The following is a 288358-nucleotide window of genomic DNA, read 5'->3' as shown; positions in this document are numbered from 1 at the left end:
CTGTCAACTCTTACGGTACCATACCAAGAAGCTCGTAGAGATAAATTTCTTTAGTTCACTAAAGAAACTCAGATCCAGGGAGAGCATTTGTTTTAATCACTGTTTATAGTAAATTAATGACCAAGGTGGGACCAGAACTGATTTTTCTTGAATTCCAGTTCAGTAGTCTTCCATACTAAGTTGCATGAATGTGATAATCACAGAAAAAATTGGGGAGGTTTTCTGTGTTCCAAAGATCCCTGCAGTTGTGAGAGGGGCCCAGAAGGGGGTGTAAGGAGATAACAAGAGGCAACTCCTCTAATATATACCTCCCAGCCTAATTGCTTTAAGGATATCTATGAATTTTATTTATAATAGTGTTGAAAAATAAGATTCTCCTGCTGCCAAAAATTAAATAAAATATAATCACTACAGTGGTTCTCTTTTCTTTTTAAGTTTGGTATAAATACACCTAAAAGTTCCAAGTTGATGAACACATGAATGTCACTCTAAGCTGCTACCCATGTACTCATCTCTGTTTACCTCCAATTCCTGCATACATATTGCCAAGCAGCTTGAAGAGATGCATACAGCTTTTACCCATGACTAATCAACCACAAGAAGACAGATCACTGAGAAGGCACAGCTATTTACCAAACTGTTGAAGTGATAACACAAACAGACTTCTTTAAAAGTAATAGAGCAAAGGAGGTGAAGATTGTGTGGGCTTCTTTTTTTTTCTCCTTTGTTAACCAGTTTGTTTATGTTTCTGAGCATCTCTGCTGCCAAGAAATGTGTCAAAGCCATAGAAACATGTAGTCCAGGTACACAGATGAAGTTTTGCACTAATAAGAGTTGAAAGTGTTCCATGAGAAGTAATGGGCTGGCCCTGATCCCTTGAGTCCCCCTCACCTTATCTTCCCTGTTCAACACAATCTCAGTGCACATTTCATGTGTTAGATTCTGTGCCAGGCATGCTGAGAGATACAGAAATATATAAGGCATATATGCTAGAGAGCAGGATAAAAGGCAATAAAAAGCATGCATACATAAGAGAAATACAGCTAACATGGTTTAAAGAAATGAGTGATAACTTCAGGTTGAAGGTTCAGGCTAGAAGACAGTGTTTGAACCAGATCTTGGTAGGATATGAAGGATTAGAAGGGTAGTTTTGTCAATGAAATAAGTAAATCCAGGTGATTCACCTCCCTGGGCTTCCTGGTCATAAGAATGTGCTCTAATCCCTGATTCACTCTCTGCAGCTAACATGTTCATGCCAGCAGGTTGCCTCCAGGAGCCCCAGAAAAGGGGCAACCACAGAGGCCAACCAGAAAGAGGCTATGGTATTAGCAAAAAAAATGCTGGGGCTGGGGGGTGAGGAAAGGTGTTATATAAATTAGAATAGACCTCCTACAGTCATGAGGATTATATCCAAAACCCTTTCCAAATCACCAAATTCTTGAACCCAATTCAAATGTAAATGATGGGTGCTTTATGACTAGGCTCTCTCACTAAGTAAACACTCCCACATCCAGCTTTTTAGCCCAAGGAATTCACATTCATGCTCAGGATTTTTCGTGTCCTATCTCATTTAATCCCTAGAACAACCCAAGTGGTAGTTACTGTCCTTGTGACAAATTCTCACATGCCATAATTACTACATAAGAATTATATAATAATTACATGGCAAATTATTACAGGCGGTAAAGTGTGATCAGTTACTTTGTAAATAATCAAAACACCATGAATGTTAAAAGTACTGATTGCCAAATCTGCCCACTGAAATCCACAGAAGGAAGAGGCTGAGCATTTAGAAATGATACAATACATCTAGAATTTCATTATTCATTGTATAATACTTATTATATTCAATATATCATGTAAATGCCAAAATGATTAATAAATGACTGTGAACAGTATGTTGGGAAGAGATCTAGTGCCTGGACACCTAACATGAGGCCTACTCTGTGTTTAAAAGACAGTTGCTGATCTCTGAGTATCCATTTCCTTCAACTGTACAAAGGAGGAGTGGGCCCAGGAAATTTTGTGATCCTTAAGTCATATTCCACTGGTAAATATTTGAATAATAGTAATAAAAATATGCAATTACATGAATAAAAGTCCCTGTTAAATGAGTCTTCTCTGGTCTGTAAATCCTCAGAGAAGCAAATGCTCATTCAGGGAAAGGCTTTAACCTACTGTCCAGCATTAGTGGAGGCATGAGACTTTGAAGAAGCTGTGCTGTTTCCCAAAGGAGAACATGGAATCTAAGGAAAGGGAACACTGTGGTGTATTCCAGCCTTAGGTATAAATGCAGAGGAGAGAAGCCCATTGAGCTTTGTAGTTACTATCATCACCAAGAGAGTAGAGAAATATGGACCAAAGACTTTATAAGAACATCATAACCTTTCTTAAGCTTTGCAGCCTTCCATGGTTTTATTCTCTTTATCATCAACTGTTTACCAGTGTAAAGAGATCAATAGTTTTATCCTCAAAATGGACAGGGCCTGAGTACTTGTCTTTAGGAGCAGACAGACAAAGGTGAATTACCAGTATTATCCTGTAGCCAGTCCTAGGACCTAAGTAAGTGGTAGGGGGAAATCAGTTGAGGGATTGAAGCCTGTGAACAGCTTGAGCACTGGCAGGGCCTGGGATAGTCCTAGGGCAAAATAGCAAATAGCAGCAGGGTCCACCTAAGGTCCACCATGGCCCATGACACCAATTACATGATGGGCATGAGTGTATAGAGTTCATATTCAGTTGGTTATTCTGTCCTTCAAAGTCAGCAAAGAGAAAGGCTTTAAATTTTAAAGAACAATTTAAGAACCCAGAATTTAAGATCATCTATATAGTGACATGAATGATGAAACCAAGAATCCTTATATTTATTATTCTATAAGGGATGATATAATTTATTATGCAAACTCAGGAACTGTCCAATATAAGGAGATATTATTAATTATCACCCCAAGATAATATATATAAATAGAAACATATGGTCTCTCTAGTCATAAAGTCCTTTGATCACTATCCACAATTTCATCTGATCCATTTTCACAATCCTAATTCCAAGAAAGAATGGAAGTTTTTGTGCCTATTTTATAGAGGAGGAACTTGATGCACAGAGAACAAAGCACCTTGCCTAAGACACACAGATAGTAAGCTTACAATAATTTATAATTAATGCTCTGATAAAATAAATATACACATACAAAACATTAAAAACAAATTAAGAATCAAAAGGTCATATGTGCATGTAAAAATAGGTGACTGACATTTTTAAAATTCAATATTCCTCGGGTGTGCTTCATAAGATACTCAAGAATGGCTAAGAAAAACAATGAAAACAACTAAGATTTGTGCATTGTGGCTCATCATTTGCATTGGTTGTGAAGATATGATGAGATCCAGCAGTGTTCATACTCCAGTAGGGTCCAAAACCCAAGACACCACCTCAGGTCAGGCTTGTTCAGGTTTATTTATCCTAGATAATGTCAGACTGGAAAGGTTACACTTTTGACAAGGCTTGTTCATATGGAGAATGTAGAAGACAATGATGGCATTGCTGGGAACCCATAAAACATCCACAAAACCAGAAGGTGGCACAAGTATTCCTGACAGTTCAAAGAAAGGCATAAATCAGTTTTCCCTTACCCATTGTGATAAATGCTTAGAATGTTCTGTTGGGGCAGTCCCTGGCCCAGCTCACATCAAGAGAGTAGAGAAATATGGACCAAAGATTTTATAAGAACATCATATCTTTATGGTATTAGCGATACCATAGTACAAGCCAAAAGGGTAAGAACAATGTTATTAACCAATATAAGACTCCCTAGAGAGGAAAGGAGAACTTCAGAGAAAGAGCTGCAGGGTTGAAAGAAATTTAAGAGAACGACACCTAGCTCTCTTTACAGAATGGGGCAAGGCCTCAGACTCTATGTGTCCGTGTCATATTGCCAATTAGTGGTAGAGTTGGCATCACCTCTCAGGCTTCCTGTTTCATGGACCACAGCTCTCTCAATGTAATAGTGTGTGATTAGAGTGGATACAGTCTGAGTATGTGGGTTGCACTGTTTCCCACAAATTCACAGGTTGAAGTCCTAACCTCTAGTACCTTACAATGTAATCATACTTGGAGACAGGATCTTTACAAGGGTAGTCATGAGGTCATGAGGATGGGCCCTAATCCAATAGGATTGGTGTCCATATAAAAAGGGGAAATTTGGAGACAGACATGCATGCATGGAGAACATCATGTAAAGATGGAGGCAGAGACAGAGTGAGGGTTCTGCCTTCCAAGGAACAGCAAAGATTGCCAGGAAGCCACTAGGAGCTAGGGGAGAGGCATGCAACAGATTTTCCCTTATTGCCCTCAGAAGGAAACAAGCCTGCCGATACCTTGATCTTGGACTTCTGAAAGCCTCCAAAACTGCCAGATAGTAAATTTCTGTTAAGCCATTCGGTTTGCTGTATTTTGTTAGAGCAGCCCAAGCAAACTAACACAAGGAGTTTGAAATAGACACACAGTACTTCTCAATGCCTAATAAGCCCCTGGTCTTCAGTCTGAATTTGCTCATTCCAGAGAAACAGGCCGTTTTCCTGCTCTCAGACCAAACATGTGCCAAAGAGATTGCTTGATTTTCTGTAGTATGAACAGTCCATTACCCCAACACACACACTACAGATGACATTCTAAACAATGGCCTCACTGCCTTCTCACCTTTCAAACTATAACCCTCCAAACAAACAGCACAAAACGCCCTCAGTTCCCATACTGAGAGTTGACTGAACTTAGTTCTGTAGGCAAACCTGAGCCTAGCATTTATAATAACTTGTGAACTTCAGGTTTGAGATCACTTCACCCTGCCTCTCCATTCCTTATCTCACCCCTACAGAAGGCTAGGCCAGAAAGAAACTGGAGTTGTGTCAGGCAAACTCTAGCCTATGCAATGAAGCTCTCAGACTTCTGGCCCAGGGCATCCAACACACAGAGAGAATTGCTTTCTCTTTGAATTGTATTTCCAATTACTTCACTATAAATAATAGTTTCCCATCATTTTACTAGCTAGTTCAATATATTGTCTTTTATCCCCTTTCTAACAGGAAGATGCAAATGACTCCAAAGAGTAAGAAACTCTAAATTTGGGAATTAAAAAATAAAGCCACTTGGTCCACAGATGAAAACGCAATGTGACCTCACTCTCTTCTTTATACGTTTCAATGCAAGCTGTTCCAACCAGAGGCCTGTGGATGATGCAAAAGAGCTTCTGGCATGTTTTTCATCTCACACAGAGGTTGTACCCTAAGTGGACTTCCTGGCATCAGAAGTTCTGAATTGTGCAATACATACTATTATAAGTTTGGAACAGACTGATTAAGAATCCATTCACCAAAAGAGAAAACACTGGAGTCATTTCCAAATTAAGCAGGTCCTGGCATTATATTCTTGACCAATACAACATGATTGCACTGAGCCAATGGGGCAGGCTTACTGTCTGAATGCTTTCTATAGCTATCCCATCATGGGTAAAACATCACAAGAACAGTTATACTATAGAACACCCACTTCTGGATGTTTCTATCTCAATTCTTAATGACAAAATAAGAACTAACATCTACTGAGCCCTTACTATGTGTCAAGCTAAATGTTCTAAAGGCCTTTTATTTATTATTGTGTGCTAATCCTCACAACAACCTTGTAAAGTACTTTTATTATTCCCCTTCACAGAGGAGAGAAGCAAAGCAGAGACAGAATGGTTCCGCAAATTGCTCAAATTCACTAACTGGTAAACGGCTGGTGCAGAATGAGAAGCCAAGCTGTAGGCAGAGCTCCCACTTTTAACCACCACCCTGGACTGCTTCTCACACTAGTAGCCATGGTTTTGTTTTATCTTCCTTTCTCCATTGTGAGCTTTTTGAGGTTGGGGACTACTCCTCTCTCTGCCTTGTCCTCGTCACCTGCATATTTAATGATTATTGTTTAATGACTCAAACACATCAGTGTCCCTATGCCCTAACAAGAAACATTCTCTCCCTCACTCAACTCTTTCAGTTCCTCTTAGATCATATGAAAATTTCTGCCTTGTAGATTTTTGCAAATCTTAAATCTCCCTCCTTTCCCCACTGTTTACATATGGGCAAAATTCATGATTGAGTCATGTGGGAAATTTCCCCAAATCCCACCATAATCCTGCTTTTGCTAAGGTTTTTTTTTTCCATAAATATATATTAAATAAATGAAAATTGGGTCAGTTCCATGGCATGATGCGGAAAGCCATCCTAGGCCCACCTTCAAGCATCCATTATAATGGGACCTTTGACAGTGCTCAGTAGGGAATGGGGAGAATTTGGAACTCACTCTAGAGAAGAGGTTGTCAAAGTTGAGTGTGCTTCTGAATCCCTAGGAAGGCTTACTAAAACACAGAGGGCTGAGCCCCACCCCAGGGTTTCTGATTCATGGGGTCTGGGGTGGAGCATGAGATCTGTACTCTTAACAAGTTCTCCCCATGAAGCAAATGCTGCAAAGTTGGGAACCACACTTTGAGAAGTACTGTTCTAGTTCCAAGCTTTGGAGAACAGTATGTACTTCAAGCAAAACAGAAATAAGTAGATAAGTAAACAGCTCCCTGGTGGAGTATGTCTATGGAGGACCTAAAGGAGGCATGGGGAGGTCAGATTTGTAATATGAGCAGCTGGATAAGGCTAGAGCATGAAATGTACAAAATAGGGCGTGGGAAGATAAGCAGAAAATTTGGACTTAACCCAAAAGATAAGCAGTTCTGCTCCATCTTCAGATCATAACAAAATTTGGATTCACTTCCTCATATAGAGAGGCTCCAACTCCCTGTTTCTTCTCCCTCACCACACCCAGGGATCAGAACCAAGGACCAAACATCTTGTTGTCCTAAAGCTTCTAAGTCATTATGGCTGCTCTGTGTGGCTCCTCTGCATAGTTGTACAATGTTGTGGGGTCTAGCTGAACAGGCAGGGGGTTTTTGGACTTGCAGTTACATTTCAGCATGGTGGGCAGGAGACAGTAATTCTGAGCTGGGGGGCAGGGGAGAGCAGCATCACATTTTCTCTCCCATTCCCTTTGCCACCAGGTCATATGTGCTTACAAAACAGCATGGTTTTAAAAAAATGGGAATAATAAAAACAAACCTTTTATTTCACTTCTGTGTTGGTAAAGGGTTTCTATACTGTCAGCTTCTTCTGTCAATGGAAAAAAATGGCTTACCCCATACATCCTATTCCCTCAATGCTAAGAAAGCAGTTTTTAAAAGGCAAAAGCAAAGATGTAGCAGGGCAAGGATGTCATTGGTCTCTCAGGAAAATCTAGAAGTATCATTGCTGCAAATCTTTTGATCAAAGAATTAGAGGGAATGAGGAGTCATTAGAAGAATCAAGGAGCAAAACAAGACTGAAAGGGTGGTGAGTACTACAGAAGGAAATGGTACAAAAGGGACAAGAGACTCTGCCCAGGGCCCAGGTTGACAACATAAAAGGAGCTGAAGGAGCTGTACACCCAGGTGGACTCAGCTAGAAAAGCAGGAGGTGGTGGTAGGAAAATGAAGAAAAGCCTTATTGCAGAGATTATTCAAGTTAAAACATGGTGAAAGCCAAAGAGGTTGGCCTATGAGGTAAGGTCTGACACAGACAGAAGAAAACTCAGCAACAGAAAAGACCAGTGATTGCACAGCAGGAAACCCAATAGGGATGTGAGGGCATCAGAGTAGTCCAGCCAGACAAGTTCAGATTTACAGTGTGACTTGCTTCCTCTTCTTTAACCATAGCTTCTACATTTATAAATAAATGAAGCCTTTGAATTTTTCTGTGAGGGTCTCCTAGCTTTCAAGTACATGAGGAAGTATAGTCTTGCATTTATTCATTCCATAATAATATAAGCATCTATTATTTAGAGGTAGTTTAATGCTAGACCCATAAAAACACACAAAAGTGATCCTGCCTTTAAGGACCAAGCTAATGAGATGTCAGGATCACAAAATGGGAAGACTGGGAGCCTGCCCTAAACTAGGCTAAATAATGTGTTCTTTATACAAAGGCATTTAATAAGGGTCTAAAGCTGGATACTAGGTCCTCAAGTTGTTCTGTTGTTCAATAATATAGTCAGCTCAGAAATGCACTTGTAAATATTTCATTTATTCCATACTGTTCCTGAATGGTAGAAGGGAGAAGGGCCACTGTCCAAAGAAGGGAGGCCAATGAGGTGTCCATCACAGGAGATAAAGAAACAGATGATGAGTGTTTGACCTGGAGATGACAAAGGGTGCATGAAGTCAGAATGTGTGAGGAAAGGGTGTGAGGGCACTAAAGATGACTCAATGTTTCTGCTCTGAGTGCCTGGGTAGATTGTGGTGCCATTTGGCAAGTTGAGAAAACAGAGAAAGGAAAATATTTGGGGAGGAAATAAAGAGCTCAGTTGAGCCAGTAGAGTTTGAGGTGCTTTGGTTCTGATTTTCAGGAGAAAGTTCTGGACTGGAGATGTATAAGTCATAGGAATATAGAAGACAGTTGAAAGGATAGATCATGTACAAGAAGTACATGATATATTCAAGAGAGAGGAGCTAAGCTGAGGCCTCTATCTTTTCTTGTTACTCTCTAAAAATGACAAGGCCTACCAGAGGGCAAGCACTTTTAAAAGTTGCTCCTTGACCAGAGAGATTTCAAAAGGAAGAAAAAGAAATTCATAAAGAAAAAAATAAATGGCCTTGGCCAGTGTTGTTCAATTGGTTGGGTGTTACCCCATGCACCCAAAGGTTGCTGGTTCGATTCCAGGTCAGGGCACATGCCCAGATTGTAGGCTTAATCCTCAGTAGGGGGCATACAGGAGATAGCTGATCAATGTTCTGCTCTCACATGGATGTTTCTCTTTCTCTCACCCTCTCCCTTTATCTCTAACAATCAATAAAAAAGTCTTTAAAAGAAAGAAAAAATGTGAGCTAGCTGGAACACATTTCTTTAGTTGTTTTTTTTTTTTTTTTTTTCCTTCCCAAGCATTACATAAATCCTCCTTTTATTTTAAGGAAGTATTTATACAGGGATGTTGGGAGCAAAGACAATTAGCCACACACTCACTATACAAGCTGGTTGGGTTGTAAATATTGTCTAATCAGCCCAATACCTAAATCTGGAAGAGGTGGAAAAGGGACATGCCCAGGATCACAATATAATGATCAGGTTGGTTTTCTTTACATTTATTTTTATTTGTCTATTGAAACAAAAAATTTAGAATGTTTTGTATATGTTCTATAGTGTCAGAATATGATACTATTCTTCCCTCTCCTCTTTTGTTTTATAAAAATGGAGAAGTTAAGACAATGGGAGGTAGAATTGTTTCCTGATTATTTTCTTCTGAGTTGACTCAGATTCAAAATAGAGCCAAGCCCTAACCTCTGATTTATCTTTTATAACAAGGTTTCCCTAGGCCAGGAGAAATGTTGACAGACACCTCAAGTTTTTTTTTGTTTCAGCAGTAGTCTAAGGAGTTATTAGTCAATGGCAACGCTCAAACAGCAAAGTAAACAGCAGATGCCCAATATTCTTACTGCAAGGCCCTCAACATATACATGCTAGTGCACACAAACATGCATGTTTTCCCTCCCCCTTCTGCCTCCAATTCCCAACATTTCCCACATGGATATATAGATCTCCTAAAACACTTTCCATTCTGGTCTCAAATCTCTGGCCCTAGGATAAGAAAACCTGATCCTGTGCTGATTCCAATTCTAGCTCTACTGCTTACTAGTTATGAATTTGAGGAATGCCCTTCACATCTGGACCTCAGTTTCCTCATCTGTCAAGGGAGAGGTTTGGATAAATCATATCAGAGATTCATTCCTCCTCTAACTATGTATGAGGTTCCAATGACTACGATTATTTTATCTGAAATATAATTTTCTGGGAGTTAAAATGGTATGTACTAAAGAATGTGTCTGGTCTTTGTTCTGGGTTCCTGGGATGAAGGTTCTAAACCCTTTGAATTTCCCAAATGATAGGTATGTCTTTGTTATTCATGGTGGGTCCTTGGACCACAACTGAGTTTAAGCTAAGTAATTACTCATGATGGGGGCTGGCTGTGCTAGAAAGACCAACTATGTGATTAGAGGGTTTGGGGCTTTGAGCCTGGGTTCAACAGTGGAGGAAAGCTGGAGAATGAGTTCATTCATTTGACCGATGATTCAATAAATTATGCCTATGTAATGAAATCCTAAAACCTCTGGACACTGAGACTCAGGTGAGCTCCTTTATTGGGGAACTCATCCATGTGCCAAGAGGGTGACCTGTCCTGATTCCACAGAAAGAGGGAAAGAAAGCAGACCCTCCCAGATCTTGCTGTTTGTATCTCTTCATTTGACTGGTCCTGGTTTATATCCTTTATGTTAAAACAATAATTCTAAGTACAATGCTCTCCTGAGTTCTGTGGGTTGTTCTAGCAAATTATCTAACCTGGGGGGTTCATGGAAAACCCCCCTCCAAATTTGTGGCTGGCATCAGAAGTGATTGGAGCTTGTGTCCTTAACCTGTAGAGTTGGTGCTTATTCCAGGTTACTTCAGGTTAATATCATAATTGAACTGCAATGTTGCATATGATATTCCTATTGGACAATAACTATAATTTTCATATGTCCTTAGAAAAATGCTGCAGATGCTCTTTGGCTTGCTCTGGAGGTGTGCTCTGGCAGCAGCATGGTCATTATGTGATTACAAGTGATCAGTGGCTGCCATCGTTCTGAAATCAGGTTATGCTGGGGTGATGAATGGCATGAAAAACTGTTCCAAGATATCAAAAAGGACACACTCCTCTGCACCAGCCCCTCCTAACAGGGCTCAAAGAAGAAAAATTTCCCTGCTATATTAAGCAGCTATTACAAAGTTTAAGATTTTTTTTTTCCCCCTGAGGGGAAGCTGCCATCATTCAGGTGTTGACTAAAAGCCCTGCCTAATATATCATCTCTTTAACCACTACTCTGTGGGTCTTATTTTTATAATTCTCAAGCAACTCAAATATTGGTCATCCAGAAAATTCATTCATTTTTTTCCATCCTACATAGGGATCAGAATTGAAATCACTGACACAACTGAGCCAAAACAAATGTAGGAACATTTTGTTGTTGTTGTTCTAATGCAAACTCAATCTCTAAGCTCCTCTGCAGTTATAACCATCAATTAATTGATCACAGCCAGTAAAAAAATAAAGAGAGAGAGAGAATCTGACATTCTTTGAGGATTAGTCAAATTAAGTTCTAGAGCCAATCCCTCCATGACACTGTAAAGGATGGTCCTACCTCAGTGGTTGTAATGGGCTGAATGTTTGTGTCCCTCTCGAAATTCATATGTTGAAGTTCTACCTCTCAATGTGATGGTATTTGGAGGTGGGACCTTTGGGAAGTAACTGGGTTTAGATGAGGTCATGAGGGTGGGGCCCTCACAATGGTATTAGTGTCCTTGGAAGAAGACAGATTCTCTCTCCCTCTGCTCTTACACTGAGGAAAGGCCATATAATCACACAGTGAGAAAGTGGTGGCTGACTATAAGCCAGAAAGCAGGGAAGCAGGATCCCACAGGAAACAAATCTTTCTTGCACCTTAACCTTGGGCTTCACAGACTGCAGAACTGTAAGAAATAAATGCCTGTTGTTTAAGCTACCCAGTCTGTGGTATTTTGTTAAGACAGCCCAAGCTGACTAAGACAGTGGTCCTCAAATTGTGTTATTCTACAAGTCACCTTGAAGGGTGCTTGTTCTCAATGCAATATCTTAAAAAGACTCTGAATCAGGCAGTCCAAGTTGAGTCCCATAAACCTGTATGACTTAATGCTTCCAGGTAATCCTAACAAGGTGATCTATACAAACACTAAAACACTTTCTAGTGCTTCTCCCCATAGGTCACCACTGTCATGGCATTTGCTGCCCACAGCTGACTGTGTTTATGGAGCTAAAATGGAAACATACATCAGACCCACCAGATTTGTGGTATGATGTTAGTGAGCAGTGAATAATCATCAGGGTGATTCGGTATCAAAACTGATCAAAGACTCCTTGACTCTGCACATGCCAATCAAGACCAACTGATCAGGTTTGTTTGTTCACTTGGAAAAAGGTCAAGCAGCTGTATGTTTGCACCCACCCCCCCCCCCCCCCGCCCACCCCCACCCCCAGGCCATTTAGGAAGTTCATCTGCTCCAAGCCGATCTTGAATAGAATTAATCCTTGCAGAAAAATGCCTGGGGATCTCACTACAGAGGTGACATATGTTAAACTATTTCCAGTTTTGTTTTTCCTTTGATGGAAAAGAAAATGCAAATGGTAATGTCTTCTTTGAGTAATTCAAAATCAAGGTAAAAACATTTTGATGATAATCATCATATTTGTATGGTGTTATATTTATAATGCTCTCTTTTTGTCATTATCAAGGCATGCAATTTACAAAATTCACTTATCTCTTTCATAGCCTTGATAATTCTTTAAAGAGAGGGGCATATAACCTACCTCAGGGCAGGTAGTATTGAACCCAGACATGGACAAGAGCTATGACCTGGATTAAAATCTCAGCTCCCCTACTTACTTACCAAGTGGCCTTAGGCAACTTAACCTCTCTGTATCTCAATTGTTGTTGTTGTTTTTTATCTGAATAATAAAGATAATAGGGCCTACCTCATAGTTTTGTTATAAAGATCAAAATATTAATATTTCTAAAGTTCCTAGCACATAGCAAACACTATTAAATAGTTTGTGAAAGCCTTAGCCAGTTTTGCTCAGTGGATAGAGTATTAGCCCATGGACTGAAGGGTCCTGGGTTTGATTCCAGTCAAAGGCACATACCTTGGTTGCAGACTCGATCCCAGCCTTGATTTGGGTGTGTGTCAGAGGCAACCAATCAACATGTCTCTCTCACATTGATGTTTCTCTTTCTCTGTCTCTCCCCATCTCTTCCACTCTCTCTAAAAATCAATGGGAAAATATCCTCTGGTGAAGATTAATAAAAAATACATAAATGCATAAATAAATAAATAAAAGGGGCAGTTCCTACCCAGTTCCAGCTAAGACTGTGTGGAAACATGGGACCAAAGAAGGGAGAGCTGCTATGTTAAAAAAAAAAAAAAATAGTTTGTGAAATAAAATTAAACTCAACAAGCATTTGAGTGTTCACACATATCAAGACCTGAATGAGAAACTGGAGATAGGAAATTTACACCACAGTTGCTATAGTCAAGGACCTCCCAGGGTAGTGTTGAGAGGAAGGCAGAAGATCCAACAAGTATCAAACAAGTTCTTGGGTACCATGAAAGAGTATAGGGAATATATTGGACTATGGAAAAGAGAAGAGAAGGGAGGGGAAGGGAAAGGAGGGAAGGAAAAGAAAGGGAAGGGAAGAAGGTACTAAAGGATTAGCTGGAATTTTCCACATAAACTGGAGGGACATGAAAGGAAGGGAGTAAGTTTTTCAGGTCAAGGATGCAATATGTATGAATAATAACAATACTGCCACATACAAGACTATGCTGAGTTAATTACGTACATTTCATTGAATTCTGACAACAGCACTTCAAGGTTGGCCCCACTGTTACCATTTTAGAAATTAGTAAATTGAGACTTAGAAAGGCTTACAGTGTATTTATGAGAATATACAGTAAATGGCAGAGCCCATCTGTCTCCAAGAGTGGAGCTGCACAGGCTGTTTCTCCAACACTCCTCAGTCCCAGAGGCAAAAGTCTGTGGCATAATCAGGGATCTTTTGAAGAAAGGAGAAAGATAAGGAAGGGGCTAGAAAGAGATGGAAGGTAAAGAGGATTGTCATTTGCTGGTTTTGTGTTTAAGAATAGACTTGAGCATGCGAATAAGCTAAGAAGTCAGTAGAGAAAGAGGATGAAAACACCAGAGGTTTATGAGCATCCATCCCACAAGATACAGAAGGTTTCAGGATCCAGGGTAAAAGTTGACCAGTTTAGCCTAAAGACAGACCAACTTTTGTTCTTAACAAAGAAGAGGGAACAATAGGCATAGATAAAGGCAAGTTCTTATAGGATGAAAGGGGTTGGAAAGTTGGAATTCAGACCAAACTGTAGGCCCTATGCTCTTAGTCATGAAATAAGCCAGTCAGAGAAAGACAAATATCACATGATCTCACTTATATGTGGTATCTAATGATCACAATAAACTGATGAATAAAATAGAACCAAAGTCATGGAAACATGGAACAGACTGATGAATCTCAGAGGGAAGGGTGGAAGGGGCAAGAAGATATTAACCAAAGAACTTATACATGTATTGTCCATGAACACAGACAATAGGGTGGTGAAGGCCTGGAGCAGGGTGGGAACCAGGTGGTGGGGGGCAAGGAGGAAAAAAGAAGGAAAATCTGTAATACTCTCAACAATAAAGATTTTTTAAAAAGCTAATAGATCTAAAAGGAAAAGAAAGTCACTAGAGTCAGTGGAAGGTGTTCCTCCCCTCTTCTCTCCCATACCAACAACATATCCACGGTGAACACCCACATTCTCCTGCACCCACCTCATGCCCCAGATACTCTGAATGTGGTGCAACTTTTTATTAAAATGTTAACTTCTATCTGTTCCCTTTTTCGTTTGCTATTTGAAGTAGGGCACTAAGGTAGTATTTCCTTGACTTGGGAATTTTTCCAGTAAGGAAAACAGAAACTATCTGAAGATCACAGCTTTTAGGAAAGAATGGAATCATTGAGGAGACCATCAAAGGGGTCTCTGAAGAGCATCTAGATGGGGAAAGTTTTTCCTTTGGGACTAAAAACATGAAAGAGAATGCTGAGGGGGTAGCAGAGTGGAGGTGAGCAGCTGTATTCTGGGGACTGATGGCAACATGGCTTGCCTGGGAAGCTGAACCCCAGGCAAAAAATAGTTCTTGGAAGCAAAAAATATTCTCATGCCCCAGGCATGGCATACATTCCACTCCGCTCCACGACAGAGGCCTATGACCACAAGTGCTCTGAGGCTCATAAGACCCAGGTAGGACCTTGACTCCACCTGGGAGAGGGGATAAGGCCCAATAATGCATTGACCACCAGGCATAGGGAATCAAAGCCAGATTTAAGTTGATTGAAGTGAAAGAAAAGAAAGGCACATTTCTTTGCATCTGAGCTAATAGGTTACAAGTTAGATTCAATACAATGTTTGTTTGCTGCTCTAGATACAAACAGAGCATTTTCATCTTGTGTCTTTGATCAGACTGTCTCCTCACCCCAGTGTCTTTCCCTACTCTGCAGACTCTGAGTGTCCAAAGCCTACCACCTGTCCAGAAAGAACTCAAATGCCACCTCCTAGGTTTAACCTTTATCCTTTGATGGGCAAGGTGAGGGTGTCTCATTCTAGTTTTTCTAGTTTGTCCTATACATGTGTGTACATTCCATTAATCTTTAGGCTCTTCAAGAGGATTTCATTCATTATTGAACCCTTTCTACCACCAACTATGGTGATTTTCATGCACAGAGTAGGTTCATAGTAAATGTCTTCTACCATTTTTCACTGGACAAACTGACTAATAAAATATGAAGATTCAATTTGAGATTAGTGAGCTTTAGTCACTTAAAGAATTATAGTTCAGGATCTGAGTCACATCTTTAAAACTCTGTTAGAACTTATCCTCACCCAAAGCATGATTCCTATACATTAAGAATTGTTTACCCAGTAGAATCAGTTTTGCCTACTATCAGGCTAATTTAGTCAGCAAAGTATGAATCACCTATTTTCTGATTATCATCTATGTGACATCAAAGCATAGTTTTACACCCTGAATATGGTATTATTTTCAGGATAACAGTAAGCCATGGTGAATGGTGGGCTAGGGAGCTCTCTGTAGACATGCAAGAACTTTATCCAAGTGTTTCCCTGTGGTACTTAGCAAACATCATCTGTCATCCTATAACCATGAACAAGGGTGGAAAAATCCATTTGCACCCATCAGAATGTCCCAGCTACATTCCCCAGTTGTCTTGCTCTCCATTGCTACTCCTTTCTTTCAGTGAAGCTGCAAAGGTTTTGCAAAGAAGCCCAGTGCAAGTGGCCGATGCCAGCAGCTCTTATCAGATTCACTCATTATTGGCTCCACTGGGGCAATGCTATGGAGTTTTTCAGGGAGTTTGCATTTCTAGTACCAGCAGGTAAATGAGGGAGGGGACCAGGGATGCTGGTGAATAATTTAAGGGAAGGTGATAGCTTGCATTCAGAGAATGGTTGTTTTTTTTCAAAAGCTAGTATGTTGTAAGTAACCCACAAAAGGATCCTGGAGTGGAAAGAAGTGACTGCAGCCTAGAGATTGCTGGTCCAGCAGGCACAAAGCCTGAGAATTAGGCCCAACTTCACCATTACTGAAGTGGGTGATGTTGCCTCAGTCACCCAATCTTGCTGGTCCTCCATTTCCTTACTGTAATGGAGAGAAATGAGTGTCCGATGGACCTTACAGCAATGCCTCCAAAACTTAAGGGGCTAAGAGTCTCAGTAAATGCACATTTTAGCTCAGTAGATCTGGGTGGGGCATTTCCAATAAGCTCCTGGGCGATGCAGATCTGCTGGCTTGTAGATCTCATTTTGATAACAAGGCCATATAGGACTGCAGAGGAGACTGAATGAGGGAGAGTATAGAAAAATGCTTTATAAACTGTGATGTGTTAAGGACAGCTATTATGATTAACAATAATGGGAACAGGAGCTTTCTCTGGGTCTTACAGCACTTTCTAGGGATACTTGCATTTCCTAGGGGTGCTTGCACCCCACCCTGCCCTGAAGATCTGAATCTGTTTTTAAGGACTTCCCAGGTCTTTCCTACCTCTTAGTTTGTTCCCAATGTGGTTGGTTCCAGCCCAAGGGCTGACTTCTCCCTCAGACAGAAGCAGTGGGATTAGCTTTTTCCAGAAGGCAGCAGGCTAAGTCAGTGATTTAGCAACTCAGTGAATCCCCAAAGGTGATTGGGGGGTGAGGGGCAGTCTCTGAAGAGCCCTGTGGAAAAACACACAGCTCCTTTAAAAATCTCCCAACAGTTCTCAGAGGTGTCCGCTTTTGCAAAAAGGACCAAAAGAATTTCACCTTTTGCAAACTCATTTGCATTTTTGTCTCTTCCACCAGCAATGTGAGGCTCCTGTAACATTGGAAGAGATGTTCAAATTTTCTAAGGTGAAATTATTGGTACTGTCCCAAATTTCTGGTATACAAGGGCATTCACATCAGGTTGACTCCCAGCCTCAGCTCAAAATTCCAGAGCACTCATTGTTAACCTGACAGATGCAGATGTTAGTTGTCTGAAGGAGTTGGTTCAGATGCAAAGCACCATAAGTTAGGGATGTGTTAGTATACTGACCAGTTGCAGGGGTACCCTCTTAGAAATCTGAGATTTGATTGTGATGGAAACCACAGGTCAGGAGAAATAGGGCATGAGGATGGAGATGGACCATGGGCTCACCAAACCTCATCTCCAACACTCTTTTGTCTGACTTCACAGGCCTCCTTGCTGCTGGGCAAACCAGCCAGGTTCACTCCCACCTCAGAATATTTGCATTTGCTGTTCCCTCCACCTGGAATGCTATTCTCTCAGATTGATCCTTGCTTTCTAATTGCTTGATCCCTTACCTATTCAGGTCCTTGTCCACATGTCACCTCTTCAGTGAAGCCTTCCATAACCTACCAAATTAAAATCCTAAATTAACCCCCCAGTGGCTACCACAATTCCCTATCCACCTTTCCTGAACATTTTTTGCATGGTATTTTTCACTATCCTATCTAATAAAGAGGGAATATGCTAATTAACCATCACTCCGTCACAAATATGACTACACCCACAGCTGAGGCCAAGTTCCCATAAGGAGCCTTAGCAAGCAATCAGCAGGGACCTGAGGCTATGCCCTCCCCCACCCGGCAGGGCTTGACAGGGGACCTCAGGCTGTGCCCCCCACCCGGCAGGGCTTGACAGGGGACCTCAAGGTGCGATTCCTGTCCTGATGCTGGGCTAGGGGACCTCAGACTGCACCCCCCGCCCAGCAGAGCTTGACAGGAGACCTCAGGCTGCACCTGCCACCTTGGCACCAGGCTGGGGGACCTCAGGCCACGCCCAATGGGGCTTGATGGGGGACCTCATGGTGTGCTTCCCATCCTGGTGCTGGGCTAGGGACTCTCAGGCTGCTCCCCCTGCCCCAGCACCAGGCCGGAGGACCTCAGGCCGCACTACCCACCAGGTGGGGCTTGACAGGGGACCTCAGGCTGTGCTCCCCACCCAGCAGGGCTTGACTGGGGACCTCAAGGTGCACCCCCAGTGCTGGGTCAGGGGAACTCAGGCTGCGCCCCCTGCCCAGCGGGGCTTGATGGGGGACCTGAGGCTGCACCCCCTGCCAATAGGGCTTGACAGGGGACCTGAGGCTGTGACCCCTCCCGGTGCCAGGCCGGGGGACCTGAGGCTGTGCACCCTGCCTGGCGGGGCTTGGCAGGGGACCTCAGGCCATGCCCCCCACCCAGCAGGGCTTGACAGGGGATCTCAGGCCATGTCCCACACCTGGCGGGGCTTGATGGGGGGCCTCAAGGCATGCCCCCCGCCCCTGTCTGGGCTGGGGGACCTCAGGCTATGCCCCCCCATCCTGGCGCCAGGCCTGGGGACCTGAAGCTACATCCCCTGCTCAGTGGGCCTTGACAAAGGTGGGAATGGCCAGGTCTGGATCTAGCCCAGTGGCAGGGTGGGTGGCCGGGCCTGGATCTCACGTGATTTTGAAATGAATGTGGGTGGGTGGAGACTTGACTCTGGGTCCCATGGTGTGCCCCAGATTCTGACAGGAGGAAGGTTTTCATATACATTTTACTAATTTTCTTTCATCTCTGACACTTCTATTTTAGAGAAAGGGCAAATAGCAATATTAAATTATTTCCTCTAATTAATCCCCTTTTAATGTGCACGAATTTCATGCACCAGGCCACTAGTATGACATAAAATGCATGACTCACTTGGTAGTCTTTCCTCTACCAAATTATACTCCATGAAATCAGGAAATTTTGTTTTGTTTTGTTTTGTTTTCTTAACTTTTCTACATAGACCAGTGCTTAGCATATAACAGGTCTGACAAATACTGGTGAATAAATAAATAAATCTTTTAATTTATTACCTGATTAATTAATAACGGGGTTACTAAAATATTAAATATCAGATAATGTGGCTGCTCATCATAACTATATATATGCAAATATATATATATATATGTGATTTTCTAACAAAGTTATTACTTAAAAATTTAGTGTTCTGGGAGATAAACAAAGCTGGTATATCCAAGTTCTGGTTTTGGTTGGAGCTATGTAGCTATATAAATTTATAGTTGTCCCTTTCCTAGCCTCAGTTTCTATTGCAAATAAAAGAATTATATCAGATTCTTAAGTCTCTTTCAAACACCAATATCATATAATACTAAAATTAAGAATAGCATTAATTTCATACATACCAATAACAACAAAAATATTAACTGTGTGTCTAGGACTTGAAGACCAGAAACATAGACATTAGCTCCAATAGGGCTTATTTACACCACTAACAGCAAGAATAGAAAAGACAAAAATTTAATGAAAAGTTAAATATCAATCCAAAGGATACACCAAACAAACAATCTAATTTAAAAAATGTCTAGAGGACCTGAACAGATACTTTTCCCAAGAAGGCATACAAATGGACAAACAGATATATGAAAAGATGTTCAACCTCACTAGCTACTAGTGAAATGAAAATCAAAACTAAAATGAGATACCACCTCACACCTGTTAAAACGGCTATTATCAACAAGACAAGTAATAAGTGTTGGAGAGGTTATGGAGAAAAGGAAACCCTCATTTATGGCTAGTGGTAATGTAAACTGGCACAACCACTATGGAAAACAGCATGGTGGTCCCTCGAAAAAGTAAGGATAAAATTACCATATGACCCAGCAACCCTTTTCCTGGGTATCTACTCCAAAACATTTATTCACAAATATTTATGGATCCCTATGTTCATTGCAGCATTGCTCATGATGGACAAGACATGGAGACAACCAAAATGCCCTTTGACAGAGGACTGGGTAAAGAAGATGTGGTACCTATATACAATGAAATACTGCTCAGCCATAGAAAAGATGAAGTACTGCTATTTGCAACAACATGGATAGACCTTGAGAATATCAGGCTAAGTGAAATAAGTCAGTCAGAAAAAGCTAAGAACCATATGATTTCACTCATATGGGACATATAAAACTAAAACTCATAGACACCAAGATCAGTATGGTTGTTACCAGAGGGAAGGGGGCAGGTGGTATGCGATGTAAAGGGGGGCAAATATAAGGTGACAGAAGAGGGTTTGACTTTGGGTGGTGGGCACACAATGCAATGGACAGATCATGAATCATAGAATTGTACACTTGAAACCTATATGACCCTATTAACCATGTCATCCCAATAAATTTGATAAAATAAAAAAAATAGATTAGATTCCTACATTGAGCAGGAATGATAAATTCTAATATTCCTGCCAGCTCTGTGATTTACCTTTGGTTCTCTGGAAATTTGAAAGGGTTAGATACTTTCCAAAGATGAACAAATAGCAACAGAGCTCTTACTATTTTTTAAATCTTCTTCCAAAAGGTGATGATCACTCCCATTTTTCAAAGAAAAACCTGCATTATTATCAACAGCCCCTAAGCCTTTCAGAGTACCCATCATATTGTTCCCCGACTTTGTAAACACTAGTCCCTTTGTCCCTTTCAGAAAATTCTTTTACGTTAATGCTACAAAGAGAATCACATGTCATGAGAGAGATGTCTTCCCTCATCCTATAAAGAGATGTATAACTTTGTCTTTGTCCTTAAAGAACTGCAGTCACTATTTCCTGATGACGTCCCATAACACATTTGTGACTTTTAAAATGTGTTTTTTCCTTCTCATTTCTGGTTTCTAACCCTCAACTGTCACCAAATACCAGCCACATCTTATTTTCTGGATTCAGGTTTTATGTATGTAAGATGAGGGTTGGGCAAAATGACATCCATGTCATTTTGTTATACCTTGGTGTTTTCCACAACAAGAAAATCTGACCTTTCATTCTCTACACAATTTAAAGGTATTGAAGAGGACTGGATCAGTGATGATCATGAGAAAGCTATACCTAATGGACATTAGCACCACTTCTGGGTGTGAAAAAATCTCAAGTAATAACCGTTCAGTTATGGTGGGTGTAAGAGACCCACTCCTACTCATTTATTTCTAGCTCGGGAGGGAAGAGCACAGTGATCTAGGACACATAACAAACCTTCCATAATTTCTAACTGCCTAGCACCCACAGTTAACAAATCCATTCTTCCTTAGCCACACTGGCAGAATGCCACTGATACAACAGAGGAAGCCATCACCTGCAATACTTGGAAGGAGGATGTGCATGTCCCAGTGTATCATGAGCTTGCCCTCCCATCCAATCATCACCTTAATTGTGTGTCATGACCATTCAAATCCGTTGCATGTTAGATCACAAAGTCAAGGAAGTATTCAGAAGTATTGCAGAAAGACGAAAACACCCTGACTTAAGTGTTAATAGACTTTCCTGCAACTTCTCTCTCCACCACTCTCTCTGGGTTTCCAGTTGCTTCTCTGTAGGATGAGGTTTTGGAGAGACAATTCCCACATTTTTTGAGTCAGTTATTCTATTGTACCTAATCACGGTCATTGCAAAAAAAAATCATTTGAATATTTCTGCTCCAAAAGTAACAACAGAACTTCATGATAACTCAAGAGATCATTTTATTCAGACACAACAAAAAGTAACTTAAAAATCTGATGGTCATCAATTCTTGTCTTAAAGACATGAATTAAGAGTCAGTAAGAGTCCCTTTGCTGAATCTCTGCTGTGTGCCATCACCACTAACACAAAACCATAACCTCTCCTTTCAGGGTAGCGGGAAGCTACAGGGCTCCTCATAAAGCCACTTCAGAAGCAGGATGGTCATTAGCACATTTTCTGAGCTCATTGTGTTTCAGGGTAAGCAACTCCAATTCCTTACCCTGTCATTAAAGTGCTCATTTTACATGCAGACACTCTGCATTTTCACTTGGTCCTTCTAAACTGCAGAGTTCAAAAACAGACACAATGCTTTAAAAATATTCAAATAATACAGAAAATAAAACAGAATACTGTATTCATTACCTGTAAATTTCACTAATATAGCACACTCACAAACCCAGAAAAGTATACTTCTTTAAATAAAATAAAATAGTTGCTAAATTTAATGTGCTTGCATAAAATAAGATTAGAATTTCATTTTGCAATGCAACAAATACAGTCTTATAGCATCCTAATAAAAAGATATATTTCATTTTTAAAAGATGTTTCACTGAAAAGAAAGCAGAGATGAAGCAATGACTTCTCAGCAGCATGTTTCCTCATTTTATGAGTGGAAATCACTTAACATATTTTAGTGGATTCATTATTAAAAGCATTTGGCATCACAAAGAGTCATGCTTCCTTGAAATATTAGCACTGCACAGTATGAGTAACTTTGAATACAGTATTAATTATTTTTAAAAGCATCCATGGAATAATACAGTGTGAACAGCAAAATAGAGACTGAGATCATTTTAGTAATCTCTCATATCCAATGAAGGTTCACTTGCTGCAATCATTTTTTTAATCTTCACCAGAGGAAATGTTTTTATTGGTGAGAGAGAGAGAGAGAGAGAGAGAGACCCATATGACAAACCTCAATCAGTTGCCTCCTGTACCACCTTGACCGGGGATCAAACCTGCAACCTAGGTATGTGCCCTGACCAGAAATTGAACCCCCAACATTTTGGTGTATGGGATGACACTCCAACCAACTGAGCCATCCGGCCAGGGCTACTTGCCACAATCTTTAAACAGACCCTAGGCTGTGGTATGGGGACAAAGAAACTACTCCAGAAGACCATGATTATAATCCTGATTTTATACTTAAGCAAGACATTTCTTTTGTGAAAATAACTTTTTTAAAAAGAAGAGTGCATTGTATTCATTATCTGTAAATTTAGCTAATTGAAGTAAGATTTTTTCCAACTCTATGATCACAAACCAACATGCTATAAATATTAGATAATTCCACCTTAAAATATAAATGGAATTAAATTCTCACATAACTTGGGGAGTTTCTTACAGCTTCTCCCTGTAAAAGGAGATGGATGTTAGTTAATTGGATGATACTTATGATCAAATATAAAAAAATAGTCCTGACAAGTCACTTTGGGAAAAACTTTAAGAACTTTGAGTTGATTATCGGTACCCACATTAATTTTTAAAATAAGAATATATGCTATTGATATTTTCTCTACCTTGCTTAGGCTTTGGAAGTTTCAAGGGATTCTAAACTCATTTCCAAAAGATTGTATATTTTCCTAGACCTCTTAGAGTCTGTGTAATATTTAAACAAGATAGTGTATGGGAAAACATCTATATTCTACAGAGCATTTTAAAGATGCTATAGTTTTACCCTCCCTCCATCTCCTTAGCAAAATTAATCTCTCCTCATCCTATATTATTGGAATTTTGTTTCACCTCTCTTATAATTTTAATGCATGCTCTTTTCTACATGAGAACAACCATTTCTTCAAATAGAAATTATCTTATTCAATTGTACATCTACAGTGCTTAGCATAGTGCCAGATTTTTTTAAACAAATAATCAATATTTTTTGTTGTTGTTGAATGAAGGGAAAACACAAATTTAAAGTGACTAGAGAATTTATCACAACCAAATGTGCTTTAGGTGTTGTAGGCATAATTTCTCACACAGAATTTCATCTGAAGTTAATACTTAGCCTCCTCTTTAAATATTCAAATTCCTCCCAGACAAAATAGAAAAAGTTAGTGGATAGGAAATTCCACTGGTTCCTTTTCAGTGCTTAAAAGATTAAACTTTGCTGTTTTCTTTAAAAGAGTTCCTTAAAATCATGTATTCAAAATATACCATGTGGGTTTATAATTGGTAAGGCTTCTGATTTATAACCTAAACTTATAAACATCTTTAAAAGCATAATAATTTCTTATCACCTATACTAAAAAAAAAAAAAAAAAAAAAAACACAACTAAACATTTTTAAGCTGGAAGAGAGTCTCTTCATTGTCATTTCTTTAACCCAACTCATATTACTGATGACGCAACAGAAGCACATGAGGTAAAGTGACTTTGCCAAGGTCACAGCAAATCAGTGGCTGAGCGATGAACAACCCCAGGATGGACTCTGGATCACCTGACTCCAGCCCAGTGCCATTCCCTTCCTTCCTGTACTCTCTAATGTATTCATCCAGAACTAACTGACCAAGCTGAAACAACTGGGAATAGTCAGGCCTCTATTCATAACAACTCGCTTTATCATAGTACTGTGTGGTTTACAAAGGACTTTCATAGACTCTCTCCTTGAGTCCTTCCCAAAACCCCAGAGACAGGACCTTTACTTCTTTTTACAATAAACTAAGACCCAGAAATGTAAAGTGATATGTCCAAGGTCATAGAGTTAAATTTGACCCACACTTTCTTACTATGCACCTAATTCTCTGTACATAAATGCACAGCAATCTCTGTTCCAAAGATACAATCAGGTAAAGAAAAATAATTATTTCACTAGAATCCTCATTTGCATCTAATTAAGCCAAGTTTCTAAGGGGCATTCCCCAGGAACTTTGTGAAGGGTGTATAAATGTAAAGTTTGCTTTCAAAAGAACCTTAACACTAACCAGATGAATAACCCATGCAAAAGGAATAGATGAATTTAAAAAGAGGACAGGACAGCCACCAAAATGCATGTCCAGCAAACTGATTTAGACATCAAGGACAAGAAAGTCTTTCCTTACCAATTTTTTCAGCCTCCACTTTCAAGCTGAGGGAACTGAAGCACTTCTACCACCAGTCCCCAGAAAGTGGAAATCCTGAGTTATCTTAAAGAACAAAAATGATGATAGCTGTGGCTCCAGAAATGCAGCCATATGAACTAATACAGAAGTCTCTTTTGATACTCAAAAAGGTCCTGAGAAGTACAGTCTGTACCCCTGAGTCACTGAGATCAGAGAAGTAACTAAAGACAAGCATTAGAATTTAGTTACAAAGGTGTGACAGGGAACAGCACTCCAGGCTCTGCTGCATTCTAATTAGAGCGAGGAGAAGACGAAGTGGTGACAAAGTACAGGCACAGATAATAATGAAGAATAGTGCCACTCCCCATTGCACAAGGACAAGAACAACAGTGAAGAGACCATTTTATTTCTCATTTTAGAAACAGCAGAGAAATTGCTTCTGACCAAGGGAAGGAGGAAGTCTTCATGCCTAACTAGATTTCCTGGGGATAAAGATCGATAGTTCTCTTCCATGGGCAACAGGAAGTTAAGTCACAGTGAATATGGTCCCTTCTCAGGGTATCTGAGCTCCTGGGATGAGACCTGAGTGATGTTTCAAAAAAGAAGAAAGGGGAAGTGGAGACTGTGTGCTACATGTGTGTCAGAACACACATGTGCTAGGTATGTCTATGTCCATGTGACTATAATAAAAGTGGTACAAAAACAAATAAATATTATTATATATCAAGAACTTTATATTTATACTAGAGGACCGGTGCACGAAATTCGTGCATGGGGGAGGGGGTGAGGGTGTCCCTCAGCCCAGCCTGCACCCTCTCCAATCTGGAACCCCATGAGGGATGTCCGACTGCCCGTTTAGGCCCAATCCTGATGGGATCGGACAGTCGGACATCCGTCTCACAATCCAGGACTGCTGGCTTTCAACTGCTCACCTGCCTGCCTTCCTAATTGCCCCTAACCACTTCTGCCTACCAGCCTGATCACCCCCTAACCACACCCCTGCCAGCCTGATTGATGCCTAACTGCTCCCCTGCCAGCCTGATTGCCCCTAACTGCCCTCCCCTGCAGGCCTGGTCCCCCCCAACTGCTCTCCCCTGCAAGCCTGGGTCCCCCCTAACTGCCCTTCCCTACAGGCCTGGTCACCCCCAACTGCCCTCCCTTATAGGCCTGGTCCCTCCCAACTGCCCTCCCCTGCTGGCCCTATCACCCACAACTGCCCTCCCTTGCAGACCTGGTCCCTCCCAACTGCCCTCCCCTGCTGGCCATCTTGTGGTGGCCATCTTGTGTCCACATGGGGGCAGGATCTTTGACCACATGGGGGCAGCCATCTTGTGTGTTGGAGGGATGGTCAATCTGCATATTACTCTTTTATTAGATAGGATAGAGGCCTGGTGCATGGGTGGGGGCCAGCTGGTTTGCCCTGAAGGGTGTCCCAGATCAGGGTGGCGGTTCCCTTGGGGTGTGGGGCGGCCTGGGCAAGGGGCCTGTGGTGGTTTGCAGGCTGGTACACATACACTACAAAGTTAATATGTGTCAAGGCACTAGGATAACAAGGAAGAAAGACATAGTCTATGCCTTCCTGAGGCTTGTAGCCCAGAAGAGAAGCTCTGCCATGAACCCCCAGGATGATATTAGAGTGTAGAAAGAAATCCACGCTGCAGGGGGGCGGGGTGTCACAGGACCAGAGAAGGGACTTTTCTCATTAGAGAAGGACCAAGAAAAACTTTTCTGAGGAAATTGCAATCTCATTATTTGTGGATATAAAAATGTAATTCACAGGGTGGGGCAAAAGTAGGTTCACAGTTGTTCATATGAAAACTAATACAATAACTAAGAAAAAACAATACAAGAATGAACTCTGTGTTTTGTATACTCACAACTGTAAACTTACCTTTGCCCCATCTTGTACTTTGGGAAGATCTCTTCCAAGTTGTGTTTTGTTTGAATGAATAATGTAATTATTATTAGCGTTATATTACTGATAAAGAACTTGCTGTTGAATGTGTCTTTATAGTTCGTAGCTTCCCCATAATATACCATTTGCCAATAGTTAAGTCATGAAACCATAAATTTAACAGAATACATTACATTTTTAAGTGTTCACTGAAGACCACATTCTCCACCCTTTCAAAATGTTTAAATTCTATGTTGTGTGCTTTCAAGACAATGTAAACAAACATTAAAAAACTCTCAAAAATATATTGCAGAATGTCATAACCAAAGCTTTATTTGGAAGTTGCCCCCTAAATTTTCTGGGTGAATTTGAATTCAATCAATATTAACCTGTGAAAATAAAAAGAGCCCTGTTCTTCCAGTTTAAAACCTGAGGACCGCAAGCCGTTCTGTCTTTATGACATTACATGGAAGAGTTCGGAGTCCTGCACCCATGTCCAAAGCATACCTTCTTCATTTGAATTATTCTTTTTAAAGAAATCCTCAGGGGTTTTCAAAACTGGTACTTCCAGATTTCTGAGACTCAGAGCTTCTACTTAATAATTTAATCCTATTTATAGATAGCTAGGCTTTAGGATAGGGTGCAATTTGATTTAGCAGATAGAAAAATAGTATGGGAATCAAGAAAACTGAGTTTAAGTCCTGAATTTAACAGGACTGAGATACATTTTCCCTTAGCCTCAGCTTTTCCAGGTAAAATCAAGAAGCTAAAAAATGACTTCCAAAGTCTCTTCTGAGCATAAAGATGCTATTACGGTGCTTGAATTCATAAGAGGATTTTTCTGGGAAATTATTGCTTGAATTGTGAGAGCTGAGACTCATTTCCAGTCATGGATGATTGAATGTAGACTTAATCACTCCCATCTCTCAGAGCCTCTAGCAGTTGTTATTATGTCCATTTTGGCATTTACCATATTGCACCTTGAGCAGTGGCGTCATCATGACTCAGGGGAAGTGTCCAATGGATGCCCAGGTAGTGGAAGAATGAATGAATGCAAAGGCAACTTTAAAAAACTAGCTGACATGTTCTTGGTAGTCTCTTAAACTTGTAACTCTTCTATGGTATGTATGGTTGCTTTCTCATGGGAAAACTACTTTAATGACCCTGATGTCTGACAACCTAAGTATGTTGGATAAAAGAGGAAGCCAGCCAGGGCACTGTTGAGAATTCCACAAAATGCTAACTCCAGGACCTCTGAGCTGAGATTATGTTTTTGTAAGATTACTTAGTAACTTTTAAAAGTAAAAGAATTCCAAGTAGAGATTGGGAGATTGAACACAGGCTTTTAATTTTCTTCCTACCTGAAACACCATTAAACATACAATAAAGGTGTGTGTGTGTGTGTGTGTGTGTGTGTGTGTGTGTGTGTGATAAATCTATAAAGATGAAGTAAAAGGGAGAGAAGGAAACCAAATTTTAGAAATAGGAATTCAGCTGGTGATGATATAAAGGATTTAGCAGACCAGAGAAAGCTGAATTCTAACTCAGCAGTGAGTAAAAAAATCAACAACCTGAGACTGCAAAATCTTCAAAAGTTTAGACAGTGGTAGCACCAGGTTTATCTAGAAGTAGGGTGAAGAGGAAAGGAATAAAATGTGCAAGATTGGTGGGAAGTTTGTTTTTAAGAAGGTATTATAATCTCAAACCCTCTCCTAAACATTGAGCAACTAGACAACTGCCCTCCCCGGACCCAGTGGAAGACTGGAGATTTACTCTTTGTAGAGGACTAAACAGAAGTGCTCTGTGCAGGGGGCAGAGTGAGTCCACACTGAAAACTGGGAGATTAAGGGAACATTTACACACTGATTGCTGAGACCCACAGAATCCTGGCAGCCAAGTCTACCATCCAGGTGGCAGAAAGAATCTCCTTTGAGGAATATTGTAAATAGAAGAGGTAAAGATAAGACCTAAAAATACTGATATCAGGAACTGCACAATGAAAAGCTCACCAAAATCACCCTACAACTAAGATCACTGTCAACAAGCCCCACCCATTCCAGTAACCTGTTTAGCCCCCTACATCCACTGTTAAATATGAACAAGTAATTGCATATAAAAACATCTGCAGAAAGTCTCTAACCTGAAAGATAGAAACCAAAACAATAAAAAAGGCTTACGGGAAACAAGGCTATGGAAGGAGATAAAAATAGTAAGTATATGTATGTAATTATATATATAATTAATATTCTCAGCAAGGTATTAGAAAATATTGCCTCAGCAAAATAAGATGGAATAATTTAAAATCAAACATAAAAAAAACTAATAAATAAGGATCTTGGAAACAAAATCTGATATCTTTATCCTAAGAAACTAGAAACACCAATCAGAAAGGATATATGCACCCCTATGTTCATAGCAGCACAATTTACAATAGCTAAGATTTGGAAACAGCCTAGATGCCCGTCAGCAGATGACTGGATCAGAAAACTATGGTACATCTACACAATGGAATACTATGATGCCATAAAAAAGAAGGAATTATTACCATTTGTAGGCACCTGGATGAAATTAGAGAACATTATGCTAAGTGAAATAAGCCAGTCAATGAAAGAAAAATACCACATGATCTCACTCATTTGTGGATAATAAAAAACATTATAAACTGATGAACAAAAAGATAGATACAGAGGCAGTAAAGCATCAAACAGACTGTCAAATTACAGCGGGAAGGTTAGGGAGAGGTGGGGAAAATAAGAGATAAACTGAAGGACTTGCATGCATGCATATTAGAATAACCAACGGATGCAAAACATTGGAGGGTTGAGGGCATGTATGGGAGTGGGGTGGGGGGGGCAATGGTAAGAAATGTACACATATAATACCTTAATTAAAAAAAAGCAGAAGGAAAAAAAAGAAAAAGAAATAAATGTATGTGTTGAAAAAAAATCTGATATCCTATCTAATAAAAAAGTAATATGCAAATTGACCATACCTCTGCTACGCCCACAAGCCACGCCCACCAACCAATCAGGATTGAGTATGCAAATTAACCCAAACAAGATGGCTGTAGCCACGGAGTGAGCAGGAGGCTTGGGTTTCCCGGGAGATGGAGGAAGCCAAGCTTCCTGCACACCCTGGCCGGCCCAGGCCTCCGCTGAAGGCTACAAAGTTTCAATTATAGAAGATAAATAAATCCCAACAAAAATGGCTGGGGCCACGGAGCGAGCAGGAGGCTTGGCTTTGCTCAAGGCTATACAAAGTTTCAATTATAGAAGATAAATAAATCACAGATACCAGGGCCTCCACTTGGGTCACCAGGGGGCATGGCCAGCCTGCAAACGACCACAGGCCCCTCGCCCAGGCTGCCCCACACCCCAAGGGAACCCCCACCCTGATCCAGGACACCCTTCAGGGCAAACCAGCTGGCCCCACCCATGCACCAAGCCCCTATCCTATATAATAAAAGAGTAATATGCAAATTGGCCGTCACTCCAACACACAAAATGGCTGCCCTTATGTGGCCAAAGATGGCTGCCCCCATGTGGACACAAGATGGCTGCCACAAGATGGCCAGCAGGGGAGGGCAGTTGGAGGGACTAGGCCTACAAGGGAGGGCAGTTGGGGGTGACCAAGCCGGAAGAGGAGGGAAGTTGAGGGTGACCGGGCCTGCAGGGAAGGGCAGTTGAGGGGGGATCAGGCCTGCAGGGGAGAGCAATTAGGGGTGACCAGGCATGCAGGGGAGGGCAGTTAGGGGCAATCAGGCTGTCAGGGGAGCAGTTAGGCATCAATCAGGCTGGCAGGGGAGTGGTTAGGGGGTAATCAGACTGGCAGGCAGAAGCGGTTAGGGGCAATCAGGAAGGCAGGCAGGCGAGCAGTTGGGAGCCAGCAGTCCTGGATTGTGAGAGGGGTCCCAGATTGGAGAGGTTGCAGGCTGGGCTGAGGGATACACACCCCGCCCCCGTGCATTAATTTCATGCACCGGGCCTCTAGTCAGAAATAAAAAAGAAAACCTAAGAGAAAAAATGGAAGATAGAGTTGAGTGCATTACCTAGAAAATAAGGGGAAAATGTAAGATAAAGGGAAAATAGGAAATAAAGTATATATAAATAAGAACATAAAAAATAAATTTAGGATATCAATATCTAAGTAACAAAATTTCCAAAAAGGTGAAACCAAATAACAACTAAAACAGGAGAAGCAGAGAATAGGAAATCATCAAGAAAAAAATCTTCAAGAAAATTATCTAGATGTAAGGAATATAAGCTTCCACATAAGCCTACTAAATACCAAGCATAATGGGTGAAAAGAAAACCACAATAAGGCAAATCATTATACTTTTTCAAAATTCTAGGGAAAAGTATAGATCCTACAAGTTTTAAAGAGAAAAAATCAGGCATGTTCAAAAATAAAGAAATCAGAATGGCATCAGACCAGAACAACAAAACCAGGAGGGAGAAGATATTATGCTGGTGCATTTAAATTCTTAAAGAAAATTATTTCAACATAGAATTCTATACCTAGCAAAATTATTGTTCAAATATAAGGGAGGTGAGGAAAATGAAGATATTTTTAGATATGCAAAGGCACAGAAAATTAACTATGATGTGTCTTTTTCCCACCAAACTAGGGAGTGAACTAGGAAAGAATACAGAGAATTCAGGGAAACAAGACATTCAAACAGAATCCTGCAGTTTTCCAGGATGATGGAAAGGCAGATAAGGCAGATCCCAGGATCAGACTAGTGCCCAGGGCATAGAAGGAAGTCAGAAGGTTCTGAGAGAGATTACTTCCAGAGGGTGGTTGATTTAAAAAAAAAAAAATCTGCATCTGAATGCTTTGAAATGAGGCTCACACCACTGGCAGAGACTTGGAGCTAAATAATGAAAAGTATGTAGAAATCTGAACAAACAAAAAATAAGACAACTGCCGGCCAGCATGGCTCAGTGATTGAGTGCCGACCTATGAACCAGGAGGTCATGGTTCGATTCTGGGTCAGGGCACATGCCCGAGTTGCGTGCTCGATCCCCAGTGTGTGGCATGCAGGAGGCAGCCGGTCAACGATTCTTGCTCATCATTGATGTTTTTATCTTTCTCTTCCTTTCTGAAATCATTAAAAAATATTTTAAGAACAAGACAACTATCAACCACAGACAAAACATAACCTTAAAAGGAAAATAAGAATAATCGTAGTTCAACTTGCTTAGTCATGGAAAGTATTTACCTAGTCAAAATAATGTCACAACTAAATACTGATCTAACAAAAGAGCGATGTAACAGCCCTGGGAAGACAGTGGGATGGGAAGGGTGTCTGTTGTAATGAGAATATGATTATGAGAGAGAGATGAAAACTTCATTTTCATGTGAGGCATGAAAAATAGAGGTAAGAAATTGAGAGGATGTAAGAAGAAACTATTATTTAGAATATGGAGGTAAATATCAAAAAGAGTTAAAAGTGTTTCTCTCTGGAGAGAAAAAAATTTGAGGGAGAGAACAAGGAACTTTGATAATATACTTTCTATGTGACAAAAATAATAGGTAAAAAGAAAAGAAAAGAAAAGAAATCACCTCAAATTTTATTCACAAGGAATTGTCTTTATACATGTCTTGCTCCAGAAACATTTCTGAAGGACTAAGTAACACAGGAGGCTGCAGGGTGTCCACTGACACCCTCATCTTTACTAAGACCCGATTCAATGGTCAGTTGAAATCAAAAGAGGTTGCTCAGAGAAAAGACAAGGCTGCCCTGGCCATCTGTCTCACTGCTCCTTGTGGTTATTAAATGAAAATCATCTGCTGACCTTCACTTTCAAAATCTTGTTCATAAATCTCTCACAAGCCAGGCTAACACCTTCTCTACACAAGGCAGTCTTCTGGATTTTTAACCATTTATTATGGCTCTCCAGTTTGACAGTGTCTTCCTAGAACCATTTGACTTTGATCCAAAAGCAATATCTTTGTAGGGTTCCTGCGCTTCACAGCTCTATGTTGAGTTGCCTTAGTGGACTGGAAAGTACTACACTTGGAATTTATTTAAACAGTCTAGTAAACCTGAATCCATCAGACTCAGCAAAAGCCCAGGGCTATGATTTTGTACCAGAGGTTATAATAAGGCAGTTTTGAGAGATGTACTGATAGCTATATTTCGGTGAGTACTTAATATATGCCAAGCAATGTGGTAAGCACTTTTCTATGTTATCTCATTTAATCTTCAAAACAACTCTATGAATAGGTACTATTATTATCTCCATTATATAGATGAGAAAATTTAGGATCAGGGAAATTAGTAACCTTGCCAGATATCTTCAGCTAGAAAGTAGACAGACAAAATCCAAAACCAGAATTCAGTTTAGAAACAATTTTTAATCTCTCTAGCTTCTCTAAAGAAAGAGCCAGAATATGAAAACATGCCATTGAAAGAGTGATGATAAATTTGAAGGCAAATATATTTCATATACTTAAGGATAGGAGAATTTAAGGAACTTCATATCAATAGTTGCTTATATAGTTTTGCCCTATCATTATAATTCTGAGACTTAATAATAATTTAAAGATCTTCAGGGAGCAATTTTTAAGTTGAACACATTTTGAAAAGATTCTTTGGACCTTTTTCCTAAAATACCAATCTGTAAGTTTTAGTGCAAAAATTTGGAGGGATTGAGAGCCAAAAGGAGATAGAAATAAAACTCACTTCCATTAGGTAAAGGAAGCGTGTCAGCAGCAGAGGTTGGAAAGAGTCAGAGGATGAAATACTGAACACAGCATATACCCTGGCCATGGCAGTGGGCTTATAGATATGCCTTGCTCTGTACAGTAGATATTTTCTTGAAAACCTAGGGAATAATAGATTTGCAAGTAGAATTAAATTCTAAAATCCCTGAGAATCTAATTTTAAAAGACAATTATTAATTATATTAACTAATATTTTTGAAATGTAGTTTTTATGCAACAGGCCTCCATAATTTTCTCCCATTTTTTTTTTTCATGATGTATCATTCACTGAATCTGTCTCCAGCCCTACGTGCTTTATGAGGGCAGGGACTTGGTCTTGTCACTCCCATATTCAGCACCTAGAACAGCGTCCAGTATAACAAATATTTGCTGGATTAATGAATTAACCAATCATTTACTATTTCCCTAGTTGCTACATGTATATTAGTGACTATTTCCCTTTGCTTATACTATTCTGTCAGCCTGGGATACTTTTCCAATGTTTCAATCCCAAACCCTTCTGCAAGACCAACCTCAAATGCCAACTCCTTTTTTCTGGTGTAATCATAGAGGATATAAACCTTGTTTCATTCATTGGTTCCTGGCCTATAACAGCTATCCAGGCAATCCACACAGAATATATGATAGTGAAAGTAAATGTAAAATGTATTCTACATTTTCACATGCATTGCCTACTGTCAGCTTTCCCTGGGCTTCTGTTTGGGTCTATCTTCAAAAGATAGTCTTCATGAGGTCAGAAACTATGTCACTTTTTATGTTGTGTACCAATGACAAACAATGTGCATGGTGCAGATAAATGGAAATGTCTACATCCAAACATGGATTTTTTATTAACTAACTAGCCACTGTGGCTGTGGACAGTGCTGGGTAGTTTTCTAGTTGTAATCATGTTGATGCCTTTAAACTGTGGCATTCTTCATGAGAATTCTAAGGCATGATCCCTTATCTGACATTCTTCAATAATGAGAAAAATGTATATTGTATATACATATAAATGTATACTTATACATTTATTTCTAGATACAATACCCAAGTACAAGAGAATCTTAGACGAGGATGTCTACACCAGTGGTTCTCAAAATATGATCCCTAGACCAGCAGCATGAGTAGCGACAGGGAACAAATGCCAACTCTCAGGCCCACCCCAGACCCACTGAATCAGAACCTCTGGGAGTGAGACTCAGAAATGTGTGTTCTAATGAGCCTATAGGTTATTGTGATGCAACCAATGTCTGAAAACCCCTGACCAGGCACACTTGGCAGAAAGTTGCCCTCACTATTCTGACATGAACAGTAGAATGTTTCCTAGACCAATGATATTAATTTTCCTATCACAAGGCTTAAATTTTATCTCCTGAGGAAACTGGATTTCATGTTAGGCCAGACAATGGGAACAAATTAGTCAAATTCTGATTTAAAAAAAAATCAATGGGTTAACCAATTGGTATCACTACTCTAGTTTTTATAGCATGATAAACCAGCATAACTTAAAGAGTATCATTTTAAATGGTGCTTCACAGCTTCATGGCATTCTGGTGGTTGCAACAGAGAAAAATGAGTGAACTGGAACCGGAAAAGGTGAAGGAGAAAGCGAATGAGAGCAGTAAGGGTCAGCAGTCCATAGAAGACCATGAAGGAATGGAACCAGTTCTAGACCAATCACAGCTGGTGTCAAAGGACGGGGGAGGGAAAATGGTAGGGGAAGGAAGGAATATGGTAGTAAGAGTAAGCAAGACGGCAGCTTCCAGCATCAGGTAGGAATCCTGCCATGCTTCAGGAATGTTACATGTGGTGCAAGGGGTACCAAACCCTGCATCTAGTTCTATGCAACGGGGCTACCATGATAGTGGGGAGTTCAAGGCAAGATTCTACCCCACACAGAAACAGAGGAAGTGGGAAGACTAAGGGTCAGATAATAACTACCAAAGCAGAGGCTGTTGTTACTGAATACTGATACTAGGATATATATTCTTTATTTGTCCCTGGAAAGAATAATTGTACAAACGACGACTCAAAGACACAGAGATATATCTTACCAAAAACACAGGGATTAACAAGGTGCTAGTTATGCATGTGATTTCAAGTTTTGTAATCTTTCTCTCACATGAATGAGCTCCCCAGATAGGCAGAGCAGCTATTCAAGGGGAGCTGATAAAAGGAAGTTGCAATATTTAAGGCCCTGGGTTTGAAGCCAACCTAAGGCACAGGGGAGCAGCAGGCTCTTTCTCAAGCCCACCTGAGAGCAGGTAAGAACGGCTGATGTCTCCCTGAGTCTGGCTCTCATTGGTCCAGGGTTTGGGGGAGACTGAGCAATAAAGTGTATACTAAAGGATAATAAAGTGTATACTAAAGAGTAATAAAGTGTATACTAAATTTAGTATATGTAAACAGCTGGATTCATTTTTCAGTAACTAATTGACTTACCAGATTTGAAAAAGTATACCTTAGATGTTCTCTTGTAGTTAGGCTCACAGACTCTGAAGCCAGTCTGCCATTTACTAGCTGTATAATCTACGCAAGTTACTGAACGTCTCTATGCCTGGGTCTTCCATTCCTTGAAACAGGGATAACAATAGTGCCTGCCTTACTGGATTGCTATAAGGATTAGTTAAGTCAATATATATAAAGCACAGTGTTTGGCACATAGTAAAAGATACATAAGCATTATTCAAAAGAATCAGTTATCTCCTCATGGTCCTTTCAATGTCCCATAGGAATAAAGTATGGAATCATGGCTCATGGAGAGATTTGGTTGAGTTCAGTTTAAGTAGATTGTTTAAACACTTATAAATGAATCTAATATCTAGTGATATATGCTTTATTAAAAACTATAATAAACTATTGATAAAAGATTTGAAAATGAAAAAGAATTCAGTCACAATCCAATCACCATTGCCTAAATATTGGCAATGTTTGCATATTACCATCTACTCTTTGTCCATGGACATACAAATTTACATTATTTAATTAATACATAAATCCACATCACTGTTTTTATAATCATCATATCACAAGTGTTTCTGATTACAACTCATGTTCACTAATATGTTAATGTCTGTTAAATAGTTCACCCCATCATTACATTTTTTTATTTGCACAATCAAGAAATTAAGCTTACTAACCATAAAGCTCTTATACACTTGTTAACTTTCATCTAGATACAAAAAAATGCTTCTTCAATCTAAAATGATCAGTATCCTATCAAATGTCAGCAGACATGATTATTGGTTTTTAAGTTGTTTGAAGACAATGAGGGATTGATTGCAATTATTTTTAAATAATATGTTGCAAATGATTGAGAACTGAAAGAAAATAAAATACCCTTTCTATAATGTTGGTAAAACATTCAGCTCTTGAACTCTTGGTGTTATTCTGTTTATCTTGTCTTTTTTTAGGGGGAATGCTGATTTGGGGTGGGAGAGAGGAGAAAACTGTATCCACCAAATCAACTTCACATATGACTAATGTATAAATAAACTGATCTTAATTATAAAAACAAGATATGTGTGAGGGTAAAAAATGTTACAGAAACATAATGTACAATCTGCTGAGCAAAAACGACACTGAGTTAGCCAAAGAAATAGGAGAGACCAAGGTGCTAACTATAACCTTAAACAGAACATATCCACTGTAGTTCCTACATAAACACATCACAAATGCTTGTTCTTACAATTCTAGAGTTGAAAGGAATCTTGGCACTAATCTACCCTTGTTTCATAGGTGAAGAAACAAGGACAGAGAAAGGAAGTGACCAACTCAATGTCACACAATGAAGTGGATCAGGAAGTAGGATTCAAATCCAAGTCTCCAGCCTCCTAAGCCAGGCCACGGCAGCCACCCACTGACTGGTTCAGACATAGTTGGGCCTCTATTGTGGTCACAATTATGCAATCTATAGACAGCCAAGTAGCAATTTCCCAGCAGTCTTAATGCTTTCTCACTTGAAATCAAATTAATTGTTCAACCCAGTTCAATTGCTCAACCCAGTTATAGAACCAACAACTTCAGTCACACAACTCACAGCATTAAACAGCTAGTTCAAATCTACAGTGGGTCCTAAAAAATTAATGTGGCCATTATGGCCACCCTGACTTATTTTCTATGGATATTAAATATAAAGAGGAACAAGTAAAGAAAAAATACAAACAAGCTAAATAAGCAGTTTCTTTACTAAGAAACTAGAAATGAATAAGCAAATAGAGCTAAAGAATGGCTTAGGACACTGAACTCCGGAGAGGAGAAGGAAGAGATTTTTCCCCAGGTTCCACCATCAAACGGAGGGACTAGAACATGAACCCAGGTTCTCCAGTGTATAGTCTAATGTCAGTTTTATTTCATCAGAACATGCACATGTTTTCTGTGCCTCTGAGTCACCCCAGTATACAATCTCATAGTCCCACCAGTATGCACAGCCCAGTTTGAAAAGCTTGGCCTTAGAGACTAACACATAGCAGACACTCAGTAAATGCTGCTTATTAAATAAAGCAATCAATCATCTTGCTCTATAATTGCTTTGGTTGTCTCCTTTGCCTTAGTATTATTGAGGGTTTTGCTATATTTGCATTATCAGTTTGCTTTTCATGCTGATGTTGATGCAAAGTCCATAAGTAAAAAGTACCTGTGCCATTTCATTTTAAATTATTTGAAGGCTTGCAAATACAGTGACATTTACATGATAACCTTTCTTTTGATATATAGCACATATTTCTCCTCTAAGTTCCAGAAGAGAGAAAGAAGTAAACCAAATTCAATTTTAGATTGTGTTGAAAATATTTTGAAATGAAAGAAAAGCCTTTGGAGAAAACTGCTTAAATAATCTAATTTTAAACTATGCAGATTCTAACAATTAGAATGATTATGTAATAAATCTTGTGTAATTCTTTTATTTGTAGAGGCTCTAAGCCCAATTTAGTACGTGAATGAGACTAAGGGCATAAACATTCTGACATTTTTTTTTGTTTCAATCAGAAACATATCTAGATGATCAGTTTCCAAAAAGCTGAAAAGGCATTTCCTAATTTGCCTTGTGTTGAGGTTTGCTCACCCTGTTTGAATGTTAGCAGTGTTTGAGGAAAACCTAATTGTTTCACATGGGTGACAAGTGTAGGAATGAATGGGATGGGGAGAGATGGACACTTGGCAGATTGGCCTTGCTGCTTCTTCCTGCCTGCTGGATAAACGAATGTATTTGGTCATCTTCTGAATGGCCTCTGAAAGTCTCTGGATTTTTTTTTCCTGCACTCTAGTCCCTTTGGGCTGCTTCTCAGGCTAATGGCCAGTCCACAAGGAGAAGAGAAACGAAAACCTAAACACAGAGCATCAACTTCCCTTTATTTCTTTCACAGTTTAAAGCCCCTCTTTCAATGACCTGTCCGCTCTGAATCACTGGTGGGAGGGTTTGTTTCAGGTAAAATGCAAGACAGAATATGTGCTAAAGAAAGACAGTGTCTGTGGAGGGACAACAGGTGTCCTTTGGGGCTTCTGCCAAGGCACCATCCATCCAATGCATCACAGCCCAAAATACCATGGTCTGCCTGGGTGGGAATCCTACATTCCAGAGACAAGGAGAAAGAGACTGTTTCAAAAACTAACTGAAGAGGAGAGCAAACTAAAATTAGAACTATAGACAGATCCTGGAAAAACCCCACTGTGCTCTGCCTGCAAGGATGCTAACAAGGAGATGAGGATGAAGACGATGGGAAACAATGTGTCCTGTCATCTTAGCCTCAGACGCTCTCCATGTCTATGTTCCATCCCAAGCCTGGAGTACAGAAATTAGGTTTCTCTTCTACAGGTACACTTTCTTAACACTAAAGAGGGTGACAATAAAAGTCAAGGCCCAAGCAGTAGGAGTCCTGTAGTGTTCCTGATAAGGGACGCAGGTACATGTTATAGTTTCACAGTAACCACCCTGTATCTCATTTATTGATTCATAATTGAAGGTGTACATCTTAATCACCTGAGGTGCTTCTTAAATATGTAAGCCCCATGTATCCTGGGGTACCCAGTGATTCTGCCATGCACCCCTGATTGAGAATCTGTTTGTGGCCATATTTTACATATCTATGTTTTAAACCCATAGAAGACATATAATACTTGACCCAATATATCTCCACCTTCAACCCCATAAGATGTTATATAACTGCCTCAAACTAAGCCTGAGCAACATAGAAATAAATTTAGATATTCTAGGAGTAACTGTAAAATATATAAAATAAGTGCAAAAGAAGTCCCTCTTTGTACATGGAAGCCTTTGTGGAAATCAGTGGAGATAATGTTGAGTGTCTATGTGGGATGCTTGCTGCTAAAACTACAAAGGTGGCAAAGGACCAATTTCTCCCCTCTAGGACCTCACAGTCTAGTGAAAAGACAAACACAGCTAATAATGATGAAAGACTGATTCTAAAGAACTCTAAATGCTTTATTGGTATGAGTTTAAGTTCATACTCATATTATGGTATGGGGCTTGAGCTGGGTGCAATAATTCTTATTTTACAGAGAAACTAAGTTAAGATGTGTTGCCTAAGTCACTTAGTCTTTCTGAGCCTCTGTTTTGTTATCTATAAAATGAAGTTAAAATGTCTAATCACAGAATTTTAAAGGAGATGACAATAAAAGATACAAAATGTCTCATCAATGTTGTTTATGGCTGTTAATACATGAAAAATCACAAATCCATTCGTGATCACACAACACTAGAAGGGTTAGTACTTCAGAAGCTTAAAGGCGGAAAAAAATAGGGATAACAGAACGATAGGAGATAACTAACTGGCCACCTCTAGACTCATTACTAATGCTAATGAGCCTCATAATGGCCACCTAAGTCACACAATGGGTTACTAGCTAGGTATCTAGTCAGTTGGAACAGCTTTTAGAGTGGATACTTAGCTTGAGTTTAAATGTTCTCCCACACAACAATTTTGTTTAAAGAAACCAAAGGGGGAACAAAAGATAGGCATTATTGCTATCGAATGTTAAGTGCCTCTCTGGTGGTCATTAATTACTGGGTGATTTTATATTCTAGACTGCTAGGTAACCTACTCTAATTCTAAAAGATAAATGACATACAATGTTAGAAATGCATAAGCGATACACAATGTTAGAAATCCACAGCCTCTTTGTGTATCTCTAGAATGTGAGCTCCTGGAGGGCGAGCCAATGCACTATTTATATCTCTGTCACCTGAATTTAATAATGTGCCCAAAGCAATGTGGCATCTCAGTAAATATACTAAATCAAACAAAATGAATTTCTTCTAATAGTTAAGAATCCTGAGACTCAGACTGGAAAACTATATCTAATGATGTAATAAAAGTAACACTGAAGTAAGAACGGATCTCTTCTATCCAAAGCCTATTCTATTACATTATGTTTTTTTACATTTTATTTTACTTATCCCACCACCATGGCCTCGGTGTTTTAGTTATTGTTGTTTTTAATCACAAAGGAGCTTTTCTTAAAATCACTTCCCAGTTCTCTAAATGAGTTACTACATGGACATTTTCTTTCTCTCCTGTAGGGTGAAACAGTTTGTTTTCTGAGACATGACTGTTCTATACATTAAATGCATTAGTTCACGGGTCTGATTGGACTTTAATGGATGGTGTGAAACCCAGAACAGAGTTGAATATTCATTGGGAACCTATATACAGGTCTCTATAGAGAAAGCAGATCAAGTTACTGACTTCTATGTTCTGAAATCAAATTGATGTTTCTGTCGCCCTCTGGTAGCCAAACATATTTTGCCTCTCCTAACTTACAATCTCCTGGTGCACAAACATGGCATGTTAATGTAATCAAGGCTATGCAGTTCAACATACATAATCTGAGTCCCTCAAGTACACATTTGCATAGGTAAATAGAAATGTTTTATATGAGGCAGGCTCCTGGATAGCTGCAGGTACGTTACACAAGAAGGACAGTCTATTAATGGGGATATGAGAGTGAGATCTTTAAGATCAGAGATTGCTTCTTAGTACATTGGGAATATAGAAGGTGCTCAATAAACATTTGTTTAAATAAAGAGCATAAAATTACAATGCAGATTGTAAAAAAAAATGCAGTACATAAGGGACAAATTAGATATGGGGCGGTCAGGGGAGATTTTATGGAACAAGGGCCATAGCAAATGAATCTCAAAAGAGTTGAACAGACACATGGCAATGGGAAAAGGGTAAAGCTATATTCACTCTGTTAAGATGTACCCTGAGTTAAAAAGTCTAATATCACACTATCATGGATCTATATCAGGGCATTGTCAGGAGCTCAGAATAGACCTAGAAAATAAGTGTTTAAAGATAACCAGGGTTGAAAGTAAATGGCTTGAGGAAGAGCAGAGAGGGGATATTTAAAAGTGAGTTTGGCCTGGCTGGCATGGCTCAGTGGTTGAGCATTGACCTATGAACCAGGAAGTCACAGCTCATTTCCCAGTCAGGGCATATGCCTGGGTTGTGGGTTTGATCCCCAGTGTGGGGCGTGTAGGAGGCAGCCAATCAATGATTCTCTCTCATCATTGCTGTTTCTATCTCTTCCTCTTTCTTCCTCTCTGAAATCAATAAAAATATATTTTTAAGTGAGTTTGTTTTCTGATCTAACCATGACGCAGGCAATTTATTTTCCTTTCATTTCCATTCTGTCCAAAAGCAACAAGAAGACCTATATCATGATTACATATCCAGGAGCTTCCATATTGATTAGTGAGATCATATCAAATCTTCTCTACTGAGGGGCCTGAAATGATGTCATTCTCAGATATAATCAATTCCACAAGATCTAGACCAGTGCTTCTTAAACTTTCATGTGTATATAAGTGACCAGCAGACCTTGATGAGCTGCACATTTGATTCATAAAATCTAGGGTGGTTCCTGAGAGTCTGCATTTCTAACAAGTTCCCAAGTAATGTTAATGGGCTTTAATGCTGCTGTTAATGTGGTCTGTGGACCACACCTTGAGTAGCAAGGGTCTAGACCAATGGGTAACTCTAGCTATCCATTAGCATCGATTGGGAAGCTTTTTCAAAATACCTGTGTCCAGGTTCCACTCCAGGACCAATTAAACCAGAATGTCTAGAGATGTGGCCTAAGCATTCTTATGCTTTAAAAACTCTACAGGTGTTCCTAATGTGCCAGCTGATGTTGAAAACATAGCTAGACAAAGATAGATGTAACACAGTTGTCAGGAGAAGAGGAAAATAGAGAAGAGAGGGGGAGAGAGCAAGAGAGAAATGATGGATGATAGATAGATAGATAGATAGATAGATAGATAGATAGATAGACAGACAAATATCTTTCCTCACTCTAAATCAGTGCTTCTCAAACTACCTGGGGATTTTGTTAAAGTAAGTTTCTGATTCAATTGTCCTGGAGTAAAGAAAATACTCTGCAGTTGAAAAAAAAGCTAGTTTTCAAACCACATTTTGATTATCAAGAGACTAAATCAGTGGTTCCCAAACATCACTGCATCTGGGATCATTTAAAACTACCTATATCTGTCTTCCACCCTAATATTCTGATGTAATTGGAATGGGGTGCAACCTAGGCACGAGGATGACCACAAAGTATGCCAGATGATTCTGCTGTGCAGTGAAGTTTGTGAGCCATTGCAAGGCACAAATTCTGTCAAAGCTGTTCTGACTGTGCACCAACCAACCCAAACCTTTGAAGCTATATTAATTACCCTGGCATGAAGATCACTGAAATTAGATGGCGACTTGATTGCTAGGGCAACTGATTTATTTTCCTCTCTTCTTTTCCCTGGATGACAGGAAGTGATGTAAAGAAGTAAGGAAAGAAACAAAAGAAAATTGATCTTAGTTGTAAGTAACTGACGTTCAACTTGCTAGAAACTCTGGACAAGTGCTCAAAGAAAGATTTTCAAATGCTAGAGGTAATGTGAAGGTTGTCAAATGCAAGTGACAGGAGTCAATAATAATTGAGCCATTAGATTTTTTCTGAGATAAAGAACTCTTGAACCCGAAACTTAATCATGCCATAATACTCTGCTAATCTATATTAAGAGAGCTTCCAGTAGAAAAAAATAATTATATGTACTTACATTTCAGAATGTCTTCCTAGAAATAGATTTGAATCTGTTGGGGAAAGAAGTTTGTACATGGCAGCATAAACTATTAAGGATGGACCAATTTGAATGGAACACACACCTCTTAATGTACTAATAAAAAAATTTAAGTTAGCTACAATGTTTAGCTATTCCAATTGCATCAAAAATAAAGCCAATATGTAAAAAATTTATCCATTCTTAATGTGGTCACTACCTAGTTAATTCCTTTGTAAAGGAAACCCAAGTGCTAACACGCATAAAAACATTTATTATGTGTTTTGCGTGAGGAAATTATGGTACCTCTGCAGAATAACCACAATATTGGCTTGGGGCAAAATTCTTCATTGCCTTTTGGTCAATGCTGTGATTCATGCCTGTATCACTGTTATCTGAAGAGCTATAGAAGTTCTGGCCTGATTCTTCACAGATTCTTTCTCCTTTCAAAACTCCCAAGACAGGCAGAATATCTAGAACTCTACTACTGTCAATTTGAGATATAAACCACCTGGAATTTTGAGTGACATGTAATATATTTTATGAGCAAGGAAGGAAAATAAAAAAATTATTGCTAAGAGATGCATCGTAATTATGATGGACCAGGAATAAGTATATAAATTGGAAGCCAAATATTACCAAGGATCATTGTCAAAAAACAAACATTAAGACAAGTTAATAACCAAATAGCAGGTGTCATTTAAGCACACAAAAAAAATCTATTTCATAGTAAAATAATACTCTGTCTGTCATTAACTTTATGTTCCAGAAATACTTAATCAACTGGAATATTACAGACTTCTATGAATTAATACTGGTTTCTCATTTTAAAATGGATTCTATAATAGAGTTAATAAATATATGCCTCATTATACTTATATTTGTATATGTAGATATATAAGTATTTGGATTTTCTCATATATGTACATCACTGTTAGTCATTGAAGTGCCCATCGGCGAATCACAACAATAATTTTTCTAAACTAAAAATTGCCAGCTAGTCTGAATTCATGTTGATTCAGTTCTTTTCATATTGTAAATACTTACCTAGGTTCAAATACTTAACTCTGTTAATTAAATACTTAAAATACTTTCTTGAACATAGGCCTGCTATCATTCAACATGCTAGTTTTATTAATCAGCCCAGAAATAGGAAATCCACCACCATCCCCTGATCCTGAGCACATTAGCACAATGACTGACATTCCTGGTTTAAAAATAAAACCTTGTCTCAAATATAGCTTCTCCAGTGCTTGGTAATGAATATAGTTTCATAAAAGTTGACATCATTTCTTCTGATTTCACTGGAATCAAGTACATCCAATATTCCTACTGGGTATCTGACCACATCACTCAAGGCTATTGCAATCTGGTGAGTGTTTGAAGAAGGAGGAAGAGGAGGAGAAAGAAGAGACTTGCATAGATGGGGTTAAACCCAAACCATATCCATCTCCCAGTTGTAATAGCCATTTTGTTTTTGTGTATTAAATATGCCATCAGAAGTTGGTTTTTATAGTCCCTTTCCCAGTTAGTATGTGCACATCATACAGAATTGCTTAGGAGGAGAATATTAAGACATACATGTCCACAACTAGTAAATTCATCGTGTTTGGGAGCCAAGCAGTACTCCCAGCACACTGTTCTTCTTAGAGGTCAGTTCTAATGCACACTGTTTCAAATAGAACCAATTTATCTGCTGATATATATTGAAAATGCAGTAGGATGTGGTCATACACACCCAAAAATACCATCTTCCTGGGGTGGGGGTGGAGAAATCCAAACATTTTTATAGCAATGCATTATTGAATATCAGATACAAACATGCCTGTCAGCAATACTAAAGCAGATTAATTATATTTATTCGAGCTCATCGATTCCAGAGAAAAGAAATTTCTTTACCAACACGTCTCTCCTCTTCTCCCACCAGCTAAAGATGCTCCCCACCCCCACCCCAAAAGAATAAATAATAACAACTCGTCACACTTCACTAAGCAACTGACGGAGTATTAAGCACTGTCTTCTGAGCTGTGGGAATTAAAAAGAAGTGGCCCTCCTGCCAGGATTCCCCGGTGCTGCAACGGACATAGCATCTCCTCCTATCGACCTAGTACGATGCTCGCTCCCCAAGCACTGCAGTCCCCTCGCTGAGGACTGCCTTGGCCACACGCACATGCAGCGGGAAGTCCCCTGAAAGGGACAGAAACATACCTTTGCTCTCCATTTCGGTCCCCTTTGAGTGCTGGGAAGTTCAATGGAAGTTGGCCTGAAGACGTGGGCCCGCTTCAGATTCCCAAACCTGGGAAGCCAATCTGATGATTTCGCCTGTACTTCCTTCCTTTCCCTCAGGCTTCCTGAAAGATGGGATTTCTTAAACCTTGAAGCTGCAATCAGCCACCAAAGGACACTAAGCAGCAGCAGCAGATTGCCTCTATGAGGGATAGACTGCAACGCACATCTGGCATTGAAACGCATGCACGGTGCCCGCTCAGATGATTTTTACCTGGGTCTGGAAGCTGCAAGCAGGAGCTGTCCTCCGAGCTTGGTGCTGCAGGTGTAGTGACAGATCATCCCACTTTGCTTTCTGGATGTACGATTTGCATAGGCGCTGGCACGCATGCGCAGGGCATCCTCCCTCCCCTTTTCACCGCCTCCTGCTCCCCGCCCCCTTCGTTTCTCTCCCCAATACCTTCCCTAGTTATCCCCGCCGAATAGCTGAGGCTTTGGGCACAGGGAAGCAATGTAAAAAATAAAGGCCGGACTGGATTTTCCTTTGCAAACTAGAAATGGATTGGATTGGGATTGTGTCCTGGTTTCATATGATTTTTCCAGGATGGATTACAGAAACCTTAGAAGAGACTATGGTCCACGAGCTGGGTCTAGCTTTATTCAGAAGGCAGAAAGGAGGAAAGGAAGAGAAAGGGATTTAGGAATCCTATTTGAGGGGCATCATTTGGGTTTCTCTCCTTACTGCCTCAGTAACTTTCCAGGTGAACGCTTTCCCCCTGGAGGACCCGCTTCCCCCACTGGATTTATATTTCTCCTTACATTCCTGTTCTTGTTTTGTTTTTTCAGGGGGTGGGATGGGAGTAGCCCTGGAGCTAACAAAGGTTAGTATTCCCCCACTTCTTTGCTGCTCAGACTTGAATTTCCTTGCCTCCCTGAGATCCCCTTTGCCTCCATCCCAAAACGTCCATGAACAGGCACTGAGGCTTGGAAAGTTCTCCAAACAATGATACTGAGGATACTGGGGGGTGGAGGTGCTCTTTTTAGCTTTTTTCCAACAATCAACCAAGAAGTAGTCTCCAAAGGTGGGGAGGCACCTTATTGATATACTAAGTATTTTAAAACTGTACACATCATCATTTTATGAAGGTGCAGAGTAGGAGTGTTTTTCCTGTATAAGGCTATAGGAAAAGATGTAAAGCAAAAATTCCTGAAGTACCACTTTCATATCAGAGTATTTAAAAAGCCACACTATATTTAGTTTATCTGCAAAATGTGTAAGAGAAAATAAATGTGTGTTCACCAACTTTTCTTCTTTCAATCGTCTAAATTCTCATGAGAGAATATTCTCTCCTTGAGAATAATAATCTTATTCTCAGGCATAAAAACAAATCTAGAAAACTCTGTTGTCTGGAATGGCTAAGGAGAGAGATGTGCAGATTAATCACACCTCAGGTTCCACAAAGATCCCTCCATAGTAGACTTCTAATCCCAATTTTCAAAACATTGAAATACAATAAAATGTACTCCCAACAAGAAACCTGAGGCTGACTACAATTCAGTTTTCTCGTGATTCAGAAGGCATCCTGGGATTTTCCAATGTCTGAAGGCCTTGATTACAAATATTAATCCTGACACTTCAACCAGACTGGGACATTTATTAGTGGAGGGCTCCTGCTGATGAACTGCTGAGGTTCATTCAGCAAAGCCTACCTCCATGCAGCACTGAGGAATTAAAACACTGGAGTGTGGGATTACAGAGGCCATAACCTGAGGTCTGCTAACCTTTGGGCTCTCATACTGCATGCCAAAGTAAATATTTGGAAAAATCACAAAACTCAGGATTTCTTTAAATTTTGACAGGTTTAGAAAATAGGGTAAGAGTGAGAGTAACGTTGATCCTCAAGAAATAGTCTAGCCTGGCCAGTGTGGCTCAGTGGTTGAGCATAGACCTATGGACCAGGAGGTCACGGTTTGTTTTCCGGTCAGGGCACATGCCCAGGTTGTGGGCTCGATCCGCAGTGTGGGGCATACAGAAGGCAGCCGACCAATGATTCTTTCTCATCATTGATATTTTTGTCTCCCTGTTCCTGTCCCTTCCTCTCTGAAATAAATAAAATATATTTTTTAAAAAAATAAAATAAATAGTCTATTATTTCCTTAACTTGTTCTTAATGAAGTTCATCTGATACTTTTCTTCTCACTCTCACAATCTGGTAAAATATTAGATTAATATACATATATATGAAGACAGGTGGCTGAAGAGAAAGATGGTCAGAAAAAGAAAAAACAGAAACATGGATGGTTAGAAAGAAATATATACCCCAAAACACACATTAGAGAGATTCATCAACTAAGAGGTGAGGAAGAGGAGAACAGAGAAAAGGGGACTAGGTAGGTGACCGTTGGACTCAGAAAGGGGCAACTGACAAAAACTATCAGAGCAGAATGTGTGTAGATGTGTTAGGGACAGCATTATAGGTGGTTTTATGTTCTTACTTTTCCTTATCTTCTTTTCTACAGTGTGCAAATACTTCCTGTCTAAAAAAAAATAATTATATTAAAGCAACTACTTAGACTGATTTCTCAAAAAAAAAAAAAAATAACAATACCCTATTTTATCGGGATAAATATCTTCTGCTCCTAACACTGTACCCCATTATAAAAGGAGATACATTTAGAGCCCATCTACATAACCCTTAATATTTTACAGATGGAGAGGCAGAGAGGATATTGACTTGACATAAGTCACATAGTGGAGCAGAACCAGGTTCAGAACCTGAGGATCCTGCCTCACAGGCGGAGGTGATCCAGCTCCTCCTGGATGATTTCTTATGTAACCACCTCCCCATAGTCTACAGTGAACAAGAACAGGGAGAGCCTCCTAGTTTGTGAATTTTCATGATTTTTATTCATAATTTTTAAAACCCAGATGCTTTATTAAGTAGAAAATGAATCAAATTGTAATATAAAATCTGTGATCTGACTTTCAAGACCTTTCCATTGTCTAGTTCCAGACTATCTTTCAAGTCTTTTCCAAGCTTACTCCTAGACAATACTTGTCATTATCCTAAACAAAGCTCAAGATTTTCTTTTTCCACCTTTACTTACATAGTCATCCTTGGAATATTTTCACCTCTAACACAAATGTCTACATATCCAAATATTATATTTTATTCAAGATTCAACTAAAATTACAATCTAACTCCTATAGTCTTCCCTGATACTTTTAATCAGAAAATGTTCTTTATTAAAAATAACAATATTGCTATCTCTTTACCTCTCTTACATTACCTATTACTTTCTATTTTGTACTATAATTATCTATATGCATCTCTCTCCTGTTCTCCATCTTTACTAAAATTGGGTTCTGTATCCTATATCTTTGTAGTGGATAGAATGTCCTGAATATAGGAAACAATAAATATTTGATGTATCATAATATTTAGCATACGTGTTTTATGTAGATGACATGGACTATAGGTACTATAATAACAAGTAATGATGATAATAATATTTAGCTAGCACTACTAATAGCTATGTGCCAGGCACTATTATAAGGATTCCAAATGTTTTAATTAATTTTATTTTCATAAAATTCTATGAGGTTAGTACTATTATTATCTGTATTTTAAAGATGAGCAACCAGAGGCACAGAGGGGTTACATATTAATAAAATATGATCTCTGCCCTACAGAAGCATAAAAGCTTATTAAAGGTGATAGAAACATAAATAATATTAAAATATATAGTAAGGTATAATAAAGAAACCATCACAATTGGTGTGGGAGCACAGAAGAGGCTGGGCAGTGAGCCAGCCTGTAGGTTTTAAAAATTAGAGGCTGGAAGCCTTCAAAGTCTTCCCCCCCTTTGTTAAAAAAGATAGAGGTTTATTCCCCAACCACCTCCACCGCCAAAGTGGGAGAGGATTTAAGGGCTGAATTGCTTCATGAAAGTGTCAATAAGAAATCATTTGACCTAGTTATGATGAACTTGCTTGATGATTAACTTAAAATGGGAAAATAGACTAGTAGCCCATAACTTGTTATTTCAAAATGCCAAGATTAGTTAGGATTAGACTCCTTGTATTTTGGATGTCCCCTTTCACCATCAAAAACTGTCCTAGTTATAGCAATAAATTATATGGCCATATTATTTCTACTACACAGTTGAATGAGAGTAGCAACGCCAACACTGACACTCCAGCCTAATTCTGGTTAACCCATGTATTGATTGGCTATGTGTGCATATTCAGATTCTTTAGCTTTGGTTCCTACTGGAATGTACGAAAATAATATAAATAAGTGGGAATAATAAACAACAATGTGTTATATTATAATTAACAACTTAAAGAGTCTCAATAATATGTCAAATCAATTACAAGCCCATATTGTTGTGTTATTTTTTTTTCATATTCTCACTCTGTTTTTCCAGAAGTGACAAATATAAATTGAAAGGAATTTGTGACCTTTTCTTTGTGCCCAATTATTTTCTTACTGTTCATCTTGTATAATTGGATAATCTGTTGTAAAGAAAATAACAGTTGACTATTGAGAACTGCTTTTGGTGATGACAGTAAGATCAACTCACCACCACAAATGAGTATTCACTATAGGACAGAAGAAGTGATCAACTCACCGTCTCTACTGGGGTTGTCAGTTCCAAGCTATCACCAGAATGTAAGCTCCACAAAGACAAAAACTAGATCCATTTGTTCACTGTTGTCTTTCTGGCTTCTAGTGTGTGGAGCTTAGAAGGTTTTATTTAATACTTGATGAGTTTAATGAAATAAAGCTCTTTCTATGGCTGCAAAGCCAGTTTTTTTGTTTTTTTGTTTTTTTGTTTTTTTGGCAAGTGGGAGGCATCAATCAGCAATCCTGATGACATAAACAGGATTATAAATGACCTGCAAGAAACAGAAGATTATCAAGAGGAAGTTAACAAAAGTGTGTAGTGTTCGCTGTTGGCAAAACAAATTATCAGCTCTAGGTTCAAGTAACTCTCATGCAGAGTCCTACATGGACCATGCCTTCCCAAAGAGGCTAGGAGGTTGGATGAAATTAGTCATAAAAGAAGGAAGAATAAAGTAGATGACAAAATTTTCAAAGAAAAAAAGATGATGAGTCAACGTGGCAAAGCCATGTGAAAGTAACAATGCTGTGAAGATTAGGTAGTGTCTCTCAGAAAGCCAACTTATCTTTATTACATACTATGTGTGAGGTTTTTATTCTCTTTCTTGAGTGAAGGTAAAATAACAGTCTTCCTAAGAAGAAAATGGCAAGTAATAAAGTTTTAATAGAAATGATACAGGATGAAGGTAAGCAATGGATGTAAGGAACAGTCTGTAAAAGATGGGAAATGGCAAAAGAGGATGCAGGTCAATCTGGGAGTATTTTGCCAAAGAATCACCTGTCTACATCATTTAACAATAATTTCTCTGAAGGCTATTAGTAGTCTAAAGAGACTTGTAGAGTGGTGAGGCAGAGTAATGATGCATAGGTAAGGCATCTGGAGGCCAACTGACAAACATTTTGGACATTTCTTGTTAAGGACTTTGTTCACTTGACAATATTAGAGATTTATACATACACTCTCAACTGACAATTTCAAAGACCATCTGTTACACTGGCGTGATGCCTACTTAAAATGAGGTGTGCCAATCTCATTAATGTTTAGGTCCCGAGTAGATACAGGTTGAAATAATCATTTCAAACAGAATACAGGGGAAAGGAGGGGAACACTTTGCAACTAGTTGACCCTTCCCCTCTAGGGATAAGAAACAACATGACAAAATGATATGCAAAAGTAAATTCTCAAAGCTGCTTAGGATTATTATGAAGAACACCCAATCCTTGAGTTTTGTGATAAGAGTAGATTAAATATACATCGTTTTAGTCAAAAGATGCACCATTACAATGCTGCCTTGAAGGAATGTAAGACATTTGCAATAAAGCCATTTCCTCATACTCTACTCTCAACACCTCACATTTCAAACACATAGATGCTCAATATTTTTTCTGGGAAAAATAGCACATGAATAAGTAGTTCTAAAAGTCAATATTAATTCATTTAATAAATATTTACTGAAAACCTACATATGCCAGATATTATTCTAGGTGTTGGGGTATACCAGTAGTCTGTGGATTCACAGTGTTTACATTAAAGTTTCACAGCTGGAAGAAACTTCAAAAATCTTATAGTCCAAACATTATACAAAAGTGAAATTGAGTTGAGGCTCAGGGTGGGAAAAAACAGCTTTGCCCAAGTCAAGTGGCAAGTTACAAACACTATTATGAGCCAAGCCTGCTGATGCCCCCTTTCCCTCCAGCTTTCTCCATAATGGTATGCCCATTGTGCACTTCTTTGGTTGAGGACTTGTCCTGTTTGTATTACACTGACAACGGTTATTTCAGAACTCTATTCATTTCACTTAGTAAACACAACCATGAGTTTTCATTGGAGGACTGAAAAATGGTAACTACACTAAATGTGTTGCCAGCAATAAACAGCCACGACAATGTGTTCTACATGATGCCCAATTGATGTGGTGCAAGTGTATCATTTGTATGATGAATAGTAGCAAAGATTTCTTTCACTACCAGTGCTCTTACTTGGTGAAAATCTTTTTGTTTTACATTTACATTCAAATCTCTATTCACTTAGTGGCTGCAGCTACCCAGGCAAAGAAAAATGCAGAAATGAAGCAATTAACCATATTGCAGTGCCAAAAACTGTGCTATTAAAAGGGGAGGAAAAAATAATGAGTAATTTCGGCCAAATGAAATTAAATAACAGCAAAAGAATACAATAGTATAATGGATCCCACAGGTCTATTACCCAAGGGCATTATTAAAAAGGGACTTGGAGGGCCCTCCCTAGCCGGTTTGGCTCAGTGGAGAGTGTCGGCCTGTGGACTGAAAAGTCCCAGGTTCGATTCTGGTCAAGGGCATGTGCCCGGGTTGCGGGCTTGATCCCCAGTGATGTGCAGGAGGCAGCCAATCAATGATTCTCTCTCATCATTGATGTTTCTATCTCTCTCTCCCTCTCCCTTCCTATCCAAAATCAATAAAAATATATTTTAAGATAAATAAATAGATAGATAGATAGATAGATAGATAGATAGATAGATAAAAGGGACTTGGAGGATCATGACCACATGTTGATAATATTGACACTCCACAATTTAGAAAATTAAAAGGCAAATGGAATTTTGTATTTGCTATCTTTAAAAAAGTATTTTTCAGAATTCTTTACATTGTCATTGTTCCCTATTTAATCATTTTACCCCACTGAGATCACTGTATTGGACTAGCTGTTAAGAAAGCAAAGATGAGGGTTGTAGTTAGAGGTGGAACTCAGACTGCTGTTGTACACAGAGGGTTATTTTGTGTATTGATTTTTAGACCCATGATGCTGCTGATGTTCCCATACCTTCTCTCAGTCATCTGAAGTCTGTACCAATTTAAAATATCTTGCTTTTCATCTGATTTTAAATTTATGCCTATAGCTTATGACTGGCAAACATTTCATTCACCCTATCCAATCTCTTTCAAACTCACTCAACAAACAGTTTTTCCTTCTCTCTGGAGAATTTCAAGGTATTAATAGTTAACAACTAATAGCTATTACAAGAAGGATATTGGAGAGGGTTGAGACTTAATCCAGGTTTTTTCCTCTGTCAAAGAAAGGAGTTGGACAAAACAGTCTGTCACTTCCTTCCAGCCCTAACACTGGGAGTTTGTATCTGTGGACCAGTATCACTCCTCACTAGAAATCATGTTAGCCCTTGGTTATCACACAGGATGTCACATTCCTTTTGGCACCAATGCCAGAGCTCAAAGAGCCACTGGGGCTCCTTTAGATTTATAAGAGAGCTGAGTCCCATGGAGGATAAGACTCTTGGATATTAAATTGGAATTTCTTGAATCCAAAGTCAGCCCTTTTAACCATTATCTTACAGTCTCTCTCTTTTTTTTAATATATTTGATTTCAGAGAGGAAGGGAGAGGGAGAAAGAGTTAGAAACATCTATAATGAGAGAGAACCATTGATCGGCTGCCTTGTGCATGTCCCCCCAGGGATCAAGGCCACTACCTGGGCATGTGCCTGACCAAGAAACTAACCATGACCTCCTGGTTCATGGTACATAGGTTGATGCTCAACCACAGAGCCACACTGGCCAGCTGTCTTGCAATCTATTTATTCCTCATGTTGATTAAGTACAAAGCAGTTGAGTACAAAACAGAGACTAGGTTGAAGTGAAGAAAGAGTAGTCTACTAGGCCCCATTAATGTCATTCAACCACTAAATGAAGAGTTACAAATCTTATCCAAATAGTCTTTTTTCCATTTGTCTCACTGCCTCTTTCTCCTCTAAACTTTTCACTTGTGTATTTCTTTTTCACCCCCTACATCATGCCAATAAACCAAGCTGGCAGATGACTCAAGGATGTAATAAACAGATGACAAACTCAGTTTCACAGAGCTATTGAATTAGATGGAACCTTTGGGTTCACTCCTTCTCAGCCTAGAACACTTCCTTTTTATTCAAAATCCAGTTAAAATGTTCGCCCAAGAAACCTCTGAATCTTCATTGTATTTTCAGTATTTCTCATTCATGTCTTTCTTTTATTTATATGTCTGTCTCTTTATAAAGATGAGGTATTCCTATCACATAGCAGAGTGCCCAGAACTTAATAAGCATCCTAACTAATAAAAGAGTAATATGCAAATTGACCATCACTCCAACACACAAGATGGCTGCCCCCATGTGGTCAAAGATGGCTGCCCCCATGTGGACCACAAGATGGCCAGCAGGGGAGAGCAGTTGGGAGGGACCAGGCCTGCAAGGGAGGGCAGTTGGGGGCAATCAGGCTGGCAGGGGAGCAGTTAGGCACCAATCAGGCTGGCAGGAGAGTGGTTAGGGGGTGATCAGGCTGGCAGGCAGAAGCAGTTAGGGGCAATCAGGAAGGCAGGCAGGTGAGCAGTTGGGAGTCAGCAGTCCTGGATTGTGAGAGGGATGTTCAAACTACCTGTTTAGGCACAATCCTACCAGGATCCGGCCTAAACGGGCAGTCGGACATCCTTTGAGGGGTCCCAGATTGGAGAGGGTTCAGGCTAGGCTGAGGGACACACACCCCCATGCACGAATTTCGTGCACCTGGACTCTAGTAGAGCAATAATGAACCAATCAGTGAGTGACAAATGAATGAAGGTCCAGTTTCTAAAACTTTTAATACAGTTGGTTCATTCATTCATTATACCCAAGGTGCAAATAAAAGTGAGCTTTGAATATCACTGCTTTTTCTACACTGGATCTACTTATTCTTGCTTTTTTCTCTCTGAACCTCCAGGTTGGAGAAACAGAGGTCTCCACTGCTGTCTTCTTATACTTCAGCTTTCTTCACTCTTTCTTTGTTCTCCCTCTGGTCTTAGGATTCCCCACCTCCCTAATTGTTTACTTCCTCCTCCCCCAATACCACTTACACACACACACACTCCTCATTAACAATCTCCCTGCTCATAGACCACCATGAGTTGAACCAGCATCCTAACTCAGTCAAGAAAAGAAGAATGCATGAATGGCAAATATTCCATGGATTTTGATTTTCTAGTATCAAGTCCTGAATATAAGTAAATGTTACTGTTTGATCCTGTTACCCACTTCCTTTAGTTTTGTCCCACTAATTATTTCTCATTTTAAGCAGGGAACTTAAAAATACCTAAATTCTTCATTAGATAGGATGATTTGTCATGATTCAAAAAATTCCAGGAGACAGGAAGATGGCTGCTGACGGGAAGGCAGACTGCAAGATAGTGTGTGAGTGAGAAAACAAAGGGAGAGTGTGTGGTCACACGTGGAGTGTTTGTTGGTGAATTGAGGGACAGCTATATTCCAGGAGACTGTGGAGGACTGCTAGATGGGGATCCCCTGACTGGGCAGCCCCCACTGCTGCTGGGTTCCCTCCCAGAGCGACCGGCTTGGACGTGGAGACCACGCCATCTTGAAGGAGAAAGTGGATGTTATCAGAAGCCTAAAATCTACAACTACGGCACCCCTTGAACAGCTGCAAACCCGAGAACATCAGTCCCCAAATGGCGCAAACACACGGATTCAGAGGAGCTCAACACTCCACCATAGAAAGGTCAGATTTCACCTGGGATAAGGTGAGGTCTCTGGTCCTGGCAGGAGAGAGAAATGCACACACTGCAGGAGCTGGAGGACCGGGGGAAGTCTGCGCCTAGAAAAATTCATGGCTGTTGGGGCTGGTGTGATCCGTGAATGTGGAAGGGGGTCCTCAGAACTGCTAACAGAAGGGAACTCTAAAAAGCAACCCATTTTGATCTGATGCAAAAGGACAGACTAAAAATTTTAAAAGTGTGCTGGCTGCTTAGACCCAAGGGGGAAAAAAAGACTGCACAGACTTGTGTGCAGCCCCTCAGTTCGCACACTTACACTGGCTCTTTTCCTTTTTTCTTTTTTCTTTTTTCTTTTTCATCTTTAAATCCTTGCTTCTGATTACTAAGCCCAATACATAGGATCACCCAATTGGGGACACCCTAAGAGACTGCAGGAGAAAGTTGGTTTTCTGGAATCTGGGGATCAGAAAACCATCAGAGAACCAGCTCTGGGGCAACCCACTCCCACAAACAAGTATTGAGTGCCACAGGGAAAGCAGGATCTAAGCACTGGCTAGAGAGGACCTATAGACCTGGAGTTCAATCCAGAAACACTGCCACCCAGCGGTTGAATCACAAATTGACTCTTGTGTAAACACAAATAAAGGAATACAAGAAATTAAGACGCACTGCCTGCTTAAAAATCAGGACTGGCTTACAACACTGAGGAGTAGTGGAACACAGGGAACTGCAATACTATCCTGACTAGGAAACAGGCGTGCCAAACAGAACAGTAGAGGAAGTGAATGACCTCCACTACTGCACATTTTTATATTTATTTTTTTATTTTTTTCATCTTTTACTTAAGAAATTTTTTTCTTTTTTCTTCACTTTATTTTACCTTTTTAATCATTACATTTTTATTTTCAATCAGTATTATTACTACTACTATTTTACCTTTTTTTAAAAAAAATTTGTCATTTTATTTTCTCTTTATTTTACTTTGGGATTAGTATTCTACATTCTATTTTCATCTTTCCTTTACCATCATTTTACTCTATCTCAGCTTTAACTTTCTGCCATCACTCTCTTCCTAACTTTTCCCCTTTTGATGTCCTGTTTCTCTTACCCTTTTCCTGCTTTAGATTTTCCCTATTCCTTTTTTTTACCACCTGTTAAAATTTCACCCTACTTATATATATATAATTTCCAATCCCCTGCTCCAAGTCCATACACACCTCTCTCTTTTCTGTCTTCACTATCCAAAAAAAAAAAATTTTTTTCTCTGTCCTTTTGTTTGCTTGATAGTTGATTATATCGATTTTTTATGCTCGTTTGTGAGATTGTTTTGCTTATTCTTTTTTTTGTTTGTTTTGTTTTTGTTTGTTCTTTGCCTCTGTTTTCCCTTGCCTCGCTTAATATTAGTTGTTGTTTGTAGTTTGTATTCATCTCCAGGTACTTGTTGCTGGCATTTGTTGGGATTAGTGGCTGTTCTATTGGAGTTTTCTCCCCATATATATAGTTTGTTCCCCTCTTCTTTCATATTCTCTTTCTTTTCTCTCTTACTTTTTTTCCTTTTCCCAATTTCATTTTTGCACTTTTTTCTTTTTTTCTCTCTCTTCTTCTTTCTCTCCTATCCTCTAATTTGCCTTTCTCTGTTGGTCACCTGTATTTAGGGTTATTAATATTGTGAATACATTTCTGTTGAGTGCCTTGTGTGTTGTACCTGGTTGGGTTGTATTTTGTGCCTTGAAATCAACACAGAAGAGAGAGAGAACTACATAACGAGACACCCAGAGAAGAGAGACCATGAGGAGACAAAGAAACATCATGCATATGAGAGAAAAGCAGGCATCACAGAAAAGGAAGTAAACAAAATGGAGGCAAGCAACCTGTCAGAGAAATAATTCAGAGAAATGGTCATAAGGTGGCTGAAAAGAATGGAAGACAAATTCAACAATATGTGTAAGAACCAAGAGGAAATGAAGAAGAACCAAGAAAAACTGAAAAATGACATCGCTGCTGTAAAGAACACAATAGAAAGCATCAAGAGTAGACTAGAAGAAGCAGAGGACCGCATCAGTGAGCTAGAAAACAAGGTAGGAAAAAATACCCAAGTAGAGCAGCTTCTAGAAAAAATATTTAAAAAGCAGGAGGAGAGCCTAAGGGAACTTTGGGACAACATGAAACAAAACAACATCTGCATAATAGGGGTTCCAGAAGGAGAGGAAACTGAGTAAGGAATAGAAAACCTGTTTGAAGGAATAATGACAGAAAACTTCCCTGATATAGGGAAGAAAAAACCCACACAAATCCAAGAAGCTCACAGAGTCCCAAGCAAAATGAACCCCAAAAGACTGATGCCAAGGCACGTTATAATTAAATTGGCAAACACCAACCACAAAGTAAGAATCTTAAAAGCGGCTAGAGAGAGACAGAAAGTTACCTACAAAGGAACCCCCATCAGATTAGCGACTGATTTCTCAACAGAAACTCATCAGAACAGAAGGGAATGGAATGTAATATACAACATCATGCAAAGGAAGGGTCTGAATCCAAGAATACTGTACCCAGCAAGGCTATCAATCAAAAGTGAAAGTGAAATCAGAAGCTTCACAGACAAAAAAGGACTAAGGGAGTTTATTACCACCAAATGAGCAATGCAAGAAATGCTAAAGGGTCTGCTGTAAAAAAAAAAAAAAAAAAAAAAAAGAAAAGAAAAGAAATAGGAAGCGAAGAAGGAACACAGGGATAAAGAATAAAAATGGTGAAAAATAAGTACCAATCAATAATAACTTTAAATGTAAATGGGTTAAATGTCCCAATCAAAAGACATACGGTAACGGACTGGATAAGAAAACACGACCCATATATCTGTTGTCTACAAGAAACCCACCTCAGAAAAAAAGACGCACACAGACTGAGGGTGAAGGGATGAAAAAAGGTTTTTCAGGCGATTGGAAATGAAAAAGTAGCTGGGGTAGCAATACTTATATCTGACAAATTAGATCTCAAAGTGAAGGACATAACAAGAGATAAGGAAGGCCATTTCATAATACTAAAGGGAGCAATCCAACAAGAAGAAATAACTCTGGTAAACATATACACACCAAATACAGAAACACTCAAATACATAAAAAAAAACTCTTGGAGGATATCAAGGGAGAGATTGACAGTAATACAATCATAGTAGGAGATGTTAATATCCCACAATCACCATTGGACAAATCCTCTAAACAAAAAATCAGTAAAGAAACATCAATCCTAAATGACTCACTAGACCAGATGGAATTAATTGACATCTTCAGAACATTTCACCCCAAAGCCACAGAATATACATTCTTCTCAAGTGCACATGGGTCATTTTCAAAGATAGACCATATATGGGGTCACAGGCAAAATCTCTTCAAATTCAAGAAGATAGAAATCATATCAAGCATCTTCTCAGATCACAGTGGCATAAAACTAGAAATCAACTACAATAAAAACAATCCAAAAAAATCAAACACATGGAGACTAAACAGCATGCTATTAAACAATGACTGGGTTACCAGAGAGATCAAAGAATAAATAAAAACATCATGGCAACAAACGACAATGAAAACACAACAATCCAAAATCTTTGGGACACAGTGAAAGCAATCTTGAGAGGGAAGTTCATAGCTCTACAAGCCTACTGCAAAAAACAAGAAACAATGGTAATAAATTACCTAACGCTACAATTCAAAGAGTTAGAAAGAGAGCAACAAGAAAAGCCCAGTGTAAGCAGAAGGAAGAAATAATAAAGATCAGAGTGGAGATAAACGACATAGAGACCAAAGAAACAATACAATAGACAAACAAAAACAAGAGCTGGTCCTTTGAAAGGATAAACAAGATTGATGAACCTCTAGCCAGGCTCATCAAGAAGCAAAGAGAGAGGACCCAAATAAACAAAATCAGAAATGAAAGAGGTGAAATAACAACAGACCCCACCGAAATACAAAGGATTGTTAAAAAATACTATGAACAACTCTATTCCAACAAACTGGACAACCTGGAGGAAATGGATATATTCCTAGAAAAATATAACCTTCCAAAACTCAATTAGGAAGAATCTAAACATCTCAATAGTCCAATAACTATGGAAGAAATTGAAGCAGTCATCAAAAAGTTTCCAGCAAACAAAAGCCCGGGGCCAGACAGCTTCACAGGGGAGTTTTACCAAACATTCAAGGAAGAACTAAAACCTATCCTCCTCAGACTATTTCAAAAAATTCAAGAGGAAGGAACACTTCCAAGCTCCTTCTATGAAGTCAGCATCACCCTAATACCAAAACCAGATAAAGACAACACAATGAAAGAATTACATGCCAATATCCCTCATGAACATAGATGCCAAAATCCTCAACAAAATTCTAGCAAATCGGATCCAGCACTACATCAGAAAGATCATACACCATGACCAAGTAGGATTTATCCCAGGAATGCAAGGATGGTACAATATCCGCAAATCAATAAACGTGATACATCACATAAACAAATTGAGAGATAAAAATCACATAGTCATATCAATTGATGCAGAAAAAGCATTTGACCTAATCCAACACCCTTTCTTGATAAAAACTCTCAACAAGGTGGGAATAGAAGGATCATACCTCAACATAATAAAAGCCATATATGAAAAACCCACAGCTAACATCATACTCAATGGGCAAAAACTAAAACCATTTCCCCTAAGAACAGGAACAAGACACGGATGCCCACTCTCACCACTCCTGTTTGACATAGTACTGGAAGTATTAGCCATTGCAATTAGACAAGAAGAAGAAATAAAAGGCATCCAAATTGGAAGAGAAGAAGTAAAGCTGTCCTTATTTGCAGATGATATGATATTGTACATAAAAAACCCGAAAGGCTCCATCAAAAAACTATTAGACTTAATAAATGAATTCGGCAATGTAACAGGATACAAAATTAACACCAAGAAATCTATGGCATTTCTATACACCAATAGTGAACTTACAGAGAGACTAAAAAAGCAATCCTATTTACCATCGCACCAAAAAAATTAAGATACCTAGGAATAAACTTAACTAAGGATATAAAAGATCTATATGTGAAAAACTACAGGACACTGAAAAAAGAGATAGAGGAAGACGTAAACAGATGGAAGAACATACCATGTTCATGGATTGGAAGAATCAATATCATTAAAATGTCCATACTACCCAAAGCAATCTATAGATTCAATGCACTCCCCATTAGAATACCAATGGCATATTTCACAGACCTAGAAAGAACTCTAGAAAAATGCATCTGGAATAAAAAAAGACCCCGTATAGCCACAGCAATCCTGAGAAAGAAGAACAAAGTAGGTGAGATCTCAATACCAGATTTCAAGCTGTATTACAAAGCCACTGTTTTCAAAACAGCCTGGTTCTGGCACAGGAACAGACATATAGACCAATGGAATAGAATAGAGAACCCAGATATTGACCCAAACCACTACGCTCAATTAATATTTGACAAAGGAGGCATGAACATACAATGGAGTCAAGACGGTCTCTTCAATAAATGGTGTTGGGAAAATTGGACAGATACATGCAAAAAAATGAAAGTAGACCACCAACTTACACCATACACAAAAATAAACTCAAAATGGATACAGGACTTAAACATAAGATGGGAAAGCATAAAAATACTAGAGGAATCCACAGGCAGCGAAATCTCAGACATATGCTGAAGCAATTTCTTCACCGATAATGCTCCTAGGGCAATGGAAACGAAAGAGAAAATAAACAAATGGGACTACATCAAAATAAAAAGCTTTTGTACAGCAAAAGGAACCATCAACAAAACAACAAGAAAGCCCACTGTATGGGAGAACATATTTGCAAATGTTATCACTGATAAAAGTTTAATCTCCAACATCTGCAGGAAACTTATACAACTTAATAAAAGGAAGATAAATGATCCAATAAAAAAGTGGGCAACGGACCTAAATAGAATCTTTTCGAAAGAAGACAGAAGGAAGGCCAAGAGACATATGAAAACATGCTCAAAGTCACTGATTATCTGAGAGATGCAAATCAAAATGACAATGCGGTACCATCTCACACCTGTCAGAATGGCAATCATCAATAAATCAACAAACGACAAGTGCTGGCGAGGATGCAGAGAAAAAGGAACCCTTGTGCACTGCTGGTGGGAATGCAGACTGGTGCAGCCACTGTGGAGAACAGTATGGAGTTCCCTCAAAAAACTAAAAATGGAACTCCCATTTGACCCAGTATTCCCACTTCTAGGAATATATCCCAAGAAACTAGAAACACCAATCAGAAAGGATATATGCACCCCTATGTTCATAGCAGCACAATTCACCATAGCTAAGATTTGGAAACAGCCCAAATGCCCATCAGCAGATGAGTGCATTAGAAAACTATGGTACATCTACACAATGGAATACTACGCTGCTATAAAAAAGATGGAATTCTTACCATTTGTAGCAGCATGGATGGACCTGGAGAGCATTATGTTAAGTGAAATAAGCCAGGCAATGAAAGAAAAATACCACATGATCTCACTCATTTATGGAAAATAAAGAACATTATAACCTCTTAAACAAAAAGATAGATACAGAGGCAGTAAAGCACCGAACAGACTGTCAAATTACAGTGGGAAAGCAGGGGAGTGTTGGGGAGGGGGGGGGGAAGATCAACCAAAGGACTTGTATGCATGCATATAAGCACAACAAATGGACACAAGACAGTGCGGGGGGGTGGGGATGAGGGCATGTGACAAGGGGTAGGGGAGGCTGGGGGAAGGTCAAAGGGGAAAAAAGGAGATATATGTACTACTACATGTAATACTTTAAACAATAAAAAAATATTAAAAATAAATTCCAAAACACGCAAAAAACAAAACAAAACAAAACAAAAACAACAACAACAAAAAAACACACCTAAATTCTTGGTTTTATCCCTGAATAGAGTTTTTCTTCCCCTCCTTAAGTGAGATGTTAGCTTCCCTGGCTAAATATAGCAATCATCTGTCAAGAATCCTCCCAGAATATAAAGAGCCACTCTATCCTTCTAATAATGGATGTGGTGTTTTCTCAACTGAACGTAAGTATGTTAGAAAAGCACATTTAAAAAGATGACATATTCTTGTAGGATACATTACTGTGTATTTGTAAACCCATTTCCACACTGATGCACATGCCAAATCATTTGCTATTATTACACTCAGCATTATTTGCTCCAGATCATAGTGCCAAAAGATAATGTCTTAGAAGTACAGAAAATAGGCATTTGGGAGCAGCACAGATGAAGATAGGAGAATCACCAAGAGAATGGTGCCTTCTTACAATTGAGTTTTTTTGAGTGTGGTTTTTTTAATTTAAATTCTTTATTGTTTAAAGTATTACATAAGTCTCCTTTTTCCCCCATTGACCTCTCCCTGGTCACCCCCACCCCCAGCACAAGCCCTCACCACCACCCCCTGTCTGTGACCATTGGTTATTGTTCATATGCATGCATACAAGTCCTTTGGTTGATCTCTTAACTCCTCATCCCCCGCCTTCCCTCTAAGTTGGACAGTCTGTTTGATACTTCTATGAGTTTTGTTTCTTAATTATCTTAATTATCTTAAAGGGTGGAGATTATGCAACAAGTATCACCTAGGTCCTGAATGGAGGACCAGGGGAGTCTAAATGCAACAAAAATGGCTCTGGCCAGTGTGGGCAGTTGGTTGGGCATCATGCTATGAACCAGGAAGTTGCTGGTTAGATCCCCGGTCAAGGGTACATGTCTAGGTTGTGGGCTCGATCCATGGTAGGCTGAAAGCAAGAGGCAGCATATCAGCTCTCTCATTGATGTTTCTCTCTTTCTCTCTTTCTACCTTCCTCTCTCTATATAAAATTCAATAAACTATTTAAAAATTGTTTAAATACATAAATGCAACAAAAATGAAAGAAAAAAATTTTAATGTAATAGTTTACCCATCTTAGTTATAAGCTGAAAATCAGAATTCAGAAGAGATATCAACACTGAGAAGAATCACAGAAGTTTATTAAATTAATTTAAACATCTTTCTTCATGGATTATGTATCCAATAAGATTAAAATGTCACAATTTTATCACTCATAAAATTGCTGAGAGGAGAATGACTTGTTCTTGTGTGGCATCAGAGAATTTATCTAAAGGACAGTGTGACAATGTAGGAAGTCAAACTTCTTTCTCAAGTTGAAGGTAGCCCCTAAAGCCTGTTTTAAGATACTGGGCTAGTTTATATTTATATGTATTTATATTATACATTGAATTTAACAAACTTCTCAACTTTGTCTCACATCATGCTGGGTGCTTTATATGCACTAACTAATTAAATCACCATAATAACACTGATAAGGAACTGAGGCTCCAAGATGATATGTTATTTGCCCAAAGTCAGTGTGCTATAGAGTTAGAAACCCAACCAGTTACTTCCAGAATTTAAATGTTTAATCTTTGCACATGCCTCGAGGACATATATGTGGTAGGTAGAACATCTCCTACCACTAGTATTTGGATAAACTAGTGGTACAGGAGCTCAAGAGAGGGAATGCATTTCTTTAGCAGTTAGAGATGGGGCAGGACACCCTGAAGCATGAAAAGGCCATTCCAGTGAAGAAGAGAAAGCCATTTCTGGAAGAAGTTTTAGCATTAAACTCTAAGTAGAGAGAGGCTGTAGAGTACATTTGATGTGAGCAACTAGTATGGTGTTGCTGAAGTGGAGAAAAGAGTTACTGAGTCCAGTGTATCTCAGTTGGTTGAGTGTCATCCCATGCACCAAAAGGTTGTTGGTTTGATTGTCCATTAGGACACATGCCAGGGTTGGAGCTTGATACCCAGTAGGGGGTGTGCAGGAGGTGGCGGATCTATTTTTATCTCTCCTTCTCCCTTCTTCTCTCTCTAAAGGCAATAAAACATTTTTTTAAAAGAGGTACTGAATTGAGGATGGAGCCTTAACACTCAAGATTCCCATTAGAACATCACCATTACCATATCTGAGAGACCAATTTTAATTTCTGCCCCTATGGCCTTGACCATTTCAGGTAGTTTTTACAAATGTTGGACCAGAGGAGTTGTCTGAATGGAAGGGCTTTCCAGGGTAACTTATTTTCCTATTAAATCTCTTGGTATGCTCTCCCTTGGACTTAGCATTTACTGTTTTCATGTTTACTTGATCAATCAGATGTAGCTCTTTGACTTCAAAGACTGCATCTTGCTTATATATTTTCCCCCAGACCTATCCTTTCCTGTGCAGTTTCTTTGAGGGTACAACCTTGACTTTCCAGTTGTTGAGACTACACAAAACAAACTGTGGCCACAGGCAAATTTAAATATTCATCCTTTGACCTCATCCACTCAGCAATTTGATCCTGGATTCTTTCTCTCTAGTTGCCAGGAGCTTTCCATCTGACTTGCATTTAATTATGTCCTTAATCAGCATGATGCAAGATCCAACTTTTGACCTCCAAGCTGTGCTTTTATCTTTCTTCCTTAAGCCCATGAGTTCTAGAACAACCTTCAGAAAGCCCTTCCAGCTCTACCTCTTCCAGGGTGTCTGCTCCCCTAGAAGCCCCATTGGCTCACCTTTTCCATCTGCCCTGCCCTGGAGGCATAGTCAAGAGAGCACTTGGCACAAAGCCTGAAAAGAGAGAGTATAATTTATTTACCACTTACACTGCATACTATGCACTTTGTATATATTGAATTTAATCCTACAAATTTTCAAGTTTGTGAATGATTATCCTAAGGCTCACAAGGATATACAAATAAGTAGAGCTCACAAATGTGTTAGAATTTCACATGTGGTTGAAATCTGTAATCATGGGTGAACTGAATCTCAATGCTTCTCTCCCAATGCAATTTCTAACTTTAACTTTTTCTCCAACTTATTTCTGTTTATTTTTTAATATGTTACTGCTACAATAAACATGAAAAATTGTTTTAATTTGAATGCTCATGAAATTGTGCCAAGAAATGAAAAATATCCTGACTGCCTATGCTCAGGAGAACTAAAGTATGATAAGTACTACCAAGTTGGTGAACTCCTATTATTCTCAAGAATATGCTAATAGTTGGAGATGTTTAGCAAAGCACTTTGGTGAATATTTAAATGACCAGTTGTAAAATTTTATATAATGAAAGGATATCATCAGTTTCATACCCTCAGCTATTGATATTGTTAATAGGTCTCAGTTAAGCCACCAGATCTTTTAAAAACTTGTTTACATTTGAGAAATGGTGTGATATGTATTAGAAGTGACTATTTGGTAAAAACCTAGGCACTCTGAAACACTAATTTTGTCAATCTCTAAACTCTACAAATATGCTTAACTTGTATTTTCAATACAATAATCAAAAGGTAGATATGTAGTACTGGCCTGTGGTGCTTAATAGTTTGAGCACTGGCCCACACACCGAAGGGTCACAGGTTCATTTCCCAGTCAAGGGCATGCACCTGGGTGGCAGATTCAATCCCCAGTCCAGTCAGGGCATGTGCAGGAGGCCACCAATCAATGTGTCTCTCTCACATTGATGTTTCTCTGTCTCTTCCTCCTCCTCCCTCCCTCCCTCCCTTCCACTCTCTGTAAAAAAAATAATAATAATAATAATCAATGAAAAAAATATCCTTGGGTGAAAATTAACAATAACAAAAAGTTAGTTATGTAGCAGCAGTGGCATTCTCACTGCTACATTTCCAGCCCCATGTCCCACTTCTGTCCATGCCTGCCCTTTTTTCCAACCATGAACCTCCCATTATTTCCCTAAATAAGTCATTCTGTGTCATGTATCTGCTTTCATCTGCACTGCTCTTCCTGCCTGTGAAGACTTCAGACTTCATGCCCCCCTTTTTTTCTAGCTCACTCAAAAATCAGCACAGGTGTAAGCCCCTCCAGGGATCTTTCTTCCTGTGTGATTCAATGCTTCCCACCTTGGGTTCTCACAGAATGCTGAACATTCCTCATTCATGACTTAAAGTTTGGGGTGACCTTAGGTCTCCCCTTACAAACTTTGTAACCTTTATGAGGTAAAGCACTGTGGAGTCATAGGCACAATATCTAGTAGAGTACACCTAATAGACAACAATAAATATTACTTGAAGGCAGGAAGAGAGGTGGTCCTGAAGGAAAATCGAGTCCCACAGCAAGTATGTGACTTGTCTATCACAAAGCTGGTAAGTGACAGAGTCCCTATAGAATCCATTCCTTCTGCATCCCTGGCCCAAACCAAATCCACTATTTCAAACTTCTCTGACTGTTACTAGTTTGGGGCAAGGGTACTTTTTAAAGAGTGGGTCTATATATGTATACACATATAGGTAACCATTAGATGGTTTTTAAAGAATTTGAAACAGAAATACTTAAAAGTGAATATATTACTTGGAGGTAAAGTAGACAACTAGGTAAATTGTTATATTCCTAAATCACTAGCAATATTGCAATCTATATATATATAAAAGCCTAACCAACTATCTGACCATTCAACCATCCAACCAGTAGCTATGACGCACAATGACCACCAGGGGGCAGATGCTCCAATCGGTAGCTATGACATGCACTGACCACCAGGGGCAGACACTCAACACAGGAGCTACTGAGCTGCGGTGACTTGGCAGCTGTGGTTCTTGGGTGACACACCCAAAACCAGAAAGGAGGGAGACCAATTCTGGGGTGTGTCACCCAAGAACCTCCCTCTCACAATTCGGGACTCCACAATCCAGGACTCCTCGGGGAATGTTAGAGAGCTGGTTTTGGCCCAGTCCCTGCAGGCCAGGCCAAGGGACCCCACCAGTACACAAACCTGTGCACTGGGCCTCTAGTCTTCATAAAAAATGAAGAACAAGGGGAAGCTACTTCTAAAAATATACCTCTGTATTTCCTTATATTTAAACCAAGGAGAAGTGATTCTGTGATTCAAAGGAACATAATCAAAGAGAAGATAGAGGAGTTTCCTTTTTATTTATTTTTTGTTTTATTCAAGCCCAAATATTATCTATACTAATAAAAGGGTAATGTGCTAATTAGACCAGATGTCTTTCAGAAGTCCATCCAGACAAAGCCACAGCAACTGTGAGGGCCAGCAGCACGGGAGAGGGAGAAAAGCTGCCCACCCCGTGGTCCTGGGTGCCAGCACCTGCCGCTGCGGCTGCAGCTCAGGAGAGGGAGAAAAGCCACCCACCCTGCAGTCCCAGGCACCTGCAGCTGCGGCCTGGGTGAAGCTGCCCTCCCACAGTCCTGGGCGCCTATGGCCGGCCCAAGAGAAGCTGGCTCGGGTCCTGGGTGCCTGCGGCCAGCCAGAGGGAGGGAAGCCTGAGTCGTGGGTGCCTGTGGCTGGATGGAAGAAGGAATCCTGGGTCCCTGGTGCAGGGCTGAGGCAGAGGTGGTTAGGGATGATCAGGCCGGCAGGGGCGCAGTTAGGGCTGATTAAGCCGGCAGGCAGAGGTTGTTGGGGGCGATCAGGCAGATGAGTGGTTAGGAGCCAGTGGTCCTGGATTGTGAGAGACATGTCCAACAGTCAGACATCCCCCAAGGGGTCCCAGATTGGAGAGGGTGCTGAGGACCCACCCTCCCCTTACACGAATTTCATGCACCAGGCCTTTAGTTTATCAAATAAAACTAATAACCCATTATGGTTATTGAGTTTCTAGGGCCATTCTGCCTAAAGCAAGAAAAGTATTAATGGTAATTATACCAAATCCCAACTAAAGCAGTGATTAGACAGACCATTATGGTACATTTTTCTGAGCCTTCATTCATCGGGAATTTTAATGTCATTTATATTCCGAGAAGAAGTCGAATTTCAATTTGCTCAGAGAAATCTATGACATATGACTTGGTGAATTGTGAAATAGAAACTATAGACCAAGGATTTAGTTTGTGATGGGTAATCATTAAATGCTTCCACATAGCACTTTCAAAGTTTTACAGTTTTGTGTATCCAATTAAGCAGAAGTTAAGCTGGCTGTTAAAGTGACTGACAAGAAGTTTTCCCATAGCACCTGCCTGTTGTACTCTCCATCTTTCCTAGCAGGACCACTCTAGGTGCCCAGGAAAAGCTCCCGCCTCTAGGTGTCTAGCACATTGTTCACCAACCAATCTTTTTTTAACAGCTTTACTGAGGTGTAATTGATATGCAAAGAACTCCACATATTTAATGTATATAATTTGATGAGTTTTTACAAATGTGTACACCTCTGAAACCACCACCAAATCAGGGTTACTTCCAAAAGTTTATTTGAATCTCTTTATTTTTGTTGTTTGGTGTGTGTGTGTGTGTGTGTGTGTGTGTGTGTGTGTGTGTGTGTGTTAAAAACACTGAACATGAGATTTATCCTCAACACGTGTTTCAATGCACAATCCAATATTACTGTAATATAATACAGGTACTGTGTTGTATAGTAGGTCTCTAGAACTTAGTTACCTAGCATGACTGAAACTTTATATCAATTGAACAATCTTTTTTTCCTCAAATTCTTAAATATCTACAAAATTATTCTAAGTACCATATTCTAGAAATAGAACAAAATGAAAAACCTTTTCTGGTTCCACTAAATAACGCTTTTTTACTCTTTGTATAATTTGGGTAAACAAATTTCATCAGGAACTATTTGTTGAATGAGTGGCCCTTTCTAATTATTTTTATATGTTCCTTTTTTTAAAAATACGTTTTTTATTGATTTGCATCTCTAGGATAACTAGTGACTTTGAGCATGTTTTCATATGTCTCTGTATGTCCTCTTTCGAAAAGTGTCTATTTAGGTTCTTTGCCCATTTTTTATTGGATTATTTATCCTCCTTTTGTTAAGTTGTATGAGTTCCCTATAAATTTTGGAGATTAAACCCTTATCGGAGATAACATTGACAAATAATGTTCTCCCATTCAGTGGGCTTTCTTGTGTTATTTTTTTATGATATTTTTTTTTCTTTTGTTTTGTTTCTTGCTGTGCAGAGCTTTTTATTTTGATGTAGTCCCATTTCTTTATTTTCTCCTTAGTTTCCATTGTCCTAGGAGCTGTATCGGTAAAGATATTGCTAAGAGATATGTCTGATATTTTTCTGCCTATGGATTCTTCTAAGATTTTTATGGTTTCCTAAGTTTGTGGTCTTGTTTCATTTTTTTTTTTTTGCATGTATCTGTCCAATTTTCCCAACACCATTTATTGAAGAGACTATCTTGACTCCATTGTATGCTCTTGCCTCCTTTGTCAAATATTAATTGAGCATAATGGCTTGGGTCGATTTCTGGGTTCTCTGTTCTGTTCCATTGGTCTATATGTCTGTTTTTTGTGTCAGTACCAGGCAGTTTTGAGAACAGTAGCTTTGTAATATAGTTTGATATCTGATATGGTGATCCCTCCAATTTTGTTCTTCCTTCTCAGGATTGCTGTAGCTATTCGGAGTCTTTTTTTTTTATTCCATCTGAATTTTTGGAGAGTTTGTTCTAGGTCTGTGAAAGATGCCATTGGTATTTTAATGGGAATTACACTGAATCTATAGATTACTTTGGGTAGTATGGACATTTTAATGATGCTACCAATCCATGAACACAGTATGACAATAAGGTACCATATCACACCTGTCAGAATGGCTATCATCAACAAGTCAACAAATGACAAGTGCTGGAGAGGATATAGAGAAAAAGGAAACCTTGTGCACTGCTGCTGGGAATGCAGACTGGTGCAGCCACTGTGGAAAACAGTATGGCGTTTCCTCAAATAATTAAAAATGGAACTGCCATTCGACCCAGTAATCCCACTTCTCAGAATATATCCCAAGAAAGCAGAAACACCAATCAGAAAGAATATATGACACCCCTATGTTCACAGCAGCACAATTTACAAAGGCTAAGATTTGGAAACAGCCTAAGTGCCCATCAACAGATGAGTAGATTAAAAAACTGTGGTACGTCTACACAATGGAATACTATGCTGCAGTAAAAAAGAAGGAATTCTTACCATTTGTAGCAGCATGGATGAAACTGGAGAGCATTATTCTAAGTGAAATAAGACAGTCAGAGAAAGATAAATATCACATGATCTCACTCATTTATGGCATATATTGAACAACATAAACTGATGAACAAAAACAGATCCAGAGACAGAGAAGCATCGATCAGACCGTCAAACTTCAGAGGGAAGGTAGTGGAGGGTGGAGGTAAGGGGAAAAGATCAACCAAAGGACTTGTATGCATACATATAAGCCTAACCAATGGACACACACAACAGGGGGGTGAGGGCATGAGTTGGGGGGGGGAGGTTAGGGGGGTAATGGGGGATAAGGACACATATGTAATACCTTAATCAATAAAGAAATTTAAAAAAAAAAACAGTGGTACATCTACACAATGGAATACTACGCTGCTATAAAAAAGAAGGAACTCTTACCATTCGCAACAGCATGGATGGACCTGGAGAGCATTATGCTAAGCGAAATAAGCCAGTCGGAGAAAGATAAATATCACATGATCTCACTCATTTGTGAAATATAATGAACAATATAAACTAATGAAAAAATAGATCTAGAAGCATCAAACAGACCATCAGAGGGAAGACAGGGGCGGGGGCAGGGGTGGAGAGTGGGTAAGAGAGCAACTAAAGGACTTGTATGCATGCATATAAGTATAACCCATGTACACAGACAGTAGCGGGGTGAGGGCATGTGTTGAAGGTGGGAATGGCCAGGGAGAGGTCAATGGGAGAAAAAGGAGACATATGTAATACTTTAAACAATAAAGAATTTTTTAAAAATATACGTTTTTATTGATTTCAGAGAGAGGAAGAGAGAAGGGGAGAGAGATAGAAACATTAATGATGAGAGAGAATCATTGATCGGCTGCCTCTTGCATGCTTCTCCCCGCTGGGGACCAAGCCCGCAACCTGGGCATGTGTGCTGACTGAGAATCTAACCATGACCTCCAGGCCCATGGGTCAATGCTACACCACTGAGCTGCACCAGCGGGCTATTTTTGTATGTTCTTAAGTGCCCCATAGTGAGCTTTGGGAGAGTGAAGGTCTTGTCACCTCTGTGTCTTTCTCAAGGTCCATATTCCCTAGAGACATCAAATTGACCATCAACAATCATATCATTGAAAGTGGTACAAATGACCTATGTTATGTTCTTGGTCTGGCTAAAACTGCTGGGCTGGGGCTATTCCAAAGCTGAGGAAGGAAGTGTTTTTGAAAGACCACAAAGCTGAAAATGGGAAACATACCTCAGCTCCCTGATAGCACCTTGGGCTGGCTTACCACATCCTTGCTGACTCCCTGCTCTCTGAGTCATCAGCACATGAAAGGGGAGCTTTTATCCCAGCATCTGAAAAATCCTCCACTTGAAAAAAGAGCCTATTCTCTCTGGAGGATAAAAGCAAAATTGCAATTCTGGGTGATAAGTCTGCAGCCAGGTGCAGGCTCTGCAGGAGTCAGCTCTGGGACAGACGCAAATCTCTCCCAATCAATAACTACATTTAAACTTTTCTTTCCAAAGCATCTGAAATTGAGCCGACCAAAGCAGTTCAGAAACCTAACCCATGTAACTTGGGTCACACAATGTGCCTTTCAGGCAATGACATCATTTCTCATTCTCAGCAAATAAGGCAAATGCCCAATTTGCTTTAGATGAAGATTTGTGATTCTGAGACCAAAGGGGCTCAGCTTCAGTTCTTAAACAGTCATTTTCAGCACAATGTAGGCCACTGCCTACCTACCCCAATCTCAGGGCTGCACCCCTGACCTCCACCCTGTTTGTAAAAGTCTCTTTTCTTCTATAGTTCTTCAGTCTCCCATAATGTAACAGGGCATTAACAATATCAGCACCCAGTCACTGTCCAAAATACTGCCCACCACATAGTGGGCATACAGTAACTATTTGCTGAATGGATGACAGAATGGAAATTGACTGAGGAATGATGGATCCAGTTTTTAACAGCACTTGAGCTCAGAGGAAGGGCACTCTGTAAATAAGGACCCAAGGCTATTAGCATTGATTGGCTGTTACTCAACCTCATATTGCGGATGATATGAACTTCTAAATACAGTCTGTACACTTAGAGCCTCAAAGGAGCTCCAGAGACTGCATTTGTGTTCCATGGTAATGACTGCTAAAATAATAATAATGATAATGATAATAATAACCCCTTTTAAATGTGAAGTTCTTTACAGTTTGCAAAGCACTTTCACATCCATTATCACATTAACTCCTCCCAAAAGCCCTGAGAAAGAGATCTCATTCCTTCAGGTTAAAGAAATAGGACTCACAAAAGTGATGTGACTTGTCTATAGTCACAGAACTAGTAAGGAACAGAACACATTCTCAAAATTAACTCTTCCCAGGCAGCATTTTTTCTATGACATGGCACCTACATTTAAGTGGGTTTCATTTTAAAGAAATAGCAACCATTCAGCCAAAACAGTTTTTGATTTAATAACTTTGTAAAAAATATCTCACTTATAAGTGGATTCTCGTTAGCATTGCTTCAAAATGGGTATTATGTCTCTTAAATCATAGAGAGCTGGTGACCTTGGTCAAGTCTCTTCCCTTCTCTCTGAACTTCTTTAGAAGGGAATAATAAAGAGGACCTTGGAACACATTCGTCCCCCCATTCATTCAGATATTTATTAAGCTCTTCCTTCCCTGTGAAGTAAGTGCACAGCTAGGGGAAAGGGATGGGACACAGTTATGTGTTTGTCATCAGGATCCCAGTTGGGCTACAGCATAGGACATGTAACAAACAACTATGGTACAAGGTGAAAATTTTTAAATATCATCTGCATGTCAGACAAGTGAATGGTAAGTTAGGGAGGAGTGCCAAATACCAGTTAGGAAGTTCAGGGAAAGCTTCGTGGCATTTGTGCTGGCCTTAAAAACAGGGAGAATTAGAATCACGAAGAACACAAATCAAGGAGAGGAGGGCTAAGAGTAGCATACGCAGAGTTGAGTTGCCTCATGGGCAAGAGAGAAGAGCTGTTTTTTTTTTTTGGTGTGGAGTGTACAGAAAAGAGCTGTTAGATAAGACTGAGCCAGGTGGCAGGGGGCCTTGAATGCAGACTCATTCATAGATAAAGAAACTGAGGCACACAGAGTTATGACCTCTTCCTTTTGCTCTTCTGTCTCATACATTTCTGAAATTGCATCTGCCAATATCTTGTCAACTAACAAAGAAAACCAGTATCTTGACTTACAAACGATATAACATTTCTGTGCTATTTTCTCCCCAAATACAATATAGTCCAAAGGCAAAAAATGCTAATCAACCTAGACTCAAACTAGGCTTTGGAATGCTTTGGACATGATGCCGGTCACAAGTGTGTTTTCCCTAAAAATGCTCCCGCTATCTCCATTTGACCAAGGCACCTCATCCCAGTTTCCTGGCCTCCTTTGCATTCTCCCAGTGTGCTCTGGTTCAGCACTTCATGGATGCTGTCATACTCAGTGCCTCTTCACCTCATCTCTAACTACCCAAGCTCCTGCTCTGAGCCCGGTGCCAACAACTACTAAAATCCAAACAAGGTATAAGCAATGTTTCCGCCTACAATTGGTCATAAGTAATGCCCTTCTCAGTTGTGAACAAACAGGTGTGCATGCATTTTCATGAAGCTATTCTCTGAAACTAGTGAAGTAGTGAGACAGAGTGGAAAAATACAGGCTATGCAATTAGGGAGTCAGAAAATCTGATTTGGTCCTTTCTTTACTAAAACTAGTTTGCTCTGTGACCTTGGTCAAGTCTCTTCCCTTCTCTCTGAACTTCTTTAGAAGGGAATAATAATACCTAGCTTCCCAAAATACACTAATGGGTTTGTTGTAAGTATACTATGACTTAATGTATGTGAAAGTTGTTCACATATTATAAATTGCTGAACAAACTGGGGTCCTGTTATAATAACCATGATTCATCTAATCATATCAGAGGTTATAAGTTCCAAGCCTCTTGTTTTCTAAATGAGGAAACAAGTTTAGAGAGAGGAAGTAACATGCTCAAGGTCACACTGGAAATTAATACCAAGGTTGAAAGTAACATCATGACTCCCAACTCTCCCCCTCCCCAACACAGAAGTCTCTCCATTGGAACCAAAGGCTGTGTTATCAAGTAACCTCCCAAACAAGTCCTATGTGGGACTTGAAGTCTTTTCAAAATTATATCATATGTATTGAGTGATCTGGCCAAGTTCCAACAAGATGAGATAAATAAGAAGGAAACCACAAATGTAGGCTGGAGGTCAACCTTTCAGGCAAGACAACATCACCAAATTGTTGAAATGACTGCATTCTATGCTGTTTCAAATCACCCTGGTTCTTCTCTTCTGGATCCTATATAATACAGATCCATATATTTTGACCTAAAATTTTCATGTGAAGAATTCCATGACCCCATTTGCAGTAATTGGAGTCAGGCAGATGTAGAATTGCCAATTCTGCACAACTCAGTCACTTTCTTCTCATATCTGTTTTGATGGCTTCAGCAACAGCTCATTTCCTGAGAACTTTGGGCAAACAATCACTTCTACTTCACCTTGCTTTTTCCCCTCCTACTATATCACACATAATTTTAGTCCTTGGAGTAGATTTACTTTATTACAAACTCTAATTTCCCTATCTAAAATCTTTGGGCCCATATGTGTTTCAAGAATTCAAACTCATTTGGATTGAAGAAATACAATCCAGTACCTTTCTTTTTTTTTTTTTTAATATATTTTATTGATATTTTTGCAGAGACAAAGGGAGAGGGATAGAAAGCTAGAAACATCGATGAGAGAGAAACGTCGATCAGCTGCCTCCTGCACACCCTCCACTGGGGATATGCCCGCAGCCAAGGTACATGCCCTTGACCGGAATCGAACCCGGGACCCTTCAGTCCACAGGCCGACACTCTATCCATTGAGCCAAACCGGTTTCGGCCACCTTTCTTAATATATTATAAACTAGAGGCCCGGTGCACCCTCTCCAATCTGGGACCCATTGGGAGATGTCTGACTGCCTCTCACAATTCAGGACTGCTGGTTCCTAACCACTTGCCTGCCTGCCTGCCTGCCTGATCGCCCCTAACCACCTCTGCCTGCCTGCCTGATCGCCCCTAAATGCTCCCCTGTGGGCCTGATAGTCCCTAACCACCTCTGCCTCGCCCCGCACCCGGGACACAGAATTCCCTCCTCTGGCTGGTTGCAGGCACCCAGGACCCGGGCCAGCTTCCCTGGGCCGGCCACAGCTGCAGGGGACGGTGGGCAGGCAACTTTGGCCAGGCCACAGCCGCAGGTGCCCAGGACCGTGAGGTGTGCGGCTTGTCCCTCTCCCAGGCCACAGGCGCAGGGGCAGCCTCTGGCGCCCGGGACCGTGGTGCAGGAGACTTATCCCTCTCCCAGCCGCAGCATGGCTGGTCCCCATTCCTCTCTTGTGAGCTCATTTGTGCCTGGCTAGTCCCCATTCATCTCTCCCCAGTATTGAGTGTCTGAGCCGTTATGGCGTGATGCCTTGATGTGACAACCATTTGCATATTAGCTCTTTATTATATAGCATACCTTAGCAGGATCCCATAGTCAAATGCTTTACTATTTCTTCAGCAAAACATAGGAATAGGTTCACTAAGTTGGATACTAAAGATATCAGCAGCCTCACATCAGAACAGGTCAGGTTTTGCCACCAGGTGAGTTTGCTGCACATTTCCAGAAAACGGTAAGATTTTGGAGCTTTCTGGATTTTGGAATTGCAGATAAAAAATTGTGGATCTGTACAACTACTCAATAGTTGAACTACTCAGTTCAAGTCAAGTAATGTTGATATGTCCATATGTCTCTCAAAGAGAGTCATCAATGTTAGTAGACATGTACTGACTTGATTTTTTCCTATGGACCTTTCCTGATGTTGTAAGGAAACACAACAGAAAATAAAATAGGTACTTTGCCTCCTCTTTTCCTTTCAAAAGAAGCATCTTTGTTATTGGCAATGAGGGCAAGTACCTGCCTCCACCTAAATCATCAGCATGACCAGGGGGACATGTAGAAAGATAGAAGGATGATGGTGAATATAAAGAGGATTATTGCTATGGATTGAACTGTGTCCTTCAAAAATTCATATGTTGCCTAAGCCCCAATGAGAGTGTATATGGAGATACAGCTTATAAGGAGGTAATTAGATTAGATGAGGTTATTAGGTGTAGGGTCTCTTTGATGAGGTTTGTGTCATTACAAGAAGAGACACCAGAGTGTTCGCTCTCTCCTCCATCTCTCTGTGTGCCTCTTTCTCTCCCACCTCCTCCCCTGTCAGGTGAGGACACAGCAAGAAGGTGGCCATCTGCAAGAAAGAAGAGTCCTCACCAGAAACCAGATTGACTGGCACCTGGATCTTGGACTTCCCAACCTCAAGCACTGTGGGGAATAAATTTCTGTTAAATCACCTGGACTGTGGTATTTTATTATTGCAGACAAGGCTGACTAATACAATTATTGCTACAATTCTATCTATCATATTGGCCGTCTTCTCATGCCTTATACACAGTCATGAGTTTTACTCATAGTAATTTTGCTTGGTTGCTGCTTGTGGAGCATTTGTTGAACACTAAGCTCAATGTCAGAGATCTAAATTGTTGTCTTGGCTCTGCCACCTACAGATGTATGAACCTAGATAGGTCCCTTCCTTTCTCTGAGGCTCTGGAAGTTACAGACTGGATCATCTCTAAGTTTTCTTCCTACAATGACACCCACAAATACTGAGAATTTAACCACACCCAGTTTCCATTTCCCAGTAATGCTTTTTGGCAAGTCCAGGAAACAGCTCTACAGAATCATTAAGGCATCCCTTCTCCCCTGCTCCACCCCCAAGACCATTTTTATTGTTCTCACACTTACCTCTAGGGTGTTAGTAAGATCAATGGAACTGTTTGTGTTTCTCAGATGGAAAAGCTTCTCAGGAGTGTCTTTGCAGCTTGATTGTGGTTAAAGCTGCCCCATGAATTGCTGATGACCTGCATTTCTGAAAGAGATTGAGGTAAATGTAAATTACAGCAGGGTCAATTTGGGGGTAGGAAGTAATTCTTCCCAAGATGCTCACTGGGCAATAGTCTGAGAAAAAGCTAAGAACCATATGATTTCACTCATATGTGGGATATAAAACTGAAACTCATAGACACAGACAATAATAGTGATTACCAGCGGGAAGGGGGTTTGAGCTGAGGAGTAAAAGGGTCAAATATATTGTGACAAAAGATGGTTTGACTTTGAGTGGTGGGCACACATTGCAATATACAGATCCTATATCATAGAAATGTACACTCGAAACTTAAGTGATCCTATTAACCAATGTCATTCCAATAAATTTCATTTTTTAAAAAATTAGAGAAATATCCTCTACATCTATGAACTGCCTTCCCAGCAGAGGCCAGGTCAAAGAAGGAGATACAAAGATCTGGAAATGACTTCTTAGCCTAATGCTATGATTGCCCCTGTGAGTCAGGCAGGAGTCACTCCACTTCCACTGTCCACCCATCACTCTGTGCTCCTTTTCTGTGTAACATTTCCATGTGGATCTTCAGGTCTTTCCCTTCTGCACCAAACCCTTTTACCCCAAGTCTGACTGTATTGCCTTTTCTTATCTCTTCATTCTGACACATCAAAGAGATAGTAACCCCATAAGAGAAAATGTTTAATTTATTATCCAATCAATGCTCAAACTGCAATATAATTAATTGATGTATTATAATTGTCATGACATGCACCATATTTCAGTTACATTGCCATGTCTCCAAAGCCTTTACAACAGTACTTCTGCCAGAGGTTTCCTATTCTGACTGTGAAACTGAATCACTTTAAAATCTTGTTAAAATACATATTTTTTCAAACCAAACAGACATCCTGAATGAGAACCTGTGGGAGTGGTGCTCAGAATCTGCATCTTAACAAGCTCCCAGTATTTCTTAAGCAATTAGCCTAATATTAGTCATTTGGAAAATGCTAGTGGTGGCTTCGTACTCACAGAAGCTGATACCTCATGTTTTTAATCTTAACATTGATATAAATTCTAGAAATTTACTGCACATAGCTAAAATATAACTTAATTTGACCAAAAGGCAGACTCATTGTAATTACACTGGAGTGAATCATGAAACACAGCAAGAATGCAATTGGACTCAAGAACAACTAGAGAGGGAGAAACCAAGATGGCGGCATAAGTAAGCACCTAAACTGCTGCCTCGCACAACAATTTCAAAACTACAACTAAAAGACAGAACGGACACCATTCAGAACCACAGGATAGCTGACTGAGTGAAAATTCTACAACTAGAAGGAAAGAGAAAAGCTCACAGAGAATTGGAGGTACGGCAAAGGGTCTTTGTGTGCGCAGAGAGGAAGGGCGGCTGAGAGCCTGGCTGACTTTCTCTGGCGGAAGGGGGAAGGAAGCCCCCAACCGCACTGAACCCCAGTTCTGACTGCACTGAACCCCAGTCCCGGGTGAAACCCCGTGGACCCAGGCTCATACAAGGGGAGTCTGGACTGTCAGGTAGAGCGAAAGGCACCCAGAGACTCGGAGACCCGGAGGAGACATGGGGGAGCCCTGGCGGGCAGGGGTCGGGAGATGCGAGCGCCAGTGTGCACAAAGGCTGCGGAGATTGCCACAGGCTTTCCCTAGCAGAAGGGAGTCGGAAGCTCCTGACTGCATTGAGCCCCAGTTCTGACTGCAATGAACCCCAGTTCCAGGCGAGCCCCTGGGGACCCACGCTCTTGTGGGGGGAATCTGGACTCTCGGGCGGAGACTCGGGAGCCGGGGAAGGCAGAGGTCTGGAGGTGCACATGCGCAAGGGCAAGGCTGACGGGAAGCCAAGACTGTCTGCTCCGCCCTGAGACTCCACCCCATCCAAGCTGAGCACAGAGGCTATTGCAATTTGGCAAGTCTAATCCTATAAGGCTGTCTCCAGCACTGAACTTCTCCCAACGTAGACACAGCTGATCCTCACAGCCAACTGGCCTGGAGGTCAATTCCTCCCAGTGATACCAACAACAATCAAGACTTAACTACAACAAGGCTGTACACACAGTCCACAAAGGGGTGCACCAAGAGTGTCCACTTCAGGTTAACTGGGGAGGCCGACCCACTGGGCCATATAGGAAACCTAGCACACAAATCTACCCTACCAACTCAGGGAAGCAGTGAAAATGCGGTGTCAAAGAAACAGATCACAAACGAAAGAAATGGAGGAAAACAAACAACTGGATATAGAATTCAAAACCACGGTTATAAGGCTTTTCAAGAATATCCTAGAAAAGGCCGATAAATATAACGAGACCCTCGAAGATACGAAAAAGGACCAACTAGAAATTAAACATACACTGAATGAAATAAAAAATATTATACAGAGACCCAACAACAGACTAGAGGAACACAAGAATCAAGTCAAAGAATTGAAAAACAAAGAAGCAAAAAACATTCAACTGAAAAAGCAAAAAGAAAAAAAAATCCAAAAAGTTGAAGATAGTGTAAGAAGCCTCTGGGACAACTTCAAGCGTACCAACATCAGAATTATGGGGGTGCCAGAAGAAGAGAGAGAGCAAGATACGGAAAACCTATTTGAAGAAATAATGACTGAAAACTTCCCCCACCTGGTGAAAGAAATAGACTTACAAGTCCAGGAAGCGCACAGAACCCCAAACAAAAGGAATCCAAAGAGGACCACACCAAGACACATCATAATTAAAATGACAAGAGCAAAACACAAAGAGAGAATATTAAAAGCAGCAAGAGAAAAACAGTTAATTACCTACAAGGGAGCACCCATACGGTTGTCAGCTGATTTCTCAACAGAAACTATGCAGGCCAGATGGGAGTGGCAATAAATTTTCAAAGTAATGAATAGCAAGAACCTACAACCAAGATTACTCTACCCAGCAAAGCTATCATTCAGAATTGAAGGGCAGATAAAGAGCTTCACAGATAAGAAAAAGCTAAAGGAGTTCATCACCATCAAACCAGTATTATATGAAATGCTGAAAGGTATTCTTAAAGAAGAGGAAGAAGAAAAAAGTAAAGATAAAAATTATGAACAACAAATACATATCTATCAACAAGTGAACCTAAAAATCAAGTGAATTAAAAACCTGAGGAACAGAATAATCTGGTGAATATAATAGAATCAGGGGCATAGAAAGGGAGTGGACTGATAATTCTCAGGGGGAAAGGAGTATGGGGGGGTTCAGGAAGAGACTGGACAAAAATCATACACCTATGGATGAGGACAGTGCGGGGGAGGTAAGGCCAGAAGGTGGGTGGGAACCAGGTGGAGGGGAGCTATGGGGGGGAAAAGGAGAAACAATTGTAATAATCTGAATAAAGATTTATTAAAAAAAAAAAAAAAAAAAAAGAACAACTAGAACGTTACCTCCAGGATTCCTTCTGTCTCATCTCAGCTGGCTTCTGAATATCTACTTGGTTTTTTCTTCTCACTCAGCCAGGCTACCTCCTCTCCTCAGTGGCAGAATGTGACTGCAGGCATTTCCCAAATGCTACATGTTTTAATCCATATACCCAGATAACTTTCTCTCCTATAAGTTCAGATTCTCAGGAAGAGAATTTGAATTGGGCAACATCAGGTGTCCCTGCTCCTCAAAGTAAACACAATAAAAATACATGCACATACTCATATTCTCTCTCTCTCCTCTCTCTCTCTCTTCCATGAACTATGGCTCAGGTTAACAAGGAAGCTCTCTCAGTCACCCTGTGCTTAGGGTTTGGTGAATAGCAGCAGTTCTCAGAACACTCTGGGAAGTTCCTGTAAAGGAGAGTTGGAGGGAGAAGTGCTGGATGAGAAAACAATGAGTACACATTATAATATATATCTCTCTCTCTTAGTGCCCATCACAGTGCTTAGTACCTAATAAATAAATGCTCAATAAACATTTGTTAAGTAGAGCACTATGTCAGAAGTAGTCAGAAGATCAGATTTTCAGTGCCAGTATCAACAGTGACTAGCCATGTAAACATCAAATCTCTAAATCAGTTTCTTCATCTAAAGAGTGGAAATAACAATATGGCTATTTAGTAAACAGGAAAATATCAAAATTATAGACACACTTTTATGTATATCTGAAAGTACTGTAAATTGCAAACTCTGTAAATATTGGAGTGATATTTTCAATGGTCTAAAAATATGTGTTTGCATTGAAACCTTCCCATTCATTGTTAAAGATTCATGTACTTGATTTAATAAGGTCACTTATTTATGGGAATGCAAATTGAAACCTGAAGTCCACCTTGCTTGAAGATTTTCCCTTTTATCAAAGTTACCTACAGTTTAAATGTCATATTTCAACAGAGCCTGCTACTAGGAACAGCCACTGAACTTGCTACATGCCAACCCCTATTGTAAGCTCTTTTTTACATATTATCTCATTTAATGCAAACAACAACTCTTTGAATTAAGTATAAATAGTATTGCCATTTTACACAAAAGGAAGTTGAGTTTTAGAAGGACTGGGTAACTTGCTCAAGGACACACAGGTAATAAGTCCTAGAACCAAAGTCTATCAATAAAACGAGTGTGTTTGAATTTGTCTTTCTTAAAATATCATAGAAATTTCTACATTACCCAGGAGCACATGATTGTTAATAGTCTCCCTAAAACTTGTTTCAAGATATGACTAATTTAATAGTGTCTTTCTAGCTAAGCCTTTTAAAATATAACACATTTCATCCTCAAGGGTAATGTTCTTCACTGAATTATTCTCTAAATCTGATTCTGATATGTTTTTAATTGAAAACTATTGTGCTTGGATTAAATGCAAAAGAGTAAATAGAAAAATCTGTTTGTAAGCCAGATGTAAGTGGCAAGATGACTCCTAAAAAGCCTATAAAGACTCAACTTGTAAAGTGCCAACAAATAAATCAATTACATTTTGGTCTTAATGTGTTTCATTTCTGGGTTTTTGTCCTTCTGGACTAGCTTTTCTCCTCTCTCAGCTTTTACTTTCCCATTTCTAGGTAGAATTTCAATCCAGACTTTCAAAGTCCTCTGACATTATATGAACACTGTATAATGATTGTATGCATCATAAAACACTGAGTCAGAGACTGTTAGGGCTGGAGTCAACTGTAGTGATTATCTGGTATAACCCACTCAGCTTACAGAGGACAAACTGAGACCCAGAGAGAAAAGGTCATACAGCAAATTAGTATTCTTTTCAGAGAATTCCATGAAGAACTGCATTAGAAGTCAAAAATCCATAGTCATATTGCTAATTACTATAAACCAATTTTCTATTCTTGCCACAGTTTATCCATCAGAAAAAAATTGAAAATTAATTAGATGACCTCTAAAGGAAAGTTCCACTTCTAACGTATTTTTTTCCACCCCTAAAGAGATATACATTTGTGTTACACATAGATTCACATCTATATCTGTATTTTTCTTTCTGTGTGAGTATTCATAGACACTGTTCCAAGTTAACCCAATATTTCAAGTTATGAACTTATTGATAATTAAGAAAATATTGGTATACTAGATTTACAGTCTTCAGCTGCATTCTTAAGATCATTCTGAAGAGACCATGGATATTATATAATACTAGAGGCCCGGTGCACGAAATTCGTGCACGGGATAGGGGGGTGTCCCTCAGCCCAGCCTGCACCCTCTCCAATCTGGGACCCCAACTGCTTGCCTGCTGGCTCCCAACTGCTTGCCTGCCTGCCTTCCTGATTGCCCCTAACCACTTCTGCCTGCCAGCCTGATCACCCCTAACCACTCCCCTGCCAGCCTGATTGATGCCTAACTGCTCCCCTGCCAGCCTGTTTGCCACTAACTGCCCTCCCCTGCAGGCCTGGTCACCCCTAACTGCCCTCCCCTGCAAGCCTGGTCACCCCTAACTGCCTTCCCCTGCAGGCCTGGTCCCCCCCCCCAACTGCTCTCCCCTGCAGGCCTGGGTCCCCCCCAAATGCCCTCCCCTGCAGGCCTGGTCACCCCTAACTACCCTCCTCTGCAGGCCTGGTACCCCCCAACTGCTCTCCCCTGCAGGCCTGGGTCCCTCCCAACTGCCTTTCCCTGCAGGCCTGATCGCCCCCAACTTCCCTCCTCTGCCGTCTTGGTTACCCCTAACTGCCCTCCCCTGCAGGCTTGATTGCCCCCAACTGCCCTCCCTTGCAGGCCTGGTCCCTCCCAACTGCCCTCCCTTGCTGGCCATATTGTGGTGGCCATCTTGTGTCCACATGGGGGCAGGATCTTTGACCACATGGGGGCAGCCATCTTGTGTGTTGAAGTGATGGTGAATCTGCATATTACTCTTTTATTAGATAGGATAGAGGCCTGGTGCACGGGTGGGGGCCAGCTGGTTTGCCCTGAAGGGTGTCCTGGATCAGGGTGGGGGTTCCCTTGGGGCGTGGGGCGGCCTGGGCGAGGGGCCTGTGGTGGTTTGCAGGCTGGCCACGCCCCCTGGCGACCCAAGTGGAGGCCCTGGTATCTGGGGTTTATTTATCTTCTACAATTGAAACTTTGTAGCCTGGAGCAGAGCCAAGCCTTCTGCTTGCTCCATGGCGGCAGCCATTTCTTTTTGGATTTATGTATCTTCTATAATTGAAACTTTGTAGCCTTAAGCGGAGGCCTGGGCCGGCCAGGGTGTGTGGAAAGCTTGGCTTCCTCCATTACCAGGGGCAACCCTAGCCTCCTGCTCTTTCCAGCTCCATGGCTGCCGCCATTTCTGTTTGGGTTTATGTATCTTCTATTATTGAAACTTTGTAGCCTTGAGTGGAGGCCTAGGCTGGCAAGGGCAGGCGGAAAGCTTGGCTTCCTCCATTGCCAGGGAAACCCAAGCCTCCCTCCTGCTCTCTGTGGCGGTAGCCATCTTGGTTGGGTTTATTTGCATATTCCCTCCTGATTGGCTGGTGGTGTGGCTGGTGGGTGTAGCGGAGTGATGGTTAATTTGCATATTACTCTTTTATTATATAGGACTAGAGGCCTGGCACATGAAGTTCATGCGTGGGTATAGTCCCTAGTCCTGGCCTGTGATCAGGGCCATCTTCCCCAACTGCCCACAGCCGGCCCCACCCCCTGCCGCCACCCACCCCCCGTTCCCTGTTCACCATTGGGTGATCGGAGCCTGCCAGCCTGGGGGAAGAACCGAGAGGTCAGCTGTTCTGCCCACTTGCTAGCCCCGCCCCTGCTGCTGGTTATCCTCTGTGTGTAGGGCGACTGGTGGTGCAGGGGCCTTGGCCTGGCGCCACCTGCATCCCCCACCGCCCACCCCCAGTTTCCTGTTCACCACTGGGCGATCAGAGCCTGCTGGCCAGGGAAAGGGACCAAGAGATGGTCAGTGCGCCTCATAATGACTGGTTGAGCTGTTGTTCTGGTCGTTCCGCCATTAGGGTCAATTTTCATATTACCCTTTTATCATATAGGATCACTTGGCATTGCAGTCTAGTTTCATAGACACTATTGGTAATTAGATACAATTTAATAAAAAGGAGCTATGTTAGATTCTATTTGGTATAAATGACAAAATCTCAGAAGACTTGCCGAAACCGGTTTGGCTCAGTGGATAGAGTGTCGGCCTGCGGACTGAAAGGTCCCGGGTTTGATTCCGGTCAAGGGCACGTAACTTGGTTGCGGGCACATCCCCAGTAGGAGGTGTGCAGGAGGCAGCTGATCGATGTTTCTCTCTCATCGATGTTTCTAGCTCTCTATCCCTCTCCTTTCCTCTCTGTAAAAAATCAATAAAATATATTTAAAAAAAAAATCTCAGAAGACTTAAGCAAAATGAGACTATATCTGAAGAATACATAAGTATCTTATAAAATGATTGAACAACAGAGCCATAACTTGCTTCGGGAATAGCTGGAATCAGGGACTTGAGACTCTCAGGATGCCCTCAGCCCCTCCTCACTGACTCTTACAATAGACCATCTTCCTCCACACTTTGGGAAACATGGCTGCCAACACTAATGATGTTTTTACATGCTAACCTTTCAGTCCACCAAGAGACAATGACCCTATTTTCAGCCCAAAGACTAAAAGTCTCATAGAGGAGTGACTCTGACCTTGCTTGCACTATGTATTCCCACTTCTAAACCAAATTATTGGGGTCAATGATTAGGGCCTAAGGTACTAATGTGATAATTCCCTTAATAAGCAATTTGATAAGAAAGATACAGTTATAAAAAAGGGGGTTCTTAGTAGATCATTGTTAGATTTTTTCACTTCATCAGTGAAGTTCTAGATTTCCTGAATACAAGTTTGGTATTTGAAATTAAGAGGAAAGTTATTTTCTGAGGTATCTGAAATAATTGAAAGATAATAGTGGGCTTGGGATAATGTTGCAATGAGAAAATTAGTAGCCTGGTTGGAAGTTCAACTTCAAGCACATTTTACTCATATTTTACATGCCAGAATGCTAAGGAGACTACAATCAATTTAACTTTTGCTAAACGAAAAGTATTAATTCAACATATTGAAAACACTTTACATGGCAATACATGTTTAATTGATAATGATTGACAATAACAGAAAATAGAATTTGTCTTATTTTAAATTCATTTTCAACACCTTCAGTTTCAAGTGACATGGCAAATACTTGCATTTATTCAAAAAATATTATATATAAGAAATATATACATATATTTCATATATTCTGCCACAGTTTACGTAAGCTCTCTGTTACTTTCTCAATTTCTTTACCCCTTCCCAGGTGGAGGTAAAATTCTAAGCATGACAACAGGATGCCATGTGCTATTGTTGGTACCAGAACAGCCATGCTTTTAAGTAACACCTAACCTTTCTCCTGAAGTTGTGTGGGTTAGAGTAGCTGCCAACTAGCATTTGGGATGGTGTGAAAAGGAAATGAGAAGACCAACACTATTTCCCTTGTGCCAAGAGTCAGAAAAATATCATTCTCCGGGGAGTGGAGTAATGAAGAAGGAGGTTTGTATCATGAGTATTTACCAGTTATTTTGAATGATCATAAATCAAACATGAGATTTGTTTTACTTTTCTGGAAATACAATAAAACCATTTAAGATATTTTGAGTGTTAAACTTTTTTTTAAAGACTTTTTTCCTAGAGAAATTTTAGGTCCACAGTAAAATTGAGAGGAAGAGACAGAGGTATCCCATATATTCTCTGCCCACACATATGCATAGCCTCCCCCATTATCAACTTCTCCCACCATAGGGATACATTCATTTAAATTATTGAATATATAGAGACACCATTATCACCCAAAGTGTATAGTTTACATTAGGGTTTATTTTTGGTGTTGTACGTTCTATGGGTTTGGACAAATGTATAATGACATTTATCAACCATTATAGTGTCACATAGAGAATTTTAACTAGCCTAAAAATTTTCTGCACTCTGCCTATTCATTTCTCCTTCCCATAACCCCTAGCAATCAGTCTCCATAGTTTTTCTTTTACCAGAATGTCATATGATTGGAATCATATAGTATGTAGCTTTTTCATATTGGCTTCTTATAATATAAATTTAAGTTCCCTACTTTCTAGATGTACCACAATTTATCCATTCACCTACTGAAAGATATTTTGGTTGCTTCCAAGTTTTGGCAATTATGAATAAAGCTGCTATAAACACCCATGTGCAGACTTTTGAGTGAACACAAGTTTTCAGCTCCTTTGGGTATATACCAAGAGTGAAAATGAATCATATAATAAGAGCATACTTAGTTTTGCAACTAACCACCAAACTGTCTTCCAAAATAGCTATACAATTTTTCATTGTACAGTGATGAATGAGAATTCCTGTTGCGCCACATCATTGCCAGCGTTTGGTGTTGTCAGTGTTCTGAAATTTGACCATTCTAATAGGTTTCTAGTGGTAACTCATTGTTGTTTTAGTTTGTATTAGACAAATAGATTAATGACATAGAAAAGAGAGCCCTGAAATAGACTTACAAAAATATAGTCAACTGATGTTTGACAAAGGAGTAAAGACAATACCGTGGAGAAAAGATAGCCTTTTCAACAAATGGTGTTGGAACAACTGCACATTCACATGCAAAATAAGGAATCTAGACACAAACCTTACACCCTTCACTAAAAATAACTCAAAATGGATCATAGACCTAAATGTTAAATGCAAAATTAAAGCCCCAGAAGATAGCAAGTCTAGATGGCCTTAGGTTTGGTGGTAACTTTTTAGATCTAACACCAAAAGCACGATCCATATAAGAATTGATAAGCTTTATTAAAATTAAAATTTTCTACTCAGCAAAAACATTGTCAGGAGGATGGAAAAACAAGCCACAAACAGGAACAAAATATTGGCAGAAGACATATTTGAAAAAGGGCTGTTGTTCAAAATATACAAAGTACTCTTAAAAATCAACCATAAGAAGACAAACCTATTAAAAAATGAACCAAAGATCTTAACAGATACCTCACCAAAGAAGATATTCAGATGGCAAATAAGTACTTGAAAAGGTGTTTCATAACATATATCATCAAATGTGAAACTTTTTTAACAACAATAACAACAACAAAAAGAGAGTACTGTGTTGCTCAATTTTTCAAAAACAGGTTGAGATGACTGATAGATTTCTTAATAATAATTGTAACAAATACTATGTCTTAAGTTTTAAAGTTAATCTGTTAGACTTTTATTTTACCTGTAAAATGCCTAAGATGTGTTCTCTTTTAGAGAAAATATACAAAGTTTTGGTACTAGTTGAGTTAAGGAAATTGGTGAGGGAATAGCAGGTTAATTATCACAGTTTTTAAGCATGCATAATCTCCCATGATGAACAGTTTATAATTTTAAATAAAAATTTTCTTCACCAAATATTTTTATCAAATATATTTAACTATAATAAATATAATTGCAAGTATATAAACCTACTGCCTTTGGAACTATTAGAATAAAAATTTTAATAATATAGAAAAGGTTACCTGTCCCTTTTAGTAAACTGACATATAGACTCCATTGTCTTGTTTTTAATGGCTAGACATAGGTAAGTACAAATTTACACAAATACTGTGTAAGTGATGATATGTAAACATTTAGCAACCTTTTCTGTTGTCTATTTAAACATAAGCTAGTAATTACTCCACCTTCCATTCTCAAAAGCTCTTGTGTCAACAGCTTATCAGGCTCTCCAGTTTCCTGCTTTGAAAAAAAAAAAAAGAGAGAGACTTTCAGACTCAGGCTTTACCTTTAAATTTAATCAGGGCTAACTCAAAGATATTTTAAGGTTTAAAATAATTCATTTTTGCAGAAATATGGAATTTTATCAGAACTATAGAGTGACAGAAATTTTAGAGACTGTCTAGCCCAAATCTCTTAATTTTGCAAATAGGAAAATCAATACTGGAAAATGTGAAAATCTGCCCAAAATCACAGCGCAAATTAGCACCAAAATTAGACTCAGGAATCCAGGACTCTCCTAATTCCTAGTCCTCTGACTCGTAACCTGCTTAGACTTCTTTTAAAGTCAAGTTTCATTAAGTAAAATAGAACTGAGTAGGCTAGGCACCTATTCTTTTCATCAGAATATACTAGACTCATTAGTTGCTAGATTTCTTAAAATGATATTAGCACTGTGCTTAAAGGGAATACAATCTGCAAGAAAAGTCCAGGTAGACACATGCAAAAGACAAGATATAAAGCAGTTTATTTCTAATTACTGGTATTCAGAGAACTAGAAGAAAACAGTAGTGCACTTGAAAGGGATTAAGAAGTACAAACTTTCAGTGATAAAATAAGTAAGTCATGGAGATGTAATGTACAGCATAGGGAATATAGTCAATAATATCCTAATAACTTTAGATGGATATCAGACTTTTGTGGTGATAACTTCATAAGTTGAATCACCATATTGTACACCTGAAACTAATATAATATTGTATGCCAAGTGTACTTTAAGAAAAATAAATAAATAAATAAATAAATAAATAAATAAATAATAAAATTCTAAGAAATATAACTATAAAAGCACCCCTGCCAATTTCCCTCTTTTAATAAATACCACACAAAGGAAAGGACAGAGCCCAACATATTAGACACAATTGATTTAATTTTTTTTCATCTTTATTGTTGGAAGTATTACATATGTCCCCTTTTTCTCCCCATTTATCCTTTCTAGCCCGCCCCCATCCCCCACCCCAGGCCTTCACCACCCTATTGTCTGTGCCCATGGGTTATGCATATATTAGAAACAATTTAGAAGAAGGGAAAGGACATGAGAAACTAGTGGTTCTGAAAACAACCTAGAAAAGACAAAGCTGGGTCATGAGTATTTGGAAAATATTGCTATGGTCCTATATTGAGGAACACCGTGGAAGAAACATGTGACAGTGGGATATCTTTAGTGTGCCTCAAATATGTAATCTGACCCACATTTATAAAAATCATTTAAAAATACTTCCTTAAGTGCAGTAGAAAACAAGACTTTGGATGTCCTTAACCTCCAAGGCTTGATCTCATTTCTTTCTATAGTAACAGTGCTAAATGAGATTCCAATATTTCAGACCATATCAACCCTCACAGGTCATAACCAGCAGCTTGGTTAGAACAGATCCTAAGTTGCCTGACTTCTGTATACATGGAGGATAGGGGAGTGGTCCTTATTTTTATCAAAAAATTATATCAGGCAAAAACAATGTGTAGGCATCAGCAAAGATATTATTAAAATGTTGGTAGAAAAACAGAGGAAAGAAAAGGAAAATCTGTATGCAGATCAATCTGGGTATTTTTATCTTCAGATAACATCAAGTTATTTGCAATGGAAGAGTTATAAATTCTGCCTGTTTTCTGCATAGTTTATTCTATTTTAATATCAAACTTCTAATATGTCCTAACAATAACTGTTACTGCGATTGAGATTGCTATAATAGAAACCAATGAGAAAAGGAAATCCTATAAGTTGTTCAGTTCTCACTAGATGATAAAACAAATTCATATCAGATTACACCAGTTCATTCAGAGGATAAGCCTTTCAAAAAGGCTCCTCTCACATGCAATCTGGAGAATTTAATAAGCAATATCTAAAACACTTGAAAATACAGCAACTTTTTTATCTCTGACATAAGTCCAGCGTCAAGAGTTAAATCCTAAGACCTAAAGACCATTCTCAAGGGGCCAAAGACAAAGTCAAGTTAAGCATCCTAACCAGTCTCAGAGACTTAGAGCATGTTTTCCTCCTATTTTGTGTGTGGAGGGGTGGTTGAATACATACTGGTCTCACAGTATGTAATAACATTGGTATGGCACACTAAAAAAAAATTATTTTTACAGATTAGCTAAAGGGTTTGGTAAAAAAAATGTTAGATTTTCTTTTTAAATATATAATCAAAAGATAAATAAAATTAAATATTAGGAAAAATATTAAATTTGATAAAATTTATAAATCAAATATTTTCAAACACTTGAAGATAAAGTTGAAATTTTGTCAATGGACATAAAAAAACTTTTAATTTGGATTTCTTTTTTATTTTTATTTATTGATTTGAGAGAGAGGAAGAGAAACATCAATTTTTTGTTCCACTTATTTATGTATTCATTGGTTGGTTCTTGTAAATACCCTGACAAGGGATCAAACCTGTTACTTTGCTGTAGATGACACACTAACTAACTGAGTTACCTGGCCAGGGATAATTCAGGTTTTATGCTTGAGGTGACTGACATCTGATTCCTGATAAGACTTCTTAACGATGAGCTCTCAAAACTCTTGATAGTCATTGTGATAAGAAACCATTTGCAAAAGTAGATGATAAAAAATTTAAAACCACTTTTTTACAACAATCTAAATATTTAAAACAGTTGAATTGCATTTAAAGAATCTAACAACTCTTCTTTAACTTCCAGTATCAAGTGTAATAGTGAATTTTCTTGTGACTTGTAGGTGGGATTTGAATGCAATAAATTGTTTTCATATCAAATATTTCAAAATAGTGATATGTTTTACTTGTAGATAGCACTTGCATTGTAGAATAGCACACTGTAGCTAGCTTGGTCTACACTAAAGGGGTACGTACGGTGGCCTCAAAAAATGACAGCAGTGTCAGATATGAGCGAAGACAGATTTGAAAGCTGTATCACCAGGAGCCCATCGTCAGCCCTCCACAAACTTTACTGGCTGCACCTTTGGCCACACCTGCAACTCTTTTTCAGTCCTTTGGAGCATAACTTCCTGCATCATCACATTCCTTTTGTCCAAAATGGTCACCCACTCTCCACACTGGCAGCTGAGATAGAAATCTAAGTGGAGGGGGGCCTCCTTGGACACTCAGGGGTGCCCATCAGAGCAGCGAATGCTAGCTTTCAGACTTGCAGTTTGTGGGTACCTGGGGGCACACCCTCAACTTCTTTGCCAATCATGCCACCCTCTTCTAAGGAGTCTCAGACCTGAGGCAACTGGCTTAGTAGCCTCATTTGCTGCAGAGCCTGATCAGTTGTAAGTTGATCCGTTTCTCACAGTACATGCATTAAACTGTTCATAGAACACTGGGAAGCTCTGTTTCAGAGAACAATTATCATATCTCTATGACTTTCTTTCACAAATACCAGTGTTCTCAATTTTTAAAGACAAAGCTAGAAAGAGCAAATTCAGGGCTAGACGCTGTCATATATGCCTTTGTTTTCATGTAGTCCAATTGACTGATTGATTAATTCATTCATCTCTTAACCTAACAACTACTGACCCAGTCTGTGCCAGGCACAATGTCAGTCTAAATATTGTTGCAAATGGAATTGAGGAGAGGTTCTGGATCCTTCACTTAGGCACTGGGAGTCTGGAATTCTAACTCTAGAATAAAGCATCACATCAAATATCAAATGATCTAATCAGTGATGGACTTGCACCTACTTTTTCATAGAATGTGTCACCTCTCCATTAGTTGATTCTGAGTATTTGTCTAATATATTGATACCAAGAGAGGGGAAAGTACCCAAGTGTCAAGACACTGAAAAATCCTGAACCCTTTAATACTTAAGCCTCAAGATTCCTAGAGGTCACAAAGAGAAGCTGTGAGGGGAACAAAGAACAAAGGTTGTATGACAAGAGCATATATTTTATCTTTCCCTAGTAAAGTCACTCCTCCCAACCCCCAAGTCCTTGCCTTGCAATGCTGTAGTAGAGTGAGGACTCATATCGCTCATTTATTCCTTTGGCTTCAACAAATAAAACCTCCCAAATTTCTACAAACCAAATTAATCTTCATTCTCTTGAGAACTAAAAAAAAAAAAAAAAAAAAAAAAAACACACAACATGAAAACCAGTAATATTGCGGAAACCGGTTTGGATCAATGGATAGAGCGTCGGCCTGCGGACTGAAGGGTCCCGGGTTCGATTCCGGTCAAGGGCATGTACCTTGGTTGCGGGCACATCCCCAGTGGGAGGTGTGCAGGAGGCAGCTGATCGATGTTTCTCTCTCATCGATGTTTCTAGCTCTCTATTCCTCTCCCTTCCTCTCTGTAAAATATCAATAAAATATATTAAAAAAAAAAACAGTAATATTTATGAAGGGAGTTCATAGATCTTCTCTTCAGAGATATTATGCTTTTGAGGGGAGATGCACAGATAAAAAATTGAATATCTTATTTTTCATATTTCCTCACATGGACATTCGGTTATAGCTCAAACAGCTCACCAAGATGTACAATAATACACTTTAGCCTCTCCCTGTTTTTTCTCTCACGAGGCATTCTCTGAGGCCTGCTATCAGTGTCACTCACAATAAAGCCCTCCTCACCACCAGCTCTCCACCCCTGTAGTCACTGTTCTTGGATTTCTATAGCATTTTGTGCATTTTTTTCAAGGCACTTAATATATTGCACTTAATTACTTGTTCATATGTCTTAACACCACATTGAGCAGAGAACTTATTACACCCTTCATGGGCCTGTTGGTCCTCAGGAAACGTTGCCTAGAAAAGTAAATACTACATTTTCTATTTAACTGCCAAAACCCAGCTCCCGTTTCTAGCTCAGTTACAATTTTGCCCTCAGAGTATATCTATATTTATTTCCTTAATCCTGACATCCTGATACTTTCCTGCTTGTTTTCTGGTCTTCCTCTCAGGCAAGGGTTTCTCCACAACCAGACTCCTTCAGATGCCAGTTACTGCCAAGTAGAAGGCAACTGCTACTCTGCTGCCCCCTGGGGGATCTCAGCCAACATAGACTGGCTTTGTTCTACTGGTGATGTAATGAACTTCATCAAGGCAATCAACCAAGTGATGGATATATCTGAGAATAGAATGATGTTTGTTTCTGTGAACAACTGCAAGCAATAGATACAATAGTAAGTTAAGCCTCAGGGTTGAAACTGTCTTTCATACTATGAAGTTTATCTCTGAGCATCTCAGATTCTGTAGACAGTATTGCAATAACTTGGTGTCAGTTGGACTTACTATCTAGACATGTTCTTTCTGGTTAGTATTCAAGATTTCAAAATAATTTCTCCAAAATTTTTGAACCCAGAAGAAGAATAATTAATAAAACACTCAATCTTTCAACCTTCCTAAGATTTCAGCTTTTTCTTATCATGTTAGAAAAAAGTTTTAAAAAAGTACAATGAAGTTATGCAGAGAGGATCTTAATTGTTGGAAATCCCATCTAATAACATTCACAATCAGGCAATGCCTATAAAGTGCTCTGAAGGTCTCATATAAAAGTAACTACTGTTCATAAATGCAAAATAATTTATATGTTACTGTTATGGGGACTGGGAGCTTTAAATAATGCATTTCAATTAATTGTCACAGAAAGAACAAGAACCAAAGAATTGAATATAGATAGAGTGGAGACACTTATATGTCACCAGAATTTCACAATAAAACATGCAGAGAAATAAGTTAAATAGATTTTTGTAATGTTTAAATATGGACCTGAGAAAATATTTTACTTCTAAATTTGACATTATCTACATTTTGAGTTAATGTAGGAAAACCCAAGACATTTAAAAATGAACAAATTTTGGCAGGCCACACCAACAAAATGCAATTATAAGGATAAAACAGAAAGTAATAATCAAAATATTTACAAAATGAAACAAAACCATGAAGTAAAGAAAAATGGACCAAAACTGCTCCCAGATGAACTTAAAACAATTAAACAAAAATTTGCAGATATGAAAAAGCATTTCAATTCAGAAATTTAAAAACCCAAAATAGAAGAAAACAAAGTAACAGACAGATTATGAAATGAAAGTGGACTGAAGCTAGGAAAAATTAGAAAATACAAAATCTTCTCAAATTAACACCATATTCTAATGTGCCCAAAGGAATATATTTAACTAAAAACATAAAAAAATCGTAACTGGAAAATTAAAGTTCAAAATCAATATCATTTATCATAGCATCAAGAGAGTCAAATAACTATGAATAGATCTAATAAAATATAAATAAGATCTTTAACTTACAACCAAAGAAAATGGTTGAAATAAATTAAAGAATACCTTATAAATGCAGAGCTATATCATAGAGATTGGAAGATGCAATATTTTTAGTTGCATCTTCTTCCAAAATTATTAAATATCCTTCTCCTCAAATTAATCTGTAGATTCAACACCATCCTAATCAATCCCAGCAAACTTCATGTGAAAATTGATCATAACTGATTATAAAATTTATATGGACATGCATAAACCTACACTATGTTTTAAAGAGAAGAACAAATATAAAAGACACCTCCAGATTTCAGCAATAGTCCTTAAAAGAATCTGACATTGGGCACAAGGTTAGAGAAATGAACCATAAAAACAGGATAAAGTATCCAGAAATGTGTGTGTGTGCTTACTTGGGTTTTGTACCTTTGTAATTCAAAGGAGATAGGATGATATTTTAATAAATGGTACAGGGCCCTAACCGGTTTGGCTCAGTGGATAGAGCGTCAGCCTGCGGACTGAAGGGTCCCCGGTTAGATTCCAGTCAAGGGCATGTACCTTGGTTGCGGGCACATCCCCAGTAGGGGGTGTGCAAGAGGCAGCTGATCGATGTTTCTCTCTCACTGATGTTTCTAACTCTCTATCCCTCTCTCTTCCTCTCTGTAAAAAATTAATAAAATATATTTAAAAAATAAATAAATAAATAAATGGTACTGGGTCAATTGGATAGTCATATGGAAAAAGTAAATATTAACCCCTCTATCTTACAAGTTTTATTTGAGATAGAATCTATATATATAAAAGGCTGATCAGCTATATGTCCATCAGATCATCTGACTGACCGACCAGCCAGTACATATATTGAGCACTGGCAATCCTATCTAATAAAAGAGTAATATGCAAATTGACCGTACATCCCCTACACCCACAAGCCACGCCCATCAGCCAATCAGAAGTGAGTATGCAAATTAACCCAACCAAGCTGTTTCAATTATAGAAGATAAATAAATCCCAACAAAAATGGCTGCGGCCACGGAGCGAGCAGGAGGCTTGGGTTTCCCTGGCGATGGAGGAAGCCAAGCTTCCTGGCCAGCCCAGGCCTCTGCTCAAGGCTACAAAGTTTCAATTATAGAAGATAAATAAATTCCAGATACCAGGGCCCCCACTTGGGTCGCTGGTGGGCGTGGCCAGCCTGCAAACCACCACAGGCCCCTCACCCAGGCCGCCCCACACCCCAAGGGAACCCCCACCCTGATCCAGGACACCCTTCAGGGCAAACCAGCTGGCTCCCACCCATGCACCAGGCCTCTATCCTATCTAATAAAAGAGTAATATGCAAATTGACCATCACTCCAACACACAAGATGGCTACCCCCATGTGGTCAAAGATGGATGCCCACATGTGGACACAAGATAGCTGCCACAAAATGGCCAGCAGGGGAGGGCAGTTGGGAGGAACCAGGCCTGCAAGGGAGGGCAGTAGTGGGCGATCAGGCCAGCAGGGAAGGGCAGTTGGGAGGGGCCAGGCCTGCAAGGGAGGGCAGTTGGGGGCAATCAAGCCTGCAGGGGAGGGCAGTTAGGGGCAAACAGGCTGACAGGGGAGCAGTTAGGCATCAATCAGGCTGGCAGGGGAGTGGTTAGGAGTTGATCAGGTTGGCAGGCAGAAGCGGTTAGGGGCAATCAGGAAGGCAGGCAGGCAAGCAGTTGGGAGCCAGTAGTCCTGGATTGTGAGAGGGATGTCCAACTGCCTGGGATCGGGCCTAAAAGGGCAGTCGGACATCCCATGGGGGATCCCAGATTGGAGAGGGTGCAGGCTGGGCTGAGGGTCCCCCCTGTGTATGAATTTTGTGCACCGGGCCTCTAGTTTAAAAATAAACATTGACTTGTGCATGCACAATACATATAAAGCTGGTGCCAATCGCATGCATGTGTTTCGATCTGTCATTGTTGATTGTGAATTTGGTTGGTTTTGCTGACATTCTGAAGCTGAAAGAAAGCTGTGGCATCACACACGTCCAACCAACCGGGGCCGGTACATATGACGCACATTGGCAATTTAAAAATAAACGTTGACTCATGCATTGATGATTCCATCAATTCAATGGATGATGCCGAAAAGGAAAATTTTCCTCTCGAATTTCTTTATAGTATTACTCCTTCAGGAATGCCATGTCATAAATTAAAATTGAAAGTAGGTGCAATCTTCATGCTACTGAAAAATCTTAATAGTAAATGGGGTCTTTGTAATGGTACTAGATTTATTATCACAAGACTGCAACCTAAAATAATCGAAGCTGAAATATTAACAGGATCGGCGGAAGGAGAGGTTGTGCTGATTACAAGAATTGATTTGTCCCCATCTGACACTGACCTCCCATTTAAATTAATTCAAAGACAGTTTCCTGTGATGCCAGCATTTGCAATGACTATTAATAAATCACAAGGACAAACTCTAGACAGAGTAGAGATATTCCTACTTGAACCCGTTTTCAGACATGGTCAGTTATATGTTGCTTTCTCTCGAGTTTGAAGAGCATGTGACGTTAAAGTTGTACATACTTTATCATAAGAGAAATTAGTCAAGCACTCTGAAAGTGTTTTTACTCTTAATGTGGTATACAGGGAGATATTAGAATAAGTTTAATCATTTATCAGTCATTGTTTTTATCAATGTTGTTTTTATATCATGTTTTTGTTGTTTTTAGATCATGGCTTTGTTGTTTTTATATCATGTTGTTATTGTTTATTTGTTAATCAATTTATATACTATTTTCATATACATTTTACTAATTTTCTTTCATCTCTGACACTTCTATTACAGAGAAAGGCCAAATAGCGATATTAAAATATTTCTTCTAATTAATTTCCTTTCAATGTGCATGAATCTGTGCACCAGGCCACTAGTATAAATATAAATGGCAAAAGATAAAACAATAAAGCTTCTATAAGAAGCAAAAGAGAATGTGCTCATGACATTTGGGGTAGGCAAAGATTTTTTAACAGAACACAAGTAGCAATAATCCTAAAAGAAAAGAACTTGAGAAATTGGACTTTGTTACAATTAAGCATTTGTTCATTAAAGACATCATTGGGATAATGAAAATACAAGATATAGACCAAGAAATGTTTACATTTATATAATACAGGATTTATTTATGGAATATTTAGAAAACTCCTACATAGTAATATCTAAAAACCAAAAAAACTTTTCAAAAATGGCAAATAATTTGAAAAGGCTATTTACTAAAGAAGATACACAAATATCCAATCAGCATGGAAAAATTATTCAATATCATTATTTATTAGAAAATGTAAATTAATTGGCAATGAGACACCAGTACAGATCTACCAAAATGACCACAAATAAAAAGACATGCAATAAACTGGCACTACACTTTAGATAATTGTTTGGAATTATCTATTGTCATCTGAATCAGAAATTCTATTTTGAGATATATACCCAAGAAGAACAAGAGCATATCCTATATCAGCCGTGGGCAAACTACGGCCCGCGGGCCGGATCCGCCCGCGGAGCCGTAAGAGCAGAGGGTTCTCTTGCTCTCCCCTCCGCTCCTTTACTTTGAATTTATATTAGTTCACACAAACACTCCATCCATGCTTTTGTTCTGGCCCTCTGGTCCAGTTTAAGAACCCATTGTGGCCCTCGAGTCAAAAAGTTTGCCCACCCCTGTCCTATATAATAAAAGCCTAATATGCACATTGTCCCCTCAACCAGGAGTTCCGCTGGGAGTTTAACCTCTCGACCAGTCGCTATGATGCACACTGACCACCAGGGAGCAGATGCTTCCACGGTAGGTTAGCTTGCTGCAGGCGCTGGTGGGATGGACTGGAAAGTGAAGTGTGAGGTGAGAGCTGTCAAGAAGCTCCCAGGGTTTGGCCTGAGCCCTGGGCAGAGGCAGGCGGGACGGAAGTCAGGAGGAACCAGGTGGCATGATCCGAGAGCTGTGGACTGCGCAGCCCTCCGCAGCCTGTGGCATTCTCAGTGCACAATTTATAATCTTCAGAGCTGCTTCTTTTTATTTGTTAAGTTTCACTAACTACTCCAGGAAAGTAGGTAGCACCATTGGGGGGGGGGAGGGGGGAGAGGGGCGGGACCAGCCAGGCGCACCTGCCTGAGGCCAAGGGGTGGCCTCAGGCTCCCCAGGACGCAGCAGAATCCGAGGGGAGGGTGCTGAGTGGGAGAAAATGAGTCCAAAACTTGAAAGGAAGAGGGAGGCAGAGAGGGGCAGAGGGCAACAGCTGCACAGTGGGGGCAGCTGAGGAGCCCAGTGCCTCTCCCATGGGACAGGTTCCAGGTCCCTCCCTCCTCCTCCCCGTGACCCGTCATCCCAGCTCTCCTCTGAGGCTCTGCCTGGGCTCGCCCAGCACAGCTCAGCACCGCCGCTGCATGGCCCCCACAGCCCCGCCCACACTGCCTTGCCAGCCCCTCACAGCCTCCCGACCCCCACTCCTCTACCCCCCTGCACAGCCTTTGGGGAGCTCCGCCCCTGGAGGAGAAAGGGGGAAGCTGCAGACAGGAGGTTGCAGGAGGAGGGGGCAGAGCAGGCCCACCAAGTTAGATGGAGGGGAGGGAGGGAGAGACCCCACAGGACTGAGGACAGAGATGGGCGGGGAAGGAGGGCCGTGTGGAAGTGTTGCCCCTGGTTGAAGTAGAAATCCTAAACCCATTTTACAGACCCCAGTACAGTGTGTGTGTTGGGGGGTGAAGACAAAAGAGGGTGTGAGGGGACTGGATGGATGGAGAGCAGTGACCTTTGTTTGATTCATGGCCTATTTATTTTTATTTTTGTTAATATATTTTTATTGATTTCAGAGAGGAAGGCAGAGGGAGAGAGAGAGATAGAAACATCAGTGATGAGAGAGAATCAATCGATCTACTGCCTCCCACATGCCCTCTACAGGGGATTGAGCCCGCAACCCAGGAATGTGCCCTTGACCGGAATCAAACCCAGGAACCTTCAATCTGCAGGCCATGGCTCTATCCACTGAGCCAAAACATCTATAATGACCCATGGCCTATTTAAAACTGCTGCAGTAGGCTGGGCAGGGGTCTTACCATGATGGTGTTACCTGATAATGAGCGTGTCTCTCCTCATGTTGGGGTAATCAGAACTGCAGCGAAGTAAAGACACACCCATGGAGCCTGCAAAGGGTTTCCATGCACATGATGCAATTTACTTCGTGTGGCAGCTGAAGAGGATGAGCAGAGCCTTGCAAGGACATGAGGTCTCCAAGACCAGGGACTGGAGGGAAAGTGCATGCTGAGCATTCTGTGCTGTGAGTTACAATCTTATATAATAAAGAGCTAATATGCTAATTAGACTAAATAGCAGAATGACTGTCCAGATGACCTTCCAGACGAAGCTGGGGCTGTGAGGGCCAGCTGGGGCTGCAAGGGGCTGTGAGGGCTAGCCGGGGCTGCAAGGACCAAGCCCCTTGCACAAATTTCATGCATTGGGCCTCTAGTCTATATATATAAAAGCCTAATATGCTAAATGTCCCACCGAGTGGTTGACTGTCCAGTTGCTATGATGTGCACTGACCACCAGGGAGCAGTTGCTCTGACCGGTAGGTTAGCTTGCTGCTGAGGTCCGGCCAATCAGGACGGGGAGAGACAGGGCCGGACATGCCCTAGAGCCCTCCCACAGTCCCTCCCTGGCCACCGGCCCTGTTTGGCCCCTGGTCGGGACTGGGTGAGACAGCTCTGATTGGCCCCTATCGCCGGCCAGGTGGAGGGACCCCACCCATGCACAAATTCATGCACTGGGCCTCTAGTATCCAATGAAAGGACATGTACAAAATATACATTGGAGCTTTATACCTTAACTATCAAAAACAGGCAAAACTTGGAAACAATCCTAATGTTGGATGGATGTAGACATAAATTTGAAAAAAAAATCTTTTAGAAGATAATATGAGGGAATGGCTTCAACCATCAGATGAGAAAGAAATTTGTAACAGAATGTAAAGATTGATAAATTTATATGAAGATAAAATTAAGAACTTCTACTTATCAAATATATGATTAAGAGAATTCAAAGGTAAGTCACAAAGTGGGAGAAGATATTTTAAATATTTATAACTAACAATTCTACTACTGGATTTATGTCCAAAAAAAATGTGTGCATATAGTAAGTACCAGGAGGCATAGATAAAAACATTCATAGCAATATTATTTATAATAACTAAAAATTGGAGACAAGTTAAATATTTACCAACAGTATATAATTAAATAAATAGTATTGGCTTTATGTAATGAAATATCAGATAGCATTGGAAATTAACAAACTACAGTTTCCTGAAACAACAGGGATGAATCTCACAAACATAAAGTTGAGCAGAAGTCGAACACAAAAGAATGATTCCATATATACACAATTCAAAACCATAGTCCAACTTAAACTATATCATCTAATGGTGCAGTAGCATACTAAAAAAGCTATAAAGAAAAGCAAAGGCTGTTGCCTGAGCTTTCTGTTCATGCCAAGGTTGAAGCCTTGTGGTGGCTGGTACCATGGATCTGCCTCTTGCCCAGTGTGGTGAGCTGGGCCCTCCCTGGAGAAGAAACCTGGGTTCCCCAAGATATGTGATCAGTGCTGGGGCCCCACCAGCAGGTGAGGGGATCCCAAGGCAGGTGCTGGGTGTGGAGGCCACGGGGGCATAGGCTACCAAGGAGACAGAACTGAACCTCACATCACCCTGCTTGGCCCCGGAGGATGGCTGGTTAGCCAGAGACGGGTAAGATTCCTCAGGGAAGGAACAACCTAAGACAGGCACAGTCACAGAGGAGCCATCAGGAGAGAACTTGGGGGTCAACAGAGGTGGGGCACAGACCCTCACCCCCCCAACTTTGCAGGGGCCTGAACCCTCACCCCTTCTAAGGGAGGTCTCCTGCTCCCATGGCTGCTTCACTTCCCATGCCCAGCTCAAATCGGGAACCAGGTAACAGACAGAGACTTGGCCGACAGCAGCTGCCCTCTCACTGCAACAAGACTTGTTTGAGTTGTCTTGTACCCACGGTGTGGGGAAGTGGGTTTTTGATATCTAAATCCAACCTAGCACCAGGAATGCTCAGGGCCTACTCAAGAAGGCAAATAATCCTTTCCACTAATATTTACAGGGTAAAATAAGATTGTTGTTAGAGTATTAAATTTGACAGTAAAATAGCAGTCAAGTTCTCAAACTAATTTAAATTGGCTAAGTGAAATAAGCGAATATTCTAGAAAAATTAATGGTACTGGACAAAAAGCTGTTCCTAAAGTGTTAACTAAAATTTTTATTGGCAGTTCATCTCATGGTAAAATTGCGTAACATGTAATGAACCTAAAGCAGTCATATTTTAGCACAAAAAATTAAAATTTAAAAGCAATCAAGACTACATTATAAAATTTCCAAAAGCCTCCTAATATTTAAATCAAAAAAGGGGGGATAGTAGAAGAATATCATGTAAGGAAAAATATCCTGTAAGTAAATTACACCTAGAAAATTTTTACTTTAGAAAATTAACTTTCATTGGTAATGCTAACAGCAAGACACCCATGAAAAACACACATGGTGTCAAAACAAGCCAAAGGAAAATCATTTGGGCAAAAAATGAAAAATGATCCCAAGTCAAATTTATAGAAAAGATTCCTTTATTAACTTTTGGTCGAGAATATGTTTGTATATTTTCAGAAAACAACTCTAAGACCATGTGGATTCCTGCAACAGAGAGGAATTGACAGGACTGCTCAAGCCATGAAGACAGAAGAGAAACAGTCCAGAGATGGAAGACGCTGATGACACCTTGCCATACTAGCAGTCAGCAGCTGTGTGTCGCTGCAGGTTGCCCAGGACCAAACCAGAGAGGGTCGGACCTGCGTTACCACCATTTGTCCACCATCCAGAACTGAAATATCATTGCTGACATGTACACATAAGGAACTGTTTGACATTGAAATTGGGACTCAAAAGACCTGTTGGCCCAGAAAGAAACTCACTACAGACTGATTCATTTGCCTTTCAGCATAACCATTATTGCTTGTCTCATTTTTGGTTCTTATAAGTATATTTCTAGTATCACATGATCTCACTCATCTGGGGGAAATAATGAACATAAACTGATGAACAAAAACAGACACAGAGACAGGGAAGCATCGATCAGACTGTCAAACCTCAGAGGGAAGGTGGGGGGAGGGTGGGGATAAGGGGGAGAGATCAACCAAAAGACTTGTATGCATGCATATAAACCTAACTGGTGCTCACGGACAGCAGGGGCATGGGGGCATGCGTGGGGAGGGGTTTGGGATGGGAATGGGGGGATGAGGACAGATATGTGATACCTTAATCAATAAAGAAATTAAAAAAAGAAAAGAAGAGATTATAAAAATATTTAGCAAAGTTACCCTATTTTTTAAAATATATTTTTATTGATTTCAGAGAGGAAGGGAAATGGAGAGAGAGATAGAAACATCAATGATGAGAGAGAATCATTGATTGGCTGCCTCCTGCACTCCCCCTACTAGGGATTGAGCCCGTAATCCAGGCATGTGCCCTTGACCAGAATCGAACCCAGGACTCTTTAGTCCGTAGGCCAATGCTCTATCCACTGAGCCAAATCAGCTAGGGCACCCTATTTCTTGATCTGGGTGGTAATTATATGGGTATTTATTTTTATCAAAATTGGTTAAAGTTAAGTTGTATCTTTACACTTTATTCATTTTTTTCTGAATGGAATTACATTTCACAATACAGATAGCATAAAAATGAACTCTATTTTCATTATCTGCCTATAATTACACTTACTCTTGGAAGTATTATCTCGCTCATTTAAAGGCGATAATCTCAAAGGTATTACACAATTTTAAAGTTCTCCTTTCATTATAAAATATAAAATTGAATAGAAAATTATATCTCAATAATAATTATATCTCAATAACATAAAATTACATCTTCCTAATATTCTCATTACACAGGCTAATTTTCTCTATCTTCCTCAGGAAAAAAAATTACAAATAATAAATTGGACAAAGCTAGAAGGTTAGAAAGATGAAACAAGACATCTTCATGAGGAAGCAACTCCTATACTTCCTCTCAGGACCCACTAGCTGAGTTAGAAGGCTGACCCAACAGCTCTTTCTAGTTCATGTTTAAAAAGGAAGCATAGGAGCCATTGCTAGGAAAAACTATCCAGTTACAAGAGAATTCAAAAGCAAATTTAGTCACTATAGAATTTAGGCCCAAACCATTATATCATCGCTCCCTGTAGTAAAAGCTATGTAAATTAAAAACTACTTTCTTCCAAATTTAGAGTTAGAAAACTGGATCTGTGCCTGTTGTTTTAAAAACTGGCTTCATACACAAAGAGCAAAGAGGAACTGGAAGAAAGGGGCTCCAGATGGTAGGTGGCAAGTTTGATAAGCAAGATAACTTACTTCACTCAAGGCTTGTGTTTGGCGCAGTAAGATAGTAGATTTCCATACTCACTTGCCAGAATCTTAAGTTTATATAGAGGCCTTAATGGAGTTCAGTTTATATACCGTCCAGGTGGTATCAACATGTTACTCTCTCAAGGCTGTGTCCCTGAAATCAGCATCCAGTGTGGGAATGGTGGGCAGAATACTCATTCAAGGACGCGGAAGGGTGACAAGCCTCATATCATGGCCTCATTGCCTGGGCCCAGCTCTCAGGCCAACCCAAGGCCACTCCTCTCAATGACCACTTCCAATAATACCTTTTAAGCCCCCTTCCTCAAGCCCTGTGGCCTAGGAAAATCCATTCTGTTTAAGCCTCAGTTTTGTCAATTGCAAAGTGAAGCAAATACTAGTAATCTTTGCCCTGACTATCCCATTGGATATTCTGATAAGCAAATGGGAAAAAAGGTAATATCTTATACAACTATATATATAAAAGCCTGATATGCAAATTGTCCCCTTGGGAGTTCAGCTGGGAGACCAGGAGTTCGATCACTCGCTATAATGTGCACTGACAACCAGGGGCCGGTGCAGAATGAAGGAAGGCCCCGATTGGCCCTGATCACCGACCAGCCAGGCCTAGGGACCCTACCTGTGCATGAATTTCATGCACTGGCCTCTAGTATGTATATAAATATGTATCTCTTACACATAGGAAAAGGATTTCTGTGAGTTTCATAAACTCCACAAAGGTGATTTCACTTGTGTGGAGTGGGTGGTGGGAAACCAACATGGAGTTTCTTCAAACAATTTAAACACTAACCCAATGAACCACTGGCATTAATAGTAAGGTATAAGGGCCCATGAGTATGCTGGGTTGAGATAGAGATGAGACTAACAAAGGCTGTTCTAGAAGTTATAGTGGGAACTCAAATACAAAGCTGATTAATAACTCATTTTAGGATTATAGCAGTCAACCTTCCAGCATTAGTTTAAGGAATGATAATATCAAAAGAAGCATTTGTCAAAAATCTTAAACTCAGATTATTTTGCAGTGTAGCCATTATTTAATGTCAGAACATTTAATAAGTTAAAATAAATTCCCAAGAAATATCAATATCTTGTCTCAATAACCCCAATACTGTGCAGTGCCTGGCATATAATGTTCATTATATGATTGAATTATTTGGATGGTTTTGCCTCTCTTGTGTCCTACAAAGTCTATTAAAAAACCTTTTAAAATGCAAATGTAGCCCTCCTACAACATGACATCAGTCCTAGTTGGTTTTAATGGAATCTCTTTAAATACTCAAGGAATAGACCATTCTTAATATTTAAGCCCTTTAAATAAAAATTTAATGGTGATATTTTCAATTAATTTCATAAGGTCAATCTTATCTTGATATTAAATTTTCTCTATAGCTATAGTTACTATTTTAAAAACTATGTAATGAAATAAAAGTGGAAATCACGTATTTGGAACTATGAAGAAAATCAGAAAACTTTACTGATATATGGACATAAAAGAAATGAGTCCCATATTTCTGAAAGGAACCTTAAGGATATAAAATATCAATTAATCAACTTAGCAAAGTGCTTCAAAAATAGCTGGAATAGCTAAGACAAATTTTGGAAACAGAGTGAGATAAACTTATTTTTTATTATTATTATAATTTTTTATAATAATTAAAACACTGTGGATATGAAATAGAAACAGAATGACAGATAATGACAATGGAATAATACATTGAGCTCCAGAAAATCTACATCAGAATTTAATACATTTTGTGGTATTACATAACAGTGGGGAAAGGACAGATATAAACAAATAGTAGGAGGAAAATAGACCAACCATTCATAAAAACAAGTACATTTACATTAAATATTAAACAAACTCCAATAGGATTAGGAAATTAAATATTTCTAAATGTACAAAATAAAATATGAATAGGAGTTATATGTGAACTTATTCTTATAAGCAAATAACTTTCTAAGAAAAACTATAAAATCAGTAATCATCATATCTAATAAAAGAGTAATATGCACATTGATCATATCTCCGCTACACCCACAAGCCATGCCCACCAGCCAATCAGGAGTGGGTATGCAAATTAACCCAACCAAGATGGCTGTGGCCATGGAGCGAGCGGGAGGCTTGGGTTTCCCCAGCAAAGGAGGAAGCCAAGCTTCCTGCACACCCTGGCTGGCCCTGGATTCCACTCAAGGCTACAAAGTATCAATTATAGAAGATAAATAAATCCCAACAAAAATGGCGGCAACCACAGAGCTGGAGAGAGCAGGAGGCTTGAGTTGCCCCCGGCGATAGAGGAAGCCAAGCTTCCGCAGCCCTAGCCTGCCTTGGCCTCCGTTCAAGGCTACAAAGCTTCAATTATAGAAGATAAATAAATCCCAACAAATATGGCTGTGGCCATGGAGCAAGCAGGAGGCTTGGCTCCGCTCAAGGCTACAAAGTTTCAATTATAGAAGATAAATAAATTCCAGATACCAGGGGCTCAGCTTGGGTCGCTGGGGGGTGTGACCAGCCTGCAAACCACCACAGGCCCCTTGCCCAGGCCGCCCCACGCCCCAAGGGAACTCCCACCCTGATCCAGGACACCCTTCAGGGCAAACCAGCCGGTCCCCATCTGTGCACCAGGCCTCTATCCTAATAAAAGAGTAATATGCAAATTGACCATCACTGCAACACACAAGATGGCTGCCCCCATGTGGTCAAAGATGGCTGCCTCCATGTGGACACAAGATAGCTGCCACAAGATGGCCAGCTGAGGAGGGCAGTTGGGAGGGACCAGACCTGCAAGGGAGGGCAGTTGTGGGCAATCAGGCCAGCAAGGGAGGGCAGTTGGGAGGGACCAGGACTGCAAGGGAGGGAAGTTGGGGGCAATCAAGCCTGCAGGGGAGGACAGTTAGGGGTGACCAGGCCGGTAGAGGAGGGAAGTTGGGGACAATCAGGCTGGCAGGGGAGCAGTTAGGCATCAATCAGGCTGGCAGGGGAGTGGATAGGGGATGATCAGGCTGGCAGGCAGAAGCGGTTAGGGGCAATCAGGAAGGCAGGCAGGCGAGCAGTTGGGAGCCAGCAGTCCTGGATTGTGAGAGGGATGTCCGACTGCCTGGTAGGATTGGGCCTAAACAGGCAGTTGGATATCCCTCGAGGGGTCCCAGATTGGAGAGGGTGCAGGCTAGTCTGAAGGACACACACCCCCATGCACGAATTCCATGCACCGGGCCTCTAGTCATAAATAAAAAGATTAGCAGATTTCAAATTAAAAAAGCCTCAATAGTTCGGTATATGTAAAAACAATAAACAGCTAAAGAGTTGTAAATGGTGAAGCAAAGATATCCTTGCCCACATTTTGTAGCAATCAATTGAAGTGACAAAAAATAAATCATTTCTGAGAAAGAACTAGGAAACACTCATGCTCCAAGTCAGGTATACTTGAGGAAGAACTTCTAAGGGTGGCAAAAATTGGACCAGGGAAGGGAGGACGTGGAAGAAGCATGCTCCTTAAAGAGCTCAAGTGCAAGCCACTAACTAGTTGCCCCTAAAATATGAGGCAGGTGAAGCAGGGCAAAATCAATGATCTTTTGCTTGGAGATGAGGAAGTAGCATCTTGGAGTCCCACTGACTCCCCTTTAATACCACAGAGAGAGGCAAAGAAATTAAAAATAAATGAGGAAAGAACAAAAGAAAAGAAGCTTTTAAGCAAGCACACCAGCTACTATGTGTGGATAGAAGAGAATGTGTGATAGGCAAGAAGCTCTGCAGTTGCTAATCTTTCTCATCCAAAGTGAAGAACAGGTCTTAATGCCTAATAACCACAAACCCTGTTTCCATGGGGCTTCATTCTGAACCAGAGAGAATTCCTGGCCCCTCCAAACTATCCTAGTGGATGTAACTAGCCCAGGAAGAATTCACTGCATTAAAAATCCAAGGTACTGGTATTTGCCATGAGTTGGCATTGCATGATGTTTATAATTTTACCAAAACTTCCAGAAAGAGAAACACAGTCACCCATTCAAGGGGGGAAAAGACATGAACAACATCTTTAAGAAGATAACCAAGCCCTAACCGGTTTGGCTCAGTGGATAGAGCATCGGCCTGTGGACTGAAGGGTCCCGGGTTCGATTCCGGCCAAGGGCATGTACCTTGGTTGCGGGCACATCCCCAGTGGGAGGTGTGCAGGAGGCAGCTGATCGATGTTTCTCTCTCATCGATGTTGCTAACTCTCTATCCCTCTCCCTTCCTCTCTGTAAAATATCAATAAAATATATTAAAAAAAAAAAAGAAGATAACCAAAAGCCATTTGTAGAAAACCATTAATAGTAGCAAGACTCACATGAAAGAATTGTTGTGTGCTGGAAATCCACTACCATATCCTAAAAGCTATCGAAACTAAAAAATTTACCAAGTGCTCATCCACAAAAATAGAAAACACCATCCTGATGGCCAACCTGTATAGATTGTTCTTAGAAATACCAACAGAAAAATACTCTCACAATGCCAGAGTTTTGGTATGTATAAAGGGGTGGGGGGCTAAAAAAGGTCATATGAATCAAACAGTGCTAAGGCCATAGGAGCCCTTGAAAATCTCAGACATAACTAGCAAGCATTCTTTTCCAGAAAGATAAAGCCCTATATTGAGGGGGAAATATTGGGGGCAGGGGGACAAATTGAGCAGAACAGGGACACTGAAGATAAGAGAAAGCAGACCCCAGGAAGCAAGAGAAAAGCAGACAGCACCAACCTGGAAGTAAGGCCTGTAGAGGTGGAGGCTGGAGCACACAGGGTTAGAGGCAGAAAATGTTATTGAATCCAACTTGGCTCATTTTTTATTTTATTTTTATTTATTGATTAAGGTATTACATATGTGTCCTTATCCCCCATTGCCCCCTCCACCCCTCTGCTCATGCCCTCACCCCCCTAGTGTCTATATCCATTGGTTATGCTTATATGCATGCATATAAGTCCTTTGGTTGTTCCTTCCCCCTTCCCCCCCTCCCCTGCCTTTCCTCTGTGGTTTGATGGTTGGCTCTTGAATCCAATATAACTTTATGCAACAAAGCTACACAGAGAGGCCACATTTTAACTTTTTCATGATAATAGAGAAGGAAGCCATTGAGCTCTGAAGCTGGGAAAGCTATACTTCACCCCTTCAACCAATAGTAACTCCTCTTAATAGCACAGGAAAACTTACCTTATTTAAAACAAAAGGCATGAAAAGTACAGTTTAACTGCTTAAAATACAAGTTATAAGAAAAAAAACATTAAAACGAACCTTATTAAATTCTGACTATGTAAACCCAGAAAAATGGGCCCAGAAATCAGGTTAAAAAATGACAAAATGCACTGAAACACACTTAAAAATGATTGCACCTTTGATAGAACAATAGAGATCAAAAATAGAAAAGCTCAGTAGTTAATTAGAAATTATATGGAGGACAGAAAACAAGAACCAAGGGATCTCTGGAAATAACTAAGAAACAGTTTTCCTCTCTTCAAACAATTCAGTCCCAAACTATTAGACAAAGCTAAACACAGTAGGCATCCACTTAAGTATGTGTTTGTGCATGGTTTGGGGTGGAGCATTCAGCTTGGAGAAGGTGCATTAGCAGGAGAGGAGAGTGTCTTGGGTGGAGGGAGGGCAGTAGCCCACGGGGGTCAAGTCAGAGCTCTACTGGGATAAGGAGGTCCCCTCCACAGAGTGGCCAAGAGGTGGAAAAGGGAATAGAAGATTAGTTATAAACAGAGAAATTGATCAAATACATAAATATATTAAAAACGGGTTTCTCAGAAAATAAAGACACAATATGAAAAGATGAAAAGGTAGGAAACTAAAATGAACCCTATCGAGGTGGATTGGAATGACCTCATGGTTTTTAAAATATAGATGGATATAGAAATAAGTGTTTGTGTGTGTGTGTGTGTGTGTGTGTGTTTATATTCAAAGTGATGAATAGCAAGAACCTACAACCAAGATTGCTCTACCCAGCAAAGCTATCATTCAAAATTGAAGGTCAGATAAAGAGCTTCACAGATAAGAAAAAGCTAAAGGAGTTTATCACTGCCAAACCAGTATTATATGAAATGCTGAAAGGTATTCTTTAAGAGGAAGAAGAAGAAAAAGGTAAAGATAAAAACAATGAACAACAAATACATATCTATCAACAAGTGAATCTAACAATCAAGTGAATAAAAAATCTGATGAACAGAATAAACTGGTGAATGTAATAGAATCAGGGGCATAGAAAGGGAGTGGACTGACAATTCTCTGGGGGAAGGGGTGTGGGGTGTGCGGGGCAGAGACTGGACAAAAATCGTTCACCTATGGATGAGGACAGTGGGGGGGGCGGGTAAGGGCAGAGGGTGGGGTGGGAACCAGGTAAAGGGGAGCTATGGGGGAAAAAAGAGGAACAACTGTAATAATCTGAACAATAAAGATTTATCTTTTTTAAAAAGAAGAAGAGTGAATTAGAAGGGAGATGAGAATAGACACATAGAGAGCAAAGAAAATAAAAAAAATGGCAAAAAAATAAAAACATAAAATTTAAAAATAAGATTTTTAAGACAATGACACACATGAAAGACCAGCACAGGAAATAAAATATGGATATTAATAGAATCCCTACAAAAATAATGAAAACATAAACAAATATTTTAAACTATATTTCAGAAAACTTTCTAAATTAAAAAAATGGTCTAAAATATCATGCTGAAATGAAACACCAGGAAACTGCTTAAATATTTCCCAGAATGGTCAAGCCAAGACCTATCCTAATGTGAAATTTCAATGCTAGAGCAAAGAGAAAACATGGGAATGGGTAATCCAAACAGAAGACAAAATGACATTGGGAACAAAATCAATAGTCATTTAAAAATAACATATTTTGAGTGGTTTTCCTTAGCTCTTGATGAGTTCATAGGTATTATCAATACTGCTCAGTTGTTATTTATTTGCGGAATCAATATAGAGCTTGAGGTGACTGAAAATCGGTTTGTGTGGAAAAAGTACAGGGGATAACATTTTCAAAGAAGTTCAAAAACAAACAAACAAACACTAATCCTGTACAATCTGAAGTGGAATCTACCAAGATGTGTTGACTGATGGAGGTTAAAATATATGTGGAACAGAACAAATGCTTAGATTGATAAATTTATAAGATTTGTAAAAATGTAATACTTAAACCTATGATTATTCATTGTACTGCTCATCAGCAGGTATTCTGAAGCAATGTTTGAATTGATCATGTATTCTAAACACAGTGGCATGAACCATAAACTTCATGTGCTCTTGTAGATGTAACCATTGGCAATTCTGAGAACTTTTGTTCAGAAATAGAAGTTGGGTAGCCTTAACTGCCCAACCACACAGAAAGCTAGTGACTCAGCACTGGTAAATTGTTTCTGGGACTATTTTGGCACAGGGCTGAGATTACAAATTTTCTGGATGAGAAAAACTGTCCTATTGTTGAGCCTTGAATGGCTTTGAAAATTAGCTGTTTCTACAAACTTGATAATACTTCTTAATAAATTCCACCAAAAATAATGAGACAAAACAGTGCTTATATGTGAAACTTATTCAGCTGTAAAGACACTTCAGTGACAACTTAGGTTTGAATCTCAAGCACTGTCAAACTGCTTATAGATTTCCCATGCTGTCAAGAGTTAAAACAAGAAGTGAGATTCCATTTCCACACAAATTTACAGCAGATATATTTTCTAAGTTTAAACTTCAGTTCCAGCAGCATTTTTCAGACCTCAATATAGGAAAAAATGGAACTACCTGAATTTCTTATGCTTCATTCCCATAGTGTCCCGTCCATACCTCCCTAAGATTCTCCCTCATCCTATACTTTCCCACCATCTCCATAGTTTTATAAATCCTCATATCCTTCAAAGCTTTCCCTAAACATCCCAGCCCAGGATTTGTCTCTAAGCTCAATTCCTGTGATAACTATTAGCTGGTATTACATTTGATCCTTTCTGTATATACCTTTTTCTGCTTATTATATATCCACCTACACAACCAATATTTCCCCATAAACACTATAAGTTTCTTGAGGGAAAAAGCTACGTCTCAGAATACAACTCAATAGACCCTGTTGGCAATAGCTGAAAGATTGGAAAATGTTGGTTCTTTAACTACTTGAGCAAGTATTTTGATAGTTGCAAAGAAAAAAGTGATGAATGAAGAACTCTGGACTCATCAGCACTCTGCTGCTACAAATTTAATTCAACCAGCAAATCCTAGGTATTTACTTACTTTTGGCTAGTCACAGAAATGAACCTAAAATTGTCTCTACCTCCAGGAAATAAAAGGTTAAGTAGAATTATTCACGGCAGTGGTTCTCAACTACAGGCCAATTTTGCTCCCCAGAGGACATTTGGCAATGTCTGAACACATTGTGTTTGTCACAGTGGGAGGTACAGGATGCTGTAGGCATGTAGTGAATAAGGCCAGGGAAGCTGCTAAATATCCCACAATGCACAGAGCAGCTGTCCACAACAAAGACTCATCTGGCTCAGAATGTCAATAGTACCAAGGTAGAGAAACCCTATTTTACTGTGCTAGTGTGGGCTGAGATATGCTAAAACAGTTATCAATATTTGTTTTTATCTTAATTATGAATTTTCCATGTGACTCATTTTTTTATAACTGAAAATCTAGGCCTGATGTTCTCCCTCAACATTCACTCCAATTTCACTAAAAACTTCACCAGGCTGGAAAACAGTCCTCCTCTTTCATCTGGGTGCTCAGTAAACATCTGTTGAATGAATAACTGCGTATTGAAATGTTTTCCACTCTTCTTTCATCCCACAACACATTGTTTTTAACACTTGCTATCTAGAACTACTGACCCTTCAGAAATCTAAAGACCCTCAGATATCATCTCATCACATGCTTTGTGGTACTTAGTGACATTTTCTTTAAATAACTTATTATGGGAGATTCTAACATGTAAGGTAGATAAAAATAGAGATGCTCCATCATCTGGAGACCAATGGCCAGAACACTATGGTATTCCCTAAAGTGAACAATGAAAATCCAACCTATTCAAATTACATTCACATAACAACTGAGAAAACTGAAATAGAATGTAAAGGTAACTAGAATCAAGTCACAAGGCTAGATAGTGGTAGGCCATTAACTGAAGCTGCATTCATTCATTAAGTGCCCTGAAAGACAAGTGCAGGACAAAGGTTCCTATTTTGTTGAACTAATCTAATATCATACTATGCTCATATGTGTGTGTGTAGTTAGAACTCATATACATCTGAGCATCTAGGGTTGATGCCCTCTACTGCCCCCCGCATACACATTCACCTCCATTTCACTTGGCTAAAACTCCATGAGGCCCCTCTCCACTATGGGGATTCAAGACTTGAACAAAATCTGTGGATCAACTAGCTATAAAGACATTTCAATATGAGTCACTCTTTCCTGTGAGACAGGTACTTGTATAAAATCAATTTAGGCAGAAGAAAAATGAGAGAAGTCCTTTAATATCCACTTGCCCTTCCATGTAGATAAATGATTCTCAATGGGAAGAATGTTATTTCAAAACTGTGTTTTAGGAGAATGTACAGTTTGACATAGTCTGTAAATTTATTTTTAAAACAGACCCTGGTACCTATAATTTTCATAAGACAAACCTTAGAAAGCATGTCAAAATATCTTTCGCTAGCTGATAGGAATACTTAAGACAGTGATTTTCTAATAATAGGAACATGAAAAAGGGGCATCTCAGAGAATTTTACTAGGAGAGGTTGAAGCATGAGGTTTTTGTGTTTATCAAAAGATGGCAGGATTTTTTCAAACAGGGAACTTCATGTAATGACCTGGTGCCATTCAATGTCCTACAAAGCTGTTGTTAAAACATTATAGAGGAGTGAGTCTGGATATAAGTGAATAGAAAATAAGCAGGCGGTCAATGCCAAAGTTCAGGGGTCTTCTAGATTAGGGACCTCATAGTGAAGATGAGAAAACCATTCTTGGACTATGTTCCTCTGTCCTATTCTCTATTATACTTTGCTTGGACTCTACTCCACACTATCAGCATTAAAAAAAGAAAAAAGAAAAAAACTCAAGAAGACTGGAAGGTCAATAAGACAGCAAGGAAGGATCTGGCAGGCTGGAGTCCTGCTGTGACTTGTCAGAGTCACAGGACTATGATGGGAGACATTGCCCCAAAGGTTTCCACCACGAGGTGCACATGGTAGGTAGAGACCAAATTTAAGCAGATTATATACTCAAGATAGTCTTACCTTCTTGTCATGCAAATCCCTGAATGGCTTTGTTTCTCTCAAAATTTTTGTATTAAAAAATACTGAACAAAACTGATGTGTGAGCTCAGTAAGGTCAATGCTCAGGCTATACTTAGTGACCCGAGAGACAAAAAAAAAAAAGCTTCCATTTTTCAGTAAAATTTTTTTGTAAGCCACAGCTTTATAAAATGTGACAAAGGCAGCTGTGCAGAGGGCACAGAAAGATCTGTACCTCTGACCATGAGATTGGCCTTGGGGAGCTCTTAGAACAATAATGCCACCCTGGAGTGAGAGGAGGAAGAGGAGAATAAGCAAAAGCAACATCCTCTCATTAATTCACCCAGCTGAGCACTCCCTGCTATTTCTGTCCACCTCAGTCTGGCTCTGCAAATCCCATTTTTCAAGTCATAAATTGTCATTAATTAATTTCAGGTATGTAAATAGATAAATGTATAAATCTAAAATTGAGATTATTTGGCAGAAGAAGCAATCTTAGATTGGGAAAGTCAGAAAGGAAGTGAGCAGCTACGTCAGTTCTGCATTTCACAGGTAAGGATGTTAAGTCAAAGAAACAAGTTTTAGCCTCTACCCACATCTAGCCCCTTTAGCTTCCATGATGAATTGGTGGAACAGAAGACGGCAGATGCAACATTGCAATGCCTGTCTTTATCCAAGTCACATTAAGAGAAATTTATCCTGAAAACAAATGAAAAGTGGTCTAGAAATTCAAACATTCTCATCTCAACTGCCATTTCAAAACAAGGCTCAATATATCTGGAAAGATCTTTGAACAACATGTTTTTACATGGGGGATTAACATTTGACTTTTTGAAATTTCTGTATTATTCTTAACCACATAGACCCAGACATATGGGCTCTCTGATGGCTGATGAATGAATGTCTGGACCCAGTTGTAGATTGAAAACTGCCACTTAAACTTAGAAAACCGGGATCACACTACATTAGTATAAAATTCAGTGCCATAGAGCAAATGGTCTATGAAACATGATGCTTTTGAATAAACTTCTAATAAGATATCACTATAAAATGGAGAAACACAATCATTGTAGTTAAATTATAAAAATGCATGTTTTCTTAAAAAGTAAAAAAATATTATTTTCCAGCTAATTAACAAAAGGTAGAATTTTACACCTGTTGCCAATAATTCTCCAATGGGCGAATATTTATTCTAAACAATGTTTGGATCATATATTCTTTGTTTACCTACTGAGGAAATTACAGCATAAGAGGTACATTTTTTAAACTGGCTATTTTCCTCCAAGAGGAGCATTAATTACATCAATTCAATCAGTTAAAAATATTTTTTACTTGATATTAACCAAGTAACAGTAACAGGAAGTGATGCCCATCCTTCCTTTAGTATAAGTAGTAGTTAATGCTTCATTTAATGCAAAAAGTTTTACCCTCCAGGTCAGCATATGGGGAGTGTGCAATAAAAATCTTTCCCGGACCCCTATGAACCAGCTGGAAGTGAGACAGCCACACCAGCAGCCCTGGACGGCTCCAAGGAAGAGGTTCTGCAGAGAGCTTTCAGAACAAAATGCAGGTATTTCCCCAAGGGCCAGGCGGAGCTCTGGAGCAGCAGGAAGCCGCCTGACCTCAGAGTCCAGCAGCTGCTGCCAAGCACAAGCTTCCTTTTCCTTCCCAGCATCCCATCCATGGCTGATCTTGTCAGGAAATTTTCCTCAGCAAGGTAATGATCTGATCCACATAATCGGCACTTAGCTGTGACCAGCCAATGGGCAGAATCCTCCCAGGAAGTGTTAGTAACCCTGCAGCAGGGGTGGGGAAACTTTTTTCTGCCAAGGGCCATTTGGATATTTATAACATCATTCCAGGGCCCTACAAAATGATCAGCTTGAAAATTGGCCTGCTCTAGTCAAACATTTAATTAACCCACCCTAAAAGCCATGGCAGGGCCAGACCAAATGATTTCATGGGCATTATATGGCCCACGGGCCAAATGTTCCCCACCCCTGCAAAGCAGCTTCCAGTCAGTGATGTGAAAGCAAGTGTGTGTGTGTAAAGGGTGGTGCAGAAATCACTAAGGACCCTTCAACTAGCTCTAGAAGCTGCCTGTTGGCCCTGCTTCCTCACGTCTCCACCTGAAAATAAAATTAGCCATGTAAGAAAATGCCTCTCATTTTCTCTAAAGCAATTATGTACAATCATTGTGAGGATAATCCTATTTTTTAAATGTCTGGTCCTGACTGACTTCATCACTCTAAAACTAGTCTTTACTTGCATCTTTGGATCTTCCAGTTCAGATGAGAAAGGCAGAGAATAATCTACTCTTAAAATATGTGAAACCAGGTCTCATCAAGAGGATTGAAAACCTGTTCAGTTACAGCTGGTGAATTCCCACAACCAAAGAAATCAGTTGTAAGTTAGGCCGAAATCATGACTCCTTCAGGCTTTTTATATTGTACTTGAAACAAGAGATTTTAACCAATCTTCCAGGATTCAGAAGAAAAAGTTAGTAGTTCAATGATTTTCCAAGTTTCAGACAAGGAAAGATATCACACTACATCCTATTTCTACCTACCTTCAACAATGCCTGGCCTAAGAGTCTTAGGTTTATAGTACCAGGCATTTAAAAAGTTTTAAAATTAGATCCTCCCTAACCTGTTTGGTTCAGTGGATAGAGCATCACCTTGGGAATGAGGGGTCCCGGGTTGGATTCCGGTTAAGGGCATGTACCTTGGTTGCAGGCTCCTTCCTGGCCCAGGCCCTGGTAGGGGTGCATGCAAGAGACAACCGATTGATGTGTTTCTCTCACATCAATGTTTCTCTCTGTCTTTCCCTCTTTCATTCTAAAAGAAAGAAAAAAAAAATCAGTGGAAAAATATCCTCAGGTGAGGATTAAAAAAATTTACTAGATCCCAGGGGCCTCTGGACTTGTCATGAAGTTTAACAAGAATCTGCAGTATTTTTCACTAGGACTAGAGGTGCAAAGGGAAAAGAAGTGCCAAGAGGATCACTGAAGCTAGGTTATCACAGCTGTATCAATTCTGTCTGCAAACACAGCACTTAAAATATGTAAATGCTGCTAATCATATTTGAGATGCCAATTCCAAGCACAGGTATAGCAGTTTATATTTGACTAAAGGGAGCCAATGCCTTTGAATATGCTTGCTACTTCAGCAGTTTGTAACCATTTCTTTTAACCTAGGACAGTGGTCGGCAAACTCATTAGTCAACAGAGCCAAATATCAACAGTACAACGATTGAAATTTCTTTTTAGAGCCAAATTTTTTAAACTTAAACTTCTTCTAACGCCACTTCTTCAAGGCTGTGATATTTTGTGGAAGAGCCACACTCAAGGGGCCAAAGAGCCGCATGTGGTTTGCTGACCATGGACCTAGGACGTCTAGCATAATGGTTAAAGTATAATAAACTTTAACAGACTTTCACCAGGTACATATTTATTAGTTATAGAGGCTATGCTATTCTTTGGAATTAATGAAATCAGATAGCATAAACCAGCTTTTAGATAAACTATATGGATACCCTTGATATATGTCCCCAGAAAGAAAAAGAGCACACACAACAACTTAGTTTAAATACACTGAAATAGTTTGGTACACCAGTTTAAACTAATTTTGATGAATTGAACCACATTCAAACTGCTAAAAGAACTAAGTGTTGACTCATTTAAGCAGAAAGTTCAATGGGGAGAGAGATCTCGGACTTGGGAGGGAGGAGAGCAGAGTCTGGTGACTCATGTTACGCAATACAGGCCCAATCTCTCAGTAGAATCATCCAATGTCAGCTTCATCCTCAGGCTGGCTCTAGCCATGATTATGGGATAGCTGTCAGAGTGGCAGAGGCCAGGTGCCTCCTCTTCCATGTCCAGCATGCATGCTCTGCCCAGCATACCAAGCTAGGATCCTGAGCATGTCCCTGATGGGAGCCGCTTACAATCCATGCCAATCCCTAATAACTGTGGCCAGGGAAATGGTTGTGTCAATGGGCCTACACCAATCAGGGGAGAGTCTGGAACGGGGATAAAGTCATTTCCCAAGAAGGACACAGGTTATGTGGAGGACAGGTAGTACTGGTAGGAAAAAATAGGGAAAGGGAAGAAAGAACACTGGGTGTTCCTTACATGAGCATCTGGCCTCAAAGACAATAGTAAGCCCCAACTTTACTGAAAATTACTGTTGGGATTACTAATAAGAAAATATTTTTCAACCCTAGCTAGTTTGGCTCAGTGGCCTGCAGACTGAAGAGTCCCAGCTTTGATTCCGGTCAAGGGCACATGCCCATGTTGTGGGCTCAATCCCTAGTAGGAGGAGTGCAGGAGGTAGCCAATCCATGATTCTCTCTCATCATTGGTGTTTCTATCTCTCTCTCCCTCTCCCTTCCTTTCTGAAATCAATAAAAATATATTTAAAAATAGTTTCCATATTACAAACTAACAATAGCAACAACAACAAAATTCCAAGGCCAGTATGTTTCTTTTATTATGATTTTTTTGTGTGTTTGACTTAAGATGGTTGAAGGATTTCATTTTCATTTATAAACATTACATTAATTCCCATGCAAAAACCCAGGACCGCATATGCCTGATTTCAATCAAACCTGTAGGTCTGGACATTCAGGATCAAAACCAAAATGTTGCTTGACCTTTCCAGTAGTAGACCTCATGGTCATCTTTGAGAGATCAGCAGGCCCCCTGACCTCTCAAACACAATGGCAATGAGTCCATACAAAAACGGAGCCAATGCCTTGTGGCACCAAAACCCGGCAGGAAACTTTGTTCATGAAGACGGGATAGCTCTACTCCAGGGCTGGTGCCCACAGACATGTCCTGTTTCCTGCTCTATAGCAAAGTCTGTTTTGGAACAAGCATGATATCTTCTATTTGGGGATTATAAATTCTTCCTGCCAGTTTTCCTCAAAACTTTCAGTAGAAGCAAAAAGACTTTACAAAAAAAGCTTACCTCTATAACCCCCAAAGAAATACATACAAAGACACCTATTCTATCAAGTATATATTTTACCCAGCTTCAGATAAAGTCACTCAGCAGGTATAAAGCTTTAAAAACTTCTTTCAGTAAGATAGGAACCAGGTATATCAAAGATGGCAAAACAGAAGCCCATAATTAAAGGAGGACTAAAGAAATGTAAAGAATCATTCCATTGATTGCAAGAAATGGGCTAAATTAAAAAAAGTATGATAGCATTTCAACAGAGGATGTCAATTTATATTGAAACACACACATTGGAACTCTGACAATGTCAAAGATTTCATTAGTGCAAATAACAATTATAATGGTATGTTCTTTAATAAGATTTAAATAAGGCTTCAAATAATTACATATACTGAAACTACCATTTGGGAACCTTAATTCTGTTTGGAAAGTTGTCAAGCATACCCTCCAAACCATCCAAAGTTCTGATTTGAGGATGATTACATTCAATGAAGTTGCTCCAAAACAGAATTTGTAGCATTATCACTTTCAAAGTCGACAGTTTGGTGGGAAGGGGAAACTACTCTGGCCACTGGTCAGAAGAATTCGATCCAGCTAGCATACTGGGTAGTTCCCAGGTTCAGGTGACTCCCAAATATCTGTAGTGAAGACAGCTCATTAAAAAATAATAATAATAAAATGAAACAAAAAATAATAGAATCCTTAGGTGTCAGAATGAGGTCTGTTTCTCTATCCCCATTAACAAATTTGCACAAAGTATGAAACAGAAAAAAGCAAGAGAATTCATGGGCACCTCAGTCTATGGCTCAAGTTCTCCTTAAAAAACAAAACAAAAATGAACTATGTGACAAGAACTATGAACAGTAAACAAAACCAGAGGCAGCGTATGAAATAGTAATATACTGTTTCAGAGCCTGCACCGCCCTGCAAAACAGGAGACTTCCAATGTGTTCCTAACAGATCCAATCTAGGTTGGATGTGTAGAAAACGGAAAGACAGCGGCACAGACCACAAGACACATGATGCAAGTTTTAGAATCAGGAAAAACAAAAGGCAGCAAAATGCTCAGAAAAATTTATCATCAATTCTGAAATGGGGCCTTGTGACATCATCAGGGTTAATAAAGACAGAGATGGACTTCCCCGGGTTCTCAGTCACTAGCTGCTGCAGTTTTTTGGCCAAACGGTCATCAGGCTGGTTGGGGTCCCCTCCGTCCGACTGTGGGGAGGGGATGCTGGTGGTGCTCCCCCGCCTCTGCAGCTCCAGCGTCAGCCGGTTGGCGGCCTTGACATGCTCGATGGCCGTGCGCAAGTGCTCTGCAGGGTCAGAGCGGACGGAGGACAGCTTGCGCGCCTGGAGCATGACCGTCTCCTCCGACAGGTGCTCCAGCATGTTGCACTGAGGGATGAAGTAGTTGGGACACATTTTGTTGACCAGACAGTGCTGCAGGTCATCAATGAGGCCCAGTAAAAAGTGGGCTGCATAGTCTTCTTGAGCCAAGTAGTTGGCAGGAAGTCTGTCGCAGGCCCAGAGCATCATGCTCCGCAGGTGATAGGGGCTAATAGCTTTGGGCCGGGACAGGAGTTTAATGATGATGGCTTTGCAGGCCTGATAGGCCTGCATGAGGCTGCTAGAGATGCACTTCTTCAGCTGCACCTCGCTCCTGGCAAAGGACAGCCGCCACTCATTGTCCTTCTTACCCTTGTAGGAGCAAGCAGGCACCAAGTAAAACCCACTGATGACCTCTTCCTCTGTGATCTTCCCATCCCAAAAGTGGTTCTCCATGAGCCAGCTCTGGGCCACTGCAGGCCAGCCTTTGAAAGACACCACAGGGACAATATCGTACAACATGCGGCTGCTCCCCACACCCAGAATGATGGAGATGATGGTCCCATTCTTTTCTACCTTCTCCACCTTTGGCATCCCTCGCTGGGGTTTCTTCTGTATCTCTGATAGGACGATGCTGATGGAGTCATAGAACCAGTCGGCCACTTTGGTTGGGGAGAAGAAGTAGTTGGTGGCACCATTGATGTGATCCACGATGGTGCAGCAGTCTTTCCATTTACTGATCGTCCCCTCATCAAAGAGCCGGAGGCTCAGCCAAGAGTGGCACAAGGCTGAGTGGCGCATATCGAGTGTCACAGGCTGATTACGGTCATGCAGCTTAAGGGCTGGCACCAGAAGGGTAAAGTCCATATCGTAGTCAGTCCCCCGGGCATAGATATTAAGCTCATCCAAGTCCAGGTCCACCACGCCTTCCCGGACTCCCCCAGAAAGCAGCAGGTACTCATTGGCCACTGGAAGTTTTTGGTCCAGCTTCTGCACCATTCCTAGAAACAGGAAGAGAAAGTACTATTACAGGAAGCACAGACACAAGAGGCTTATGCATCAGTACAGAATGTGTGGAGCCTCCAAAACCACTGCTCATTGTTAGTAAAAAATCAAATCTTAGGGTCCTGCACAGACGCAGCTTGAGTCCACTCTTTTCCAAGCGGGAGAATTATGATAGATTTTTCTCTCAGTGGCAGCAGTATCACTTTCAACCATAAATTCCTCTTTCCCCAGTCATGACCTGGACTAATGGTATTGCCACACTCAGTCACCAGGCTGAAACCTCAGTAAGCTTCAACTCTTCCTTCCCGGTTCTCCATCTCTGTTGCCATCAGACAAAGTCAGGCTCTCTGGTCTCTTGCCAAAGCAGTCTCCTCCCCCAGGCTCTCCCTGCTTAAAACAGTTCTCTACACCAGCAAAGGACACTGTGGGCTGTGGACACTGGACGTGGGACACTTTCTGAGGGCAGTGAGGTCACAATTCTTTTCATTGTGCTAAGACATTGTTTGTCTTTTCACTGTGTTCACACTTGAACTGATAGTATAAAAGCAATTGGAGGGCAAAGCTGCTTAGTACTAGTCAAGACAATGGCACCCAACTGCATGAGCAGTCACTGGATTCTGTGGATTCTGTGCACTAGCATTAAAAAAAAAATCCAGTTGCACTTAAGAAAATCCTTAATGGAAACAAAAAGATAGGTTTTGTTAAATACCAACTCTTGAGCTACCTTTCTTATATCCAGATACCCTGTGTGAGGAAATGGGAAGTAACTGTAAAGCACTTCCTAGTCATACTGAAACACAAAAGCTGTCTTTAGCCCTAACCGGTTTGGCTCAGTGGATAGAGCGTTGGCCTGCAGACTGAAAGGTCCCAGGTTCAATTCCAGTCAAGGGCATGTACCTGCGTTGTGGGCACATCCCCAGTGGGAGGTGTGCAGAAGGCAGCTGATCGTTGTTTCTAACTTTCTATCCCTTTCCCTTCCTTTCTGTAAAAAATCAATAAAATATATTAAAAAAAAAAAAAAAAAGCAGCTGTCTTTAAGGAAAGCACTCATGTGCCCTGGCTGGGTAGCTCAGCTGGTTAGAGCACTGTCCCAATATACCAAGGTTTCCAGTTCTATCCCCAGTCAGGGCACACACAAGAATCAACCAATGAATGCATCAATAAGTGGAACAACAAGTCAATGTTTCTCTCTCTCTCTCTCTCTCTCTCTCTCTCTCTCTCTCTCTCTCTCTGTCTCTGTCTCTCTCTCTCCCCTATCCTATCATCTCTCTCTAAAATCAATCAGTAAATAATTTTAAAAAGTAAAAGAAAAGCACTCATGTGACTCTGAGTTGTGGCCTAAATTGGCTGATTTGCTCAGGGAACACCATTTTACTTTAAAAACAATTGACAAACTATGGATATTCAGACAGTTATTTGATAGACATTTTCATTAAAAATGACCAAAATTAGCCTGTCTTCATGAAAACGACTGAAGTACTTATTGACATAAAAAAATGGAGCTTTCAACAAAAATATTAATTTTTAGAAAACTCATCACATCATGAACTTAACATCTTTCCAAATAGTATACTTTTCTGATGAGACTGGTGGTAATGTAACAGATGTGACTTTTTTATGATATTCTGAGCTATTTGAGAAAGAGAACCATGTCTTCAATTTGTATTAAGCAGGCCCAGGGGTCTGCATCCAGTAGGCACACAACTGAAGCTATGGCTGAACGACAAATGGCTAGATGGGATGAACAGGGCTTAAACATGAAGTGCTGAGATAAAGGCTAGACATAAGTGACCGTTCTACCAACAACATGCAAATTCCCCTCCCTGCCCCCTGTCTTTTATAATACATTTACTTGTACTTTATTAGGGGACAGACTACCAGCATCACTCTCTGTGATTTATTTAACAATTTTCCCCACAGATTACAAAGAACTACTACAAACTCATTACATTATTCACTGAAATTACCTTTAATCAACATCATTTGTTATTCATAGGACAATCCCAATGCAAATAAATAAACCATTTATATGTATTTATGCTAGCACAGTATTTCAGAACTTAACACTCATTTATAAAAAAAGTTCTCATTTTCATTCCTTAAAATCCTATCTTTCAAACAACAGTAACCATGAAAAAGTCTTTTATTTAGTACCATTTCCTTCCACACAGATTGAAATACATAGCAAGCTATCACTTTCTTTTTAAAGCAATCAATATGTTATCCAATGTTAAAGAGTCAAGGATTTATCAAAAAGAAAATCAGTGTACCTGACTTTTTGGGCTCTTTCTCACACACCCAGCTCCTTCTTCAATAAAGAATGGCTTATCTCAGCTACCAGGAGTGCTGTCAGTGTAACACCTTAATGATTGTGTCAGCTGCAAAGAGCCACCTCAACCACAGTCCTGTCCTGCTGTTGGGATGGGGTGGGGTGGAGGTACACCTCCAATAATTGATCGACATGGGAGGGCCCCAGTTCAGGGTACTCTGAAGAGTCATCTGAATCCAGAGTTCCTTAAGGCTGACAGTGGGCCTGCAGGAAAATCCATCTTCTCCCTCTGCTTGATACTGCTTCCTCCCCTCTCGTCCACAGACGCAGAGCCCAGGGCTGCTCCTTACTAAATATCCTAACTCCATCTCAGGGGCTGCTTCCTGAGGAACCTGATTTAAGACACTACCATACTTAAAAAAATTTTTTTTAAAAAGCGGGAAAAATAAAAAAGACACTAACATACTACCCCAATCCAAAACAGTCTTCCCTACAAATCGTCATGGAAGATTCCCGTTCCTTGTTTTTTAAAAGCCAAACCAGGATTTAAAATTATATAAAACTAGGGCCCCAGTGCACAAATTTGTACACTTTGAAAGGAACTGTGGGCCGCGAGGCTGTGGTAAGCTCAGGGGCGGGTCTTGGCCCATCCTCCGAGACCCTGCCTGGCCCCTCCCACTGTGGCCCCCAGCCCCCTGTCTGCTGGCAGCCCCGCTCCCGCCATTGCCACTCCCACATGCTGATGGCACCGGCCCCACTCACAACCACTGATGGCGCGGAGCAATTGGGGCCAGTGCCAGCAGCGGGTGCAAGCAGGGACAGCACTCTCAGCGGATGTGAGCAGCAGCTGCCGATTGCCCCTCAGGGCTGGCAGTCGCCACTCACACCAGCTGATGGCAGCGAGTGATCGGGACCGGCGCCGGGCACTGGCAGCGGGTGCAAGCGGTGGCTCCAGTGCCAGCTGCAGGTGTAAGTGGGGCCAGCAGTGGCAGTGGGTGCAAGCGCTGGGCAGGACAGCGGTGCGCTGGAGCAAAGAATTTTTAGTAACCACCAGAGGCTCACCCCAATGACAGGGACCGGCGCCCCACCTTGGTCTGGTGCCCCCAATCACCTGCTCCATCATCCCACCACATCCAATGCCTGCCATGTTCCGCACACGCCCCCTGGTGGTCAGCGCATGTCATAGTGACCGATTGTTCAGTTGTTCGGTTGCTCTGCTGTTCAGTCTATTTGCATATTAGCCTTTTATTATATAGGATTATGTAAACACCAAGACAAAGACTCATTTCTTAATTGTCCCCATGTTTCAGTATCCACCTCATCATTACAATGGCACAAATACTACCACCCCAAGTTGCAGCTTAGAGATGTGAGGATAAATTAGATTGACTTCTAAGAAGCCAGCATAGATTATGAAAATCATTTTCACTATTTTATAGAGTTATATGTAGGTACTGTTCCTTTAAAAGAGAAACATTTGATAATGAAATAATTTACTCCTCTTTATTTCAAATATTCTTTCATTCTAGCATTTGAAGTGCCATGAACATAAATGGGAAAAATCATAAAATGCTGTACTGTGATTAGTGATTAAAACCTAAATCAATTAGAAGTGGTGGTGTTATTTGGGTACAACACTTGTTATCTCCTCCTAGGCATAAATAAGTCAACGTTCTGTATATCCTTTTGCATAGATGGGATCAAACTGGCTCTGAGCACATGAGCTAGATCCTATCTTTACAACCAGAATAACTCCTGCAGTACTGGCTGGGGAATAATTTGCTTACAAATGTGCCTCTGAATTTTGCCTTTGATTGTCACAAATTTGGATTGTCACAGGTGAGAAAAGCTAAAACTCCCTTCTGCCCTCTGCTGGATTCAAGAAGTTATATTTTTCTACTTACTACACACTAGAGAACTCCCTCTTTCCTCCCAATTGCTGCTGATGCACCTAGGTAAAATGTTGGCCCTTCTTTCAAAAAAGCCATATCAAGTATTTGCCTAAATGCTAACATTGAGGAGTTAGGGTAATTTTGGACACCTCTTATTCCTTTAAAGTACAGAGAGAACTTTAGCAGCAAATAGAATATGGCTGAGACTCATTTGCTAAGCTCCTAGAAGTTAGAAACCAAGTCCCTAAGGCCACACTGTTCTGGAAGCTAATCCCTTGTGATCCACTTTTACATTTACCCTGCCAGGGCCCATTAGTCTGCAGTTTTATAATTTGGTAACACAAACTGGAGCCTTCCCCAGCATTACGCAAATTCAAATTCAAGTGCCCGTCTTGAAAACTTTCCTGGGCCACGTTTAAGTGAAAATGAGCTGACATCAGCTATTACAGCAGATGGGTTGCCATGCAACTAAAACACAGACAGGGCCTGGGAGGGAAAAAGAGGAGGAAAAAATGCAGTTATACACTTTGGCTGTGATCAGTTCCAGGGAGTGCCACCTCTGAACTGATCCAAGGATTTTTGTGCATTGCAGGAGGGTAAGATCAAGTGACTCCGCCTGTTTTGGCTATTAGTAAATTATCCAACAAAAGGAAAAAGCACACAGACCACTGAGCTTGTTACAGCAAAGAAAAGGAGATATGGCTAAAGAGCTTATTCCTCTGGGTGGGTCTCTTGTTTTCATAGAAGATTTTCATATATCTGCTCTTAAACCACAAAGTAAAACTGCCTCAATTCCTGTAACTAATTCCTTGATTTCAGTTTATTTCATAATTTCTACTTAAGAAGACCTTCCTATTACTGGGGCCTCTTTGTTATCCACTTTGCTCTTTGCTGATTATCTTTATAATATCAAATACAGAATGGAACTCTGTCCCTGAGTCCTTTGTATTTTACTGAATTAAACTTTAGCACATTCCATTGACTTCAAATTACTAACCTCCATCACTCAAACACAGAATGTAGATAACTAACAACAGAGCACAAGAACTAAGTAATATTTGAAATCAGGCAGGTAGCTTAATAAATACTAAGTAGCTAAGTCAAATTAGTACTTACATAGATTCATTTAAAAAAAACAAAAAAAAACAAACCTAAATAGCTCAATAACATTTGCTGTTTTATAAGAAAGTGTTCTTTCTTTTGCCCCAATTTGTGGCAGACCAACAACAGCACTTATCATGGCAATGACTCTTCAATGGGACCATGCTGACAAAGTCCTTCTGTGATTCTGACTCTCCATCCCTCTAACCGTCGCAAGGAAGCAGTTTCCGTGGTTGTTAATAAACAATATAAAATCTTCCTATAAAAATATTATGGCCCTAGCCGGTTTTGCTCAGTGGATAGTGCATTGGCGTGTGGACTGAAGGGTTCTGAGTTCGATTCTGGTCAAGGACACATAACTCGCTTGCAGGCTCGATCCCCAGCCCTGGTTGGGGAGCGTACAGGAGGCAACCAGTCGATTTATCTCTCTCACATCGATGTTTCGCTCTCTCTGTTTCTACCCCTCCCTTACACTCTCTGAAAATCAATGGAAAAATATCTTCAGGTGAGGATTAACAACAACAACAAAAAAATTATGACTTATGATTGAAAGGGGTAAATATTTTTGCCAAGCTTCCCTGACGTTCTGAGAAGTAGGCATGGTCACCTTCTTCTAACAAAGTCACCCATTTATGGGTTTTTAATGTCCTCAATTTGGGGAATATTTTAACATTTCCCTCAGTCATGACCAGAAATCATATATATGAAGTCCCTCATTTTACAGGTGAAATAAAACTGAGGTTCAAAGAGGAAAAATAACTAATTCAAGGTCACACAGCCCTAGTGGCAGATTAATAGTGTTGTCTTATTTCCACATTTGTGGCAAAGGTCAAAATGCACATACATACTGTTCTACTAAGACAATGACCCAACTTATCACGAATTCGGAATGGCTCTAAAGGGAAGTGGCAGAGGTCACAAGGCAAAGTGCCAGCTTTGTGCTTCGTTGGTTAAAGCTGACCTTGGACAGGCAGCAGAACATGTCCGACCATCCCTATTTCCTATAAGAAAGAATGGACCTGCCCTGACTTGCAAGAAGCTGTTAGTACTGTGGTCCTAAACAAACATACTATTAGACACAAGAAATACTGAAGACAGATACCAATAGAGCGTCCCAGGTTTTCAATAATCTGCAGAGTGGACATTAATATCAACAATTATAGTAGTGTGTTTTATAAATCAAAGTCAGTTTTATTTGGCATAGTTTCTGAGATAATTGTATGTTATTTGATTTAAATCTTTTAGAAAATGGGTTAATTCATGTATGTTAATGACCTATTGACCAAATTATATATAGAGACAGAACTGATTCAAAAGATGCCTCCTCCTGCCCTGACCGGTTTGGCTCAGTGGATAGAGCGTCGGCCTGCGAACTAAAGGGTCCCAGGTTCGATTCCGTCAAGGGCATGTACTTTGGTTGCGGGCACATCCCCAGTAGGGGGCGTGCAGGAGGCAGCTGATCAATGTTTCTCTCTCATCTATGTTTCTAACTCTCTATCCCTCTCCTTTCCTCTCTGTAAAAAAATCAATAAAATATATTTTTTAAAAAAAGATGCCTTCTCCAATACGTGTTCCTTGATCTCTTCTCATTTTGACACTAATATGTGTGCAAGAGCATTGGAGTCAGAGTATGACAAGCTTAGCTTTGAATCCTATGTTTGTTATTTACTACTTAAGTAAGCCTGACATGTTATTTAACCTCTCTAAGTTTCCAATTCCTCATTTAAAACAAACCAAAACCCTACAAAATTGCCCTTTTAGGGTTGATATAAAATGTCTAAGCACATAATATTTAGTTATGTTTCCCATATGCTCTTCCCTTTCTCTACCACCTATGAAACTGATTAACCAAATAGCACCTAGTCCCCCAGATTTGTTTTGAAGATTTACCTGAACAAGATAACCTACCTAAAGCCTCCATCACACATAAGGCACACAAAACAGGTTAGATGAAGGGAAACGAATGTGCACTCTCTCCCTGGCCTGCCGCTGGCCTGGCAATGAATGGCAGCTCCGGTGGAGGCCATGGTAGAAGGCAGGCTGGATGCCAATGTCCTTGTTCCCTCAGGACCACTGCCCTGTGGAATGAGTAACCTGCCCCCCTCTATGAAGGGTCTTGATTTGAATTATTACTGCACTTTCTACACTTATTATGCCAATGGGCTGTGTTCACGGCTTATTTTCCCTCTTACATGAGATAACAATGTAAAGTATTTGGCACAGTAAACGGCAAAGAGGCTCGGCAAATGGATACAGAAATGCATCGGCGATGACCAGAGTACCTCTCTCCTCATCTTCAGAAGCAATAATCTTGTGATGGAGATGTTCCAAATAAGTCAACTGTCTCAATCTCCTCCGCCTGTGGCCCAGCTGAGTGTGGTTTACACTTTACATTCCTTTCTCATTGGGATGTATATGCACCACTCTCATATGTAAACAAAATTAATAATAATTCCTTATTATTATAGACTTCACTTGATTTGACCGTTTCCTTATATATGTGAACCTATGAATGTGGTCCAGGTGTGTGTGGAGGAGACACTGTTAATGCCCTGCCCTGCATTCCCAGCCCGCCCTTGACTCCACTTGCAGGTTTAGCAGGTGGTTTCCTGCCAGCTGGCAGCTTCTATCCCCATGGCCAGTGGTTCTGCTCCAGGAACTACCAGGACGTGTAGGGGTGTCAATGCAGGAGAACTGGCATCACTGGGGGCAACCCTCAACCGCCAGAGGACAGGAGTCAGTGGGCAAATGCCCGGCTTCTCTGGACTCTGGTGCAAAAAGTCTAAGATGGAAAAAAAGAAAAATTCTAAGATGGGCTCTGCATAACTTCCCAGGAGCTCTGTACACTCAGCTCAGTAACAGGCCCTTTACTGACTTTTCTTGCTTCTCAGTTTCAAATGCTCTGCTCCCTCACTTGTGCTTCTCAGTATTACCTCCCAAATGAACTGCCACATCATAGTGGTTCTCGTTTCTAAAACTCTGGGTGTGTGTGCGTGCGTGTGCGTGTGTGTACGTGCGTGTGTGTGCATGCGTGCGTGTGCACGTGTGTGTGTGTGTGTGTGTGTATCAGTGCTAGACAGGCTCATCTCTGCTAATAATTCTGGATGACATCATGATACCTCAGATGTATAATCGACCATAAGAACAAAAGCATAAGCCGATGGTACTGAATTACTTGCTCTTTCCCACATCAAGTCATAGATCTAGTATATGAATCTCACAAAACTAGATCTGAGCACTGTTCTCAAAAAGAGCTCATCAGCTTCTTCCAATCAGCAAACGTGTTTCCCAGTGCATTCAGAGTCAGCACGTGGCCTATTCAATTTCTGCTTTGTTGATAATCCAATTCCTCTCATTTCCCAGAGGACATTCTAAACCTCTTCCAGGTCTGGAGAACTTTGGACAGGTGTAAATTCATACATCGCTTAGAGACAGGCATTTCTTCCCCAAACTACAAAGAAAACAATGGGGAGCAAGGTTTGAGGAGAAGTTAAAACATAGGTAAGTCCAGCTTCCCAGTTTGAGTGAAGCATTGTTCAAATGGACTCTTCTCATTCATATGTAAACAACTTAAGCAATATTCAAAGACCAAAATACCATTTCTCATTTAGCCTCTGTTTGAGATTATTCTGCCTGTTTCTCTCAGTTGTGGGGGGAATGGGGGGGCAGTTCAAGTGACATATTTAATCTCTCCATTCAATGACCTTTGTCCATACTTTCTTTAGTGTATTATACTTGTTGACCTGTCAGTGTCCCTCTGTCTGATGACCAGTGGATTATCTCCAAAATTAGCACAACAGAAGTCAGTTGAAGGAAGTATAGCCTAAAGACAGAGTTTACGGGAATCATCCAGAATGAAACTGTCAGGGTGACATACTTAGATTGACACTGTCATTTCCAGACATAATGTGACTTCAGAGCAATTATCATATTACATGACAATCATATTACATACTCAGAAGAGATGGAAGGTAGAAGCTAGGAGTCTCTGTGGTAACTACACAAAGTTATCTCCTCTTGTTTTCTGAGCCTAATATAACTCTAGGACATTTCTCAAAGCACCAATTTTCAGTCAACAATCATAGCCAGAGACTAGGAGAAAAGTGACTATATAATTATACTGTGATCTGAGATCAAAGTCTAATACAAGATTTTTAAAAAACGATTATGACAGTACATATTCCCTTTGAGGTACAAGAACAGATTCTGTCTTCCTAAGCAACTCCCAGTAAGTGCCAGGAGAGGGCAGCCTCACTCCATTCATTTACTGGAAGATTCTAGCAGGGATCCAGTCATAAAATCCTAGAATAAAAGCTCTGGGGAAAGCAGCTTAGCAAGGACCTAAGACTATATTAAAAGCATCATCCCATGGCCTATTTGCCCCAGGTACCACCCAGTGACTCACAAATTTGCCTTTTGGTCTCCCACAGGAAATTTAGTAACTCAGGAGCTGACAGGTTCCAACTAGGCTGACTCAAGTCTGAAAGCTGCTTTGTCTGGGCAGGTAGTATGGTTGACAACTGATTCTCAGGGTGTATTGAAGACCCTGTCACAAGACACAGAATTTCAGCTCTCTCATTTGCTGCAGCTGAGATGAAAAAACAAAACAAAAACAAACAAACAAAAAACATGAATAAAGCTCCAGGTGCCAGGAAAAAGGGGGGAGAAAAGGCAGAATAAATAATCCCTGATTTATGAAGATGAGGCACTACTCTTTCTGCAGAACTAATTAGGACTATAAATAAATACATTGAAAGATTTTAGGAGTAAACATATATATATATATATATATATATATATATATATATATATATATATATATGTGTGTGTGTGTGTGTGTGTGTGTAAAGAGGTAATATGCAAATTAGCCAGGACGACGTAACAGTCACGACCAGCTCAGGAGGAGGCTGCGTGCGCAGATGGGCCCAGAGTGGAGACGCAGCACACTGGGCGGCCTGCCCCCGGCCCAGAGCAGAGACATAACACACAGGGGGACCCGCCCTCACTGGGAGACAGTGCGCCAGCAGTCCTGTCTCTGCGTGTGAGCTGCAGAGGAAACACTTTTTCTTACAGCTCATTGGCTAAGCTCCCTGTACGCCACTCGCAGTGCTCTTGGTAACTTGGGTAATAAAAATCCAAGAAGGTGATCTAGGGTTTTTCCACCTCACTCCTGGAGGAAAAAACAAAGGTCTGCTGCTGGAGGGGCTAAAAAATGTCATATCCTGCCCTAGCCGGTTTGGCTCAGTGGATAGAGCCTCGGCCTGCAGACCGCAGAGTCTGGGTTCCAGTCTGATCAAGGGCATGTACCTAGGTTGCAGGCTCCTCCCTGGCTGGGGCCCAGGTCAGGGCTCTTGCAGGAGGCAACCAATCGAAATGTCCTTCTCACATTGATGTTCCTGTCTTTCCCTCTCTCTTCCATGCTCTCTAAAAAAATCAGTGGAAAAATATCCTCAGGTGAGGATTAAAAACAAACAACAACAACAACAACAACAAAAAAAAAACAACAAAGAAAGAAATGTCATATCCTATGAAAGACACATCTTGAAAATGCCTAAAGAAAGTTGTCATTTTTTCGTGGTGAAGGGACTGGAGTCCATGTTGATGAAAACAACTTGGTGGCTGTGGTGGCTGGCAGTGGCAGCAGCAGCGGGGTGATGGGGGTGGCGCCTTCCCCAGATCAGCCAGTCGCCCCCTGCAGAGGGCCATCAGTAGGACATCCCCTGAGGGCTCCCAGCCTGTGAGAGGGAGCAGGCTGGGCTGAGGGATCCCCTCCCCCAGTGCACCAATTTCATGCACCGGGCCTCTAGTATGATTAATAAAAAGGAAATTGATTTTTTTAAAACCTGGCTTCAATCAATAAACTCAAAACAAACACTGCTTTACATTGCATGATGCTCTGCAGTTTCTAGAGAACGGCCATAGTCACTTTCTCACTTGTTCTCAGCAACAATTCTGCAAAGAGCACTTATAGTTCCCATTGCACAGATGTGGAAACTGACTAGCTCACTTAAGTGCACAAAATAGCCACATAGTTCTTTGGCTTACCCTAGACTGACAACTAGTCTGACCACACACTATTATTTTGAAGGAAGGAAGAATATCTCTTGGATTCTTCACTAGGTTATTAATAGGTTTCTTGCAGGAGGAACAGAAAGGGCAAGAAAGGGCTCAAAATGCAAAGTTGCAATCTAGAGATGGCAAACCTAGAGGTCTCAGGTATGCGTACACTGACTGGGGTACTGACAAGATGACACTCATTCTTTATGCCGGCAAAATAAACACATATCACCCCTAGAAAATAAATTGTTTTACGTGTCAAATCAACAGTTATTAATCAATTTTCCATGTGACACATTGCTGTAATACCTAATATATTAATAATGATAACCTATATTATCTTTATCTTGATTTAAATAAATGTTATTTCAAACACTAATATCCTCAATCAAATTTCCAAACAACAAAGTAGTAACATTCAATAAGTCTGCTATTTCAAAAAATAACTGTTAAGAAGTCATAAAGTTTTCCATTGTATGAAGCTTGAATGTTCCCCATAAAATTTCTGGTCAGTACAACTACAACCATACTCAAAATGTAAGGAAGGGCTAAAGGATCAAATAAATGTTTCCCAGGAAAAAAGACATGTAAAGAGGTACTGACAGCCTGAGAGACCAATGAAGAACAGGCTCTACTTCTGAGTCACAATTCTCCACCTGATCCTTCATTGCTTTCCAGTATCCTGGTAAAAGCACTTTATTGTTTGAGCTTGAAAATGTTCACATCAAAAGAAACCAGACTCAAAAACAAACCAATCAAAGCCCTGTGGGGAAGTTGAAGTTTGCAATCTGAAAGCATGAGTAAAGCATTTGAAAGAGGGACAAATTGTTGCAGTGTTTTCAAACCCATGCCTGCACAATAAGGAAGGAAAGTCAAAAGAAAATCTCTTCATGCTGAAGTGGGAAAGTGGTATTTTGAGAGATGGCTTCTTACTCCTACTTTTCCTCCAACCATCAAAACATGGAGCAAGAATCAGTGGATTGGGGTAAAAATGGGAACTCAATACCTTAGCCAGAAACTGTGTACTAAAACGGTACCTAGTTATTATTTTTAACTTTACAGCATTGAAGGATGCTGTTTGAATCAGTTGCCAATTCTGTAACTCTTGGACTCCCGTGGATGAAATTTATACCCTCCACAAAACATGAATGAGTCATGGATTACTGAAGCCAGAACTGACTTTCAAGGTTATGTACTCCAACTGTCATGGTCCAGACCAGGTTGCTGAAGCCCAAAAGCCAAAGGTGACAACATACACAGCATATCACCTGGCCCAGGTGCTAAGAAGAGAATCCAAAATCCTGATCCCCAATCCAGGGTTCTTTCCACTCTACCTGCTTATATCCAAGGATCTCTAACCAAGGGGCCTGGGGAAAATATAGGTCCCATAGCCGATCCCAGAAGGACCCAAGCATCATCTCTAAGGAGACATGTGTGTTTTAATCCAGCAATATGAATGTGTTTAAAAACTGAGACTGTCTGCTCCTTCCCTCAGTTTCAAAGCAGAAGTTTAATTGCGTGGACTCAAGAAAGACAAAGCTGTCAAATTAGAGGGAGGGCCTCACTGTACAGTAAATCTCTAAAATTTTCAAGAGCTGAGATTACATATTCTTCAACTCAGGAAAGACAACTTTGGCAGAACTTTTGGAACCATGACAGTAATTGAGAATCAGGAAAGATATGCCATCTCTCATTCCTCTCAACGGGAGACAGATTAATATCCCCACTCCCCAGCTATTTATTTTGCTTTGAATGAAAATGATCTCCAGATATTTTTTTTTCATACCTTCTATCTCCCTCTACCTAGCAGATAGTGGCTGCTTTTTGTCTTCTTTTCAATCTTAAACTTGGACAAAGCAGTTATATAATCAACCAAGAATCCTTAAGGGCTCCTGGCACCCACCAGCCCTCCCCTGGGAGCACATATGTGGGTTAGTGCATATCAGCTGTGGGGCAGACTTGGCAGTCCAGCAATAAACCTGTGGTGATGGGCACAACCACAGCCCAGTCCTTGAAACCAAAGATCACACAGTTTGAATAGAAGTATACAGTTTCCAAAGCTATCAACTGCCTGGACGTGAACCTAGGCATGATGGATTAAATACAGACACCCATGTTCAAACAGTCCCTTCCAAAAATTCAGTCAGATTAGGTTTTATAGTTGGGTGAGAAAAAGACTAACTGACAAGCATTCTGTTGAAAGATGGCACTTGTGAGAAAGGTCATTAAATGACTCAAACACAAGTGCAATGTGAATTTGAGATGCAGAAATCCCATTTTTAAGTTAGTGACCAAAAATGGCATTTATGCACAGCCCCAAGTCTGGTCATAAGAGTAACATTCAGATGAAAAATTCAATAATTCCATTAAAACAGGGGAAGGGTGTTCGGAGAGAAACCCTCCAACAAAACCAAGGCAAAGTTTTCAGTGAGTCCACTAGAGGTCATGCCTTCCTAGTTTTTCTTTTCAGTTATTGAGCAGGCTCTATCTAAAAAAGTAAAGAGAGGAAAAGGGCCTGAAGATTGAATACCTGTTTTTTGGTTGTTAATCCTCACCTGAGGATATTTTTCCGTTGGTATTTAGAGAGAGTAGAAAGGAGCAGGAGAGACAGAGAGAGAAACATCGGAGACGCAGAGATTGGTTGCCTCCCACATGCAACATGACCAGGAGCGGGGAGCAAGCCTGCAACCGAAGTACATGCCCTTGACTGGAATCAAAACCCAAGACCATTCAGTCCAAAGACCGACTCTCTATCCACTGGGCCAAACCAGGTAGGGCTGAATACATATTTTTTTAAATTCATACCTAATCTTACTGACATGTTTTCAAAGTAACTCAGACATGAATTTGGGTTTCAGAAACAGTGCTTCTCACTGATGAAACTCAAATGCCCACACGCTGTTTGCAGCAATCCTATTGGAAAGGTGGATGTCATACAACCATTGATATAATTCCATTGCTTTGGGATGAAAAAAGGCATATGGAAAAGAAAGAAATCCTAAGAGATAATGTGGATAATGTGATGGAGAGATTATGCATTTAGGATCCAGAAAGCTTGAATGCGAAACCTAGCTGCTGCACGATGTTTAGCTATACGACATTTTGATAAGCTGATTTTTTTTGAAACCTTAGTTTCCTCATTAAAAAAAAAAAATGATGACAATGCTACCTCTCTCACAAGGCTATTATGAGATGTGACTGAGACAGGTACATAAAGCTACCAATACAGTTGCTGGAACTTTACAGATGTTGAGAAAAATGTACTTTTTGTAAAATAGCATTCTGTTCACACATCTGTAGGTGAATCAATAACACTGGTTTTTAATGTTGCTACTTGGGCCTGTGACTTTTTTTTTTTTTTTAAGAAATAGTCCAGTGTTTATCTATCCAACCACTTCCCTCCATCCCTTGTTTTTGTCATCTGATTTTAGTACCCCCATGCTTGTAACTGTCAAGCAATGTGGGCTGAATGAGTGAGAGCTCATGGCTACTCTGCCAGCTTCTAAGTGATAGGATACACTTTAATGAAAGGTTACCACAAAGTAGCTGGCTGGTGGAAGTGACAAGGAGAGGGAAAAGAGTGAGGAAGGAAAATAGGAGGAAGAGTAAAAGGCAGATTTACATGGTCAGTTTATAATACCATTGTCCCAGTTCTCTGATCAATTTGATATATGAGCAAAATGTAGTGAAACCCCGAACAGTGAACAGATTCCACGCCGTTACCACGGTAGTTCTCTAGCATGCAGAATCACCAGAGAAACTGTTAAACACAGACTGCCAGGCCTCAGCCCCCAAAGTGTCTGGTTCAGTGGGTCTGGTTGGGCCTGGGAATCTGCATTTCTGACAGGTTTCCAGGTGACTCTGATGCTGCTGATTCAGGACCACACATTGAGAACCACTGGTTTGCCACAGCGCAGAATTCACAATGCAGCTGTGGGAAAGAACTGGAATCAGAATGAGAAAAGAAACCTAGGCTCTGGTCCTGATCTTCTTCCATGTATTCACCGTGTGGCAGGGGAGGTCACACCTGTCATGTCTCCATTTGCTCACCTGTAGAGAGGAGCAATGTCTCTCTACCAATGAGGTCACATGGGGGTCAAAAGAAGAAAAGGGTCAATTAAAACTTTGAAAACTTAGAAAATGCTCTGTAAGAACCAAGTATCATGACCAACAATTCCAAATAGCCTATGAGAGTTCCTGTGAGTTGTCAACTTTCTGCATCAGGGAGCCCAGATTTCTGGCCAAGTATTCATGGGTGTGTCTGGAAGGGTGTTTCTGGGCAATACTAGCATTTGAATCTGTGGACTCGGTAAAGTAGGCCACCCTCCCCAGAACTGGTGGGCATCAGCCAATTGCTTGATGGCCTGAATAAAACAAAAAGGCAGAGGTACAGGAATTCAAATTCAACCTGCCCCCCCCCCCTTTTTTTTCCTAACTCGCTCCTTGAGCTGGGTCCTCTCATCTCCTAGTCTCTCTTGCGCTCAGACTGGGACTCACACCACTGGCTCCCCTGGCTCCCTGGCCTGTGAACTCAGACTGATGACACCACCGGCTTTCCTGGGTCTCCAGCCTGTAGACAGCAGATAGTGGGACTTCTCAGCCTCCATAATAGCATGAGCTGATGCTCATAATAAAACTCCTTTTTGTCCCATTGGTTCCGTCTCTCTCAATAACTCTAATATAAACCAAGTTACTTAAAATATTTTCTGAAGATCAGAAGTGACAGTCCTTCCTAGTTTCTAGTCTGGGTTCTGCCACTGACCTACCCTGCACACACACTTGACCTTTTTGGGGGGCCATAGTTTTACATCTAGCAGAGGCTTTAGAGATAAGATGATTTCTCAGGTGTTTCCAATTTAAAAATGCTATAGTCCTATGATCAGGACATGACCAGGGATTGGGGCTCAGGTGGCAGGTCTGTCAATAGAGGGAACACCCTCTCTCCCCTCCCAGAACTGAGGGCAACCTGTTTGCATGGATCACCCAGCAGTAACCCCAGGGTCAAAAGATTGTCCACATTTTAGTATAGACCAATCACAGAATCCAAGTGTAGAAAATGGACCTCTGTGATCCATCTCCAGCAAGGTTGGCTTTTGATGAAATTTGCTGAATTTCCCAGGCAAGCAGAATGTAGGGAGGAGGGAAGAGGACATAGGAACAAAGAACTGTGGGCATGAGCCAGCATCATGGTGAAAACCCCCAAGGCGGCTGCCCCAGCTAGACAGGGGAAGGTGGAGGCAGTTAGAAAGGCCTCAGCCCAATTTTTTAAATGGCCCAATGGGAGACAGCAATTCTTAGGTGAACTATGAGGAAATAGGTGACCCCATAGTACTCAGCCAATGAGGAACCAGAGAAGGGACTGAATAAATAGACTGTTCACTGCCCCAGGTGTGCCTGTACAATGGGACAGACATCTGCTCTCCAGAACATATTAAAGCCTCGTTTTCACCATACTTCTGTCTCCAAGTCTGTTACTTTAATTGGAACAGGTGAGCATTTTTCACACAAGTGTGCTGTGGGCCCTGCTGGCCTTCAGTATGATCTCTCAAACATTCCAAAACCAAGCTCCATATTGGCTATCATAAGCAAAAACAGTAAATCTGTCATAAAGAGAGAGGCCCTAGCAGAGCCCTACGCCACCCATTCAGTTGATAAATCCTTGAGATTCTGCCTCTATAATGTCTGCTACACAGTGTTCCTCCCTACACACCCCGCTGCCACTGTGCATCATTGTCACAGTTGAGCTCAGGCCCTCACATCTCACACAGGGACAACTGCAACGCCTCTTAATTGGACTCCACTCACTATTGTCACCACCATAAGCTGCCAAAGGAGCTTCCTAAAGCATGACTCTAATTACATCACTCGCCTGCCCAGAATCCTTGGATGGTGTCCTCATCCCACACTCTGAGCCAACCACCATTTCAACCTTTATTTTACATGCCCCTCCATGGCTACATCCCCAACGTGAAGCCCCCAAACTATGCTGGTTCCCCAAATATGTCCTGTGCTTTCTGGCTCCCAGCCTTGGATCACTCTTTTCTTTTTGTCCTTCATTCTTGCCTGGTGAAATCCTGCCAATTCTACTCCTCCTAAATCTTTTACTTCTAACCCCTCAAAATGGGACATAGTATAATTTCCTGATTCACCTGATATTTTATGGGATTTACAGCATGACTTGCATTACAGACATTCCTATGTCTCACACAAGAGCATGAGTTTTCTGAGGTCAGGGATAGAGCCTCACTCACCTGTGTCCTTCTGAGTCCTCTCTATCTGGGGGTTAGGCTACTGAGATCTAGAACAAACTGTCCTGATTTAGAATGTGATGTTGTGTGCTGCGCCAGCACAGCCAAGGGTTCAGCGAGCCTGAGGGAGGGCCGGCGAAGGATGAAGAAAAGACAGACAAAGAGAATAAGCTGGGTCTAGGTCAGGGGTGGGCAAACTTTTTGACTCGAGGGCCACAATAGGTTCTTAAACTGGACCGGAGGGCCAGAACAAAAGCATGGATGGAGTGTTTGTGTGAACTAATATAAATTCAAAGTAAAGGAGTGGAGGGGAGAGCAAGAGAACCGGATAGAACAGCCGGATCCGGCCCATGGGCCGTAGTTTGCTCAAGGCTGGTCTAGGTGGATCTTCTGTGCATGACTGAGACCACAGAACAGATCCAAACTGCAAGCTGATACTTTATTTTATAGTCAGAGGTAAACAAGGTAATTTACAATGTTCTTGTAAGTTTCACTTGTTTTGGCAGCACTTGCTGCACCTCCCACAGCCCATTAGCTACCCAGGAAAGATCTAGGGAGTAGTCACAAGATCAAGCTTAATTATGCTAATAGGGCTGTGCCCTCTAAGCTGGGACTTGTTTGCGGCTTTGCCAGCAGGTCAGTCCAAGGCTTAGCCCTATAACCACTCCCTACATCTCACCCTTCTTTTAATTTTAAGCTACTAGTAATGAAAGTAAAACTTAAATAATCAAGAACAAAGTTCTGACTATTAAAATATTAACAAAACAATGCCAATGCAAAACCCAATAACAATGCCAATGCAAAACCCAATAACAAAACAATGCCAATGCAAAACCCAGATATGGCTATTAATAAAACAATACCAATGCAACACAACAATAATAGAGAAATCAAACTACAGTAACATTTTTCTACTAAATGAAAGTTTCTTTTGCTGATTTACTCAAGAGTTTTCGGACTTGGCTGCACAAGAGTTTGCTGAAGACTGGCAGCTAACCAATGCTAGCATGGCCAGAAACATGACTAAGGGAGTAGCTTCCACTTCCTGCTTTGCTTTTCTGTCATCTGCTGGGCCTCAGTTGTTAACTTCTTCAGCTGACCCCATGTTGGCACCTTGGTCTTTTGTATAGCCTTCGTCATCTTCCTTTTCCACTTTGCTGTCATGGGGGCAACTCTCAGTCTTTTGAACGATGGGACAAGGAGCTTCTCTGGGTCAATTGTGGTGACGTACGTAACGATCTGGCACCCAAATTGGCTGCGCTGCTCCTTCTAGAAAGATACAAACACAACCTCTTCCCCACATCATTACTGGATCTGGTCCAAACCATTGTCCAGTTTGTGCATCCTTCCATCAGGCTAACCCCGTGAAGGCTATTGTACAGGAGGCCCGATGTCTTTTGGCTGCTGTATGACCCTCTGCATCGCAATTCAAAAAATTTAAAGTATAAAGAACATGACTGAGTTTGTTTTGAGGTGACACATAACATCCGTCTCACCCTTTCTGTTTTAGTAATTGCATTTTAAGAGTATGATTTGCTCTTTCCACTATTGCTTAACCTTGAGGGTTGTAAGGGATACCAGTTGTAAGACAAATTTGATATTGCTGACAAAAATGTTGAAAAGCAGAACTAGTGTATGTGGGTCCATTGTCTGTCTTTATCTCTAAGGGAGGACCTAGTACCAAAGGCAGCTAGACAATGATTAATTACATGATTGGCACTCTCTCCCGTTTGAGGAGTTGCAAAGATAAAGCGGGAGCAGGTATCTACATTAACATGTACCCATCTATGCTTACCAAGACTATTGGGCATGCCCTGAGGCAATACTTTAGCATATCTCCACCCCCATCATCCCAAACCCACCGATGCTGTTCCCTTGCTTCCTCCAATCCTTGCTCATATTTGGGAGAAAGTGCATCATCCGGAGGGCTCTCTCCCACAGGAGCTGTAGCCCCAGGGACTGGAGGAGGCAGCGGGGGCATCGATGGTGGAGTCGGAAGCCTCTGGCAACCTTCCCCCATCTGTCTTGATTCCCCTGCCACATTCCTCCACTCCCCTTCTGAAGTGGGCTCTAGGCAGTCCCGAATCAGGGATCACAGACTGAAAGTAGAGGCAGGCATTTCCTCTGGACCTTAAGCTATATAATGATCATGAAGTTGTTTTCCTACTTTCTCCCATGCCTCTATATTTACCTTTTCTTCCTCAGAAAACCGTGGGCAGGTTTTACTCACAAAATCCAAAAAATCGAAAAGCTGTTCATACCTCACAGAACAGCCCCTTGTTTGTAGCATAGCTTTAAGCGTGGATACGCATACATTCTTTCCCTGCAATCCTGAATTTCCCATGTTTTACACCTAGCTAGTACTACACCCCTACCTTACTTACTGCGTGCACATGCCTTGGGGCCTCCTTTCACCTGACAATTGCAGTTCCGTCACACTCAGGCCCACATTGAGCGCCACTTGGGCTGAACTCAGCCCTGTGTTGGGCGCCACTTGTGTCACGCCAGCACAGCCAAGCATTCGGGGAGCCTGAGGGAGGGCCGGTGAAGGATGAAGAAAAGACAGACAAAGAGAATAAGCTGGGTCTAGGTGGATCTTCTGTGCATGACTGAGACCACAGAACAGATCCAAACTGCAAGCTGATGCTTTATTTTATAGTCAGAGGTAAACAAGGTTACAATGTTCTTGTAAGTTTCACTTGTTTTGGCAGCACTTGCTGCACCTCCCACAGCCCATTAGCTACCCAGGAAAGATCTAGGGAGCAGTCACAAGATCAAGCTTAATTATGCTAATAGGGCTGTGCCCTCTAAGCTGGGACTTGTTTGCGGCTTTGCCAGCAGGTCAGTCTGAGGCTTAGCCCTATAACCACTCCCTAACATGCTGTACTGTGCATTGGCTTGTACAGAACTGGCAAATGGTACAATTATGTCAGCACAATAAAAGAAATGGAGTTGTAGACGAAAAGGGGTCACATGCTAACCTAACTCAGGGAAGGCCTGTGGTCAGCGACCTAAGTAACCACAAAGGATGGTCTGAAATTAAAACCTTTCATCAAAAGCCATTTATAATGGTTAGTCACACCCTAGGCCAGTATCTTCCCTGACGAAGATCAACTTCAATCTTTACTGAGCCTATTGTCTTTTTGCACCTAAGATAACATACCATTGAAATGTCAGGGTAACTTGTAACTTCCCTCCCCCCTCCCCCATCCCTCAGGACACAACCATATACCCTGGGTGCCACAAATTCCTTCATTGTTATTGTTATCATGTTAATTGTTGACTCTTAACTATCCTGTACCCACCTAAGTAAAAGAAGTATGTGTCTATGATTTTACTTTTTATTCAATCCCAGAGGTCTCACTGCTTTGCTTTCCCCCGCCTCTCTAATCTATCACCAGTGGATTTCTTGTAACCCACTTACATCTCCTCCTTTAATTGTAATGTATAAAACAAGGTGAAAAACCGCCATTCTCCGGAGCATTATCCCAATATGTTGAGATTCTGCTTCCCGGCAATTGTTAACAGTTTGGCTCAAACAAACTCACAACAATTCTTTACAGGTTTTTATGTTAACCAGGTGATTTCACAGAACATGAGGATGTTAAGGAATGTGTACACTGTTAAGGAATGTGAAATCTGTACTGTTACATAAATGCCAAGACTAGTCTCAACCAAGGACAGAAGTCAGCAGGCTGGTCAGCAGGCTGGTCAGCAACGAAATGATTACTGATTGTGAAGTCCCTCTGGGCAATTCCTTTGAATGTCAATTGTTCAAGCCAGCTCTGGTCTAACTGAAACTCAGACAGGCTGGGGGAGGACAGCCTGCCCTGAGCAGACACTGTAAACAATTTGTGGTTTTCCTGGAGAGTGCTAGAGCCAGAGGTGGCTGGGCTCCTGAAGAGGCAGAGGACATCTAAGGGGAAAGGCACAGAAAGGGGGGGAAGGAATAAAACGATAAAAAGAGAGGTGGGAGTCACCATTTACAGTGTCTGCTATGAACCAAGTATATTGTCTGTTATATCAATATTTACATGCAAAAACCTTTCCGTTTGAGGCTTTATCCTCAGTTGACATGAAAAGAAAGTCAGGCTCGGTGGTTTCAGGATTTGCCTAAGGCAGTGGTCGGCAAACTGCGGCTCGCGAGCCACATGCGGCTCTTCGGCCCCTTGAGTGTGGCTCTTCCACAAAATACCATGGACTGGGCGAGTCTATTTTGAGGAAGTGGCGTTAGAAGAAGTTTAAAAAATTTGGCTCTCAAAAGAAATTTCAATCGTTGTACTGTTGATATTTGGCTCTGTTGACTAATGAGTTTGCCGACAACTGGCCTAAGGTAACTAACAGGCTGGTCTGAGCTCCAAATACTGGCTTTTCACTGCAACAGTGGCTTCCCAACAAGTACTAAAGGCCGAGCCTCCCTGGGAGCCCTGCAATGAGTGGAGGGTGTGGGCAAGTGAGAAGTTAAGGAGACTGTGCCTCCTACCCCCACCCCAACCACCTTTATTCCTTTTACATCTTGGGCTTCCTCTGATGCTTCTATTTGAGCTAAGTGGCTGACAGTTTTAAAAGGGAGGGGAAAAGGTTTGAAAATCACTGCATCCTAGCTAGCTGGCTATTTCCCAATTCTGCCTGAGGCTGGCCTTCAGCGGAAAAATAAATCAGTGCTTACAAAAGATCTACTCTCTACAGAATGCCGCTGTGGGGTCCCCAACTCCCGGCTCTAATCATTCCAACGCTGTCTAAAAAGGCTCACCTTGCGTCAACCCTCTGGCTCATTTGCCTATCTCTCCGCGTTTCCAGACATTCCAGCAGCTCAGGAGCCTGCGGAGGTGTAGGCACTTGAGGAGCAGAGCCTCAGGTCTGCAGCCTGTTCTCTGGGGAGGAGCGGTGGATTCCCAGGAGCTGTGAACTTGAAGCAGGACCCCCGGGCCCAGTCTTGGTGCTCCCTGAGAGGATGCCACCTCCCCTCTCCTGCCACTGCCTCACTACCAGGAGTGGCTGGACAAGACCAGCAATTTTCAACCCGTGTGCAGCAGTCAGGGGCACGGACCTCTTTTCCCTTAGATTGTTAAATAAAAAAGGACAACAGCCAATACAACTATAGCCATCTGCTGTGAATGAATCAAAATTATACCTATTTTTGTCAGGCCAGCAAAAATATATTTTTATGGTGTGCCGCAGAATCTGAGTAATTAGTGTATGTGTGCCATGAGATGAAAAAGGTTGAAAATCACTGGACTGGATGGTCTTTCATGTTCTTTCTGATTGTCAGGAGGCTATACAGAAAAAGAGTGTGTTTCTGTGTTGAGGGGAAGTATACTAAGAGTGAGTTTGTAGTAAGTCAGAGCTAATGGGTATAAAGCACACACCTACGACACACGCAGAGGCAAGTAGACCTTCAGGCAGATTATTTCTCTAAAAGCCACAAGTACTAAAGAACAGATGGGAGGGAAAGACGGTATGAACGCTGATACAGCTTACACAGAATGGAACAGGATACATCTTTCACTCTCCTGAAAGAACAACTCCTAACAACACAAAAGGGAACTGTAGATCTTCCCAAAAGACCTTTGGAAGTCCTGAGGTGAGGCTCTGTGTTGCAGGGAATGGGTGCGCGTGGAAGTTTCTTTAAAGTGGTTACACAGAAAATAACAGGCACTGGATTTATAGTCAGTCTCTGGGCAATGAATGATTTGTCACCTTCTCCTTCTGGTATTGATTCTTGCCTCAGACCCACTAGGGATGACTGCTGATGAAAGTGCCAGCGTCCTGGTGACTACTGGCTGGGTTTGCAACCCTCCTCCAGCATCCCTGCCTGGCTCTCTCTGCAAAGGCCCCACCCTCCTCAGAGCAGCTCAGCTGGCCTCATCTGCACACATCTGGAGGTACCTATATCATGCAGCTTCACCACCTGTTTTCTATTCCCAGAAATCTATGCAAAACACACAGAAAACTCTGACATTATCCACCCTTCAAATAACACTGTACCTATCATTTATTAGAAAATTCTCTTGGATGCTGATGTCTTCCAGATATTGCTAACGCTACTATCCAACCATTCCTGGCCTCTTAATAACATAATCTATTTACTGAGCATCTACTTTGGTCCAAGGGTTTTGTATGTATTGTCTTTCATTTTCATGATGCCCCTGAGTACTGTGAAGAAATGGAGACTCTGAGGTTAAAAACTTGCCAAATTTAGACAGTCGGTGGATCTGATCTTTGGGCCCAGATACCTCACTCAAAAGACAGAGCTGACTTACAAATACTTCACACAGGTAAGTGGTGAAAACGGTCCAGTCTGCTGTACCCCATTTCTCCCATCATCCCCACAACTTTACTCTTTCCCTGAGAAATGGCAATGTGACTGCAGCTTTCAAAGAGGAAATAAAAAAAGCTGGCAAATACAGGATGGACAAGGAGAACTGGACCTGGAAACATTTTTAGGCCTGAATTTTCTGTCTTTTCCCTCTCCTCATGCCTGAAATTCTACCCATCAGGTTCATTTTCACAATTCAAGAGAAGAAAACAGAAATCGCTTCTTGGAAGTTAAGGTTCTAATTTCCATTTCCTCCTTCGTATAAATGTGTTTAGTCACCAGGGGACATCCTATCCTCACCACAGTGGAGACCAGCTGCCCTGCCAGAATGGGAGGTTTGACTCACAGTGGACTGATTTATAGATTAACAAAGGACCACAGTGGGACATAGGAGTGCTGGGAGGTCCAGAGGACAGAGGTTAGAGTTTAGAGCAGAGGTCGGCAAACCGCGGCTCATGAGCCACATGAGCCCCTTGATTGTGGCTCTTCCACAAAATACCACGTGTGGGCGCGCACGTACAGTGAGATTGAAACTTCGTGGCTCATGCACAGAAGTTGGTTTTCGGCTCTCAAAAGACATTTCAATCGTTGTACTGTTGATATTTGGCTCTGTTGACTAATGAGTTTGCCGACCACTGGGTTAGAGGACAGGCAGTGCCAAGGAGATGATCTGTTAATTTCAAAAATGGTGCTCAGTTCTCTTCCTTCCTCCTATGTAGACTCCTACTCCCCAAACACAAGCTAATAAGACAAGTATTAGAGTTGAGCTGCAAGTTGAGTTAAAATGGCACCTGTGAACCTACGAATGACTCAGGATGTTTTACATAGAAATATGTGATCTGCTTCTAAGCAATCAAATATACAGGGTGGGGCAAAAGTAGACAGTTGTGAGTATGCACAACAGAGTTTATTTTGTATTCTTATTTATTATTTTATTATTTTCCATACAAACAACTATAAACCTACATTTGCCCCACCCTGTATATCCATGATATTCCTAAATGTGTGGCTAACAAGAGACATTATTCACAGAAAGTCACAAGCTAATTATAAGAGCCACAAACAACCTTAGTAGTATTAATCCAAAGGAGAACTGGGAGTGGGGAACCTTGTTCATTCCTAATAGAAGTTGTTTCTAAACATAGTTGAAGAGGAAAGCCTGAAGCACCCTGGAGAGTGGCTTCTCATGTTTCACTGTAATTATTGGCTTTTCCCCAAAATGAGATTCAATAAAAAGGGTAATATAAGTTCATTTAAGACACCAATTTTGATTGACATGGTGGGACAGAATTCATTATTAAAATGGGATCTTGTCATCTAACTTCATTACTCTCAGATCTTTTAAATATCTACCTAGAAGTTATCCCTAACAGATGTAACAGCAAATGTAAATGACTGGGCTTTCCAAACCATAAAGTTCAATACCAGAGTGACAGTGAGGGAGCATGAGATCCAAAAGCATGGGGAGGACCTAAAAATTTAAAAGAGCCTGAGCTATTACTTTTGAGCTGGTGACTCTCTCTGTGTCCACAAGCAGGTCACATATCCTATATGGCTTTTGATTTTCTGTGTGCAAAATGGAAGGAAATAGTCTATCATGCAATTCATCCGTCTCAAAAGTGCATGGGTCCTTAGAACATCTAGTCTACCCGCTACACTCTGTAGATGAGAACACAATGCTAAAACCCACAAAGCTAGTGAGTGTCAGAGCCATGACTAGATCAAGGTCTCCTAATTCTTACCCCAGGACTCTGATACCCTGGGGTCTAAGAGCCAAGTGTTACCACAGAGAGGTGGCAGGATGGATTATAAATGTACAAACATAAATCCTTTACAGGACAGCCTGGTCATTATATTAATGGCAGTGATTAGTTGACATTCACTTTCTATAGTTTCCACTACAGATATGATAGAATATGATAATATAATATGATAGAAGTCATCTGGACACCTTTATAAGCCAGTATAGTATTCATTCAAAGTTAAGTTTGCATTTTTATACACATTTTCACACTGAATATTCTGAGTTATAGTGGCTTATTTATAGATGGCTTTAGGCAAACACATTTTTTAAGCAAATACATTTATAAGAAAGTCAAGATTACCTGGTAAAGAAAATCTGTTTAAACAGGTTTAATTCTAATGAATGCCATACAAAAATGGGTCCAATTTGCTTTAAAAACACAAGTAAACAAACATCTGAGAATCTCTGAAATGTCTGGCAGCTGGAGAATTCCTGAGTCTATCTACTCCCGACTCATCAAAGCGCATTTCTCCAAGATAAGTCCACTCTTCCGACTGAGAGATGGACAGACGGGAAAAAGATTGCTGCTGGCTGGCCTGGATACCAGGTACACATTCGTATAAGTAAAAGGTTAGTTTTAAAAGACCAGTCCTCATGCCAACCTGTCTTATTCAAATAAGATTTGTTTTTTAATAAAATTGACAGATCGAAAGGATGAGAAAACATAAAAATCTTGGAAATACTAATTGGCTCTTATGCCAAAACATAACAAAAATACTACTAGGAAAAGGATATCGTGTGGACAGCCTAATGACCTTGGGGGCAAAAGACGATAAAAATCACTGTACCTCCTCTCTATGCTGGTCTATGTTCAGTAGAAAGTTGTCTCTGTGAGAACTCTGTAAATGTAAGCAGCAATCTCTTGTGTTGGCAATATGTCCAGCTTTACCAAGAGAACCCTGGACAGGAGGACTAGGGTCAGATCATGGAGGGACTTCAATCCTAAAGGGAGAACTTGACATTCATTAAGACTTGCCATGCCGAAAGCGGTTTGGCTCGGTGGATAGAGCGTCGGCCTGCGGACTGAAGGGTCCCGGGTTCGATTCCGGTCAAGGGCATGTACCTTGGTTGCGGGCACATCCCCAGTGGGGAGTGTGCAGGAGGCAGCTGATCGATGTTTCTCTCTCATCGATGTTTCTGGCTCTCTATCCCTCTCCCTTCCTCTCTGTAAAATATCAATAAAATATATTAAAAAAAAAAAAAAAAGACTTGCCATCCATCTCCTCCCTTAGACTGCAAGCTCTCTGAAGACAGAAACAATGTTCCCAGTGCCTAAGGCCTTCACTGTAAAAAGTCCAATCCTCATTGGCCGGATGAAGAAAGAAAAAAATGACTAAAGAATGTTAGGAGGTGTAATAAGACCTCAAATATTTTGGCAAAAAATTCACGTTACTTTTTTAAATGAGGAAAAGTTTAAAGTTGGGGTTTTTTAAGAAATAAGAGAGAAAGAGCAAGTATGAGAGAAAGCGTAAAGGAGGTGATAGCGTAGGATGAACTTTGAAATAAGGTATTTGAGGATGTGGGTGGGATTGTAGAGCTGGCTCTGCCAATTATCTGACTTCTGAAAAAAGTATTAACTTTCCTGAGCATCAGCTGCCTCATGTGTGAAATGATAAATATAGACACAAAATATCTTTCAGCTCTAACAATCTGATTAAACTAGCTGATGTTCATAAAGATGTGCTTGGCTTCGATTGTGGTCTGAAGACTAAGGAGGAAATTATAATATATCTTCTTAACGTTTTCATTTTAAATTTTTAACCTTTTATAATGTCAGCACTTTGAGTGTTAATCTTTTATCATCCCTTCTCCAAACATCATTCCTTCTCTCCGCACCAAGCACAGCCGTGTTCTATCACATTCTGCTATACACAGAAAAGGTGCTCAACGTCCTGGGAGTCCATCTTCCTCCCAATCTTCACCTTATTTTAAGGAGCAACTTAAAATGTGAGAACGTTGAGGAGCTTTCCTTGAGTACGTCTGACTTAGGGGTTCTCCTATGAGCTTTCATACTACTGTGGGCTCCCTCCTAACATGTCCCTGATGCACTACTTACTTAACCGTCTCCCTATTAGAAAGTAAACCCTTGAGAGTAAGGGTGTGGTAGTGTTCTGGCCTATTTCCTATTTTATTTCTAGTTCCTAGAACAGAGTCTGGCACACAGTAAGCATACAAAATGCTTACTGAATGAATGAGGAAATGAATGGGGAAAACGGAGGTCTGGATCAATGTGTGTGAGGAGAGAGGGGGATGCAATTCGTTGCAGGCAAATTCTCTTGCCTAGCAAGTCAAGAAATGGAGCATGGAAGAGACCTCAGAAATCATCTGGTCCAACCCCCTCATTTTCCAGAAACCAAGGAATCTTGGCATAGTGCCCCATGACATATAAAAGAATGTTTCAGGAAACATATGAAATAATATTAGGAAAAGCAAACATTATCTCTAATACATGAAGATAGCAGCCCACATAATTCGCAAGTGGAACTTAAACTGTTCACGGTGCTGATTTTATTTGGCCTTCATTAGTGCTTCAAATGTGTCCACCTATTACCTAGGGTGTAAAGTCTGCCATCACCCAGGATCAATTAGTTAGCATGTAGATCAGGGGAGGCTCCCGTCTCTCTCCCTCCTGTGTTTCTGCAGCCTTTCAGTGCTCATTAGCACCTCCAACAGAAGGCTGAGGAAATGAAATTCCAATTTGTCAATGTCAACTGTTGAATCAGCAAGTTGTATCTGTCCCACCCCCACATGGAAGTGTTTGGACAATTCTGAATCAACAAGATGCTGGCAGCTGTGTTCCTCCGGTTGGTTCAGTAATTGCATTGTTTCCTACTGTGCTCTGCGGGCTGTGAAATGAATTTATTAAATAACCTACACAAAGGAAAGGAGGTATGGGCCAATGGAAACAGCTCTGGGCTAGGTATTGGGAGACTGTCTTTAAAGGCTCACTTTGACCACGAGCCTTGACTACACAGTTTTTTAGTCCTCAGGCTCCAAGCTATTTAAAAGGATAGTAATTCTGTCCCAGGCAATACAGAAATCTCTGGCACCTAAACCATGTGTGCTTCCCCTGCCATATAGCGCTTTAAAGTTTATCCAGTTCTTTATACATTGCAACCTAGCATGCTTACTTTCAGCCTAAATTATGCCCATTGAGTACGAGGGCATGACATAAACTTGCACCCAGTGCTTGACAGGATGCACTAGAATCTGTGAGTCTAATTGGCTACTTTACATTAGAAGACATTAGAAGACAGTGGTTAGAAAAGCAAAATTGAGCCTAGGCACAAGTGGTGTGTAATGAAGGGATTTCAATACACAGTATACAGTAGAAACCAATTCTATTGTCTTTGATAAGTTTGCCAATTGATATTTGCCAGGTGTCTTGGGTTATTAAAACTAACTAGAGGCCCGATGCATGAAATTCGTGCACTGCGGGGGGGGGGGGGTGTCCCTCAGCCCAACCTGCACCCTCTCCAATCTGGGACCCCTCGGGGGATGTCCGACTGCCTGTTGAGGCCCAATCCCAGCAAGTCGGACATCCCTTTCACAATCTAGGACTGCTGGCTCCCAACTGCTCACCTGCCTGCCTGATTGCCCCTAACCACTTCTGCCTGCCAGCCTGATCACCCCCTAACCACTCCCCTGCCAGTCTGATCATCCCCAACTGCCCTCCCCTGACAACTCGGTCACCCCCAAATGCCCTCCCCTGTATATTCCCTCTTTATTAGATAGGGTTTTTTCTTTAGCATATTGGACAGCCCTAACTGGTTTGGCTCAGTGGATGGAGCATCAGCCTGCAGACTCAAGGGTCCCAGGTTCGATTCCGGTCAAGGGCATGTACCTTGGTTGGGGGCACATACCCAGTGGGGAGTGTGCAGGAGGCAGCTGATCGATGTTTCTCTCTCATCGATGTTTCTAGCTCTCTATCCCTTTCCCTTCCTCTCTGTAAAAAGTCAATAAAAATACATATTTTAAAAAAAGAAACATTTAAGATTCCTCCATATCTGCCTGGCTGGTGTGACTCAGTGGTTGAGACCCCAGGCTGCCACCACTGGAAGGGGATCGCACCCCGGCCAGGCTGCCGGCCCTGGTCGGGGATGGTGCCACGGGGGGTGCGCTCCCCCGCCAGGCTGAGACCCCAGCCCAGCCTGCCGTCTCAGCCTGGCCAGGGATGGCACTGCAGGGGGTGCACGCCCAGGCCAGGCTGAGACCCCAGCCTAGGCTATGGCCGGGGATTGCGCCGGGCGCTGGCGCCTCCCAGCTGGACACCCCGGGCTGCCGCCGCTGGGTGGGGATTGCTGCATGGGGGGCGGGCGCCTCGTAGCCGGACACCCTGGACTGCCGCTGCTGGTCAGGGATAGCGCTGCAGGGGGTGCACCCTGGCCAGGCTGAGACCCCAGCCCAGGCTGCCACCGCTGGCCAGAAGATCGCGTGGCAGGGGTGCACGGCCCTGCCGGCCTGAGACCACAGCCCAGGCTGTAGCCGGGGATCGTGCTGGGCGCTGGTACCTCCCAGCCGGACACCCTGGGCTGCCGCTGCTGGGCGGACTGGGGGACTCCAGACTGGGCGCCGCCATTTTTGTAGCAGAGTGACGGTTAATTTGCATATTACTCTTTAATTAGATAGGACTAGTGTTTTGTAAATATAGGCTTCTACTGGCTATGTTGTGGAGTAAGAAATGTTTTCAAGTGAAAATGGAAGAAAACTTACTTGGTTAAATTTCATAAAATCCATCCTATTTCAGTTAGTGTTAAACTGGCCTCTAAATCTCAGAAGGCAGACAGGGTTTGAGATTACAGAGCATGTCCCCAGAGGCACCTGCTGGGGGGCAGTGAAGAGTCTCCCTGGCTCTCTGGATTAGCTGGGCCACAAGTAGCACAAGGTCTCTTGGATCCTTGGGGTATTTTTTTCTGGAAAAGGGGAGAGGAGGCTGAGTGAAGATGTGATTGGGGAGGACACCTTCTTTTCAACCAGGAGTATGGCACTCAGGGTTCTAATTTTGGCCTCAATTGTTTTTCCATTCTTTCCTTAGAGGCAAAAAATATATAAAAATAATGAAACAAATGAACAAAACTGAAATAAGGCTCTCTCTCAAATTAAGAAACAGAATTTCAATTCTTACAACCTCCCCAACTGATTACTTTATAGATTCAGATCGACAATCATTTACTGAACTCTTCACATGGCCCAATGGCCCTGGCCAGCTTACTCTCTGACAGATTCCTCACCCTGGGCCTGAGGGCTCCACAGCAGGGATAATGACTGTTAAGGTTTAGATGAGGCATGTGAAGCACAGCCCAGCTCTGAATATCCCAGAGAAGTCTATCTTAGGTGAGCTAAGTGCTCTATTTCCCAATCTCTGTTTTAAACCTCACAAAAACCCTTGGAAGCAGGAACTGTCACTATCTTACAGAGAAGTTAAGTGACTACATAAGGACACAAAGTCAGATAGTAACAGATTTGGAAACTACAACCAGGTTGGGCGCACTTTAACTCTAGCCTGGTTTCTGAGACAAAAAGTTGATGTCAACCTCTGGGACATTTTGTTCTTTCTAAACTGGGTGGCAGTGTCCCACAAGGCACTGTTCTGAATAAACTAGAGGCCCGGTGCACAAAATTCGTGCCCGGAGGGGGGGGGTGGGCCTTCAGACCAGCCTGCACCCTCTCCATTCCGGGACCCCTCAGGGGATGTCCGACTGCCGGTTAGGATCGGGCCTAGATTGGCAGTCAGACATCCCTCTCGTAATCTGGGACTGCTGGTTCCTAACCGCTCATCTATCTCCCTGCCTGGTCGCTCCTAACTGCCCTCCCCTGCCAGCCTCGTCACCCCTAACTGCCCTCCCCGGCCAGCCTGGTCGCCCCTAACTGCCTCTGCCTCAGTCCCCGCTACTGTGGCTTTTTCTGGAAGGATGTCCAGAAGATGTCCGGTCTAATTAGCATATTACCCTTTTAGTATAGATTAATGGTACTGTTTTGCCTTTTTTCTGCCTCTCAAAGAAAGGAGACTGGAATATGGACATAGACGTTCGTTACAGGAGTTTTATGTTCTTTGGATTCTGGCTGACTGCAAATTTACTTTATTTTCTAATTAGACGCCCACTAGCCAACTGCAGGCCAACAGTGTGATGAGCAGTACAGCAGAGTGAGTTTTAAAAAGTCACCCACAGAGCTGCACTGAGATGGAGGATCAGTCCTACCTGGGATGTGAGGTGGACCAAGGCAGGAGGCCAAGGTTTCAGCTCCCTTCTGCCTCAGGACTGGGGCCAAACCTGTACTCCCGGACTCACCCCTGTTGTAGAAGTCACTTCCCCATCTGGAAAATGGTGGGTTTGAACTCGCTGATAGATATTTTAAAGTCCTGATTTTTTACTTATATACAATAAAATCCACCCTTTTAAAGATACAGTTTGAGTTTGACAAAGGTACACAGTTGTATAACTGCAGCCACAAGTAAGGCATAGAAGATTTCCAACACCCCAAACATGTCCTCAGGCCCTTTTGCCTACGCAGGTCCCAGGCATTCTCTGTTCTGCTTTCTGACCCCTATAATTCTTCTGTTTTCTGAATGGCATAAAAATAAAAGAATATGTAGCTTTTCATGACTGGTTTCTTTCACTTAGCATGATGCTTTTAAGGTTCACCCACGTTGCTGAATTCATCAAATTAATAGCTTGCCCTTATTGCGGAACAGTATCCCATTGTATCGATGTGACACAAATTTGCTTTTCTACTCACTAACTGGGTTATTGCTAGTTCTTTGGCTAATATGAATAACAGTTGTAAACATTTGTGCACAGGCCTTTGTGTGTGAACATAAATTCCTGTGTTGTTTTTTTTTAAGTTAAATACTCAGGAGTACCACAGCTGTGCCATTCGTTAAGTGTGTGATATGTGTTTAACTTTCTTATAAATTGCCACACTGTCTCCCAAAGTGGCTGTATAATTTTACATTCCCAGCAGCGATGGTGGGAATATCCCACTGGTTGATATTTAATGGGGAGGATCAGATAACTGTAATTCCTGTCAATGTCACATTAATGTGTAGGCTCTTTCAGAGCAAAGGTCCCGTGAAATGCATCTCCGTCCCCCCCCCCCATAGCAGGAGGACAAAGTAAGTGCTTGGACCCCATGTTGAGGGCCCCCCAACCCCCAGATTTGATTGTCTCATTATTCTCTTTTCCCTTCTCTGGACAGCTTGATGGGTACACACTAAATACCAGTGTTAGGTTAAAACTGTTTGAGATGGACTGCAAAACTACCACCTACTAGTTGTGCAGGGTAAGTGCTTTCCCCTCTCACAGGCTTGGCTTCCTCCTCTGCAAACTGGAAGTGATGATCACCTTACTCTCAGGTTGTTGGAAGGATAAACGATGTCTGTATACGCTTGGCATGTAGTACCTATTCAGTAAACAGCATTTTTAGCTTCTAGAGTTATAGACTGGGGTGGCTGAGAAAGAAGTGGGAGGTGATCAATTTGATCCCCTTCCAAAGGGCCCTAACAACCACTAGAATGAGCAAATAAAGTTCTCTGTGTCCCACAGGGGAGACCTCACCTTGTATTCCAGCTAATTTCACAGGGTTCAGGAGTCCCCTCTCAACACATATCATGTTGGTTTATTCATTATTCTATTTATTTATAATGTGTACATATGTGTGTGTGTGTGTTGCAGAGAAAAAGAGAAAACAACAAAAAGGACTTAGTTCCTTTCGTGTGGACCTTACAGTTCAATACAATATCTCCCTCTTAACTGGTGTGAAGGAAGACACAGGGCATGGACAGAAGAAAGGCAGAGTGCCAGGGCCAGCCCTCTAGATCTCAGCCATGTCGCTTCAAGTGTAGCAGCATCTATGGGTTTGTGGGTTTAGAGTTCTGAGTGCATGTGCGTGTGCGTGTGCGCGCGCGCGTGTGTGTGTGTGTGTGTGTGTGTGTGTGTGTGTGTGTGTGCGTGCGCGCGCATTAAGAGGGGAAAAAGGAGAGAGGCAAGAAAGGCGATGGGGAATCCACTGATGGCAATGAGCTCTGAATAATGCATTGACATGTTTCATTTTAAGCGCTGTTTGTGTTCCATCCCACCCCCACCCCCTGCAAGCTAATTACCTCCCCATTTTGAGCACCCAGCTGTTGCTGTCTGAAACCTGACCTTCACTGTGAAGAGGCTGCCAGCTGCAGCGGCTGCCTGCCTAATAATGCATGGACTCTTCTCTGCTCTAACCTCTCTTTCCCTTAACCAACTAGTGAAGTAGGCTGGGCTCCCTAGTCCCTTCTCCCCAAACCAGTGGTTGGCAAACTGCGGCTCGCGAGCCGCATGCGGTTCTTTGGCCCCTTGAGTGTGGCTCTTCCACAAAATACTACGGCCTGGGTGAGTCTATTTTGAAGAAGTGGCATTAGAAGAAGTTTAAGTTTAAAAAATTTGGCTCTCAAAAGAAATTTCAATCGTTGTACTGTTGATATTTGGCTCTGTTGACTATTGAGTTTGCCAACCACTGCCCCAAACCATTTCTCTCTGCCAAAATAAAAGGGAGAGGCAAGTCCCCCTTGAGGAGAGAGAACTTGGTTGCAGTGCAGCCTGCTGCCTCTGTTCATTTTGTTGCTCAAAGTGTTGATCACTGACCAGAAGTAAGAGCATCATATGGGAGCTTGTGTTCTGACCTTAGACTGCATTGTGGACCTCCTGAATCAAAGTCTGTGTTTCAACAGGAGACTCAGGGAATTTGTGGGCACGATAAAGTTTCAAAAGTGTTAGAATGGGATAGAAATCCCAGACTTTGCATTCACGCATTTTAAGAACTTGGCCCTCGCTGGTGTGGATCAGTGGTTAGTGCTGGCACTTGCAATGAAGGGTCCTGGGTTTGATTCCCGGTCAAGGGCTCATATTTGGGTTGCAGGTTCCATCCTGGCCCAGTCGGGGCGCATGTGGGAGGCAACCCATCAATGTGTCTCTCTCAGATTGATGTTTTCCTCCCTCTCCTTCTCCCTCTCCCTTCCTCTCTTTCTCTCTACCCTCCCCCCTCCCCCCCACCCTTCCACAATCTCTAAAATCAATGGAAAAAGTATCCACAGGTGAGGATAAAAAAAAAAAAAAAAAGAACTTGATCTAAGGGTATGAGATGGCAAGCTCAAGACAACACTGTACTGGAAAAGCAGTGCAGTGGGAAGGAAACAGTCAGCCCCCAATAATCCTCCTTTCTGATATTGGTGCCCTTGTGTGTCGTCCCTTTGGACACTGAGTCAGGGTGGTCTGTGTGGCAAATCAAATGTGTAGAAGTGATAATGTGAGGCTTCTCAAGTCTGGCCATAAAGGGCATTGCATTTTTCTAATATCACTGATACTGAGCACCTTTTCATATGTCTATTGGCCACCTATATGTCCTCTTCAGAGAAGCATATATTCAGGTCCTCTGCCCATTTTTAAATTGGATTGTTTGTTCTTTTGGTGTTACAACCACAATGGAATATCCTCACACCCGTCAGAATGGCTATCATCAATAATTCAACAAACAACAAGTGCTGGAGAAGGTATGGAAAAAAGGGAACCCTCGTGCACTGTTGGTGGGATTGCAGATGGGTGCAGCCACTATGGATAACAGTATGGAAGTTCCTCAAAAAATGAAAAATGGAGCTGTCTTATGACCCAGTGACTGCACTTCTGGGTGTATATATCTGGAGAAACCCAAAACACTTATTAGAAAGGATATATGCACCCCTGTATTCACTGCAGCATTATTTATAATAGCCAACACATGGAAGCAACCCAAGTGCCCATCAGTAGACAAGTGGATAAAAAAGTTGTGGTACATATATACAATGGAATATTACTCAGCCATAAAAAAAAATGAAATCTTGCCGAAACCGGTTTGGCTCAGTGGATAGAGCGTCGGCCTGCGGACTGAAGGGTCCCGGGTTCGATTCCGGTCAAGGGCATGTACCTTGGTTGCGGGCACATCCCCAGTGGGAGGTGTGCAGGAGGCAGCTGATCGATGTTTCTCTCTCATCGATGTTTCTAGCTCTCTATCCCTCTCCCTTCCTCTCTGTAAAAATATCAATAAAATATATTTTAAAAAAAATGAAATCTTACCATTTGCAACAGCATGGATGGACCTAGAGGTTCTTATGCTAAGTGAAATAAGTCAGACAGAGAAAGACAAATACTATATGATTTCATATATATATATATATATATATATATATATATATATATATATATATATGGGATCTAAAGAGCAAAAGAAACTCACAATACAAAAACAGACTGGTGGTTGCCAGAGGGGAGGGTGGTTGAGGGATGGCTGAAAAAGGTGAAGGGACTGAGAACTACAAATTTTGGTAGTCAAAAAACAGTCATGGGGGTGTAAAGTACAACATAGATAATATAGTCAATAGTATTGTAACAACTATATATGGTGCCAGGTGGATACTGGAAATATTGAGGGGAACACTTTGTAAAGGATATGATTGTCTAAGAACTGTTATGTACACCTAAAACTAATACAAAATAAAATTAAATTTAAACTGCAATTGAAAAAATATAACTTTTTAAAAAGGCATTTCAATGATTTCCTGCCTTGGTCCCTGGGATCACTTGCTCTGGGAGAAGCCGGTCACTATGCTGTGGGCATTTTCAAGAACTTGGGAAGAGGCCCACATGGGGATGAACCGGGGACTCCCTCCCACTGACACCAGCATCAACTTGCCAGCCATGTAAGTCAGCCTGTCAATGAAACCACCAGCCCCAGTTAAGCTTTCGGATGACTAAAGGCCAAGCCAACACCTTATCCACAACTTCATGAAAAACCCTCCAAGCCAGAAACCCCCAGCTAAGTCATTCCCAAATAACTGGCTCCAAGACACTGTGTGATAACACTTACTGTTATTTTAAGCCACTAAGGTTTGGGGTACTTGGTTACTCAGCTATAAATAACTAGACAGAGGGCTGGGTCTGAGACTTGGCTCCTCCAATTAGTAATGATTTTCCAATCAAATCCCCTTCTTAGTGTCTCAGATTCCTCATCTGTAAAAGGAGCAACAACAGTTCATCAAATCTTCAGCACCTTCGACTATACAGATACACCATTATTTCCTAAATCACTAAGACAGGAAAAAAGGTGTCATCAAATTTATACATCATCAATTCTAAAATGCATACCAATTTAGAGAAGAAAAAGTGTGGGGAAATGCACATCACAGAATCAATGAAATATGGCCTTATACTTATCCTGCCCACCACACAAAGATGCTACAAGGTTCAATGGTGTAACAGATGAGAAGGCACCTGGAGGGACTTGATGGGTAGCATTCTGAAGCACCAGAACTTGAAAAAGGGAAAGGACATTATGGTTTCAGATCAGTTAATTAAGCTGGTTTTGCTGGGGGTCATCATCACACTGTTAATGCTATTTGCATCGGGATCCCATCAAAATTTATGCTCACAATGACTGCTACGAAGCCCAACAACAGTCATGGAAAAACACCTATCACAGTGTGGCCTAAACTTGCTTGACCATAAGAAATCACTGGTGCAGAGAGGAACCAAGATGGCAGCATAGGTAAACATCTGAACTTGCTGTCTCACACAACCACATCAAAACTACAACTAAAAGAAAAAACGGATATCATCAACCACGGGGAGGCTGGCTGAGTGGAAGTTCTACAACAAGAAGGAAAGAGAAAAGTGCATCTAGACTGGTAGGAGGTGCAGAGGTGGGGAAAAGCGAAGGTACGGAGGCGCGCACTGAAACGGGCTGGCAACTGGGTAGGTGTGGTCTTCTTCAATCCGGAGGGAGATACAAACTCCAGACTGCTCTGAATTCCAGTACCGGGTGAGACTCTGGGGACCCAGACTCATACGGGGAGAAACTGGACTGTCTGGCATCAGGCCAGAACATAAGGGCAGCTTTCTCTCAGAGGTGGTCACAGCATTCATTGTTCCTGCACTGGCCGCAGGACACAGAGACCCAGGGACCTATCGGGGCAGGGCCAATGGGCAACCATTGCTGTTTGCACCACCCCATGATTCCCTGAGACCACGCCCCACCCAATTTACAACCCCACCCAAGCTGTGCACAGAGGCGTTTGCATATGAATGGCCTGGACTTCTGCAACCTAACCTAACAAACTGTACCTGGGTCAAAGAACCCCAGAGCTTCCAAAACAAGGCCTAAGGCTCATCAGCAGCCTGCACTACTTCACAGCTGTGCCTCATCTGGGCACCTCCAAACCCCAAACAAAGAGGAGGAATCTGCAGATCTCTCTGTAGCTCCTGCTGGGTGGCCTCAGGCAGTGGTTGACTTTGCACCTCCTTGGAGATCCAAGAGCCAGTGTACCCAGTAGTCAAAGTGAGACCACACCAGAATAAAACGCTTCAGATCCATAAGAGACACACTCAGGGAGCAGACTCAGTGAGCACCAAAGCCCCACTGAAGCAAGTCCTGCCCCATAAGGGTGTTTCTAGCACAGCAGTTCTCCCATTATAGACACAACTGGTCCTCACAGCCAATTGGTCTGGAGGTCAATTCCACCCAGTGATACTAACAGCAAGCAAGGCTTAACTACAAAAAGACTGTGCATACAACCCACAAAGGGGTGCACCAAGAGCATCCACCTCGGGTGACTGTAGAGGCTGAGTCACTGGGCCCTATAGGACACCTAGCACACAAAGCCACTCTATCAACACAGGGAAGCAGCCAAAATGCGGAGACAAAGAAACAGGTCAAAAATGAAAGAAATGGAGGAAAGCAAACTACTGGATATAGAGTTCAAAACCATGGTTATAAGGTTATTCAAGAATCTTCTAGAAATCTCCGAGAAATTTAGTGAGAAACTCAAGGATATGAAAAAGGACCCACTAGAAATTAAGCATACACTGACTGAAATAAATAATAATATACAGAGATCCAACAGCAGACTAGAGAATCCCAAGAATCAAGTCAAAGATTTGAAATACGAAGAAGCAAAATAAACCCAACCGGAAAAGCAAAAATAAAAAGGAATCCCAAAATATGAAGATAGTGTAAGGAGCCTCTGGGACAACTTCAAGCGTACCAACATCAGAATTATGGGGGTGCCAGAAGAAGAGAGAGAGCAAGATATTGAAAACCTATTTGAAGAAATAATGACAGAAAACTTCCCCTACCTGGTGAAAGAAATAGACTTACAAGTCCAGGAAGCGCACAGAACCCCAAACAAGAGGAATCCAAAGAGGACCACACCAAGACACATCATAGTTAAAATGCCAAGGACAAAAGACAAAGAGAGAATATTAAAAGCAGCAAGAGAAAAACAGTTAGTTACCTACAAGGGAGTACCCATAAAACTGTCAGCTGATCTCTCAACAGAAACTATGCAGGCCAGACAGGAGTGGCAAGAAATATTCAAAGTGATGAATAGCAAGAACCTACAACCAAGATTACTCTACCCAGCAAAGCTATCATTTAGAATAGAAGGTAAAATAAAGAACTTCACAGATAAGAACAAGCTAAAGGAGTTCATCATCGCCAAACCAATATTATATGAAATGCTGAAGGGTATTCTTTAAGAAGAGGAAGAAGAAGAAAAAGGTAAAGATAAAAATTATGAACAACAAAGTGACAATACTTATCTATCAACAAGTGAATCTAAAAATCAAGTGAATAAAAAAATATGATGAACAGAATAAATTGGTGAATATAATAGAATCAGGAGCATAGAAAGGGAGTGGACTGACAATTCTCGGGGGCAAGGGAATGTGGTGGGTGCAGGAAGAGGCTGGACAAAAATTGTACACCTATGGATGAGGACAGTGTGGGGGTGCAGTAAGGGCAGAGGGTGGGGTGGGAACTGGGTGGAGGGGAGCTATGGGGAGAAAAAAAGAGGAACAACTGTAATAATCTGAACTATAAAGACTTATTAAAAAAAAAGTCACCGGTGCATTTGTTAAATATACACCCAGGCCCCTTTGGTTCAGTAAATCTGGGATGGGCAGACAATGGAATCTATATTTTAACAAGAGCCCCAGGCAGTTCTTATGAACACACAAGTTGTAAAACACTGATCTAAACAAGGTAATATACATCCACTTACTAAAATTTTCCCTTGCATCAAATCGTAATAGAAAACTACAAACCTGGTTTCCTTAGCAATATCCCCATATAAAAAATGCCTTCATCTGCCCTGGCCGGTGTGGCTCAGTTGGTTGGGCATTGTACCATGCATGGAAAGGTTGCTAGTTTGATTCCCAGGCAGAGTACATGCCCAGGTTGAGGGCTCGATCCCCAGAGGCAGGAATGCAGGTGGCAGCCAATCAATGTTGTGCTTTCCTTTCTCCCTTCCTCTCTCTCTAAAAACCAATAAACTATTCTTTAATTAAAAAAAAAATGCCTTCACCTCAGTATAAGATTTTATTCAATGTAAAACAAACAAACAAGCAAACTCTCTTACCAACCACAGCTTGCCATTTCCTGGAAAACTTACTGAAGTAATGGGAAATTACATTATTCAATTCTGTAGTATAAAAATCTTCATAATAAATATATTAAGAAACATGTCTCCTGACAGGCTGGCCTGTTTTCCTTTTTCATCAGTTAACAAAAGTTGCTGGGCATTTCTTTTTTCACTTAGATTGCCAGGAATTTTTCACCTAAAATTTATACCCCAAAACAATAAAAATATTATTGCTATATACCTTGGTCACACACACACACACACACACACACACACACACACACACACACAGTTGCTTCTATACAAAACTTTTTGTGAGATATTTGTTTCGTCCTGCATTTTAATGGTCATGTTATGGTCATGTCTTTTTTAAGACCTTCAAGTCCTTTTAGAAGAGGCAGGAAATGCATTTTAAAATCATACTGTTAGTTTTGTTTTGTTCTGTTTCTCATACATTTAGACTAAGCAACCAAGACCCAATTTCTAGCAACTCTTCTTCAAGTTGTGTGGGTTATCTCCTCTCATGCCAATCCCCTGGTCAGCTTTTACAACACTGCAAAAGGCCCAACCCTATCTTGGCAATGAAACTATTTCTTATTCAAGCCAAATACTTAAGAGAATCAACAGAAAATTTTAGAGTAGCTCCTCAAAAGGCTCTTCTTTTCTTTCTCTGATGGATAAAATAATTTTCTGACAATATGACCCAACTGTGGCAGCAGATCAGACAAAAAAAAAAAAATCCCTCACTGCAAAAACAAAACAACCTTCCACTTTGACTTTGAACATCTTACTCTGTGCCTTCTGTTTTGCACCAGAAATTCATCCTTGATCTGCACTTCTAAATATCCCACAAACAATAATTAAGTCACTAGAACTCTGCTATGAAAAGGGCATTTCCTGACAGATGGGAAAGCAAACCAAAACTCAGCACGTCAACTGTTTCCACTCTTCCCCAGCGTCATGGAGCAAGGAGACCAGGGCAAAGATTTCCATAAGCAACCTTGGAGACCAAGGTACATGTAGAGTCCCAAAAGGAGATGACTAATTGCAATACTTTAGGAGTAGGAAATAGTGTTACTCACTGTTGTTCCAATGAATATTTTGACTCTCCACAAGTTTTTCCATACCATCCTGGTTGCCCCAGTCTAACTTCAACCTGTTCTTCTGGGAGAAAGGTCTTTCACTCTGTGAAGTCCCCCTGACGGTCCCCCTCCTCCCAGTCTCATCTGTCTTCCCATGACCCTCAGACATTCACAACATGGCACCTCATTTGGTGGTCTCATCCGTTTGTCTCTCCTCCTGGATCAAGCTGCCTGAGGTCAAGGATTCAAGTTAACTCATCTCTGACTTGCAGGACCAATACAATTACCTGGTACAAGGTAGGTGCTCCCGCAATTTGTGTGAATTAAAGAATTTAGTTCAGGGACTTTGAAGTCCTTAAAATCCTCTGATTCAGATTTATTATTATGTAAATAAGGACAACAGGCCCAAGTAAGTGATTCCCCTACCCCCAAAAGTTTTACACACACACACACACACACACAAACACACGACAGACAAAAATCCAATAAATCCAATTTTCTCATTCCCAGCCCAGTGCTTTTCCATTACGTCACCTCTTTGCCGGTGCAGTTTCCTCTGTCCAACCCTGGTCTTCTGTCACCATCTCTCAGACATTGCAACTTAGCATTGCCCTCATCCATCATTTCTCAACCCAGAATCAGTCTCAGGGGGAAGCCTTCCAAGCCTGGGGCAGGCTCCTTTGTTATCTGCTTCCACATTTGCTACAACCAGGTTCCTTTGAAGAATTTATCCCAACATGTACTTATACTTTGAAAAATACAATTGAAGGCCTAGCTTTCTCACTAAAATAAAAACTCCCTGAAAGTAGAAACATATCTTCGTTGTTGTTATTCACTGCTATATCCCTAGTGCTAAGCACAGGAAGCTTCACAAATTATGTATTAAATGAATAAATCATTTAAGAACTTTCCAAAATTGGGGAGTGGGTTTGTGGTACAAATACTCTGTCTCATGCATAGCTGACATACAATAAAAGTCACAAATTGTTCTTATACAACATGGAAAGCTATTTCTGTTTTTGCATTCAGGTAATTCACTATATAAATAACATGTGGCCTTCAATTCAGATGCCCCTGTTTCAGACTCTGGGAAATGTGTGGGCAGCCTTTCTTCTCTTAGTGGCTTCCTAACAGGAAATGCTCCTTATTCATTATCAGCATAAGACAAACTGGGACCACCAATGTTATGCTCCCAGCATTTCTGTTCCAGAAAAAAACTGAAATATCTGTTGGATTATGTAGACAGTTGCTTTCTACCACAGGTACAGATACTGGGGAGGATTGTTCTAATTTGATTTGCCCCCATTGATCTCTTAAAAATTTATTAAAAGCCCACAACAATTGCAAATTTTATTCCACTCAACCCAGAGGAAGGGCCAGGTTGCATCTCTGATTCCTAAGTCACTTATGGATTCTAGAAAGAAGGATGACAATTTGATGTCATTTCTCAAAACACTATAATAGCCACTGGGTCTAAAATTATTTAGACATCAAAAACCATTTCCGGTCCTAATTCTGAAATTAAGAAGTCGATCATTTCTACTGTTGTTTCTCTGTTCTTTATCTGTTTAAATATATCAAAACTTCCAGTCTGAAGATTTACTAGCCTTGACCCTACAGCTCAGGATGAAAAAACTACCCTGCTTTGGAAGATCAAGAAATTGTTTTTTAAAAAAAGGAAGCCCTCCCTCAGACAAAAAGCTTTTGGTTAGAGGATGTCATTACTTTTAGAGGTTCTTAGCACAATCCCAGTGAAGGACCATTATATCCTGCTCTCCTTGGAGCATGAAAACATGCCATGCTGCTCCTAGTTGGGGTATCTCAGTGGTGTTGGAGAGGCAGGAATGAGATCAGAAAGTATGGTTACATGCTTTGATTTGTCCTGGAGTGGATGGAATTGGGTTGCCAATCAAAAGCCTTAATTATAAACAGCACAATCCCTCCCTGGAACTCAGCATCCTCTAAGACAGTGGTTCTCAACCTTTCTAATGCCGCGACCCTTTAATACAGTTCCTCATGTTGTGTTGACCCCCAATCATAAAATTATTTTCGTTGCTACTTCATAACTGTAATTTTGCTACTGTTAATGAATCGTAATGTAAATATCTGTGTTTTCCGATGGTCTTAGACTCTACAGCAGCGGTTCTCAAAAGAGCCCAAGACCATCGGAAAACACAGATATATACATTAAAGGGTCGCGGCATTAGAAAGGTTGAGAACCACTGCTCTAAGACTAATAAGGGCATTACTCAGTGTCCCCTTTACAGCAGAATTCTGAGTTCAACTTTGACTCTTCTAACACAGAGAGATAATCTCAGCGTTTGTTTCTGGAAAATCAGGGAAAGGTCCAAATGTCTTCAGTTTTACTCTATCTGTTCGACCTCTGTTATAGACACCCAAGGGTGCCCTGCACCCACCACCACCCATTGCTTCACAGTGGACCTCTAACACACAAAAGTCATGGGGTGTTTGTTAAGGGGTAAACTATGTTCCCCCAAAATTCATATTTTGAAGCCCGAACCCCTACTGACTCCGAATGTGACTGTATTTGAAGATAGGACCTTTAAAAAGTTTCAAGTCAAAATGAGGCCATTAGGACCAGCCCTAATCCAATCTGATTGGTGTCCTTGTAAGAACAGAACATTGGACACAGAAAGAGACACCAGGAGTATGAGCACACAGAGGAAGGACCATGTGAGGACACCGAGAGAAGAAAACCATCTGCGAGTGAAGGAGAGCAGTCGCAGGAGAAACCAAACCTACTGACGCCCTGACCTTGGAGTTCAGCCTCCAGAACTGTGAGAAAATAAATGGCTATTGTTAAGCCACCCAGTCTCTGGTATTTTGTTACAGAAGCCTTGGCCATCAAGACAATGCTGAACTGATTCATCTGTTTAGATGAGAACTGGATCATCTTCTCTCTATCTCTCCTTTCTCTAATGAAAAGACTTAGTTCTAAAGCAGGAGAGTAACTTTCCCAAAGTCACACAGGTACTTAGTGCCAGAAGAGTTACCAAAACAGAGGTCATGGAGTGAAATAGATAACCCTCAATAGCTCAAACTTTAAAAAAAATGCAGATCATACAACCTTAAAACTTGGCCTTGATGTACAAATGGTGGGCATCACAAACCCTACCCCAATGTACAGTCATAATGTTGGAAGGACTCATTTTACATTAGGATTATGGTATTTTATTAAAGAACTAAAAACATACACTTAAATATGCCCTGTGTGTGCCCAGCATTCTGTTAGCATCTACTGACCAGAGTAGGTATAGGACCTCTTTCTTCATCCCAGAAGGCCAACAAGTTCCTCCAGTGTCACCACAGTCACTGACTCTCCATGATGTTTTCTTTTCCAAAGGGGCCTCTGAAGTCTGTATACACAGAGAGACACTCAAACATAAATATGCCTGTTTTCAAGACTAATACCAGGTAATCAAACTCAATATTTGTATTGGAACCTATTTCCATTCCCTGCTCCTGGTCACAGGCAGGCCGGATCCAGCATATGGCTCCATGCCAAAAACCAGTTGGGCTCAAACCAGATCTGCTGCAGATAGAACAAGGGTTCATCACCCCCAGGCATGCTCCACTACTATAGATGTTAAGATGAGGCCCTGAAAGACAACTAAAGTGTAATTATCCACGGCACACCTTAATTATCAGAACTGAATTATAGAAAAAGGAAAGGGTTCTCCTTCCATGGTTCCCAATGATATTCCTTGGACACGTTCCTGTTGTTTGCAACAGAATCATTTTGAAAGGGGCTTTCTTTTTAGTATAAATTCCAAAACCCTATTTGTAGGACGTTCCATTTCATGGGTCTGGCTGGAGTTAGGGGCAGGGATTGGGTGAAGCGAACGAAGTTGAGATCCATGCCAGTACTGGACCAATAACTAAGTGCTATACACACTAATAACTGTGATACTAACATGTTTATTATAAGCCAGGGTATACAGATCAGAAGGTGACGGCCATTGTACCAGGTCACCTTAATTCCTCTTACATATACCCTCTCGTGTACCTTCTTTCTAGGGGCAAAGCAGCCCCTTAGTGTCTCTAAGGAAATCCCACCCACAGGGACACTCACCTCCTTGCTCCAAACTGTTTGTTTTCTGGTGGACATGTCCTACCTGTGGTGTTCCTAGCAATCATGTTTGGACAGGCTCTGCAAAACGTACCTACACAACTGCCCAAGCTCCCTGGTGAGGTAACTCCTCTCGAGGACTTACAATCACTCCCCTGCATTTTTTAAAAAAAAATATGTTTTGTTTGTTTATTTTTAAATCTTTATTGTTGAAAGTATCACATATGTCCCCTTTCCCCCCCATTGACCTCTTCTAGCCTGCCCCCATCCTCCCTCCTAGGCCTTCACCACCCTATTGTTTGTGTCCATGGGTTATGCATATATCCTAGCAAATCTGAAACACTTATCAGAAAGAATATATGCACCCCTGTGTTCATAGCAGCACAATTTACAATAGCTAATATTTGTAAACAGCCCAAGTGTCCATCAGCAGATATACACAAAGTAAAAACTAAATAATGAGACAGAATTCTACCATCATCAGAATGGGATCGTCTTCAGAGTTCCAGAGAAGAGTTTGACACGAGTACAAGTGCTAAGAAGATGGCAATGAAAACACAAAACAACCCTGTATGAAAGTCTCTGAAAAAGCTCATCCCCAATTATTTTTCAAATCCCCTTCTCATTCTCTCCCCCCGCCCTAGTGTTTTTGGACTTTTTGAATTACAGGACCAAGAAACTCCATGGTTTGGGAGAAACTCATTGTGGGAAGGCATGTAATATTAAAGTACCCCATGGCTATTACTGGGAAAAAGAAATCTGCCCATGCAGAGATAAGGAAAAATTTTGGGAAAAAAATACTCAATACTTTTCGAAGCATTGAGGGGTGGAGAACATTCCTAAATCAAATAGAATTTTTTAAAAATGTATCTTTAGCCAGTACGTAAAAAAGTCCAAGGAGAATTACAAACATAAGACATTTATGTCCCCTACAGACATAAAAGACGATCATGAGAGGAAACATAAAAAATCAAGGGGTTCAAGTTTTAGAAAGCCACCTGCAGTGTCCCCCTTTCTACAGAGAATAAAGGGAAAGTGAAACATTTATACTCATCCCACATTTTGAAAGTCAACGAAAGGGGCCAGAGTTTTGTTCAAAATCAAAAAGAAAATCAAAGCTCCTTTAATTCAACCACCATACGTTTAAGCTTGAAGGTATAGTAAGAACTTTTCCTTTTTTTCTTTTCTTCCCTTCCCCCCAACACACACACACCCAACCGAACACACACACACACACACACACACACACACACACACACACACACACATCTCCCTCTGAAGCTGAGTCAGAGTATCTAGGGCAATTTTATCAGGAGATATTCCAATTTAAACTACAGCCCAATCCCACCAAATCTAAAAAACCCAGTCTGTTTCCAAAAACCTTCCCTATTTGAAACAGATGAGCAAGGTTTTGTGGTAGGAAATTTCTTGTGTGGGAGGTGACAGACTGGATCTGCCCAGTTAACCAATGAAAAATCCTGCTGAAACATGGCACTCTTAGGAGCCTCCTAAGCCACCCTGTTCAGTAGAACAGTCAGATGAGTCAGAGGCTTTGATTAGGTAATTTCTGAATAAATAAAAGCGAGGAAGATGAGGTTTCAGTTGACTTAAACAACTTCTTAGAAACTTTTCCTGTCTTGGAACTATAATATAACAACCATTTCCCCACATCATTAGGTGCTATCCATTTGCTCCTCTTAATTATCACCAAAGCTCACAGACTTATCATAATGGAAAGAGCACAGGTTTTATAATGGAAAGAACATAGGTTTGATAATGGAAAGAACGTAGGTTTTTTATCAGAAAGCCCTAGTACTGAATTCACATGCTCTTCCATATAACTCTTCTAGGCCTTATTTTCCTGTATCAGTTTATAAAAAAATGAAAAATAGGAAACCAAACAGATTATGGTAAGACAAAATAAAAATGTCCATGAAAAGCACTCTGAATGAATTAAGGGAGTCACACAGTGAATGAGACTAGCCTCTGATCTCAAATAGTTCCTAGACTATCTGGGAAAACAGAATATATGCATGCAAAAAGACAAGGCAGGTCCAGTTGGTTGGAGTGTTGTCCCTTACACCAAAAGGTGGTGAGTTCGATTCTCAGTCAGGGCAGGTTCAGTCCCCGGTAAGCGCACATTTGGGAGCCAATCAATTGATTTTTCTTTCTCACATCTATGTCTCTCTCCTCTCTCTCTCTCTCTCTCTCTCTCTCTCTCTCTCTCTCTCTCTCTCTCTCTCTCTCTCTCCCTCTCCCTCCCTCCCTCCCTCTCCTTTTCTCTAAAATAAACTAAAAAACAAAACAACAAGGCAGGTCCAGTAACCAGCCTCCGATAACCTCACCTCTGGTAGTCACATCCTTGAGTGATCCTCTCCCACAGTGTGCCACAATGTGCCAGGGTTGATCAGTGTGACCAACAGAAGTAATAATCTTTACTTCCAAGATTAGATTACACATGCCATCTTAGTGTCTCTCTCTCTCTCTCTCTCTCTCTCTCTCTCTCTCTCTCTCTCTCATCAGTCACCTGTGGAAAGCCAGCTGCCATGTCACTGAGTGGCCCTACGGAGAAGAATTGAAATCTCTTGCCAAGAGCCTCTTGAGTGAATTTAGAAGTGATTCCTCCAGCCACAGGCAAGTCTTCCAATGACTGCGGCCCTGGATGATGGCTTGACTGCAACCTCATGAGAAACCCTGAGCCAGAGCCACTCACCTAAACTACTCCCAGGTTCTTGACCCTCAGAAACTGCGGTAGGTAATATACATTCTCTGTTTTAAGTTGTGGAACAGTCTGTTGTCATCAATCAATAAATAATACATTAGGCTACACTAAGAGTTGCAGGTTCGGGAGAGGAGAAATTCCTGGAGGCTGGAAGTTCCTTGTCAAAAAAGCAGGTTTTGAAGGAAGGATGAGAGGTGAGGGAGTGGTGATATGTCACAGAAGAGGTGAGGGAGTGGTGATAGGCCACAGACATGAGTGAACCAAGCAGAGGGGCAGCAAAACATCAGTCAAGTTCCCAGGAGAGGAGATAAATAAGGAGCTGAGCAGAGAGACATGATGCCAGGCCAGCATGTCTACCACTGCTTGTCCACAAGAGCAAGCAAGGATCCATGAGGGAAGGAATGACTAGGCGGTACCCAGGACTGAGAATTCCCACTGGTGGGCATGTAGAAGGTGGATTAGCTATGTGAAGACGGAGGCAAGGGAGTCAAACAGGAGCCTTTGTAATGACCTAGGAGAGGAGATAAATAAGGAGCTGAGCCAGAGTGCAGCTGAAATAGGAATGGAGAGAAGAGACAAATGAGAGGTACGAGATGAGTATGGTCCACCATGTCACACACTGGCCTCCCACAGCTGCCTACCAGGGCTGGAGGTTTCTGAACACTCCCTTGGTTATTTAATCTGTGTGCATCTTTAGTTACACACCTGACGATAAAGCTACCAGGAATACATCCTTCCCTCAAAGCACCACCATTCATGCATATAACATGCTGTTCCAGTATACAACACATCACACTACAAAATCAACGCCATAAATACTGTAGATATTATAGACACGAAATCAGAGTAAATATGTAAGCTTCGTTTCCTCTTAGATCACCTCAACAGCAAGAACTGACTCCAAATTAGACTGTTATCTTTAATAAAGTAAAGTCAAGTACTAATAAAAGAGGACTCACAGTGGAAGTGATACACAGAAAATTCAAAACCAATCTCTCATAACGGTGACAGGTCCGAGGAGGAAAGCACTGAGAAACAATATTAGTAGTATCAATCTTGTCCCGTCACACTATGTAAGAGGAGAAAAATCATCAAAATGCCAATGGAGGTTCAATGGGGATCTCTGGGAAGTGGACACTGTCCAATTACTCAGAGGCTGTCAAAGCCACTACTCATGCTGGGTGTCTGGCTATTTTAGTGAAACTTTCGCAGGAAAACTGACAAAAGGGCCCTGTCCTTAGGCAGACTGTCTTTGGTAGAATTGCAAGGACCTGGAGGAAAGGAAGTAACATGCCATTGGGTGGAAAGAGCACATGTGACCTCTCCTTCCTGGACACCAACACTATTGCTCATCTGGTTTGGCATGCACAGCAAGTAGGCTGACCCATACTCATTTTGCAGCTAGAGAAAATGAGGCGGAGAGAGATGTAAATCTACTGGCCCAGGTGACACAGGCTGAAGTCAATCAGGACGAGCATCCCAGTTTCTGTACCCCCAGCCCAGCAATCTTCTGCTTTCACTAACCTCACGATAGAGAAAAAGAAAATGAAGGCAGGTCCTCCCAAAGAGCCTCTAGTGAATGCACTATGCTCTGAGATGTACACCAATTGCATTCAGAAACAAAACTTCTATCAACGGAGCCATCAGCTAGGTCCTGTGAGGTAGAGATGAGTACATGAGCTTCTGGAAGCAGGGATGGATCAGTTTAATAGATAAAGTGGTCAAGAGTGAAGAGGGAGCAGAATTAGAGGAGAAAGTGACATTCAAAAGGTGGTTAGTGTCCTGATACAAGAAGGTGGTGGCAAAGGTCATTCAGAAAGGCTGGGAAGGGTAGGGCCTAGACTGGAAACCTAGCTCTAGGGAGGATTAAGAGCGAGAGTAATAGGGGCCCAGTTGCGAAGGCAGGCCCAAGCCTTTATGCAGAAACTGAGAATTCCAGAAGAAGTTTGAACTTGACCTCACAAACAGTGAGGAGACATGGACGCTTTTACTTAGGAAGTAACTAATGGGATTCAACCCTGGACAAGGAGAGGCTCAATCATCCATATCTGTAACTTGGTGAAGGACCGCCACTTAGTGAGTCCTATCAGTGAAACTACAAAACACAAGTGCTCTGAGCAAGCTCCTGAGCCCTGGCCACGTAGCTCAGTTGGTTGGTTAGAGCACTGTCCTGATATGCCAGGTTGCAGGTTCGATCTCCAGTCAGGGCACATACAAGAAACTACCAATGAATGCATAAAAAAAATAGAACAACAAATCTCTTTCTCTCTTTCAAATCAATAAATAAAAAATTAAAAGAAAAAAAGCAAGCTCCCGCCTGTTGCTAACATGTCGGAACAATATGCTGATTTGCTTTGCTATGAGGGAAGGTGCTACAAACCCAGCTCCAGTAACCTGTCTCTCCATCTGCTATGATGAAGCAGGACTGTCATCACAGCTCAGGGGCCAGCTCTGCTAAGCACATACTGTGTTGTGACTACAGAGACACAAGCATCCTTCTAGGTTCAAAAGCAATAGAGGTAGAAACATTTGCTCATAAAAACTGAACCTGATATATTCACAGAAATATGAACATATCTATTTGTGAAACAGTGAAATCTGTCAAAGGAAATGTATCCGTCAGTACGTATAAACACTAGAGCTGGGTCAGGGAAGAAAAAGCCTAGAAAACATGTATTCCCATCCTGGTTCTGTCACCTTCCAGCCATGTGACTTGCAGGTTATTTCAACTTTCTGAGCCTTGGTTTCACGATCAGTAAAAATAAAAACAAATACCTCTACTCTGGCTACCAGGCAAGAAGACTCCAGGAGAGACGTGCTTCCAGCCCAGGCTTGCCTGCAACCCCGGCCACTCTCCAAGCAGAACCAGACTAGCAGGCCCTGGAACTTACTCCCCATTTGTATACTGAGTCCAAACTGCCAGACTTGGGCCAGAAGTCCTCCCCCAACCCCCTCACTCCAGAACTAACACCCCCTCCTTTCATACCATTGCACATCACTGCCGAATATGAAATATGCTGCTATCATCCAGGTTTTGATTCCTGCTCAATGCTCTGCCTCCCTTGGCCAGAAACCTACACGGAAGCCACCTAAATGGGGCCCTCCAACCCAGCCAGCTGGAAGCGATCACTAATGCAGCCAGGCCCTCTCATAGCTTGTCCCTGCCTCTTTGATAATGGGGCCTGGACACAGTGCCCATCCACATTCAAGTTTATTTTTGTTTTACTTTCAGATTTTGGAGGGAGTTTGGTCAGACAATTTTTGTTACTCCTGAATGCTCCTTAGTGCTCATGGGCATTAAATCTCCCTGTTTTCATTGCCCTGGCGTGAGCACTAATGTTATTTCAGAGACAGAAACACCCTTCCCCTAAAAGCTTTGGCAATTTCCAGTCAGCTGTTTCCCTGCAGTGCCCCCCACCTTCCCCTCTCCTTCCCGTCCACAGACCGATGGGTACATTAGCAGATACGCCACACACATAGCGACCGACGGTGATGCCCAAGCTTCAAATGCAACCCAAGAGATGCTGTGGGCAAACAAAACGGCACTACCCACTTCTTTACAAGGAGGTCTCCTGGTCATTTCTCTCTGCTGGCGAACGAGCAGGCAAAACCCACTGAGAGAAATTTGGTGGAGGCTTAAGACGCCTCCATAACAGAGCTCCCAAATTCCAACAGGGTAGAGACTCCAGTGGGAGACAAAATGCTTCCAAACCCCTCCCGCAACAGGGTCCCTTCCCACATCAACTCTCAGGGCCTGGTTCCAGCCTGGCCCCACCATTCACACACAGCCACCTTTGCCTGAAAAAGAGAAACCGGAATAAGCAAAGGACCCTCTTTTGATATGCAGGAGAAAGTTCATTTGGAAGCTTCCCATCCCTCAGCCAGGCGGTTGGCATCCTCTGTCCTTATTTTCCTCCAGAGGAAGGCCAACAAGATTAAAGCTCAGGCCTTTAGTTCCCACTTGGAACTTACACAATCGGTGATTAACAGCCTCTTAAACAAGAGTGATCCTCTACTCACTATAGATTGGCTGCTAAGTAAATCTGATTCAGAATGAAAAGAAACACATGTATTCAGTGTCCCATTTCCTTGGGAAGCTCGGAAGTTGTGGAGCGAAGGGTGAAAAACGCTAAAGAATTGTAAGAGAACAAGTACCGAGTTCCAGGGAACCGCCACGTCTTCTTCAAATGACATCATTTACTGAGTAAGGTTTTCTTCCCCGTATAATTAAGAGCCAGGGACAAAGTAACTTGCATCCGTTACGACTCCCAGGAAGAACAAAGCACCATCCCTCCCTAGCTCAGAGCAAGTGGCCTTGGCATCCAAAAAGGCTCTCTTGCCACGGTGCAGAGTCCGTGGTGGAGACCTTCTTGTGTCCAAAATCAAAACTGCCATTAAAGGATGTTTTCTCTCCACCCCCTGTCTTGGTAAGTATCCTCACATATGCCCCAATCATAAAATCCTACCACAAAAAAGAAGGGCTGTAAAGATGAGGAAATTCTTGGCCTCCTTACCCTGTGATTTACACCATTTTTTCTTTCTCCTTCCCCCATGCCACAAACCACACACTTGGATCAATGTGCTTACGTGTACATACGCAGATCCACATCACTGGCCCTATTCCTCATATTACTCACCCCACTCCCTGCTACTCATAGCATTACCTTTCTTAGACTTGGGAGATTTGGGATCCAACACAAATCTCCTTCTATTGAAACACACCAAAACTACCCTGAACAAGCTAGCCATGAAGTTTCATTTAAAAACTGAGATAAGTAGCCATCACCTGACCAAGCCACATTCAGACAAGCTCAGCTACAAAGAGCTCCCTAGAATGACAAAGCCATTCCTGTCATTCCTGCTCTTAACATTATAACCTTTTAGTCTGGGGTCTGTTTGGGACTTATCTTCACTTTTCTATCACACCTGGGTTAAGACAGAAGTGTGTGGCACACCCTGAGGCACCTTAATTCCTGCAAACATTTTTATTAAAAGCCAATTAATTTAAGATCTCCCAGGTGATCTGGTTCCCTGAACCCTTTACTTGGAGACAGCAATTCAAGCCTGTTGGGGAAGACTAACCACCACATGGAGGCAGAGGCTCTGGAAATAACCTGGAAGAAGCCATCCCTGAGTCTTTATGGTCTCAGGTCACAGAGTGGAAGCCAAAGGTTCCATTCATCCCCAAGATAATCACACAATTATTTGTTAAAACAAGATCCAGGTGATTGGGTCTTACAGATCCAATATTACTACATCGATTAAATATTGAAGATAAACTAATCATTAGGTAAAGGCATTGGTTCTCCATGAGGTTAAGAAACACTAGATCTGCCCTGGACAGGTGATTTAGTTGGTTGGAGCATCCTCCTGTGAACCAAAAGGTTGCAGGTTTGGTTCCAGTCAGAGCACATACCTAGGTTGCAAATTCTATGCCCAGTCGGGTTGTGTTCAGGAGGCAACCGATCAATGTTTAAAGAAACACTAGATCTATCCAACCCAATCCTTTGGGATATGTTGACTTACATCACCTTGTTCCCTCCTTACTGGTAGAGTCAACCAGACAGCAAAAAGAGCTCAGTCTTTTGAGTAGCTAAGAACTGGGTCCAAATCTTAATTCTGCCACTTACTAGCAGTTATGGATCTTGGGAAATCTGTTTCTCAAAGGCTAATTTTCCACATCCTATATAATAAAAGGGTAATATGCAAACTGACCCTAGTGGCGGAATGACTGGGAATGACCTGTCACTGTGACGCGCACTGACCACCAGGGGGCAGACGCTCAATGCAGGAGCTGTCCCCTAGTGGTCAGTGTGCTCCCACAGGGGGAGCTCTGCTCAGCTACAAGCCCGGCTGATGGCTCCAAACACAGCAGTGGTGGCAGGAGTCTCTCCTGCCTCCTAGGCAGCGCTAATGAGGTTCGACTGAAGCTTAGGCCCGCTCCCCTGGGAAGTCGGACATGCCCTGAGGGCTCCCAGGCTGGCAGGTGAACATCCCCCGAGGGGTCCTGGACTGTGAGAAGGTGCAGGCCAAGCTGAGGGACCCCCGAGTGCATAAATTTTCATGCACCGGGCCTCTAGTTATAAAATAAGAATAACATCAACTGGCAAGCTGAGTTAGGATTAAAGGAGATGGCAGGTGACAAAATGGTTCATGATACATAGTAGGTACTTTATCTTCATTTCTAAGTTACAACAATGGGACACCATTCCTCATGACATGACACCCCAAATCTAAGTTCTTGCAGGACAAACGATTTCCAATTCAACACAGCAGCAGATCAGTTGCCAGACTTTGCAAACTCAGTAATTCATCCACTTAGCTGACAATTTACTTTAACTACAATATCCTAAAGCTGTTTGCAAAGCATTTCCCCCAAAGGAACTAGAGATAGAAATGATTATTTGGACACCATCTGAAAAATGTAAACAGTTGCTTCCATTACACATGGAGTTAAAATCTTCTAGCCAATAAGGGCAGATCAAATCAATACACAAAGGAAAGCTCCATCTACAAAATTCAAATAGAAACTCAATTTGGACTTAGGTTCAAAGAACCATACACTCTTACAAATAAAATATAACCAACAAAAATATATTTATGTCCACAGCTGTTAACATTAACATTAGTGGCAGCTTGTGTACACTTATTGGCCAAGAAATGCTCTTCCATCTGGTCACATACCCAGCATTACATACATATTTTAAAGTTATTCAAATATTTCCTGTGTGAAAACAGATATTATTTTACGTAGACAAATTTGGAAGAAGTCAAGTGCTAAATATGCTGCAAAGATCCTGCTTAACCCACAGATACTGACATTTTCCGTCTAGCCTGCCAGTTAAATGCCTACTCTGCTTTTTAATTCATTCACCCATCCCTGCGAACATTTAAATTGACATTTTGCCAAAGAGCTATCGCACAAATCTCGGATGGGGCGGAGAGAAGGGAGTACAACAGCTCTACCATGAATTTCAAATACTTTGAATGCATCTTCCAAAGATTTTGGCCCAGAGAAGACCCCCACACCACGCCAGATAAAGGAAGAGACATTGACGCCTTATACAATACTACTATAATTTTATGCAGGAGCGGCTGTCGCTGCCCATTCATATAGTAGATAATGTGACTAGTGTTTGACCCATTTCCTACTCCCAATGGAATAAGTTGGCACTGTGTAAGAGACACAATATTTTGCTGACTAAAAGTACACTTCTGACTTCATATTTCTAACCTGAAGAAAACCTTGTGAAATAAAATAAACCACCCCATAACCGTTTAATACACTAGCATCCAGAAGCTATCTGCCACATATATATTTCTGAAAGCATATACTATAACTGATTCAATACTAATTGCTAAATCTTCCTAGAACAAATGAAACTCAAGGCCTGGTCATGTCCAACCAGTAGCAGGAAAACCCGCTCAGCATGACCGTGGCATGGCTAAGCTTCTGCTGTAAAAGGTGGTCACGTTCCCTTGATGCTCTGATTGACCAAAGATAAGAAAAGAAGCAAATGAATTCACAGGGTCCCTGGGAGCCTAACAGACTACTCCAGAATTCCCCACATTCTGGACCCACCACAACCATGATTTTTATTGCATGAGTAGTTCATCTGTTTACTCAAAGAAGTGCGCTGAACATATTATGGATTCAGTATTATTCTAAGATTCTCAATGCCACAGCCAGAGAGATCATTTTAAACATGTGCAAATGTGTCACTCTTCTGTTCAGTCCTGAAATGCTGCCATGCCACTCAGGAAAAGCCAGAGTCGCCCAATGACCGGAGGAGTGACAAACCTTGCTCCCACCGCTGTCCCTCCACAAACACTAGCTACACCCGCCTCCTCGCTCTTCCATGAACATCTCCGGAATTCTGTCCTGGCTGGAAGACTCCTCCCCCATGCACTTATAGTCCAGGTTTTTGCTTCATCACCTTCTTATTCTATTTTAAATGTCCACCTCTTCCCATCCCCTTTTACCCTGTTCTACTTTTCCTTTTTTAAAATAACTCTTACTGTATTAAATAAAAAATAAAATAATGATTTATCATATCAATTGCTTATTGTCTCTTTCCCCTGATAAAATATCTAATTTCCAAGAGCATGGGGGTCCTTCATTCTGTTCAATGATGTCTTATTTCAGGTACCTAGAACACTTCCTAGCACAGAGGAGGGTCTCAAATATTTGTTGAATGAATAACTGATCTGCCAGAAACGGAAGCATTCTATCACAGAACAATTCCCTGGGGTCTACTAGGGCAAAAGCTAGGCCTGAGGAGTCCCATCTCCAGGGCATTCACCCTATAATGCCACAGGAAAGAACCTGGAAAGGACCCCCGACAGATGCTTGACGGAAGCTTAAGCAGAGCAACAGAAATATGGGCAGACCGGGGCAGGACATATCCCAGAACAAGCAAGTATCTCATCACTGCAGGTTTCAACACATTCCAAGGCACCCCACTGCATGCACTCTTCAATTTTCGGTGCAAGGCTCTCTCATCTGGCATCCACCATGGTACCTCTCACTCATTCAGTCACTTCACCCATGTATGGTGAGCCGGGCACCACCCTTAGTCCTGCCAGTACTCCACTACAGTCCAGCAGAAAACAACTACTTGCTATCAAGTCCCTGCCCGCCCCTGCCCCACCCAGGTACACAGACTTCCCAGGCTCAGCCCTGCCTACTACTTGAGTCAGCTGTGACCAACCCCATGTGGGGGAGCCCTACCCCATCTCCATGTGGAAACCTGAAGGCACAAAATCCAAAGGGCAGGAAAGAATGTCACATTGGGTCAGCCAGCCCCGACCTACAGGCCTGAGCTCTGAGCTACTTGCATTTAAGACCTTTGTAACTTTCTTCATGTGTATAATCACTTTTAAATATGTCTCATATCCTCTGACTTGTAAGTGGGGTGGGGATTACGTGGTGGTTAAGAGCACAGACTGTGGTTAAACCAAGCCTACTCTGACAATTATTAGTTTTGTGACCTTCCGATGCCTACTTCCTTAGATAGGAAATGGCAATTATAATTGTACCAAGGAAGTAGGTTTAATGTGAAGACAAATGAACTTAAAGAGGTAAAGCTCATGGAACATGAACACAGAAAACACCCCAGGCAAATACTCAAGATATTGCTCCCATAAACAAAATGTGTATATCCATACAGTGGAATATTATTTGGCTATAAAAAGGAATAAAGTATTGAAATAAAGGCTACAACATGGCTGCACTTTGAAAACATTAGGCTCAGTTAAACAAGCTAGATGCAGAGACCATGTACTGTATGATTCTAACTATATGGAATGCCTAGAATAGGCAAGTCCATAGATTTAGGAAGTAGAGGATTGAATGCCAGGGGTTGTTGAGAAGGGGGAACGGGAAGTGCGCACTCATGGGCACGGGCTTCCTTTTAAATGCTCTGGAATTAGGCCATGGAGATCACTGCACAACACTGCAAACATACTAAAACCATTAAATTACATACTTAATAAAAATACATTATCCCCCTCCTTCCTCGAATACTCCGAGCTTCTCCAGGGCAGTACCCAAGTCTTATCACCATGTTCCCAAAAGTCCCCAGCCAAAAGCAAGACAATCTAAGTGTCACAAAAACTAAGTAACCTATGACAAATGTGGGGCCAACATTTTCTAGGAAATATCAACAAACACTAAACCACTGAGCAGCTGTGGGGAACGATTGGCCAACTTGGGCAAAGTTCTCTCCCCCAGGCACTTGGAGTAGTGCCAGCATACACTGATTCACTGTGGCTGAGGGTCAAAGGCACGTTCTGCCAACAGGGAAATGATCCAAGAGCAGAACTTGGACAAACCAGTTCAGGGAGAGAAAAGGCGGGGTGGGAGTGGGCGGGCTACCTCATCCTTTCAGTTGGCTTCTTCATAACCAGAGACTGCAATCGGCATGCACAGCATCCATTTCCAACAGTCTCTCTAATAGATGCAATGGTTACAAAAGTTAATGAACTGGAAAGTAGGGTTGTAAACAAAGAGAATGTCATGGGAAACAAATAGGCACATATTTCAAAGCAACTGTTTCTTGGCTTGAGCTGGCAGACAGTAAAGAATTCTTTGTATTCTAGCTCTCGGCTGAACCATCCTTGCAACCTGTGCAATATACATGTCCTTAGCTGAGATTTTTAAAGGAGGGAAAACAGAAGAAGGGCAAATGAGATAATAGCCTCAAATAAGAAAAGGAAAATAGTTTCTTCATTTTATGGTGGAGAAAGAAAATAAATTTCCTTCTTGCCATTTTCTAGAAAGGCTATAAATATAGAAAATTTAAATCAACAAAAACAAAATAAAATGTATCAGTAGGACTGACATAATTAGGAGATGGATAAAGAGCAGGAGAAGCTCAATTGTCTAGCCAATCCTCAAAGTACGCCCTCCGTAAATATTCAGAAGGAACCCCCCACCACTGACCCTCTGCACAATTTTTCTGGGTCACTTTAATTAAGATGCACATTATTCTCTGCCTGTAACATTCTTATTACCTTTCCAAATTACTCAGATCTGCCTGTTTCTCCTTTCATGACCCGACTCCAAATTCTTTTAAGTGCTTTTAAACCATCTCATCATCTTTGATTTCTCTCAGCTACTTTTCTTTCCCATTATCAGTGCCCTGAATCCAGCCCTCATCATCTCTCTCCCTTTGAAACTATTTTAATCTCCACTGACCAGTTTATCTTTAGTCTATTGACTTGTTGATCCACCTTCCTCACACCCCAACATTACAATCCAACAAACAAATGGAGGAAAGAACAAAGTAACAAATGATGGAATGCCCACACGCATGCCCAAACGAATGAAGCCTAAACTCCTTACGCTGTCCTTTAAGACCGTGCCCACCCACCACATCAGCCTTCAGGCTCTTGTCCTACTTGAGGCCACTTCACTCCTCCTCCCTACACTATCCAGCCGTCACTGGTTCCACACTGACCCTATCAGAATTCAACACGCCTTTCTCTATAGGGCACTTCTGTGACCAGTGGTTTTCCACAGGAAGGCAGCATTTTAATACAATGTGATTTTATCACTGGACACTCACCCAGTTTCAGATCACCACAAATGCAACAATGTCTTACCTACAAAGCCGTACTGATGGGCCAGAACTGGGGTTATAATAATAGTGAAAGGATGATAACCTAAGCGTCGCTCAGTATATGCACACTGAATATGTAAATGAACAAATGACCCCCCCCCAAAAAAAAATGATACCTGCAAATATTTATTCCCCACTAGCTAAATGATTCACATATGTTTCCGGGGGGTTTTATTGTTTATTTGTTTTCAATTAAATCCTCAAGTGACCTTTCAGGTAGGTACTATCCTCTCCATTTTACAAATAAGTAAACGGTGGGACTAGTTTCTAAGATCACAGAGTCAGTAGGCAGCAGTACCAGGACTCTGCACAGGTATATGGATTCCAGAACCCCTTCTCTGGAATATTAACTTCCTCTCCCTCTCTTCCTCCTCTGTCTCCATCACCTTCCATCTAGTGGATTAAAAAAAAAATGAAGCTTGGAGAAGATGTAAAACAAGACAAATGCAGCAGAGATCGACATGCCGTCCTATTTCCAATGCCCAGAACAAAGGAAATCAGATGAGCCCTGATTACACTCAGGAGGGCTGCCTCCACGGAGTCTCATCAGAAGTGATGTTTGAGCAGGTAAGACTTGGGATGTCTTCCTTTAGCAAACAGACTCTAACACGCACCCTGGAGCTTCCACATGTGGGTTTAAAACCTGGTCGGTGTTCTCAGTTGGTTGGGCGTCAGCGTGCACCATAAGATTTGGGGCTCAATCCCCGAAGGTGGCATGCAGGAGGCAGTCCAGGGATGGTTCGCTCTCACATCAGTGTCTGTCTCTCTCTCTCTCTCTCTCTCTCTCTCTCTCTCTCTCTCTCTCTCTGCCTCAAAATCTATAAAAAATAAAAATAAAACCCAGCTGATGCTTTTTAGCTGTGTGAGCCTCTGCAGATCACTTCAGCACCCCCACTTCCAGTTTCCTCATGGATCTAATGAGACACAGTGGGTGCCCCATAGGAGAAGTGAGGAAACATGTAGGAATCCAGACTCTAAGCACCATGAGCGAGACCCAGTATCTGGTTCACAGCAGGCATTGCACTTCGCACATTTTCTGAAATCTGGGTCATGGTTTCCTGGGTGTTCTTCATGTCCACTAATAACCTCTGCCTACTTGATATCTAAGTCCAGGAACTGCTTTAAAAAGAAAAAAAAAACCACATTCATCATAATCATTACCAGAACCCAAAAACAAAAGGAAAAATTAAGCAAAAAAATAAAAATAAAAAAACCATTCACTTTAGCAGGCAAACAGAAAAAGTACTTGCATTTCATTATAGCCACATGACCGCATGCTTTTGATAATGGAACACATTTAAAGGAAGAAATGAGAAAGGCAAAAAGAAATATGAATGAATAGATTAAGAACCCTAACTGATATCCTAAACGTGTAATCAAAAAGAACAGGCCTTGGAATATAAATGGAAAGATCTGCTCTGAGAGAAGCAATTGAAGGCCCAAATTGAACGGTCTCAGCAATTTGTGGGAGAAGAGATATTGTGAAATGGCATAATGCAGAAATAAAGAACTGGGCATTTTTATCTGGCTCCCAAACAATTAAGTGAACCTACCAATTCCACGTGGAAGACGGCTTTAAAGAACTGCAGTGAGTCGGGGAGCATTCAAAGTCAGTCTGACTTCATTAGATACAGGGGAGAAGCATCCACAGATTTCAGAACAGGCATCTCCAACCCAGGTCAGGAGAACCCGAGGCAGACGAGGGCCCCTGCACACTCAAAGGGAACCCCTCCTGTTAACCCACCCAGCCTGCACATCTCACCCAGCTTCTGGGCTCATTTCCTGCCACAGGCATTACTAGGCCACATGCTCCTAATCCCCGTGGTATTACAGACATGAGGCTAAGGAGGGTAAAGCCCTGGTTGCAGGTTACAAAGGTATGTGGTCAATTCTCCCCCTGCCTCTCATGCAGAGAGATAGGAGGGAAATCCCTCCCCCTGCAACAGTTTCCTCACCAGTGACAGGGGAAAGGCAGAATGAATCACATCGGGAAACCAGTTCCTATGTCAATGGGTAAGACAAAAATCACATATGTTTAAAAAGCTTTGGAAATCTCGAAAATTATCCAAAAGGTAGGGCCAACATATTTTAATGCATATGTCATGAGAGGATCATGAGACCTGAGGCCAAAGGAGAGAGCAGACTTACCTCTCTGTCAGCCCCCTCCTGCTCTCAAGGACACTGCTTCATGGTGGGACTCCACACTCCAAGTCACCAGCACCGTTTAAATTGCTCTCTCAATTTTTCCAGATTACATTATTACATCCCATCATTGAAAGAGCACAAAACATAGCATCCTATTATAGCCCTACATCAATCATAAGGATGTCTAAAGATCAAAATGGTAAAACAGATGTGAAAGTCCCATGGGGGAAAAAAAGTGCTTAGCAAAAGATATTATTCAACTGACATGTGAACTTCAGAGAATGCTCAGAAAAGTATTTCCAGTGTCTACTATAGGGCCAATCAGACTTCCCAGGCACTTAGTAAGTAGTGGACAGAGATGAATGGAGCTATGATTCAACTAACCCTGAACACAGCCTTCTCCTGCAGATTATAAAGGGCACAAGGTATGTTCCCTGCACTGTCCTATCAGTGCTCACAAACTAGCTGGAGAAGGCACTTTCCCAGGACCCAGGGTACCGAAGACAGGACAGCTGTGGATGCTACTTACAGCTGTGAGCTGGCCCATCAGCAAAGGATCCCGCACAGAATGAGACTTGAACCAGGATTTCATAACACAAAATGGAAGGATTCCGGAGCAGAGGGAGCTCTTAGGAGTCAGTTATTTAACTCCCTTATTTTAAGGTTGAAAAGACTAAGCCTTTCAAAGGGACTTGGGTGCGTGCTGGGCTCAGAGAGCAACAGCAGCACCATCACCAAAGACCATGGACCCAGAGGAGTCCCTGATCCCTCCTGGAACAATACTGCAGAGTCCAGAATAAATCTTGCTTCGCCTCATTAGGAATAGCAGTAAAACAATGTTCACTCCAGAGTCATTAAGCACCATGAGGAAGTGTGTGCACACACAGACACACACACCCTCTCACATCTTTCTTTCTCCTTTGCTCCCTCATTCCTTCCCCTCCACCATCGTACCCATTCCCTCCCCTCCGCCATAATCCCTGCCCACAATAGAGCTGAGAGAACACCAGAAACAGGTCAGTCAGAGGAGGAAGACAGCACTTCCATCTTCAGATCCTAACTCAACTCACCTTCCCAGTAAGCCCTCCCATCTGGACCGTTCTATTAAATGACAGCCCTACTCCACCATCTGACAACCCATATATACCCTTTTCCCCTCTCTCCCCAGAGTAGAAGGTAAAGGCTATGGGCAGTGATCTTTGTTTTCTCCCATGTTTCACCCACGGCACTGAGCACATATTATGTACTCAATAAAATGATAACTGAAAACAATGAATAAATGAATAACAAATCAGAGAAGGCTTCAGGAAAAAGACAACATTTGATCTCATCCTTAACTATAGATGGTATTCAGAGAAAAAAACAGACATTACCATGAAGTAGGGACCAGAGTAGAAGCCGCAGATGGCAGCAACAGTATCACATCACACCAGTGAGGGGTTCCTTTGTCTGAAATGTATGATGTATAAAGAAAACTAAAGCACAGATCATGCAGATGAGCCCCAAAGGTCTGGTAAAGTACCTACACAAGACACTGTATAAGTAGGGGTAGAAGGTGACCACCCAATCTCAGGAGGCCACTTTGGTGTCCCCAAACTAACAGAGGCCCTGTTAGAAAGCAATTCAGCTGGGAGGGTAGGGGTAAGCCATGGGGAATGATTTCTCCATGCCAATGCGTGTGGCACAGGCCTTCAAACTATTGCTCATCCAGCCAAGAGGTTCTCTGAGCCAAAACCCCGCCTCCCTCTTCTAGCTGCCTTGACTCTGGGTTGGGCTCCCCAGAAAGGCCAGTCGGGTCTCCCCAGCCCTGCAGAGTCCTGTTTTCCACCCCTATTCATGCCCCAAAACACCAGGCAGAAACTCTCATGGTAAGGTAGAGGCTTTTCTTCTCTTTAAGTTTTCTTTCTTTTTTTTTTTTTTTTTCTTTAATGTTACAAAGACTGGTTTGGGAAACAAGTACACTTCAAAAGGAGAAAAGGCATTAGGATGCATAAAAAATGAAGGCAGCACAATATTGATTGTGGCAATTTAGGTAAGCTGGCACAATGCACCTCTCCAATCCACAGGAGATGGAGAGAAAATATAGTCCATGTTGCGTAGTAAACAGAGATAACAGGACCTCAGGATGCAAGCAGGTGCTGATCCTGCACAGACAGCCTCTCACTGTGCCTGCCAGGGTCCAGCACTCCAGGGCTGCCCAATAGATGCGGGCAACATTACCAAGGACTGGGGCCACTTCTTCACTTATGTCCCATCTCCGAGGACAACCAATTCCCACCAATAATCCACATCTGAAATAAATTCATAAACACAACAGAGAAACTCTGTTCTGGTGAGAAAAGCTTTAAATACCAATTTTATTTATTTTTCTTTATTCTGTAAACAAAAGCAGATTGGTAATAAATAGCATAACCTTCCGGTTATCATTTCCAAGTCCCCTTGGTTCTGACCATCTATGGCACTCATTTATTCATCTGTGTAAATTCACTCAAATTGAAAGGGTTGAGACCGCCACAGTCTACATGCACCCAACCAGCACCCAAGTGTCACAGGAGACCTCCCACTTAATGGGAGCTGCCCCACCTCAGTAGCAAATCAGAGTAAGAACAGAAAACTCTAAAGCCTTCCCCACAGCTGGCCCCAAAGCGTTTCTGGGTTCTCTTCTGATCAGTTATCTGGGCACAGAGAAGCAGTAAGATGGCCTCTACCACAGACGCATTTCTAGTGATGTCCTTCTCTCTACCTCCCCCAGCATCATGATCCCTGCAATGACAACTCCGTGATAGAATTGTTTCAGCCACAGCCCAGTGCGACAGGGCAAGGGCAACAGAGAAAAGTATAGCATACAAGGGCCAGGCCCTGCTCCTGGGGTCAAAATGCTAAATGAGAAAAACAGAACTTAACATTGTCACATAACACCAAGAGCAAGTTCAAATAATTCAAAGGTGTGTATTGGCCACCAAGATAGTGGACCTGAGGCTGCAAGAACAATAGTGGGTTTCCTGGAAGCAGATGTGTCTGCTTTGATCTGTGCTCATACCACACCTGGAAGATTCTCATTTAGTTTCACCCAACACATACACAAGTGAGCAGTTTCATCAGTGCGGAGGAAGCTTGACAATAAAATCACACCCTGGATGATTTGAAGAAACTGGGGAGATTTAAAAGGGGAGGAAACTTGAAGGTCAGGAGCACCATCTTCAAAATCAGAAAGCTCCCCCGCTTCCCTGAAAAGCAATAAGCTTATCTTCTATAATAATAAAAGCGTAATATGCTAATTAGACCGGATATCCTTCCAGTCATCCTTCCTTCTGGAAGAAGCCAAAGCGGGGGGGGGAGGGGGGGGGGGGGCTGAGGCAGAGGCCTGCAGCCGCGGTGGTGGCAGGGGCTGAGCCCCTTGCACGAATTTTGTGCATTGGGCCTCTAGTTATTCCATATTCACCCCGACTGTAGAATGAAGGAGACCACAGGGAAGTAGCATTGGGTCTAATAACAGCAAAAATTCCCTAACAGTTGCCACTGAAATATAGAAAATCTGTCTCTGAAGGAGGTAACTCCTGGGTGCTAGGGATGCTGAAGCGAGGCTGACAACCATTGGGAGGGAGGCTGAGGAGTGAATGAGTCCAGACTCCATGATGCCAGGTCAAAGCGCTGTTGTGGGTTGCACTGTGTCCTGCAAAAAGGATACGTTCAAGCCTAACTCCCTACCCCCTTACCTGTGAGTGGGACCTTATTTGGAAATAGGGTCTTTGCAGATGTTCAAGTTAAAATGAGGTCTACTGAGTTTGGGTGGCCCTAACTCCAGTAAGAAGAGTTGTCCTTCAAAGAAGAGGGAAATCTGGACACAGACACACAGCAGGAAGGCAGCTCTGTTAAGATGGAGGCAGAAACTGACGTGATGCAGCTACCAGACAAGGACTGCCAGCATTCACCAGAAACCAGCAGGAGGCCAGCAAAGATTCTTCCTTAGAGCCTTCAGAGGGAGCACGGCCCTGCCATCTCCTTGATTTCGGACTTCCAGGCTCCAGATCTGAGAGAATACATTTGTTTAAAGCCACCCAGCTTGTGCTAATGTGTCCCTGCAGCCCTGGGAAATTAACACATGTCCCGACACCTGAGCCTGGTGACCTTCTGTCTAAGCCTTAGGAATGGATGGTGGTTTTCTCAATGAGAATTTTGATGAGGCACTAGCATGAATTCTTGAATCAGAGGAATTTCAGGAAACTGCTTAAGTTTTTTCTCTTTTTAACTCATCCATGCACTTAATAGACATTTGCTGCATACTTAATATTCTGATAAGTCCTCCTGAGGACTCAAGAATGAAGGACTAATGATTCCTGCCTTCAAAGAGCTAACCACCCACCTTCCACCAAAACACAACAGATGTCTTTACATCAGTGATGGGTCCTATAACAGCGGCATTTACAAACACAGAGATAAGGAAGAGACAAGAGTGGCCATCCATGACAGTGCATCATAGGGGAGACTTTTACATCTACACTAGTTCTTTAACATGTTAAGTGCCCTGTCAGTCACCGGTGACTGACACTATACTTTCCATCCAGAAGACAAAACAGGCTGGGCACTTAATGTGTTAAACATATGTGTGATCCTAGTGAACAAGGTAGGGAAGCAGCCACGCCCAGAGGCCTTGGCCTAACTCCTCCAGATACAGGCAGATACAGAGTAAAAGGAGGGACAAGAAATCAAACTCAGAGCTATGTAGAAGCATCTCAACTTATACATGAACTGGTCCAGGAAACTCACAGGTGCTCGGATCTTTTACAGTCCAAATTTTAAGAGTCCTGTTCAGTTACTCCCCTCCCACCCAGAGTCTACCATGTCCTTTTTATGTGTCATTTTAGAGTAATCAGACCTCTACATTCTTTCCCTATGCTGGTTATATGCCCACCCTGCAGCTTTAGTGGAAATATCAAAACTATATTCAGTATTAAAATACTCGCTGATGCAAAGCTAGACAGAAGACACATCAGATGGTACCCCCAACCCCAACAGACTTCTAATCCATTCATTTCCCCTCATTCCGGCATCTGGAGAAGGGAGAGGCAGAGATGAAATGAACAGCTGCTTCCCAACAGTGGAAGAGCATGAGGGGATGTCAGCGTGTCACCCTTGACAGCTGTGAGCATCCTCCGAACACAAGTATCCAACCTCTCACATGTAGGGCTTCCCCTTTCCAGAGAGCTCTCATATGCCGCTGGATTTTATTCTTACAGCAACCCAGGGAGCTGAGCGGTATTGATGAGGCTAGAAGGAGGCTGAGGGGTGAGGTGAACTGCAGGTTAGAGGCTGACCCAGATTAGATCTCAGTCTCCTGCCCCCAGGATGCTCTTGCTATCATAGCTTGGTGTATATTTCCTTTGAAGCGTGTAAGAGGGCTTCTGGGATTGTATATTGGGAAATAGTTCAGCAGGAGTAAATGGAAACTACTCCAACCACATGACTGAAGATTCCAGTGGAAGGACAAAAAGAGCAAGTCCTGCTTTCCTTCATCCTACAAGAGATACTCAAGCACATGATCGAAATAACCACACATCTGCATTTCTGATGTGGGGCTCTTAAGAAATGAATCAAGGGTAAAATAGGAATTCAAGTTGTGGGCTGTGTGAGTGACGATGGATCTCAGGGAGCAGACCTGCTCTACCAGGCCCCTCTAATGCCTCCTGACCCTAGCCCCACCATTCTTCCTTTATCAACATATATCTGTTTCCTGTTGTGGATGAAAGAGGCCACATGCTGACCTGACAAGCTCAGGGGAGGCCTGCATGGCAATCTTGCAAACTCAGAGACCTAAAGTAAACACAAAGGATGGTCTGAAATTAAACTTCAACTAAAAGCAGTTATGGTGAGCAGTTACGTCCTAGGCCTGTACCTTCACTGACAAGGTCAACCTTTACCTTAACTGAGCCTATCTGTCTTTTTGCATCTATGATAACAAACCCTTGAAATGTCTGGGTAACTTGTAACTTCCCTTTTTCTGGAGCCCCTGGGGCACAACCAAATGTGGTGGGCCCCAGGACAGATACCACAAATTCCTTCATTATCATGTTAATTGTTCCTGCACCCAACCTAAGTATGTGTCCATCATTTCACTTTTTATCCATTCCCAGGGGTTTTCCCGGCTTTGCTTTATCCCACCTCCTTAATCTATCACCAATGAATTTCACGTAACCCACTATATCCTTCCTTTGATGGCAATGTATAAATACAAATGTAACCTGCCATTCTCCAGAGCATTATCTCAATTCGTTGAGGTTCTGCTTCCAGGCATATGACAGTTTAGCTCAAATAAACTCACAAAAATTCTTTACAGGTTTCAATGTTTTTTTATGTGAACGCTGTAAAACAATAAGCCCCCAGAAGTTGCTGACATCAAGGGTAACGATGCAATCAACTCATCAGAAACAGAGAACAAAGCCACTGACCCTTGTACTCTATGGACTTTTCCTTAAATAGCATTATATTAAGCTAATTGTTTATTTCCAGGACTCAGAATTTCTCCCAAATGGTCAAGTTAAGAAAGCAAATGTAGCCCTGGCCAGTGTGGCTCAGTGGGTTAGACAACACCCCATGCACCAAAAGCTTGCCTGTTCGATTCCTGGTTAGGGCACAGGCCCGGGTTGCAAGTTCAACGCCCAGTAAGGGGTGTGCAGGAGGCTACCAATAGATGTTTCCCTCTCACATCGATATTTCTCTCTCCCTCCCTTCTTCGTCTCTAAAAATCAATAAAATAATTTTTTACAAGAAACCAAGTGTAAACTTTAAATACAAAATAGAAGGTATGAGTGCAAGCAGGAATCATATTCTTCCCATAAGAAGCGAAAACATTGCTGGCATTGTCTCTTTACTTTGCAAGAATCAAAAAACGTCAATTAGATAGCATCTTCTAGTTATGTATCTCTGATTAAGAAGGAAATTAATTCAAGGCAATAAGTGAAGGTAACATTGAATTAATCCCCTCACCTCACCCTACCCTCTAACCCAACATTTGTGTTTTTGCCTGATCCATAATGTTAACTATACGGTTAACGTATACATATGCACACACGATTCTGAATTGTAATTCATTCTTTTTCAGGTGCCCCAGGTTGTAAATGAATTTTCAACCATTTCATTGTCTTACATTTCCACAAAGACAGTGCCTGCTTTTGAGGCATTTGGGTGATCACATGAAACATAAGGACATAAAAAAAAAAAAACATCTGTCCTCATACCAGATATAAGGTAACTCAGAAGAGAGAAGAAAGTTCCTTTCTTTAGTAGAGGAGAGTTCACTGGTTTCTGGAGAAATTGCTACAATGCCCTGCATAACCACCTTCTCTGACCATCTCTCTCCTCCTGCCTCACACACCTAGAAACGGAACATCAAGCCCTGTGTGAGGAAAGGTTATGAATTTTCCCTCCTCCCAGAAGAGAGAGGAAATAGAGAGGGAATGGAAAAAAACCATTTCTCTTGAGGGCATGCATGCACACCAGCTGGCATCATCCTGCAGGTTGGAGAGAAATAATAAACCAGAAAATATTGAAATATTAGGTTATGAAATTGACTTTCAAACGGGAATGTGCCAGTGGCCTGTTCCTGTGGGAGGAGGGCTGGGGTGAAGAGAGGAGAAGGCAACAGCTCAGAAAGCAGTGGTGTCCTCAGCCCCTTCCACCTGGACCTCCATGAGGAGAAATACAATGAGCAAAGGGGGATACTCTACAACACAATCCTAACAGCCTCGTTCTCTTTGTTCTTGGCTGAGGCAGGAGTCCCAGCAGAGTCAAGCGGCCTAGGGCTGATGCAAAGCAGCTCCCTAAAAACTGACAAGCAGCATTTTGTCAGCACCTGATTTGCAAAGAGGGAACCCTACCTACACCCTGGCTCACCCTGCTCTGGGCCCCTGTGGCTCACAGAGCAAAGGGAGAAGGAGCAAAGAGGTGGGGAGTATAGGAATTCTGGCTGGAATAAGATAAGGACTTTCATCCTGGCCATTGTTTGTTTTCATGTTATTTCTGAAAAGAGGGCACTGAGAAATTATTAGATCAATCGCTGCTCCTTTTGGGGCCTCAGGTATTTCATCTGTGAATAGAGGAGGCCCTCTCCCTGTGAATCCAGGTGAGCTCTGTGACTGCCTGGTTGCTAGAATACCATGGAAACGACGCCCAGACCTTAAGAAGCTAGCAGCTCCCACTCTCTGCCTCTTGAAGCACTGTCTCTGGGAGTTTTCACGTTCCTGTAAGAAGTCTGACTTACCCTGAGGCTGCCATGCTATAACAAAGGCCAAGCTAGTCCCACAGAAAGACTGGAGGTGGGGAGAGACTGGGAGGAGTGAGGGAAAGAGAAGTCTGCCACCCCCAGCTTAGGTACAGAAACCAGAGAGCAATTACATGCCACTCCTCTACGCGCTGTCTGAATCGCTGCCTCACAGGATCCTCAGACCTAACAAGTTGTTATTTTAAGCCATTAGGTTTGGGATAGTTTCTCTGCAGCCATCAGTAACTGACACAGGAACCTATAAAGGTACTTCCAGCTCTAACAGCTATGACCTTTGGACATCTCTGTGGTCCTTCACGTCTTCCCCCATCCTCACTAGGGCAGACAGATCCAGAGGTCAGAGGGAAGGGTGCATGTGTATGTTGGACCTTCACTGTCTGAATCTTCCCCATATAACACAATTTTCACATGAGGAACCACCCCTTCCCCACTTTCAGTCCACATAAAAGGAGGGGAACCACCTCCCACTGCTCCAGGGGTAATCCCACCCCCTATGCCAGTGGTCGGCAAACTCATTAGTCAACAGAGCCAAATATCAACAGTACAACGATTGAAATTTGTTTTGAGAGCCAAATTTTTTAAACTTAAACTTCTTCTAATGCCAATTCTTCAAAATAGACTCGCCCAGGCAGTGGTATTTTGTGGAGAGCCACACTCAAGGGGCCAAAGAGCCGCATGTGGCTCGCGAGCCACGGTTTGCCGACCACTGCCCTATGCCAACTGGCCTGATCATCCCTCTGATGACAGTGATCAATTCAGGGGTGGGTGACTTATTCAGACCAATGAGACATAATGAGGCTTTTGCCAGGAATGCTAGAGAATTGATCTTCCCAATACACCACCACTACCTCCACCACCACCACTACCACCAGACTTGAAACAGAGAAGAGGCAGGTGGAGCAACAGCAGAGAATCTCTCTGAAAAGAGTCAACACAATGGGAGACCAAGCCAGGAAAAGGAAAGAAATGAGGACTGATAATATCATTTGACTCTTTTCATCAAGCCAGCCCTACCCACAGACTTGTCAATGATGCAGGCCAATAAATTCACATTTTGCTTAAGCAAATTTGTGTTGTTTTCTGCTACTTGGCTGCAATCACTCATCAGTGGCAAGGAAAGAAATCTTAAAGGGGAGGAAAAAATTTACCAGTGAACATTTTAAGCATGTCAGGGCTCCAATTTCTAGTCTTCAAAATGAAAAGACTAGACTGAGCTATATCCAGTGAAGAAAGGATTCTAACACCCCCAGGATTCTGTGAGTACAACTCTTCCATGCTAATCATGCCACATATAATCCTGGCAAACTGGAGGAAACCCAGCATGTTGGTATTAATGGGTAGCTAAGTTAACTACCTTAAGCACAGTGGGAAATGCTGAAGCCAATGAATGAATGATAAGTTTGGGGACTCGGCTACTAACTAATAATGTGTTCAGAAAATAAAACATTAAATGATTAAGTATGCCACAGACTAATTAAATAAATGTACTTTACTTAGTAATAAAATAAGAGGAAGAAGAAAAACATGGCAGTATTGGGTGGGGGAGGAGATGGACACAGTGAATGAAACAATCTAGAATCTGAAAGCTGGCTCCAGTGAGGTCTGATGGGTCCTGTCTTCCCCATCACTAGAACGAACCCCAGGCACAATTACCCAGAGTCACTTAGCATGTGGCTGACCCTACCCAGGTTCTAAGCACAGTTGGGTTTGTTGGCAGTGCCAAAGGAAAGTGAAAGCTGCCAATTACCCAGATGAAACACTTTGCTCTGCAACCTCATGCCGCACAGCTCTTGACCTCAGCATGCACTTGGGGCTACGGCCAGTTCCACAGGAAGGAAGAGTAGCTGCACCTGCTGCCATCAATGAGCCTATTCCAGCCTGCACAGGCCAAAGCCATCCACCTGCCACTAACGCCATGAATAATGGAAAAGACCGCTGCTCTCCGGGCAACCACCGCACTTTCCACAATCTGCGGAACTGAGCTCGGAACAGAAATCAAACAGCAGGAAGTGGGCAGCTGCAGAATTCACGTTATGTTAAAGGCAGACGGCATCCCTAAAGGAAAATAAATTGTACAGCAATAGCATGTGGATGGATGATGCCTGAGTGGAGCAAGGACCTGAGACTTATCAGAATGGCTTGTTGAAAAAGGCCAATAATAATCATCATGAAATAAATTACAAGACCAAATACTGATGATCTTGGCCCAGAAATGCTTAAGGAACACAATGATCCCCAAACTATGCAATCAATGCTGCCCCTCACTCTGGGCACCCCCCTACCCCGCCCCCAACCTGAGTCAGGAAACCTGGATGTGAATCCCACCTCCACTCCCCAGCTGAGTCTGCGGTAAATGACATCGCCCGACTCTCAGCTTCTCATCTGTAAAGTGGGTAAATAAACTAAAACATTTAAGGCATAATAAATGCAATGAGTGAGCACACTGGATCAGCTGGAGGTTTCAGTCATGCTACCCTTGGACTTAAAAAAACACAAAATCCACACTGAAGGAGGCAGGTCCAAATGCCTTGCTAAGACCAAAGTTCATGATTTCCAAACTAAGAATGGTCTCCTATGGCTGTAACTCGGGGCCTTTCTCCTTCCAATCAGTGTGGCCTGACTCGTTATCTCCATCCTCAGGGCTAATACTCATGCAACTTCTTGACTGGACACTATTCAGTTATCATCGGAAACATCTCTAAATCGTGAGATGAGGATGAAGACCTTTGCTCTGCCAAGCTCAGAGGTTATTATGAGGTTGTCATGGAGATTATGCCAATGAACATTTCCAATTGTAAAGCTTTAGTTCACCTGGAAAGTGAGCATGCTCATGAAGGCAGGAGCGGACTCAGTCACTTCATACAATTCACCTTCCACACATCCCCCCACCCTGCTGACAACCCTCTGTCATGAAAAATGACAAATATCTGCAGATTAGAAGTATGCAAGCTTATTTGAAAAGGGAGATACTAACTTGTTAAAAATTATAGTAATCCAGGAGTTGATTGGATCTGTTAAATATGAACTACTAATGTCAAAAAACTTGACTACTGGAAAGCTCATGTTTCTTTTTTTTTTCAACAAATCTTTCCTGAGCACACACTGCCTGCCAGGCACTGAGCAGGATGCCAGGGATACGGCAGTGACAAGAACAACACAGAATCTGTCCTCATGGGAAGTATCTTCTATGGAGAAGGACTGACAAAAGCAAAAGTCACAGGTGCAGATGTGGGAGCCTGACAAAAATCTAGCCTCATCTATGGAGTCAAGGAAAGACTTGAAGAATAAGGAGAGGGAGAGGGAAGAGAGCAGGTTCCAAGGTCTGAGGTCCATAGTCAGTCAGTCAGGTGAAAGGACCCTGAAGGAATGCAGAGTGGAGAGAGAGGAAGAGGGTGCAGGTAGAAGATGAGGTTGGGAGGTGGGCAGAGGTCAGGCGGTCCTTAAAGACATGCTAACAGGATGATTTTTAATTTAATGATAATGGGAGCCATGAAAGGTTTCAAGCAGAGGAGTGACAAGATAGGGACAGCAATTAATTTAGACTGTCTTGGCTGGTTCAAAGGCACTTCAGTAACTAGAAATACCTTTGGGCACTAGACAGAGATATTGTATGGTGCTGAGATCTGAAGAAAAACAATCAAACATTGTGATTGACTGAATCTTCTGACATAGCCTAGACATTTCACTCATTATTTGTAATAATCATAATCCAAGTTTACCTTTCATAAAATTGAAGTGTGGAAATAAAACTTACTTCGTTTTCCTGGCTGTTTAAATTTGGATATAAGAAAATTTACTCATTTATTATTCAAACCCCCATTGGTTTCAAAAAAGGACTTGAGGCAGTTTACAATAAAAAAGGTAAAGAGAGACCCACCAAATATATCCCAAGGTGAAGGGGAGCTCACTGCTGGCTTTCTGCACTCACAGAGGCCTCGTGACCAAAACGGACAAGGCTCCGAGTCATTGGCAAACGTTTCAGAACAGAGTAAAGAATCATGAGTAAGGGGATGGATGAAATAAAGGCACAGACTCAGTCTCCAGACGCTTTTCCGGACGAGCCCCTCTCCCTCCATCAGAGCCCAAAACAGAACAAAACAATGGAAAAACGAATAACTTGACATCAGTCAAGACACAACGCTATGTCTTTTGAAAACAGAGAACACAGCCAAGGTTTTGTTCATTCAAAGACATGCACACACACACACACACACACACAGCCACTGGAGATGCCATTGGATTTTGACCTCCATTTCCTTTTCCCCTATGAAGCTCAGCATAAGTGATTGATTCATTAGCTCCCAAGCCCAACAGCTTCCAGTATTGGTAATACTCAGCAAAGCACAAACAGGAAATTCTCAAGTTTAGAGGACATTATTTCCTCCGGTGAGCACTCCCACCCCTGTCCTATACTCCAACCAGAGGGGGGAGAGCTTATATGCTTCACTCCCCACTCTTTAAAATGAAACCCTTCCCTCTGCCCCATCTGCCTTCCCCCACACCCTGATAACAGAATGGCCACTACACACACTTACTATTGATTATGATTAGGGTTGAATAATGATTACCAGTACACACGTGTGTAGCTTCAGACACTAAAGGGAGAATTTCCAGAATGACAGGACTTGATAACTGGAGGAGCCCCTGGACACCTCCAACTTCATCATGTCAAAGCCCCCCAACTTTTTTATCACGTCGTAGCACACACAAGAGAGTGACATTTGTATGATACTGGGGTGAAGAGGAAGAGGCTTCTGAGACCAGAAGGAACCAGCCTCAAGAGGCCTCCTTCCTATTCCCCCTCCCCATCTACACCCCATCCACTGCCCAAAACTGGAAAGCTCTGCCTGAAGGAACAAATGAGTTCAACTCAGTCTTCCATCCCTTCCCACCCCTCCACCCCTCAGTGACCCCACCATTAAGCCAATTTCACAGCTGAAGCAGGTGGTCTCCTTGATGCCTCTCCCCTATCATCCCTCCTCTTCCACTCTCTGACCTGCCATCTGGGTCTGTGAGCTTCACTCCCTGGAGCTGGAAGATCCCCTAGGCATCAGCTACCTTCTCCAGCACTGAGCACATGCCTGCCTGGCACACAGGTGTTTTTAGGTGAATAGGTGCAAGCACTAAAGAACTGCACCATCCCTTGGGTTTCCTTGCACTCTGACCACACCCTTGTCCCTACACGAAGCCCTCCTCCATTATCCTAATGTGGGGGTGCCACCTGCTTGCCCCTGAGACCCTGGGCTGATACAACATTGAACAACAAGAAAGTAGTTACATTACATCAACAATGAGAGCAACAAGCTGCACCATGTTTATTAACTCAACACTAGGTCTTACTTGTTAACTAGAGGTCCCTCAGCTTGGCCTGCAGGATCGGGCCAAAACCGGCTCTCCGATATCCCCCAAGTAGTCCTGGATTGCAAGAGGGAGCAGGCCAGGCTGGGGGACCCCACCAATGCACGATGGGGCTGGGGAGGGATGCGGGAGGTTAGCCAGCCAGGGAGGGACCTCGGAAGGGCTCCAGGGTGTGTCCGGCCCATCTCGCTCAGTCCCAGTTGGCCTGACCCCAGCAGCAAGCTAACCTACTGGTCAGAGCATCAGCCCCCTGGTGTTTAGTGCATGTCATAGTGAGCGATTGAGCGGTGTTGGCATATCATTAGCATATAAGCCTTGATTGGTTGAACAAATGACCAGACAACCAGACACTTAGCATATTAGGTTTTTATTATATGGGATATGTTACCCACCCAGCCATTACCCTATTCTTCAAATGTCAGCTTCATGAGGACTGACATTACTATACCCTCATAATACCATGCAGAGTATTGGCATCTATAAGACATTCAGAAGTTTGCCAAATGAAAGAATGAGTGAATGAATAAATGAAACAAACAATATGGTAAAATATTTAATGGTGAATAAAATGTTAGAAAAGTGAATGTAAAGTAGGATTACCATATGGATAGTGAAAAGCTGTAAAAAAAAACAACAGAAAGCTTGAATTTTATTGTTGTTATGTAAAGACTGTGGGTGGATTTTTAATTTTTAATTTTTAATTAAATTTGCTTTGTTTATACAGCAATAATACTTTAAAGAGAAAATATTTTGTCACTGAAATCTGGAATGAAAATGAAAATGTAAAAAGGATGCATTTATATATTTTACGGGTACACAAACAGAACACATTTAAAATAAACTTTTCCAAGAGACAACCAAATGATTAAACATGAACGTTGACTCTCGCTCTGTACAAAGCTATTAAAGAGTAATTAAGACTTTCCACTGTGTTAAGCAACCACTTGCCTAACAAAGTTGGCATAATCATGTTAAGACAGGGCAGATGGAATCGAATGATATATAAATGGGGCACAGTCCCCACACGGATTTATGGCCCAGATTTTTCCTGTCAGCAGTTCTTCCCAAGTGAGGGACAACATGGCTTCATACATTTATTTCTGCACACTTTTCTGATGCTACTAAACCAACAAACAGGAATGGAAACACTCCGAGACAGATGATAGAGACTTAGATGTGAGATCCAGGTTAACCATTAAGTATCTGTGTGACCCTAAGCATTTTCATTCTGCATAAAATCAGACGTTCCTTGGCAAACCTGGTAGTCCCTACAGTTCTGACATTCTATGTTCACTATCTTTAGTGTTAGGATTCCCAATGGCAAAGGTGGAGTGTCCATATAATTTCTTAGATGTTCCCCGGGCACTGCCAACTCAACAGGCCCCATGCCAAATTATCGCACCCGGAACCCTGCTCCCTTTGCTCTCCACACTCCTAGTCTGTGAATGCCCCCACATTCTTGTGCCCAAGAGAGCAACCTGGCTGCCACCTTGGATTTCTGCCGCTCCTTTACCACTCACATCAAAAACAGTCAACTGATCAATTTTACCTCACAATTCTCTCTTGAACCTGTCCAGTTTTCTCCATAACAGACTCCCATCATCTCTCTCCTGGACTATGCAATACACTCCTCCTTCAGATGCTGCTACACACTGCCTGCAGTTAGTCTGGTCTCTACACTGTAGCCACAGTGGTCTTCCTAACGTGCATTTTACTCCCCTGATTAAAACTCTGCAATTGCCCTGTATCTTGAGGATGATGACCTATATTTTGAGGTTGGTGCACAAGGCTCTTCATTTATCTAGTCCCTTCTTACTCTCAGCCTCACTTCTTGCCACTCCCTCCATTGTCAGTCATGCTAAGCTACATGTAGCTGGGGTGGGGGTGGGGGGTGTTCACTGGGCTCCTGGCCATTGAACATAATATGCTCTCTGGCTAGAATGCTCTTCCTTTTCCCCATGTCTCCTCCTTGTTCCAGCTATTTCCTACTACTGGCCCTTTCAGGATCCAGCTTTCTCCAAAAAATTCCTTAGGACTACAAAACTGGTCAGTATCAGGTGCTCTTCCTGTGTGCTCTTGTAGCACCTGATACAAATTACTCAGCATTGTAGTTGTCTGTTTTCTGACTGAAACTTGAGGGCAGAGACTTACTCATTGTTTATTTCTAAGACCTAGAACAGTGTCTGCCCAAGGTAATCAATATATGCCCAAGGATGAATGCATGAAAGAGAATGAGAGGGAGAGAAAAAGGGAAGGAGGGGAGGAAAGCAACCAATTTTTAAGCAAGCCCAAGACCCTGGACTACACAGGACCCCAAAGAGACCACAAAGGCCTTGACTGCACATTTATATTTTCTCAATCTTCTAACTTAGGAGAGGAAATGAATTCCAGATATCATCATATCTATTTGGAGATTTTTGGGTTTTTTTTAACCATTTTCATTATATTACAACCTTTACTGGATATTTATGTAACTTAGGAGGTAATTCCCCCAATAAGTTTAGTACCCACCTGACACCATACATAGTTATTACAATATTATTGACTATATTCCCTATGCTGTATTTTACAGCCCCAACATATCTATTATTTTATGTTCCAGCTGTACTAGCCTCAAATCATTCCAGATGATTCCAAGCTCATCTTACCAGAATAGCCATAACTATACAGGTCCTAATTTTTAAAAAATCTTAAGTTATGCTTTTAAAGTAATGAAATCTAACAATTCTAAGTGATTAGAACCATTTCAAACTAGGTACCCTCCAAACAGCCCATGCATGCACTTTCCTAATATTGAACCTTCCTTCTCGCCATACTCACCTCTCTACTCTGAGCTCTGCCCATCTCAAATATAAGGCTCCCCTATCCATCCATGCCTGTGACACTAACAGTAGAGTTATCTTACTGTCCTCTCATGGCCCTTCATACAGATATCTTCCCATGTGCTATATGTTCATCTGTAATCACTCAAACATACATTGTTAATCTGTAGTTACCGCGCGCGTGCGTGTGTGTGTGTGTGTGTGTGTGTGTGTGTGACTTATCTGTAGTTAATGTTTGCCCAAGACATCTAGCTCAAACTCCTAGCCAATGCATCTTTATTAACAAGAATAAGGAACAACTGAGTGATACCGTGCTACTCAGATTGGGGAGTGAGGGTTTTGCAAACTCACATGCAAGTATTCCGGATTGACACATGTTTCACACATCTTTCATTCCAGAAGTTTCTATATCTAAGTTCTGATGCACATCTTTGTGTGTTGTCAAAACTTGGAAGGGTTAAAGATACCTGTTGTTTGGAATCTGGGGTTCCCAAGTGAACTATAACCGCCCCCCCCCTTTCACAGAAACCTATGGTTGAAAAAGAAAACTAACCTCAAAAAACAAAACACTAAGTGTCAGCATGATGGTGGGGAGAAGACTTGGACGAGGTAGGGACTGCCCTACCAAATGTGTGCCTTCTATCATCCCTGCCCTTCTTCCCATCCCCCACCACCCAAAATGAAGGCAGTGAACTAAGTGACTTCAAAAGTCTTTTAGATTCTATTGTGTATTATTTACTTACAATTCCTCTTCCTCCAAGGAGGACTAAGTCATTAAAAAGGTGGACACACATGAGTGCTTTTATAGACCTTTCTCCCCTATAGAGAAAATTGGACAAGAAATAAAAAGCTTAACAACTTCTTTGATATCAGGTCTTTGCCTATTACCTTTTACAGAATAAGAACTTATTCAGCAGCATCTTCTGGTCTAGTTTGCCCTTTCAAGAAAAAATAACTTTTTATAGCTTTAAAAAACATCCATTAGAGCAAGTGAGGCTTTTAAATGTCTGCATTTATATGAACTGTGTCTTGCGGACCTCTGAAGTCCTAGCTAGTGTGAATGCTGATCATAAGGTGGGCACTTTGTGCTGAAGAGTGGGATTACTGTGTCAGCACAATCCTAAAGGAGCTCTCCCACCGCCCCAAAAAGACAGAATGAGGTACTAAAGAAGCAATGGCCAAACCTACTACAGGCCTTCCTTATCTCCCTAAAACTTACACAGATTCTAAAATACACACAGCAGTTGCTGGCTAAGCCTTGAAGGTTAAAGGCACCAAAATAAACTGAGTCTTGGGGATTAGGAGGGTAGGTCAAGAATGACTCTCTCTGCCTCCAATGGTACTTAATGAAGAGAGAGAACAGATTCCAAGGGACCCCAGAGCACGGGTGGCTCTCTTTAAGCCAGATGCCACCAGCACAAGAGCTGGCAGCCCAAACAGGAATTGAAATGAAGGTCTGTCTCCCTGGGGCCCTCGAGAAGATGCAGGAACAGGGTCCATTGCTGCTCCCAGCATTAACCAAGACAACAAAGCATTTGAGCAAATGCAGTGACTGGAACAAAACCCCCATTAGGCTTCAAAAAGGCATCTCCTGCCATCTCCATATGCATTTCAGGCTGACTAGTGAGATTACAATTTCTGCTGGAAATTAAAGAGTGATTGCAGAGGTTATGCAAATAGGGGACCTCAAGAGAGGAACTATTCATCTTGTGGCAGGTTGAAAGTAAGAGCCAAAAAAGGGGGTATCAGTTGGAGGGGGAAAAAGAAAACAACAACAAAAAACCTTCTTAATCAACTCCCAGGCAGGAGCTTTCAAACTGTCCTAGAGAAATGTCTCTCAAAGCAGATAAATCATTAACTGATTAATGTCACAATTAAAATAGATATTTATTGTAGAGAACGCTCACAGCAAGAAAGCCTTTTAAGTTCTCCCTTAAAACCTGAGTGGTCAGCTTCAGTAACTGGCCTACGGCCAAATTCTTCAAATGCCAAACCTCTGAGGAAGGCTAGAGAGGACAGGGTGAGCTCACTCTGAGAGGAGGAGGGATTAGGAGATCAAGCTCCAGATGCCACTGGCTCCCAGGACTTTGCTGCAGGAGGGAATGCAGTAGCCAGTTCTATGCACCAATGGCTACTGAGCCACTCCTCAAGCAAGGACAAAACGCACTGTTGCAGGTTGGGTTCTCAGAAGCAGCACTGAAATGGAGTGTGCAGTCAAGATATTTATTAGGAATGGACCTTCATAAAGGAAGTTGGAAGCAGACTGGACAGAAGAAGAGATAGAATGCCAAGCAGAGCCTGAGCTTAAGCGTGGGGTGGTCTTGTGTCCAGGGAGCCGCCGGACTCCATATCGCCAGATGGCACCAGAGGCAGGTGCCCTGGGAAGGGATAGTCAGAGGTGAGCAGCTCTTTGTACAAGTGCAGCCCAGGTGCAGCCTCAAGGAACTGCCAGCTAGCACAAGGCTGTCTGCAGACCTGCTTCCATCCAACTGCCAGCAAGCCCTTCCGGCAGAGGAAACCTGAGCGGGGCATCTCTGCAGTTAGCACACTCACCTCTTCCAAAGATATAACCTGAAATATTTTCATTTGTGCTTTTTAAGTGGACATTCATTTTTCTGATTAAAAAAAAATCATAAGAAAACGTTGCTCATCCCTTTAACTAAAAATTATAAAGATATACTAGTATATATATCCCCCAAAATTGTATACACACTTTAACAGCTGATAGCTCAATTTTGAAAATGAAATATATTTTAATAAACACTGCCTTTATAATTATTCAAAGTGTATGTATACATTTTGGGGGACACTATATATATATACTGTGTGTGTGTGTGTGTGTGTGTGTGTGTGTGTGTGTGTGTATATATATATATATATATACACACACATACATACAAATACAGATGCAGATACATATATTTATATAGAGGATGATCTAGAACAGTGGTCATCAAGCTGCGGCTCGCGAGCCACATGCGGCTCTTTGGCCCCTTGAGTGTGGCTCTTCCACAAAATACCACGGCCTGGGCAAGTCTATTTTGAAGAAGTGGCATTAGAAGAAGTTTAAGTTTAAAAAATTTGGCTCTCAAAAGAAATTTCAATCGTTGTACTGTTGATATTTGGGAGTTTGCCGACAACTGGTCTAGAAGGATATTATAAAACTATTTAGTATAATCATCTCTGGGTGCTGTGATTTCAGAGGATTTTTGCTTTCTTATTAACCTTCAGCATTAATTGAATTTTCTGTGATAAGCATCAGTCTTTATAAACAGACACAAAGATGCGAACTGAAAACACAGCAACCTCTCTGGAGGACCTCCATATCCCTCCCAGAACTCCAAGTGAGAGCTTACGCTGCAGAAGGAACCCAAACCTACAATAAAATCTCGAGATCTCGAGCCAGTAGTGACTTACCACAGACAACAAAGGCTAATCTCTGGCTGCTCTGTACCTCAGTTTCCTCAACTGTTAGCTGGGGCAGGGGGAAGCTCAAAGAGCTCCACAACTCCTTACAGCTCAATGTTTTATGGTTCAAAGACAATGTCAGCCACTCCCCCAGCCCATTATTTTTTGAAATGATAAATTTAACTGACAAACACCCAAAATACCCTTAATAAATGTCTATATTTACTGTAAGAAACTTGTACTGACAGCCAGTCAGTTTGAGCTCTTGGTTACCAAAACCCTTCTGAGGAAAAGCAGCTGCTCTGGAAGGTCTTTGCTACAGACGCTGCTGAAGTTTATGTCCCAAACTGGTCAAACCAAGAGTAAGCACATCTGTACTTGCAGCAGCAAACAGAGGGAGGCGTCTGAAGAAACCTGGCAAGACAGGCCATAGAAGCCCCCACGTGGGGCAGCAAAATCCGGATCCTGTGAAATGTTGTCACTAAAAAGGTATAGATGAGATGTGAATAGAAAGACGTGACATCAGTGTTTGTCTGTTCTTGTCCCCAAGAGTACTGGGCTCTGGTTGTCATTCTCTGTAGTATCTGTGTTTCATCCTAGCCTTATAAACACTGGGACCCAAAAGATCATTCCCATTGCTTCTGATTCCTGAAAACAACCCCCTGCCTCCCTTCCGGGTGTTTATGGAGTAGCCTCTGAGGTCCAAGAGTAGGAGCATCTGTCTCATTCAGGGGCTCATCTCTAATGCCTGCCCTACTACTTGGCACAAAACTGACATTCAATAATTACTAAACAGAATAAACAAATAAATGAATGCATAGGCTCCTTGGCTAAGTGCAATGACTCTAAGGATGTTAGACAACATTATGCAATGCTTGAAAATAAAGCCAAAGGAAGGCATTCTGTAGTTTCAGTGCCAGGCTGGAATATTACTAACAGACACACTCAAGAACTGTTTAATTTGTAAGAGATGTTTTCATGTAATTTGGGTTCAGACTTTGTAAAGTTACATGTTAACTTGTCGATTTTTATTATTATAGATGCATAAGATTTCTGAATGTTAGAAATTATCTCTGAATCCCAGTGTAATTGTTTTATTGCCCTGTATGTCATTAAGCAGTTTTGCACCTGACCTAGCAATCTTATTCCAATATGCTTCAGTGCCTGTAAGTACACAGTTCCTCAAATGCTCTTTGAACCAGCTTTATCTTCCTCCTGGTTCCCTCATTTATAAGCTAAATACTTCTTTGACATGTGCTCATTTTATATTTATATGAGTGTCACATTTATAACTTTTTTAAAAAGCTATACATTGACAGAAGAAATGCAAGGAAAAAAATATCTAGTTTCTGACCCAGCATGGAAGTGTTAATAAACATGTATATTTTAGGTTAGGAAGGGTAGTATTGGAGATAGATATAGAAAGATATCAAAATACAAGGAATTAAAAGTATTGCTTCTAGCTTAGTTCACAACTAGTTTTGCATTTATTATAAAGGATGTAAATCCTTGACATTCCCTAAAAGGAGGGGGGAAAGAAAGGAATCCATTAGAAACACTACCCAGCAGTTGTAATCTCTGCTTCAGTTTTGTGAGAAGGTTCAGTAGATTGAAGTTTCATTCTCAGGGATGCTTGTTTATTTTTATAATGGCTATTATTTATTTATTTATTTATTTATTTATTTATTTATTTATTTATTTATTTTTATTGATTTCTGAGAAGAAGGGAGAGGGAGAGAGAGATTGAAACATCAATGATAAGAATCACTGGCTGGCTGCCTCCTGCACACCCTCTACTGGGGATCGAGCCCACAACCTGGGCATGTGCCCTGACCAGGAATCAAACCCTGACCTCCTGGTTCATAGGTGGACACTCAACCACTGACCCACACTGGCCGGGCTCAGAAATACTGTTTTAAAATGAGAAGAGTAACTTCTCTCTGAATCCCAGTTCCCAGCTATAGAGTTATGTAATTATTAAATAGTTCCCTGACTGAAAGAGTTAATTCACCTCTATAGCAGCTACCTTCATTCCCTGCAGAGGCATCTCACTGTGCTAACCAGAGACAGGAGAGTCTTTCATTTGCTTTTAAAAAAAAAAATCAGTTCTATTAATGATGGTGCTGCTGCCTAAAGGCATCAATCAATTCTGGCTGAAATCTCACTCCTCTCAGGCTTGGTCTGTTTGTCTGGTTGTCTCTGGGCATCTGAGTCTCCTCGTCACAGCAAAAAAGCTGGACATGAGTCAAAACTACTTACATTCCCAAGGACACAGATTCACACACATGAAAAACCAAGCTCGAAGTCTTGGCCTGGAAATATATCAGATATATCAGATGAGACATTCCCTTACTTTTCAAAGTCAGGGTCCAGTGCCTATGCAATGATGTTAGCATGGAACTGTACTGCATTTCCTTGGTTGCTATAACCTGCCAATCAATCCTTAACTTCCCCACCATTCAAATATAGTAAATCGTTCTGTGATGTTTGCACTGGCCTCTCTCCCTTTTAACTATCTACAATTGAAAATTAAAGCGAACTACAGCAGTGGTAGGAGGTTGAGTTAAATAGCGATCCATGGGTTTGTGTCAAAACCAGCGATTGTTCCATCCTCGTCAAAGTCAAACAAAAACTCTGAGGTTGCACTGGGAGTCTCTTTCTTACAGGACTCCGTCTCCCCGAGAGCATCCACCACAGCACCCACACAGAGGAGGAGCTCAATAAATATCTGATGAATACCTGGATGAGAGGACAAATCCATGAATCACTTAGAAAACGACAGAGAATCACTCCTAAAGAGGTAAAACCTGATGCAGGAAGATTTAGTGCCATGCAAGAGCCAGGAAGCAATTCCTCTGCTGCATCTGGCACGATTCAGACCCTTAAAAGATAATTATATATGTTTCTGGAAGATTAGAGATATTTGAGAGTTGAGATAAGAGCAATAAATATGATTAAGGGGACTAAAATAGGTTCTGTGAGGGAAATAAAATCATAATTGCAAGGATTACATTAGACCAGAGGCAGACCTTTGGGCTGTCTTCAGGTACCGGATGTGACTATGGTGGTAAGCTCAACTAAATTACTAACAATAAAACATCCACAATCAAGGGTATCTTGATGCATAAAGAGCACATCATTTAACCTCTTGGCAAGGAGTGTTCTATCGTTTTCGTCAATGCGGCTTAATTAACATTTCTGTTCCCCACCCCCAGCACATATACATTGGTTTAAAAGCTTAAATCTTCCTGATTGCCTAAAAGAACATCCACCGTGATTGGGGTTTCAGTTCCATCCTCATGAATAAATATCCAATGTGTGACCTTTAACACACCCTCTAGGCAAGGATTATTATCAGGAGACGGGTGATCAGTTGTCTCCACCTGCACAGTAGGAAAATCAGGATGTGAGCAAGGCCAGAGTAGAGAGAAAGGTGATTAAATACGCAACAGTCCTCCAGGAATCCCCAAGAATGCCATTCTCAGGCATCTTTAAAACCACCATCTGTCTCAGATGACTTTGAAGAAGTGCAATCCACAGCTGGGACGGCAACAAATGAAAGTGAGAGCCATGCGCAGGCTCCAGAAATGTAAGGTGCTTTCAAGACCAAGACCACAGCAGAGCGGGCACTCTGGCACCTCCACTCCTCCTTGGAAGCAGAACTACAAATTCCAATGAAACAAAAAATAGCCTGGCCCTGGAACTTCACCAGACTCTACATAGATAAGGTGGGCAGGGCACACAGACGAGTTAAAATCTTGGACAATCTCAAACACTTCACAGTGGCTCCTTTTAATCTTTTTAATGTCTTTTTTTTTTTTTAATCCTAATAGGAACACCACCAGTTAAATCAGTTTCATAATTTTTGTACACAAGTGTCAATTTTTTCGTGATGAGCTGTAGGTAGAAATAAAATCACACTAACATTTTTGAGTACTTGCATTTACAAATATTTGCACACAAATTGATCAGTTCTTAAAAGTATTTCTTTTGCAGTATTTCCAAACTACATAACAGGAGTAATAGCATGAAAACCCATATATCCATCAGGCAGCATCTGCGAATCTTAACACTCTGCCACACTTTCTTCGGAATAAAATAATTTAATAATAGAATTTATTAATAAAAAAAACTACAGATTCAATGATTCCGTTCTACTCTCCTGTTATTTAGAGAGATGATTACTATCCTGAAATGTGCAGATATCATTCTCGAGCATTTTTTTTTTATTTATTGTCTAAAGTTTTACATACATCTCCTTTTTCCCCAATTGACTCCCCTCCCTCCCCCAACCATTCCCACCCCGAGCAAGCCCCTACGGCCCCAGTGTCTGTGTCCATTGATTATGCTAATATGCATGCATACAAGTCCTTTGGTTCGAGCATTTTTTAAATACTTTTTACTATACATGGGTAGTCATACATAATTTATAGTATTGTTTCTGGCTTAACACTAAATAAATGGTGTTGTGTGATACAAATCATTCTGTAACCTGCTTTTCAAAACTTTATGTTTTTGAGATTTACCCATGTTGGAAATATGACAAGTTCATTCATTCTAATTGCTATATGATACTCCAATTTCATTCTATTTCCATAGTAACCTTGTGCCTGAAATGATGAAAGAGTACATATGTTACCCAATTCTAAGAAGCAATGACTGACTCAGACTTAGTTCTTTTTACACAAAGTTCATGCTCTTTTCCCAGCCAAACTCTTCATTTCTAAAAATAGAAGAAGACTGAAAATTACAAAGTCTTTATACAAAATCCTGCCAGGCTACAAGATAGGGGAAAAAGAGCCTCCACTCTCACCACTGTCTCTAGGTCCTTCACCGAACACACAGAGCCACCAGTTTCCTGTAGGAAAGGTGCTGAACTCCATTCTTTAGGCTAAAGTACAATCTGGGAAACTTGAACAATGACCAGGCATAGGATGCTATTAAAGAAATAACATTAGCCCTAATCAGTTTGGCTCAGTGGATAGAGTGTCGGCCTGCAGACTGAAGGGTCCCAGGTTCGATTCTGGTCAAGGGCATGTACCTTGGTTGCAGGCATATCCCCAGAAGGGGGTGTGCAGGAGGCAGCTGAATTGATGTTTCTCTCTCATTGATGTTTCTAGCTCTCTATCTCTCTCCCTTCCTCTCTGTAAAAAATCAATAAAATATTTTTTTTTTAAAAAAAGTAACATTAACTTTTTCAAAGTGTGACAATACTGTGGTTATGTTGGAAGGAAAGAGATGTTGTTTAATATCTGTAGAGTTTCAGTTTTGCAAAATGAAAAGTTCTTAGTCTGGCTGCACAAAAATGTGAATGTACTTAACACCATGGAACTAATCATGCACTTAAAAATGGGTAAGATGGGCCCAGCCCGTGTGTCTCAGTGGTTGAGCGTCAACCTATGAACCAGGAGGTCAAGGTTTGATTCCCAGTCAGGGCACATGCCTGGGTTGCAGGCTCGATCCCCAGTTGGGGACATGCAGGAGGCAGTTGATCAGTAATTCTCTCTCATCATTGATGTTTCAATCTCTCCCTCTCCCTTCCCCTCAGAAATCAATAAAAATGTAATTTAAAAGGGAAAAGATATATGTAGGGGTAAATTACATGTCTTGGATTTACTTTAAAATAATCCCGGGTGGGGTGGGTATTATGGGTAAAACAAAATTAATTGAGCTGATAACTGCTGAAGCTATGTTCTGGGTAATGTGGGTTTATTATAAAAGTCTCCCTACTTTTAAGTTCTCAAAAATAAAATGTCTTAAATAAGGGTTTAGCCCAAACAAAAATAATTTCATCTCATTAACAAGTTGTAAGGCTTTTAGTTAGGAATAAAAAGCAGCATATTTTTCAAACACTAATGTTCTGAGACCTGCTTTACCCGCTATAGTTCCAGAATGGACAGTGCTCTCAAACCTGATGTGCCATGATTCACCCTGGGGGCTTGTTAACATGTGGCTGCTGTTCAGCAGGGCTGGGGCAGGGCCTGAAGGGTGGCATTTCTAACAAGTTCCTGGGTGATGCTGCGGCCATGGGTCACCCATTAAGTAGCGAGGCAGTAGGGGACTTGCAGGCAGGGAGCAGGCATTTATTTGCACAGGGAGAGAAGCCAGCAAAGCTTTCTTAAGATCGCTTCTCCGGGGACTAGAAGGGCACCACACCGACACTGCTGCTGTTCTGGAGAAAGGTCTTCCCACCCCTTTGCACACCAGCACCAGGCATCACTGTCACTCAGGGGCAACTACCAAATGGAGGGTGGTACATACACAAAAGAATCCTAGCAATTGAGTTTGCTTACTCAGGGTCTGCCTTGTACATATAAACTCATTAACCAACAAGGAAAAGTTTCTGCTCCAAAATCTATTAACTAATGACTAAACCAAAGATACATGTCTAGAAGTCAAAGTTCAGAGGCCCAGGCAAGACATGGGAATCATTAACATACTATAAGAAAGCTAACAGAGCAAAACATTGTGGAAACTCTGGTAAATTCCACCTAATAAAGAAAGAAAATCCATTTACCTATGCATGTTCCTGAACAATCATCAAATCTCTGAAGAACCAAAAAAAGAATTTTTACCCATGAAAAGTCTTGTCCACAAAACACGAGTAGTTCCTCTGAGGTGTTATGGTCATCAGGTGGACTGGACCAAAACCTTCTGTCCTGAGAGACTGCTCTGCTGTCTGCTAGACTAGCCATGCTCAGAAGGCAGGGATTATAATTCAGGATTCCCTCAGTCAGCCAGACCAATTTGTGATTAAGCTGTTACCATAGGATCATACAGTTTCCCATTTGTTGAGAGCTTGTGAAATGCTCAGTAAGCACTACACAGCTTATGTGAATTATTTCACTCAAAATGCTTTGTTTTTACTCATTGTTTTCTGAAATCTATATATATAAAAGTCTAAGCAACCGAATGGCCGGTCGAACAGTCGCTATGACACGCACTAACCACCAGGGGGCAGGCACTCAACTCAGAAGCTGCCCCCTGGTGGTCAGTAGGCTCCCACAGTGGGAGCGCCACTCAGCTGACTGACGGGCGCCAGATGCAAGGCTCACGGCTGGCTGCCACAGCCCAGAGACTGCAGCGGAGCAGCAGCAAGCCTACGGGGCAGCAGGTGTAGCAGGGCCAGGATGAGCAGGAGCCGCAGGCAGCATTGGACTGCCAGTTTCGGCCCGATCCCTGCAGGTCACGCTGAGGGACCCCACCGGTGCACAAATCCGTGCACCGGGCCTCTAGTCTAATTATAAACTTCTAAATCCCTCCACTCTTTCAAACATTTTTCCTAAAATGTTCATTCTTGCTTCTCTTAACAGGGCATGATGCAATGGACAAGCCACTATACACTATGCCCTGCAAACTCCAGGTCCAAGCTATCCAAAGTCCAAGCTGTACAAAGTCTAGAGCAGCGATTTCAACTGGTGTGCCACAAGAATTTTTAAACCATGCAATACCTGACTATTTAGCCAGGGGCACTGACCTCTTTATTTTCTCTTAGATTGCTAAATTTTAAAAAGATGACAACAGCCAACACAATACCTGTCCTGTGTGAATCAAAATTATACCAGTTTTTTTGTCAAATTAGCAAAAACATATTTTTAATGTAGCACTGAAATTTAGGTGCCATGAAATGAAAAGGGTTGAAAATCACTGGTCTAGAGAAATAGATAGCACCACACCCTTCCCTCACCATTCACACAGGCATGACAGGGACTAGCCACAGGGAGCGGGTACAGAAGAAACCCACATTGTTCCGCCTTCAACAAACGTCTAATCCAGTGGAAAAGTCACCAGCAAGAAAATTTATTTCACACACACACACACACACACACACACTAATTCCATTGGAACAGGCAAAAGAAAACCTCTGGCATAAGGATTAAGATAATTTTTCAGTCTGAGCATTAAAATGCAGGTACTTATCCTATATAATAAAAGGCTAATATGCATATAGACCGAACGGCAGAACAACCGGTCACTATGACACGCACTGACCACCAGGGGGCAGGTACTCAATGCAGGAACTGACCACCAGTGGGGGCGCCACTCAGCCAGAAGCCCTGAGCCGGCCTCGTGGCTGGCGAGCACAACAGTGGTGGCGGGAGCCTCTCCTGCCTCCACGGAAGGGCTAAGGATGTCTGACGGCCGGCTTAGGCTCACCTAAGCCTCAGTTGGACATCCCCCGAGGGTTCTCGGACTGCAAGAGGGCACAGGCTGGGCTGAGGGACCCACCCGAGTGCACAAATTTTGTGCACCGGGCCTCTAGTAATAGATAAGAAGGAAAAATATGAACTAAGGCATGGAAGCATGTGAGACCTAGACCAGTGAGTCGCTTGGAATGACTGGAAGGCAGAGACTCGGACTGCAGACCTTCTTGGAGAAGAGCATTCAATGAACTGGTAACTCTGAGAGGTTTCTTGGCTCTGAATGTCTAATTTTGCACTTAATACTTAATTTATAGTTAATATGGCTTACTATTTTTAAGTTTTGCTGTGCTTAGCCCCAGAAGCATTTCCTTGAGGCTGTAGCCTGTGGGAAAACTACATGACACCTGCCCAGCCAGGCCCTACCTGGCCTACCCACCTGCCTAGAGTATATTACAGGGTGACAGCGAAACACATCCACACACAGTTTCCACAGGCATGTTCCTGGTCGCTCACCACAAAGTCAATGCTGTCATCCACATTACTGAAAGAAGAAAAAAAAACAAAAAACACTCATCCAGAGAACCAAGACTTGGAAAGTGTTTTATAGATAATTTGCCAAGTGTGCAAGCTAACAGTAAAACATTAGGATAAAGGTTTTCATCCACAATGAGAAGTAACTCTACCATTCCTAACATTAAACGCAACCCCAAACCCTCCAACAGAAAGACTTCGGGATCAGAGCACCTGCCTCCAGAGAGACGACATTGAGTTTTAAAAAGTAAAATAACAACAATGCTGCTATGTCAGTAAGAAACCCAAAAGACCCAAAGTTTGGATTTCACAAACATCGTCTCTGTGAAGGATTGATTTCAAGGAATAAGAAATGGCTGATGTTACTTCTGAAACCACAGCTAGTAGAAAAATGGTTGTTTTGACTTTTCTTAATTTCCAGAATACACAGAAACAAGAGCAACCTTTTCCGGCCATCCTTCGGTGTTTCTGGATAAACAGCTCCTTGGAGTCAGTAACTGAAGAATGCTCCTGCCTCCAGCACAGGAGAGGTGTGAGGATCAAATAGGCAAAAGCAATTTGTTAACAGTAAAGTGCAGAAACAAACCCAAAGCCTCAATAGTGTGCAGATAGTCTATTTTCCCAGATCGCAGTTGCCAGGAGAATTCCCAGCAGAAATAAAAGGACTAAGAAGATTTTTCCTAGTTTTTTCAACATTTTAGATTTAAGGATATCATGATTTGAGTGAATCTTAAAAATTCAAAATAAACAAAGAGCGTGTAGTTGCTCCTTAAAGAAAGCCTGGGTGTGGGAGGATAGCGGGCTTAGCTTTCAATGCCTGGTGAGGCATCGTGACAAAAGGTAAATCAGAGCTTCCTGCATGGTCATTTTCTAGGTATTGAAAAACTCTCATGCAATCTGCATTGTAAGCAATGATTAAAAGAAAATAAACCTCACCTGTAACATTAGCTGTTGGCGTTCCATGCGGCTTCCTAACTGCACAGGTACAAACTCATAAATTCTGAAAGCCATGGAGCCAAGAGGTTGTGCTCTCTTGTGAAAACCCTTGAAACAAGTGAATTTCAGCAAAAATGATATACAGTGTGAGACTATGGCATAAGGTCATAATGCTGCCCTCACATTCCCAGTGGCAGGTGGTTACTGATATAGGCTGTGTGTGCATTTGGAAGTCCCTAAGTACCGGGTCTAGGCAAAGCAATGGGGAGAGGGAGAAAGAATGGCAATTCTAAAATACTACCTAATAAAAATTCAAAATCTGTCTTGAGTGGGGGGAAAATGATGGTGACATGCTCAAAGTTGTATTTTTAGAGGTCATTTTCATCATTTCTTAACAGCTTACTCAAAGAAAAACAACACCACTCTGGGGAAGATGAAATCAAATACTTATTTAGAATACAAAACACATCATCTTCTGACTTGTAAAAAGTTCCCTGGAAGCTTCTTGCTCAAATTAATTGGCTGAGCTATTTTATCTCAAAGAGGGAGGTAAGGTTCTGCCTTGTTATTCCTATGCTTGCTGTCTTAGCTCTCACTCCCGGAAAGAGGCAGCTCAATCTTGGCCATAAGTACACACCTCTTCCCCTCCCCTTTCCTTCTCTTCCCCACCACACACCCACATCAGGAGGTGTCAGCATCAGCTCCACTCCCCATAGCTGGGACTTTGACCATCCATTCCTATATCTCTGGGCTTCCCTTTCCTTTCTGTGACAACGGTGGCAGTCATTAACACGATACATGTTAGGTATCATGCTAAAAATGTGTCATACTTAATTTAAGCCCCACAAACAGCCAATAAATTGCCACATAGGTCAAGGAAGCTAAGATTCATGCTAACAGTTAGATAGGAAAAGGCAAAGCAGGGATTCAGATCCAGGACTGTCCAACTCCAAAGTCCTTGCTCTTTGTTCTTTCCACATCTCTATAAGGCATTAGGAAAAAGAAAGGGCTGGCCTGATGACTGCTAGAACCCTTCTGAACCTGATGTGTTATTTCCAATAGCCTTAACCTCCAGGCCCAGAATCCCATACATAGGAACTCATCTTGTCCCTGCCTGATCATTTGCCTCCAGCATCCTCTGGGTGGAAGGACATGGATCAGAGCATCTGGGCAGCTCTGGTACTTACGTGAGTTTGCTTCTATCCATCCAGTGTCTCACACATAGCTGGAGTTCTGTGGCCTCCTGTCACCTGCCAGCCAGCATACCTGCTGGCCCTGGCTTCCCTCCATCCAAGAGCACAGGTCACCCTCCAGCCTGTGCCCAGGGGAAAGTTTTAGAAAACAGGCTAAACTAAAAGCTGCAAGCTTTTTAATACATGCTGGTACCCTGCTTAATTCTGTATGCGCATTAGCCCAGTAAAGCCACAAAAATCCCCTTGTTTATTTACTCATTCAGCATAAAAATATTGAAAACCTTCTCTACGCCAGGCACTGTACTGGGTGCTGGAAATAACATCCACTGCATCCTATATAATAAAGAGGTAATATACAAATTGCCCATCACTCCCTCACACAAGATGGCCGCCCCCATGTGGTCACAAGATGGCTGCCACAAGATGGCTGGCAGGGGAAGGCAGTTGTGGGCGACCAGGCCAGCAGGGGAGGGCAGTTGGGGGTGACTGGGCCAGCAGGGGAGGGCAGTTGGGGGTGACTGGGCCAGCAGGGGAGGGCAGTTGGGGGTGACTGGGCCAGCAGGGGAGGGCAGTTAGGGGTGACTGGGCCAGCAGGGGAGAGCAGTTGGGGGCAACCAGGCCAGCAGGGGAGGGCAGTTGGGTGCAACTGGGCCAGCAGGAGAGGGCAGTTGGGGCAATTGGGCTGGCAGGGAAGCAGTCAGGCGTGAATCAGGCTGGCAGGGGAGTGGTTAGGGGGTAACCAGGTTGGCAGGCAGAAGCGGTCAGGGACAATCAGGCAGGCAGGCAGGTGAGCGGTTGGAAGCCAGCAGTCTCTGACTGGTCCCCATTCCTCTCTCACTAGCTCATTTGTGCCTGGCTGGTGCCCTTTCCTCTCTCCCCAATGTAGTGTCTGAGCTATTATGGCATGAGGGCATGAAGACCATTTGCATATTAGTTCTTTATTGTACAGGATATGAAAAAAGCTCAGAGAGGGTAAGTGGCTTGTCCAGCCAGGTTCAGAGAGACAGAAAGAAAAGATATAAAAAGTCTCATCTTGAAATGAAGATAAGGTGGTAATGCTCTCAAAACATCTCCAATAACTTATTGATTCAATACCCAACAATACACAAAGTGCTTTCATATACATTATCTCACTTAACTCATCAAATCTATAATTTGTTTTCTTTTTAATGTATTTTTATTTATTTCAGAGAAGAAGGGGGAGGGAGAAAGATAGAAACATCATTGATGAGAGAAAATCATTGATCAGTTGCCTCCTGCACACCCCCTACTGGGGATTGAGCCCACAATCTAGGCATGTGCCCTGACTGGGAATGGAACCGTGACCTCCTGGTTCATAGGTTGACACTCAACCATTGAGCCATACCAGCTGGGCTATCATTTGTTTTAAAGAAAATATTGTTTCCTCGTATTCCCTCATACTGAATAGTACAATAAAAATAATTTTATCAAGAGTAGATCTGCCGAAACCGGTTTGGCTCAATGGATAGAGCGTCGGCCGGCGGACTGAAAGGTCCCGGGTTCGATTCCGGTCAAGGGCATGTACCTTGGCTGCGGGCACATCCTCAGTGGGAGGTGTGCAGGAGGCAGCTGATCGATGTTTCTCTCTCATCGATGTTTCTAGCTTTCTATCCCTCTCCCTTCCTTTCTGTGAAATATCAATAAAATATATTAAAAAAAAAAAAAAGAGTAGATCTAAGTATGTCACCTTTTAACTTCTGACAAGTCACAAACCTTCAAGTAGCAGGGTAGAGCCCTTCTTCCAAGCATAACAGATTAAGATAACATGCCCACCTGCCCTAGCTGGTTTGGCTCAGTGGATAGAGCATCGGCCTGTGAACTGAAGGGTCCCAGGTTTGATTCCAGTCAAGGGCACATGCCAGGTTGCGAGCTCAATCCCCAGTAGGGGGTGTGCAGGAGGCAGCTGACCAATGATTCCCTCTCATCATTGATGTTTCTATCTTTCTCTCCCTCTCCCTTCCTCTCTGAAATCAATAAAAATATATATTTTTAAAAAAAAGATAATATGCCCACCTATGCAAAAAGTACCATGAGAACAAGTTACTTCACAAATACCAAATATTCTATTACCAAACTAAGCCTATTTCTTAAACCAACTTGAATTCAACATACACATACAGAATTTATTCTCTATCCCAAAATTTATTTCTTTATCTATCTTGCAAAGAGTATTCGCTCCGAGCGATCTCAGTATGGTAGTTAGAAAGGGAATGGAGAAAAAGAGATAGGGAGAAAAACTGAAGATCATTCATGTCTATAGGGAGTAGTAGTTTGATGCTGGTATGTGAGTAAGTAGATCCATATTTCCACAGTTTCCATAAGAAAGCATACATCCAGTTTTTCTAATAGTCACCTGAATTCTTAGATGCTGTTAAGAATTTGCCCAGACTAGGAGGTTGGTAACCTGGCCCCTGCTGCTACTGATGGTACAAAAGCTCAGGGCTAATTAGATTCAATTGCATGTGTTTTTAATACAACCAAGGCCAAATATGACAGGTCTACAAGACAAATTCAAGCTTCAGACAGTCAATATGTAACAGCTGGATTAGCATAATTACTGAAAGAGGGAGAATAAGCATCTCTAGAGGCACCGACTTCAGCTGTTTCCAAATGGGCAGGAGAAAAGCAAAAGGCAAGTATTTGCAAATGGACTGTGAGAAAAGGGAGATGACAAGAGTTCTCAAGTGCAGGATATTTCTAAGAGCTTCCTTCCCAGGGCTAGCGTGCCACCAAATGAGTTTCTAAATGGGCGTTATTTAACACGGTACCTGGAACCTACTATGCAAACAAGAAATGTTAATTCTTTTATTAGTAGCAGTAGTTACCATTAACTTCCTCACTCCTAAGCTCCAAGGGCCCTTCCTTTACCTCTACACCTTGTTTCTTAAGCCTGTTTCTTCTACAAATTACTCTTTCTACCTCTGTGATTTTATAAATAAACTAGAGGCCCGGTACACAAATTCATGCACCAGTGGGGTCCCTCGGCCTGACCTATGCCCTCTCGCAATCTGGGATCCCTCAGGGGATGTCAGATAGCCAGTTTCGGGCTGATCCAGACAGGATGGAGCCCGATTCTATGCGTTGAGCGTCTGTCCCCTGGTGGTCAGTGCATGTCCTACTGACTGGTCGACTGGTCGTACGGTCACTTAGGCTTTTATATATATAGATAGATGTTCTCTTATAGTTTGGGTCTTGAATTATTTCTTAGCCAGAACTCAAGTACTGAGGTTGCTGAACCCAGGTCCAGTCTGACCCCCCTGGTCTAACACCTGGTGCTCTTCCTGCCACCTGCAACAATGCCACTGATTGGGAGTTCAGATAGTTCTGTCCCCATTTTATAAATGCATATTTAGTAATTAAGTCTCCGAACATCTAACCCAAAGCACATCCCCATGTATCAGCCTACCTGCCTGCAGTAGCCCATAAACTCTAGGCAGAAAGGCTCAGAAAAATCTTAAGTTAGGAGTCTACTGAATTCTTTTTAATTTTCAGTCATTGCTTATTAATATGGCCAGTACAGGCTGACTCGGGGCTATGTTACAGCAACTGAAAAGCAGAGAGTAACTCTATAATTCCCTAATGGTTCTAATAGTTACACAATGGGCATAGAATTATGTACAGAGGGGAGGAAATTGTATTAGATGCCTCTGAACCCTTGAAATTGCATTACTTAGAACTTTGGCAAATGAGCAGTAAGTATTTAAAGAAGATTAAGATGCATTTCCTATTTGGTGTGCTTTTTAATTTGCACAAAAATATTTGACTGTCACTGTCAGTGTACACGGCTTGGGGCCCTCTCAGTGCCTTCCACAGAGCAGTCACAGCAGCTGAGTGGGCAGCCCTGAGCTTCTGCACCACCAGTAGCAGCAGGGGCCAGGTTACCAACCTCTTAGCCTTAGCAAAACTCCCCTTGAGCTTAATGAGTCATCCTCCTGAAAGCCATAGGAGGATCTGAGCTTCCCCACATGTTGTATCTCATGACCTGACACCATAACTTCCTCAAATGAGACCAGAAACTGCTTTCCAGACATCCCTAAAAAAATAATAGCCCCCAAACCAATCACTGCAGCAAATCTCCGTATCTACCCCAGGAATTTCAAAGGTATAGCAATTTGATGCAAGTTTTGATATCAATAAAAGCAAGATGACTCTACTTATGAAATCCTAAAATCATAAAGTAAGATAGCCCAATTTCCTCATTTGACAGAAGGGGAAAGTGAAGGCTGGAGAGGGGAAGTAACTTGCTGAAGATGATGTAATAGGGTCTCAAATGCCCATTATAGGACAATAGTCCATTTCCTGAAAGACCTGGGAAACATCCCTAACAATTCTTAGTCTTGTTGAGGCAGGCTCCCCTGACAATCTCTCAGGGCCCAGCCCAGGCATTCCCCATGCCCAGGCTCTTCCCTCCCCAACTGAGTTTTGAGTAAAGCATGGTCTCCCCCAACTTTCTTGCCTGCCCAGCCTTCTACCTGAGCCCTCTGAAGACAAGTACAGGGCCTTTTTCATATTGGAGATCTCTACCTCTCATCACAACAGAGAGGCAACAGGTAATTGGAGCAACAAACCCAAGAACATCTAAAAGCTGCCAAAATCTTACAAACTTTTGCCCATGGTCCACAAGGATAGTCTAACTTTTTTTTTTTAATGTTGTCAGAGCTTCCACTTCTATTCCTGATAGAGTTCCAACACTCCATCTTTAAGATGCCCTCTTCTCTCCACCCAGCACCTCATCCTTCCATCTCCCACCTGAGCAATGGAAACAAGCATTCTTATAGCGATGCACCCAATCTCTCAGGGCAGCCAGTCCTCCAGGGGAAGATTCCTTAGGCTAGTTCTCACCCAATCACAATAAAAAAGGTAGATTAAGGAGAAAGATAAGCATTGATAAGAAATCTCTTCTTACAGGGGTGGGCAAACTTTTTGACTCAAGGGCCACAATGGGTTCTTAAACTGGACCGGAGGGCCGGAACAAAAGCATGGATGGAGTGTTTGTGTGAACTAATATAAATTCAAAGTAAAGGAGCGGAGGGGAGAGCAAGAGAACCCTCCGCTCTTTCGGCTCCGCGGGATAGAACAGCCGAACGGGCTGGATCCGGCCCGCGGGCCGTAGTTTGCCCACGGCTGGAGCATCTTAGAACACATTCCCAAGCTCTTCTCAATCTTTCCAAGTTTCTTTTTGGTATCCAACTCATCATCAAGTTCACCGATGCCCTCTACACAACCCTCCAGTCACTGAGTCCTACAGAAACAAGAAATTAAGGGAACTGGGTGGTGGGTGGGGGCTGTTAGGGAATTAACTCTCCATGGCCTCCACTTCTCAAGAGCCCTGGAAGAGCAGAGTGTCTTCCTAATACCTTTAACTCTGGTCTGGGTCCCACCTTTTTCAGCAGGTGCCCAATCTCCAGCCTACCCTAAATTCTTCAGAGTATTGGTATAATCTTATTTGTTGTTAATCCTCACCCAAGGCTATTTTTCCATTGATTTTTAGAGAGAGTGGAGGGAGGAGGAGAGACAGAGAGAAAGAAAGATCAATGTGAGAGAGACACATGGATTGGTTGCCTCCCACACACACCCCGACCAGGGCCAGGGATGGAGCCTGTTACAGAGGTAAGTGCCCTTGATCAGAATCGAACCCAGGACCCTTCAGTCCACAGGCCAATGCTCTATCCACTGACCAAACTGGCTAGGGCAAGAATTGGTATAATCTTTAACTCCACATCAGATTTCAGAGTGGGAATTCCACATTCTCCCACACCTGAATACATACTACAATCATTTCCAAGTCAGGTCTCCCTAAATTATCTCCCTCTCTTCTAAGTGACAATTATTAGTATAAGCATCAATTATTCTAATCCAGCCAGAGAAGAGGTTTTCAATCATGTAGCCCATCACTGTGGAGGGGGTAGTGGGGAGATTCTGTCCCCTCCTACAGGCCCCTTGAGCTGGGTTTACAGAATGACTGGGTAACTGTCCTGCTTGGTCAACCCTACACTTTTCTGAAATGTCTGGGAAACTATTAAGGTAGAAGAAATATCTGTTTCATTTCCTGGAAAATCTAGCTTTCATTTATTTACAAAACAAAATAGGGTGATTTGGGCCATACAGGAAGTAAAAAAATCAGTGCAGCTCCATTCTACCTACACAAGAAAATGTTAAGCCAATATGTTTGAACAAAGAATTACACTAGACAACAGATCATTATGACCATTAGTCAGATAACTTTTTACCCACTTCTCTGTTTACCAGCTGACCCACTAAGCCTATTTCAAGGAGGTTAAAAAAAAAAAGGATTTTCAGAAAAACATGGGAGAGAAGGGCCGTTTCATATACTATGTGGCTCATTTAATGTACTACACACCCACTAATTTAATCCTTAAAACAACCCCATGAAGTTGGCATTTGCATCAAAATTTTTAAAAACTAAAACAGAGTATAAAATTAAAAGACGAAACACATCTTTTTTTTTTTTTATCACAAATGGGATTTTTATTTAGCACCAGTAGCATCCCCAGTAGCTTTTCCAGAACTGCCACCTTCACCATGAAGCTCCCTGACATCTTTTATCCCTGTTTTATTAAAGAGAAAACAGGCTCAGAAAGGACAGCTGGCCCAAGGTTCCACAGCTATTCCCTCACAGGCTAAGATCTGCCTGATTCCAAAGTCCACATTCCTTCTTCCCACTGCCCCACCCTTGCTTCCGTCACCTCTGAGACAGACACGCCTGTGTATTTCCTATTTATGGCATTGATGCCTGCCCTCCCTTCCCTCTTCAGAAGGACAAAAGCACTGGTATTGTTCCTCTCAAACAATAAATTTACGCAGAACCAAACATTTTGCCTACAGAACGCCGGCCTGGTGTCCTGTTAGCATTTCATGGACTTTTGCAACACCACAGTTGGCTAACTACTGAGTATCTCAACAGGCAATAATGCAGCTACAAGTCTTTGATATTCGGAATTCAACTTTGGGGGGTCTTGGGTATCATTGCAGGAGCTTGCATGTGGCTGTGGGACCCACCCAGGAACAGAGGACATGGGATGAAGGGCGCAGAGCTGCCTCCAGATAATGAGTAAGAAATGGTGGGAAGAGAAAGGGAGAACTAATAGCTCTCCTCTCATATTTCTTAAAGGAACATCAGGGTGCAACAAAAAATAATAAATCTCCTCCATGAAAAATAGACAAGATAAGAGAAGATGGGATAGTTAATAGCAAACATGTTCCATTCTATATAATTTTCCCTCAACAGATCAAACACCTCTCTGGGGGCCAGAAGGTATTTATTACAAGTTGGTGACAGATGACAAAACTGAGGCTCAGAGAGGTTACATAGCTTGTCCAAGGTCCCAACGCTGGTAACAGCGAGAATACAAGGACCCAGGTTTCTGCTCACAAGCCTCTGAGAGATGGACAGGAGGTCTCACCCACTCAGGGGTGAAGTCGTTAAGTTGCCTGTTACCTTTCATACCAGCAACTTGCTGTGTAGCAATAGAGCTAAGTGAGGACTGTGACAAACTTAAGAAAGTGTGGCATTTGTAAAGGAGGCAGGCAGCTACTGTTCAAGACCAGGTGATTTGGGCCATACAGGAAGTAAGGCCTAGTTCTGCTAACGTTTTAAGCTGGAAATCTGGTGTTGTGAAAAATCCCCCAACTTTTTGAAATGTTTGCTCTAAATTTTTAAAAACACCATGCTGGTCAAATCAAATGCATGTACAGAAGAAATGAAGCTCACGGTAACCAGTTCTACTAGTAAATCTGATGTAGATGTAGCAAAGACCCAAATCGAAGGCTGGTCCCTGACAGAGATCCCAGGGGCATGGAGTTATTGATGCTGTAAGTCCATATGCCCACCATGCATTGTCTCTCATGAGTGCAGACTACTATTTTTCTAATATATGTAGATGCTATTATGAAAAAATTCAAAGTCACTTACATGATTAACTAAATTCATAGTAGCTTTCTATAACTACTCATTTTTTCCCCACTGAACTGACAGTAAAATATAACCACTATCATTTGAGTTCCTTATATTTAGAAAAGGTTGGAAAGGATTGGACTAGACAACTTCTAAAGTCCACATTTTTATAATTCCTTGATTAAATGATGCAGAGGTGGGAAACTAGGAAAGGAAAAAAAGCCCCCTGAACACCCTAATGTATAAACTTAAAACTCAGTACACACATGGCCATCATCATAAACTATACACACCTAACTGTTAAGTTCAAGAACAAAAGCAAAATAACCAACAATATCAGCCATATTCATTGAGCCCCTCACAAATATTTATTAAATAATCACATTTCAGTCAAGTAAAATAAACGAAACTAAAAAACAGATACATGATAGACTATAATTGATTTTTTATGGGAATGGCACATGTTAGACATCAGTCACAAATAATGACAAATTCAGAACTGATCAGCGACACTAAGAAACCTGTGAAGCCAAGATGCCCATTTGGGAGAAACTGACCTGTTCTGTGCCAGCCTGAAAGGCCTTGTTAAGAAATATTGATCTGACTAAGCCGAGATCCTATGAGTAAGTAGAAGTTAGTAAAGTGTGTGGACTGTGGTAGGAGGGATGGGACATTCCAGCAAAAGGCCTCAGTGGGAGGGGATGTGGTATTTCCAACTAACTGAAAGGCCAGTGTGGCTGAAACCAAGAGGGTGAGGGCCTGTGATGTTTGAGTTGAGGCTGAAGAGGCCACAGGAGTCAGAGCACTGAGGCCTTGTAATTGTGTTCAGAATTAGGCAATGTCAATACCTCACATGGCACCTATCTTATAGAAGGTATGCAAGAAACATGGTAAAACTGAACAGTGGCAGGACAGAGTGAGCAGGAATTGCTGGGTCTTTAAGGAGTTTAAACTTCATGTGAAGAAGGATGGGCTGCCCCAGAGGGTTTAGGCATATTTCAAAGATGACTAAGCATGGAGAATGGATTGAACAGATGCAAGATTGGAAGCAGAAAACCCAATGAGATTATTGCAGTAATCCAGGAACTAGATGGCAGTGGCCTGGCCTGGATGGTGACAGTAGGAATGGAGAGAAGAAAACAGAGTCTAAAGAAAGAGGCAGAATTGACAAACCTCAGTTCCTCTTCAGCACTGGGATAGGAAGGTGGGGAGAGCTGCATGACTGCAAAGCTCCTGTCTTGGGCACTCTGTGAATGGTGGTGTGGCTGCTAAGGAGGAGCACGTTTGGAGCACAGATTCCCTTTGGACACTTGATTTGGGGCACCTTTAGGACATCCAAGCGGAACTGGCACAGAGGTAGTCGAGAGGTCCAGACGGACACAAGTTTGGGGGGCAGCAGCAGAAACGCTGCTGTAAAAGGGTAGATTGGAGAAAGCATAAGGAGAGAAGAGACAGACGCAGTCATCGAGGGCTAGACAAAAGAATACAGGTCTGTCCTTTTCATGGAGACTGAGGAAGAGAAAAAAAGTAGGACGAGTATGTTGCCATGGAAGCCAGGGGAGGAGAGTTCAGGAGACAATGGTCAACAGTGTCAATTTGGAGAAGGAATGAGAAACCCAGCACCAAGTTCTGTTTTGGTTTTTCCTTCAAGGCATTGATCATAATCTATACTTAAAAAAAAAAAAAAGGTATGTTTTTATTGATTTCAGAGAAAGGGAGAGGGAAAAAGAGATAGAAACATCAATGATGAGAGAGTCATCGATCTGCTGCCTCCTGCATGCCCCCCCACCCCCACTGGGGATCGAGCCCACAACCTGGCCATGTGCCCTGACTAGGAATAGAACTGTGACCTCCTGGTTCATGCATGGGTTGACGCTCAACTACTGAGCTACACCAGCCAGGCAACAATTTGTACTTTTTGTTTTCATTGTCCATCTCCTTCTAAGATTTGCATAAACAAGATGAAGGTTTGCACCCCATTGTGCTGCTACTGCCTGGCACAGGACTTGTTGCACGGAAGTTCTTCAAGGTCTTTGTTGAAGGAATGTATGGAGAATGAGTATGTGAACGTTTAGGAAGAAATCAGTAATGAAGGAAAAATGGCAGGTGAAGGGGGCAGGAGTAATCCTTAGTGGGGGTGTCTGAGCAGAGAGAGAATGGGATTCAGGAAATAGGAACAGGGGTTGGCTGGTCTTGAATTACACAAAAATACTTAGTAAAATCATTTCCCACCAATCCTGTTCCTCAAGAACCAGAGATTATAAAATTCCCTTCCTTGCCTTAGCCGGTTTGGCTCAGTGGATAGAGCTTCGGCCTGCAGACTGAAAGGTCCCAGGTTCGATTCCGATCAAGGGCACATGCCTGGAGGCTCAATCCCCAGTAGGGAGCGTGCAGGAGGCAGCTGATCAATGATTCTCTCATCATTGATGTTTCTATCTCTCTCTCCCTCTCTAAAATTAATAAAAAATATACTGTATATATTTTTTTAAAAAAATTCCCTCCCTTGATTTTCTACATTATTCAGATGGGTTTGCCAATTCTGGATGTTTCCATTCCCACTTATATTTTATTGCAGGAAAACCGTAAGTCAGTAGGTTGGAAATGAGGCTTCTCTGAGCATTCCAATTCCAAGCCTCTGAATCATGAGCAGCACTAAGATCTCAAGAAGTTATTTCATCCCAGCAACAGATTTAATAGCATGATGCCGACGTGCTTCAATGCTTTAACACAAGTCAAAGTACCAGTGTCTGCCGTTAAAAAGCAGGGCAACTGGCCCAGCCGGTGTGGCTCAGTGGTTGAGCATCGACCTATGAACCGGGAGGTCATGGTTCAATTCCTGGTCAGAGGACATGCTAGGGTTGCGGGCTGGATCCCCAGTGTGGGGGCGTGCAGGAGGCAGCCCATCGATTATTCTCTCTCATCATTGATGTTTCTTTTCTTTCTTTTTTTTTTTTAAATATATTTTATTGATATTTTACAGAGAGGAAGGGAGAGGGATAGAGAGCTAGAAACATGGATGAGAGAGAAACATCCATCAGCTGCCTCCTGCACACCCCCCACTGGGGATGTGCCCGCAACCAAGGCACATGCCCTTGACCGGAACCGAACCCGGGACCCTTCAGTCCGCAGGCCGATGCTCTCTCCACTGAGCCAAACCGGTTTTGGCAATCATTGATGTTTCTATCCCTCTCTCTCTCTTTCTTCTCTGAAATCAATAAAAATATATATTTTTTAAAAAGCAGGGCAACTGGACAGCGTTATTTAACAAATATTCACTTTTCAAAAGTAGGCACTTACAGCCCTAAAGAAGCAGATCCCTTGGTTCACATAAACCCCAATTCAATTTATAAGTTTTGATTTCAAAGTAACTTCTCAAGAGTATATTTTCGCCTCTGCCTTTCACTGAAAAAAGATCTGCTCCCCATTCTCCCCACAATGGTAGACTACATTAGCTATGTTCTAATTAAACATTCTAAATCTGGAATGAAACCCACCTGGGGGTGGGGAGGAGTGGAGGAGAGAGCCTGTGCGTCATAAGACTGCCCTAATTTACTTAGCATGAAGGGCCCAACTGACTTTTATATAGCCTTAAATCAATCAGGCAGCTAGGACACACCTCCTTACTTTCAAAATGAAGAGATGTGTCTAAGATATGATTCCATACAAAGGACTTTCAATAAACAAAAGCACAATCATCCAGAGAATATTTTCTCTGAGGGCGGCTGAGGCCAAATGATGGAATGGAAAGACTCGGGACCAGGAGCCATAAGTTTCATGTTAGCACCTGGTTTCCAGGACAGTAAAACCACCATCTTTTCCACTGTGCCCACTATTCCCACACTTTCAAACTCCCCCTCAAGGTTTAGCACCACCTCATGTTTATATGCCTGCAACCAACACAGAGCCTGGCATTGTAATGGTACTCACTGAAAGGAGTTTTTAGGGGTAAAATAGGCAGTTTTAAGGAGTTTTAGGAATTAGGGGGTCCATGGAGGAGGGGGACATAGTTGGTTGGGGGCTTGGAGCTGCCAAAAGGCATACATTCCCAGAGAACAAAAGGTGCCACGGGATAAGGGGAAAGGAAGACATCCATTCACAGAAGATAGGGAAAAGCCACAGGGTATGGGGAGAAAGAGGAAACAAACTTTCAAAGAGGATAGAGAAATGCTGACAAATGGGAGAAAGAGGAAAACATTTTCACAGTAGATAGAGAATTCTACCACTGGAGGGGGAGAAAAAGAAGGGGGCACCATGTGGGGTCTGAGCTTTGAAGCTAATATTCTACCAACTGGAAGGCAGCATCAAGAAACAAAGAACTGCAGCCTTAATAAACCTTAGGAAAAAGGAGTTTAGTGGGTCACCCTCTTTTCATATACCACCTTTTGTCTGTGGCTTCGTTCTTTGAATCCATCTGGACAAGAACCCAGGAAAGAAATCACCCTTGCATCCTGCTCAGGAAAAATCACCCGCCTCATCACATTTTGGAAAGGTGCAAGAAGGGATGGAATTGGACTGCCTAGGTTTCAATCCAGCCTCTATCAATCACCAGCCTGAGCAAGTGACTTACTCTCTAGTTTCCTGATCTCTAAAGCAAGGATGGTAACAACCCCCTCATCATAGGATTGTTTGAAGATTAAATGAGTTAATGATTCTAACACAATTGGAACAATACCTGGCAAACAGTGGGGAAGAGTTTCCCAAGATCATAGTCATCCTTACCACCATGAGTCTGACCTCCAGCAAGTCACCGTCCACTGTGGGGTTAAATTTCCCCACCAGTGAAATCATGGGTGGCTGGACTGATCTCAGGAAGATCCCCAATGGCTTAGCTCCTTTATAATGCTTTGAAAATCCTATTACAGCTCTAACTCCTGCTCAGGCTGAGAGCTCTCCCACAGGCCGCAGGGAGGAAAGGTAGTGCTGGATCTCCATCAGGTCCCAGAAGCTCTTTAGCCTTCTGAGCTTCAGCTCCTTCCAACCACAGGTTGGCCCCGGGGTCCTGCAGTCCACACTTCCATATTTTCAGAGATGAAAATATTCATCATGATCCTCAAAGCTGTGGAAACAGCTCAGGTGTGAGGAAAGCACACACTTCACAGAAAGGAACCAAAGTGAGAGATGAGGAACAATCAAGACAAAAGGAAACACCACGGACCAGAAATACACTGTGCCCATGGGTTGTTTATTTAGCATGCTTTGTCTTACAGCACCTCAGAGAACTTCAAACTACACAGGCGGCTCTGGAGCAGGGAGCATGTTCCTTACCTTGAAGTACAGTCCGTTCTCGGAGGGACTACCCCCCTTCAAACCCAGGCAGACCCTCCCTGGGGAGCAAACTCTTCAGAGGGGATGGTCTCACGTATAAGCAGCTTTCTCAGGAAGCAGTTACGTGCTGGACATTTACCTCATCTCCACCGGCCCAAAAGCAAGATCAATGTTCAGGATGATCAAATCCCCTTTCCTTTCTGAGCCTCAGTTTCCACTTCCGTAAAATGGAGGGGGGAGGAACTCTGCCCAACTAATTTCCAAATTTCCTAGCAGGATTAAAATTGTCACAGTCCTATCAATGACTTCCATTTTGCAGGGGGAAAGGATTTGTTTTAAATGATAAAAAGTAAGGTTCGTAGTTATTTGCTGTTTTCTGCCTGAACCTAGACTTCCTGGATTCAAATCCTCACTCTACCAGTAGCTCTGTGACCTTGGGCCAATTACTTAACCTCTCTATGATTTGGAAGTCTCATCAGTAAGTAAGAATAGGAAGAATAACCCTTCCTCATAGGGTTGGTGTTAGGATTAATTCAGTTGATATACATAAAGTATAGCATACTATGAGTAAGAACTGTGCCTAGTGTGGCTATTATTTTCAAAGTTACATAGTTTTCTATTCAAAGGGAATTATTTGGGAGGCAGTATGCTAGGAATAACACCAGTGCGCACGCTCATACACACGTGTAAGACAGACAGGAAACCTAGGTTCCAGTTATGATTCTGCCCTAAACTAGCTATATGCTTACTAGTATGGACCGAACCACAGCTCCTCTCTGGGCCTCAGTTTCCAGAGCAGACAGTACAAGGTTGCCCTAAAAGTATTCAGATCAGAGGTGAAATACTGACAGCCACAGTGTTCTGTTTAACCTGTAGTGTTTTTTTTTTTGTTGTTGTTGTTTTGGTTTTTTTTTGTTTTTTTAAATATATATTTTATTGATTTTTTACAGAGAGGAAGGGAGAGGGATAGAGAGTTAGAAACATCGATGAGAGAGAAACATCGATCAGCTGCCTCCTGCACACCCCGCACTGGGTATGTGCCCACAACCAAGGTACATGCCCTGGACTGGAATCGAACCTGGGACCATTGAGTCCGCAGGCCGACGCTCTATCCACTGAGCCAAACCGGTCAGGGCTAACCTGTAGTTTTATACCACATTGTGTTCCTTTAAGATTTGATTTTATTCTAAGTATTTAAAAATCTGGAGCTTTTCCATAAATATCCAGATTAATCGGGTCTCTTAAAACAACCCAAGTTCTATCAGTCCTGGCCCCTATAAGCAATGGTTCTGAAAGTGTGGGCTCCAGACCAGGAGCAGCTCATCACCTGGAGACTGCAGAAATACAAACTCTTGGATCCCAGACCTGTTCAATCAGAAACTACAGGAGTGGGGCTGGCAACCTGTTTTAACGACACTGCAGTGAAGGAACAGCTGGCAGGGACTGAGAGCAGCGACCCCTTTTAGAAAAAAAGATGTAAAAGGTAATCTCATTCCCCAGCGCACCGCCCCCCCGCACCCCTCAAGGTGTCCTTGACTCTGAACCCAATAACCAGTAGGGGCTGTCCACCACTCTCATTTTCCTTAACTGTCCAGTCCCTGGTGGGTCTTTGGCTCACCAGCTCCTATCTGGATGAACCACGCCTTCTCACAACAGACTACGAGCCCATCGGGCACTGATGCCAGTAGGATTGTTTATTCCAAATCAGAACCATAGCCTGTATGACAACAGGCTGCACACACCAAGGGCACAGTTAAAAAAACAAACTGTTGAGTCTCCTTTATTAATCACAATCCACACAAGCAGCTGCTATAAGAACAGCTGCGGCTGCTAAAAGGGTGATCTTGAAGCAGCCTAGAAAAGTGCTTACAAGTTGAATACCAATAACAGACACGTGCAGACTTGTAATCTATTGGCTTGATTCTTCCTACAGATCTTCCCTGTCTCTCTCAGGACCAGAAATCCTCCTTCTTCCACACCCAGAGACAGAGTAGGTGGGAAGGGGAGAAGGTTCTTAGAATTAGCATAACACAGAGAATTTGGGGTAACCATTGAAGGACTTGAGTTTGATCCTACCTCAGCCCTTTTGTGACCTTAACTTCTCGAAACCATCAGTTTTTCTCTAGGTTAAAATAGATAAAATAATATCTACTTCATATGGTTGTTGAGAGAAGTCAAAATTATATTATTCATATAGAAGTATTTTGTAAACCATGGAAAACTAGATAAAAGGCTTATTATTGTCCCATGAAAACTGCTGTTTGACCCATAAATCATCTAAGATAGCACTCACTGTTTCTACCCTGGAACAATCAGGTGAAATCAGAGAATCACATTACTACAAAGGGCCTTCAGAGGACCTGTAATCCAACCTTCCTACTCTGCTTCCCTCCCCACCAATCCCTGAACAAAAGCCAAGCCAAAGGGTGGCCCTACCTGGAAAACCTTCACCTGCAAGGTCACTACATTCCAAGGCATGCAGCCCATTCCTTCCACCTTGGGCCTAATCTGAACATAGACCATTCCTCCTTGTAAGGCCAAATCAGACTTGCTATTATTCAAGCAGCCTTGAGAGCTTGAAGCCCACCTCAGCACCTTTGCACATGGTGCCTGTCCACCTGGAATACTCTTCCATATCTAGTCTTCAGATGGCCAGGTCCTTCTTAGCCTTCCATTTCAATGTCTTTTTAAAGAGGTCTTCTCTACCAGTCTTCATTCCCTCCTACCTAGTTATCCTCCATCATAACACTCTGTGCTTTGTTTTTTCATAGCACACATCCCTATTTATTCGTGTGCTTAAACCTTGTTGAATTCCCCCAAAGAATAGAAGTCCTATAGACATAGTGACTTTCTTTTCTTACTCACCACTCTGCGCACTTATCTTGTAATTGTAGCACAGTGATTGCACTAGTACATGACAGGCACTGCAACATGTTGAATGAATATATGAATTAAAGAGTGAATGCTTAACGCCATTCTATGCATATTGTAGATATTCAAATAATTGCTAGAAGAAACAAAAATCTAAATAAGACTTATACCAACGCTCACTACTGATTTAACTCATTTCACAAATAGTAATCATGGCTTCTTGTATCAAGGAAAAAAATATGAAAAATAAACAAATTGAGCAACAACTGCCCGTGCCACCTTTATTCATAGCAGCACTGGCCCTAGTTACTTATCTCTTTATCTTGTATAGAGGGAATTCATGAAAAGGCACTTAAATGGACAAAAACAGATAGCTGTTTCCTGAAGAGAGGGCCTCACATAATAGCATAATTATAGACTGTCTTTAAAGAAATGACTCAGCTGGCAAATGCTTACCCAAGTCCACTGTGAAACTGACAGGGACTCTAAGAACCAGTCGGGCAGGGCCAAACAATCAGATGTGGAGAATGCATACCTAAAGGGCATGTACTTACCCATTCCACCATCCATCAATCTCAAGGGCTATATACCTGCGGCTCAGGGGACAGGTACAAAACCAGAGAGGGATGAAAGCTGCTCCCATGGCTTTGTCTGAGAATACAGACACACCCCGGCAACCCATGAAAGATGCCGAGGGTAAAAAAGCCTACAAGCTCTTGGCAGGCAGTGTGCTGCAGCAAAAGACACTCAGATCTGGTGGAGTCCAATTCCATAATTTACTCTACAGTCTCCAACTAAGTCACATCACCTCTCAGTCTCAGAACTAATCCCATCCGAAATGGGGGTTCATAGTTCACATACAACCTTTCTCAAAGGCCTGTCCAAAGGATGATACCATGCCATACCAGATGTGAATATGTATTGTAATCTGTAAAGCACTGAACAAAGGTGAGTTATTGAGGTCAAGTAATAGTAGTTTATAATAATGAAGTATCCTTACAATTTGGATTCCAGAGTAGACAACTGAACACTTGCAGGTGGACTGGTAAGCACATGGAACACCTCCATGGGAAAGATGACTTATACGGTCTCTGTAAGGCCTCACATGTAGGCATGTAGGAGATCCACGAGTACCCTATATGCACATGGTAGAAAAGTCAGGGTCTACAAGAAAGGGACATTGCCCCAAGTTACTATTGACTGCTCTCAGTCAACAAACTACAGTAATCACTTGGGACATTTCTTAAATTGCCTTACAGTAAGTTTAAGGGCATTATTCTTGGAATGCAGAAAAAAACTGTTGTAACATAAGATCAGATTAAGATTCTCTTGACCCCAGCAAAGATGAGATAGCATGGCTTAACAGAAAGGGAAAATCATAGAGACAATGTCAGAAAGTGCTCATTCCTTAAACAGAGCTTCACACAGAAGGGCTCTTTCAAAGTGAATCAAGTCACTTAACACCCTGTGAGCACCTATTATGTACATGACCCCAATGGGTGCCACAAAGATCAATGAACCAGGGATTCTTTAAACTAGGGCCGTGGTTGGCAAACTGCGGCTCTGTTGACTAATGAGTTTGCCGACCACTGACCTAGACTCTCGATTCCAATAATTACAGGCTGTTGTTGTTGCTTGTGATTAAGCCCCTATCCCAGTGGTCGGCAAACTCATTAGTCAACAGAGCGGCAAACTGCGGCTTGAGAGCCACATGTGGCTCATGAGCCGCAGTTTGCCAACCACTGACCTAGGGCATGGGAAAGAATGTGCTATGAGATATAAAAGGGGTCCGGGCATTAGGAAAACAGAGGAAAGGTAAATTATTTTCCACTCAGAGAGATAGAGGAAATCTTCTAAGTCAAGTGGCATTTGAACTGGGAGAAAAAAAAACATAGCAGAGATAAGGTGTCAGAAGGCCGTCTTTCAAAGCTGAGACTTAGCTGCCTCTGTGACAGGTCTTGACAGACTGGAAAAGCCAATGAACCCCTGCAAAAAATAAGTGTATTTAAATGAATGTGATAAAATTACACAGGACTTAAAAAAAAATAGAAGTGAAACACAAAATGCATTTAAAAAGTAAATTTGTGAGAGTACCATGTGATTCTTTATGAATGCAGTAAATAAAATCCAATAGCAAGTGTAATAGCCACCATAATTTCAAAGCAGCAATAAATCATTTGAGATATCAAGTCATAGTAACAGCTTTAATGTGAAAGTATTGTGTTTCTGTAAGCAGCAAAAGCAAAAAAACATAGGTACTTCTATGTTTTGTTACCTGCTTTTATAATGAAAGGAAATGCTATATTTCAGTTAGAGGTTTATAAAAAATAAAGATACAGCGTTTTCCCATTCAAGTTCATAGAGTTTATGCTCTTGTTTCCATGGATCCAGGTTAAGAAAGCCTGATAAACAGCCTAAGCAAAGGAAGAAAGTGAAAAATATGGGTTTTGTGACCATGCAGAGCATGTAAAGACACAGATAAGAGATGACATTGAAAAGCCAGTAAAACCTTCAGATGTCACCAATACAAAGATTCACAATCCTCAATTATTAAATCACAGAATGTGCTCTAAGTTCCAGAACAATGTCTTCTTTTGGAATAAAAGAGGAATGAGAGAAGCTAGGAAAACATCTTTCCGTAGGTTTCAAGTTATAGCTTCTTTTTAAAAGTGTTGTGGATGACAGCATAGTCATAAATTGACCAAAAAAGCACACATCCAATATGAATATGTTATGTAAAACCTTATGCACATAAGAATGAGTGGGTGTAAGGGTGTTTATAAACACAGATGTCTAGAAAAATGTACATCAAATATTAACGTAATTAAAATTTGGAAGTGATTTTACTTTCATTTTTGTATTTTCTATAATTGAAAAATGGGCAAAAAGAGGCCCAAAAGAGGTTAGGAGACTTTATTCAGGGTAACACACACCACACAGTACAAAACAGAGCCTGGGACTAGACCTTAGAAATGTCCTTTGTTGTACTGCACAAAAGTTTTCAGATTCAGAATTTAATGTACCTGCATACATGAGATAGGTCGGCATGCGCTACATAAGAACGTTTAAGTCAATGGTGGTCCCATAAGTTATAATGGAGCTGAAAAATTCCTATATCACCCAGTGACATCATAGCTGTCCCTACATGTTAGTGCAATGCATTTTCATTACTCATGTGTTTGCGGTCATGCTGGTGCAGGGTGTTTATAAAGCCTACAGTAGTGTACAGTAATGTCCTTGGCCTTCACATTCACTTACCACTTACTCACTGACTCTGAGCAAAAATCCTGTCCTGTAAGCTCCATTCATGGTAAGGGCCCTATACAGGAGGACCACATTTTATATCGTATTTTACTGTACCTCTTCTATGTTTAGGTATATCTAGATACACAAGTACTATAGCACTACAATTGCCTACAGTATTTAATACAATAACATACTATACAGATTTATAGCCTAGAAGCCACAGGCTATCCCATATAGCCCAGGTGTGTAGTAGGCTATACCATCTAAATTTCTTGTAAGTATAGTCTATGATGTTCGCATGAAGACGAAATCACCCAACGATGATGCATTCCTCAGGACAGATGCCGTTGTTAAGTGACACATGACTGTAATTATTAGCCCTAACTTACATATTCAGAAATTGAGGCCCAGAGTTTGTTAAGTCACTTGCCCAAAGTCACACAGCAAGTAATTGGAAGAGTTGGAGCTAGAATCCAGGTCTCCTGCCACTCCTGAGAGCAAGAACACTAGTTAAAAGCAAGGGTTTCCATTAGCCTGTCTCAGCTGTGCCATTACTTGCTGGTAAACTTAGGAAACTCCGGAATTTTTTCATTCCTATGGTTCCATGTAGTTCTTTACTTCTAGGCATTATGGCGATGATTAAATAATACAGTGATGTAAACACCTATTACAACCTCTGATACAGAGTATACTCCAATTGTCTCAATCTCTATGCCTCCCCACCCAACTCTGTCCCAGGTACAAGAACTCCAGTTCCAGGAGCCAACACACATATCTGCTCATTAGGCTCAGCAGCCTGATTCTCAAAAGTCAACTGGGATCATGCTCACTGTGCTAGGAGCAGCTCTATTGAATGGGCAATGCACAACATCAGGCCTAACACAGACAGGGTGTCAGCACTGACCAGCCAGTTTGGGAATCGCTAGGGATTCTGATTCAATGGATCTGATATGGGACCAGAGATCCCGAATTGTTAAAAAGCTCCAGGAGAGTCTAAAGCAAGCATGTCAAACTCAAAGGCTAATGGGCCAAATAAACGAGGCATGCGACCCGTGGGCCGTGAGTTTGACATGCTTGGTCTAAAGCAGCAGTCACCAACCAGTGGTCTGAGGACCACTGGTGGTCCATGAGGTCCAAAAGGTTGGCAACCACTGGTTTAAGGAAACCTTTGGAGCAGTGGTCACTGACAGGTTGGCGACCGCAGGTCTAAAGAGCTAACATTCAATAATGAGTTCTCAGTTTGACAAGAGAGAATTTCCCATTTCTGTGAATACAAAAGGGTCCCAGTCTAATCTAGGGCAATGCATTATCCAATGGGTGACACAACAAGGACATCAAGGGAAGACCGGGGTCATCAACAATTCTAGGCTCTTCTGTCAAGGACAAAGAACAGCAACTGCCCAGAGCTATGGAGGGGAATTGAAATCAACCCAAACTAGCAGCAAAAATAAATGTTCTGAGGCACCTCCCTGCCCTAGATACATATTGTTGTCAGAGATGATCTGACACTATACAGATGATCAGAGACTTCACAGATGATCTTGTCCATTATACAAACACAGCACATTTGCGATTTGAGGAACTTGTCAAGACTTGGAGGCCCATAAAGCAATGATTCGAAAAAAGTTCCCTCAATAAATAAATATTGCTGAATGAATTAAGAGAAAAGTCGCATTCAAACACTGGAAAGACAGGGCTTCAAAATGGCCTACTCTGAAAATACAAAAGGTGTCTAAATATATGGTAGGTCTGGCAGCGCTCCAAGTACCACACTGTAAGTTTAGAACTTAGAAGTGGGCATGTGGTATTTATGGGCCTGAAAAAAGACAAGAGCCAGAAAAACTATTTTCCTCGAGTTGATGGCCAGAAAAGAGAGAAGGGTCTCCAAAGGCCCATATCAATTTCTCAATGTTTTGGCTCAGTATTTTGTCCTTAGGACCCTGCATACTGCTTGTAGGCAGTATAACATTCGGTAAATATTTGTTAAATGCATGAAAGTAAGAGAGGGAAAGAACTAGGTAGACAAAGAGACACCTTCCCTGCTCCTATAGGCTAAGTAAGCTACTGAGTACCTCATTCCCCCAAGGAATGGGGCTTTTTTAGTTGTCTGAACCAAAAGCCATGGAGACTACTAGTACAGTGGAAGGAACATGAGAATTTGGGTTCAAATTCAAACTCTGTATGATCTTGGCGTAAGAACTAGACCTCTTTGAACCGCAGCGTCTCATCTTAAAAAGAAGATAATACTTCATTCACCTATTTCACCTCCAAAACAGGCATGATAATTTTTATCCTTACAAAGCTGTTGGAAGTAATTATATGAACTAATGGATTTATGCAAAGTAGCTACTAGCACAATGGTGGGCACACAGTATGAGCTTAACAAGTGGCAATGCATGTTAGAATTAGTCATGCCCTCTATAGCCAGGGCTTATATTCTCCTAGGCTGCCTCTACTCGTACTCCATAGTGTTTCTGATAGCAAACTGCAGTTATAATTCTAGATTAAGCTCACTAGATTTCTTAATAATGCCCATTTCTTGAAATAAACATTTAAATCATGTATACATTCCTTTTCAGTTTACAAAAGTAACTTCACATTCACACATAATTCTGAAATGATGTATTGTTATCCATGTTTAGTAGGTGAAAGAACTAAGACTGCTCAGCCAGCAAGAGGCAAAGTGGAATTGGCACAGATTTTAACATTTTATTGTAATGGCCATCATTTTCTTAACCAGAAATTCAAACAAGTAATTTTATTGTTGAATAAAGTACTTCAACTCAGATGGCTTTAGAAATCACCTTCGATGCTGCGTGGATCATCCTAAAATTTACAGCTGAAATCGGGAACAAAAATCCGAAAGAAGAGGCAGTAATAATTTTTAAACAAAGACCTTCCTCTGGTCTGAATGCATCTATTATGAATAGTCACAAGTAAGAGAGGAACATGTCACAGTCAGGCTGATATATGTTTTAGCACCGTCTCTACCATTTATTAGCCATAGGGCCCTGGGTGATTCTTAACCCCAGTAAATTTCAACATTACTCCTAAGGTTGTGTGGAGTTTCTGGCATCGAGAAGGCAAGCAGTCATTTATAGCTACTCTAACAACCATGCCATGGTACTGACCATTCATTCAGAGTGTAGGCAATCCAAGTGACTGCTTGTCTCCCTCCAGGCTTCTCTAACTTCTGCATACTCCCTGTTCTGCATCTGTTCAATGGGGACACAACCAGTCTCCAACCAGCCTCACCAGAGGATGAAAATAACAAAGGAGCTGGCAGAGACATTATGCAAATACTAAATATTATTAAAACATTAATGAACTCTGGCAATTTCCCTGAATTTTGATAAATGGTGTGTATTATGCACGGCCAGCCTCTCACACAATCTGGGCTCTCAAATATTAACCAGATAATAATAGCAATCACTCTCCTCAAAGACCAAGGTGTAGAGAAATAAGGAGTCTAGCTGATTCCTGATAACACCTGCCCCCAAAAGAATCAGAATCTCTGTACAAACAGAGACTGTCAGGACAGGCCACGGAGAACACAGTGACCACCAGCAGATTCAGATCAACTCCATAGTCGATGCAGAGCCCAGCTTGGACAGGGCAGTGGAGTTTGCTGCTGCTGAAAGGTCACTGATTATGACAAATGTCTACTACCACTTTGCTCTTCTGCATATAGTTGTCTCCAAACTAGAAAGAAAAAAAAAAGGTTTGGAAGGTTTGGGAAGCTGGGGGGCTGTAGTCAGGGCTAACAATCATACATAAGAGTGGCTCAAGAGTGACTGCAACTGCCGAAAAGCAGAGAAAGCTCATCCACAGCTCCATTAAAGAGGCTTGCTCTGCCATTTCATTCCGTGTGAGGGGATAAAGTCTTTAAGATGTATCCTCAGGTACAGCTCAAAGGCAGAACAAAGCCAAGAGGACTCACCCCTCCCCCAAAAAAAAATCTCCAAGAAAAAAAGGCCTGGTGCCACCCAGTGGCACCTTAACAAGCTGAGGGTCATTAAGACACCTCATTCGCATATTCATGAAAGACTCAAGGCAGTGGCAAGTGAAACAAAGTGCACAAAAAGAGATTTTGGTTTTTCAGCCAAGCGAAAATCCGCTTTAGAAAAAGTAAATGCACACCGGGACCCTTGCTGTCTCCAAACCTTCAGTGATCTAGAGCAGCCAGCACCTCATTAACGGAAAGCAGGGAACTCACAAATGAATGCAGCACCACACACAGGCAAGCTCATTTGGCCATCTGCCTTCTAGTGTCCAGAGGGGCAAAAGGCTTATATGACACTCTCCTGATTTTTGTCTCCTGCAGGTGGAACTATCCAATCCCTAGGGAACAAGAAAGATGCCTTTTCCAAGGTCAAGTGGGTAAAAAGGAAAAGAAGATAATTTAGTTCACCTGTTAACACAATGCCACTCATGCCATTAAGCACCCAGGAATTAGATATCCCTGGGTAAAGGCTTTGCTAAATCAGTGTATCAGCTGTGGGGTTAACACAGCGGTTCCTAGGGCAGGAGACATCAGAACGGATGCAGGGGCTATAACAACACAGTGGTAGACTTGCATTATTTATGTCAAAGAGAAAGACCATCATTAAGCAACTTAAATAACTGCTCTGAACCCATTCGGTGTGTCCCCACCCTCCTGACAATCACTGTGCTGGTTTTCAAATCTGGTAGCTTTGTAAGCTCTCCTCTGGAAGCTCACTCCCACATGTAGGAGTGTGGTTTTAAAAAATAAAAACATATTCATCTAAAGAGCCGAATGGTTGAATATGTCAACAGAGAGCTTTTCAACCCCATACACAATCTATGATACACGTGGGGAGTGGGGACCAAAAGGTAAAATGCAGCCCCAAATTTTAACATGCTTTATCCAACTTCTGAACGCATCACTACTATTGGAGTTCACACGTTCAATGTGTATTATCCCCCACTTGGGCTGTGGGGAGGAAGAAAACCGAGAAGGAAAAAGGTACCCCAGGACAGAACCAGCAACAGACAGCCGGCAGAAATGCAAGGAGATGGCAGGAGAAAGGCAAAAGCTCTGTCTCCCTCTTCAATCAAATTTTCCACTGCCTGGAAAATTGGCTGAGGATGTATTTGTAGAGAGCACAGAGCCACGCGTTAGAGCAGCGCCACACTTGGGATCCCAGTTTGGCGGGACTTTACCCGCCAGGCCACATACTGCGTGCGGGCCAGGGCGGCGCTGGTGGAGCCCCAGGTTACGAGCGAGGCTCCCAGCAGCGGACACTTCTACTAAAGATCAGTAGCAATAATCCCAACGACGGGACACCTGAAGAGGGGCTCGGTCTCCCAGGCCAGGCTCTATTATTTGCTTCCACTCACCATTCAACAATCAGTTTAAGGACCCGTAGGTGCCTGGGTAAGGGGTAGCAGCGGGCGGCATATCTCTAACCCCACCGCCCCCCACCCCCACCCCCCGACGTCTCCTGGGTTCGAATCTCAGGGCATCCTCTGGGCCAGCTCACTGACAGCACACAAAGAGGAGGGGTTGGCGCTCCCTGGGGGAGGGAATTAGCAATTCCTAGCTCCGCCAGAACCCTAGGGAAGCACCGGAAATGCTTCCGACCGATTCAAAGGGCAGTCGCTTTGCAAATCCAAGTTGCAACAACTCCGGGCGCCCAGCCTACTTCAGCGGGTTACTAGGGAACACCCAACAAGTTTGGCTGCCTAGGGCTTGGCATGACAGCGCCCCGCCGCAGGACCAGAGAAGCAACTTGTCGCTCGCGCGCCGAGCCAGAGCCCCAAGCTACCCCCATGGCCCAAGCTAACCCCACGTCCCAAGCTATCCCCACGTCCCAAGCTCGGGAGCTGACCCAAGGCTCGGCGCGGGTCGGAACCTCCGGAGTCAAATCCCTTAATTGAAAGGCGCCGCCGCGTCTCAACCTGAACCGCGCAGCTTCCAGGGGCTTCCCCCACCAGTGATACCTTTCTCCATGAACACTTCACCTGCCCATCAGTCCTAGCCGGTGAGAAATTAACAAAAGAGCCAGTGAACTGGGGGGGAAAGGCACCCGGTGCAAAGTAGAGTAAGGTGAGGAGATAAGGCAGCTCTGCTTGCAGCGGAGAAAGAGGAGAGGCGGAACAGAGATGGGTTATAGCCCAGGCGCCCGGCTCTGGGCAGGAAACCAAGAAGGAAAGAGAGCGCGAGAAGGGGGAAAGGGTGCTCTACCCCGCTTGCCATCACACGCATCCACACCTCCCCCTTTTGCCTCCTTACCCAGCATGGAAAAGATGAAATCCTTGGCTGTGTGGATCTCCAGCGCTCTCTGGTCGTCGTATTCCCGCTGGTCGTGCTTCGTGAATTCTTGGATGAGTTTGTTCAATTCCTCCACCCGAGCGCCGGACCTGAAATCCAGCTCCGGGAACGTCGGCTTGTTGTTGCAGCCCAGGGAGGCTGCCTTGCTGGCGGTGGGAGCCGCCATCTTCATGCAAAACGCGCCGAGCAGCAGCTCCGCGGCGGCAGCGGCACCCACCCCCGCCCCCCACCCCGCCCCCTGGGCCTCCTCCCCTTGCCGGCTCCCTGGCTGCGGCCGGGACCGTGGGCGGGCTGGAGGGCGGGCGCCTAGGCGGGCGGTCCCGGCTCCGTGCGCTCCGGGCGTCCCGGCTTCGGAAGGAGCTGGACTGCAGCGCGAGTGTGCGTGTGGCCCCGACACCCTCTCCTGCGCCCCACGCCGGCCCTGGTACTGCAGGTCCTTGCCCTCCCCTGGTCCTCGCTGGCAGCGGCGACCGCGGCCCGAGCGCCAGCCGAGCCTCCCTCGGGGCGAGGAAAGTGAAGTGGAAACAATGTGAAATTCACCAGCTCTGAAATCAACAAGCTGCCGGCTCGCGTGTTAGGGAGCCAACACCAGCGTCCCCATTTAAAGGGACAGCGCACCCAGTGGAAAGAAAAATAAATGACAGAGGTCTGCGCACCTATGCCACTTGCCAATCTGTGATCAGGCAGACGTTCGAGGTGTGGATGTATTCATTCTCTACCTTCACGCCCTTGGGGAGCTGGCTGGGCTTGCCAAGAGCAATCTAGGAGAAGGGAGTCTTCCTCAATCTGATTTTAAGGGCTGTGTCCTGGGAGAGTACATCTCTATGAGAGAGTTTCCATCTCAAGAACCCCAATGTCTTTAGATGGTGAAGGAACCTGACTTAAGGGTTATGAAACCAGTCTTCTGCCCTTTTCTGAATAGGCTGCCAAATAAGATAGACTTAAGCGCCTCAAAAATGAGAATGCCCACGCCACCCCTGTATAAACACCTTAATTAGTCACTAAAGTATCCTTTACTTTTGCCCTAGGTAATTAACTTTCCTGGATGGATAACAGCTTATCCAACTTAACATATAATAAATTAATAAGATTCAACCTGCTCCAATATAAAGCTAGGGAAATGAATGTGTGGGTGCAGAGGAGGGGAAACAGGATGAATTGCTCCAGGTGCCAATGTATGTTGAATGACTAGGTGAAATTCTCTCTCGTTCAACAAATACAATTTGAGCACCCACTATTTGCCAGGCAGAGTGCCAGCATCTGGTGCACAGTGATAAGCCAAAGGACATAGTTTTTGCAAATAAGTTATACTTCTTTGACAAGGCAGGTTCCATCTAAGTCAGTCCTTTGGATGGAATAGGATCTCAGAGGTGTTTTTAGTGTTTATGAGGTTTTTGACTCAAACAATTAGGAGGCTTATTGGTTCTTAGAAACAAAGGTAATTCTCCAGTATCCATCTGTTCTCTACCACAGTCCCTGACTTAGATAGTACCTTGTTTATTTTCTTACCTGGGTTCCCATGGCCAAGAAAACAAACTGTTTTGTTAGACCAAGAAATTAGTCCAGTTTTCTGCTATGCCTTCTCCTTTAAAATGGAGATAATAACAATTCTTGTCTCATAGATTGTTTTAAGGATTACATGAGATAAAGTGGGTAAAATACTTAGTGCAATGCCTGACACAATAAATACTTAAATGTTAACTGCTACTATCTCTATATATAAAACCCTAATATGCAAATAGACCCAACTGCGTAACAACCGGTCGCTATGATGTGCACTGACCACCAGGGGGCGCACATGGAACATGGCAGGCATCAGCAGCAGGTGGCAGAGCATGGAACATGGCGGGTATCGGCTGCGGCAGGATGGTGGAGCAGATGAGCGGGGGCATACCAATGCAGGGCACCAGTCTCTGTCATCGGGGCAAGCCTCTGGTAGTTACTGAAAATTCTTTGCTCCTGCGCGCCGCGGTCCTGCTGGATGCTCACACCTGCTGCTGGCACTGGCCCCACTCGTAGCCCCTGCCAGCTGCCAGCCCCGATCGCCCCTGAGGGCTTCTCCACCTCCCCCTGCTCCTGAGGGGCGATCTGGGCAGCAGTTGCCGCTCACACCCACTGATGGCGTCTGCCCCAATCCTCCATGCCCGTGGTCGGCAAACTGCGGCTTGTGAGCCACATGCGGCTCTTTGGCCCCTTGAGTGTGGCTCTTCCACAAAATACCATGGCCTGGTCAAGTCTATTTTGAAGAAGTGGTGTTAGAAAAAGTTTAAGTTTAAAAAATTTGGCTCTCAAAAGAAATTTCAATCGTTGTACTGTTGATATTTGGCTCTGTTGACTAATGAGTTTGCCGACCACTGCTCCAAGCCATCAGCGGGTGCAAGAGGAGGCAGCCGGACCAGGGCTGCTGGCAGACAGGGGACTGGGGGCCGCGGCGGGAGGGGCCAGGAGGGGGTGTGGAGGATGGGCCAAGACCCATCCATGTGCCCACTGCAGCCTCGCGGCCCACAGTTCCTTTCAAGGTGCACGAATTTGTGCACTGGGCCACTAGTTGTTGTTATAACCTTTTTGCCCACAGCATTTAGCCCTACACCAGGGCTAAATTAATGTTTGTTGAATCAAATGAGTGAAGAACTTAGGCATAACTAGTTAATTTATTTTACTTTTGGTATCCTTCTCTTTGAAACAAGCTTTCTCACCCACTCAGTATTAAAGAGGGGAGATACATGCCCAGATAAATGCTAGTGAACTAATGAGGAAGCTTTCTAAAATCCTCTGGCTTTTGCAGGTCGGCTGCACTTGCCATAGCTTTTCATCTGAGAGGGTATTACCGTTACTTGGGCAGGGATATAAGCTATACAAGTGGTTGGAACCTCAACAAAAATTGATCCATTACCATCTGTCAATGCTTCTGTCATGATCAATACATCTGTGAAACAACTGGCTGAGGCACAATCTTTCCATGAATTAAGAGGATCCTAGTTCATCTATGGAAGCAACAACCCCCAACCTACATAATACAATTAAATAATTCAGGTAAAAAGGTCAAAACACTTTTTGTTAATTTCCAAAAGCATGAATGAGGCATTGCTACTCCCTGTTTCTACTTATATTCATAGAGAGAAAATAGGTAGTTAGCAGGAATTGTTCTGATTGTGCCTTAGTCCTAGGTCTTGAATGTTTTGAATGAGTAAGTCTCTGTTCTTCTTCATTGTCTGTCCTATTCTCTATCAGCCAGATCAGAATTCTGTGAATCACTGACCTTCCAGGAACCTGTATATTTAGAGTATACTGAATAGTTAACTAAATACATGCTATATGCTCTTATAGAACTCTGGTAAGATGGTATAAATATCCCTTGTTAAATAAGCAAAATAAGTAAGACAGGAACCATAATTTCCTGAATTGGTCTCTTGGGAGACTTTTTAACCTCTGGACCCTTAGACTATGAGCTCTTCAAGGGCAAGTGCTGTGTCACTTGTCCTTTGTAAACACTGCACTTAATAGAGGGCCCATCTTATGACCTTAATTCATATAGTTGAATAAATGAATGAACAAACTAATACCATCTTTCAAAGTCCAGGAAGCCAGCATTAGGTGACATTTGCTACAATTAAATATATCAATGTAAGCTATCTATAGTCTCCCAACAATAACTTATGAGTTGTTATAAATATAGGCTTCTCTGCTTGAGTTTAATTAAGTGCTTCTGTTTTCATGCCTTTTTTCCCCTGTGACAGTCCTTTGTTTAATTGCTCACAGCAAACCAAACCAAACATCTTCACTGACAAGGTATTGCACTCCACCCTCAGCACCTAACCCAGCACCCAAAATACGTACAAGGGAAGATATGAATTGGTGTAGAGGACCTATACCCAAGGGACCTGCATGTTATATGGCCTAAGAGAAGGAAAGGTAATGGAAAAGTGAAGAGAGAGAGAGAGCATAATTATTAGAAGATATTAAAGAGTATCTGGGTCTTGCAATAAAAGTGCACATTTCTAGAGTTTTGACAGATGACTCAGGAAAGGTCAATGGAGTCTACTATCTAAATGAGCATTAAACTTGCTCCTGCAACATCAAACAGGCCAAGAAAAGCATTGCCTTTCCAAACTGCTGTCCCACTTAGAGGTAGAACTGCCCCTCTACTTTCCACTCGCGAATTTTATTAGCCTTCTGCTGGCTTCTCTGGAACTATTTGTTTTTAAATACAGCTCTAAAGTTCTGTGGCAAACTCTCAGCCATGAATAACTGGAAGCCAGCATTAGGTGACATTTGCTACAATTAAATATATCAATATAAGCTATCAATGTAAGTCTCTGCATTGACTGTGCAGAGCATGTATTAAAAATAGCAAGTTCCTGCCGAAACCGGTTTGGCTCAGTGGATAGAGCGTCGGCCTGCGGACTGAAGAGTCCCGGGTTCAATTCCGGTCAAGGGCATGTACCTTGGTTGCGGGCACATCCCCAGTGGGGGGTGTGCAGGAGGCAGCTGGTCGATGTTTCTCTCTCATCGATGTTTCTAGCTCTCTACCCCTCTCCCTTCCTCTCTGTAAAATGTCAATAAAATATATTAAAAAAAAAAATAGCAAGTTCCACATCCATATGATGGATTAACAAAATGTAATTTTAAACAAGGATTCTCTGGTCAGAGAGATTTAAATAGCAGCCCAGGCTACAAGATCTGGCCTTTGGAGGCAGTTACATTTTCAATAAAAGTTTAACAAAAGAAAGTGGCCAGAAATTCTTATGATTTGAAAATGTAGGTGAGAAAAAGAGAGGCAAACATTATAGACATGTAGAATGCTGATAGTAGAAGGTACTTGAGGAATACATTTTATCCTCCACCTTCATTTTGCAGATAGAATGTGATAGATCCTCCCTTCCCCCAACTGATGGACAAAGTATGACGTAACATGCACCTGCGGCCTGGACATTCCTGAGCACATAACCAGGCACCTTATATGGACTATACATTGAACCACCAATCAGCACCTGCCAAATACCCTAAGCTTTTGATTCCTTAGTACCTAAGTGCCTAATCATGTGCTTTATATGAAACCACCAATCAGCCCCCGCTGAGTACCCTAAGCCCCATCCCTTCCCATTCCTCCCCTCAAAAGGCATGTCCACCTCAGCACGTGTGCCTGTTCTCCCCTTGCGAGACAGCCCAGAAGGGTTCTTCTCCTCTAATAAAACCTGTAGTCCTGGTTTTTCGGCCCCTCTCTCTCATTCTTTCATTTGGTGCTGAAACCCGGGAGAGGTGCATGGGAGTGTGGACGATCCTCGAACCTAGCCCTGAGCTTCTGACTCCTGCTCTGGCTCTGCTCGGTGGCATGGTCCTGAGTTGATTGGCCCGCTCCGGACACCTCTCGAACCCTGCCGTACCAGGACACGTGGGGATCTCGTCGCTTTCTCACTGGTAGGCTTCAGGGACTTTCCCAACCCACCCCCCCATCGTTCCCTTGACCTGGAAGGGCCCCAGAGTTTTCCTGTCTACTCGGCTGCACGTTCTACGCTACGAAAGCCCAGGTACCTGGCTGGGAAACTCTGCTCTACTCCATGGGAAAGGTCTCAGGGTGACGACCTTGGAACCTTTTCTTGTCTCTCTCTCTCTCTCTCTACAGGCTGGCTGAGGAAAAAGGAGGACGCTCCTTCTTTCCTCCTCAAGTTCCCGGTGGCCCTTCCCTCTGGTCATGGGAACCTCTCAGTCCAACCCCCCTCGAAACACACCCTTAGGGTGGCTCCTCGCCAATCTCTCGACTCTTGGTCTTTCTGGCTGCATCAAAGCAAAGAAGCTCTACCTGGCCACAATATAAACTCAACAATGGCTCTCAGTGGCCCAAAAACGGCACTTTCAATTCCAATATCCTCCAAGACCTAGATAATTTTTGCCACCGGATAGGGAGGCCTCAGAGATCCCTACGAACAGGCTTCCCTCCCCCTCCACTCTCACCCCTCGCTTTAGTCCTTATGTTCCACCCATCAGATCCTCCTCACAAAGTCCTCTTCACCCTCTCAAACTGGTCCTCAGCCCCTTTCTCTGTCTTCTGACTCTTTCAACCCAGCAGATCATTCCTCTCCACCTCACCCACCCCCCACCACCCCCTTACAACCCTGTTGCAGAATCTGCACCTCATGCTCTACCTCTGAGAATTCTAACCACCCGCCTTCCCCTGTGCTCTCCACCAAATCTCTGCCCCCGTGACTGCCAGCAACCGAATTCACAGGTGGCTGGCCATTCCCTTCTCCCTTTCTGATCTTCCTGAGAGCCCAAATCCTGAGAACGTGAGCTCCAAAACAGCCTTTCCCATCTAACACTCATTCTCAGGTCACCCAAAGACCGCCTTCTGCAACAGCTTCTATTCCCACATCCATTCTACCCCTGAGGGAGGCAGCAGGAACTGAGGGCATAGTCTGAGTCCACGTCGCATTCTCTATGTCCAGCCTCACAGATTGAGAGGCATCTCAGGTTTCTTTTTCCACTGACCTGACCACCTTTACTCTCCCGACATATGTCGCAAACTTCAAAAAATAGATACAGGTCCACAAACCCCACAAAAAGACCTCGTTATCCTGACCTTTAAGGTCTTTGATAATAAAGACAAGGAGACCCAAATCCAAAATCAAAGGCCAAGGCTGAGGCCCAGTAAGAGGCCTTCCAGCTTCTAGCCACCACTCTCAAACCCCAAACGAAGTGCCAGTCCTCCAACCGTGGGTAAGTCAGGGGCTAAGCCTCCTCTGGGCCCATACTTCAAATGCAGCAAGGAAAGACACTGAGCCAAGTCCTGCTCAAACCTGAGACCCCCACCTGGGTCCTGCCCATGGTGTGGAAGGGAAGGCCACTGGAAATCAGACTGTAGTCTGGCCCTCCGGTTCAGGCCTCAGCCAGTCCAGCATGGCCACCCTCTGGATCCGGTTTGGAGCTCCCAGACCTCCTGAGACTGGCCACCGAAGAAGCTGCCCAGGCCCTGACAGGGCCCTACAGACTTACATTACCAGGACAGAGCCTCGGGTAACGACTGTGGTGGCAGGTAAGCAATCTCCTTTTAATCGACACTGGGGCCACTTATTCTGCCCTCCGAATTCGCTGGGACCCTTGTCTACTCCTCAGTCTTTATTATGGGGGTTGACAGATTAGTCTCACAGCCATTAGCCACCTCACATTTACACTGCATCTTACTAAATTCCCCCATTCACTCTTTTCTCATTCTACCTCGGTGCCCAGCCAGGGCTACCATGCATCCCCTCATAAAACCCAGTTGTCCCAAACCACAGTCACCAACCTCAGTTTCACTCTCTCGCCCCACAAGGCCAAGCCATTCCTTGGACTGTAAATGCCTTATCTCCTTATCTCCTTATCTCTTCTAAGGTTGTCTCCTCCTCTGAACAAGAAATTTTCTCCTTTCTCAGGCTCACTGGGTACTCTTGCCTCCAGGTTCACAACTTTAGTCTTCTTGCAAAGCTCCTCTATGACATGACATGGAGAAGGGACCCCCTCACTGAGCCTTTAGATCCCAAAGGCCAACATTCTCACCCCTGTAATGCTCTGAAAACTGCTCTGACCTCAGCGCCTTCTCACCCAGACCCCTCCCCCACTACCCCCTTCCCAAAGAACAACTTCCTAGACTGCACAGGCTTACTTAACACTCCGGCTATTATCAGAAACTGAGCTCATTATCTCCCCAACCTTAGCACGTTATCTCTAGGAAAAACATGGCAGTTTTAAATCCAAGCAGCTAGAGGCCTAGGAACAGGCTGCAGGGCCTGCTCCCTCCTCCCCCTGCCTTTTCTAAATATTTTAAAATAGCATACAATACTGAAACATTGATTGCTAGACATGTTTAGAAATACTTAATGGAAGGTCTGAGGCATGGTTATGCATTTTGAAGGACATAGAAAGAAGGTTTGAAGGCTAATTTGAAAGTGTGAACTTTGTGAAGGTTGTGTATGTGATGAGAAGGAAAAGAGAAACGTTGAAAGAAAGAAAGAACCTCTAAAGTTAACTGTTGACAAGAATTGTAAAGGGCCATTTTACTCTGAGCAAGAAAGTGAGGCTTCCGTCTCCAAGCCTGGCAGGACAAGGTTGCTGGATACTTCTTAAGCTAAACCAGAATATTCACAGTGTCTAACCTCTTATCCAACCATCCAGGTCCCTGGCTTCCACTACTCCTTTCCTTTCCTTTTCCTCCCACTTTCACTGCAATACAATCTCACCCACTCATCTGTCACCCCTTATTGGTAGCACCATGGCGACCACCCTCTCAGCTTGGGGTGCGGAACTAGGAAAAGGAACTTCATACTCTTTAATACACCTCTTCTCCTTACACCTTTCAGCTTGTCTCCGTGATCAGGGATTTTTCTTCCTCTGTGGAGAAAACACATACATCTGCCTCCTGATCAACTGGACAGGAACCTGTACTCTTTTTTCTTTTCTTATCTTTTTTTTTTAATTTAATAAATCTTTATTGTTCAGATTATTACAATTGTTTCTCCTTTCCCCCCCCCCCATATCTCCCCTCCACCCAGTTCCCACCCTACCCTCTGCCCTTACCTCCCCCCACTGTCCTCATCCATAGGTGTATGATTTTTGTCCAGTCTCTTCCTGCACCCCTCATACCCCTTTCCCCCCAAGAATTATCAGTCCACTCCCTTTCTATGCCCCTGATTCTATTATATTCACCAGTTTATTCTGTTCATCAGATTTTTTATTCACTTGATTTTTAGGTTCACTTGTTGATAGATATGTATTTGTTGTTCATAATTTTTATCTTTACTTTTTTCTTCTTCCTCTTCTTAAAGAATACCTTTCAGCATTTCATATAATACTGGTTTGGCGGTGATGAACTCCTCTGGCTTTTTCTTATCTGTGAAGCTCTTTATCTGCCCTTCCATTCTGAATGATAACTTTGCTGGGTAAAGTAATCTTGGTTGTAGGTTCTTGCTATTCATCACTTTGAATATTTCTTGCCACTCCCGTCTGGCCTGCATAGTTTCTGTTGAGAAATCAGCTGACAGTCATATGGGTGCTCCCTTGTAGGTAATTAACTGTTTTTCTCTTGCTGCTTTTAATATTCTCTCTTTGACTTTTGCTCTTGGCATTTTAATTATGATGTGTCTTGGTGTGGTCCTCTTTGGATTCCTTTTGTTTGGGGTTCTGTGTGCTTCCTGGACTTGTAAGTCTATTTCTTTCACCAGGTGGGGGAAGTTTTTGGTCATTATTTCTTCAAATAGGTTTTCAGTATCTTGCTCTCTCTCTTCTTCTGGCACCCCCATAATTCGGATGTTGGTACGCTTGAAGTTGTCCCAGAGGCTCCTTACACTATCTTCAAATTTTTGGATTCTTTTTTCTTTTTGCTTTTCTGGTTGAGTGTTTTTTGCTTCTTTGTTTTTCAAATCTTTGACTTGATTCTTGCGTTCCTCTAGTCTGCTGTTGGGTCTCTGTATAATATTTTTTTATTTCAATCAGTGTATGTTTAATTTCTAGTTGGTCCTTTTTCATATCTTCGAGGGTCTCACTAAATTTATTAGCCTTTTCTAGGATATTCTTGAAAAGCCTTATAACTGTGGTTTTGAATTATATATCCAGTCATTTGTTTTTCTCCATTTCTTTCATTTGTGATCTGTTTCTTTGCCTCCACATTTTCGCTGCTTCCCTGAGTTGGTAGGGTAGCTTTGTGTGCTAGGTTTCCTATATGGCCCAGTGGGTCGGCCTCCCCAGTTAACCTGAGGTGGACACTCTTGGTGCACCCCTTTGTGGAATGTGTGTACAGCCTTGTTGTGGTTAAGTCTTGATTGTTGTTGGTATCACTGGGAGGAATTGACCTCCAGGCCAGTTGGCTGTGAGGATCAGCTGTGTCTATGCTGGGAGAAGTTCGATGCTGGAGACAGCCTTATAGGATTAGACTAGCAAAATTGCAAATGCCTCTGTGTTCAGCCTGGATGGGGCGGAGTCTCAGGGCAGAGCAGACAGTCTTGGCTTCCTGTCAGCCCTGCCCTTGCATGCGCACCTCCAGACCTCTGCCTTCCGCGGCTCCCCTGAGTTTTTGCCTGACAGTCCAGGTTCCCCCCGTAAGAGCGTGGGTCCCCAGGGGCTCGCCCGGAACTGGGACTCAGTGCAGTCGGAACTAGGGTTCAGTGCAGTCAGGAGCTTCCGACTCCCTTCCGCTAGGGAATGCCTGCGGCAACCTCCGCATTCAGTCTTCTCTGCGAGCACTCACGCGAGTGCACGCCTCCAGACTCCTGCCCGCCACGGCTCCCCCAAGTCTCCGAGTTTCCATGTGTCTTTCTCTCTATCTGACAGTCCAGACTCCCCCTATATGAGCCTGGGTCCACGGGGTTTCACCCGGAACTGGGGTTCAGTGCAGTCGGAACTGGGTTCAGTGCAGTTGAGGCTTCCTTCCCCCTCCCGCCAGAGAAAGTCAGCCAGGCTCTCAGCCGCCCTTCCTCTCTGTGCGTGTGTCTTCGTACCTCAGCCCTTTGCCACTCCTCTGATTCTCCATGAGCTTTTCTCTTTCCTTCTAGTTGTAGAATTTCCACTCAGCCAGCTTTCCTGTAGTTCTGGATGATGTCTGTTCTGTCTTTTAGTTGTAGTTTTGAAATTTTTGTGTGAGGCAGCAATTTAGGTGCTTACCTATGCCACCATCTTGGTTTCTCTGGATTTTGTTTTTTTCAGTAACCTGTACTCTCATTTATCTCTCATCCAATGTAGATGCAGCCACAATAATCAGTCTTTACCTGTCCCCATAACCCATCATATCTGACACAAAAGAGGAGTCCAGATAATCCCTTTCCTCATAACCCTCAGCATCACAGCAGGGGTTGGAACTGCCATAGGGAGCTTAACCACTGCTCTACCTATTTTGAAATCCTGTCTCAGGACCTATAAGAAACAAGTTGATGCCCAGTAAGGGGCAAACTGGGAAAACAAGAACCTTACCCCCAGGGTAACCTATTCTCTCCTTTCACATCACTAGTGAGGCAACTGAGACCCCTACTCTTTCCCCCCCTAAAAATAATATCTAGGTCTCAGTTTTATTTCAGCTCCAGGCCCAGAAAAGCAGCAAAACCAGACAAGTGACGCTGTGGCAGCCTCAGGACCAGCTTTTACCTCCCAAGTGACTCAACAGGATCGCTCTCGAGACTTCACCAACCAGTCTCTTGGGGAAATCATGCTGCTGCACCCCTCGTCCAGCATGGAAAACACTACCTGTTTTTTGTTCACTTACCCCATGGCTCCTCCCACTATCAGGCCCACTGGTATTTATTCTTTTAATTTTGCTCTTTGGTCCCTGTCTCATGTGCTGTTTCACTAGTTTTTTGCAGAACAGAATGCAGGCGTTCACGAACCAGAAGGTGGGAGAGATCTATCTGGCCTTGAATTCAGAACCTAGAGACACCTATGTCACCAGAATGTTTGAGACCCTGGCTAGACGCCCCTGACAATGTCCCCTCTCAGCAGGAAGTAGCTAAGGAAGACAGACCTTCACCCCCTGACCTTGCCCGGACTCTCAATTTTTTTTTAATATTACCAAAAGCCTGAAATGATAGATTCTCCCTTCCCCCAACTGATGGAACAAGTATGACGTAACCTGTACCTGCGGCCTGGACATTCCTGAGCACATAACCAGGCACCTTATATGGACTATACATTGAACCACCAATCAGCACCTTCCAAATACCCTGAGCTTTTGATTCCTAAGTACCTAAGTGCCTAATCATGTGCTTTATATGAAACCACCAACCAGAGCCCGCTGAGTACCCTAAGCCCCATCCCTTCCCATTCCTCCCCTCGAAAGGCATGTTCACCTCTGCACGTGTGCCTGTTCTCCCCTTGCGAGACAGCCCAGAAGGGTCCTTCTCTTCTAATAAAGCCTGTAGTCCTGGTTTTTCAGCCCCTTTCTCTCATTCTTTCAGAATGGAGACACAGAAAGGAAAAGGAGACTTGCCTAAATAGTAGAGACAGTGCTGTTTCTATTTTTCATGCTGACTTCAAATTTAGTAAATATTTATGGTGTTTCTAGACCACCAGAGGGGACATGAAAAATGCCATGAAATTTAACCAGATTTCTAACAAAGTCAAAAGAGGAGAGTGGACCTTGGGCAAAATGCACTCATTGTACTCAGTTAAATGTCAATAAACCTGGAGATTCTGATATTTAGAATTACTTGGCTCCTGTTCCACCCCTCCCCCACCTTCTCTGCCATTAGGTGGATAAGCAGGACTAGAGCTGAAATCTCCTTGGTATCTCACAAAGTCATGCAAGTTTTACACAGCCCTGTTCTGGGCAAATTGGGCCATTTTACCTCTGGTGAGATTAGACCATTGTAACATTAGTGAGGTTCCCAGGACAGTGGGGATAAGCTTCTTGACACAGCTATTCCGATCTAACAAGGTGAGCTCCCAGTGAAGTCCATCCCATCTGGCATATTCACATGGATCACCTTTTGCCACACTCTCCCCAACCCTGAGGGCCTGGGTAGTGTAGATGTGAAGAAACTGTAGCAATATACATCTCTACCCAAATCTGCCATATGGTTCTCTACTCCTATTATTCTCAGCGTAGCCAAATCTATAGAAGTAGAAAGAAAAAATTAGACTCTAGGATTGGCAATAACAGTATCTGATAACAATTATTTATAATTTGTCATTCCTGACAAAGATAGAGCACTTTAGGATTCAACAAATAAAAATGCAACTTATCATAAAAATCTGTTGTTCATCTGATCATCACAATCTCCTAGAAAAGCAGGTTAGTCTGGACTGTTACTGTTATTCCCATTTTAGAGATAAGAAACTAAAGTTCAGAGAGATGGTAATTTTTCTGAGGTCAACAGCTAATAATTGTCATCTTTCTGCTCTCTATTTAGATATAATTTCTGGCAAATAGCTTTTCTTGAACCAACTCTACCCCACATACCAAGGTCTAGGTCCATACACCAAGCTCTAGGTCATGTAGCCTCTCATCGCCATTGGACTATCTCAGGGCTGTTCCTCACTTCATTGTAGCTGCCTAATGACGTATCCTATATAATAAAGAGCTAATATGCAAATAGTCATCAGGTCATCATGCCATAAAGGCTCAGACACTCAACACTGTGGAGAGAGGAATGGGGACCAGCCAGGCTGCGGCCCGGGAGAGGGACAAGCCAACCGCCCCGCGGTCCCGGGTGCCAGTAGCTGTGCCTCCACATGCAGCCCGGAAGAGGGACAAGCAGCACACCATGTGGTCCTGGGCACCTGTGGCTGCGGCCCAGATGAAGCCACCTGCCCCTGGTCCCCTGCGGCTGTGGTTGGCTTGGACAAAGCCGGCCTGGGTCCTGGGTGCCTGCGACCAGCCAGAGGAGGGAATCCTGGGTCCCGGGTATGGGGCAAGGCAGAGATGGTTAGGGGCGATCAGGCTGGTAGGGGAGCAGTTAGGGGCAATCAGGCAAGCAGGCAGAGGTGGTTAGGGGTGATCAGGCAGGCAGGCAGAGGGGTTGGAGTGATCAGGCAGGCAGGCAGGCAAGTGGTTAGGAGCCAGCGGTACCAGATTTCGAGAGGCAGTTGGACATCCCCCTAGGGGTCCCAGATTGGAGAGGGTGCAGGCTGGGCTGAGGGACAACCCCCCTGCATGAATTTTGTGCACCGGGCCTCTAGTATCTCCTTAACAAACGTGTGCTTAATGTGTGTAGAGACTTTGCCTATCTTGATCATAGATGTATACCCATGAGTCTGAAACATAGTAACTGTTCAATAAATGTTTGACCGATGACCAAGTAAATGAATGAAACAAAAACAGCTGGCTCAGGTTCCCATCTTGGGTCTTGATTTATGACCCAGGATTTTTTCATCGAACTTCACTGACTGTTGTTAGCGAGCACTGAGTATCCAGAAAAACACCAACAATCCCTTACATTTTTGGAGAGCTTTACACTTTGCCCAGCATTTCACATGCACAAGCTGATCCCAAAGCTCAATTCAAATTCCATAATGGCAAACAAAGCCTTTTGTTCCTCTTTTTGCTACCTTAAAATCTGAGCTCAGGTCATTTGCTCAATAAACTGTATGGGAAAAGAACAAAAATTTAAGTCCAAATTTTCAATTCTCCTTCTTTTTGGGAAACCCTGTCAACTTGACCTCTACACATCAGACAAGAAAAAGCAAATTGGTTAATAACTCTAGAAATCCTCTTTCTAGAATGCCTTAGCCTCACTAATGGGGAAAACTGCGGAGAGCCTCTTACCAAAACCTTGACATTGCTCTATCCCTTTTTAGCCCTTGAACTTGCCAAAAGTCTGGGTGTAGGTCCTCTATACCAATTCATATCTTGCCTTGTATGTATCTTGGGTGCTGGATCAGGTGCCAAGGTTGGAGTGCAATACCTTGTCAGTGAAGACTGGAGATATTTGGTTTGCATTGCTGTGAGCAATTAAACAAAGGGCTGTCACAGGGGAAATTGATTTATATTTTTTGAGGGGTGACTATAGAGCAGAGGTGGGGAACCTTTTTTCTGCCAACGGCTATTTGGATATTTATAACAGCATTCGAGGGTCATACAAAATTATCAACTTAAAAATTAGCCTGCTATATTTGGTCAAACATTTAATTAACTCACCCTTAATGCCTTGGCAGGGCCAGGGGTGCTGTTCCCCACCCCTGCTATAGAGGATGGAACCAGGAGAGATGGGTGGCAGTTAGAGAAATGCAGGCTTCAGCTCAGGATAAGGAAGCATTTTCTAACATGAAAGCTACTGTGCACAGAATACGCTGCCTTATGAATTAATAAACTCCCTATCACGGGAGGGGTTCAGAACCCTGTTATTCATCTGTCAGGCTTACGCTGGAGGGAGTTCCTGAGTCGGTAAGGAGCTTAGACTGAATCCAGAGGTGCCTTTCAGCTCTGAGAAGCTACGATTCTATGATTCTTTCTCAGTGAACGTAATAATTGAGAACCAGTTCCCTACAAACATCCGCCCCACGACAGAACTCTAAATAAAAAGTGTTTTCTATCCATTTTCACATAAGGTCCCATGATCAAAGATTGTGTCATTCTTTTTCTAGGGTTAAAATAGAAACATATTTCATTGTTTCTGGCTTTTCTATTGTCCAATTCTAGCGGGTTATTTCATTCCACCCCATACAAAGTGCTGTGGTACCAACACATGCCAGAGACATCACACACATATTCTATACCCAAATACACATTCAAAGGAGCTCTCAGGAAAAGAAACAAAAGGTATTCCCTTTAACACATTTATTTACACACTCCTATTGTGACGATAAAGTTGGCTCTCTGAGCAGGAATATACAATTGACTAGGGAATGGTAGTTTTCTAAAGCTTGTCAAAAACTGATTTTCTATATCCTGCACTATAACAAGTTTGTTTGAAAAACTTGGCTTCCCTCCTTCCCAACCTTCTCCTCCCCCTCCCCCCTCAACTATGCTACCTGAATAGAAGGAGTTGTTTCCCCCCTCCCCCTCAACTATGCTACCTGAATAGAAGGAGTTGTTTCCCCTGACCTGAGACCTGGTGTGCTGAGCTGTGGTCCAAAGCTCATTTGAAATTCTAAGTTGCAAAACCTGGAGAGAGGGCATTTGAGGAAAATGCTGACATTCTTTCAGCTCTGACAACATTATCACACACAATCATAAATATATTTTCTGGACCATGCCTTCTAATTCTTTCTCTGTTAGTTTCTAAGAAGAAAAAAAAAGCGAAAACAAACAAACAAATAAAACACCACAAAACCTCGGTCCCCTTAATTTCCCCAGTTCTACATAATCTCATGGAAAAACAGACAAGAAAAGAAATGGAGGAAAAAGGAGGAAAGAAAGAAAAAACCCCACAGCCTCCTTACTCTATTTAATTTCTAATGATTTATGTCTATATCAACTATCCTGGGAATATGAGTCTGTGCATTTTATTGTGACTTGCCTCAGAATTGTTTTGTTTTCTTTTGGGGAAAGTGGGGAGGGGGAGACTGGGGTATATAGATATACATTATGAATAAATAAATTCAGATAAAAGCAGTGAACTGGGAGTCAAGAGACTGATTCTAGCCTGGCTTTTGCCATTAGTTTCATGATCAGAGGACAATCCTTTCCTTTTGCTGAAACTCCTTTTCCTCAAGTGTAAATGAATAGAATAAGGTGTCACTCAGGTGTGACATTCTGAGACTGTGACTGGTATAAAAAGACAAATAAAGCGATCTTGTGCTCAGTACAATTTCTTAACACATTTTATTTATTTGTTCATTTCCCCCCAGTCTATCCTTGCACATCTTGACATTCCATAATAAAATGTTCTAAGAATTATTTTTGTAGGATCTCAGCTCTGAAAGAATTAGCTTCAAGTCAAGAGAGGAAAATCTGTAAGTGCACTAAGACCCCCTCCTTGGCATATCTTGGCTAACAGCCTCTTATTCTCTACTGGTGGGGGATGAAGCAAAGCCTGCTGCTGAAATTCACTCAGCAGCTTGGCCCTTGGGTATATGGCCTCTGGGTTCCTAGGGCCCAACCAGGGCTCAGCAGGTATGTTCAGACTCCAGAAATCCTTCTTCCCACAGAATGAGAGGAAACAAAGGCTACCCAAAGAAAGTACCCCAGGAAGTATTTATTTATAAGAAGCTGAAAAACAGTTATAAAATAATTTCCTGGCCCTAAAATTAGAAGCAAGGTTTGATGTTCTGAAGCCCAGGTGCAGGATGAATGTATTTATGGGCCTTTATAGCCAGCTTATAAAGCCCTTAGGGACAAGGAATTGTGGTTTAGGCAAAAAGCTTTAAGGAGGTCTTTTATTTCTTTACAATGAAGTCTGATCCTAGCAATCTAGGCTAAAGTTTTCTTTAAGTGATTTGGAAAAGAGTAACTTTATAAATCTCAGGTAGTAATGGGTGACAGCATGATTAGTAATAAAAGTAATTATAATCATCATGCAATAAATAATATTTAAGCATGATGATGGCAAAAATAGATGCAAGATTAAGGATATCATAGTCACGCATAAAAGTCATTGATACCAAAGAAGTGTAGGAAGGAACTCAGATTTCTACCTGATTAAAATCTTATGAATACAGATGACTAAGATGGGGCACAGAGAATGAAAGTGACTTGCCTTTGGGAACACACAGATGCAGGACTGGGATTTTTTCTGTCATAACGTTAACACAAGAGCCAAAGTATGTGAGGGTAAGTTTAAGCCCAGTAAATAACCAAAAGTTTTCTTTTCCATGAAATGTCTTTTTTATTTCTTTATTCATTCAACAAATATCTATTAAACTTCTATTATGTGTCAGGCACTATTCTAGGCACTGGGTAACAGCAGTGAACAAAGCAAAAACTCATGTCTTCCTGGAGCTTATAATTCAAGTCACTTAATTTAAATGATAAAGTGGATACATTGAACTACAATTAACCTCTCTATTGGTATCAGTCAGGGTTCTCAAGAGAAACAAAACCAATAGCATATACATATATAAAGAGATTTATTTCAAGGAGTTGGCTGATGCAATTGTAAGGGCTGACAAGTAGAGCAGGCAAGTCCAATATTGATAGGGCAGGCTGGCAGGCTGGGAACTCAAGCAGGAGTTAATGTTGCAGTCTTGAGGCAGAATTTCCTCTACAAAACTCTGGGGGTTTTTTTGTATTTTTTTAAAAGAACTTTCAACCGATGGATAAGGCCCATCCACATTATTGAGGGTAATCTCTTACTCTAAGTCCACTGATTGGAGCTATTAACCACATCTACAAAGTAGTTTCTCAGCAACACCTAGGTTAGTGTTTGATTAAATAGCTGGGTAGTATAGCCAAGCCAAGTTGGCACATAAAAATTACCATCACACAATTTACTCAATAAACATTTATTTAGTGCTTATCACATGCCAAGTTCTGGGAAAAATCATGCATAGTCCCTGCCCTCTAAAGAGGGGCATAAGTCATTACTTAAATAAATACACAAAAACAGGAAGAATCTACATATATGGATCTACAAATTCATAAGAGAGGAAGATAACAGCAGCTGTATTTGAGGTTTTGAAAAAGAAAAATACTTCCAGGTAAAGAAATCAGGAAGAACTGATAGCACAAAAGACAGTCCTTGGAGAATAAGTAAAATTAGAACAAGGGAAACAGGAGGGTGAATTCCTAGTGGAAGCAATGGCATAAGGCAAAGTGCAGAGTCAGGAAGATGTGTGATGCATATAGATACATTAAGTGTGGTTCAGTTGGACTGGAAATATAGAGCATTCATCAAAACCTCTTTTACTGAGCCAGTGATTACGCAGTGCTCGTTCAAGTACTCATTCTAAAGATATTAAAACATTCGCAGGTGAAACAGAGAGATCAAGAGACTCCTCCAAAGTCACACAGAAAACCTTCACACACAAGTCAGTGCCATTTTCTTTCAGATACTAGATACTGTTGACTCTTCAAAAATGAGTTTTCCCATCCCCGAGAAGGGAGACTATGCTTTATTTTTGTTGTTTCGGTTTAACTGTCTTTGAAAACAATCACATTATACTTTGATAAACGAAAGAAATTTATTAGGCCCTAACTTTCAATGAACATATAGGTATTGATGCCCCAAACAAGAGGCTCAGGGATGATATGTCATAAAGTTAAAACTTTATCAGTTTCACCACTCAGTGAAGGGTATTTGTTTGTTTCTGTACTATAATTAAATTGCTATTGTCAGGGGGATGGTATGCAGAGAGAAAAGATACGTAGGAGCGTCAGGGTTCACAAGAAAGTCAAATTCTCACGCAGGGCTCCTGTTATTTCGCAGTTGTATGTTTTGTATATTATGTTTATTGCAATTCCTTCCAGCCATCTTGTTTCCATGCCCTAAGTGCCTCCCTCATTTCAAGAAATAGCTGTTGGGTTAGCAAATTATTATTAAATGGATGTGGCTCACACCTTATTCCACAACCAGCTTCCTCCATCCTTGCATTAAGCTCAATCATCCTTTTGCCTACATAGGAATTCATGCTTTTCTATTACTGAACTAACCAACCATGAGTTTGTTCTCTATACTAATGGTTTTATGGCACTCAAAACAATGTCCCTGGCTTTGAGAATACTGTAACATTTTCAACAATTATGATAAGTAGAGGAATTCCAGACAGTTTCCACACAGGTCTTTATTCAGCTTCATACCTCTGTGAATTGAACAGGAGAAAACGGTACTCTCCTCCCCGCTCTGCCCCTTCTCCTTCCACTTTATGAAAGGGAAGCTGAGGACCCAAATCAGGAAATGACATCTTCAAGTGCCTGGTTTCATATCTCCATAAAGTACATTACTTGAATTAAATCTACCAAACAGACTAGTAAAAGGGACACTAGGGAGAAATGAGGTTATTGATCAGAGGTATTAAATAAATGGACATTGCCAAGCAGTGATGTTCACAGATGTGTGGAATGCTCAAGGGGGATCAAAGTTCAACTTTCTCAGAGGGGAGCTGAATATTTGTCTTGTGGTGATATCCTTTTCTCATTTCCAAGGGTGAGGAGATCTAGAAAGTATATAAAAACTAAGAGCCACATTACTTCTAATTTACATAATGCTTTAGATTTATTGTATATTATGTCATTTTAATGATAATCCCCACAATAATCCTGTCTGACAGTCAAACAAGAGATTCATAAACTACTGGATCACATTTCAGAGGGCAGAGGTCATCCCTCCACAGCATGTGAACAACACCTGGGTAGGTGTGTGTCTAGGAGGGTGCCTGTGTGTATTTCAGAAGGGCAGGTGCGGAGAGACAGTCATGGGGCATCTTGTGAAGATAAATGGTAATCACCTTATCTGATGAGCTTTGCTAAATAAAATCCTGCGGCCCCCCCCCCCCCCAAGAGTGGGCAATAATCTATTATAACAAGGCTTAGTTTATTGTGATTCACTGTAGTCTCAGGATGGATACTCTGCTTTTCTATCACTTTAAATAGAAAAGCAGAGTGTCCCATCAAAAGAGTAGACATCCTCAGAGACAATCACCATGGCAGTGACAGGAACTCAGAAAAAGTACATAAGAAGAAGCCTCACTCACTTGAGATTGGAACTCGAAGAGCATGAAAAGTCAAACGTCACTCTCAGGTGGATCAGGTTCCATTTGGCCAGCTATGGGGTGGGTGGGTGGAGGTATGTCAGCAGGGTGAGCCACCTGTTTCATCCAGGGCTTGACCACACCACAAAGTGAGATTGGAAACGCTGCAGGTACTGAGCAATAAAGGAGCAAGTGCTGCTGTGTTGGGAGAGTGCAATAGCGCATTAGCAAACTATGTCTTTGGTAATAGGAAATCTCAGGAGGCACAGGATTAGCAGACATCCAGCCCCTCCCTCCACTCTGGGATTCTAATCTTGCCATTGCCCTCCTTGAGAGATTTTAGTCTGGGTTTATTCAAGTGATTCCCTTGTATGTTCATCCAGGGATAATATTTCAGTGATAAACCTATGGAGCTGGAGAACAAATGCCAGCAATCTATTCTTGATGTTCTTCAAAGAGGGAGTATTTTCCACAGTGGTGGTCCTTCACAGTGCATCAGATAGACACGATAACTAGTGTACTTAATCCAAATGGGGCTCGAAGTCACTTTCAGACCTGTGGTAATCACTCTCTGACCTGGCTAGCTCCCCAATGTCCTGACGACTTTGTCTTTAGTCGCTAGTGTTTTCTGAGCACTTATCAAATTTCAGACATTATGTCATTCAATCCTCATGATCTCCTTAAGAGGTTGTAGGATTATTCCCATTTTCTGAGGAGCAAAGAGGTTTGAAGTGACCATGTAACTTGTTCAAGGCCATGTGGTAGTAAGCAGCACACCTGAACTCTCACCTATGCCTACTTCAGTCCAAGTCTATGATCTTGACCACCACCCTGGTCTGCCTTTCTGGTCGGCAGAGATTCTGCCTTCCAGAATCTCTGACAATATACAGGGTAGAGTGTTGGTGGGAAGTGGTACAGCTATGTTATGAGGCCTGATATCTTGGGTCTCTTGTTTGCAGTTGTATGACTTTTAGGTTTCCTGGCTTCTCTGAGTCTCAGTTTCCTTCTCTGCAAAATGGATATTACTCTTCCTTCTTAGCTACAAAGTTTTTATAGAAGGAATGTGAATAAAACTATTAAAATACTTAAAAGGTATGAGGGATTGTTGCAGCTTAATTTTACATTTTCCTAATATTTCTCAGGAATTAACGAGGCCTAGGGTTGGGGGAAATAATCCAAGGGAAGGAGGATATCATTCATTTATTTAACAAACACTATGCACCATAGTATGCCAGGAAAAATGAAGAACAGGTATTTCACAGCTTCAAGATAACAGATCTGTGAAGATCTTAATTTCTTTTTTTTTTTTCACATTTAAAAGAGACTACCACTTAGATCAATTACTGGGAAACCATCTCGGAATTGTTGCCCGAGCTATAGTTGTATTGAAAATGAAAAATTTTTAAAGTGACCTTAATGCTGGCCTCCAAGAAGGCTTTGGACAATTTAGCACTTTTTTCAAGCTGTAAATTACTCCCCAACTGGTCTACTTAGATAGTTTTTCCCCTTTCAGTAAGAAAAAAACCATTGTAGATTTCAAAATTAAAAGTTTACTACCCAGATAAATATCACTGTGGAAATGTAACTCAACAAGTATTTTCTGAGTGCTTTAAGGATTCTTTCCCCTGCTAAAAATTGTTGTAAGGGGGAGAGGTGCAGATGATAATGTTGATCACCATTGTCTATAAGACTGGTCCCTACCCTCAAAGTGGTAATAATTTCCACCAAACTGTGCTAACATATGTGAAATTTTAGAGGTTGAGACAGGTTAAGGCAAAAATGGACTCAAACCAGATGTCAGTATAAGAAATAAGTGCTTGGGTATCCTAAGGGTTTTGTTCGTGGATTAGGATGGTGAATCCTTTTTGTGGAATGTTCTGAAAGTGAAGCAGAGGAGGTTTACTTTGGCTTTGTGAGGAATTAATGAGCCCATTAAAGTTTTAGAACAGAATCTTTGAACATGATGAAAAGATATAAAAAATCCAAATTAAGCATCTTACAGAAGACCCTTTTAGTTTTGAAGGTTTTATTATCAGAAATAAATCAAATTAAGCAAAGAAAAAAATAAATGTAAGTGGAGAAATGTATTAGCTCATATAACTAGAAAGTGCAAGTAGTGGACCTCGGTCACGGTGGTCCAGGTATTCAGATAATGCCATCAGTTTTCTGATTGGCTTCATTCTTAGGCTGTCTTCATACAGTAGTATACTGGCTCTCAACAGCTCCAGGCTTAGGTGGGTTTCAGAGATTAGGTCCCCGAGAAAGAGCCTCTGGAGACAAGGCACCTTAGTGTGCTCTGATTGACCCAGTGAGGTTGCACTCCTTCCTGCAAACTCACTGTGGCCCGGGGATGAAGGTAATTGATTAGTCAGGACCTAGTCATATGCAATCCCCAAGGTAGGGAGGTGACTTTTGGTCAGTTCTTCCCCCACCTCCTTTAACTGCAAACTATGAGCAAGATATTTACAGAATGAGGGTAGAGTAGTTTCTCAAAGGAAGGGATATTGTATTTACACACACACACACACACACACACACACACACACACACACACACACACATATTACCCAAGCTTAACTTTAACACATTTACAAATTAAAATAGAACACCTTTCTTTTCTTTAAAATGTAGTTTGTCCCTTTAAAAATTACTTTTATACTTTCATTTCGTAGGCACTCAATACTGTGAGTTATAGCTCCCATTTCTGAGCAGCTAACACAGAAGTTTCTCTATTTCTCTATATGTAAACAAGTTAGATTCTGAAAAGTTGATTGTAAATCATTTTATTGGTAACTGGAATCAGAAGGTGCAGCAGAGCTGGATAGCTGACCCCTGAAGACTCTTTCATAGTATAGGGTTGTTGCTAGAAAGTGATGCCCAGCCTGGGATGATAATTGCCTCTCCTACTCCTGCTAGTTCTTGCTGATGGGAGGTATGAGGAGTGATGTTTGTCCCTCTGGGCAGATGGTAAGATAAGGCACCCTAGTGTGCTCTGATTGGCCCAGTGAAGTTGTACTCATCCCTGTAAACCCACACCCCCTTTCTCTATCTGTTAGGTGAATGGAGAGGTTCCTAGGACCTGGTGGACAACTGATCCATGAGATAGAGAGTTTCTGGCTTCCTGCACATGAAGTGTCAGCCCAATGCATCACTAACATTGAATTCTTACATGAGTGAAAAATATACCTTTACTATGTGAAGCCAATGAGAATTAGAGTCTTACCTAAACAAGTTCAGATGGGTTTAGTCTTATCATCTACACCCACATTTGAGTGTGGCCTTCGACACTTTAATCCAAGTATTCACACTTCTCCTTACAGATATATCTTTCTTCCAGCATATTTTCCAACAATAACCAATTTACTTCATATGCTAGAAATCTGTTGAGTCAGGTCACCTTCATCCTTGATAATTCCTCTGAGTATTATGAGAAACCCTTTAGTACTTTAGTTACTACACTTACTCCATTTTCACTAAGATTCTTAAACCCACAAACTATTCATAGCTTGTGACAGGTCTCATTAGCAGGGTTAGCAAGCTTCACCCTTAAATTCTTTAGCAAACTCATGGTCTTCTCTGTTCTGAATTATTGCTATTAACACAGATGGTATTCTGGTTCACCTGTCACTTTTCTTTTGCTCCTAATGATTATTGCTGATTGCAAAGATATAGACAGATCCTTGCACCTGCTTCATGAATAGCTCTTTGTCTTTAAACATTTTCCTGCAGTCTAGTGAATCATGCTACTTAAAATTTTTAAATATACCCTACCTCGTTTACATAATTATTATGTGCCTCTTTTTATCAGCATTTTCAATACTTTCATTGACTTTGCATTTATTGGCTATTATGGATTAATAATCTTCGCAAAACAGCTCAAAACCTAGACACACAAAGCAAATATGCAGGAGAATAGGAAAAATATGTTGGCTTTATGACCAATGACAATAGCTAATATCCCCTGTTGATGGTGAGCCAAACTGATGCATTTTACCTTGTGAATATTCTTAAGTTGCAGAATCTTAGAATACAGACCTAGAAGGGTTATTCATCCAGTTAAATTTTGCATTTTATACAGGAAAAGAGAGAGAAGAGAGGATGAGAAAGGAGGGTAACAGATTCCTGATTACAAGAATAAAATTTACTGTGAATGTGGATGAAGCAGAATTTGATATATGAGGGTTTTCTAGATTTCTTCCAGTAGCCCCATCAACTTTTAATAAAGACATTTTTTTTTCTCACCAGCACAGCTTTTCCCTCAGTTGTTTTAGAAAATAGTATCTTTGCCTAATTCACAGGAGAAAGCAGAGAGAGAGAGAGCCCCCTCAGACACATAGGACATGATGTGGATTCATGTATGTTTGATCAATTCTTAGGCTCTTGGCAATGGAGAAAATATCGGAAAAATGGAAAAATCTCTCTGATCAAGATCTGTGAAAGAGACAAGGGAAACTTTGGGTGTGGGGTAAAAGAGTGAAGGACTCTGAAGGAGCTGACACTTTTGAGGTAACTAAAAAAGTGGAACCTACACTTTCACCTTTACTCTAAGAATGCAGTGCTAATTAATTGGAAAGATGGCCATTTCAAATTATAGTCAATTATCCCCAATATCAATGAATATTCCAAGTAGCATTGAATAAATTAAACTGCGTAAAGTACTGCTTCTCAAAATTTTGTTTTAAGTATCCCTAATGTCAATGAAAAGAGAAGTTTTATCCATGGGCCTGGGGATGAAGCCCCCCCCCAAAAAAAAAAACAAAAAAACACAAAAACACAACCAACAACATTTCTGTTACCTTTAAAATGTATTAAGATAAAGCCTATGAAATTGTTATTTTTATAAGGCAAAAATTGGTGGTTGAATATTGGCAATGTCCTATGCTCCAACCTAACATAAAAACTTTCCATTCACATTATACATGTATTTATTTTAATATAAAGATTGTATTTCAAATTCCTTATCTGTGACTAGAATTATAGACCAGGTTCAGCCTGTGGCTTTGAGTACCCTCTGGCAAGTTGAAGTCTGGAGAAAAGCAACAAACCCCTCAGAGACACAAGGCTAGGCAGCTTAAGAGCCATCAGAAAGGGACCAGCTTGATTCCAAATCAAACTTGACGGTGGGGTTTTCAGGATGGCAAGAGATCAGAGTGTAAGAAGAAGCGGAATGAAGTCCCTCCACCAAATAATATGACTCCCCTATTTATTTTAGTTTTGTTACCTTCACAGTACTGAGTATGTACTATGTCAACCATTCCTATGAAAAGTTCAGAGATGCTCAGTCTGAAGTTTTTAAAACAAAGTTATACTCCTAAGAGCTGGGAGCATCTATTTTGTCTTGCTTGCTTCTTCCAGTGTGTGTGTGTGTGTGTGTGTGTGTGTGTGTGTGTGTGTGTGTGTGAGAGAGAGAGAGAGAGAGAGAGAGAGAGAGAGAGAGAGTGTCAGAGCAGTAGGGGAATCTCCCTGTGTAGAAATTGGATTATGCTTTACTGGAATAATGAAAGCAAAAGATGGGAAGCAAAGGGTTGTGATCTCAATCCTAGCTCTGGACACTGGCTCTACATACTTTGTAAGAAGCTAGAAATTTTCCATCTTTCCCATACAGTTTCTGTGAGCTAATATCTGTTTCCTATTCTGATAGGTAGTAAAGTTTTTAAAATTAGACCCCTGGTGGCTCTGCCAAGGAATAGAGTGGGACATGGTGGTAACATGTAGAAGGGGAGAGGCAATAAGGTAAGTTATTTGAAGTCCAAGGCAATGAATATACTAGTAAAGAGATCCCAGGTCTGACCAATGGCCCGAGAACTTACTGTTAGGAAGGTACACATAGGGGGAGCCAGGCTCCTGAAAAACCCTAGAAGGGCATGGATACTTCTCCCAGATACTCATCACAACAGTGAAATTGCATCCACAGGCTAGGAACCCTTTACTGGAAAGTACAGACCATTTGAAACCAAATTTGTAAGATTTGAAACCTGACTTGTAAGAAAAAAACATCAGTCACTGGTTTCCTTTAAAAGGTCCAAATTCAGCTCGGACTGTGTGGCTCAAAGATTGGATGTCGGTTGACCTATGAACCAGGAGGTCACAGTTTGATTCCCAGTCAGGGCACATGCCCGGGTTTTGGGCTTGATTCCCAGTGTGGGGTGTGCAGGAGGCAGCTGATCAATGACTCTCTCATCATTGATGTTTCTATCTCCTGTCTCCCTTCTCCCTTCCTCTCTGAAATCAATAAAAATATGTATATATTTTTTAAAAAGATCCAAATTGATTCAGAAAAATCCTTGTGTTTTTTTTTTCTATATTTCAGAGTCATTTGTGGTTATTTCACCCAAATCTTCAAGGAGGGAGACCACAGTCAAGAAAATGTTTTACCTAATCCAGATTCATACCAAATACTATGAATATAAATATTTATTTAATTTCCAAATGAGTTTTTCTTGATTCTTGGGTAAAACCCAATGCTTTTCCTTTAATATGTTTTCTTGGTCACCACCAAGACTTTAGACAGAGCTCTCATTTGATTTTTAAGATAACTAGCAAACTGCATATCTATACAAAAGTAATTTTGTACCTCAGCAAAAGAGTATAGTCAGCAGATAATTTACTCTTGTGGATTTTCATTAGCTAACTCTCCATCGGGTCAATTTAGAGGTTATGGCCAGACTCATCCACTTTCTCAGCTGCTGTTAGGATTACTGCTGCAATTCACCAAACGTGTGAAAAATATATGACAACTCTCCACCAGAACTAACCCTTGCAATTGAGGTAGATGTCATTTATTAAGTACCTTGTATGTTATTCATTTTACATATATTATTTAATCCTCTCAGCAATCCTATGAGTTAGAGTTACTCTCTATTTTAACAAGAAAGACACAGGTTTTGAGAAGTTAAGTAATTTCCCCAAGTCATACAGTTAATAAATGGCAGAGTTGTCACTGTCTGTGACTCCAAAACCCACTACCATTCTGCTTTGCTTCTTGGCCTTATAACATCCCTCTCCTTTAACCTCACACTTAGGATAGAAAACTCAACCATCATCATAGCTCCTGGGATTAAGAGGGTCTAAGAGGAACATAGATACTTCACCTGCCACAGGCAATGCATGGCCCCATTGCTATAGTGGTTTTCATCGTTTATAATGTAATACAATCTCACCCAGAACCAACATATAAAACAGAAACACATTTTATTAATGTACATTTATTTATCTGGTCAATTCAAATGTATAGCATTTGCTGAGTACAAAGAAGTGAGCTATTTTTTTTATAAATATAAAATTTGAAATTAGGAGTAAAAATGGCCTTTTAATTTTTATCAGTTTGACTATTAATGAAATACAAAATATTTGCATATCCCCTAAAGCACCTTCTGAAAAGTATTACTTTAGAATCCTTCCTCCCTCCCTCCCTCCCTTTATTCTTTCCTTCTTTCCTTCCTTCCTTTCTTCTTCCCTTCTTCCCTCTCTTTAAAATGTTGGTGCACTTAACCATTTTCTTCTAAGAACCAAAAACTGGGAGAATGAGAAAGGGACCCTGCTCTTAAGAGCTCATGTTTTAATCAAAAGAGACATAGCATGATCACAATTAACCTAAGGATAAAAAGTGAAGTACAAAATATTATGGGAGTGATTATTCTGGGTGCAGATCTTGGTAGACTTTGAAAAAGAGGTAGCTTTTCAAGAGTGGTGGGAATAATGCATGCTGTAATAAAGATAATGGCTAGGGAAAGACAAGACGATGGAGGAGAAATAGGGCAGATGTCAGAGCTAAAGGACAATCCATCTGAGCTGTGCTTGGAGGGGGGTAGTGAGAGGAGGACCGGAAAGGTGAGTTGATGTCAGGCGGTCAAGTCTGTGAATGTCTTTCTGAGGAAGTGTGGCCCTTATGCCATAGATAAAAGGGAACATCGAAAAGTTTAAGTAGGGCCCTGCCAGCATGGCTCAGTGGTTGAGCATTGACCTATGAACCAGGAGGTCATGGTTCGATTCCCAGTCAAGGCACTGCCCGGGTTGCAGGCTCGATCCCCAGTGTGGGGTGGGCAGGAGACAGCCAATCAATGATTCTCTCTCATCATTGATGTTTCTATCTCTTTCTCCCTCTCCCTTCCTCTCTGAAATCAATAAAAATATCTTTTTAAAAAAGTTTGAGCAGGGAAGTTAAGATAACCAAGCTGTCCTTTTTATGAGATTAGCCTGAGAGCATGTCCTATGGGACATGGATTGAAGCAGGGAGAGCCGCCTGTCAACGAGAACTGTGAAGATGACCATCATGACGCCAGTGATGGGGAGTCATTCTGGGGGAAGGATTCTTCATGATGAGGGCAGGAATCAAGGTCCAAAGCTGTGCAATGGGAGGAGTAAAGATATAGAGATGTCCTGGTATGCTGGATTGAATAGTATTCCTCCAAAATTCACATCCACCTAGAACTTGTGAATGTTACTTTATTTGGAAGTAAGATCGTTGCAGACATAATCAAGTTAAGATGAAGTCATTCTGGATTAGATTGAGCCTTAATCCAATGACTGGTGCTCTTATAAGGGTAAGAGGGGTTTGGCGACATGGAAAGACTCACACAGAAGGAAGAAGGCAATGTGACAATAGAGGCAGAGATCAGAGTGATGCAGTTACATGCTGAGGAGCACCAAGGATTGTTGGTAACTATCAGGATCCAGGAAAAGCAAGGAATGATCCTTCCCTAAAGCTTTCAGAGAACACAGCTCTGTGGGCACCTTGATTTTGGACTTCTAGCCCCTGGAACCAGAAGAGAACACATTTCTATTGTTTTAAGCCACCAAGTATGTGGCAGCTTGTTACAACAGCTCTAGAAAATTAATGTACTGGGGCAACCTTAGAAAGATTGGATGGTAGTGGTTACCCCTCAGGGCCAAGGAGAGATTTCTAAAAATTAAGTACACTAATGAGGATAAAGCACCTTTCTATGACAAATTCACAGTGAGCTTTTGTAGGGGACACGAAGAGCAGCAATTTATTCTCTTAACTCAAGAATCTTACATACTAGTTAGTGGATATTGAATAATCAATGTGAACAGATGAGGAAACAAGTTCAAAGAAGAGCAGAGACTTACTAAAATCCACAGGAGTATAATGTGGGCTTGACTCCATCTATCCTGCTTCCTTGTCCAGTTTTGAAAACAGATTTTCAGAGGAGAGTAAAAGTGAAGAGAAGGAGGACTGTGGAGTGGAGAAAGAGGCATAGAAAAAGGAGGCTTCAAGGCTCAGACCTTGCATGTTGTTGTTGATTTTTAACTCTGTCCTGCTAAGGACAAAATAAAGTGGAACAAGCATTGCTAAGAGAGTCACTTAAAATAGAGTTGTGAAGCTATTAAGGAAGTGGGGCCAATGCACAGCTTGTGCCTCAGTTCTCGGAGCTGCTATTAAGTTGCTAACCTGTTGCTAAACTCAGCTCCAGGCTGAGCCATAACCATCCTGGAACAGCTGCACGGACCAGACAGCCTTTACCTCCTCCTCCTAGTTGTTTCACCTCCCTCATTTGCATATTGGAATTAACTAATTTCTGTTCATTTAGCCAGCAATCCTTCATTTGCATGAAAGAATTATACTTTGTGGGTTTTGCCTTTATTATAAACCCTGACTTTCTTAGTTTTCTCCTGAGCACAGTTTCTACCTGAATCTGTGTTTTCTCAACTGCAACTCTTTTTTACTCATAACCTGAACCTCTTCTGTAGTTATTTTGTAAGATGGGAGCATGATTATCTGTTCGCAGATTCCTGATTCCCTATCCCCCTAACTCCCCTAGTGTCTGAGAGTGCTGCCCTATTTCTTTTCAGTCTCCAAAGGATGACTATGATGACTTAATTGCTTTGATCATTTTAATCTCAGCAGCTGAAGGATTGAAATTTAGAATAAGTAGGGTACCACTCTTCAGAACAAATGTGCCAGATGTTTCATTAGAGCAAAACAAGAAGTGTTAGCCAGTTGAGATAACAAAAAAAAAAAAAACCAAAAAACCCACTACCTTGGGCGAGGCATTTGGTATGTATTTCTCAGCATGCAATAACATTACAAACTGTTTGGACTTGGGGGAAAACATGCAGGTCACTTAAATTCATAGCTCCTTCTTTCAGGAAGGACTAAAATATAAACCACTGAGAACGGAAGAGAATCTGGCTGATGATATTCTTGGTGTTTGGTCAAGGAACATGCTTTCTGGTTTCTAGACTCATCAAAATGATCAATATTTATTTAGAGAATTGAGGTAGTACATAAGAAGGCACTACCTCTATATTATCTCAACCCTTAAACAGCCTTAGAGATCTCAGCCTACCCTACCATTTTAGAGATGATAAAGTTGATCCCCCAAAGAGGGGAAATAACTTGCTAAAAATACATTAGCACATGATATAAAACACTTGGAGAGATGTCTGACTTATTTAGTCACTAAAGAAATAAAAAATAATAATTTTGTGACACTACTTTACACCAAGTCACCAAAACTTAAATATGTTAAATATAATTTAATTTTATCCCAATGAAGATGAGGCAAGGAAAAAGACATACTCATGCACTGGAGATATCATAAATGCTTTAAATTGACTCAATTGTTTTCAAAGGCAATCTGCTCATTTAAACCACAAGTCATAAAATGGTTCTACCCTACCATCCAGTAGTCTATTTTCTGGATTCACATGCTGAGAATTTATAAATTAAAAAAAAGAATATTATTTGTTCAAAGATGTTTAAAATAGTGTTATTCAGAATTTGAGACTGCTAAGTTCATGCAGTCTGAGCTCTTTCCAAAACAGATGGGCAAATTGAGACCTATAGAAAAATGATTTCCCAAGGTTTTGAGCCAGGGGTGGAATCTATTCCTGTCCAATAATCTTTCCGTTATGCTCTGAAGCATTTCACCGAAGAGCTCAAAACAACTGAGATCTCTCCAAATCAAAGAAGTAGTTCAGCATCATTACTAAGAATCTGTCTTTCTGGGTTCGAATCCTGACTCCACCAGCACTAGCTGAGGGCAGATACTTAATCTCTTTGTGTTGCATATTTTAGCATGCCCGCCATACTAGGTTTATGTGGGCTGTGATCGACTTCACAACTTTGTAGAGGCAAAATACAGAGCACGACTCATGCCCGCCTCTTGTCACTTACCCCATGGCTAACCTGCTGATACTGAGTTGTGGCATGTGCCAGACCAGTGGTCGGCAAACTCATTAGTCAACAGAGCCAAATATCAACAGTACAATGATTGAAATTTCTTTTGAGAGCCAAATTTTTTAAACTTAAACTTCTTCTAATACCACTTCTTCAAAATAGACTCGCCCAGGCTGTGGTATTTTGTGGAAGAGCCACACTCAAGGGGTCAAAGAGCTGCATGTGGCTTGCGAGCCGCAGTTTGCCGACCACGGTGCCAGACAGAAATAATCGTGTGTGTGTGTGTGTGTGTGTGTGTGTGTGTGTGTGTGTGTGTGTGTCCCCAGGTGGTGGTGGTGTGGATAAGAAGTTTCATGGGGCAGATAAAAACTGGCGGATAAACAACTCCTCCCTCCCTCCCTGTATGACTCTCTGAGATGCAGTTTATTCAGCTCTTTGCAGGATGGTCTCACGAGAGAAGGGTTTTGTGAGATGAAGCAATCCATCATATCTGGCGGTAACCAGCATGATAACACACCCTCAATTGACTCTTCCCCTTTCCTCGCCTCATTTCACCTTTCCCTCAACCCTGCTTCATTGGGATTGTACCCAGAATAAAGTAGTGTGTGGAGGGAACCCTTGGCTTCAGGCTCTGTTTTCTTTTGAAGATAGACTAAGACAGACAATATGCACCTCAGAGGGTGGTAGTGAGGAAACAGCAAATGAGTAAAAACAGGTAAAGTGCTTAGAAGAGTGCGTGACATATAGTAATTACTTTGTAAGTGTGAACTATTCTTATTATACTATACCACTGCGTTGTTCTGTCAAATGGTAAATATTTAGACTACGCGGCTACACAGAGCAATGTTAAGCAAAAACCAGAACACTAGGAAGCAAGCATCACATGGGTGATAACTCCATAAAAAGTATATATACATACACTGGTGATGGAAGGGATGACATCGAGCTGGAAATGTGACTCTGGGGAAGAGGTGCCATGTTTATGTTTCCCCACAGATGTTTATTGATTCAAAGTGGAGTTTAGATAAACAGAATGAATATGGTCTCTGGGACACTGTACACACCCCTGCTCAGAAATACAGTCCATTGCTATGACTCCTCATAATTGGAAAATCCTTCCATGCAAGACTATTTTTATGGTGCAGTTTTAAGCCAATTTCCTTTATTATTTATGATGATTGGGAATCACGGGGCAGTAGCTTTGACGAAAGAACTCATTCTACCTGCAAACACAGGTCTCCACTTCTTCCTTTCATGGGGCTGAGATGTCAAGCTCCCAACCCACTCAGGGTCTCACCTCCTCTGCACATCACCAGTTTAGGGAGAGCCTGAGAGGGACTTCCCTCTCCTCTCAGTGCCCCCACAGGTTGAGAACCGCTAGCAGGGTCACCTAAGACCATCGGAAAACACAGATATTTACATTACGATTCATAACAGTAGCAAAATTACAGTTATGAAGTAGCAATGAAAGTAATTTTATGGTTGGGGGTCACCACAACATGAGGAACTGTATTAAAGGGTAGCAGCATTAGAAAGGTTGAGAACCACTGCCTTAGAGTCTATGTGAGGAAGAAGTGACAAGCGTGTTCTGATGATTGAAGCCCTGAGCATGGCTTATTTAGAACTGTGTGCTCATTGCTCCTGTGCAGAGAATAGCTTAATGTGGGCAGGGTACTTTTTTTTTGTGGGAATGAAGATTGGAAAAGACTCATTCTACTCCCTTTCCCCATTTGTTTGGGAGCATAGCTCTGTCTTTGGTCACATGACCTATCTAGGCTTAAGCTCTCTAATGACCTCCCACTAAACCCAACTTCTCTGGTTGCAAAGCCCTTCTCCAACCTGCCTCTGCCTCACTTCCTTGTAGCCACATCAGGCATTTGTTTGTTTGCGTGTTTGTTTTGCAAATACACCAAATGTGCTTTCATCTAAGGCCCTTCAGACTAACAGCCCAGAAAAGTTTTTTCCTCTATGTTCACCCATCTGGTTCTTATTGGCATTCAAATCTCAGTGTAAATGTCACCTCTTCAGAGATTCATTCTTTGGGCATGTGATCTAAGATACCTGAGTCATTCTCTACACTTTACCCAATGTTGGTTCCCTGGAGAATAACCATTTGGTTTTGTTCTTGTGTTTAGGTTTTACTTGTTTATCTGTGTGTTTAGGGGGTGCTTCCAGGTGGTTCAGGCGGAGGAAAAACTTCAAATGACAGCCCTTTTCTCTCTCTCTTGAGCTGGAAGGTAAGCCAGACACATTGCTTTTCTACCCCATTGTACACCAAAAATATTTTATTAACTCTTTCCAGGTGGCAAAGGAAAAGAAGACACTGAAGCTGAGCCACCTGTGCTATTGAGTTTGTTGGTTCAGAATAGGAATTGGTTGAAGAATAATACACAAATCCAGATTTAAAGACTTCCTATAAAGCTACAATGATCATGACAGTGTAGTATTGGTGATATTATAGACACACTGATCAACCAAACAGAATACAGAGCCCAGAAACAGCCACGCAAACACGGCCAATTGATTTTGACAAAGTTCTAAAGACAATTCAATAAAGAAAAGATTGTCTTTTCAGCATATGATTTTGGAACAACTGGACATCCATATGCAAAAGTCTGAACTTTGACCAAAACCTCATACCTTATACCAGGGGTGGGCAAACTTTTTGATTCGAGGGCCACAATGAGTTCTTTTTTTTTTTTTTTAAATAAATCTTTATTCAGATTATTACAATTGTTTCTCCTTTTTCCCCCATAGCTCCCCTCCACCCAGTTCCCACCCCACCTTCTGCCCTTACCTCCCCCCAACTGTCCTCATCCATGGGTGTATGATTTTTGCCCAGTCTCTTCCTGAATGCCCCCATACCCTTTTCCCCCTGAGAATTATCAGTCCACTCCCTTTCTATGCCCCTGATTCTATTATATTCACCAGATTATTCTGTTCCTCAGGTTTTTAATTCACTTGATTTTTAGGTTCACTTGTTGATAGATATGTATTTGTTGTTCATAATTTTTATCTTTACTTTTTTCTTCTTCCTCTTCTTTAAGAATACCTTTCAGCATTTCATATAATAATGGTTTGGTGGTGATGAACTTCTCTGGCTTTTTCTTATCTGTGAAGCTCTTTATCTGCCCTTCAATTCTGAATGATAGCTTTGCTGGGTAGAGTAATCTTGGTTGTAGGTTCTTGCTATTCATCACTTTGAATATTTCTTGCCACTCCCATCTGGCCTGCATAGTTTCTGTTGAGAAATCAGCTGACAATCGTATGGGTGCTCCCTTGTAGGTAATTAACTGTTTTTCTCTTGCTGCTTTTAATATTCTCTCTTTGTCTTTTGCTCTTGGCATTTTAATTATGATGTGTCTTGGTGTGGTCCTCTTTGGATTCCTTTTGTTTGGGGTTCTGTGCACTTCCTGGACTTGTAAGTCTATTTCTTTCACCAGGTGGGGGAAGTTTTTGGTCATTATTTCTTCAAATAGGTTTTCAGTATCTTGCTCTCTCTCTTCTTCTGGAACCCCCATAATTCTGATGTTGGTACGCTTGAAGTTGTCTCAGAGGCTTCTTACACTATCTTCAACCTTTTGGATTCTTTTTGCTGTTTGCTTTTTGTATTCTTTGTATTTCAATTCTTTGACTTGATTCTTGTGTTCCTCTAGTCTGTTGTTGGGTCTCCGTATAATATTTTTTATTTCAATCAGTGTATGTTTAATTTCTAGTTGGTCCTTTTCATATCTTCGAGGGTCTTGTTATATTTATCGGCCTTTTCTAGGATATTCTTGAAAAGCCTTATAACCGTGGTTTTGAATTCTATATCCAGTTGTTTGTTTTCCTCCATTTCTTTCGTTTGTGATCTGTTTCTTTGATGCCGCATTTTCACTGCTTCCCTGAGTTGGTAGGGTAGATTTGTGTGCTAGGTTTCCTGTATGGCCCAGTGGGTTGGCCTCCCCAGTTAACCTGAGGTGGACACTCTTGGTGCACCCCTTTGTGGACTGTGTGTACAGCCTTGTTGTAGTTAAGTCTTGATTGTTGTTGGTATCACTGGGAGGAATTGACCTCCAGGCCAGTTGGCTGTAAGGATCAGCTGTGTCTATGCTGGGAGAAGTTCGGTGCTGGAGACAGCCTTATAGGATTAGACTTGCCAAATTGCAAAAGCCTCTGTGCTCAGCTTGGATGGGGTGGAGTCTCAGGGCAGAGCAGACAGTCTTGGCTTCCAGTCAGCCTTGCCCTTGCGCGCGTGCGTGCCTGCAGACCTCTGCCTTCCCTGGCTCCCGGGTTTCCACCCGAGAGTTCAGAATCCCCCCTGTAAGAGCGTGGGTCCCCAGGGGCTCACCTGAAACTGGGATTCAGTGCAGTCAGAATTGGGGTTCAGTGCAGTCAGTAGCTTCGGACTCCCTTCTGCTAGGGAAAGCCTGTGACAACCTCCGCAGCCTTTGTGCACACTGGCGTGCACGCCTCCAGAACCCTGCCCGCCGGGGCTCCCCCGAGTCTCTCCCAGGTCTCCGAGTCTCCGGGTGCCTTTCTCTCTACCTGACAGTCCAGACTCCCCTTGTGTGAGCCTGGGTCCATGGGGTTTCGCCCGGGACTGGGGTTCAGTGCAGTCAGAACTGGTGTTCAGTGCGGTCGGGGGCTTCCTCCCCCCTCCCGCCAGAGAAAGGCAGCCAGGCTCTCAGCCACCCTTCCTCTCTGCATGCACAAAGATCCTTTGCCGTACTTCCATTTCTCTGTGAGCTTTTCTCTTTCCTTCTAGTTGTAGAATTTTCACTCAGCCAGCTTTCCTGTGGTTCTGGATGGTGTCTGTTCTGTCTTTTAGTTGTAGTTTTGAAATTGTTGTGCGAGGCAGCAGTTTAGGTGCTTACCTATGCCGCCATCTCGGTTTCTCTCCACAATGGGTTCTTAAACTGGACCGGAGGGCCGGAACAAAAGCATGGATGGAGTGTTTGTGTGAACTAATATAAATTCAAAGTAAACATCATTACATAAAAGGGTACGGTCTTTCTTTTTTTTTTTATTTCAATAGTTTTATTCATTTCAAACATTTTAACAAGAAGAATGTAAACACTAATTATTATAATTTGAAACTTCAAAAAATGGAGGAATCATAGCATAATAACATACCTTATATTGAAGATGGCAAAGGCAAAATAAAATTGCCTAACAAAGGAAAGGTACAAAAGCCTTTCAAATTAAACTTAAATATAATAAAATAATTTAAAACTAAAACAAATAGAAAAGAACAAAATGTGTAAACAGTAAATTAAACATTTTCTTTAGTGCAACTTCCAAATTATGCCCGGGACGTAGATGTAGATGGCAATGTAGACTGGGTTGAAAGGTTTTTGGTCTTTAAAACATCAGCTTCAGTGGGAACAGTGTTGTTGGTCTCCTTTTTAGCTAATGCTCTGATACTGTGCTCTCCAGGGGCGTGTCTCCCTATATCACCACGATAATGTGTCTACGCATTCCCAGGGTGATGTCGGGAGACGCGTCCGCGGGCATTACAAGGAGCCTCTGGAAGATTGAGAGGTTGTTCCTTCTACTGAATGTGTGGATATAAATCTGCCCACTCAGAAGAAGGAGCTGCGGCCGTGTTTCCCGACGTTGCCATGTTAACACTGTTGCTGGTGAAGGAGCGGAGGGGAGAGCAAGAGAACCCTCTGCTCTTTCGGCTCTGCAGGCTGGATAGAACAGCCGAACAGGCCGGATCCGGCCCGCGGGCCGTAGTTTGCCCACAGCTGCCTTATACATAAAAGAAAACTCAAAATGGATCATGGAGCCAAATGTAAAACATAAAACTATAAAATGGGGGGGAAAAATCATAGGATAAAAAATATTTGACAGGGAGTATGGCAGTGTCTTTTTGTCTTTTTTTTTTAGTGGTTTAGAACAATGCAAATTTATTATCTTACATTTCTGAGTGTTATAAGTTCTAAATGGGTTTCACTGGGCTGAAATCAAGGTATCAGCAGGGCTGCAATCCTTCTGGAAGCTCAAGGGTGGAACTGTTTTCCTATCTTTTCCAGCTTCTGGAGGATGTCTGCTTTCTTTGGTTCTTGACTCCTGACTCACCATCAAAGCCAGCACTACAGCTTCTTCCAACCTCTCTTTCTCCAACCCTGACCCTCCAGTCAGAGCATTCTTAAACATGACATCAAAAACAAGGTTCATTTAAAAAGTTGATAAATTGGACTTCATAAAAATTAAAAACGTGGACTTTGTAAAAGATACTATTAAGATAATGAAAGACAAGCTAGTGACTGGATAAAAATATTTGTGAATAATATTTCTGACAAAGGACTTGTATTTAGAATACATAAAGAACTCTTAAAACTCAGTTATAAGAAAGCAAACAACTCAATTTAAAAAATGGCCAAAAAACTTGAACAGACATTTGGCCAGAGAGGAAATATAGATGGCAAATAAGCACATAAACGGATGCAATAGGAAAAGGAAAATTAAATCACCATGAAGTACCATTACACACTTAGTAAAATAGATAAAAATTAAAAAATATTAAAGAACAGCAACAACTAACAATACCAACTGCTGAGGAGGATGAGGAGAAACTGAAACTCTCTTGCATTGCTGGAGAGTGAATGACACAGCCATTCTCGAAAATAGTTTGACAGGTTTTTAAAAATATATGATTAAAGAAGACACTGACCATGTGCTTCAATAACCCCAGGCCTATGTATTTACCCTAGTGAGATGAAAACATGTTCACACAGAAAACTATACATAAATGTTTATGGCAGTTCTGTTCATACTTACCAAAAACTGAAAACAACCCCCATTTTTTTCAATAGATGAATGAAAAAGCCCCATCCATACAATGGAAAACTACTGAGCAATAAAATGGGACAGACATGGAAGCAACAGCATGGATGAAGCTCAAAGGCATTCTACTGAGTGAAAAAAAAGCCATTTTGAAAGGTTATATACTACACGATTACATTTATATCACATTCTCAAAAGGTCAGAAGTCCAGTGATAGAGACCAGACCAGTGAGTGCAGAGCTTGGTATGGGAGGAGGGTGTGACTAAAAAGAAGTTGAGAGGGGTTGTTTTTGGGTGATGAGACTGTTCTGCATAATGATTGTGGTGCTGATTACATGAATTTATACATGTGTTAAAATTCATAGAACCGCACTTCAAGAAGGTCAATTTTATTATATGTAAATTTAAAAAATTAAAATTAAGAAAAATCAGAACTTATACCAAGATCTTGAATCCAGATTCCACTGCTTTCTAGCTGTTGTATATTCAAGTAGGTAATAGTCTCTTCGAACCCCCGTTTTTCTTACTTCAAATGCATTTAAGAGTATCCACATTTCATAGGGACGTTTAATGAATTAAATGAGACAATGCATATAAAATTGCATGTGCAAATGGCCTAGAGTGAGCACATGATAAATATTAGCTCTTAATATGGGCTCACTATTTTCAGAAGAAAAATCTCAAGAGGAGGCCGCATAGCATGGTAAAAAGGACAGAAGCTCCGAAGACAGTCAGACTTAGCTTTGAATTGCTTGTCATTTTGGACTAGTTAATAACCCTCTCTGAACTTCAGTCCCTTAATCCAAAACACTGGAATAATAATATTTACTTTATAATATTATGGCGAGCATAGCAATTAATATATGTATAATACCTGGCACTTAGTTGGTGCTCAATAAATGATAGCTGTAATTATGGTTTAGAGTATTTCAATAAGTAAAACATAACTTCTGATATTTAAAAATTATGCTTACAAGTGGATAAACCCAAATGACTAATTATGCAACCAAAGAAAGAGCTGGTGTCATGCAAATGTTTTAGCTTGCACTGGACTTGCCATTCACACATATTTTTCTATTCATAGCCAAAATATTAATTAGTTAAAATGAGCACTGTTGCATTTTCATGAGCTCTTAAAGGGGCAAAAGGATTCCTCCAGCACAATGCAGAATCGATTTTCTATGATAATGTGTATTTTTCCATCTTGTTATTTTAATTTGCAAATGAAGTCCACAGTTCTATAAAAGTGGCTTTCTTCATTTTATAATCCTTTCCATTTCCCAGCTCAAGGCTGTATTTGGAAGTAAATTAAAGGAACTCTGAGCCAGCCAGAAGCTGAGGAACCTCAAGCCTAGGGGCCTCTGCAGGGTAGGGTCCAAAGGCTGAATTCTTTAGGATTTATTTTATTCTAGTTTGCTATCATGAGTATTGTTTTTGTTGTCATTATCATCATCATCATCATCATCTGGTTAACTAAGAAATGTGTCTTGCTTCTATAGCACTTCCAGTCTTTCTTAATATTATTTAAGCCATTTAAAAAACTTTCTTCTTCCTTTGTTCATTGATCCATGAAAAGGGAAATTGTTGCTTTAAGATGGTAAAACCTATACATTTAAAGAAAGGATGCCACTCTGTCAGCCAGGTGTATAAAAACACACCTTCAGCAAAAGACATTTCTCAGAAGTTAGATTATTTTTTATTGTGAATAAAAATGCTCTGAAATGGATGATATGGTTTTATTGTTGCTTATGACATTATGGAGGTTATTGATGGGAAACGGAGAATAGAGGACTCGAAGCATAAAGCTGGAAAAGACCTTTGAAATTCTAGCCTAATATCTTTATCCTGTCAAAGGGGAAAATGGAAATCTAGAGAACATCCTGGGCACGCATCACCAAAAAGTGAGCAGCCAAGTCAGAATGGGAACTCAGGGCTCCTGTCCGCAGGGGGTTACTTTTCTCTATATCACATCACCTCTCCAGCAACAGCCCACCCTGTTTTCTTCTCTATATTTTAATCCCAGTTTCACATAGTTTATTTGATTATATTCATTTGTTCATCACTGTTAAGTGCATGGAAAGATTCTCTTGTTATGTATTCTCTCCTTTCTCATTCCTAGCCTTTTCTCCCCCTTACACTCCACTGTATGTGATATGTTCTTAACTGTGTAAATACTGTTCTATGTATGTGTTTTAATTTACTGAAATATATTGTGCTATACATCTTCATTCAACATTATGCTTTTAGGCCTATTCATGTGGCTATACATTTATTTAGCTAAATAACTGACAATGGCCTAATATTTCATGGTATTGGCATGCCACATCTTACTTATGTATTCCCCTCTGGTGGCTACTAGGTAATTTCCATATTTGATACCACAAACAATGCCACAGTTAACATCCTTGTAAGTGTCCCTTAGTGAACTCATGGCAGAAATTCTCTGGGTATACCTTTTCATAGGATTCTTGGGTCACAGGACATAGCCATTTAAAATATTTATTTTTATTGATTTCAGAGAGGAAAGGAGAGGGAGAAATAGACACATCAAAGATGTTAGAGAATCATAGATCAGCTACAACCTGCATGCTCCCAACTGGGGATCAAACCTGCAACCTGGCTATGCACCCTGATAGAGAATGACCTCCTGGTTCATAGGTCAACACTCAAGCACTGAGCCACATAGGCCGGGTGGGTACAGTCATCTTTAATTTCACTAAGTGTTGTCAGATTTTTAATCCCAAGGCTATGTGTTTTACACTCAAATCACCTGTGCCTTATTGTTCCAGCCTTCTCATATCCTTGTCAATATTACCTTTTTATTTTGCTATTTTGATGAGTCTAAAATGGTATTGCATTGTTATAATTTGCAGTCCTCTAATAATTAAGCTTTTCACATCATTCTTACATGATCTATTTAGAGTTTTTCCTTTTATAAATTATCTTTTCATATCCTTTGAGTACTTTCTGTTTGATTTCTTCTTTCTTTTTTGTTGATTTGCAGGAATTCTTTACATATTCCAGATATTCATCCCTTAACTGTTATAGATGTTCCAAATATATTCTTACAATCTATCTTTTGTCTATGGACTGTCTGTTGTGTCTTTCACTAAGCAAAAATTCTTAATTTTGATGAAGTCCAATCCATCAATTTTTAACCTTAGTGTTTGTGATTTAGGATGTTCCTTTAGAAGACTTTATCTTTTACAAATACCCAGTATTTTCTCCTGACATTTTCATAAATTTATCTTTAACTTTTAGGTCCTTAATCTACCTGGAACCCAGATTGAAATGTGGCATAAGGTAGGGCTACATCTTTGTATTTCTTCATATAATATTCCAGTTTACCCAATGCCATTTAAGTCGTACACACTTCATCACTCTTCCACTCCAGTCCCATTTAATATCTAAACATTTCCCACTAAATCCAGGAAGATATACTGAACCATAGATACATTCTCTAAATCCAGAGAGGAACAGTGCTCATCGTAATTACATATATTTTTGGCAACTCAGGCCAAGAACTGGGAGTCGGCTTGAAAGGTTTAAAATCTACAGACTCTATTCATGGCATTGTAAGACTCAGCTTATTGAAATAAGAGAGGCTGCAGTTCAACAGGAAAGAACAACCTTTCATGGCTATGGATAAGAGGACTAGACCTAAGCCTGTCTTGAATCCTCTCTGAACTTCATCTGTCTCAAGTAGAAAAATGACTTTCATTTGATGTAACAAGCTCTCAATTAAATTTTTATGTGAAGAATTTTGAAACTGAAGAAAATTTTAGAAAACCACTGGTAGAGATAGTCTCATGAGTTTTTCTAAATTTTCCTGTCAGGGCACTGCCTCTGCTTTGAATATTAGTTGAAATCCATTATTAATATGGCTTCATTTTTAGTTCTAAGTTGGCTATTCAGAACAATGGCTAAGAACCACTATGGTATACTGTGCTCTGCACACGGAGGGTCAATAAATATTAGATGAGCAAAAAAGGTTGATGACACCAGGTGAAAGAAATGGGTCATTTTCATTTTTTACTGTCAGTAAAACACAGAGGAGAAGGGCATTTTTTTAAAAGATGAATTGGTCATTTTTCTTTTTTTGTTCACAAATTAAATAACACTGACATACTTTCTGAGAACGTTACATTAACTCCATTTTTGAAAGTTCATTATAGAAATGCTTTATATAGCCACCCAAAGATGCATATCATACTGGGCTTTACTTATGAGTATATGAAAATCGCTTGAGTGAGTCCTGAATTCAGCTGCTTTTAGAAGAGATGACGGTATATGTGTGTAGGTATGTGTGAGTGTGTGTGTATTGTGTAAAGGAAAGGAGGTCTGTTTAATAGCCATATGGTCATAGGTAATTGGAAAGAAGTGAAACCTCAACTTGAGCAGGGATGGCAGGCTTTCCCAGATGGAAACGAGGGAAATTGTTGTCTGTGGAAAGCCTGCTGTACACACTCAGATTCCTGACTAGAAACCAAGCTTTAGTCTTCAGCAAAATACCCTAGGACCTTTAATCCTCATTAAATTATTAACAGACTCTTTAGCCAACAGGGTAGCTCCGTAAAAGAGTCCAATTCTGCTTTCAGACATATGTGGAGAGAACCTACCAAAGGCAGAAAAAGCAGCTCAATCCTTGGGATACAAACATTGCAAAAGGAAAATCTATGCAGGAAGGACTTCTTCTGAGAGACTGTCACCAGCGCAATTCTTGGACATACTATATCTCCGGCACTGAGGACTGTTTCCCTTCAGAGGGTTTGGCAGATGTTTGGAGTCTTGGTTACCATGGCAGATGGAGAAATTAAACTATACCAGGAGATACTGAGCTGGCCAAGGGGCTGCTCAGAGCCTGCAGTGAAAGCTCCTCCTGGAAACCAAGGTGGGGAAAGGCAAGTTAAATAATTCCTATTTGATGATTCATTTGAAATGTTTAGCTGAGGGGTGCATAGAGGAGGGCTCTAGTTTTACGAACTCTGAGCCACTGCATCTGGAAGAGTTAAAACTTCTGAAGGGATCCCAACCAGTGACAGAGTGGGAGGCAGACATGATTCCTCTGCTTCCTTTCTTTCACTCAAACCCAACAACATCTCTTCTGCCTGAAGTGAGCCTAAATACTTTCTCACTCACTCTTTTGTTCAACATGTACTGAACACCTACAATGTGCCAGGCACTGTGACAGAAGCAGGGGAATCCATGAGGGTATGGCCACTGAAGGATTTCTCACGACAGGGGAATAAGTGACATGAAAGCAGTTGGGGAGGCAGGCTCATGTGCTGTTCAGCGTGATCTCTGGTAGCATGTGGTACCAGTTCACATCCCAGTGCTGGCATTAGTAGCTGTGTGATTTACCATGAGTTACTCCAGTTCTCTGTGTCAATCTCCTCACCTGTAAAATGGGGTCCTAATACCGACCTTGTAGATTTGTTGTATGGATTAAATAATTTAACACATGTAAACCATGTATTACAGCACCCAGCATGTGGCATGTGCTCAATTCAGGTTAGTAATTGGCCTGATGCAGGTATTAAGGGAGCACAGAAGAGGAGCATTAATTCATCATGGGGATAGGCAATGACCTACATTAAAAAAAAAAAAAAAAAAAATATATATATATATATATATATATATATATAGAGAGAGAGAGAGAGAGAGAGAGAGAGAGAGAGATTTCAGAGAGGAAGGAAGAGGGAGAGAGAGATAGAAACATCAATGATGAGAATCATTGATCAACTGCCTCCTGCAGGTCCCCTACTGGGGATCGAGCCCTCAACCTGGGCATGTGAGCTTACTGGAATTGAACGGGGACCTCCTGGTTTATGGGTCAATGCTCAACCACTGAGCCATGCCAGCCAGGTGCCATGACCTTCATTTATTAACAAAGTCAGAATGTATGGTAATAGGATATCTTCTGGGGACAGTTTTTTGGCAGATCCTGAAGCTCTTCATCAGACCACGGTATATTAGCCACCAAGATGATCAGGAGCAGCCCTCGGAGAACTGCAAGGCTGTGTGTGTGTGTGTGTGTGTGTGTGTGTGTTCCAGTTGTACCTCTGACTGTTGTTTCCCATCTTCAGTTCTCAGCTGAGCCAAGCAGTTTCTGGGCAAAATGAGGAAGAAGCAGTCACTGTCATTTCCCCACCATGTCAAAGTGAAATGAGTGACTTCCCCCAGCATCATGGAATGTCTGACAGGGGATTTCTCTTTTTATCTAAAGGAAATTTGGGCACTTAAACTAGGCTACAACTGTTTTCCAATCTAGACAGATCTTGTAAATGAATTTATTTTTTTAATATTTCCACAAACTTTATTAAATACTTAATGTGTGCTGGAAAATGTGGGCTACAGGATAAGAGCCTGTATTTATTGATCATCCCCTGTATGCCAAACACTGTAGAAAGTGCCTTCTATATCTACTTTAATACCCACAACACATCCTTGTGAGGTAGGTTCATTATTACCCACAGGAAGAAACTGAAATACAGAAAGGTTAACAAATAATTTGTCCAAGGTTATACAGCAAATAGGAAATGGTGGCATACATCTTTGAACTTGTGGAGAATGAGCTGAGAGCCTAGATGCCCAACAACCATGTTTTCCTTTCTCACAAGATATAACCACATTTCATGAGCAGCTCCCACTCTAGTGAAGGAGACAGAACAGTGACAGATAATTAACATACAGTGTTATCTGTGCTCCATAAAGGTGTGAGAAGAGCACTGTGAGAAAGCGGAGGAGGGAGGGAATTCCTCTGCCTGAGGAATCATTTTAACTGTAATCAGCAAAGTACTTAAGATTGTACAAAATTTCCAAAATATGTACAAACCTGGAATGATGAAAATCTGTTGCAGTGAAAGAAAAGTTTAAACTCTAACATGAATAAAGACTATAAACCGATGAAGCAATCAGCTTCTAAATGAGCAAGAGTCAAACTAAAATTTGTCTCCTACACCAGGTAGTGTGTGCTTACTATTGCTTCCTGTGACTGGACCGCACTCCACAATGCTGACTGTCAAAGGCATGTACAGTAACTTCAAGTCCCAGCTCAAATTCTAGCTCTTGGAGGGTAGTGACTATGATTTCTCTATTATTTTCATTTTATCTCTCCTGTCCAGCCACTCCAGGTGTCTAGATCACTGCCTAGCTCAAGATAGGAGCTCAAAAATGTTCATCCTGAGTTTTTTTAGAATTTAATTGTTCTATTGGTGGTTCATCCAAGACCATACTTTTTTTCTCTCACCTTCCTTTGTTTGCATTTTTTACCTCATTTGTATTTCTCACAGATGTTGCAAGGAGGCAAATTCTAAAATTCATTCCTTTTGACATTTGCTAGAGGGGACATCAAAATGAGAGCTCAAGATCAATTCTGATGGTAACTTTTGGGTTTTCTTTATTAGTTATCATAAGTTATTATTATTATGTTAAAAATATTTCTATTGATTTCAGAGATGCAGGAAGAGGAAGAGAGAGATAGAAACATCAATGATGAGAGAGAATCATTGATCAGCTGCCTCCTGATTGTCCCACACCGGAGATCAAGCTGGAGACCTGGGGAATCGAATCATGACCTCCTGGTACATAGTTTGATGCTCACCACTGAGCAACGCTGGCTGGGCTATCATAAATTATTTAAATCAGTTATCCTAAGTAGCCAAAAGTTGGCTTAAACATAGTGGTGGAAAACTGGTTCCTTAGGTTTAAGGTCTATTCTGACTTTCTACTCAGGTCTGATTTTGGAAACAATGGGTACCAACTAATACAGATCCTCTTCCAAACCTTAGCATCAAAACTATTTGTGGAAGAAGAGAGAGGAGAAGGATGTAGGGGAGAAAGAAAGTAGAAAGGAATGAAGATAGTGAAAAAGATTTGTTGGTCTAAGCTCAAAAATAAATGGAGGAGTCAAGAATGTTCTGAGAAACACTGCTGACAAAATTTTATCACCACTCCTCATGAAGTCAACTGCATGGTATCTCCCACCAGGAGCCAGTTTTGAGAAAAAAATATTCTTTCATTTAGCATAATGTTTTTAAGCTTCACTTTTAAGCATGAATCAGTATGCTTCATTCCTTTGTGTGTGTGTGTGTGTGTGTGTGTGTGTGTGTGTGTGTGTGTGTGTGTGTGTGTGTGTGTGTTTTGGCGGAATAATATTCCACCATATGTTTACGCCACAATTTGTCTATTTTCTTCCACAGAACCAGGATTTGAGGGAAAATATCAATTTTTAGGAAACTTTATCCTTTTGAGTGCAAATCAGTGGGTGTTATTATGTCTGATCAATCACCAGTCCCGGTGTAGCTGAGAACTCGCTGCTACCTACAGTACTGTAGGTATCAGTTTTGTCCCTTAAGCTGCTTAGGTGCCCAATCATTGCAGAGCTGCTCCTAGTGGCAAAGACTTTGACTTTGATATTCTTTAGACACACTTCTAGGACATTCAAGATGCTTACATTAATTCAGATCTCTCATTGGGCTTAGAATAGACGTCTGCTACCAAATACAGCCTCGCACCATCTGTTGTCACAGATTTTTCTTAGTTATTCATAGTTTCTTAGTAATGTATATCAGAATAATAACATAGCATCTCAGCATATCTCAGTATCTTAGAGTAAGTTGCAAGTTTATTTTTAAACATTTTTACAGTTTTACTCAGAAGAAAGAAATGGTTAAAAATCTGTGATTTAAAATCCAAATTTATTAATGTACTTTTATTTATTTTTCTTTGGCAATATTTCTTACAGCTTTCTTCATTTATTTACAATGGCCCAGATCATAGTACCAGCTAACAAGCAATATTGTTTTAAAGATGTTTTTTTGTTTTGTTATGAATGTTACTTTTTAAAAATCATTGATTAATTAGGGACTCTTCAAAATTGTACCTGGGATTTTAGAATGAAGATCCTAGATTTTTAAAAACTGAGATAAAAGTCATATGACATAAAATTAACCATTTATTTGTTGTTGTTTTTTTTCTAGAAAATGAACCATTTTAAAGGCAGTTCATTGGAATTTAGTGCATTCACATTGTTGTGTGACCACCACCTCTATCCAGTTCCAAACATTTTCATCACCCCAAAGGAAACTCCATATACATAAGCACTTATTCTCCATTCTTTCCTCCCCTCAACTCCTGGCAATCATCAACTTACATTCTGTTTCTATGGATTTTCCTACTCTAGATATTTCATATGAATAGAATCATACAAAATGTAACCTTCTGTGTCATGCTTCTTTCACTTAGCATGATGTTTTTAAGGTTCACTTTTAAGCATGAATCAGTGTGCTTCATTCTTTTTTTTTGGTGGAATAATATTCCATTGTATGTTTATGCCACAATTGGTCCATTTCCTTCCACTGAACCAAGGGAAGCTTGGAAGAGCCCACTCTTCATGCCATGATGATGGCTATGAAAATGCAATGGGTGGGAGTAGCTATGGCAAATCAAGGTTGCCTGATGACAAACATACATCAGGAATTGAAGATGTTGCCATGACAGAGTGTGAGATGGAGCAAATCCCACCAAATGGTGAAATGGCTGGCATGGCTATTTCTAGCACTGTGAATCACACCATGGGAAGCAGAATGAGAAACTTTGAGCCTGCTACCCAGAGATTTTGCTGAGGCAGGAAGTGTATTTATTTGTTTATTTTTAAATTGAATTTTTAGGGAGAGAGGAAGAGGAGAGAGAGAGAAAGGACATGAGAGAGAAAGAGAAAGAGAGAGAGAGAGAGAGAGAGAGAGAGAGAGAGAGAAAGAGAAAGAGAGAGAAACATCCATGTGAAAGAGAACATCAGTCAGTTGCCTCCTGCAAGCTCTGCAAGCTCCTCAACTGGGGATTGAATCCACTACCTGGGTATGTGCCCTGACCAGGAATCAAACCTGCCACCTTTTGGTGTATGGGATGATGCTCCAAACAACTGAGCCACACTGGCCAGGGTGAGGCTGGGAGCTTTATAAAAGTAAGTTTCAGAAGTGAGACTTTCATGCTATAACTATGGCATAGAGGGCCATTAACCATCAAAAATGTGTATTCTGCCCTGACCGGTTTGGCTCAGTGGATAGAGTGTCGGCCTGCAGACTGAAGGGTCCCGGGTTTGATTCCAGTCAAGGGCATGTACCTTGGTTGCGGGTACATCCCCAGTAGAGGGTGTGCAGGAGGCAGCTGATCGATGTTTCTCTTTCATCCATGTTTCTAACTCTCTATCCCTCTCCCTTCCTCTCTGTAAAAAAGTCAATAAAATATATTAAAAAAAAAAGTGTATTCTTCTCCATGGTATAGAGTTATTGCTGAGAATCAGCTACCCAGTAGAGGACTGACTACATTCCCAGCCTCCTTTATCTAAATGGAGCCATGTGATTGGTTGTGGCCAGCAGAATGTGAGTGAAAGTGTTTTATGTCACCTCCAGAGCATGGTGATTAGGAAGCTGGTGCCCCATCAACATACTCTGTCTTTCCTGCTTCACTGGATATCACAGTCCAGGGTGACCTGGAAGCCATGTGTTAAAGCTGGCAGAGCCTCTGCCAGCCCAAGTTCCCTGAATGACTATGGAGCAGCCATGTTGGACTGTTACATTAGTGAGAAATAAACTCCTAGAGGGATTAAGCCATTTGTTATTTGAGTTGGTTGTTTACTGAAGCTAGTGATGTCCTAGTGCAGTGGTTCTCAAACTTTGGTGTATAATCGAATCACCTGAGGGCTTG

At 41.7% G+C, this 288358-nt stretch overlaps 2 protein-coding genes across 2 annotated transcripts in view; both read right to left on the bottom strand.

Moving 5' to 3' along the window:
* FGF12 (fibroblast growth factor 12) overlaps nt 1-46170 on the bottom strand; it is a 558339-nt gene extending 512169 nt beyond the window's left edge. Inside the window, exons 1-2 of the mRNA XM_080652333.1 lie at nt 46011-46170; nt 45719-45861 (exon numbers count right to left, since the gene is read on the bottom strand). Coding sequence (XP_080508459.1) covers nt 45719-45731 — 13 coding nt within the window. The 5' untranslated portion in view covers nt 45732-45861; nt 46011-46170. The remainder of the gene's footprint in view (nt 1-45718; nt 45862-46010) is intronic.
* Nucleotides 46171-119330: 73160 nt separating this feature from the next.
* On the bottom strand, nt 119331-240095 carry MB21D2 (Mab-21 domain containing 2). The gene is made up of 2 exons (XM_080655965.1): nt 239674-240095; nt 119331-122154 (listed from the first exon to the last, which is right to left on the bottom strand). Exons 1-2 carry the CDS (start codon nt 239882-239884, stop codon nt 120890-120892), a joined length of 1476 nt encoding a protein of 491 aa, XP_080512091.1. The 5' UTR covers nt 239885-240095; the 3' UTR covers nt 119331-120889.
* Between the last annotated feature and the right edge of the window lie 48263 nt (nt 240096-288358).

This window comes from Plecotus auritus, assembly GCF_963455305.1.
Source record: "Plecotus auritus genome assembly, chromosome: 2".
In the NCBI taxonomy this organism is placed as follows: Eukaryota; Metazoa; Chordata; class Mammalia; order Chiroptera; family Vespertilionidae; genus Plecotus; species Plecotus auritus.
The sequence above is the reverse complement of the archived record's forward strand: the minus strand, read 5'-3'. Positions and strand labels throughout refer to the sequence as shown.

Coding starts and splice junctions, on each gene's coding strand:
- MB21D2 (XM_080655965.1), bottom strand. CDS start 239,884: ATGAAGATGGCGGCTCCCACCGCCAGCAAGGCAGCCTCCCTGGGCTGC. Junction 122,155..239,673: donor TTTCATCTTTTCCATGCTGG/GTAAGGAGGCAA, acceptor TCCTGTTTCTAG/GAATGGTGCAGAAGCTGGAC.